The 238387-nt window shown below is 37.2% G+C and overlaps 3 protein-coding genes across 6 annotated transcripts; 2 read left to right on the top strand and 1 right to left on the bottom strand.

The window, feature by feature from the left end:
- Positions 1–3015: 3015 nt before the first annotated feature.
- On the top strand, positions 3016–79822 carry ARL13B (ADP ribosylation factor like GTPase 13B). 3 transcript variants are annotated; one of them, XM_047794280.1, is made up of 10 exons: positions 3016–3384; positions 17707–17777; positions 25913–26162; positions 54877–54982; positions 56095–56297; positions 59494–59608; positions 64154–64379; positions 67321–67437; positions 68404–68472; positions 78959–79822. In XM_047794280.1, the coding sequence occupies exons 1-10, from the start codon at positions 3326–3328 to the stop codon at positions 79033–79035; spliced, it is 1293 nt and encodes a 430-aa protein (XP_047650236.1). In that variant the 5' UTR covers positions 3016–3325; the 3' UTR covers positions 79036–79822. The 3 variants fall into 3 exon arrangements, with proteins under 3 accessions (XP_047650236.1, XP_047650252.1, XP_047650245.1); XM_047794296.1 differs by lacking the exon at positions 17707–17777; XM_047794289.1 differs by lacking the exon at positions 68404–68472.
- STX19 (syntaxin 19) lies at positions 36649–51449 on the bottom strand. Of its 2 annotated transcripts, XM_047794316.1 has the most exons (3): positions 51315–51449; positions 51068–51122; positions 36649–37580 (listed from the first exon to the last, which is right to left on the bottom strand). In XM_047794316.1, the coding sequence occupies exon 3, from the start codon at positions 37565–37567 to the stop codon at positions 36683–36685; it is 885 nt and encodes a 294-aa protein (XP_047650272.1). In that variant the 5' UTR covers positions 37568–37580; positions 51068–51122; positions 51315–51449; the 3' UTR covers positions 36649–36682. The 2 variants fall into 2 exon arrangements, with proteins under 2 accessions (XP_047650272.1, XP_047650263.1); XM_047794307.1 differs by having other exon boundaries at positions 51068–51321.
- Positions 79823–86703: 6881 nt separating the features above from the next.
- Positions 86704–145171, top strand: NSUN3 (NOP2/Sun RNA methyltransferase 3). Its single transcript, XM_047794265.1, has 6 exons — positions 86704–86846; positions 87708–87817; positions 97786–98129; positions 109206–109360; positions 110110–110231; positions 143435–145171. The coding sequence occupies exons 1-6, from the start codon at positions 86835–86837 to the stop codon at positions 143703–143705; spliced, it is 1014 nt and encodes a 337-aa protein (XP_047650221.1). The 5' UTR covers positions 86704–86834; the 3' UTR covers positions 143706–145171.
- The last annotated feature ends 93216 nt before the right edge of the window (positions 145172–238387 follow it).

Genomic DNA, 238387 nt, shown 5'->3' with positions numbered 1-238387 from the left:
GATTGAACCCACAACCTCATGGTTCCTAATCGGATTCGTTAACCACTGAGCCAGAATGGGAACTCCTTCCCTCTTTTAAATTATCTTCCTTCTTGCTGTGTCTGAGTCTACCATGTCAGTCTATTCACCACTTTATTCCCAGCCCCAAGTGATTTAATTATAAATGTAATTCTAATCTCTGTAGATTTGTGTGGTATGCTAGCAATCAGAGCATAAAACAAAATGTCCTTTAAGTATCATATTTAATTACTGAATATTTAAATACATTTAAGCCACAAGACTTTCCTCATCTTGTGAGGAGGAAATAAGAGTAGATTATCAATCTTCAGATCTCAAGATTTCAGGAGGAGGGAAAACATCCAAAATCATGAACCAACAATGTTCATAACAAATCATCCAATACAGATATTAAAAAATACAGAGAGTATGAAGAGGGAAATGTTAAGAGAAATGCAAGGTACCTAAAAGAAAAATCTTACTCTTTCAATGACTCCAACTGAAAGTAAATAAAATTTTAAGACCACAAATATACAGTAGTTGTCAATGCAGAGAAATTGTGTGTCCTACATAGATTGTAATGTCAAACTATGAAAAATAATTTACACTGAAATATTTTAAAATAAAATGCAGAGAAATTGTGTGTCCTACATAGATTGTAATGTCAAACTATGAAAAATAATTTACACTGAAATATTTTAAAATAGAATTTAATAATTATATTTGGATAAAATTTTCAGTTTTTTAATTATCACACAAGTTTGCTCTGTGAAGATGATTCTGCCTTAAGCTCAATATTGATTAACATTTGGTCAGTTTTACTTTGTCAAAATTTCTTTTCATTATGCTTCTAAACATGAAATTAAATCTTATCCAGAGGTCCTGTCATGGCGCAGCAGAAAAGAATCCGACTGGGAACCATGAGATTGCGGGTTTGATCCCTGGCCTTGCTCAGTGGGTTAAGGATCCAGCATTTCCGTGAGCTGTGGTGCAGGTCACAGAAGATGCTTGCATCCAATGTTGCGGTGGCTATGATGTAAGCCAGCATCTGTAGCTCCAATTCCAATTGGACCCCTAGCCTGGGAAACTCCATACGCTGAGGGTGTTGCACTAAAAAGCTAAAACAAAACAAAACAAAACTTACCCAAATTTAACCACTAATCTAATCTTTTTTCCTAGTCCTAATTCTAATCCCATTCCCTCAACAAGTTTTCCATTTCTCCATAGCATCTTCTGCTAATATACTGTCTCATTTACTTATTATGTTTATTATCTGTATCACCATCACTCTCCACCAAGTCAGCCATAAGTTGACACTTGCTATCTGACTCTGTAAGGGTTAAGATACTAGCCACTGCAGCCGCTGACCTTGAACACATCTTGAAAGGGGTTAAGAATAGAGATCAGTAATGAGGCACTCTGTGCTCTGGCAGAACAGGCCTTCAGATAGTTAGATATTCAGGAGATTTTTTTTTTTTTCTTCACCTGCATCCAAAGCATATAGAAGTTCTTGGGCCAGGGATCGAGTCAGAACTACAACTGTGACCTACGCCACAGCAGCAGCAACTTACACCAACTTCAAAATCTGCTGTTATTTGCTAGAAATTGCACTTGAGCTTTATTTCTCTCATTTCATATTAGAAGCCCTGCAAAGTAGGTATTTTCATGCCCATTTGACAGATACAGTACTTGGGTTCAGAGCTGGTAAGCTGTAAGAGATGTTTATGAATTTGAATTGGGGTTACATGAATGAGCAAAAGATATTTTTTTTTTCCTTTTTAGGGCCGCTCTTGCAGCATATGGAAGTTCCCAGGCTAAGGGTCGAATCTGAGCCGAAGCTGCTGGCCTACACCACAGCCACAGCTACGTGGGATCTGAGCCGTGTCTGCGATCTACACCACAGTTCACGGCAAGGCAGGATCTCCAACCCACTGAGAGAGGCCAGGGACTGAACCTGCATCCTCATGGATACTAGTCAGGTTCGTTTCCGCTGAGCCACAACAGGAACTCCCAAAAAATAATTTTAAAGCTAGGTCTATCTTAGTCCCAAATCATTATCTTCTCTTGAATACAATGGACATCCCAGGGCCTTCTCTCCTTTTACCAGGATTTGTAAATATATATTTAAGTAGAGACTGAATGGACACACAGGTCCCTACATATAATGCATTCATTATTTTTCTGTAGAAATATACCTGTTATTTACTTATTTCCAAAGATATATAAAGCAGATATGACATATGTCTTTAAATAAAATAAAACATGTTACAAAGCAGCCAGTAGATCTTGATGCAGAAACCAAATAGCTAGCGATCTATATATCTAACAATCCTGTAAAGAACATACCTCAAAATGTTAACACTGGTTATTTTTGGGTGGTGAGTGTGAGGTCTTATTTTCTTCATCTTTTTCCTTTTTCAGTGCTTTTCACATTTCCTACAATGAATATATGATTTATTTTGTAATCATAACCCCACACATAATAAATATAACACAATTCCATTTCATGTTAACAAAGAAATGTCACTCTCATCTGAACTATTGGATAGTTAGCAAATGTTTTTCTCTCGTTCTTATCTTAATTGCCCCAGAGTATTGTTTCTGTAGTTTTGCAGCCAGAGTCGGCCAGAATCCCATAGGATACCCATCTTTGGGATCCCCATCAAAACACGCACAAGACCTGAGATCTCTGGATCTCAGCTGGCGTCGGAGACTTACGAGGGGGAGCACACTCGGCAGGCAACTCTTTGAATGGGTATACAGATCTTGAATGGGTATAAGGGTCATGTTGGAAATCCCTCAAGCCCTCTCTGGACGCTTCCGTTGCCTAGCTACAAGAACCACATCCACCCCCAGCTCCTTCTTCCAGACCACTCCCCCTTCTCCCTCCCACCTTGGGAGGGGGCGGGGAGCCAGGCAAGTTCAGCCACTCAGAGCCCCCTACCGCGCGGGCAGTCGAAAGGTGATTGGAGCAATGCAGGGGCGGTGCTTGGGGCGGGCCTTCCGTGCCTGGGAGGAACGTCAGCACGTCGATGCGGGGATTTTCGCTGGCTCGTGCGTCCATCCTTGCTGGGTTCTGTGTAACTGCGTCTTTAGTCCGTCTGTTCCTAAACGAGGAGCGCAGTCGTGGTCAGCTCGCTGGCCGGCGTGGTTATTGGGTGTGGTGCTCGGACTGACCGCCCTCACCTCCCTCCCGGCCTCTCCTCTGTACCCATCCGTCTTAGGGGAGCCTCGGAGTGGCGGCGGCCCCCGAGACTCGGCCTGAGACTAGGAGGGGTCCATTCTCGCTCCGGGCTCGGATGGGAGGCGGCGGGAGGAACGGCCTGGGATGTTCGGTCTAATGGCCAACTGCTGCGGCTGGTTCAAGCGGTGGCGGGAGCCCGTCAGGTAGGCTGGAGCAGGTTGGCCCAGTGCGGTCCTAGGGGAAGTGGACAGCTGCGCCCCTTGAGCGGGGCAGGGTACCGCCTCTCCTCTCTCAGACTGGAAGAGCCTTTCCCAGGCCGCAGGGAATGCTTTCACTCCCAGTTGGATTTATCCCCAGAGGGAGAGATAGGAAGACGTAGCCTTTTTGTTTAGTTGCAGTTAAGTTCTTATCCTTAATTCTTATTGTTGTTATAATTTAAAATGGGCCCTAATTAATGAAAAAGTTGTGGATTTTGTATGTGTGTGTGGAATTGGAAACTATCCGTTGTGTATTTTTCTTCTGAAACTTTTGTAATGGGATTTTTTTTTTTTTTTAATTTGGAAGCATGGGATATAGTTTTCATAACATCCACACCCTTCTTACCAACACACACACGGTTTTGTTTGAGGATTTAGGCTTGAAATCTGGCTCCACTACTTAATAATTATGTGACTTAACCACTTTTGGCTCCACCTTCCTCATATATATCAGGGTGATAATATTTATGCTTTAGAGTGTTCTATTAAATGAGAATAACCGTAAATAAAAAGTGTTCTTAGTGTAGTTTCCGCCTCTCTTTGGGATTTAGTTAAGCCCTTTCACTGGAAGAATCCACTTCTTAACGTCTTTTTTTTTTTGAAATGAATTAACGTTTAGCGCGTGCTACTCGATATTCATTCATTTGCTGAGAAAATATGATGTGCCAGGCTCTGTGCTTGGAAGGAGTCAGTGAAAATTACGCTTTTAAAATTAAGCGACTCAACTTTTAAAGAAACCTTAAGTTTGTTAGTCTTTATAAATAATGTTTATAATAGTTTTTAATCTACTTTAGAGTTAGGCCAAGGATAAATTATAGCAAAAATTGGTGTTTTCTTTTTAAAGTCATTAACATTTCAAATAAGTATTTCCATAGGAGATGAACTATCATTTAAAGAATGAATCTGAAAAGCTACACTTATAAGGAAAAATATATATCTACATTTAGAAATTGGCTTTAAATGAAACTTTTGAATTCTCCTCCCATTATTAACTCTTGATGTGAATCTGTTAAATACGTGTTCTGGTCTGATTGCAGAGTCTGCTGAGGCTGGAGGGTCATTCATAGTAGATGCCCCCTTATGTTTTTCTCTACCTCAGGTTTTTAAAAAATATATTCTATTTTTGTAAGAAGGCACAGTAGAATGTGTCCTTTTAACTCAAAATATTCAAAAAGCTTGTACTCCAGAGGAGTTTTCAATTCATTCTTTGTGTTCGCTTCTCTCAGTAGCTATAACATAATAATCTTTGGCATGATTAAAGACAAGAGTTCAGAGATCACGGGATGTGTTGATTTCCAAGTGGAACAGATAATTGGATTTGCTTGATAAAGAAGAATTGAAATTTAACCCCGTAACTCAGAGTTTATTTTCTTCTTTAATAAGTAGTAGCATCAAGATCTGTGGTGTCCAATAGGGTAGTGACTAGCTACATGTGGCTGTTGAGCATTTGAAATGTGGCTAGTCAGAACTGAGATGCTGTAAGTGTATAATACAATGTGGATTTTGAAGATATATTATGCAAAAAGAAAAAAGGTAAATATCAGTCTTTTTTTTCAGTTTGATTACATGTTGAAGTAACTTCTGCATATACTAGATTAAATAAAATATATTTAACTTATTTTCACCTTTTATTTTCATTTTTTAAAAGAAGTTACTAGAAAATTTAAACTGGAAAGTTTAAACTTATGTATATGACTTGCAGTGTATTTTTATTGAATCTCACTGACCTAGATCATAGCCTAATATAAATGACATGGATAAAAATCTCTCAATGTGAGATAGTTAACTATCAAAGGACTTAAAAACAAATTGGATTACATCTATCTTTTAAGTACTCTTGTTCAATGCCTGGTTCATCATAATAGTGGCTGAATAATATTTGCAAAGTATTGTACATAGTTTGATTACTCCTTAGCAGCAATCTTCTAAAGTAAATAATATTAGCAAGTAGACTATTTACTGGAATAAATGAGAGGCGAGCAAGCTGATTTTAAAAATATATCCAATTTTGTGCATTTGTAATATATTGTTCTGTATTTTTTAAGTTTTAGGCTATACCGCTCCTTAGTGAGGTTCTTCTCAGGTTTATATTTTATGAAGATATGTTTGCAAATGTGAGAAGTTTGAGTGCATGTAAGAGAGCACATTATCATTACTAATACACTGTGTTCTGAGGTTACTTTGCTGACGTTACTGTACATTACACCCTTTGGATTTACCTACCTGTCCTCACTTAGATGATCTCCCAATGAGAGATTTTTTTTTTTTAAATGAGAGTAATTTTATTGGTTTAATTTTCATTTTTTTTCTTTTTTGGCAGCCCCATGGCATGTGGAGTTCCTGGGCCAGAGATCAGATCTGAGCCTCAGTTGTGACCTATGCTGCAGCTTTGGCAATGCGAGATTCTTTAACCCATGATTCTGGGCCAAGAATCGAACCTGTGTCCTGGTGCTTCAGAGACGCACCGCAGTGGGAACTCCCCAGTGGGCATATTATTCTAGAGATTAGGATCAGGGATTAGATGTCAGTACACAGAATGTGTGATAATGACAAGGGACGATTGTTAAGTTTCCAGTCTAAATTAAAAGTCAGACTGGTATGCCAGGAAATTTAGGAATAACTAATATTTGCTTGTTAACTCCCAGAAAGAACCTAAAGATAGGCTCAGAACCTTGAGAAGACTAAAAGCTAGACCCACAGATAAATAAGTGGCTTGCTTCTATGGGCTTTTTAAAAAAAAAAAAACACTTCATTTTGAGATCGTAATACAATAATCAAAACTAGGAGATTAACTTTGGTACAATACTGTTAACTAAAGTATACATTTTATTCTGAGTTCACTGGTTTTCACACCTAGTCCAGTGTCCATCCTCCCCCCACTCAGTCTTTCCTTGTCTTTCTTAACCTTGAGACTTTGAAGAGTGCTTGTCAGTTTTGTAGAACACCCCTCACATTGTTTGATGTTTTCTTGTGATTTACTAAAGGTATTGTTGTGTATTTGGGTAAAGGAATACCACAGAGGTCTTCTGTCCTTCTCAGTACATCGTTATCAAGGGGTGCATGATTTTGATATGTCTTATCACTGGTGCTGCTAACATTGATCACTTAGTTATGGTGGTGTCTAAAAGATTTATCAATGTAGCGTTTTGAGTCAAACAGATTTGAATCTGAATCACAGAAGTTTTGGCACTTTTCCCCCAGTCAACTTTGGATAATTCCTAACTTGCAACATTTTGAGAAAGAAAATTTATGCAAGTACTTGATACTTTGCACATTTTAGTTATTCGGTAAATAATACCTCTGATCTTAGGAGATAAGTGGTGATGAGTAGATTGCCCCTCCTCACCCTCCTCAATTCATTTTATCTCTCTTATGAGTATAAATATCCTCCCCTTCTGGTCTTTATGTTAGTGGAAGAAGGGTTCCTTTTCCTTCCCAAGGCTAATTCTCACAACTGTGCTCTTTATTCCATTTCTTCCCAATTCCTGGTGAACTTCAGTCATTCAGAATTCAGCCAGAGATCACAGAGAGGACATCTGGGATACAGAAATAAACCTAAGCTTTTATCCCAAAATTTATTGTTTAATTTTATCATCAAAAATACAAGGTATGGAATTCCCCTTGCGGTGCAGCAAAAACGAATCTGACTAGTAACCATGAGGATGCTGGTTCGATACCTGGCCACGCTCAGTGGGTTAAGGATCCGGCATTGCCATAAGCTGTGTTGTAGGCTGCAGGGGTGACTTGGATCCCATGTTGGTATGGCTGTGATATAGGCTGGCAGATGCAGCTCTGATTTGACCCCTAGCCTGGGAACTTCCATATGCCGTGAGTGCAGCCCTAAAAAGCAAAGGAAAAAAAAAACCAAAAAACAAAATACAAGATCTCTTTCTCTTTTGTTTTCAGAGCTGTGCTCTGTTCTTTCGTTATGTAAACATGTTCAAGCCTCTCTTACCTAAAACAAAAAGGAAATATTTCCTATTGCTGCTGTAACAAATTGCTGTTGACTTAAAACAAATATTTTATTCTACGGTTCTGAGATCAGAAGTCTAAAATGGGTCAGCAGTGTTGCTTGATAACCTTTTGGAGGCTCTAGGAGAGACTCCGTTTTTCTTTGCCTTTTCCAGCAAAGAAAGAGACTGCCTGCATTCCTTGACTGTGACCCTCTTCCTCCATCGTCAAAGCCAATAATAGCACAACATATCTCTCTTCTCTGATCTCTTGCCTCTTACAAAGAACTCTTGTGATTATATTGGACCTGCCTGGATACTTCAAGCTAAACTCCTCATCCAAGAACTTTAACATAATCACAGCTACAAGATCCTTTGCCATATAAGTTAACATGATACTGTCACAGTTTACTTGGTCACTATCTCACCATAACAAAGCATTGGAAGAGCAATGGCAGACATTTTACAAATTTATTAAAGCAAAAGTACATTTTAAGAGAGGGAGGGAGAACTCACATGCAGGCAGGTTAAAAAAAGGGCCCAACTCACTCTGCAGTAGTCTTTATATCCCACAGTGCTACCTGAGGGAGGCCCAATTTGATCTTCTGATTGGTCTTGGGGAGGATACCTTATTTGCATGGGGACAGGTTATATGGTGGCCTGGTGATGAATGGGCCACATTCCTTCTCTAGCAGTCTAGGCTGGTCAAGGTGAGGGAAAGAGGATTACAATGAGACCTGGCCAAAGGCTTTTGGGTTTAATCTTCTTGAAGGGGACTTGAAGCCTGTAATAAACATATTCACAGATTTTGGGAATTAGTTTATGGACATCTTTGAGAGGTTGTTTTTCTGTCTACAATCCTAAACCACCCTCTATCCCTGCACCCACTACCATTTATCCTTCTCTTTACCCCAGACTTACATATGACACTATATGACTGGTATTTTCTCAGCTTACTCCCCTCTCATGTGTTCCTTAAATTACTGCATTAGAAAACTTCTACCCAGATCCTTCAGTCATTCTTGCCACACTTGAGGCTGCCAGGTTATTAAATCCAATGGATTTTTAAATTTTATGTATTTATTTATTTTAATTACTCAATTTATTACATTTATAGTTATACAATGATCATCACAAATAAATTTTACAGCATTTCCATCCCAAACCCTCACTGCATCCCCCACCCACCAACCTGGCTTATTTGGAAACCATAAGTTTTTCAAAGTCTCTGACTCAGTATCTGTTCTGCAAATAAGTTCATTGTGTCCTTTTTTTAGTTTCCACCTGTAGGTGATAGCATTTGATGTTGGTGTCTCATTGTCTGCTGACTTCACTTAGCATGATAATTTCTGGGTCCATCCCTGTGCTGCAAATGCCATTATTTCTTTCCTTTTAATGGCTGAGTAGTATTCCATTGTGTATATGTACCACATCTTCTTGATCCACTCCTCTGTGGATGGACATTTAGGTTGTTTCCATGTCTTGGCTATTGTATATAGTGCTGCAATGAACATAGGAGTACATATGTCTTTTCGAGTCATGGTTTTCTCTGGATAGATGCCCAGGAGTGGGATTTCTGGATCAAATGGTAGTTCTATGTTTAGTTTTCTGAGGAATCTCCATACTGTTTTCCACGTGGTTGCATCCATTTACATTCCTACCAACAGTGTAAGATGGTTCCCTTTTCTCCACACCCACTTCAGCACTTACTGTTTGTAGCCTTTTTGATGATGGCCATTCTGGCCCATGTAAGGTGGGACCTCATAGTGGTTTTGATTTGCATTTCTCTAATAATGAGTAATGTTGAACATCTTTTCATGTGTTTTTTGGCCATCTCTATGTCTCCTTTGGAGAATTGTCTGTTTAGATCTTCTGCCCATTTTTGGATGGGGTTGTTTGTTTTTTTGGTATTGATCTGCAACAGGTGTTTATAAATTCTGGAGATGAATCCCTTGTTAGTCACTTCTTTTGCAAAGATTTTCTCCCATTCTGTGGGTTGTCTTTTTGTGTTGTTTAGGGTTTCCTTTGCTGTGCAGAAATTTTTAAATCCCATTTGTTTATTTTTGTTTTTGTTGTCATTACTCTAGGAGGTGGATCAGAGAAGATGTTGCTGTCGTTTATGTCAGAGAGTGTTTGGTCTATGTGTTCCTCTAAGAGTTTTGTAGTATCTGGTCTTATATCTAGGTCTTTAATCCATTTGGAGTTTATTTTTGTGTATGGTGTTAGGGAGTGTTCTAATTTCATTCTTTTGCATGTGGCTGTCCAGTTTCCCCAGCACCACTTACTGAACAGGTGAACCCAGTAGATTCTTTTCAGTCTTTTGGCATCATCTAACACTTAAGATCACTGTCTTCTTGGAATTCTAAGATTTCTTTTTCCTGAATTTAATTTTTTTTTTTTCTTTTTAGGGCCGCACCCATAGCGTATGGAGGGTCCCAGGCTAGGGGTCTAATTGGAGCTGCAGCTGCAATGCCAGATCCAAGCCATGTCTGTGACCTGCATCACAGCCAGATCCTTAACCCACTGAGCAAGGCCAGGGATTGAACCCGCAACCTCATGGTTCCTAGTTGGATTCATTTCCACTGTGCCACAATGGGAACTCCTAATTTTTTTTTTCTTTTTCACCTTTCTACCTACTTCATTTTCTATCTCTTTGCCAGTTACCCTTTTTTCATCTCACTTCAAAGTTTGCTCCAGGTTCTGTCTTCAACATTCTTTTCTTCTATATATTCTCCCTTTGGGGTCAGTCTTATCATATAAAGGGACTTCAGCTACCACCTCAACATAACTTTCAGGGCCATGTTTCCACCACTGCTTAAAGATTTATATATACAGTTACTACGGAATCCTCAATCCCCACACATCCAAAAATGAACTTACATGTTTTCTCATTTCCATGCCAAATTACTTTTGCCTTCCAGTTACCCAAATAAGAAGCTGAGAGTGATCCTGGACACCTCTTTGTGCCTTATTATCTCAAATCACCAGGTCCTTTGGTTTCTAACTGCTTAGTAACACTTAGGTGTCTTGCATTCCTTCAGCCTTTGTATACCCACTGCTCTGTTTTAGATAAGGTTACAATTATTTCTCTCCCAGATCTCTTTGACAGACTTTCCACTATTCTCCTCTCATTAATTCTCCACACTGTCAGTGGTCTTCTTAGAATGTAGCTGATTTTAAACCTTGAGCCTTTACTAATGGCTTACTAATGGCCTTTAGGATAATATCCAGACTTCTTACGTACAGGATACTTGCAATTTGACCTGAGCCTGGCTATATGGACTCATTATAAGCCATTCTTTCTCCTCGAGTAATTCCAGATTTGGGGTACTTAAATTCTTTAGTATCTCCATTCCTCCTGAATGCCCTACTCTTTTATGACTATTCCTAGTAATGCCTAAATCTCAGATGGGAGATTCTTTCCTTTGGGAAGTTGTCTTAGAATTCCAGTTGGATTTTTTACCTTGATGTGTGTTTTCTTTTTGCTTTTTTAGGGCCACACCCACTACATATGGAGGTTCCCAGGCTAGAGGTCCAATTGGAGCTGTAGCTGCTGACCTACACCACAGCTCACGGCAACGCTGGATCCTTAACCCACTGATTGAGACCAGGAATCGAATCTAGTTCTCGTGGATCCTAGTCAGATTCATTTCTACCATGCAGGATGCCTTGTATTTTCCTAAAGGCACCCTGTATTGGTCTCTGCTTATCCATGTCTTTTTTTTTTTTTTTGCATTTTTTTAGGGCTGTACCTGTGGCATATGGAAGATCCCAGGCTAGTGGTCAAATCAGAGTTGCAGCCGCCGGCCTATGGCACAGCCACAACAGTGATAGATCCCAGCTCTATCTACCACCTACAGCATAGCTCATGGCAACCCCAAATCCTTAACCCACTAGCGAGGCCAGGGATCGAACCCATATCCTCATGGATGTAATTTTCTCCTTGGACATTTGTATTTCTTCTTTTGAGAATTTTCTGGTGATTTCCTTTGCTGTTTTTCTGTGGGGACAGTTCCATTTTCTTACTGATTTTTCTAAAATAAATTTTGTTTGTTTGTTTATTATTTTATTTATTTTTTTGTCTTTTTGCCTTTTCTAGGGCCACACCCGCAGAATATGGAGGTTCCCAGGCTAGGAGTCGAATCGGAGATGTAGCTGCCAAGCCTATGCCAGAGCCACAGCAACGGAGGATCCGAGCCATATCTGCAACCTACACCACAGCTCACGGCAATGCCAGATCCTTAACCCACTGAGAAAGGCCAGGGATCGAACCCACAACCTCATGGTTCCTAGTCGGATTCGTTAACCACTGAGCCATGATGGGAACTCCTAAAAGAAATTTTAAATGTCTACACTATGAACCCTTTCTCTTTAGTATATGTTGCAGATATTTTTCTTTCATTTGTTATTTTTAAAAATTTTTTGGTAGTTTTTGAAGCATAATCATTAATATTTTTTATGTTCAAATATATATTCTTTCAGTATAATATTTAGGAAGTTCATCACCATTCCAAGGTTATATTCACCTATACTTTTTTCCTAGTACTTTTCTCCTTTAATTTTTAACATTTGAATCTCTGCTGAAATTTATTTTATGTATAGGGAACAGCCCTCATCCGGGGCATGGAACGCAAGATCTGTCAAGCCATAGTTCTCAGTAAATACCTGACCCTGTCAGCAGGTCCTCATTCTTACATATAATCTACGTACTCTGAACTCTGATTATTCATACCAAGTAGCATCTAGTTGGATGAAATAGTGCATATAACATATGATAGAATATGTAAGAGTTTAAAGACGATTTCCAAGATTTCCAGCAAAAATTGAAAGCAGAATTTTGGAAAGGGTATAATTTTACCTGGGTCTTGAAGAAATTTGTGCTTCCTATGCTTTCCATGAGCATTTTAGGAGTAGTCCACCCAGAGAGGCAGAAAATTAACATCAATTTAAAAAGAAGAATTTGGTGGCAAGAATTATGTAATATTATTTAAAATAATAAAACATATTTTTACCATTACTCGAACAAAAAGAAAAATATAATAAGTACTTTTGTGCCCACCACCTAGTTTTAGCCATCACATTTCAGTTTTTTTTTTCCTGAAGAAATAAAGCTCCTTGAAGCTCCTTGCACCTGCTTCATCTCCCACTATCCCTTCCCTGAGGTGACCACTAGCTAGAACTAGTTTCTTGCCCATCTTTGTTTTTCTTTGTCATAATTCAGCCTATGAATGCTTTACTTCACATTTGTTAGTAAATTGTTATTCAATGTGGCCAGCTGTAAAAGAAGAGATTCAGATGTCACAGTAAGCAATGTGGATTCATGCTTTCTGTACATAAGTGTGGTATCTAGTAAAACATGCTGTGATATATTTTATCTCAGCTAGGAATTTTTTCCGTGGAGAAACAGCACCCTAACAGCTATCTTTCCTAGTCTAAGTAAATATAATTATAAATCCTGTACCATTTATAGAAATTGCTGGTTCTTAATTTCTTAATTAAACTGTACATACAGATTAGCAAGGATTATCTGATGTACCATGTGCAGAACTGTAATATATTTCTTTTTATCCCCCTACAGCTTCTTGTTTGTTCATAAATATCTTACATTTCTTTTTATCCTCCTACAGCTTGTTTGTTCATAGTAAGGATTTCAGAATTTTAGGATAGAAGGGGTTCTAGAGACATTCTGATTCTATCCATTTATACTTTAGAAGTGAACAAACAGACATTAAGAATTTTACTTGATCAAGTCTTCAAAGTTGGCCTATGACCCCCAAGTTTGGTCCTCTTATCAGTGCTTCATAAATTTAGATAGAGATTTTGATGTAATATTATCCTGGATTCTACAATCTGAATTAAAAATGACCGAAAATAGTGCATTTGTACAATAAAACCACACCATAAATATTTTTGGTAAATTTTTTCATTGTATGAATTTTTTTTTGTGGTAGATATTTTTATTCTCTCACACGTATCATAAAACAGTGTTTCCAAGTCCCTTTTCATGTGTATTTGTTACTTTTAAAATTGCTCCATGTAGTTTTAAATATTTTAGGTAATATCAATTTCGATGTATTAAATTTTGCTTTATGGTGTTTTTTAGTGAAGTGTTTTATTTTAACTTGCATAATATTTTTGAAGTAGAAATAGCTTTTCAGTGTTTATTTCATTTGAAATATTGTCTTAGTTGACAGATGAGGAAGTTTAGATTTGAAGATGTTCAAAAGATTGTAATAATGGCATTTAGAAAAGATTCAGAATTCAAATCATTTTCTGCTTCTAAGTTCAAAACACCAAAATTATGTGGCTTATGTTTCTGATACATTAATTTGTTATATAAAAAGAGACCATGAAATAAAATACATAAAACAGGCTTTGACTCTCTTAATCCCTAATTTTTTTCTTTTTTTAACTCAGAATTATTTTAGTTTTAAAAGTATTTCTCCCTGTTTATTATTATTATCATTTTATTTATTTTTTTGTCTTTCTGCCTTTTCTTGGGCTGCTCCCACGGCATATGGAGGTTCCCAGGGTAGGGGTCTAATTGGAGCTGTAGCCGCCGGCCTATGCCACAGCCACAGCAACGCGGGATCCGAGCCACGTCTGCAACCCGTATCACAGCACACGGCAACGCCAGATCCTTAACCCACTGAGCAAGGCCAGGGATTGAACCCGCAACCTTATGGTTCTTCGTCGGATTCATTAACCACTGTGCCACGACGAGAACTCCTCTCCCTGTTAATTATTATCTTGAATCCATAATCATGTAAATTTTCTCAGAAAACTTCAACAAATTTGATGTAAGAAAATAGGTAATTTTAATTACTTCCAAATTCTGAAGCCTCCTCTTCTGCCACTCTCCAGCAGGCCCATAAGGCTGAGGGTTCCCCCAGTTCTTCTTGACCATACATATTACCACAGCAAATAAGCCTCAATTTATTCATTCAGTGTTTCATACATCTTCTCATCTAGAATTTATCTTAACTCTGAAGCCCTAGGGTCACATGTACTAAGCATGCATACATCAGGCATCTTTTCTGAACAAAACAATACAAATATATTTTCTGATTCCCCCATTTGTTAAGTAAATACTAAGTAAAATTAAAATAAGTAACTTTAAGTTGAGGAAGTACTGCAATAGATGCGGGTTCCGTCCCTGGCCCAGGAACTTCATTGTGCCATGGCGTGACCAAAAAAGAAAAAGTATGTAAATAAATTTTAGGATAAACTAGATGGTTTAAGTTGCCCTTTAAAATAATAATTGCTATTTTTTACCAACCATTGTATTTAAACTCCCCATGGAAACTTCTGTGACTAACTTCTTTTTTTTTGGCTGATGTTGTACCATTTGGAAGTCCCTGGGCTACTATGCCACAAAGAAACTCCTTTTTTTTTTTTTTTTTTTGACTACTTATTAGCCCTGTAACCTTGAGTGACTTGTATCTGCTTTACTTGCAGGGACAGCATGAAGGTGAATAATAGGGTAAATGGCTTTGAACTATCAAGACATGATATATAAATTCAAAGCATTGATATTTAGGGTTTGGGAAAAGCTGGGAGCGTTTATTTCTGAGATATTTAATATGTGGCATTACCACAAAGATACTACTATTTTACAAAACTTTGTAGTATTTGATATTGTTCATCTCTTAACTCTTTTGGCAGCTGTTCCCATCACTGCTATTTCTTTGACCTCATTCCTTTCTGACTACAATTTTAAGGGTTTCTTCAAAGTTCTTGGGGTTCCATGTCCCCTCTCCCCTGGCTCTTATCTCCCTCCTGTGCCCTTCCTGGGCTCTTTCATCTGTTCTTATAGTTTTAACTACCATCTGTATGTCTCATAATCCCAGTCCAGATCTCTTCTCCAGCTTCAGACTTCAATGTGAGACAAACACTGCTGTCAGCATGAGCAAAACTGAACCCATTAATCTTCCTCCATAATCTGGTCCCTGCCCATGTCTTTGGTTTCATCTTGCAGACTCCCTGTTTTAAATTTGATGCTGTAGTAAGAACAGCTATGGGGTAAGCATTTACTGCACCTTCCCTGCATGTCTTATGTAATTTCACCAAATCCCTATGGGATAGACCTTTTTATTATCCCATTTTAGGAAACTCTTTTGAGAAGTTAAATAATGTATCCCCGGTCATATAGCTTGGAAATGGCAATTCTGGCTGAGACTGAACACAGCTCACTCTAACACCAAGTTCATGGCCAGGTATCAGAGTACCCACAATCCTTATTATGTTACTTATTGCTGATACAAACATACTGTACATCTTATCCTTTCCATATTAGCCTTCCTTGTTTGGTATATAATTCAAGACTTACGGGTAACTGTAATAAGAGCAAAGTGATCACTTTCAGTTTCTGAGGTCACATTATTAACTATTTGATGATACTGGTTCCTTAAGTAGAAGTATGTCAAGTTCCCTTTCGACTCAATACATAATTGTGTTGAATTGTGATTGTGTATGAATGTAACAAGCATATTCTTTTGTTTAAGGCTACTTTCCTGAGGTGTGCTCTTAATTCCTAGGTTTAACCAGTCCTTACTTCCTTGGTGTGGTGTCTTCTAAGGCAGTGTTCTTAGCTTGGGACCTCTTTATCTTTCTTTCTACTTTCGCCTTCCTCTTGCTCAGCAAACTGCTACATTTAAGATCTTAGCTGAGACATCACCTTTTAAAGAAGCTTCTCCTATATCTCTAGGCTGAATAGTCTTCTTGCTCTGGATTCCTCTAACATCTTCTGTATGTGGATAAGCATTTTAAACTTCCCTCCTCCCTCTCTGCCTTTTTCTTACAGAGTTCTACCACCCTGGCTTCCTTGCTGATTCTAGAACGTTCCTACATGCCCCCACCTTAGTGCCTTTGCCCCAGCTGTACTCTCTTGCCCCAGATATTTGCATGACTAACTCCCTCCTTCAAAGCCTTGCTCAGGTTTTCCTTTCTTAGTGGGGCCTGTTCTGATCACCTGTGTAAAACGGCAGTTCACCTCCCAGCCCACTCCTGCTTCCCTTTATCTTGCTCTCTGTTCTTTTTTCTGTAGTATCTAATCACCTTCTAATAGATGGTATAACCTATACTTTATTTATTTATTATATTCATTGTTACTGTTTCCTGCCACTAAAATGTAAGTTTAATAAGGGAAGAATTTCCTCATTAGTTTTTGTTTTTCATTGTTGTGGTGGTTATTTTAGTAACAGGTGAATCTTAAGTACCTAGAACACTGGTGAAGGGAATATAGAAGATAGTAACTATTTGTTTAATAAATAAGTTCACATCTAAGAGAGTCAGACCTAGAGAGATAAAGTACACCCTTTCTTGCCTTCTAAGCTCTGTTTTTTAACCCTTCTTGGGATGATTGCTATTTAAGAATGACTGTACTTGGCTGATACCCTGACTCTAACCTATAGGAATGTAGCCAAATTATGCTGTGACTTTCCCTCTGTATTCCCAAATCCACAGTGTTAGTGGATGGTTTCACCACTTATGGAGCAGTAATTAAGCCTGGAACAGAAACGGGCTTTAGTGGTGGACTGAGTCACCAAGATAAAATGACTAATATAGTAGGTTTGTTCCTTTATAACCTTTCCTAGGTTTAAGAAGTGCCCATTAGGTGAATTCAGTTCTGGTTCTGACTGTAACTAACTCATTGTCTTACATCTTATGGCTTATGTTTCTTCAACTGTAAAATTGAACTGGACTGTATTTTTTTTTTTTTGACTCCGAAGTTTAGCTGTATCATTAGAAATATTTTAAGCTTTATAAGTTAGGAACGCTCTTTCAAAATATGGTAGCAAATAAGTTAATCATGTCACCATACTATATTTAAAGCATATTTAAGATTCATGTTTGGTAAGGTGCTGCATATCTGAAAACAGTTGAGCATACTAGTAGTATCTAGAATCTAACAATTGTTCTTTTCTTATGTAATTTTACAAGAAAAAGCAAATATGTAATAATTCTTAGAATTAACTGGAAGATTTCCTTTAGATGTGATAAATAACTCATGTTAGAATCCATCTCCCTCCCTTCCTTTCTCTCTTCATTCTTTCCTTTATTTCTTCTCCATGCTTTGGGTTATCTATTGTACACTTTCCCCACTTTTGCCTAGAGAACAAAAGGATGACACTTTACAGGTATTTTTCTAATATTTGCTTTTTGAATATATATTTTATTCATCATTGTGCCCTCTAGCACCCAGCATATTGTCTTATAGATGCTCCTTAAGTGTTGCTTGGATGAATGAATTTGCTTTTATTTTCCCTTTATTTGAGTAACTCAGAAAGTGATTTTTTAAATTTTTTATTATTTTAAGAAAGGTGACTCTTGTGATGGTGGGACTTGATAATGCTGGTAAAACGGCAACAGCAAAGGGAATCCAAGGAGGTAAGCTGAAAAAAATTTATATTTAAATTCTGATTTATTTATTTAAATTGCTTTATTGCATATTCATTGGGTACAAATAAAATGCACTCAATAATATTCTTGGTATACCTGTGGCTAATATAGTGAATAAACCCTGGCTTAATAGTACCAGAGTATTATGTTTCAGATTTGACTGAATGCAGAGATGCAGAGGTTCCTTGAGGAAGAGGAACTGTACCTGTCTTCTAGCCAGTAGGAAGGAAGGAAAAAGTTAAAAAAGGACATGTCCCTACTGTTAAGGATCCCTGGGCAGAATTTAGTCACAAGGCTACATCTAAATGAAAGGAGGTAGAAATATTGTCAGCCAGCATAGCTCTCTTTGCAACTCTTGATTTTTTTTCAACATGTTATATAACTTTTGGTTATGTTGAAGATACATTAGGAAGTTTCTAGTGGCTCAGTGGGTTAAGGATCTGGCATTGTCACTGTAGTGGCTTGGGTCAATGCTGTGGTGTAGATTCGACCTCTGGCTAGGAACTTCTGCATATCTCGAGTGTAGCCAAAAAGAAAAAGAAAGATATATTAAAGTGTTTTGTCATTTATATTACATCTCATTGTATGTATTTATTTAGTCTTAATTTAATGCTTCGTAACTACAGTATAGAAGTTACTGTGCTAGTGAGTTTGTTGTGTACCTAGAAGATATAGCAGGAGCCAGGCATCTAAAGGGTAAGATTTGGGAGAAAACTAACATATATCTGTTCCTGAAAATGGATGTTTCAGTAAGATATCATGCATGATAAATAGTCACAGAGCTTTTATTTATAGAAGTTTATGAAAGAAAATTAACACGTTTTGTCACCCAAAATTCTGCTAAGTAACATTAGATGCAAACTGCATTTCATTGTTTAAGGATTCTTCCGAGGACTTTTTGTACCCCTCATGCTGTCACCTAGGTTATGTTCTTGCAGAGCACTCACTGTCACCATCTAAAACAGGTGTTGCAAACTTCTGTAAAGAGCCAGATAATAAATATTTTAGATTTTAAGAGTCATATGGGCTCTTCCCCAGTTGCACAACTCTGACATAGTGATGCAAAAGTAGCCACAGACAGTATGTAAACAAACGAGCATGGCCATGGCCATGTTCCAATGAAACTTATTTATAGACACTAAAATTTGATATATTATGAAATATTATTCTCTTTTTGCAATTATTTTAAAATGTAAAACATATTCATGTAAAAACAGGTGACTTGATAGACTTGGCCCGTAGGCCATGATCCCTTATCTAAATACCTTCTCTTTCATTTTTTCAAAGCTTTAGTGTCTTTAAGGGAGCTTGATCTAGGAATATGATAATCAGATCATCTAATTATTTGTATGTAGTTAGAACATCCTCTGTCCATTAGGCCTTTCTCTTCTGCATTCCACCTCCACAAACCCATCAGTTTTTTTTAAGTCTAGGAAATGGTCAAACTGTCATATTATGGGCAAAAAGTCAAGGCTCCCTTCAACTTTGAGCTCCCCTCTGGCTTGTTTTTGTTCCTCATTTCCTGTTTACTCTTCAGCATACTCCAATGACTTAATTTCTGACTTTTTTCCTTTTTTAAAGATTCCAGTTGTATAGAACTACTTGACGATTTCTAAATTGAGCCTTTTTTGATAATGCATATTTTTGTTTATGCTGTTCCCACTTTTCTTTTTAGAGAGAATGTCAATTTATCCTCAAAGACATACTTTTGTCATATATTCTCCTTCTTTATGAAGTCTCTTCTGATCTGCTGCCCTCACCCCTTAGTGCAATTGGCTACTTCTCCTTTGTCTACTTTTATCTATATCTACTGTGTCACTACCTTATTGCCCTTCTGTTTATATATCTGCCACTCCAGACTGTAAATTCCCCCAGGGTAGTTTACTCTTTTTGGTGTTCCACTTCAGGCCATGCCTTATGTGTAGTAGGCATTCTTCTTTTTTATATAAATGGACTATCTTTTAGATCAGTTTTAGATTCATAGCATAATTGAATAGAAGGTACAAAGAGTTCCCACGTAGCCCCTTTTGCTTCTTCTGTATCCTGCACCAGAAAGGTGTATTTGTTACAACTGATGAACCTATATCAACACATCATTATCACCCAAAGTTCATAGTTTACCTGCGTGTTCACTCTTGGTGTTGTACAATCTCTGGGTTTTGACAAAATATGATATCCACCATTATAGTATCATTCAGAGTAGTTCCACTGCCCAAAAGATCCTCTGTACTCCACCTATTCATCCCTCCTTTCATCTCTAGCCTCTGGCAACCAACACTCTAACAGCCTTCTTAAACATTTCTCCCGAAGGGAACCGTCCTACTCTTTTGGTGGGAAAGTAAATTGGTGTAGCCACCGTGGAAAACAGTATGGAGGTTACTCAAAAAACTGAAATTACAGTTATCATATGATACAGTAATCCCACTCCTGGGCATATATTCAGGCAAAACTGTAATTCAGAAAGATATATGCACCACTTGCTCATAGCAACACTATTTATAATAGCCAAGACAAAGAAACAACCTAAATGTCCATCAACAGATGAATGGACAAAGGAGATGTGGTATAATACATTAGGAGATTAGGATTAACATATACATGCCACTATATATAAAATAGATATTGCAACAGGGGCCTACTGTATAGCATAGGGAGATCTACTCAATACTGTGTAATAACCTATATGAGAAAATAATGTGAAAAGGAATGAATATATGTATATGTATAACTGATTCACTTTGCTGTACACCTGAAACTAACACAACTTTGTAAGTCAACTATACTCCAATAAAATAAAAAAAAGTGGTATATGTATATAGTGGAATATTATTCAGCCTTAAAAAGAGTGAAATAATGTCACTTGCAGCAAAATGGATGGACCTAAAGATTATCATATTAAGTGAAGTAAATCAGAAAGAGAAAGACAAATACCGTATGATATCACATATATGTGGATTCTAAAATATACAAATGAACTTATCTTTGAAACAGAAACAGACTCACAGACATAAAGAACAGACTTGTGGTTGAGGGAGCGATGGACTGAGAGTTTGGAATTAGCAGATTAAACCATTATATATAGAATGGATAAACAATGGAGTCCCACTGTGTAGCACAGAGAAATATATTTAATATCCTGTGATAAACCATAATGGAAAAGGCAAGTAAAAGAATATATATATGTATATATTCAGAAATTAACACAACATTTTAAATCAATTATACTTCAATAAAATAAATTTTAAAAACCATTGGCACAACATTGTAAATCAACTATACTTTAAATAAAAAAATTTAAAAAACAAACAAAAAAATCCCCACATTTCTCCCATGGCTTCTCTTCTTTAGCTTACTTTTGGTTCTTCTCTTTGTTTTTAATTTTTTTTAAATTAAAAAATATTTCATTGTATATTTCCTCCTTTCTTTTGAGATAGTCTTCTTCCTTTCTAACTGTATTGCCACCATCTAAATGAAAAGCCTGGATTTTTGTTTCGTCTATGGAGTTATTATAGTTTCCTAATCTAAGAGTATTTTCTAATTTTGAACTTCATTTCCTTCTTCTCTTCATGGCTGTCAAAGTGATTGCATTAATAGAATATAGGTTCAGTTGTACTATCAGAGGCAGTGGTTTAAAAAAATAGAAGTTTATTTCTCATATAACATCACAGGCAGAAGTAGGCCAAGACTGGCATAGCAGCTCTGTGGTGCTAGGGATTCAAGTTCATTTTCCTATTCTCTCTGCCATTCCTAGTGTTCTTCCTTGCCTACCTGGTCCAGTGTGGCTCATTACTACATGTGGATTTCAGCTGAAAGGAAGACGTAAAGGGCAAAAGGAGACTGTTTACCTTTTTTTAGTTTGTGAACCAGAAGCCACCATATCATTTCAGTTCATAGGCCATTGGCCAGAACCAGTAAGTGGTCCAGAACTGGCTCCTACTTGCTCTTAGTGGCTCATATCAGTTAGCAAGAGACAATAAGACCCCTTTGTTCCTAACTCTGTGTTCAGGTGCTTCACAGTGGTAGTTTGAAATTGGCCATAGTGTATGTATTTACACCATGAAAACTGGCAAGCACTATAAATCAGAATTCCATAGCCTGCAAAGCCAGTTAAACATTTAACAGTATACCACAAGCACACTACCTGGAACCTTGTCTCTTGTCCACCCCTAGCTGCCATAGAGACTGGGGGTTGCATTCTTTGTCCTAAACAGCCATGTGCTCAACTTAAAAATCCAGGATTCTCTGAATCTCCAATACTATTTTATAACAATTCTATGAAACTCTTTGTATTTCGAGTGGGAAAATTCTTCTTTGTGTAAATTGTCCCAAGCATCATTGGTATTAACACATCTTTATTGTATTATTTGTTTATGTATATATTTTCTCTTTTTCTCTCTATATAAGAATTCTACAAGATCAGAAAATAGTTTTTATTAATTTCTGTATATCAAGGACCTTACATAGTACTCAGCATAATGTAGGCTCAATAAATAGTTACTGACTATATATTTTAATCTTTAACTTTCTAGGTGTTGTCTTAACAAAGGCATGTTACAGAAATCCTCAGAATTGGGGACTATATGTCTTTCTACCCCTGGTTCTTCTATGATGCCTAATTTATATTTGAATGATTACAGGCATGGATGGATGGCTATGCATATGGAAGAATGGACATAAGGACAGCAGCTTTAGCTGTCTAAGCATTCTGGTGTTCTGGTGTTCTAGTGTTCAGCCACTGTATACTTTGTGCCAAGTGCTAAGGATACAAAGATAGTTCCCAGCTGTTGGGAATGTATAGGTTATTGTGAAGACCAGCAAGAAGACAGAATATAGGAATTCCCATTGTGGCTCAGCAGTAACAAACCCAACTAGGATCCATGAGGACACAGTTTCAATCCCTGGCCTTGCTTAGTGGGTTAAGGATCCAGCGTTGCTGTGAGCTGTGGTGTCGGTCACAGGCATGGCTTAGATCCCACATGCTGTGGCGTCGGCCTGCAGTTGTAGCTCATATTTGACCCCTAACCTGTGAACTTCCATATGCCACGGGTGCAGCCCTAAAAAGACAAAAAAAAAAAAGAGAGAGAGAGAGACAAAATATTATGATAGAGGGTGTGGGTGATACTGTAAATAGGAAAGAATCATCAGAGAGGGATTTATAGAAAAGATTGTAACCTAACATTTAGTCTTGAGTCTTGAAACAGAATCATGAGTAAGAACCAGAGAAAAGAGTAGCCAAGGTGGGTACAGCGTTCCATGTAGCAAAAGAAATGGGCTTTTAAAGTCCTGAATACTTGAACTTGAGTCCTGGCTCTGTCCACCATGTAACCTTGAAAAAATTACTTAATTGGAATTGGCTTCCTGGGAATATTGCCATCATTTCATCTGTTCTTAAATCGCTCCCCTTCCTAAAATGTTCTACTTTCTTTGCTGTACTATTTTATCTTGTAAGATTTCATTCCCATTTCATTTCCTCCGTGAAGCCTTTCTAGGCCATAACTCACTTCTCCCTCTGCTTTACCCATTTTCTTTTGAATTCCCTCCATTTTAGTTTGGTCTGCTAAAACAGAATACCACAGACGTGGTGGCTTAAACTACGGTTATTTGTCACAATCCTGGAGGCTAGAAGTCTGAGACCAGGATGCCAATATGGTCGGGTACTTAGTGAGGGACCTCTTCCTGGCTTATGGATGGCCATTTTCTCACTTGTATCCTCATGTGGTGGAAAAAGAGGAAACAAGTTCTCTTGTGCCTCTCTTTATCAGGGTACTAATTCCGTCATGGGGTCTCCACTAGTGATCTCCCCTAAACCTAATTATCTCCCAAAGGCCCTACCTCTAAGTACCATCACACTGGGGATTAGGGTTTCAATATATGAGTTTTGGTGGGAACGTAAACATGCAGTTCATAACACCTTCACACTGTCCTCTCCAGACTTGTTCACAGAACATATAGGTTCTCATGTTATTCCCATTAATATTCTTTTTTCTGTATTGTGCTGTATATTCTTTTTTTTTTTTTTGTCTTTTTGTCTTTTTCTAGGGCCACACCTGTGGCATATGGAAGTTCCCAGGCTAGGGGTCTAATCGGAGCTGTAGTTGACAGCCTCCGCCAGGCCACACAGCAATGCAGGATCCAAGCCGCGTCTGTGACCTACACCACAGCTCATGGCAATGCCAGATCCTTAACCTACTGAGCAAGGGCAGGGATCGAACCCACAACCTCATGGTTCCTAGTCGGATTCATCAACCACACGGGAACTCCTATGCTGTATATTCTTTGAGATCAGAAGCCCTATTTTATTCATCTCTACATTCTAATGCCTAGTGAAATCCTGGTACTGAGTAGGTGTTCTGTATATGTAGTTCCCTTAGCCCTATTCCTTATCTCAGGATAGTTGATTTATTTTCACTGATGATTTCCTGAGGTACCTTTCAAATCATACTCAAAGATAGCTGCCTAGATCCACATTTTTAGATGTCTAGTGTAATTTCGTTTTTGGAATATATGGCTGCTTATATTGCTTCTAAGCTTGCATTTTTCTCCTTCGAGATAAGGAAAGGTCTTTTAAAAATGTGACTTGTAATGTCTCTATGAACTTTCTAGGGAGCGGTGTAAACTGCTCTGAGGTGCTTGCTAAAAGGGAGTGATACACTTCAAGTCTGTTTCTCAGTCACATCTAAGCTTAGAAGCAAATGCCTTTCAAATTCATCTTTGGGGTAGCAGATGTTTTGCTGAGTGTGGAAATGATAAAACCCTTTAAACCAGTGTTGTTCAGTGAAGCTCTTTGTAATAATGAACATGTTCTATATTTTCTGTCCAGGAGGGTGGGCCACATGTGGTCCAGCTACATGTGGCTTTTGAGTGCTTGAGTTTAATTGATTTAAAAAAGCCACATGTAGTTTGTGGCCACTGTATTGAGCAGGCAGCTATAATTAGGGCTCTGTAGAATATTTGTTGTGGATTCCAGCAATGAAGAAAGAATGGAAGAAGCAGACAGACATGAAGTTAACTCTTCTCTGTAACCACTGATTTAACAGGTTCTATTCTTCTTTCAAGAGTTCACTCCTGCTATTCTTCTATTTTTATTTTTATATCTCTCCAAAAAGGGTCTTTCGCTCTCATTTTCAGTTCTAGAGACTTTTGCAAAGATGAATCTCAATAAAGGACTACTTCAGCCACCTTATTTATATGATTGGTCTGCTGAAATACCTTCTCTGGCTCCCAATTCTCTATCTTTAGAACCCTCTTCAATCTGCATTCAGTCATAATGGTTTGCTTTAACTACAGTGATGTTCTGCTTTTTGTACTTCTTGCCTTTGCCTTCTCTGTCACTTAGGTTACTCTTCTGACTGTCTAAATCCTACCTAGCTCTAAGGCCTAGGTCCCAGCTCATAGTTCAAGTCATGAACTTTAGTGATCTTTTAAATTTCTTGTCATTACTCCTTGGCAGTTATAATCCGTATATCCTTTACCACCTTTTTGGTGATGTCATATGCAAAAGTCCAAAACATTTAATTATAAATTTATGAGAGTATCCAAAACATCTTCCTGTTCAAAAAATAAAATCTACTCTTTATATTTGCAGTTATAGCTTTAATTAAAAAAGAATGGTCCTATACTCTTCATAGTTTCTCCCATTATTTTGTTCTTCTAAACTGTTCTCTATAAATATTTAGTTTTTCTTTATAACTCCATGGAGGTTGTAATGGTTCCTGGGGATGGCTTTGGTGTTGAGGTTGAAATTTTTATTGTTTGTAACTTGGAGAGTAAGTAGCTTTAAAGGCAAGAGTTCATTTGCTTATTCATTTTGCAGATACCTCTTAAGTACCTGTTAGATGGGAGGCATTATTCTAGGAGCTAGGGTTATATCAGTAAAACGAACAAAAAACTGTGAGGAATTCCTGTGTGCAAAAAGTATGAATTCTAGTTGGATATTTTATAGTATCTATCTTTTCCCCAAACCAGTGTGCTTAGATATAGTGCTTATTGTTTAAGGAAATAATAAACATTCTATTTAGTACTAAGGTATGGTCAATTACACTTATGTTATCTAAGTTGTGGAGTTAAATTCATGTTATTAATTTAAAGTCTAAAGATTCTTCCTTTTGTATCATTTGTAACAGAGTATCCTGAAGATGTAGCTCCTACTGTTGGATTTTCCAAAATTGACCTTAGACAAGGAAAGTTTGAAGTCACCATCTTTGACTTGGGAGGTGGAAAAAGAATTCGGGGAATCTGGAAGAATTACTATGCTGAGTCCTATGGGGTAATATTTGTTGTGGATTCCAGTGATGAAGAGAGAATGGAAGAGACAAAAGAAACAATGTCAGAAGTGCTAAGACACCCTAGGATATCAGGAAAGCCTATATTGGTGTAAGTACTGTTGGTGTCACTGTGAATGTAGAGGCAGCAGCATTAGCCAGTAAATAAATTTACTTAACTTATAGAATAGTGAATAAGCTAAAATTGTCACACCCTCGAATATTAAAATATATGTGATTAACTGGGAGTTGTTAATCAAGACCTTATTATAATGCAATCATAGGGATTAAGGGCAGAGGCTATATAATAAAGAAGCCTTCTAATTAGATCTCCTGGGGTTTCAAACATAAACTATTTTATTTGATAATTTACTTTTTTCAAATTTTGCATTTTGAAAAGGTCTGTTAACAAGGCTCTAAAGTGTTTTTTTATTTTTCTCTTTTAATGACTTATATTTTGCCTTTGTCCTTTTTTTCTTGAAGAGTATTGCTTGATCATTATTTAGATGGTTTATTCTAATGCCATGTTGATTTCTCAGTTTTTACCTCTACATTTCAAAATTAAACATGTAATCTATATTGTTACCAGATTAGTCATATGCTTAGCATCATTTTGTCTGGTTGCCTAAACATTTAAAAAAAAATTAAGTGACAAAGGGCTTTTTGCACTACCCTATCTGATAGCATTTCTGCATAGTCAACACCAGATGGTGCTATAGCTTTGAGACATAGTAAAGTGCAAGTCGTTTAAATTGCTCTTAGGATTGGAGCAAGTGGAATATGTGCTCTTGCCTTCTTGTCCCTTTTCCCTTGTTCTTGTGATTCATTGCTAATGATTAAAAAACCCCAAATAAATTATCCATGGTTAGATTAGGAATTATAAGCAGATTTTCTCGGTAGTCTTCAGTAATAAATGAACATTTTTAAATGAGGCAATTTGGAAGCTCTGATTACAAAAAGTAAAACTTTATTGTATGTATCATTTATTGTTAAGCTTATACTGCTTAATTTTTACTCAATTAGAAAAGTTATTTGATATTATAATTAATTCTCACCTTTATTGAATCTGAAAGAAATTTTTTTGTTTCGTTTTGTTTTGTTTTTTAGGGCCACACCTGCAGCATATGGAAGTTTCCAGGCTAGAGGTTGAATGGGAGCTGCCAGCCTACACCACAGCCACAGCAGCACCACATCCAAGCCATGTCTGCGACCCACACTACAGCTCATGGCAATGCCAGATTCGTAACCCACTGAGTGAGGCTAGGAATCGAACCTGCATCTTCATGGATACTAGTTGGGTTTGTTTCCAATGAGCCACAACGGGAACTCCTGAAAGAAACTTTAATAGACATGTCTACAAAGAGTAAACTTTGTTGAACCCCTTAGACTAAATTAATCTCTACAACTCAAAATTAAAAAAGAAACAACTCACAACTAGGGTGATTGCTCACCATTATAATTTCATAATCAATGGGATTGCACAAAGATATGAGAATTAATTACTGATCATATATGTTTATGAAATATAGACTGATTTGCCACTTGACCAATTCTGCTCAAGGGAGTTTTACAATACGATAACATAGAATTGTTATTAATAAGGTAAATTTTTGAGATTAATGTGCTTTAAAAATACACAAAATTTACCAAAAAGTACATATTTTTAATAAATTTAGAAGATGTGACTTATATCTGGAATATAATATACGGCACAAAGGAACCTTCCCACAGAAAAGAAAATCATGGACATGGAGAGTAGACTTGTGGTTGCCAAGGGGGAAGGGGAGGGAGTGGGATGGATTGGGAGCCTGGGGTTAATAGATGCAGACTCTTGCCTTGGGGATGGATTAGCAATGGGATCCTGCTGTGTAGCACTAGAAACTTTGTCTAATCATTTATGATAGAACATGTAATGTGAGAAAAAATAATGTATATATGTATGTGTAACTGGGTCACCAGGCTGTACAGTAGAAAAAAAAAAAAAAGATTAAAAAAATAAAAAAAAACAAAAAAGAAGATATGGCAAAGAATGAAGTTAAAAAAATTGTTGACCTGTCATGCAGAGGGCAACCACTGCTATTATTTTGATGAATTTTCCCGTACATATTTTTGTAAAACATGTAATGTATGCAGAGTTCATATAATACATAAAATTTTACATCCCACCCTTTTTCTCTTCATAAATCCCTCTTGATTATCTACCCTAGCACCACATTTGGAAGTTCTCCTGTTTAGCTATTTCTCTCTAACCTACAATTAATTTATCTTATTAATGTTACTGTCCTGATATACTTTGAATCTCTTTACTCCTCTCCATTCCCCTTGATGTTACTTCCTTTCAACCTTTCTTCACTTCTCCCGTGTTAACAGTCTCCTAACCAGTCTCCTTTTTTTTTTTTTTATGGCCATGCCTGAGACAGGCAGAGGTTCTTGGGCGAGGGATCGAACCTGAGCAGTTGCTGTGAAAACACTGGATCCTTAGCCCACTGCACCACAAGAGAAATCCAGGAGCCCTTTTCCTCATTTGATATTTTTAAAATTATGAAATTGATACATGCATTAATAAGTGAAACAATGCAAAAATAGATAAACTATATAAGAGCTCTTTTTTAAGTGCAAATTTTACTTTTCCTCTGTTCAAAGTCCTTCTAGTTGCCTTCATAGCTCTACACAGGTAGGAAATTCTGTGTTATAACTGATAAAATGCTTACACATAATAGGTATAGCATTGCAAAGCCTTATTGGATAGTAAGTGAGAGGGGCCTCCAGTAGAGTCCTCTAAGCTCAGTGCTAGGGGCTGGTGGGTGTGGAAACACAGGGGAGCCTACCTGAATTAGGAGGCAGGCTACAGTGCTCCCTTTTGCTTCCTTCCTGCCCACAGTCATCTGGACCTTTCATCTGCAAAATCCAATTATGCTTCTAATTTCTTTTGCTCACCACTTGTCTGAGCCTAAACCAGTTGATTTAGGACCTACAAAGCTTCTTAGAACTCACTTCAACACCTTGGTAATTTTCTCTTTCTACCTTCTCATAATGAGCAAACAGAACAGCAACAGACATCTGAGAAGATTCATTCAACAGAAGGAAATAAGACTGTAATCACAAAATTAAAAGGTAGTGGAGCAGGACTCATTCATGCTATGGGAAGCAAAGTAGAAAACCAATAACAATAGCAGATCTTGGACACTCCAGCTCTACCTTACTTAGTTCTGCACACCAGCCTGAGAGCATGTGTCAGTGCAAAGGAAGCCTCAGCCAAATTTCACTTTATGTCACAGACGTGAGGGTTCTCTTGAAAGGTCAGAATCATAGGTCACTAGGCTTCTGTGTTTTATTAGCTTGGAAGTTCTGTTTGGCAGTTCTATGGTATTCATTACTTAATCAAAATCTCTGAAATAAGTGAAAAAGTAAAAAAAAAAAAACATGGGTTTAAAGAGAAGATGGAGAGTCTGGAACCTGGATTCTAAGAGCTAATGTAAATTTGTTTATGACCCTGACAAGTCACTTTACTTCTTTGGACTTAGTGGTTAAATACCTCTTCTTTATTAAAAGTAACTGTAAAATACTATAATTTTACTTGTTTGTATTCAGCTATATATTTTAATGTGAACTGTAGTATAGTTTGTACCAAGAATCCATTTCAGTAAAAAGGTAAAAAATGATTTGTACTCCTTCTAAAGAGAGTAAAAATGGATGCCGTGCAGATGTTTTGCTCTATTATCTTGTTAAGCTGGGTATTTTTGCTTGTTTTGTGTTTTGCCTTTTAGGGCCACACCTACTGCTTTTGGAAGTTCCCAGGCTAGGGGGCGAATCTGAGCTGCAGCTGCCAGCCTACACCACAACCACAGCAACACCAGATCCAAGCCATATCTGCGACCTACACTGCAGCTCACAGCAATGCCAGATGCTTAACTCACTGACCAGGGCCAAGGATTGAACCTATGTCTTCATGGATGCTAGTCGGGTTCGTTACCACTGAGCTACAATGGGAACTCCTGTTGGTTGGTTGGTTAGTTGGTTGGTTGTTTTCTCCTTTGTACAGCCGCACCTGCAGTATATGGAAGTTCCCAGGCTAGGGGTCGAATTGGAGCTGTAGCTGCCAGCCTAACCATAGACACAGCAACGCCAGATCCAAGCTGCATCTGCATCTGCCAGCTACATCACAGCTTGATGCAAGTGGGATCTTTTAACCCACTGAGCGAGGCTAGGGGTCAAACCTGCATCTTCATGGATACTAGTTGGATTCTTAACCTGCTGAACCACGATGGGAACTCCTTGTTAAGTTGTTTATTACCCAGAATAGAAAGTCTTTTTCTCATGTATTTACTACAGAGATTAACTTTAACCTATACTCTGATTACATAAGGTAAGTATTGTATTACCCACCCTCATATTCCCCCCATACACACTTTTTTTTTTTTTGTCTTTTCTAGGGCCGCTCCTGTGGCATATAGGAGGTTCCCAGGCTAGGGGTCCAGTCAGAGGTGTAGCCACCAGCCTACGCCACAGCCACAGCAACTCAAGATCCGAGCTGCGTCTGGGATTTACACCACAGCTCATAGCAACGCCGGATCCTTCACCCACTGAGCAAGGGCAGGGATTGAACCCATAACCTTATGGTTCCTAGTCAGATTCGTTAACCACTGCGCCACGACAGGAACTCCACAATACACACTCTTGCTTTAACCATTTATAACTTAATTTTTTAATAAATCCCTAGAAAAGTAAAAAAAACTAGTTGTATAAATAGCACTGGCATCAGCAGTATTTAAATTTTAAGCTCAACATCCACTGTAGAAAATATTTCATTAATAATACAAGACACTGTTTGTTGATTACTTGTGGAAAGGCCTGAGCTGGGAGGTATTTTAAACATCTTAACATATTGAAATTTTCAGCTTCCCAAGGTTATACCAATGTTTTAAGAAGATACCTGCTCTTTCTACATCTCTTCTGTCTAGTATAGTCACAAAAGTAGCCCTTAGAGAGATTGTAAATTACTCTTCCTTTTTTTGGTCAAATCTCCTAATACTTATAACAGAAATAATGCTAGAGATCCACAGGCTGAAATTTCCTCTCAGGGTAATAACAGTTCTACTTGTGTTAGCACACTTGGACTTTTGGGGTGGTGCCACTTTCTGATATACTGTTTGCTTTTCTGTGGAGTTGTATGACCTAACTTAACTTTTGGCCCGGTCTTGAAAATTAGATGCTTCACAACAAAAGCGTTAAATGTATAGGAGTTTCTCTCAGGGAGGAAAACGTAGTATCTCATATACAATCTGCGTAGATGTTATGAACATTTTAATAAAAAAGAGTATCTTGAGCCATAGGTCTTTGCACCATGGGTGGCCTCCTAGGACCTTCTGAAATCATACACAATTCTGAGTGTATGTGCATTTTTCTTGGGTAGATTCTAGTTTTCTTCAAATTCCTAAAGGATTTCATGACCAAAAATGTTGAAAAACATGGCAGTGAGTTCTCATATTAGGAGAAATAGTGACTAGAATTTTATTATTTTTTAATATGGGATTTTTGTTTCCAACCTCCATATGCCTGCTTGACTCACCTTTCTTCTAGATAGTATTACGGGAAAATGTTAGTTTGCAAGCATTCTTTGAGTTATCTTCTTTATTATAAGTGCCCAAGAGAAGTTAATTAGGTAATGGGTTATACTAATACTGTCCTTAGAATTTGAGTCAAAGGTACTTTTACTAAGTTTGACCTTTTGATAAGAAATAGGAGAGGAGTTCCCGTCATGGCACAGCGGAAATGAATCCAACTGGGAACCATGAGGTTGCAGGTTCAATCCCTGGCCTCGCTCAGTGTGTTAAGGATCCGCCGTTGCCATGAGCTGTGGCGTAGATTGCAGATGTGGCTTGGATCTGGTGTTGCTGTGGCTGTGGCGTAGGCTGGCGGCTACAGCTCCGATTGGACCCCTAGCCTGAGAACCTCTGTATGCCGCGGGAGCAGCCCAAGAAATGGCAAAAAGACAAAAAATAAAATAAAACAAAAAAATTAAATAAAGCGTGTTGGGGCAGGGGAGGGAAAGCATGGGCTCTCTGTGTGGAAATTATCCAGGAAGTCAACCAGCTGAGAAGCTTTACCAGAAACCATAGCTGCTATTAGTGAAGCTAGATGCCATTAGAGACAAAAGGAAGCCCTCAATAAGGAAATGCGGAGGTGGGTCAACAGTATAAGTAAAGCTAATAAACATGGCGGCTTGGTAAGTTTCCATTGAAAAAAAAGAAATCTAAAGTCAACGGGCACTATAAATAAAGTGAGTGGGGGTTTCACTTGGTAAAAATAGCAAATAATGGACTCACAACTAAAACTAGGGATCACAGTTATTATGTGACATAGGTAGTCCATACAGTTTCCAGAATTCTAAAAAGGACCCGGTTCTCCTACTTCTTTTCGTTAACCCACTGAGCAAGGGCAGGGATCGAACCCGCAACCTCATGGTTCCTAGTTGGATTCGTTAACCCCTGCGCCATGATGGGAACTCCAACACGCTTTATTTTAAAACAAAACACTGAAGGAAATCCTATTGATGGTATTGTTAGGCAGCAGGGTGTTGTATGGTGACCAGCTATATCAGCAGCAGACCAGACCGCCTATATTTTTCAGGGTGAGTCCAGGGATGCTTCTGGCTTTTTCACAGCCTCTCCAGATCTCTCTGATCCACAGCAGAAATCAAGATCTACTTACTTTTGTGTCCACTAGGCCTTGAGTAGTTTACTTAATCTTTCTGAGCTTCTGCGTCTCCACTTGTAAATAAGGACTTTAATATTTGTGTTGTCGTGTGAATAATGTGTTTAAAGCATCTAGTGCAGTGCTTTACTAGTATTCTGAGCATGTATGTGATGGTGGATGTGAATAGTTAATGTTGATAATATGCTATGTCTTGGTAAAGATGAATTAGGAGAGCCAGTTTTAAAGTGTCCTATATGAATTCAGGCTACATGAATCCTTTGATTGCAGAAAATGATATGCCTTAGTGGATATGACTGTAAGCCCAAGTGCTCAAAGTAATTTTTATTATTGCATACTTCCCAAACCAGTAGATTCCTAATATTGTGCCTCTAATGCTTAAGAATTTTTCTTTTAAGGTAGTAAGTTTAAGAAAACTTGCTACTTTTAGTGGCTACTCTGTGTGAATAAACAAAATGTTCAACTAGTTACTTAAATATGTTGTTTGATTAGGGTGCTTTTAAATTATAACAATGAAAATTGTATGGGATATATTGCTCTGCTATGAATCTTTCTGTGCTTAAGTCTTGCTTTAAAATCAGTATGTTCACATATTAGTGATACTAGAAAATTAATGTTTTACAAATCCATCTGGATATAATTATGAATACTAATGAATACTAAATAGTATTTTATATTCTCAGTTTTCATGGTAAAATAATTTAGGGACCGTGATAAATAAATATCAGTAAGGCACTTCATAAAAGGATATAACAGCGCTTTAGAAGGGGCAAAAGAAATGTCTGTCACCACCTGATTAGCTGGGGAGTTTATCAGTTTTTAAACTTATCTTTTTTATAATGTTCCTTAAACATTTGAAGTTGACAGATGGGAAACATCTTTTTCTCTGGTAATGCTTGATAACTGACACGGTGGAAACTTCAGTTTCTTTATATTTTATAAATTAAAATTATTTTATAGTGTTAGTGTGTACATATATATATATTCATATTCTGGTTTTTCCTTAATCTCATTGTGCTTTCAGTTAATAATTTTGCTCCATAGTTCTTTAAGGAAAAAGAACTATCACATAGACTACTCTCATTTTCCCACCACAAACTTTGCTTAGTTATCTGCCTTTATTCCTAACCTTGCCTTCCCGCCTACATATGGAAGAAGTATTTCTACTCCTATCCAGGGTCAGCTTCTCCATTCTTACTCCATATCCCACCTCTTTCAAGTATTGTATGTTATCCCTTCCCTTTCTCATATCAAGTTTCTCTCTCTGGATAATTCCCATCAGCAGAATGTGCTCTCGTGTCTCTTTAAATATTGTGGAATCCTTTGACTCTGCATCTCTCTCCACTTGTTGACTTATAATATCCTATTCACAGTTTTGGGAAGAATTGTCTCTAGTGGTTGCTGTGTTTATATCACATTCTTTCCTCAAAATATTCCATTTGTGCATCCATCTCAACAAATTATTTCCATGTTGCCAAATCTATTGTCACTTGGCTGTTCTTATTTTACCTAAAATTGACTATTTCCTCAACCTTGTTTTTCTTTAAACACTCTTGCATTATAGCATACTTTTCTTAGTTTTCTTCATACTTCACTGATGATTCCTTCTCAGTCTCTTTTGTTAATTCATCTTCCGCTTTAAGTCTAAATTTTAGAATACCCAGGCTCTTATCTGGGCTTCCAATTTTTTACATCTATATACTTTTGACACCTTAAATACTGTTTCTTTACTCAGATGACCCAAATCTATAGCAAGAGTTCCTACTGATACAGCTAATATGTTAGTAACTTCTACTTGGAAATTTTATGGTCATCTTAGGTTCTCTTGGCCAAAATAGAACTTCTTTTTTGTTTTGAGCAGGAAAAGGTTTATTGTAGGGCCAAGCAAGGATGGCCTGTGCTCAGAACCCAAACTGCAAAATAGAATTTCTTGATTTCCTTCTCACCCCCAATTTTGAAACCTTCATCTCTGTTTTCTCCCATCTCAGTAAATGGTATCATGATCCAATCAGTATCCTGTAGATTCTGCCTCCTAAATCTATCACATTTTAGTCTAACTTTTTTTCCATCACTATATAGTAGTTAATTAGGTTCAAATCCCAATTCTCTATGTACAGTTGCTATGAACTGAGTCAGGTTACTTAACCTTGCTATACCTAGGTGTTCTTGTTGGTAACATTGTAAAATTATTAGAACAATGTTGGGACATAGCAAGAATGTACTTTATTAATCTTGAGAGTTAGTCCTATTGCTACTGCTGTCACCACAATCTCCACTCCTATCCTAGCCCAAGTCTCCATCATCTCTTACTGGGACTATTGCATTGGCCTTCTAATTGTTTTCTATACCTCTATGCTTATCTGCCCCAAATCCATTCTAACCTATTTTCCATTAAGTAGTTAAGATGATTTTTCTCAAATATAAATTATATAGCATTATTCCCAGGCCAAAAACAGTCAGAGGGCTTTTCATTCATTATGCTTGTGAAAACTTCAGACTTCAAAGCATTGCATCCAGCCCCTGCTGACCTTTCTTAACCTCATCTCTTACTTCACTGCTCTTTTCCCACTATGATAGAACTGTACTGCTCATTCTTCTTTGAGCCAAGTAAGTTATACGCTCATACTGTTTGTTTCACATGCCTGGAATACATGCTTCCCTTGTCCTCATCATTCAGCTCTTCACTAATATTACCTTTTAGAGATGCCTACATTGACGGCCCAACCAAAATAAGTCACTCTTACAGTCTCTTATTTTTAAATCTGCCAAGAACTTAACATTGTCTGATAGTGGATTTGTCCTTTACTTATCAAGTAGAATGTTAGTTCCAAAGCTCTGTTCTTATGTGAGTTCAAACTGTATCCCTAGCCCATAGTTTAGTGCCTGCTTTCACGCATAAGTGATGGAGAAACTTCTGAGAATACAGTCACCTTTATTTTTTACTTATTTGCCAACGCTTGATCTGTAACCCACGTTACAGAATGGACCCATGTTCAGGAAAAGTGTGTTTGAACCCAGCTTTTTAGACCTTACGCTAGATTCAGCGCCTAGTTACCAACTAGACTCTTCATTAAATACATAGTTGGGTTTTCCCAGGTGTTGACCACTGAACATGAACGATTTGATATAGCTTCTAGTTTGATTTTGCTTTAATATAGCACCCTTTGAAGTCTTGTTTTATACAATTCTTAACTACCAAAATACTCTTTTTTTTTTTAATATTTATTTATTTATTTATTTGGTCTTTTTTCTTTGTTGTTGTTTTTGTTGTTGTTGCCATTTCTTGGGCCGCTCCCGCGGCATATGGAGGTTCCCAGGCTAGGGGTTGAATCGGAGCTGTAGCCACCAGCCTATGCCAGAGCCACAGCAACGCAGGATCCGAGCCAAGTCTGCAACCTACACCACAGCGCACGGCAACGCCGGATCGTTAACCCACTGAGCAAGTGCAGGGACCGAACCCGCAACCTCATGGTTCCTAGTCGGATTCGTTAACCACTGCGCCACGACGGGAACTCCCAAAATACTCTTAATGAGCCTAAAGGATTAAGTAGTTGTCACTTACTAAGATTCATCTTGTTAAGGCATTGGAAGTTACAAAAATATGTACTAGAACTTGATACTTGTCTAGAAACTTAAGATCATTTATCTCATTTTCAATAGTTAACCCATGAGTTTAAAGCTAATATACCATTTTTAGTTTAATAATTGAAAACTTGTTTTATGTCACTACTTTTAGAAATTTCTATAATTCTAGTGGGTAAGGGCAAAAGGGGAAAATTATAACTTAATATAACATTATTCCCAGGCCAAAAGTGATGAAAATATGTGAATGGCTCTGTGAAATGAAGAAAAATGGGAGACATTAAATTAAGGGACACCCTTCATTCTAAAGCTGGAAACTTTTATAAAATAGCTTCTTTATTTTGAGCCACAACATGGACAACACCAACAACACAATACCCTGCAAGGATTTCTTTTTTTGTATTTTACAGCTAGTCCAAATTTTTCTTTAATAGTGTTAACATATTCTTTTGTGCTATTCATTACCATTTCAATGTTGTTGATGCTTTCTCCTTGTTCCTCTACTAAGTGGGATATCTGAATGAAAAGGTCCCTTAAATCCTTCATTTGGTTCTCCAAATTAACAAGTTCTTTGTGTCTCTGTTCTATCTCTGAGAGTTGTGCTTTAGTGATATTGGTTTCTGTGAGTAAGCTTTCATTAAAAACTTCCCATTTTCCTTGATGGAGCATATCATTTACTTCTTCTTCTGCCACTTCTTTTCCAGCAACTTCAAGCTGACGGAAAATAAATTTCCTGCACTTCTCTTGTTTTGCTGCTATTGTGTTGTTGTATATAAACATAGTTTGCTGAAAATGGCGGAACATCGCAGCATGCTGAGATTTAAGTATCCTTGTGATCACTGATGATGGACCATTTTCATCCTCTGACTTTTTAACTTCTTTTACTAAATCATCCAAACCTCTCTTAATGTGTTCTGCTTGGATTTTTATCTCTTTTGTAATGCTGGACTCTCTCTTAAGTAGACTAAATCTTCTCATTGAAGCCACCAGGCTTTTCTGTTGCTGCCCAAACTTTTGAACATCATCTGTCAAATTGTTAATACTCTCCTGTAGTTTTTGAATCTCATGTAAGTGTCTCTCAGCTACAGGCTCTCTTTCATAAATAACAGCTTGCTGCAGAAACACCCCTTGTTCCTCTACTTCTGTAGTTGATGCATCCTTGTCTCTAGAGAGCTCAATTTCCTTTGTTCGTTGCTTTAGTTCTTGAAGTCGGTCTTTCATCTTTCCTTCCCTCCTAAGGAGCAAAAACGATTATGTTGAACAAAGAAAAGTTTCGTATTTTCTCAAAATGGCATTTGGCTTCACATAGCTATGTCTATTTTTCAGGGAAAGACCTCCTAGTTTTCTGAAAAGATGTTTAAAAAATTAGAAAAATCAGAATTTCCTCATGAAGATTACTGAAATAGGAAAAGCAATGTAAAATATTTTGTAAATACTTTGCATAATGCAAGAATTCTGTGTGTTACTTTTCAGTTGAGTAAAGTAGCTGAGTCAGCAGTGATAGAGAAATAATTGCCCCCCAAATAAGTTCTTCAGTGTCATGATACTAGCATATAATAGATATTTCTTCGTATAGGTAGGTATGTCTTATCTTTTTAGGATTAAAAGGCCACTCTTTAACATTTCCTGGTCACTAAAGATATGGTTCCCAGTTAACTTGATCTATGTAATGTTAAAAAATACTCATTTTGCTAAATATGTTTAAATTCAGCTAGGAGCAGTATAGTGACAGGACAGATTCCACATAAGAGCTTTAAGCAATATAGATAATGTAGAATTTATCTTAAAATGTCTTAGGCTTCTGGATTGATAAACACATTATTTGATACAGCTTTGTTTTCTTATCCATTGCTTATAGAAATATATAGAAACATATTCTTGGTTTGATAATGCTGATTTCTCATTATTAGCACTCCTTTGCAAAGATATATGTAGACTGTCTTAGAACATTTATATCAATTCATAATAAGTGATATTTTTATAAACATGAGAATATATTTATATGAAATCTTGTTTTGGAGACACTGATAGTATTGACACAGCTTGCATTGGAAGTTATTCATGGAATCAAACTGACGTACATAATTTATATATAGTGATATACATATATTGATATGCATATATATATATATATATATAATAAAGTGAATAAAAAGCAGTTTTTTGTTGGCATTCTCTTGCAGCATGGTAGTTAAGGATCTGGTATTGTCACTGTAGGGCCTCAGGTTGCTGCTGTGGTGCAGGTTCAGTCCCTGGCCCAGGAACTTCTATATGCCATGGATGCAGCCTCTCCCCCTCAAAAGAAAAAGCAATCTTTATTAATAAATACTTTATTTTTGCAGCGCACCCTGACTTTAGAAAAGCATTTAAAATGCCTTTCTTAATATTTTGTGGATAGAAAAAAGCTGTTAGAGAGTTACAAATAGCTCACTGAACCACACATAGCACTATCAACTAGAAAAAAGGTTTCTAATGTTAAGCTGATATGCTGTGGGACTGAGTGTTTGATGTGTTTATGCAAATATTTTTATCAGAGATTTGGGTGTCATCAGCCACACTTATCAAACATATTAATGGTGCAAAATTTGCAGAGATCTTTAATATGTTTAAGTACAGCGTTAGGATTTGAAGATTGAAATGACATAGAACACTATGCTAAAATATCAAAAATACGTTTAACTGGATAGATATAAAATATTATACCTTTATATCTATAAAATTGAAGTCCCTTGAGTTCATAGCAAGTGGTTATGAAGATCACCGCAGATTTTAGTTAATTCTAAGTTTTCAATCAGAACTATTAGTTTATTTATTACACTTTCATGAATAATAGTGTAACGCCTAGATTGATGAAAAAAGGTATTTGTTCTGCTGGACTCTGTGCTAGTTAAAGCAAGTGGGAGAGGGACTGTGTGAAGTTTTTAGTCTGAGATTCTGAGATGAAAATTCATAGATTGGGAATTTTCACACTATCATGGAAAGGATGATATTGGAAGGCCGTAGTATTGGAAAAAAATGGAAATGATTTGTTCTGAAAAAGAGAAGGTGTAGAGAATATCTACAACCGTTTTCTAAAATGTATAAGTCTGTATATATGAGAGGGATTAGACTTGGCATAACTCCAGAGGGCAGTGGGTAGAAATTACACGGAGTGAGGTTTGATTTTGTGTACAGACTTTTCACACAAGTAGTGGTCTCTGGAGATGGAATGAACTGCTTCATGAGATAAAAACCTTGCCATCACTAGAGATATTTAAGATGTTCTGGAATGATGACCCAGCCAAGGGTAGTATGAAAATGGTGCCTATATTACATAAAAGTTAAACGAAAGTTCTGATAATACTTCTTTGGTTAAGAACTGATATTCTGTCAAATAATTTTTGAAGCTTACTATATGCAGAGTTTTAATGCTGTAATGTATATTCAGTAATACCTGTCCTTGAGTAATTACTATCTGAGAGGAGATGGACAATATACAGTTGATAAATGAGATAAATTTAGGTCTTGATAGATCAGTCAGGCAGGGCCTCTCTAAGGAACTATTTGAGCTGGAAGACCTAAATGTTGGGAAGATGAAGAGCCAAGGAAGTGTATCCTGAGTTTTGGAGAAGGGGTGCCAGGGCAATGAATGGGACTGGTATGTTTTAAGGGCAAAATTAATGCCTATGTAGACAGAAATTAATATGAGCAGTAACAATGAAGGAATGAAGTCAGGATGGTAGGCAAGGAACAGATCACAAAGGGTCTTGTGAATCAAAGTAAAGAATTTAGATTTTATTGTAGATGGAGTGGATGACAAGGATAGCTAGGGTATTGACCTAAGATTTATGTTTTGGTTTTTTTTTTGTCTTTTTTGTCTTTTTTGTTGTTGTTGTTGTTGCTATTTCTTGGGCCGCTCCCGCGGCATATGGAGGTTCCCAGGCTAGGGGTTGAATCAGAGCTGTAGCCACCGGCCTACGCCAGAGCCACAGCAACGTGGGATCCGAGCCGCGTCTGCAACCTACACCACAGCTCACGGCAACGCCGGATCGTTAACCCACTGAGCAAGGGCAGGGACCGAACCCGCAACCTGTTGGTTCCTAGTCGGATTCGTTAACCACTGCGCCACGACGGGAACTCCAGATTTATGTTTTTAAAAGATGACTGCATAGAGAAAAGCTTCCTGACATCCAAGAGAGGCTTGGATAATGAAACTATATGGGATAAATGGGAACCATTTAGGACATATTTTGGAAGCAGTAGCAATGGGACTTGTTGGTGGTTTTAGCCTTTTAGCAGCTCTTAAACCACCATCACTTCTTGAAACGCTTTCAACTGTTTCTCCTGGCCTTGCCCTTGCCTCCTTGGCCCTTCCTTCATCATTTTATCCTCCCTGGTTTCTCTCATCTTTCCCACCTCTGAATACTGGAATGCTTCCATGCAGTCCTCTTTTTATTCACCATTGTTTTCCAGTCTCATGGCATTAAATGCTGTCCGTTAGCTCATGACTCAAAGTTACATTCAAGTTTAGACTGCTCTCATGACACTTGTCTACTCAGCAGTGCCATTTGAATGTGTGTGTCTAAAATAAGCTCCTGATCTTCCTGCCAACTGCAAACTGCTGTGCCATCTCAGGACATGGCACTGCTTCCAGTCTCTTCTTCCAGGTCACCTGACGAAAAACTTTGGAGTCATTCTTGACTATTCTGTTTTGTCCTCCTCCCTACACACCTTATATTCAAACTAATAGCAAATCTTGTCAGTCTCTTCTTCAGTGTACATCAGGAATTCCTTCCCTGGTTTAAGTCACCACTCTTTCTCACCTGGGTTATTGCAGTAGTCTCCTACATGGTCTCCTTGTTTCTTCCTTTGTAGTCCCTTTTCCTTTGCCCCTTGAGTCTTTTCTTAACACAGAAACCAGCATTAAGATAGAATTCAAATCTTGTCACCCCTGTGACTAATGATCTCACAGAGGAAAAACCAGAGCCCATGAGGTCTTGTGTGACTTCTCCATCTTTCCTTTTGCCTCCTACAACTCTCCTTCCCTCTATTTCAACCACTGGGCTCCTTGCTATTCCTCACACAAATCACGCAGGATCCTACCTTAGGGCTTTGGCACTTGGTGTTTTCTCTGGAATGCTCTTCCTCATCTTATTCCCCCAACTCCTTTCAATCCTACTAAAATGACACCTTCTCAGCAAGGCTATCCTTACCCTATTTAGAACTGCAGCCACTCTTCCCAGCTTTATTTTTCTTCCAAGCACTTGTCATTATATTTTACTTATTTATCTTACTTCATTGTCTGCTATCTCCCCCAAATATAAGCTCCATGAGAGCAAGGATCTTTACTCCACGAGGATCTATCAACATTGTACAGCAACTATATATCAATAAAACTTTAAAAAATGAAAAAAAAAAAGCAGCAATATAGACTTCAGACTTTGGGTATTAGGAAAATATGTCAGTATAAAACAGTTATTGATCCATGTGTTAGGCATAACTTCCAAGAATGTATTTATTGGCTTGTGTCAGAAATAAGCAAAATAGAGGAAATGTATGTAATAGTATGTGAGCATACTGATTTTAAGTCCTTTATTAAAATGAAAACAAAGTGATTTTTTTTTGTCTTTTTTTTTTTGCCTTTTCTAGGGCCACTTCCTGCGGCATATGGAGGTTCCCAGGCTAGGGGTCTAACAGAGCTGTAGCTGCTGGCCTACCTCACAGCCACAGCAACGCGGGATCCAAGCCACATCTGCGACCTACACCACAGCTCATGGCAACGCCGGATCCTTCACCCACTGAGCAAGGCCAGGGATTGAACCCGAAACCTCATGGTTCCTAGTTGGATTCGTTAACCACTGTGCCACGATGGGAACTCCAAAAACAAAATGATTTTAATTAAGAAAGATTTCAGTACTAGAGCAACCAATTAAATGTGCAGAAAGTTTGGTATTCTCATTTTTTACAATTTTATACCTTTTAAACTATAATAAATTAATTTATGTGTACATATAATTTCATATAATTAAGTTACTTATAATTAATTACAGTTAATTATGATTAGCCTAATATAATCCTTAATATAAAAATTCATATTTTAAGAACATAAATAGGAAAGATTTTTAGCTTTATAAACTAGGTTGGAATTTCTTGTGAGTTTCAGATATTCAGCTTATGAGAAATTCTACTTGGTCCCATTTTATCAGCCAAGATATGCTTGATTATGCCACAGTAATATCCAGTCACCAACCATTGGTGGATTACAACCACAAAGATGTATTTCTCCTTATAGTTCATGTCCATGTTGGCTAAGCAGGGGCTCTGGTTCCCATCTTGGTCCCTCAGAGACCTAAGTTCCACTGTTCTGAATGTGGTAGGTATAAGGCAGGTGGAAATACTGGAGAATCTCTCATGGACATTAAAATGCTGTAACCCTGAAATGGCATGTGTCACTTTCCTTTACAATTCTTCGACGAACTGAAGGAGGGCGGTAGTGATGTGTAGTTATCATCTGTTCTCCAAAGCAGAGGTGAACCGGCTGTCCTTCATATCAGTTGAATATCATAATTTGATTCCACAAAGAACTTAGAAGTTACCTATTCCATTTCTCATTTTTCTTATGGGAAAGTTGAATATCAGAAAAGTTAAACGTTTTACCTAGAACTTATTAGTAGCACTGGTATAATAAGGCAAACTTCCTGACTGTTAGACCTGTGCATAATTAAATTATTTTATAAATATTTGATGTTTATGCTGGTACAGATTTTTCAAGACATCTAAAAACATTGGGAAGTTATTGTAGAAATTTTTTTTTCCTTTTTTTAGGGCTGTACACACGGCATATGGAGGTTCCCAGCCTAGGGGTCAAATCAGAACTACAGCTGCCAACCTACGCCACGTCTGACCTGCATCTTCGACCTATGGCACAGCTCACTGGCAATGCCAGATCCTTAACCTACTGAGCGAGGCCAGGGATCGAACCTGCAACCTTATGGTTACTAGCTGAATTTGTTTCCGCTGAGCCATAATGGGAACTCCTGTAAAAACTTTTTCTCACTGTAACAACTTTGGAAAAGCAGAATTACCATCCATGATTTATTATATGCCTCTGCTAAAAACTAACCTTCTTTCCAGAATAGAGGGAGTAATTACTGAAGTTGGTTAGCTTTATGATTTATCTTAAATAGCTCCATACCATTCTTTGTTTGGTTTAATGTTTATCATTTCCTTATCTATATGTTCTCTTTGATATTACCCTGTTGATGCTGAAAATAAATTCCTCCCCAAAGTGTTTAAGATGTTATTTTGCTTTTGATATAGCCATAAGCTTTTTTCCCCCCTCCTCTCTCCCTCTATGTCCCTCTCTCCTTCCTTCTTGCCTTCTTTATTTTTCTTTCTCTTTTTTTCCCCTTACATGATCTGAGCAAAGCTTTTCTCTTAAAAAATTTTTGAATGTGATTTTTATTTTCCTCATTAATACAGATATGCAGTTTAAGAATTTGAGCCACTTCAAGGCTTATAAATGTAAATGGCTGGCCCCTGCCTTCCCCCCTCATTCCATTTTCAGTTCCTCATTCCCAAAAGCAGTTATTTTCAGCTCCTTAGCTATATGCTGCCTTTAAACTCCCTGTTTCTCAGTAATTTGCTTATGTAGATGTTTTCACTTTTTCAGTTTTAAATATTATATTTAATCTTTGCTGTGAAAAACATGGGTTTAACTTTCTTTTACACCTCCATCCTTCCCTCAGTTTTTCCCTCTTGTAATTGTATCACTTTTTTTGGTTATAGTCAATATTATGTGTTTATATTATTATGAGCCCAACTATTGTATATACCAGAATTAAATAAGGTACCAGGGTTGTATTTTCTTTCTCAATAAATTTTTTTCATTGTATCTAGGCTTTTTCAATGGATAGAGATAGGAGATATATATTTTTGTTTTAACAGAGCCTTTCACTGATGTATTTAATCATATGCAGGAAGTGCCCAAAACATAAATGTATGTAATCTGATGATTTTTTCACAAAGCGAACAGACCCATGTAACCACTGTACAGATCAAGGACCTTGTAACTTTTAAATATTTCTTCAAATCACTAATTACCTAATTTTTTTTCACTTGGCTTCATTCTATACTTATGCATCACTAATTCATTCTAAAACTCTTAATTTAACTGAAGTTATTATCTTAATATATATAAGCATAGTAGGTATTCTTTTTATCTCATTTCATTTTTTCATTTTTTGAGGTTTCTTGAACCCTCCAGTGTGACCTTGATTTGAGGGCATACCATAGCTTCCTTTCAAAATATAGATGTGGTGATAACTTGCATTTCTGAAAATGTTTTTGTGCTATCCTTACACCTGATGTATTTTCTGCAGATATAATTCTGACTTGGAAATTGTGTTCCCTTAGAATTTTGAAAATTTTGCTGTGTTTTCTTTCTTTCTTTTTTTTTTTTTTTTGGCTGCCCCTGTGACATGTAGAAGTTCCTGGGCCAGGGATTGAATCCATGTCATAGCAACGACTGGAGCTGCTATGGTGTCAATGCTAAATCCTTAACCCACTGTGTCACAAGGGAGTTCCTGCTGTGTTTTCTTTTAACTTCCTTTTTACCCTTGAGAAATCTGCCATCTGATTCCTGATATTTTGTGTAAGATTTTTGTTAGTTTTTATTTTTAATTTCCTTCCATGTGACTCTTTGCCTTCTCTCTTCATTCCTTGTGTTTTGAGATTTCACAATAATGTGACCTGGAAAGGTCTTTTGGCTCCTTCCAGTTTTGAAATTCATGTACTTAAACAGTTTCGTTGGGGGGATACTCTAATTTTTAAAAGAACTTCGTGTTTTTTTATTTGCATTCTTTTCTTTGAAATTCCCCCTTATTTGGATGTTGACTTTCTTAACTATTTTCTTAACTGCTAATTTTCTTAGTATCTGAAAGGTAAAGTGACTTAACAGAGATCACACAACTAAAAGGTGGCACAACCTGCATTCAGATGTAAGTCTACTTGATTGACCTCTGTTATTTTTCTTTATTCCATAGTGAGTAGAAATAGATTATCTGGGAGTTCCTGTCATGGCTCAGCAGAAACGAATCTGACTAGCATCTATGAAGACACAGGTTCGATCCCTGGCCTTGCTCAGTGGGTTAAGGATCCGGCATTGCCGTGACCTGTGGTGTAGGTTGCAGATGCAGCTTGGATCTGGGGTTGCTTTGGCTGTGGCATAGGCCAGCAGCTATAGCTCAGATTAGACCCTAGCCTGGGAACCTCCATGTGCTGCAGGTGCAGCCCTAAGAAGACAAAGAAAAGAAATAAACTATCTTAGTGAAACCTTACTACCAATGAAGTTGATCTGTATCAAATATTGTATTGTTAATATAAATACTATGCTCAAAAGAAAAAAGTTCTTACTGGAGTTAATATAGCATATCAGATCTAAAATAAGTATGTTATAAAATAATTATTCTAGCAGCTGTATTAGGACTTCTAATATAATCATAATAAATTAAGCACTTTACAGTTTGGAAAAAGAAAAAGAATTACTTCTGATCTCATCCATCTGAATCACAGAAAATCTCTTAAGAAATTTTGAATGCTACCCTTGGTACCATGAAAAATTGGGATTCTTGTATTTTCTTCTGCTATACCTTATAGTCATAGGCTAGAGAAGGCAGATGGGAAATTTGGTTTACTGCATTCTTATTGTGCAGGGATTTCAGTTTCCTATGCTTGTACTAACCTATTACTATGAATTCTTACAACTGCAATGTATATAGCAGACAGGATGTTTATTGCACTACTGACTTGTATTCCTCATAACGTGGGAAAAAGAAAAGAGTGACATTACTGGAGACTCAGATGAGAAAGGGGGGAATATCAAAACAAAACAGGTTTTTATTTATTTTTTTTATTTATTTATTTATTTATTTTTTGGGTCTTTTTGCTATTTCTTGGGCTGCTCCCGCGGCATATGGAGATTCCCAGGCTAGGGGTCCAATCGGAGCCGTAGCCACCGGCCTCTGCCAGAGCCACAGCAACGTGGGATCCGAGCCGTGTCTGCAACCTACACCACAGCTCATGGCAACGCCAGATCGTTAACCCACTGAGCAAGGGCAGGGATCGAACCCGCAACCTCATGGTTCCTAGTCGGATTCGTTAACCACTGCGCCATGACGGGAACTCCAAGGTTTTTTGTTTTTTTATTCGTGAGAATTAAATCTTATGCTAACAATTTTTTTAATTTATTCTTTTTTTTTTTTTTTAATTTTTTTAGGGCCACACCCACAGCATATGGAAGTTTCCAGGCTAGGGGTCAAATCAGAGCTATAGCCAGTGGCCTACACCACAGCCACAGCAACACTGGTTCCAAGCCGCATCTGCAACCTACACCATAGCTCTGGTGTAGAATGCCAGATCCTTAACCCACTGAGCAAGGCCAGGGATTGAACCTGCGTCCTAATGGATACTTGTCAGATTCGTTTCCACTGAGCCAGGGCGGGAACTCCTAATGCTAACAATTTTTAAATTTCGCAATTCTGGAGTTCCAGTCGTGTCGCACCGGAAACAAATCCAACTAGGAACCATCAGGTTGTGGGTTCGATGCCTGGCTCCCTGGTGGGTTAAGGATCTGGCGTTGCCATAGGCTGTGGTATAGGTCGCAGACATGGCTTGGATCTGGTGTCGCTGTGGCATAGACCGGGGGTTACAGCTCCAATTAGACCCCTAGCCTGGGAACCTCCATATGCCCTGGGTGTGGCCCTAAAAAGACAAAAAAAAATCATAATTCTCTAAAACTAGTGTCTCCAACTTTGTCTTTAGTTGCATGGCTTGGAACAAATCCTAAAACAACCCCCTCTAATATTTTTATGATTAGTTAGGTCTTTCTTTTTTGTTTTAATTAGAAATAAATTATCAATGTTGTCAAAGCCTTTTTCTCAAGCATCATAGTTTAAAAATTTTTGAAAGAACTAGAATATTTCAAATTGACATTGTAGCACACTATACTTCTACAAAGTGCTTTTGAGAAGGTAAATTTTACGTCACTGATTTTGAAAATGAAGATATTTGACTCTGATCTTTATAAAGGTAATCTTATCCTGGGTTTCTGTGTTCTTGGAACAGTTTCCTGAAGGAGTACCACTTTCATATTTGAATAAAAGATACTTTAAGGAACCCTTCAATATATATTGATGTGTATTTTATGTTCATTAATCTTAATAAATTTAATAGCAAAAAACTATTCCAAATCTCTTTTTTTCCTATAGATCTCCATGCTACTGATGTTAAGGGAAAAACACAGATTGTATTCATCTTACTATATGGATTCTGTGTCTTCATTTATTTCTTTTGAACATAAAATATATGTTCAAGATCCTTTTACATTATTAGGTTATTTCTGACTTCTTGAAAATAGATTCCTTTGTTTATTGTGGCCACCAACTATCTTTCCTCCTGGTGGGCAAATGTATTTTGTAAATTTTGTCAGCAGTTTATCTTCAATGGGAAATTATATAAAAATACCCTGAGTACCCTGCCTTTTGGATATGGTCTTAGCCCCATTTTTGTGGTTGCCACTAGTAGGGCCCCATGAAATTTGCCCATCGTAGTCTAGGTACTATAAATAGAGTTATCTCCATATCCATGGGGATTGGTTCCAATGCCCCTTCAGATACCAAAATTCATGTATGCTTAGGCCTCTTTTATAAAATGATACAGTATTTGGATATAACTTAACATACATCCCCCTATATACTTTTACTTTAAAAGTATATTTTAAATCATCTCTAGATTACTTAATGTAAATGCTATAAATGGTTGTAAATAAGATATAAATGCTTTGTCAATAGTTGGTGGCAATTTCAAGTTTTGCTTTTTGGAACTTTCAGGATGTTTTCCTGAATATTTTCAATCTATGGTTGCTTGAATCCAGGGATGTGTAACCTGCAGATGCAGAGGGCTGACTGTATCTTTCTGTAGTGATTTTTTATAGCTCAGGTCATGTAAGTATGGGCCTGATTTTTCTGTAGTGATTTTGTCGCCTGAGTGATTACCTCACTTCCTGCTATACTCTTGGACAAGCCAACACAGGTTTTCCTGTTTCTGCATACAGGCTATGTTCTATTTTTTCTGCTTCATTACTTCCTTTAGAAAACTCAATTTTAGTTTCCAATTATGTACAAACCCTAAACCCCGGCCTCTGAGATAAAAGTATTTGCTTCTAGTAGCCCATGGAATTAGCTTTAATTTCTGTTCTGAATGTGTTCGCTCTTCACTTCTGGCACCTGGAAATTTCCCTTTCTTACTCTAAATGTAATAAGGTAGTTTTAAGATTGGTCCTTTTTCCCCCTTAAGATTATATCAAACACGTCTCGCGTTTCGAGAGAGAGAGAGAGAGAGAGAGAGGAATTTCTTTATCTATGCATCTTCATTGAAAGTCATAGGTGATTATCTTTACGGAGTTTACAATTCAGAATGTTCCCTAACTCCTTATATTCATTAAGGAATTGACGTAATGTAGGTATTCTGGTAACACTTACATGCTATACATAAATTGCATTTTCCAGTAGTTGTATACTCATTACTGCACGTATAACTATTTCCAACTTAATTGTTTAATCTTATGTCTTCATAAATTATAACCAAAGTGAGATATATGAGCATATTAGACTTTAAAAATTGGAAGAGACAAAGTTCATGAAGGCATGAAATATTAAGTTCATAGTTGTAAAATCATTTGATTGCTTAGGTAAGAGAAATTGATGAGACTACCATTTTATGCAATCTTTTCGGTACCTGAAAGTTATTTTCTTAATATCAGAAAAGATCTATCCAAATATGAGTCATCTTTCAGCATGTTTAACTTACTGCTTTGCTATATGTTTTGTTTTGTTTTTTTCTTTTTAGGGCTGTACCCGAGGCATATGGAAGTTCCCAGGCTAGGGGTCCAATGGGAGCTGTAGCCGCTGGCTATATTGGCTACACCACAGCCATAGCAATGCGGGATCCCAGCCGTGTCTGCAACCTACAACATAGCTCATAGCAATGCCAGATCCTTAACCCATTGATCCATGCTGGGGACTGAACCCACGTCCTTACGGATGCTAGTTGGGTTCGTTAACCACTGAGCCACAATGGGAACTCCTGCTATATGGTTTTGAATTCTGTTAATAGCTGACTATATCTTTGAGCTTTAACATGATATTTGCAAAAAGAAAGAACACTGATTTATAGATATGATAATCAAGCTTGACAATTTGTTCTGAGAAATACCAAAGTAAACTTGTATGACTCAAATAAAAGTTTCTCCACCCTATTACAGACAGGGAACATTTCTAGGAACAGAAATATGAATTAAAATTATCTAGTGCTTTAAAAAAATATGCCCTGGGATAGGTATTTTATAGATTGATATTTTAAAGAAATTTCTTTTTATAGTTACTATGTAGATTAAATATTTCAAGAAATGTAGCCAGTTTTTATTTAACATAAAATGGAATATTCTTTTGCTTTTGTGTATGAAGACAGCTTTCAACATTTCCATAATTCAAGGTGAAATTAGCTGTTACTGGAATATTCATCTTTTTAGCCACTTAAATGAGGAAAACTAAAAAAAACTACTGCAAATTATGTAAATTCTAAGTTTAAAATATATGACTTTTTTTTTAATAATTCAGCCTTTCATTTCTTTTTAAATTCTACTTTTTACTTAGGGTAATTAAGTTAACCATTAGATTAACTTGTTTAATGTAACAATAAGACCATTTTTGTTTAAATATTAAGACTCATAATTCTGAACACTCAATTCTCTGATTAAAGTAAGCTGTACAGATATAAAATGATATGTATATTAAATTTAAACCTGTATAGCCAAAAAGACAATTTGTTGTAGATATTACATAGCCAACTTTCAAGTCTACCCTTAAAATATTTATTAATTGTAATTATTATTTTAATTTGAATTGGGTTATATGTTAAAATCTAACATGATAACAACTGTGAAATAACTTGGAAGACATATCAAAAACAAACATGTTTGGGTTAAGCCTTTATATATTGCTTAATTTTGAAAGTGTATATGTTTCATTTAAATGATGCTGACTTAAATTTTTTAAATTATCAAATCAAATATAAAGTGTGTATTCATTTTTAGAATTTAAATACTTGAAATACATTAGCTGAAACATTTAAAAGTGAGTACTTTGATGTTTTACAGTAGTCCTTTTACAAAGGATTATTTTTTAAGTTCCTCAGATTAATTTTAAAGAACCTGGGAAACAACAATGAAGAAATTAATTAAGGTCTTTTAGAAAATTATCTTAAATTTTTAAAGGTTACACATATGTGTCAAACTGGGCATAAACTTTTCAGAATTAAATGGAAAAGTGTTCTGTAAAGCAAGCACAGTATGACTAATTTATATAGTCTGTTTACAGAGGAAAGATTTTTAAGTTTGCTATTGTAGCATCTAACTTTGTTGTGTTTCCAAAATGAAAAGATACTTTTTAAAAGAAACTTAAAATAAAAAGTTGATTTTTATTATAGTGATCTATTTCCAGGAACTCTAAACCCAAATCTCATTCAGCATATCAGTAGTATATATGAGCAGATCAGCCACATGTAGCCTGGTCCAAATCTGAGCAAAACAATAACTTTAATTATCTGTTGAGCTCTCTTTATGTCACAGATTTCAGTCCCTGGATGTCTCACAGTTAAAAGTACAAAAAAGAATGGTTTGTTTACCTTTGTTTGTCTTGTTCCTTTTGTTGCTTTTCCACTTGCGCAGTTGGAGTCCTGCCTTTGAGAGAAAACCTGAGTATCATCTATAACATTAATGTTTTATTAAGATTATTTAAATCTCTCTTCTAGTTCACAGGCTAATTTCTGTATGATTTTCATTTAGTTAACTTAATTGAAAGCCACATGTTGAAGTCAAATAAGTTAAAGTCGTCCTTTTGCTGTTAATATCAAATGAGAACAAATTGCTTACCTCACACCTGGAGAATCTGGTTCTGCTTGTTAGCTGCTTATTCTTTAGATTAAACAAAGGTTGTTTTCCTTGGAGCTAGTTGGTAGCAGGCAGTCCTTATTAAGCTGCTTGCAATGGAATACTTAGCACAGGCTCTGTAATTTCAATCCTATAATATATATATAATACATTACTCACAAAAAAAGAGTGTTCATAATTTTTTTTCTTTAGGTATGAAAACTTTGGAACAAATAGGAATGGAAAGAACCTTGGGCGAAGGCTTTTTGCTTAATTTACTTTAAAATGATTGAATTCTACTCTATTTTAGGGAATTCCAAGGGCTTAAAAAATTACCTCAAAAAATTACCAAATTTCAGAACTACAACAGCCAGAAAAGAGTTCATGTCTGTAAACCTTCTACCTTATCTTTTCTTTTTACTATGTATGCTGTTTTTATTATTTTTTTAATTTTCTTTTGATTCTTTCATAGTTTTCCATATGGAAAATATTGTGCATTGCTGTATGTTATGCTGTTTATTACATTAGTGTAACAATTCAGAATTCTTTGTAGGGAAAATCAGAAATGAAATTTCTCTGTGCTACTACATTTTCTTCCATTTCTTTTTCTCTGCCTGACTTGTTATGATTTGAGGGTAAGAGGAGGGACATCGCTATAATATCTATATCTAATATCTGTTTAGCAGTCCCACTTCCTGGAGTCTGTTCCCAGAATAAGAAGTAACATCTTCACACACTATTCCTCACAGCATTCTTTGTAAAAGCAAAACACTGGAAAAAACCCATGAGTATTCCAATGTAATCCTTCAGTGGCAGATAAATGATGAAACATCCAGGGAGTTCCCTTGTGGTTAAGGATTTGGTGGTATCACTTTAGTGGCTTAGGTTACTGCTGTGGCATGGGTTCAATCCCTAGCCCAGGGCACAGCTAAAAAAAAAAAAATTGAGGAAACATCCATACAATGAGCATTTTGCTTATTGATAAAGAATATAGTAATAAAGAAGATTTCTTTGTACTGGTTCAGAGTAATTTTAGGATTTACTTTTTAAAAAAAAGGCATGGGAGTTCCCGTCGTGGCGTAGTGGTTAACGAATCCGACTAGGAACCATGAGGTTGTGGGTTCGGTCCCTGCCCTTGCTCAGTGGGTTAACAATCTGGCGTTGCCGTGAGCTGTGGTGTAGGTTGCAGACGCGGCTTGGATCCCGCGTTGCTGTGGCTCTGGCGTAGGCCGGTGGCTACAGCTGCGATTTGACCCCTAGCCTGGGAACCTCCATATGCCGCAGGAGCGGCCCAAGAAATGGCAAAAAGACAAAAAAATTTAAAAAAAAATTTTAAAAAAGCATGATGATGCACAGGAGTATATATAGTATACTAGTTTTTGAGGAAGAAAGAGGGGGTAGAGGTACACACACATTGATAACCCCTAACCAGTCAACAACAGTAAATATCCATAGTGCCCAAATCGTAGTCTTTAACATACCATTCCCCCCATGTATATGTTTATATTATTTAACGAAAAAACAGTGGGAGGAAGAATTAAAAACTAATGAAAGGAAACCCTCTTATACTGTTGGTGGGAATGTGAATTGTTGCAGTCACTATGGAGAACACACACACACAAAATGGAATGTTACTCAGTACCCAAACTGTAGCCTTTAAAATACCAATTCCTACTGAAAGGAACCAAGGCTTCTTAGGGAAATGAGTCCAGGGCTGGGCCATTGTTTATTACAAAAAAACAAAGAAGCTATCAAAGACTGTTGGAATTCTACCAGAAGAACACAGGAGCCAACGCAAAAGTCACTCCCATTGACCAAAAATGTTTAACTGTGAGCATCCAAAGGAACAATAACTATAATAATAAGTTGAAACGCATCAAATATATTTTTAAAATCCTTCAGTTCATAATGATATCCTCTGGAAACCAAAGAAAGAAGCTTGATCACTTTTGGAGGTTCATAGGATACCAGTTCATTATGAAAATTAGGAAATGAAGGCAAAGAATCAACTACTTTACTTTTCTCTGAGTTGTGTTTAAGTGAGTCATCATGTGGTTGATGAAAGCTTACTTTTTAGCAAAAGTCCAGCTAGTAAATGGAGACAGAATACAGAACTAGAAGGGTTCTGCTCTTATAAGCTCTTATACAATAATGGTGTTAAACAGAGTTCAACAGTGGTTGCTGAAACCATTAGATGAAAGGATAATGGAAAACTTTGTTTTGGATGTATCAGACTGACTCCAGCCTGCGTCCATAGATCCATTTAACCACCACTGAAAGAAGTACAATCGGATTTTATAGACCTCCTAAGTACTAGTACCATCTATGATATAGGCTTGCCAGGAAATAGATTTCAACTTGAAAGTCATCCAGCTTGTATATTTAACTATTAGAGAGGAAATACAGCATATGTGTGTTAGATGACCTCATAAGGAAGATACCAACCAAATCATAAACGTGAGAAAGTCTATAGAAAAATAACTTGTTTTGTTTTACAAATAGATGTCATATGAGGAAAAAAGGTGGTGGTCTTAGTGCTGCAGGTGTCGGAGGTGTTGGCACTGGGGGTATAATTCAAAAACACTTAAAACAGTACATTGTAATATGTGTCTGGTTTGGATCTGAATTTAGATCTCACTTAGGTGTTATACCTAAAAGAACTTAGATGTTACAGTGATGCTGTGGTAATGTTTTTCAATTTTTAAATTTTGGAGTGAAGTGATATGTTTGATGGGGGAGGCTGGAAGATATATACATGAGCAAGAATGGTATAATACTGGTAACTTTTAAAGATAGGTGATAAGGGTTCATTAGATTTATTACTCTATGTATTTATAATATATATTTGTCTGAAATATCGATCAAACTCTGACCAAGACAGTGTTTTGTTCAACTTTTTGACCTCTGCTATCTGATAGGCATATAGTGATATTTTATGGTAAATCCTATTTTTGTTAGAATTTTTTTTTAATTTGTTGTTCCCCAATTTGTTCCTAATTGAGTATAAGGTTTTCTGTGCCAAGTAAATTAGGTAAAGTGTCCTCACCTGTCCAGTAAATTGCATATTTATGTGGACACATTGATGCCCTGGAAGTACAGATGAGCTCAAATAATACAAACTCAGAATGAATATTTGGGAATTTAAAACATGATGTAGTTTGTGTTTTAAGAAGAAAGGAACATGAGATAAGGACCTTTACATTATGATGCCATGTATTTTAAGAAGATGAAGATAGAATTAATGTGAAAGTTGGAGTTGATGGCTGAGTGCTGTGGAAACTAGTCCACTTCTTTTTCTGTTTGTACCTTTTTTGGTTGGCTTGTTGATCTACTGCTTGTTTTCTTGACACTTCTATTTACGTAATTTCCCTTTTATAGGCCAGTTCTTTCAAACTTATTTTAACAGTAATAAGAGAAAAATGATGAAATAGCACAGTATTCTCTAAAACCAGTATTTTCTGTAATCATTAGTGTTAAAACTTTGAAATAAAAACATGGTCAAAATGTTTTTTAAGTGGCTATCTGATTATATATTTGCTCTAAGACCACACTTATGTTTCTCTAGGTTGGCAAATAAACAAGATAAGGAAGGGGCTTTAGGAGAAGCTGATGTGATTGAATGTCTCTCTCTGGAAAAACTGGTCAATGAGCACAAATGCCTATGTCAAATAGTAAGTTTTGGGGGCTCTTTTTCCCTATGAATAATGTTCAGCATAACTTAGTTTTTATAAAGATGATAAGCAATTAAGGGGTAGGCAACTAGCAAAATAATTTGTTGTGTTTACAAAATTTTTTTTAACCTAGGAAATCCTATTCTCATTGTTCATTTGATATTACTTAGTATGGTGATATTTATTTTCTGTTTAGTTATTACTGTTTCTGTTTAGTTATTTCAAAAACTATAGATTTGTTTTTTGTTTAGGACATTGCTGACAGGATCTGTGAGCGATACAAACACATCATGCTATAAGTTTTGTAAAACAATGAAAGTATAAATACAAAATTTAAACTTAGGAGAAGTTTATAAAGAGTTTTGAAAATTATCAGCAGAGTTATGCAATCTTAAGACAGAGGGACAGAGGAGATTTATAATCATTTATTCTGGTTTCAGAAAATGATTGTTAGGCTGTCAATCTTAAAAGATGCTTATGCCATAAATTCCCTGGCATAAGGAAGTAAAACTTTATTCTGTTTTTAATAAGTAAGGGTATTTTTCTTCTATAGGATCAATTTTGTCTTTCAATGAGTTTGTTTATTTTTTTATTTATTTTTGTCTCTTTTTTTAGGGCCTCACCCACAGCATGTGGAGGTTCCAGGCTAGGGGTCGAATGTGGCCGGCTTATGCCACAACCACAGCAACACCAGATATGAGCCACATCTGCAACCTATACCACAGCTCCCAGCAATGCCAGATCCTTAACCAACTGATCGAGGCCAGGGATCGAATCTGCGTCCTCACGGATACTAGTCAGATTCATTTACGCTGAGCCACGATGGGAACTCCTGAGTTTGTTTACATTTAACTGGCACTGTCAGCTTCTTGTGTCATAACCGCTGTCATAGCTTACAGATATAATCCATAAAATGTTTCAGCTTCTGTGTATGTACTAATGTAGTAATCTTCCAGAGGTGTTTTGTAAGTTAAAGAAGCAGGTCTTCATATCATTCATTAATTTGGTGGGTTAATTTTGATTTGCCAGTAATTATACTTAATGGTTTAATGAGTAAATTTTTGTAGAGAAGTGTTAGTTTTAATCAAGTCAAGTAAATTGCTATTTTTCAGGAACCTTGTTCAGCAGTCTTGGGATATGGAAAGAAAATTGATAAGTCCATTAAAAAAGGCCTTTATTGGCTGCTACATATTATTGCAAGAGACTTTGATGCCTTAAATGAACGCATCCAAAAAGACACAACAGAACAACGTGCTCTTGAGGAACAAGAGAAACGAGAAAGGGCAGAACGAGTACGAAAATTACGCGAGGAAAGGTAAGTAGGTTAGTTCACAATGCATATGAAAAGTCAAAAACACCACATTTTTATGAATTTGTTTTTTAAGTTTTGTCTATATAGGTTCCTCTTTTTATATGAAGGAAGATACTAGGTTACATTTTGTTTATTTCTGTAGACCTGCACAAGTTTGGAGGATAGGGTTCTAATTTTCCTTGTGGTGTTACAGCAGTTAAATTTATTCCTCAGCTATTTATTATTTATCACAGTTTTAAGATTTTTATCTCATTTCCTATAAGTACCTTTAGCGCAGTGGATCTCAATCCACAGGGTGATTTTGCTTCTCAGAGGACATTTGGCTCTGGGAACATTTTTACTTGTCACAGCTGAGAAGAGTTGGAGTGCAGTTTATCTAGTGGGTAGAGACCAGAGATGCTGCTAAACATCCTGTGACGCAAGGGGTAGTCTCCCATAGCAAAGAGTATGTCACTAGACCGAGAAACCCTTTATTAGTCTCAGCAGAGATAGAAGGCAAGCTGTTAGTAGGTCAACCAGCTGGAGCAAAATCTGATCTTCAACCCTAGTTTTGTCTTAAAGTAGGCTAATTTGCACCATCATAGGTTTTTAAGACATATTTTAAAAATGGTTTTATACACATGTTGCCTGAAAGGAAAATTTTAGCAAACTCTGAATTTTAAAAAAATGATTACATGAATTCTATCACAGCATCATTAGTAATAATCTTGGAGTTCCTGTTGTGGCACAGCAGAAATGAATCCAACTGGTATCCCTGAGGGTGCAAGTTCGATCCGTGGCCTTGCTCAGTGGGTTGAGGATCTGGCATTGCCATGAGCTGTGGTGTAGGTCGCAGATGCAGCTCAAATCCCAAGTTGCTGTAGCTGTGTTGTAGGCTGGTGGCTATAGCTCCTGATTGAACCCCTAGCCTGGGACCCTCCATATGCTGTGGGTGTGGCTCTAAAAAGCAAAACAAGAAAAAAGAAAAGAATCATTGATAGTAATCTTAAGGCTAGAAGAACATACTCAGATTTGCTTAGATGTTGAATTTAGTACTTAATCCCAAGATTTCTCTTTCTTTCTGCACTGGTTTGTTAAATGGCAGGGGAGGGGAGAGACAAAAAGATTTCTAAGTGAGCTCCTGTAAGATCCAAAGTTGTCTTCCACCTACCTAAGTAGCATTGGCCTTCCATGTGCCTGAGCAGTTGCCGCCTGTAGGCAGTAACCCACTAACTACCCTGGTGATGTTTTTGCCAGGTGCTCTTTATACTGTCAAGGAAAACCTCCGATGGCTGGTATCTGTCATTTAATTCAGAGATAGGACTTACAGGAAAATATTTAGGAAGATGACTCTTCTATCCTCAGTGCTCAATAACATGAGCAGGTCAGTCTAGGTCTCTTCTGATACCAATGTGAGATTTTTAGTTCCTCTGAGAATGTTTGATTTATATTTTCATGATATAAAGCTCATTACAATAAATTGTTTTTATAAATATACCTTCTATGTATTAAAATATATGGTCTTACTTTTCTGAAGGCTCCTTTGCCTTTTCTCCATTTAGAACATAAGCAACAACAAGAACCAAGGAGTTCCCATTGTGGCACAGCGGAAACAAATCCGACTAAGAACCATGAGGTTGCGGGTTTGATTCCTGGCCTCGCTCAGTGGGTTAAGGATCTGGCGTTGCTGTGAGCTGTGGTGTAGGTCGCAGACGTGGCTTGGATCTGGCATTGCTATGGCTGTGGTATAGGCCAGTAGCTGTAGCTCTGATTCGACCCCTAGCCTGAGAACCTCCATATGCCATGGGTGCAGCCCTAAAAAAGCAAAAAAATAAAAATAAAAAATAAAAAAAGAACACAAAAATTGAGTTGGATAAAAGAAATCTAATTAACTTTTTTTTCAAGCTTTTACTTTTCCCATAAAAACATTCTAGATCATGTTATGGACGGCTTTTCTGGTACCCATTCCCCTTTCCTTCTTTTTCCCAGCCATGCTACCAGTGCTCTTAGTCCTCTCCTGTTGAACAGAGACTCTATAAGAAAAGTAAATTGGTATTTAGACAAGAATAATTAAAAAAAAACTTTACATTGTTAAATCCAATCTAATAGGCTTAGATATTTTTGAAAAAACAGTAAAACAAGCTATTATTTGTATCTGAAAACAGTATGTCAATGCCGGATACCTGAAATTGGTTACAAATAAATGAATAACATTAGTAACAGTGACTGTCCTATAAGTATGTTTGTTTACAGAATGCTTTCACAGATATTACTTTATCTGAAATAACTCTGTGAATTAGATATTTTTAATCTACATTTATGGGAAAGCTGAGTCTGAAAAATCCAGATACATGTCTAAGGTCACGGAGGTAGTAAATTGCAGATCTCCAAATCTTGGCTTCCTAGATTCGAATGAAAGGAAATATCTTTCCATCATAGAACTTAATTAATAAATGCCATAATCTAGTTGCGGATCCGTAATAGTCATGTTTCTGTCTTCAGCTGCTTTTTTAGTAACTCATTACTATCATTTATGGGACAACATTAACTGTAAGTTAAAGAGATATTAAAAGTCTCAATAGTAATTAATATAGAAGTACTTATTAAATGAGTGATATAAGGCAACTTATTTGTATAGCCTTTTCTACTAATGTAAAACAACAGTTGTTATCTAGTTTATATATGACATATCACCAGACACAGCTCAGATCTGGCATTGTTGTGGCTATGACATAGGCCACAACTGTAGCTCCAATTCCACCCCTGGCCTAGGAATTTCCATATGCTGCAGGTATGGCCTAAAAAGACCAAAAAAGAAAAAAAAGAAAAAAAAAGTCATAGGGAATGTCAATTTCATCAGCATTTCTTTCTTTTAAATTTCAAATGATTGGAGTTCCCTGGTGGTACAGCAGGTTAAGGATCTGGCATTGTCACTGCTGTGGTTTGGGTTGCTGCTGTATCTTGGGTTCAGTCCCTGGCACAGGAACTTCCTCATGCTGCAGACATGGCCACAAAGAAAAAAAAATTCAGATGATTAATTTCTACATGGGGATAGAGACCTATTACCTGCATAAGGATTTCAGGAAAACTCTCAGAATTCAAAGCCATGTCCATATGTTTAAATTACTGAATATAATAGCCTTAAACCTATTGCAAATGTTCTTAAAGTTGGTCCAACATTTCTCATAAAGAATTCCAAATTTTTTCCCTCAAACAATAGAGAACAAAGAGAGCAAGAGCAGGCTGAACACCATGGAACCAGTGGTCTGGCAGAGTTGGACCCAGAACCAATTATTGTTAATCCTTTCCAGCCAATAGCATCTGTAATCATTGAGGTATGGATGGTGGCAAATGTAATTTTTATATCTTGAGTTATAAAGTCGAAAGTTGAGAAAGAAGGCAGGGAGTTGGGAAAGGAGGCATGGAGGTAGAAGTATTTCACCAGAGGTTTATTATTTGTGAAAGAAATTAAGTGGGAGAGAAAGGTTAAAAGTTTGCTCTTTTTTCTTGCTTGTCAAATTTATCTTTTGATCTAATGTAAAAGGGAAGATGACTTCAGAATTAACTGAGAATGAAAATGAAGATTGCGGTGTTCCCATCGTGGCTCAGTGGTTAACAAATCTGACTAGGAACCACGAGGTTGCAGGTTCAATCCCTGGCCTTGCTCAGTGGGTCAAGGATCCGGCATTGCCGTGAGCTGTGATGTAGGTTGCAGACACAGCTCGGATCCCACATTGCTGTGGCTCTGACATAGGCCAGTGGCTACAGCTCCGATTCGACCCCTAGCCTGGGAACCTCCATATGCCGAGGGAGCGGCCCAAGAAATGGCAAAAAGACAAAAAAAAAATGAATATTGCATGTGGCAACTGTCATAGTTACTGTTTGATAAATCTTTTTTGTCACTTACTTCATATGATAGCAATATGTTTGCTCTTATTTACATTGTCTTTGTCCCTGTATTGCTGATACTACTCCTTTATAATTATTTTGATGCTTATGATGCATTAGAGTACATAAATCATTTTCTAGTTATTTTTTCTGGGGTACTTAATGTTTGAAACTAAAATAAATTATTTTGTATCTGAATATCATTTATTTCAATTTTCTGTGTTAGAAGTTTTACCAGAATTAATTTGTAGGTTTTAATCATGAAAAAGCTAAGGGGTTGTGTGTGTGTGTGTGTGTGTGTGTGTGTGTGTGTGTGTGTGTGTGTGTGTGTCTGTTGATATATCTGTGTCTTTGTTTTCATTTTCTGCTGGTGTCCAGAGTTTGCACTGGCCCTGCTTTAATCACCTTCAGCAGCCTTGCCTCCTCAGTGGCAGAGCTTCCTAAACCTCCTCTCCATTCTCAGAGCTTAATGTGGCAGCTGGCTTGCTGGAGCCGCCTGTATGTTCTCCATTCCTCTTCCCCTATCACTGCCTCCTTCCACACAGGTATTCTGCTGGAAAGGTGGATGGTTATTTCTTCCTTGGGGCTGCTGCTGAGGAGGGAGGCAGCTCCACAGGTAAGAAGATGATTGGATAGTTTTTGGTGTTTCTTTATTTTGTAATTGATTATATGAGATATTTCATCTTGTTTAGATTCCAGAAAGTTAATTGTATTTAATCTTTTTACTAACCTCAGTGAATGTATCTTAAGTTTGTTCTTTTCTTAGTAAAGCAGTTATAATAACTTGAACTATTGTTTTGTCTTCATCCTATTAAATACTGCGTTTTCAAATTTTATGTTCTTTAAAAATATTGGTAGAGGAAAAGGAAAAGAAATCAAGTTTGACTTTTCGCTTTGAAACATTGATTTACTCTATGTGTAATAAAACTCACCCAGTAAATACTGACCAATTATTTTATAGTACTATGGTTATAAATTACTTTGAAAGGCTTAGTGCTTCTACTAACATTGTATTTTTCACAATATAAAGAACAGTACTGCTATACAGCATGGAATATCTTATATTGAAGCCCCTGAATTAATAAGTCACATGGGGAAAGCACAATTATGCTTTTAATTTACAGTAATTAAGAAAATCACCAGTAAAGAAATGAAACAATCGGAGTTCCCGTTGTGGCATAGCAGAAATGAATCCAACTAGTATCCATGAGGATGTGGGTTTGACCCCTGGCCTTGCTCAGTGGGTCGGGAATCTGGCGTTGCCATGACCTGTGGTATAGGTCACAGCCACAGCTCGAATGTGGCATTGCTGTGGCTGTGGTGTAGGCTGGCAGCTGCAGCTCTCATTAGACCCCTAGCCTGGAAACTTCCATATACCACGGGTGTAGCCCTAAAAAGCAATAAATAAATAAATAAACAAACAAAAATAAAAAAGAAATGAAACAATTAGAAATAAATGATCCATGGTCTCCTTTTTCCTGAGAAAATTTTCTTTTTTTCCCATAAAATTTCTCCTTATATTATTACCTTACATTCATTCCTTTGATTATACCATAGATATTAAAAATGGTGAGGTATTGGTTCCAGAATAGATCGATGGAACAAATAGTAGCAAAGCAAATTATACCTAAGTATTTAATGTAAGATAAAAGTAACATTTCAGAGTTCTCGTTGTTCAGTGGGTTAAGAACTGACATAGTGTCAATGAAGATGTGGGTTTGATCCTCAGCCTTGCTCAGTGGATTAAGGATCCAGTGTTGCTGCAAACTGCGATGTAGGTCGCAGATGTGGCTTGGATCTGTCATGGCTGGGGCATGGACCTACAGCTGCGGCTCTGATTTGACCCCTAGTCTGGGAACTTCCATATGTTGCAGGTGTGGCCATAAAAAGAAAAAAAAAAAAGCTAACATTTCAAATCTGGGAGAAAAGGATATTAGAAAAACTGAACAATCATTTGGAAAAAAGTAAAATTATTGAAAACTGAATACCAAATTAAATTTCAAAAGACTTAATGTATATTGAAAGAAACCTTAAAGATATACAGAGTATAAATATTTGTATGTACTTAGAGGAGGAGAAACTTTCAAAGAAGAATAATCAAGCTGCAAATTATAGTGACAAAATGTAGATTTTATTATATTTAGCTTTTAAAGGGCTGTTCTACAAGTTTAAACATAAAAATTGTAAACAAATTCTAATAAAAAATATTTGAGACACATGAGATAAAAAAAAGAACCTTTAAAAATTACTGTGTTGGAGTTCCTGTCATGGCTCAGCGGTTATCGATCCCGACTAGTATCCATGAGGATGTGGGTTCAGTCCTTGGCCTTGCTCAGGTGGGTTAAGGATCCGGCATTGCCATGAAGCTGTGGTGTAGGTTGCAGACCTGGATTGTATCTCACTCATGTTGCTGTGGCTGTGGTGTAAGCCGGCAACTATAGCTCCGACCTGACCCCTAGCCTGGGACACTCCATATGCCACGGGTGTGGCCCTAAAAACATAAAAGACAAAAATAAATAAACAGTCTTGGTGTTGGTAATTTGTGTCTTCTCTCTTTAAAAAAAAAATTAAAAAAATAAAAAATTACTGTGTAAGTGAGACTCTATTAATAGGAAAATGGTTATTGGATTTTCATAGGTGGTTAAAGAAAAAATAAAAATGGCAATAAGGATGTTTAATAGATTATCTTTTAGTAATAAAAAATAACAAATCAAATTAAATAAGCACTGAGGTAAAAAAAATATTTATTAGTTTGGTGGAGATAGAAAAGATTGATAATGATGTCCAGCATTAAAACAGATACGGGGACTCCTGCAGGTGCAGCCCTAAAAAGACAAAAAAAAAATATATATATATATATATATATATGGGGGGGAGTACCCACTGTGATGCAATGGGATTGGCAGCCTCTCTGGAGTCCTGGGATGCAGGTTTGATCTCTGGCCCAGCACAGTGGGTTAAGGATCCGTTGTTGCTGCAGTTTAGGTCACAACTCCAGCTCAGATCTGATCTCTGGCCTGGGAACTCCATAAACCACTGGGGAAATAGCACTTTCTCAATCCTTTGACTATGGTGTTATTTAACTTTAGTTTTTCTGGAGGGAAGGTTGTGATGTCACATTTTAAAACGTGCTTACCTATTGATCCAACAGCTTAACTGTTAGGAATTTATTCTAAAGAGGCAATTCAGTAATTATATTTCTTTTAATAGTAAAAAATTGAAAATCACTTCTTTGTCCATTGGTTAAGAATTGGTGAAATAAGTTATGATAGAACCATTCAAAATAATAATGTAGTTGATGAAAGTAGTAATAGCTAACACACATAGCATTATATAATACTTTCATAGCTACCACTTTATTATGTATGTGTCAGGCACTATTCTAAGCACTTCATATATTGATTGACAAAGAAAGAAATGTGTATTCTTAAATTAAAACTTCAATTTTTTAATAACCTATATGGGAAAAGAATCTGAGAAAGAATAGATATATGCATATGTATAACTATTTCACTTTTTGTGTATGCCTGAAACTAACACAACATTGTACATCAACTATTCTCCAATAAAATTTTTTAAGAAAAGAAAGTAAAATAAAACTTCAATTCTTTTTTTGTTTAAAACATATACATATACATAGATATATATCGAGAGAGTCAGTCAATCACATTTATGTATGGTTGTGGCTGGTATATGTCTGTATGTGTGTGGAGCAGGCAAAGAAAAGCACCCCTTAGTGACTATACTTCAAATGGTGGTCATCTCTAGATTATGGAATTACCACTTACATTTGTTTTCTTTCTTTATGGAGTCTTTGTGTTCTGAATGTTTGGCAATTAGTTTGTTTTAATGTTATATTCAACAGATAATTTTTAGTAGAAATATCACAGTGCCCTGAAGTTACAGAATGCTCTTGGATTATTTGAATTCTTCCTTAAAACTCTCTTAGATACAATTGTTACACTAAAAATGATATATTTCATTTTTGGTAGAATGAAAAAAAACTTGAAAAAGAGAAAAAGAGGCAAAATATGGAGAAAGACAGTGATGGCTCCCTCCTGAAACATGAAATGGAGCATGAGGAAATAGAGACACAGAGCCAGATCAGCGACAGCAGCCAAAAAAATGATGAATTTGGAATAGTAGAAAATTATAAGGAGGCATTAACACACCAGTTGGAAAATGAAGATGAGACAGACCACCGATCATCAGAACCAGGTGATAAATTTAGCTATTAAAATATATATATGTATATATGGTTATTTTATATTTGTTTCATTTATTTTTGTTTTATATATAACAAATATATGTATATATAACTTAAAAGTACTTTTTTCACTTGTTATTTTCAGAGAAAAAATGTTCTTTAAGATTTTTTTCATCTCCAAATGCAATGTCATATTTCTTGTGGATTTTAATCATTAGTTTGCTAACTTAGTTTTTATTCACGATGCCTTAAAATCCAATCCTTTATAACTTAAAAGAATTTCAGCATAATATTTGGTTTTTAATTATATTTTCATAAATTTGGAATATCGCATAGCCCCAGGAGTCCTTGGAATGTATTTAAAACGTTTAAAGTTTTTGAAGGGTTTGTTTTGTTTTGTTTTTCTTAATCTTCATAATGTTACAGTCAGCATCATTTCCTTTTTTTACTTGTTATTTCCATAGGATATAGACATAATCAGTTGAGCATTTTTAAGGTTTTATCGAATAGTCATTTTCCTCTTATTTTAATATTGTATAAAATCTTTGATTCATAATTGCTTTTCTTTTTCTAAGTTGTTATGTGATTTAACAGGAAGTTCATGTCTTTTAGTGTTATAGAGAGATAGCCTTTGTTTGGACTAGACAACCTACAGTAGCATCCTGACTTTCTCACCTACTAGATATGTTACATGATATAACATTCTTCACTCCTAATTTCCTCATGTCTAAAATGGGCTTAAATGTCATCTTTTTTCATTAGGCTTTTAGGTTTACTTATCATAAAAATGACCCTACAATGTTCTAAGCCCAGGGCCTGATACACAGGAGATATGCAATAATCATTTCTTCCTTGCCATTTGTACTTAAAAGTGTGGTTCCATGATACGTAAGAATTACACAATATCTAAGAGTTTATGAAAATAAGATATCAGTCTCTGAGGTGCAGATTAGTTAACATGGATATTTTACTGTATAAAAATTATTAGGTTTGAAAGTTAAATACTTTTTGTAATTTGGAAAGTTGGAGTAGCCACATTTGTACCTATATAGCTCTGTCAACAGAATAAAACAAAAAATAGACTGAAAGTGGTCTCTAAATATATTGGAATTAATACATTGTTAAAGAAAAAATGATTTGGCAAATGATTTGAAAATATTGCATAGGAAGATGTAAAATAGTCAATTATAGGAGTTCCCGTCGTGGCGCAGTGCCTAACGAATCTGACTGGGAACCATGAGGTTGCGGGTTCAATCCCTGCCCTTGCTCAGTGGGTTAAGGATCCAGTGTTGCCGTGAGCTGTGGTGTGGATTGCAGACATGCCTCGGATCCCGCATTGCTGTGGCTCTGGCGTAGGCCAGTGGCTACAGCTCTGATTCGATCCCTAGCCTGGGAAACTCCATGTGCCATGGGAGCGGCTCAAGAAAAGGCAAAAAAAAAAAAAGATAGTCAATTATATAACTATAATATAATGATAATTATTATAATTAATGTTATATGTAATACTTTAGAGCATGGTTTCAGATGCCTTTTATTATTTAACACAGCACTGTGCTGTTTAACCTAGCAATCCTGAGATATATTATTCTCATTATATAGACTAGGAAACCAGGGACTTGGAGGAGATGAGTAATTTAAGATCATACTTCTCATCTGTGGCTGTACTGAGACACACTCCTCTCAACTTGAGATCATCTGGTCCATATCCCATGATCTGCCATGACCCTGTGCCACTGCCCATCCTAAAGTATCATATGGTTCTTTCCTTTCTCCCAGCTATAAAGCTTACAGCTTTAATTGTAAAAAGATTTCTGTTTCTATTTAGGGTAAAATGTCTCAAATGACAGTCATTTATTTAGAAAAATAATGTTTCTAAATATGCTTGTATTATTCATTGCTTTCTAGGTTTCGTAGATGTTGAGTATTTTTCCTTTTTTTTTTTTTTTTTTTTGCTTTATAGGGCCGCATGTGTGGCATATGGAAATTCCTAAGCTAGGGATCAAATTGGAACTGCAGCCACTGGCCTACGCACAGCCACAGCAACAGAGGATCCAAGCCACGTCTGTGACCTACACCATAACACCACAGGTCATGGCAACACTGGATACTTAACCAACTGAGCAAGGCCAGGGATCAAACCCACATCCTCATGGTTGCTAATCGGGTTCATTCCTCCTGGGCCAATAATTATGTAACAGATAATTCCCATTTTAGAAAATGTATACATATAAATTTAGCAGTTTAGTATTGTCAATTACAATATTTCAGTGACTTTGATGTTTGGTTATTTAATCATAATGTCACCCTGGTTTACACTGTTAAAGGTTACACATTAGCATCTATGCACTTAAAATGTTCATGTGTGTTTAGTGAGAATCTGTAAATAGTTATTTTTAGAAAGATCACAAATTCAGTTTTGTAAGGTCTAATAATGTGAGTTTGGTTTTCAGGCATATCTTGTTGGGGGTTAATGGTTAATGTGTTTGGATTTGATTGGGATCTTTCTTTACATTTCAAAAGATTATTTTTGGACTTAGAATTATTCTATATATCCTACTGAGAAATCAACACTTCTCCTTACCCACCCTCCCAGGCCATTCTGAGTTTCAAGGAAATCCCTGCAATTAGATAATTCTGCTTACTTATTATGGAATAATACCATTTACTTGTATTTGGAAATATAGACTTTTTTGGTATTCTGAATCACCTTTCATAGAACTTAAAATTTTTTTTTTGCCATTTGTATCATATTCATTAATCATTCATTCAATAAGCAATCACTTAAATTAATTCTTAGAAAAAGCAAGTTCATATTTCATTATTGGTAACAATTTTTAAGTTGAATTAAAGATATATTCCTATGGTAATAATAACAATATTCTAATTTTTATTTTTTTATTATAGAGTAACTTTTTCCCAAAAGCATAAAGGTTCATGTTTATATCCTTATAGATAACAGTAAAAAGAAAACTAAGAAACTCAGAATGAAAAGGAGTCACCGTGTAGAACCTGTTAATACAGATGACTCTGCTCCTAAGAGTCCAACACCACCCCCACCTCCTCCTCCTGGTGAGTAGACTGATATTGATACTAAATTTAGAAATACTGCTTTAAACAAGAAGAACAAGAAAGAAATCATGTAGCTTTTACTCAGTATATTCATTATCTTGTGAATTTGTGAAAAAAATAGAATTCTTTTCTCCTTTTACTTTGTTCAGAATTTATCAACATAAACATTTACTACTTTTTTTAATCAGAAAAAAATGTTATAGGAAAATAAGCAAAAATTAATAAGAAAAATTTACCAAACACTTCCTATAGTGGATTCAAGTCCTATTTGAAATATCAATACTGAAATTGCTAAAAGGAATTTAAATTTCATGAATGGATAGCTAATATGAGCATTTAAAAAATTGGATCTTTAGTCCTAAAAATGAACATTTGAAAGCAAGATGTGTAAATATTTCCATTATATTTCCAACATATGTACTGACTTTCTTAGCTATTATGAGGATTAAGTGGAATATTGCATATAAAGCACTGGGCCATACTAACTTCACAGTAATTATTGAGTAATTTTTCAGCACTAGGCATAATACCTCACATGCTCAATAAATATCTAAGCGTTTATTAGTTTATAGTGTCTTTTTAGGCTTGCTAGAAGTCTTTAGATGGTAACATTTCCCTTTGAGGATTATTTTAAGACTCATTGGTAGTACTCCATTGAGTGAGTATACATTTATTAGCCTTTGCTAGAGGTTAAAATAGTGGCATGAGGGTATTTATGATGGTGGTGTAGATGCTTGTATTTTTATACTAAAAGTAAATAAAATGTAAAGCACATTTTACCAACCTGTAATTAGAGTTTTAAATAGCCATTTAAAATGGGTTTGTGGTTATTTAGTACTGTGTCATTCAGTATATGAATTGACATTGAAATTATATATATACATTCCTGTAGAGAGAAGGATCCTCTCAGCAGACTTGAAGATGTGTTCTTTAACAGTGTTTTTAAATGTCTTTCTTTTTCTTTAGTTGGCTGGGGAACCCCCAAAGTCACTAGACTTCCAAAACTTGAGCCTCTTGGTGAAACACGTCATAATGGTAATGCAGAAGGATCAGTTTTCAAATATCTGTACATTCACATTCACTGTATATATCACATTCACTTTTCTTTACCTCATTACTTCAACAAAATTTTACTTTTGGAAGCCTTTCAAATCCACAGCCATTCCTTTTTCATTATGCTTTGTTTTTTTTTTATTTATTTAAGTGCCCTTTGCCTCTATGTAATTTGATTTGATGTTTACCTTAGAATATAGAGGTAAAGATAATCATAGCGTGCGTTTTATTCATTATATTATTAATGTAAATCGTTATGAAAAAGGAAAAGATTTTAAAGCAACTTAAATATAAGACATTACGGTTATAGTATTAAAAAACTTCATTGTCCTGTATATTCTTGATATACTCAATGATAATTCCATATAATTGTTCTTTCTCTACTTGTAATCACACTCAGCTGCTGAATATTAAAATGAAGTAAAAAGTAACATAGTTTGTAAAATCACAGACCAAATCAATAAACCAAATAAAGTTCAACTCAACAGAAAGTCTAAAGCCTTCATTGACTCAAGAAAACCCCCTTTTTTGGATGATATTAACATAAGGTTTAGTACAGCCAGTGTGGGTATGGAGGAACTCCAACTGGAAAATTACAGAAAGGACAGTTGAAAGTAGAGAACTCCCTTATACGATGGGCAGAAGATTTGGTCTTAGACCATCAGCTCAGATTCTTTTAATGAAATATTGCTAGAATACAAAAGGATAATTATATATTTATATCTATTTATCTATATAGTGTCTTGGTAAATTTCTTCATCAAGAACATCCAAGTTCCTTTTTGATGGCTCTGTTTATGTAATCTAAGACTTAGTTTCCTAAGAAAACCTATTTACTGAGGGAAAAAAATTAGAATTTAATCTTCATAAAAGTGTTGTTATATAATTTAAAATTATATCAAACTATATTTTTATTCAAATACTGTATAAATTTAAATGTGCTCTTTGCTTTCTTTTTATGAAAAATTTGTCAATAATGAAATATTTCTTCATATTCATTAGTGAAAATTAAAATTTTTTTTCACTTCTAAAGACTGAAAGTTTGTCCTTAGACTATGTCAGAATTACAGTGAAATATATCTGTTTGGTTGCTGATGTTACATTATGATATTTCTATTGACTATAGTAGGTTCTTTTATTATACTCTAAAATTGTATTAGAATATATTATCAGTTTAAATATTCACTGTTATTAAAAACAATTAGGTAATTATATATACACACACATACACACACATTAGGAGAAATTTCTCATGTAACATGTATTATTTTTTCTCTTACTGAATTAGGCAACCAACAAACAACTATGTTGTATTTGATACTACCTAAAACATTAGTAATGCCAAGATGAATAAGATATAAATTCTACTTTGGGGAACCTAGTCTAATAAAAAAGACAATACTTCAGCTTACTAGAGTCTAAATGACAGTTCACAATATATGGCAATAAGTTCTCTTGTGTAAAATTGGAGTACTGTGCTCAAACCACCTAGACAGTGAAAGTGGTATTAGGACTGGGTCTTTGAAGAATGAGAAGAATCAGTAAGCAGAAGAAACAGAGTATTCAGAGGTGGAAAGGTAGGAGGACATTGCTTATTTGGAAAGTTGAATGAAGTTACTTGTGACTAGACCTTAGGTTCATGTGGGTAGAGTGGGTAAGAAAGAGGAAATTTAAAGTTATAGTGAGTGTTAAAACTGAATTATGGCTTATAACCAGATTACTTACGGCCTCGCATATATGTTAAGATGTCTGGACTTGATATGATTTTATGAGAGACACTGCATTTTTAGCAGAGAAATAGTATCACTAGATTCTTTTTGTTGAGGAAAATAATTTTTGTCACAGTGTAAAGTTCAGACTAGATCGTGGTTGCACCTGAGGTAAGGATCCCAGTTAGACACTGTTGCAGTAATCAAAATGAGAAATGAGGAAAAGGAGTTGGAATGGAGGATAAGAAATGTACACAGAATATTTCAATAATTATAAGTACTATTTGATGAATGTATGTGTTGGCTGAAAGGAGAGAAGAACAGAGGAATATTTGGCTCAAGTGGGTTGAAGAGGAAGGAAATTTGCTTCAGAGTGTCTGTAGTTTTATCTATTTGGAAATGTCTGTAGGCCAGTACAAGTGAGATTCTGGAGCTCTGGAGAGAAGGGACCCAGGTAGGTGGGAAGGTATGTAAGTAGTGTTTCCCAGTTGTCATCACACAGTAGGAATCCTTTGCCCCTAACAGATACTCTGTAATTGTTTACTCAATGAATGCAGTTGAGGGAATGATAGTTTCCTGTTTCCGAGGGAAATTATGTGAAATTAGGAGGAAATAAGTAACGGTAGCATCTAAGGAGAACATTATAGTTAAAGGCAAATGAAAAAGAGGTTGAAAATGGGGTAAGATGGTTGTTATTCATTGTTTGCTTTTGTTTGGTTTTGCCTTGCTTTCCTGTGTTTGTTAAGTTAGAACTCCTAAGAAAGAACAACAATAAATTAGCTAAGTTTAAGACCACCATTACCCTAATATCAGTTAAATGTTTTTATTATTTTTTCTATAAATCTTAAGTCAAAGTACACCTAATCTGGGTTTAAAAAATGTGTGCACACGGAGCACTGTAAACCAGCTACAATGGAAAAAAAAAATCATTTTAAAAAATGTATTATCAACTAACTCTGTTTTCACTAATAGGGAAGAAAGCCAGTATAATAAAATTAATTTTTTTTATTTTATGATTTTTTCCATTATAGTTGATTTGCAGTGTTCTGTCAATTTCTACTGTACATCAAAGTGACCCAGTCATACATATATATATATATATTCTTTTTCTCATATTATCCTCATCATGTTCTATCACAAGTGACTGGATAAAGTTCCCTGTGCTATACAGCAGGATCTCATTGCTTATCTAATAATGAAATTAAATTTTTAATTAAAAAGATTAGTTTTTAAGGTTTATCATGAGATTTTCACCTGGAGATACTGATAGTTGGCAGTTCTATAACTGCATCTTCTTCTTTTCCCTAACATTGTACACATTTCTTTGCTTGTGGTTGATGGCAAGTAGACAAGAGATACATGATGAACAAAGGTAAATAATTAAAAGTTGACTGCATTGGGGTTTGGCACTTAAAATTTACAGGAATGTAAAACAATTTGTTATAGTCAAATTGGGAATTTTTTTTTTTTTTTTCTTTTTAGGGCCACAGGTGCGGCATACGGGAGTTCCCAGGCTAGGGGTCAAATTGGAGCTATAGCTGCTGGCCTATACCACAGCCACAGCAACATGGGATCTGAGCTGCGTCTGCAACCTACATCACATTCACCGCAGTGCCAGATCCTTAACCCCAGATCCTTAACCGAGCAAGGCCAGGGATCAAACCGCATCCTTCATTACCAATGAGCCATGACGGGAACTCCCAAATTAGGAATGTTTAAGGCAGATTTTTATTTGTTGTTTGACTGTAGACATTACCTTGATGGCAATTTGATTTTACTTTTCTAATGGGTTTTATTTTCCATAAACCTCTCTCTGTCTAACAGGTAAGGCAGATACATTCAGAGAAGGACTTAAAAAGTAAATCTGTATTCTCTCTCAGTCCATACTTCAACATGTTATGTGTTGTACAGTTTCAAAAATAAATCAAAGAATCTGTTAGCCAAAAATACCGAGTGCACAAGCTAAAGAATATTTTCAAATCTTAAAATATAAATGAAGATAAAAATCTTTTATATTAAAAAGTTTGAAGCCCTCTATAAAAATGGGTATTATCAGTTAATTTGGTCATATAAGTTGGGTACTATGGTCAACTTATATCCAGTACAGTTAAGGCAATAAGAAACCTACTTTGTTTTCCGGCAAAGAATTAATACCAAATCACTTGCAAAAATACAACTTCTTGGGAGGGAAAAGGAATAATTTCTTGCCATGTGTATGTGATTTATTTTTTTAGGAGGGTGCTTTTTTTTCTTTTTTGGCCACTCCAAAGCATATGGAAGTTCATGTGCCACAGCTGCAGCAACGCTGAATCTGTAACCCACTGTGCCAGGCTGGGGATAGAACTCACACCTCCACAGAGACAAGCTGAATCATTAACCCACTGCACCACAGTGAGAACTCCTAGGAGGGTATTTTTAAATTTCAGAAGTAAAACATAATAAAAACTATATTCATTCAGCTTAATTGTGAGTTCTGTTATGTGTTAAAATTCACATTAATTTTAAATCAAGAAATTAGAAAAAGCATACTTTAAATTTATCAAGATAATTGTTATAATTTTAATTATGGCAATAATAATAACTATATATACTATATGCCTGGCATATTACTAAGCACTTTAGCAGCGTTATCTCATTTTAATTCTAATAGCCTTGTAAGATGGGCAGTAATACCCCATTTTTTGCATGAGGAACCTACACCCCAAGGTCATGTAGCTATAAGTGGCAGAATCAGGATTTGAACTTATATCTGTCCAGCTTTGAAATCCACACCTTTATTTCATCATATTATACTATTACATTAAAATTTATTGGAGTATCATTATAGTTGCTTTAAATTTATAGTTCCTTGAAAAATAATTTTCTCTTAATACCTTTTCTTTAAAGAGGCAAATGTATTCTTCTTAGCCGTGCCTGCAGCATGTGGAAGTTACCAGGCCAGGAACTGAACATGCACCACAGCAGCAACCCAAGCTGCTTCAGTGACAATGCTGGATCCAAACCGATGTTTAAAATATTTGAAATAGAGGGTATGTGAGGTTGATACAACTCATTACTGATGGTGTTAGCCTTGGTCATTTGGGTAAGGTCGTATTTGCCACATTGTAAAATGTTACTGTTTTTCCCTCTTTGTAATTAACAAATATCTTAGAAGTAAAACTTTGAGATTATGCAGATATTCTGTTCCCCACAAACTTTAGACTACTAGTTTTATCATCCGTCATTCGATAGTGTCTGCAAAAATTATTATTGTGGTGTTAGCCTTATGATAGTTTTCTATTTCTCTCTCTTTCATTGGAATTTATTCAATTTCATATTTTTTTCTTCCAGTTTTATTGAGATTTAATTGACCTGCATCACTGTGTAAGTTTAAGGTGTACAGCATAATGATGTGATTTACATACGTCATGAAATGATTCCCAAAATAAGCTTGGTGAACATATATCATCCCATGAAGAAAAAAAAAATAAAAGAAAAAGAAAAAAAATTTCCTTGTGATCATTTTGCAACTGGATAGTGACATTTATTTTGTAACTTGGTATTCATACCTCTTAATTTCCCTCACCTGTTTCACTCATCCCTCACACCCCACTACTGCACCCTCCACTGCCCTCCCCTACCCAGCAACCACATTTGTTCTCTGTATCCATGACTCTCTTTCTTTCCCTCCCTTTCTTCCTCCCTTTCTTTTCTTTCTTTCTTTTCTTCTTTTCTCAAGGCTGCACTTGTGGCATATGGAAGTTCCCAGGCTAGGGGTCAAAAGAGAGCTGGAGCTGCAGCCTATGCCACAGCCACAGCAGCATTGGATCTAAGATTTATCTGCTGCTTATACCACAGCTCCCAGCAATGCTGGATCCTTAACCCACTGAATGAAGCCAAGGATCAAATCTACATCCTCACAGACACTATTTGTGTTCTTAACCCACTGAGCCTCAATGGGAACTCCTATGATTCTGTTTCTGTTTTGTTATGTTTGTTCATTTGTTTTTTAGATTCCACATATAGGTGAAACCATATGATGTTTGTCTTTCTCTGTCTGACTTATTTCACAGTGTAATACCCTCTAGGTCCATTCATGTGTTGAAAATGGCAAAAGTTCCTTCTTTTTTATGGCTCAGTGATATTCTTCTGTGTGTGTGTGTGTGTGTGTACATGTGCGCGCGCACACATGCTCTGTTTGTCTATTGATGAGCACTTAGGTTGCTTCTTGGCTATTGTGAATAATTCTGTAACGAGTATCAGAGTGCATGCATCTTTTCAAATTAGTGTTTTTGTTTTCTTTGGAAAAATACTGAGGTCAAATTGTAGATTGTATGGTAGTTCTATTTTTAATTTTTTGAGGAACTCCATACTGTTTTTCATAGTGGCTGCTATGTAGTTTACATTCCCACTAACAGTGCACCCTTTTCTTCACATCCTTTCTAACACTTGTTATTTGTTGTCTTTTTGATAATAACCATTCTGATAGGTGTGAATGTGATTTTGATTTACATTTCCCTGATGATTAGTGATGTTGAGCATTTTTCTTATATCTTTTGGCCATCTGTCTGTCTTCTTTGGAATAATGTCTATTCAGATTCTCAAGAACAATTTTTAATTGGGTTGTTTGGTATTTTTGATGTTGAATTTTAGGAGTTCTTTGTGTATTTTAGATGTTAACCCTTTATTGGATATACCATTTGCAAATATCTTCTCCTATTCAATAGACTTTTGTTGATAAGTTTCCTTGCCATGCAAAACTTTTTAGTTTAATGTAATCTCTTTTGTTTATTTTTTCTTTTGTTTCCTTTGGCTGAGGAGACATATCCAAAAAATATTAAGACTGATGTCAGAGTGTTATTGCCTATATTTTCTTCTAGGCATTTTATAGTTTCAGGTTTTACATTTAAGTCTTCAGTCATTTAAAATTGACTTTTGTATATGGTATAAGAAGGTAGTCCAGGAGTTCCCATCATGGCACAGCAGTTAACAAAACCAACTAGTATCCATGAGGATGCAGGTTCGATCTCTGGCCTTGTTCACTGGGTTAAGGATCTGGCGTTGCCATGAGCTGTGGCGTAGGTCACAGACGTGGCTCAGATCTGGTGTTGCTGTGGCTGTGGTGTAGACCAGCAGCTACAGCTCTGATTAGGCCCCTTGCCTGGGAACCTCCACATGCCATGGATGTGGCCCTAAAAAGCCAAAAATATAAATAAAAAATTAAAAAATAAATAAATAAAAAGAAGGTAATCCAATTTGCTTCTTTTTCATGTTATTCTGCAATTTTCCCAGGACTGTTTACTGAAGAGGCTGTCTTTTCTCCATTGTATATGCCTGCCTCCTTTGTCATAGACTTTTTTAGTGGCAGCCCTAGAGTTTTTAGTATACATTTACAATTAATCCAAATCCACTTTTAAATAACACAATTTATGGATAAAAATAATTAACACAATTTTATGCAATTTAACGGGTAGCATAAGAGCAGATAATAACCAAATAATCCTAAATCATTCCTTCTGTCCCTTGTTTCATTGCTACCATCCATCTCATTCATATATAAACATACATAAGCTTATGTGTAAATATATGTACATATATGAGGTATACCCATAAGCGTATGTAATCAAATCATTGTTGGTATTAATATTTGAGCAACCTGTTATCTGATAGATTAAGTTTTCATTTTACCTTTATATATTTCTTCTTTGATTTTTTTTTTAAACGTAGAGCTGAGTGTCTGATGTATATAATTTTCCTTCTCTCAGAAGAAATTGTTACCATTTCTTGCAAGGCAAGTCTGCTGGCAACAAATTCCTTCAATTTTTGTTTGAGTTTTTTTCTTTCGAGAGATAATTTTATTTTGTAGAGTACAGAATTCTAGGTTGGTGGGGTTTTGTTTTCGTTTTTTCTCTGAAAACCGTAAATATTTCACTCTGCTTTCTTCTTGCTTACATGGTTTCTGAGCAGAAGTTGAGTGTAATTCTTACCTTTGTCCCTCTACTTTAAAATGTTTTTTTGATTTTCCTATAATTTGAATATGATATACCTAGACATAGTTTGGGGGGCATTTGTCCTACGCAGTGTTCTCTGAGTTTCTTGGATCTGTGGGTTGGTGTTTGATATTAATTTGGGAAAATTTTCAGTCACTGTTGCTTCAAATATTGTTTATGTTCCTTTCTCTCTTCTTCTGGTATTACCATTACACCTTTGTTACACCCTTTATATTGGCACTGTTCTTGGATGTTCTCTTTTTTGTTTGTTTTCAGTTTTTATTCTTTTCCCTTTTCAGTCTTCAGGGATTGTATTGATATATCCTCTGTCTTGGAGGTTCTTTTCTCAGCTGTGTCCAGTGTACTAATAAATACATCAAACACATTCTTCTTTTCTTTTCCAGTGTTTTTTCTCTCTAGCATTTCTTTTTGGTTCTTTCATGGGATTTCCATCTCTCTGCTTACATTTGCCCATCTGTTCTTGTATGCTGTCTCCTTTATCCATTAAAGCCCTTAGCTTATTAATCATTGCTATTTTAAATTCCTGACATGATAATGTCATTATTCCTGCCATGTCTTGTTCTGATGCTTGTTCTGTCTCTTCAAATTGTACTTTTTGCCTTTTGGAATTTTTTTCTTGATAGTCTAGCATGATGTACTAGGAACTGTTGAAAATAGACCTTTAGTAATACCATCGTGTCGTGTGGTAGCAGGGGAAGCATTCTCTATTCCTGTGATTAGGTCTCAAGATGTTTAGTGAGCCCTTGCCTCTGGACTATTAACTTCATGAGAGTTCTCAAGTTTTTTTCTCCTCCATTAGATGGGACAGAATGGCTAGAGCCAGCTGGAATTGGTTATTTCCCTTCCCCGGGTCAGTTAGGTTCGGATAATACCCTAGCAAGTTAGACTCTGGCTAACTCGTTTCCTCTGAGGTCAGTCCTTGTTAATAAGAACAAAATACTGTGGGGTATTTCATAATGCTCCCTTTTCCCCTGCTCTGCTGTCAGCAGGAGGGGATTTTCTCCCAGTATTTACTGTGGGAATTTGCTTAAGCTCCTGGAGGTGAATCTCACAATGCCATGGAGGGTCCTCTGTGACTCACTTTCCCTGGAATTTTTAACTCTCAGATTTGTCCACACTGAGCCTCTAGCATTTCGCCACAGTTCAGGTTTTCCTAACCAGGCGCAGTTCCCTCCGCATTTTCCATTCATGAGTGTCTGGCTTGGTAAACTGAGACTGCATGTATTTGCCTGTCTCTCTCTCTAACAATGGGAGCAGTGGTGTGCTCCCCACCTCTGGATCCCAGAAGAGCTGTTTACTTCTGTTAGTATGGACTGACTTCTCATCTCCTTAAATGCTGTTAAGACTTTGCTAAATTAACTTTTGTTAAGTAGAGGCCTTGGGTCCTGGATGGTGTAAGCCTCAGTTAAAAAAACAAAACAAAACAAACAAACAAACAAAACAAACACAAGAGAAATTAAAATAGAGAAATTACTCACAGGTCCCAGAGGAAGTATATGACACGCTTTAAGGGTTCCATAGTGGAAAGTGGGAGTTTAAGGCAAGGTGAAGAGAGAGCTACAGTACCAAGGCTCCCTGCCTTTATTAGTGTCCGTGGGCAGAGTGCTTTGGGGTTCCCAGGCTAAGGACAGATTGATCAATTCAAACTAAAAACAGCAGTTTTATTAAGTTCCTCTGAAGTCTTATTTAAGGAAAGGTGAGGGAGACAGTTGATCACAAGGGCCATTGAGGAAGTCATCTGAGGAACTTAGCATTTACTTGTGATTCTGCAGGCTGTTTTTATAGCATGTTTTTGCATGAGCTGCCAGTGTCTATTTAAAGCAGCCACAGGCCACTTGACCAGACAAAATGGATGTTGAGGCAACAATACCATGGACTAGCTTAGCTAAACTCTGGCACATGCTGAATGGGAAATGGGCCCCCGAATACAGCTTTAATATATTTATGTCAAGTGGTCCCGAACACCTGTGCTTTTAGCATAATTTTTAAGGTAATAGGCCAGGAAATGATTAATTATTGAAGATTTACATATGCTATTAAATTTATAAACCAATTTATGTTAATTAAGGGATAGGAACTTACTCTGAAATGCAAATTAAGACTGAGGGAGTTCTTTGGTGGCTCAGCAGGGTAAGGATCTGGCATTGTCACAGCTATGACTCAGGTTTCTCCTGTGGCAAGGGCATGATCCCTGGCCTGGGAACTTCCCCAATGCCGTGGGTGTGGCCAAAAAAAAAAAAAGGACTGTTTTTGTATCAAATATGCTGTAAATCACTGAAATATATTAGAATATCATTGTAAAATATTCCTACTTCCCAGAACACTAAGATTATTGATCAATTTTTCTCTAATTCCTATAAGGAATAGCTATTGGCTAAGAACATGGATTATACAAACACTAATTTTATCAGGGCTCTGGCAACAGGTTCTTTAAATTTAAATGTTATTGGTTTTATTCTAGTGTGAACATGTAATCGGAAAAATTATATATATATACATATATATATATATATATATTAGGTACAGAATCAAGTAGAGATTAATTTATAACCTAGAGTTAAGAATTTACCCTCACAGTTGTGTTTTGAATTTATTCAAGTTTTCTTGGATTCCAACTTTTTTTTCTTCCTATTCTCCCCACCCATTTCTTCATCTGTAAAATCAGAGTGTCTTACTCTTTTAAAGGTGTTGGTTGGAAATTAATGAATTGTGTCAGAAATCTTGATTTACCATAAAAGTTAACGTAACTTTGGTATCCCTGTTTACATAGATTTTTATGGGAAGCCACTACCTCCCCTGGCTGTGCGACAGAGACCTAACAGTGATGCTCATGACGTCATCTCATAACCAAGCCATGTGGATGCGCTCTTAATGTCAGCAAGATGAACTGGAGAAACTTCTTTCTCAAAGGAGGAAAACTCTGAACACTGATGCTGGGGCAAGACAACCATAGCAATTTCAGTGAGCCAAAGACCTGATTGATCTGATAATTACTTATCCATGTTCTTCATAGTTTAAATTAAAAAGAAAAAGAAAAAAGGAAGCAAATGACTAGCATATGGGATGAGCATTTGGACCAAGTTAGCAAGAGTTAGTATTGACTCTGATTTATACATTTCCACTTATGGACATATTCCTGAAGGAAAACCTCTTCAGAAAAAGAGCCAATGGACTCTGTACACTTTCATTACTGTTTGCTTATTAGCCTTTATTTCTGTATCTTAAACATTTGTAAGATACATGTGCATGGGAAGGGAACTCTTGGGAATTTATAATCTAAATTTTTAACTTGTTATATTTTTGTAAAACTTTTGTTTAAGAATTTTAATTACTATATTTACTGTGCACTTTTCTATAGATGCTTTGTTTAAATTGTGTCTGGAAAATGGAGTGATTTACTTGACAGAAATGAACTATACAAACAGGATATATTTATATGGTTTGAATGTTTTATAATAGTATTATTATTAAAGTATACATCCTAATTTGATTTTATTTTAAGATATCTTTTTAAAATAAATTTTCAGATCTTTACCAAATTATGTTATTTGAAAACACTAATTAATTATTTGAACTTTTGTTATTGTTTGTTTTCTTTGGTGATGCTCCCAATAAATGAAAGAGATTTACAATACCTTTTGACAAATGCTTTTTAAATTAATAAAAATGTCCTCTAAGATATTATTAAAAGTCCCAATAAACACCTTTTTCAAAGGTTAGACCTTTTCGGAGATCCTTCTCACTCCCTTGTTCTATCAGAAACTGCAATGACTCTTTTAGGTTATTGTAATTCATTTGTGCCTTGAAATTAAAGGCAAAAAGACCAGAAAAACTACTGAATACAAGTCCAGAGACTTGTATTTTATAACTGGGAAATGTTAGGGTACTAAAGAAATAAGAATAAAAATGTTGGCTTAAATTATAAGAAATAATTCAAAAATAATTCCTCAATTTAAAGTAATATTACTTCTTGGGGTTCCTATTGTGTCTCAGCAGGTTACCAACCTGACTAGTATCCATGAGGGTGTGGGTTTGATCTCTGGCCTTGCTCAGTGGGTTAAGGACCCAGCACTGCCATGAGATGCCACCACAGATGTAGTTGAGATCTAGCGTTCCTGTGGCTGTGGTGTAGCTGGCAGCTGCAGCTCCGATTCACTCCCTAGCCTGGGAACTTCCATATGCCTCAGCTGCAGCCCTAATAATAAAAAAAATAATAATAAAATAACATTACTTCTCCTGCACTGAAAAATGACGTCTATAGGATTCTCTCTTTATCTAGCATTTAGACAAATTTTTTATTTTTATTTTTATTTTTTGCTGTGCTCGATGCACTTGCAAATTCCCAGGCCAGGGATCGAACCCATGCTATAGCAATGACCCAAGCGCTGCAATGACCCAAGTGCTGCAGTGACAATGCTGGATCCTTAAGCCCTTGCACCACAAGGGAACTCCTAGGCAAGGTTTTAGATATATGTTTTGAATAATAGAGTCATAGTGTTTCATTTAATTAAAAGCATCCATTTACATCAAGGTGAAAATACTATAAAGCTGATTTCTAATCACCTTGTTAAAATTTGTCAACCAATTTGGCAATTTGTACTGATAACAGACATATATTAGTATCTAACAATAATGTGATTAAGTATGTCTAATGCAGTTTATTTTAATACGATCATTTACTTTTAAAGTTTTCCTTTAGAGCATAACATTTTATTCACATTTTTTAACTTATTGAACATCCATTAATAAGTCATTTAAACCTCTAGTCAGCATCATAGGCACTTTGTTAGAGTTTTGTATGTGGGACCTACCTAACATACTGAGTAAAAAGCATTAAATATTGGATATAAAATTCATTACAAATTTGGTAAGTGGCTGAAATTTAAGGAAAAGCAACACAAGAAGAAAGTAAAAATTTGGAATTAGATTTTAGAGAAAAAATGTTTGTATCACTTTTTGGTTCCTTTTTGTAAAATTTACATTTATTCATTTTTTAAAAACTAAACTCATACATTTGCCATTTTTAATATTCATCTTGAGAATAAATATATTTTAAAAATTATTGTTTTCTACCAGTGATTACTATAGTGTACAATAGTTACCGAGTCTATTTAAGACAAATAAATAATCATTTTGAAGATTTTGAAACTAAATGTATGATAAAATAGAATAAATGCTTTGTATATCTCTCAAAAATTAATTCATATTCTTAAAGCATTCTAAAAATATGTTTAAAGTTTTGTAAATCCAGTGGCTTTTAACAAGTAAATGCCTATTTTGTTATATGCTGCATTTTTAATTAATCATTATGAATTATGACATTTTCACACAATAAAAATATATTAATATGTTGTTTTGCTTTTCTTTTTCTTTTTTTCTTTTTTTTTTTTTTGCCATTTCTTGGGCTGCTCCCGGGGCATATGGAGGTTCCCAGGCTAGGGGTTGAATCGGAGCTGTAGCCACCGGCCTACGCCAGAGCCACAGCAACGCGGGATCCGAGCCGCGTCTGCAACCTACACCACAGCTCATGGCAACGCGGGAACCTTAACCCACTGAGCAAGGGCAGGGATCGAACCCGCAACTTCATGGTTCCTAGTCGGATTCGTTAACCACTGCGCCACGACGGGAACTCCCGTTGTTTTGCTTTTCATTCGATAAACTAAAATGACTTCTTTTGGGTAATTAGAAAGGATTTTTTTTAAATGCGACTGTTAAAAAGATATTTTAAGTCAATATATTAAAATAATGAATTTTACTATTTTACATGAAAAACTTTTCTCTGCACATTTTTACATATGTGGGAAAGAATGCTCTCATTTTAAAGGCTGTTAAAAATATCACCTTATGATTCTAGATGACTCAGTTTCTCTCTTGTTAAGTAAGATAAAGCTACTGAATAAAAATATAGTTTCACTTACTTGGAAGGTAACTAATCCATATATCTTTATGTGTAAAATGCGTATATAACATATATGATTTTGTATGTAATTGATTTTAAGTATAAAACTATTTCTGGAAGCAATATTAGAAATGTTGTCAAATGCCAGTAGTGAATTTCTTAGAATCATTGATTTTGTGTTTTCCTCAATTTCTCAAACTAGTTTTTTTGTAATTTGTCTTTTATAATGGAGAAAGCAAATTCATAATTTCGTAAAGCTTAAGTGCCATATTTTCTGCAAATTTAAAATTAAATGCTCTTTTAAGTGCCAGATGAAAGACCAGAATTTACCTAATTTGTATAACTTCCTGTGAATAATCCAGAGACATTCAACTATGGAATACGCCATTATATTTAAGGCTGATGTCCTATGAAGTGTTCTTTTACTATGACAATATTTTATTTTATATTTGATTCTATATGCTATGGTTTTCATGTTACTCAGTTTCTCCCATTCCACACACACCAAAAAACAATTCTTCTAAGTGGCAAAAGCTTATCAAAAGTGAAACTGCTTATACAAATAAAGCCGTGGCTTATAAATTTTATTATCTTTGGCTTTACTACCTAAGTTTTTCTCTAATTGGGGTATACTTTGCAACTGAGATCCTCCTTAATACTTGTCTTCTAATTTATCAGGATATACATTCTAGTTGATCCAAAGAATAATTCATATATTTCAAAATTTACATTAAAGAATGGTATAAATTATCAAAATAGCAATAATTCATTGTCTTTTTGGAAACATAGAAGTCTGTTTTTTCTTTGAGAAAAAAATGGTAAGTCAGAAATGAATTTCCTTTAACGAAGAGGACCTGCTTATAACTAAAGGGCAAATATAAAGAAAATCATTTGCCAGCTTAGAGCATGAGTTGTAAATTCCTTTTCTGTGCTGATGAGGAAATAATTTATGACTTAGCTAAATGAATCAGCAGTCTCCAAATTATATACATCCCTTTCACTAAGTATTTTAAGTAAACATTAAATATGAAGTTACTACATTAGTTTGCTAGGGCTGCCATAACAAGGTATCACAGAATACTGAGTGGCTTAAACAACAGAAATTTATTTTCTAATAGTTTAGAAGCCTGGAAGTTCAAGTTCAAGGTGTTGGCATCCTTGTCTGAAACTCCTTGGTGGCCTCCTGCCTGTGTCGTCACATGGTCTTTCCTCTCTCTGCTTTTGCCACTAGTGTCTCAGTGTGCCAAAATTTCCTCTGTTTAAAAGGACACAAATGAGAATGTATTAGGACCCATCCTAAAGGACTCCTTTAAAAAAAAATTTTTTTTTTTTTTTTGTATTTTTAGGGCCGCACCTGTGGCATATAGAGGTTCCCAGGCTAGGGGTCCAATTGGAGATGTAGCTGCCAGTCTACACTGGAGCCACAGCAACACCACAGCAACACGGGATCAGCAATGCAAGATCCCAGCTGAGTCTGCAACTTACACCACAGCTCATGACAACGCCAGAACCTTAACCCACTAAGGAAGGCTAGGGATTGAACCCATGTTCTCATGGATGCTAGTTGGGTTTGTTAACCACTGAGCCACGATGGGAACTCCTAAAAAATTAAAAGAAAATACAAGTTACTATATATACTTCCCAGTCCCAGTGGGTTATGTGCTGGAATTTGTACACACCACTTTGGAGGTCTGTAGTTAAAAAAATGAGAGCCTCATCTAACTAGCTACTCACCTAAAGTTAAGTTCAAGATTACCTTTAACTATGCTTTGTTTTCTTGCTTCGGTGGTAGGTTTCTCTCTGGTGTTTTTCTGCCACCCAGTTTAAGGAGTTAACACTAACTTGATGTCAGAGTGTTTTACTACAAATGCTGTCTATACCTTTTTGAGATATAAGCCTCTATATGAAGATGAAAAGCTTTAAGAGCTAGTTAATATAAGTATGAAAATTCATTAAAAATTTATTCTGGGAGTTCCTGTCGTGGTGCAGTGGTTAACGAATCCGACTAGGAACCACGAGGTTGCGGGTTTGATCCCTGGCCTTGCTCAGTGGGTTAACCATCCGGTGTTGCAGTGAGCTGTGGTGTAGGTTGCAGACAAGGCTCGGATCCCGCGTTGCTGTGGCTCTGGTGTAGGCTGGCAGCTATAGCTCCGATTCGACCCCTAGCCTGGGAACCTCCATATGCCGCGGGAGCGGCCCAAGAAATGGCAAAAAGACAAAAAAAAAAAGACAAAAAAAAATTTATTCTGAAACACTTATATCGAACGACTTCACAATAAAATTGCTTAGCGATGTAAAAATTATTTTTCTGCTTAGCAGTAAGTCCTCGTATTCTTAAACTGCATCATTCTTTAAGACTATAATAATAGCAATAACAATAATAACAATAGTAATAATAACAATAGTTTTAAAACCCTATCAATTTTTGGCATTTGTGTCAGCGTAATTTCTTATCTCATGTGTGCAGTGGTTTAAAATAAGTCTCCCTCTAGTAGCTTATATTCTTAAAACTATGTGGAATTTTAAAATTCTTCAGTAGCTATTTGATGTTAGGTTGAGGAAATCCATTAATATGCTCATGATATACTAATTGATTCTAGAAAGATTAATGGATTAAATGAGGGAGATCAAACTGTAAAGAAAAAGGGAGAAGAAAACATAAGTAGCTCCCTTCTGTGGAATAAGAGAATCTAAGCAATAGCATCAATTAAAAACTCAAACAATAAAAATTTAAAATATCTTCATGTTTAAAGTCAAACTGATGTAAGAAAAATTGACAAAGTACTTGAAAATGTGACATGGTTAACATCTCTAATATAAACAAAAATTGCACAAAAAATAGCACTAAGACAGGTCTAGAAAAGTGGATATGATTAGGTAATTTACAAAAGAAATATAGTCACTAGTAAGATTTGAAAAACCTACCCAGACTAAGGACATAATTAAAAATTATATTATCAGACACGCAAAGATTCATGTGCAAAAATGTCTATCGATAATAAGATAGCTAGTAAGTGTGATAACCTCCAAACCTCCAAATACCAAGCAAGTTCTAGAAATGATGTATTATATATGAATATTTTTTAATATGAGAAAATGGTTATAAATAGAGGATACATTATACATACTTTGATCAACCTTGAAAATGAATAAAATTAGAGAAATACACCGAAACATTAATAGTGGTTATTTCTAGTGGTATTGTGCATGATTTTCATGCCCATATGCTTAAAATATTTTTCTTCAATAAGCATTAGTTTATTAAAAAGTTAGAAAACATAAATATGCTAAAGAAGTCACAATACAACAAAACTAATACAACCTCTCTCCAAGCATAACATATCCCCTTTCCTGTGGAAAAATAGTATATCTGACTTCTACTACCTCCTTAAACATTTTTTGTATGTCTACATTGCAAATATATTGATTCTTTAAATGCAACAATCTATAATGAGTACAGAAAATATAAATTTATAAAATCTCTTAGAGGCTGAAAGTCTAATAATTTTTCTTTAAACATACAACAAACTAATGCATTTAATCACCTCACTTCTTAATATTATATTTTCTTTTGCATCAAATCTAAATTCAGTAGTAGATAACTGGGGAACTTGTTTAAATAAATATATTAAACTTCGAATCACATTAGGGATAATGACGTTTATCATTTTACTTGGTCTTAAGATTTGCACCTGTAGTATACACCGATACTGATATTTTGAGCATCGAGGGCCTCAAAAAGATGATGCTTACTTCGTATTAGGTATTCTACTAAGCACTGATTTTCTGATAAATTGCTGACTACTGTTACAAGGGAGCAACTAAAGAATAACACTAAAGGAGCAAATAAATTGCTATTCCTATCAAGAATGGGTGTAATACTTTCCTGAGAACTAGTAACACCTCTCAGTAGAGGTGGTGAGGAGGGTCATTTTGTAGGGTTTAGAGTGTAAGTAAGGACACTTTGGTGGTTAGGTATTTCGTATCAGAACTTGATGATAATCACGAAGATCAAGAAAGTGAAAATAATACACAATAACAGCTAACATTTTGGCGTTTACTGTTTTCTAGTCTCTGTGCTAAGCGCTTTACCTGTGTATTTCAATCAACTTAATCCTTTAACGCTCCCCATTAAAACAGATTATGGCACAACATTTTAAATCAACTACAGTTTAATTTTTAAAAAATTAATGAAAAAGAGAGATTATGCCAATGGGCCAATTCTAGGAAATGAGTAACAATTTTTTTTAATCATATCCGTTCTTTTATCTTGAGTTATGAATACCTGTGCTAACAAAGGTCTTCGGATTTGATAGATTAGCTCTGGAACTAGCCTCTGAGAACATCTTAAAACAATGGTCACACAAAAAACCTAAGTGACAAAGACTTCCATTCTTTCACTGAGCACTTCAGCAGAGGGCTGTGAGCGACGTTCAGCGTGAGGCGTGACTTTCTGACAACCCAAGACTCCGCCCACGGGCTCAGGCTCGCCGCCGGGAGTAGGTAGGCACCGCCGCTTCCATAGGAGGCAGCAATAACTTTTCGTTTGCCTCTCGCGGGACCTAGATCTTTTGGCGAGATTTCGATGACGCGGGCAAAGCAGTATCTCGCGAGAAGTTAAACCGGAAAAGTGAGGGATGAGAGAGAATTCCGGAGAAGTTCGGAAGACACGCTGTGTTTTAGGTGCCGTGCAGGCTTTAGAGGCTGGGCGGTATTGGCTTCTTATTTGACATTTCCTGACGGGGTGATGTTGACCCGGGTGAGGACTGGGACCCAGCCGAATGCCTTTGACTCAACAAGACTCTTCGCCGGCAGACGACGTGGCGAGGGAGGGAGCTGGGTTTGGGGGGGAACCTTGTGACCTCTGAGTCTGTCTAGCTGTAATGTAAAGCCTTAGAATAGTTCTGAGTGTTTTGACGCGTGCCCGCGGGCCTTTTCGTTTTCTCCCAAGACTCACCTCCACTTCAAATAACCTGTCCGCAGTCCAGCCTGCAAAACTTAATATCCACCTCCTTCAGCTTTGAGCAGAATGCATGCTCTTGGAGGGCTGAGACAGCCTTTGTCATTGCTCTTTCCTGGGAGCTTAGGAGGATGTCTGCTATATTATCCATCGATAAACTTTTCTTGGATTAGAAAATGAAATAGAGTTGCAAAGAAGTTTCCACAGGAGACTAGAATGACTATTCTCAATAAAATTTGTTTTAGAATAATTTTACATTTACAAAAAATTGCAAAGATAATGCAGGCCTCCCATATACTTTTCACCCAATTTCCCCAAATGTTAACAGTTGGAGTGGCTTAAATTAAATTTGTTCTTTTGATATTTCTGTGTTAACATTCTGATTTAATTTTTGCTTTGCATTTGCACAGTAATTATTGGGAGAAACCTTTTTTTCCTAAGTAGAGTATCATAATTCAGTTTTTAACCAGGTTTTATTGAAATGTAATTGATTAGAGTATCACAATACTATTTTGTTACATGTGAGCTACAGCTTCTGTTGTAAGAACTGGTAGTTATCAGGAAAAAAGTGTTATCTTAAGTAAAAAGACTGTGCTAATATTGAAGTTCAGTAAATTTGTATTATCAGAGTGTGTCAGCAACCTTTTCTTATCATCATAGCTGAAAGCAAAATCAGAGAGGAAGCTTGCAAAACAGATTTGCAACGTTGTTTTGGATCATTTTGAAAAGCAATATTCCAGAGAACTTGGAGATGCCTGGAATACAGTAAGGTTAGTACTATTCATCTCTTGACGCTTTATGTTAGAACAAGAAATAAACCCTGCTTGGGGAGGAATACTGTGAAGATAAAAGATAAAGGATCTAAACCTGGCTGCCACTTCCTGCTGAGAAGTCATAAGGGAAGAAGGATGAAGAAATAGATTGAATCATAGGATGATGGAAAGGGGAAAAGAGAAGCCTTGAAGTGATAGTAAGCAAAGATTTGTTAGGCCCTTGTCTTGAGTAATTGCTTTGATCTTTGAAACAGGGCTCCCTGCCAGTTTGACAAAGTTAATTATATTGTAACAGAAAAATCTTAAAACTTTTGAGGATATATGACTAGTTTCTGAAATTCAGAAGGTAATGAAACATCTTTAAAGCCAACACTGCCTATCTTAGCTAAACTCAGTTTATTTGGTAATCATGTTTCTTCCTTGTCTTTAGCTGGCTATGTTTTGAACATACATGCTTGTGCATACACACACACATGCACACACACAAATTATTTAAATGTATTATAGGAAGCAGAAAAAAAAATTTAATTCATAGATGTGAGGGAAGTGCAATTTGTATGTTTAGTGAGTTTTGTGTTTGGCCAGTATTTTACTCTATGGGTTCTTTACACTGAGTGACTGCTACAGTATACTATACCCAGTGAACTACAGAGAGCAAAACAGTCCCCCATGCTGGGATTTCTGATAGTCTGGTGTTCATGGGAGAGGAGATACATGGTTAAAACTATATGAACTGTTAATTCCATAAATATCCTGATAAAAATAGGCATAAATAGTCTTATCTAACAAAGCCTGATGGTCCCAGCAATGACCTGAAGAGAAGCTGTGTCTCGGTGACTTAATAAGGCATGAAGTAGTTCTGAGATAATCTTAGACAAATTAAGCTATTTTAGAAACTTATAAATACTGCAATATGAAATTGTAGTTTATAGTTGTAGTTTTGTTGCAAAACTAGGTTTCTTGTCTCACAGAGAAGAAAGAGTAACAAATTGTGGTGTGTAATTAATTCATGAGGTTTTCAGTATGCACATTAGGCAAATAATCATGCACCTTCTGCATGCTTATTACATGCCAGGCAATACTGACTTTGTGTGATTCTCGGAACAAACCTTTGAGGCTTGTTTCCCACTTTTCATTTGAGGAAACTACACAGAGCTTAAGTAACTTGCCCAAGTTCACTCAGCTAGTAAGTGGCAGAGCTGGGATTTGTGCCCAGGCTCTCTGGTTCATGAACTCCCACTGCTCACCCCTATTCTATGTGCCTCTCATACCTGGGATGTAATTAGGCATATATGGATGATTAAAAAAAAAAGTTTGCAAGAAGTGTATTGTCTTCAGACTTTATACCTATGAGTTATTTTTCTATTTAATGTGCTCAGACAGATTTATAAATTATTATTTGACCCTAACTGAAATGAGCAGTGAACCTCAAATCCATTTGATTAGGTGTGCCTTCTGCTTCATCTACCTTTTTGTTGGGTTTTCATGGTAATTTAAGTTTTGCATAAACATGTGCTAAATTTGCCATAGGCAAAATAAAGGCTTTCTCTACTTAGAAAGAAATCTGAGCAGGTAGGATGGCATGGGGAAATACGAACAGAAACATTTTTGGTTTTTAACTATTTATTTGCAAGACATAATATGCTAGCAGAGTCTGTGTACTTCCAGGGGAAGGCAAGTGCATTTTTGTGCTATCTGGAAAGCTAATAATTTATTCAAAATTTTTAGTTTCCTCTAGTGGAAAGATTTGGTGTTTAATTTTGCTTGTAAAAACCCTTCTTGCTGTCATCCTCTGAGCAGCCCTTTGATGTTCTTTATCCTGGTACAGTTTTTACCCTACATGTTGCGTATATGTTCTGCCCCAAGTGAGCCCATTCAGAGCATGACTCCAAACTTCTCTCAATATGCTGTCATGTCAAATGGTGCCATTCTTCCTAAGTTTCAGTCCCATATTTCTAAGTGTATTCTGGTAACTTTATTTAGTTATTTACCAGGCCAACTTAAAAGCATGTTATTATTTTTCCTTCCCAAACCTTTGTTGCCATTTGCTGCTTGCATATTCCGTCTCAGATGACAGCATCGCCATCAATTCAGTTCCCTCTTTCCACCTTCAAACTTTCACTGCTGTTGTAGTAAAGAGTGAACCTTATTCAAAATAGCTCTGATATTTGCCCTCAGCTCCTTGGAGGTGATCCCTGAACCCTGAGAATGCCCTACCTAAGAGTCTTTGTTTACCTGGGGGCTTAGGTAATAGCAAGGTCTAACAATGTAATTTTTGTCGGTTGCTCTGGGCCCCTGTATTAGCCAGGCCTCCTGCCTCCAACTTCCTGAGGGACTGGAATAGTCATTTATGTTTGTGTGACTAAGCCACAACAAAAACCAGAGCCATTACTCCCTGTTTTGCAGTACTCCCATGTGGATTGTCACACATCGTTGCAGGGAAAAGTTATCCTGTCCATGATTCCACTGAAGAGGACAACTAGAAGCGTCATGCTTTGATTTTGCTGCCCTCTATATCATGCTTCTCTTTCCTTGACTGATTTTTTTTTTTTTTTGCTACCCCATGGCATATGGACTTCCTGGGCTAGGGATCAGATCCAAGCCGCAGTTGCAGCAATGCTGGATCCTTTAACTCACTGTGCCAGGCTGGAGATCAAACCTGCGTCCTTGGGCTGCAGACATGCTGTGGCTCCTGTCGTGCCACAGCGGGAACTTCTCTTTCCTTGACTGATTTTAACCTGTATCTTTTTGGTGTAATAAATGGTAATAGTGAATTCTGTGTGTCCTTTTAGCTAATAATCAAACCTGAGAGTGGTCTCAGGGAACTGAACTTTTAGTTGGTATCAGAAGTAAGAGTGGTCTTGGGGTCTTCCTATGTACTACCACTACTTACCAATACCCTGCCCCCTCAAAATCTAAATGCCTGCCAGCCAGATCCTTATGCTTTTTAGTTTGCATCTCCCTTTTATCCTCACTGTCGGTATTTAGTTAGGTCTTCATTGTTTCTTACCTGCCATATTGCAACAGTACTTTTCCATATTCTCCTACCTCTAGTATTTATTTGTTAGCCTTTTTTTTTTTTTTTTTTTTTCCCCTTTTTAAGGCCACACCTGTGGCATGTGGAAGTTCCAGGGCTAGGGGTTGAATCAGAGCTGCAGCCACAGCAACGCCAAATCTGAGCTTCTTCTGAAACCTGTGCTGTGGCAATGCCAGATCCTTAATCCACTGAGCAAAGCCAGAGATGGAACCCTCATTCTCATGGATTCTAAGTCAGGTCCTTAGCCAGCTCCTGTTTGCTTATATTTTAGCAACCACCTTTATGGCACTGTATGTCAGGCAATGTTCTAATCACTCTAGATAATCCTCTGTACAACTCTTTAAGGTAGTTAGTATTTCCATTTGACAGATAGGAAAGCTGAGGCATACAGAAGTTAAATAACTTGCCCAATGATATATAGCTCACATTTGGAAAAGCCCTGGAGTTTGTCTTATATACCCTGTAGTGCTCCTTCTCAGTGCTGCCATACTCCAGTGTGTCACTCCTGGAATACAAGCCTCCTTTGTTCCCCCACTGTCCAAACTATTAATTTGGACTAAATATCTTATCACTAGACAGGCTTCTTCATTCTTTGGGGACTGAATATACTGTTCCCTCTGCCGGGGAGGACTCTCTCCTTTCTCCCTCTGTACAGTGGTTAAAGGTGAGTTCACATCATACCTCTGCATCTTGTAGCACATGACCTAGAAAAATTAGCATTTCTGTGCCTCACTACCTTTGCCTGTAAAATGGAGGAAATAAATATCTATTTCATATAATTATTTGGAAAGGTAAAATGAATTTACATATATATATAAAGTATTTAGAATATTGTTTAACATATACTAAGCCATCAGTCTATCTTAGAATTATTATTACTATTATTCTTCATCAAGCTGTCCCATATATACCTGACAAAAATCAGTTCTGCTCTTTCCGTTTCCATTGTGTTTTGTTGATACAGCTGCTGTAATTTTTTTTTTCTGTCTTTTGTCTTTTGTCTTAGGGCTGCACCTATGACATGTGGAGGTTCCCAGGCTAGGGATCTAATCAGAGCTACAGCTGCCGGTTTATGCCACAGCCACAGCAGTGCCAGATCCGAGCTGTGTCTGTGACCTACACCACAGCTCACAGCAACGCTGGATCCTTAACCCACTGAGCAAGGCCAGGGATTGAACCTGCAACCTCATGGTTCCTAATTGGATTTGTTTCTGCTGTGCCACGATGGGAACTCCTGCTGTAATTTTTCAAAGGTTGTTTTGACATAATATTCTAACTTGCTTGTTTCTTCCCTGACAAGGGAGGGTCTTGAAGAACCAGTACCTTAAGATTTGTGCGGGTGATCTATTTATTTATAACGTGGCCAGTATTTGACATGTCAGGCATTGCACTAGGCATTGAGGATACAAAGGTAGATTATGTATAGTCAAATACATGTGAGAGGAGGATTAATTGGAAATCTATACGAACTTTATGTGAACTTTGGAAATTCTGTGTGCACTTCGTGGAAGGAAAAAAAAAATCCATAGTTAAATCTGGCCTTTTTTTTTTTTTTTAACATTCTCCTCATTAACCTAGAGTTCACATAGTTCAAATATAGAGGGGAAAAATTATCTAACCAGATTGTATTACCAGAATCTATGAAGGGGGATGGAGTAGGTTGGTTGGGTAAAACAAATGAACTAGTATCTAGATTTCTATTTTGGCTTTACACACATTTTTTAACCTTAATCTGTGCAAACCCTGTAAGTAGTAACTTTTGGCCCCTTGTAATGTCAAGAGATTAGAAAAATTTTCAGGTGTCTCAGTTTATGGCCAGTCCAAGTCTGTGCCTTTTCCCCTACCTAGTGTGCTGCTGTGAGGAATATGTAGTCTTATTGGGAGTGTATACACACAAGTCCTTGTGTTCTGAATTTTCAGCCTTTGTTGTCTCCACCAGAAACACAAACCTTTACTCGGGACTTCTTATCTGAGGTACTGTGACTAACAGATATTGACATATATTGCCCTTTCATGAGAGTAGGAGGCAATCAGCTCATCATTAGAATCTCTGAAGAATAAAAATAAAATGGCTTAAAAACATACTTTGTTGCACTCCCATGAATTGATTTATTCTTTATTTCTAAACTATACTTTTAAAATGATTGAGTGAGTGCCCCCTAGTGGATAATAATAGCAATAAAACAAAAGGCAGTTCTATTTTTTAACCATCAACATTTAGTTGGTTTTCTAATCTATGGAATTATACCAATTGTTCTTAGCAATATATAGATAATATTATTTTTAAAATATTCATTATTATATAGGAAGGTAGGAGGGATAATAGAAAAGTTGAAAATCATATAACAAACTTTGTCCAAATAATATATTATGCAATTTTCAAGGGACATGTGAGCACAGGCAAGTTATAGCAATCAAGTTTCACATCCTCCGAATAATCTTTCAGAAGATTACTCTGCTCTCCTAAGGCCTAAGTGGGTACTTATTCTCCTTTCCTAGCTGCCCTTCTGCAGTTGTCTTTGTCCCACTTTGCAAAAAGGGACACAGTTTCACCATTCTGACTCTTCCACACTGCATTCCTCGAGGGCGTCAGAAACTCCCCCGGCCAGAGACTATTGATTGGACTATCGTTAGAAAGTAAATGACTCATGACTAAAATTCTTTGACAGGTCATATAGTTTCTGAGTTTTGCTTTCAACAAAACTAAAGACCTACAGTTGAGTTGAGTCAGCTAACAGATCATTTAAATTTTTTTTGAAGATATGTCACTTAGTGATTTGAGATTATAACTCAGAATTTTAACAAAAGGGAGATACTTGTTTAACAAAATGTATTTAATTCTTACTTACTTAAGTGAAGGTTTTTCTCAGCATTTCTAAAAACACAAAATAGGAAATGATGTTGAACCCTGATCATTATAACACTAGGTAATGTTCATTCCTGGATATGAGGGAGGAAAAAAGTTCATTTCATTAAGAGATAAGTTTCCTATAAATTTTTCCATTTTATGTTTAAATAATTGAATATATGTTACTTTGATCAATTTTGTGCTAATAATTTTATTGATAACTGAATCCAGAAGTTACCATTTGGCACTTAGACCTTTAAGGCTGCAGTGAAAACACACTTAGTATATACACGTATGTGTGTATGAGAGAGAAATATGATAGGTAATAAAGATTAAAAGCACAAAAATATATTAGGATAAAGTTTTATGGGGAAATAGACTGTAAATAAAAGGAAGAGGAACAGTGTAAAACTTCCATCTGTTCAAGAAAAGTCAGTCCATGAATTTTTAAATGGACAGTGATGGGTTTTAAAATCACTCTGGTATTTAGGTTTCACTGAATACATTTTAAAAAGTACTATAATTTATATTTTAAAATGTCAATTTTTACAGTATGCTGGAAATTACATCCTTAAAATGTGATAAAGATTTTGATATCAACTCAGAGTGTTCTGGAGGGTACAGTTTTTTTCAAAATGCTATCAGTTGACATACTAGTGAAACATTTGCAGGTGACTGATTTCTAGGTCCCATTTTTGCTGACTGCTGATTGTACTTGAACTTCTGGTCTTGGAGATTGGTGAGTGGAGCAGCTTCAGACTTCTCATGAATCTTGAGAGGAGGCCTGGAGTGTGCACCTGGCCAGTTCTTTTTGGGTCTTCTAATATGACTCTCTCCACTGTCTGCTGGGCTACTTGCCCATCCATCAGAGCTTTTAAAGTGAGTAGCCACTGGCATGCCTGTACCAGGACATCATTACAGCAGTGCAAGCCCTGGAAAGTGTGTGTGTATGTGTTGGGGGGAAAGGAAGTTACTGGCAGGTGGTTGCAGGGGGAGCTGAGAGCCGCATTAATACACAACTTTGCTTTCTCAGGGTTGAGAAACACCAGCCTGAGCAGCCTTAGCAGTCACACTTAATTGGTTTGGCCCTGTTGCAGCTGATTCTCAAGGGCCACATGTGTCAAGTGATTCCCATTGTTAGACACAATAGGCCACGTTAAGAAGTGTGGGGCCACTGACACTAGGGGAGGGCTGGAGTAGAACTTCTTTCTGTCATCTGCCACTTGTGCTATAATACCAGAGCTTTGTAGTCCATTAGGCTTTAAAGCCAGTGGCTTTTGAGTCAGGGACTTCTGCTTAAATCGCATCATGACTAAGTTGCCAAATCTTTGAAAGCCTCAGTTAACCTGACCTCAGAAATGGGTGTAATAACTACCCCTCACGGTTGTCATGGTGAGAGATAAGCATTGTAAGCATCTGATCAGTAGTTTTTTATTATCATTACTATGAGGGTGAGGTGGAGTGGGTGGATTGGGTGGTAGGTAGAAAGGCTGCCCTGGGTAGATAACTGCTCCCTGAAAAGCAAGGAGAGTTAGTAGGAACGTAAGTCAGGCTGTAGGTGGGTGAGAGAGGGAAGGTCATTCTAGGGAGAGGGAGCAGTTTATTCTGAGACTGTTAAAGGCTAGAGAAAATTGGGAAGTTAGATAGTTCAGTAGGCTTGATGTAGGTTAGGCAGAATTAGAAAATATATTTGTTCTGAGCAAGGCTTTATTTTATCTAGTTTTTAAAGAAAGAGTTAGAATAATTTTTGAAGATTTTAAATCTACAGTCAAATGCTCTACTACTAAGCTATACCCCTCCTGTATTTTTAAATCTAATGAGGCTCTCCCCCAAGAGACAATGACTTCTCATTTATTAAGACTTAAAATTTATAGGAAAATGTTAACACTCTGTCATCTTATACACAACCTATATAATCTCCTGCCACACTAGACTGCTTTTAATTCCCCAGTCCACTGTCCTCCATTGTACCTCTGTGCCTGTTCATGTGCTCGGGCCTTTGCTCTGGAACATGTACTCTCATTTTATCCTGTGTCTGATTCCTCCTCATCCTTCAGGATTTAACATATTGGATCATGTATAAGGATCAGTGGTGTTCCTAAACTAATAATCCTTTTATACAATAAGGTTAAATGAAATATGCAATATTAATAACCTTAACTGGGGGATGTGAAAGAAAATGTGAATAAATGGAGAAACATACTGTGGTGAAAGTTGGAAGGAATATAATGTTAATTCTTCCCAAATTTAGTGAATATAATCCTCATCGAAGTTACTATCTTTCTATCTATACAAATATTTTAAAAAATATTTTTAACCGACCAACTGATTCTTATGTTCATCTGAAACAATAAACATTCTAAAATAGCTTTGGAAATTGTAAAGAAGAAAACAAAAAGAATGGAGATTTGCCCTGTGAGATAACCAACTGAAAGTGTCCAACTCTTTGTTAGCTAAGGGATGGACACATCAGTTAAGCCAAGCCACTCCAGTCTGTATTAATTAAATTATGTTTCTGAGCATCATTTCCCTGTTGCTACATGACCCAACACTCTGAATAGGTTTTCATCTAGTTTGGAGGGTAAGATTAGGATAGGCTGACATAAGATTTATAACTGTGGCATTCACAGATTTCCCTTTGAAGTCCATTTTAATGCTGTGGTTCCCAAAGTGTGGTCCTGGGGATCAGCAGCATCAGTAGCACCCAAGAACTTGCTAGAAATGCAAGTTCTCAGGCTCCACGTCAAATCTGCTAAAACACCTGAGTGGGGCACAGCAGTCTTTTACACATATGTTCTTAAAAAGATTGCCATCCTCTAGTACAGTTGAAACACTGCTCCTTTGGTGCACATCATAGTAAGAAGCAGTGAAATGCAAATACAGTTTCATTTATTAGCCTCAATCGAAATTCACAGGGCACACTTCCAGTCACAGGTGTTACATTTCAATCCAGCCATTCCTCACAGAGGCAGCACCAGGGTGAGTAGCAGCTGGAATTTATTTAATTGACCATGGTTAATGAGGCTCCCAAACAACTCAGCTAGAAAGGTCAGCTCATAAGTAAATTAAATATTTCCTGCTGTATCATTTGTCACTTGATGTGAGCTTTCGATTGTCAAGAGATCTAACTGTTGGACCGAATGAAAAATTATGATGATAAATCTGCTAGGGAGGTGGAGGCGGGGAAGAGCCTGCACCATCAACCCATGAGTGATTTTTAAACCATTCTTGGTTTTATATCAACTGAGCCACTGATTGCCTCATTAAGTCTATTACTATAGGGTCCACTGTAGTTAGCTTTACATACTTTCAGCTTCATCAGAGGAAGACTTGAACACTTACTCCTTTAAACACTTTTTAATGATAGTACTTTTCCCTTCAATATTAATAGACTTAGGTTTTAAATTTTGTCTCTAAGAAAACGCTTCCTTGTGCCAAGAGTGATAGACTAAAATCTGTTTTAATGGGTTTTGAGGTAGGAAAGTATCTGATTACTAAGATAAATACTCCATACCTAGGTAAGTACTTATTTTAATGGCCAAAATTGATACAAAAGAAAAAACCCACAATGAACAGAAGAGCAAAGGTTATTTTTATTAATTAATTAAATTTTTTTTTTGATCTTTTGTCTTTTTAGGGCCGCACCCACGGCATCTGGAGGTTCCCAGGCTAGGAATCAAATTGGAGTTGTAGCCACCAGCCTACTCCACAACCATAGCAACGCCAGATTTGAGCCGCATCTGCAGCCTACACCATAGCAGTGCCAGATCCTTAACCCTCTAAGCAAGGCCAGGGACCAAACCTGCATCCTCATAGAAGGTAGTCAGATTTGTTTACAGTGAGCCACGACAGGAACTCCCCAAAATAGCAAAGTTTTAAATATAGACAGGAATATAACAGTGCTGGATTGAGCCTTATGGGAGCCTGAGGCAAAAGGAAAAGTCAGTAATACTTCTCTTGGCTCTGAAAATTACAAGTAAGTAAAGTGGAAAACTCAGATCATGTTCCCTTGGTTGGTGATATAAAATTGTATCACTGTGTATAACATTAATATACTTTTGTTTTTCGTTTTCCCTCTAGGGATATACTAACATCTCCATCCTGTTGGCAATATGCTGTTCTTCTTAACCGGTTCAATTATCCTTTTGAACTGGAAAAGGATTTACGTTTGAAGGGCTATCACTCACTCTTTCAAGGATCTTTGCCCTATTATCCCAAATCAATGAAGTGTTACCTTAGCAGAACTCCACACATAATGCCTTCAGAAAGACACCAGATTGGAAATCTGAAAAAATACTATCTCTTGAATGCTGCCTCTCTTCTCCCCGTACTGGCTCTGGAATTGAGGCATGGGGAGAAGATTCTGGATCTGTGTGCTGCCCCTGGAGGTAAATCCATAGCTCTGCTGCAGTGTGCTTATCCAGGTAATGTGCTTTTCTTTCCATAATTGACAACTTTTATTTTTTTTTATTTATTTATTTATTTATTTATTTATTTATTTATTTATTTTGCTTTTCAGGGCCACACACAGTATATAGAAGTTCCCAGGCTAGGGCTTGAATCAGCTGCAGCTGCTGGTCTACGCCACAGCCACAGCCACACAGGATCCGAGCCACAACCTATACCTATCTACACCTTGCAGCAACGCTGGATCCTTAACCTACTGAGCAAGGTCAGAGATGTAACCTCATCCTCACAGACACTCTCTCAGGTTCTTAACCCACTGAGCCATGACGGGAACTCCTGACAAAGATTTTTTTTTAATGTTATTGTTACTTTTACACTTGAGAGCCTCGTATTGATATCCTTGGCATCCTTCTAGGCCACCAAAACGTATACAATTAAAATCATTTTTTGTATCATTGGACCATAGGTTCTAAGGCAGTTATGTCCAATAGAAATATAATATGAAATATGTAATTTAAAAATTTTGAGCAGTCTCATTAAAAATTAAAAGAAATAGGAGTTCCTGTCATGGCGCAGTGGAAACGAATCTGACTAGGAACGATGAGGTTGTGGGTTTGACCCCTTGCCTTGCTCAGTGGGTTAAGGATCTGGCATTACTGTGAGCTGTGGTGTAGGTCACAGACGTGGCTCAGATCTGGCGTTGCCGTGGCTCTGGTGTAGGCCAGCAGCAACAGCAACAGCAACAGCTCCGACTGGACCCCTGGCCTGGGAACCTCCATATGCCGTGGGTGAGGCTCTAAAAAGACAAAAGACAAAAAAATAAAAATAAAAGTGAAATTAATTTTAAAATATATTGTAACCCAATACATCTGAAGTGTTATTTCAACATGTAATCAAAGTATAACTTATTAATGAGATATTTTGCATTCTCATTTTCTTACAAAGTCTTTGAAATTGGTGTACATTTTACACTTAGAGCACATTTCAGTTTGGACTAGCTGTGTTTCAAGTGCTCATAGCCTTATGTGGCAAGTGGATGTAGCATTGGACGGTGCAATTGTAAAGATTTTAGAAGTTCTTTTGAAATGACTTATTACTGTTATCACAAAAATAATGAAATCTGTGTAATATACATTTTTATAAATATTTGTTAAAAGTAATGTTGTCATTGTAAATTATCTTCTTAATGAGATGATAGAACTTTTAAAATACTACCTTTGATTGCCCTGGAGAAACATTACTTATGACTGGATGAGACAGAATTCAGCATCAGTTCCATCTGGTTTTTGTTTGTTTGTTTGATGGTTTTGTTTTGAAAGTGCAAATGCTGTTCATATAGATAAAAAGATGGAAATGGTGGGAACTGTCTTATAGTTGTCTCACTAGTTCTTTAAACTCCTGAGTTACAAGCCCTAATTACATAGATCTCTTACACCAAGGGTCATTTTTTTGTTTTTTTAAATTTTTTATTAAAGTATGCTTGATTTACAATGTTCCTTCAATTTCTGCTTTACAGCCAAGTGACCCAGTCATATATATATATATATATATATATATATATATATATATATATATATTCTTTTTTTTTCATAGTATCTTCCAATCATGTTCTAATCCAGGAGATTGGACATAGTTCCCTGTCCAAGCAGGCCAAGGGTTATTTTAATCATGTACTAGGTGAGCACTCTTTAGGTCTGGTGTTTGGTGGGTTGTTTTTTTTTTTTTTTTTTTTTTTTTTTTTGCTTTTTAGGGCCACATCCACAGCATATGGAAGTTCCCAGGCTAGGGGTCAAATCCCAGCTGCAGCTTCTGGCCTTCACCACAGCCACAGCAATGCAGGATCCAAGTCGTGTCTGCGACCTACACCACAGCTCACAGCAACGCTGGATCCTTAACCCACTGAGCAAGGCCAGGGATCGAACCTGCATCCTCATGGATCTTAGTTAGGATCCATAATGGCTAAGCCACGAAGGGAGCTCCCTCTTTAGGTCTGTTTTTGAAGAAGGCAAAGGATTGGAAAGTCTCTCAATTACAAAAGGCTGTGTTGCCTAGTTATAGGAGACTCATTCACTTTCTCAGCCAAAACACTAGGGTGTTGAACTGCCTTTGGGGCTTTGAAGGTTTCTTCACCCTGGCAGAATTTGTAATAAAATTCTGGATGGGTGGGAAGCTTGCTTTCACTTGTAAAGTTGGTAAAGGGCTGTTGTGGAAAGTGAAGCGCTGACCAGAGGTGTTCTCTTCTTTTAGGTAGTCAATGATCTGAAAACATTATTTTGAAACTATCTAAGCCTGTTTATCCCTTAGAAAGTTATGTTATTCTCAGGGAATGCACATCCCAGTTTGAAGACTGCTAATTTATATCTTCCTAGAGCGCATTCCCATTGAAATAGATTACTAACATTTTTATGAGAACTCTGAGTCCATTTTTAGTAGGTATTGGTACAGATATATCAGTTAGCTCTATATTTAGGTGAAAACATGCCATGTGTTTCCAACTTGTGGTTAAAACTGTTATTGAAGCTTGCTTTTTTTTAATGTAAGAAATCACAACAAAAGAGATTATTTTGTAAGATTGATTTATTTCTATAATTTGAGCTGAAAATGAAATTTTATGGAGTCGTGTTGTAAGGAATATTACTACTTTCACTCTGTGTTTGGCAGTTCTCTTGTTTGTTACATTAACTTCAGATATAGAATTTTTAGGATTGTGAAAGGTGGAAGAGAAATGCCAAATTTAGGTGCTGTTTTGAAAAGAGGGCATTTTAATTCTAGATTATCCTCATTAGTAAACTATACATACTTTACATGTTTATGGTAAGGAAATTCCAGATTAGGAATCCAAAAACAAACAGATATATTTTAGGAGTTTGAAGTGGAAAGGAATCTTGTTCTTACATCAAGGGCAATGAACAACAGGCAGTGTTCCAAGTAAAGTAGCTTTTCATCTAAGAAGGGCTAATGATAATGGTTTACTAAGAAGTACAGATGTCTTCATGCCGATGCTCGAAGCCCAAATTAGGTTAACTGCAGTGCTTGGATTTGGAATGCGGAAGGCATGCTTAAAAAAAAAAAAAAAAAAGCTTTTATAAGCAAAACCTAAAATGATAGTTTCACTAAATGTGCAGTTACCTACTGAATAAAGATCAGTACTGGCCTTTATTCTGGGCCAAAAGGCTCAGAGCTTTGAATGATTAAAAAGCTAATTTTTTAGGATGATTAAAAAAATTAGTGTCCTTCTCTTCTGGCCCAGCTGTTCTCACCTTTTAGCACAGTGAAGGATTTTCTATTCTGTTTTTGTCAGCACGGCCTTAGTAATATCCTACTGTTGATAGAAAAAGAGCAAACAATTCTGCTTCTAAATAAGAAGACATTAACTGGAGTTCCCGTCGTGGTGCAGTGGGTGGTGCAGTGGTTAACGAATCCGACTAGGAACTATGAGGTTTCAGGTTCGATCCCTGCCCTTGCTCAGTGGGTCAAGGTTCCGGCGTTGCCGTGAGCTTGTGGTGTAGGTCGCAGCGGCTCGGATCCTGTGTTGCTGTGGCTCTGGCGTAGGCTGGCGGCTACAGCTCTGATTCAACCCCTAGCCCTGGAACCTCCATATGCCATGGGAGCGGCCCTAGAAATGGCAAAAAGACCAAAAAAAAAAAAAAAAAAAGAAGACATTAACATATTAAGAATGGCCAGCATATGGAGTGGCATGATCAACTTTATCGTTGAGGGCTGGCATGAAATTCTTTTTGCTGTCAGTAATACCTTTTTAACATCTAATTGGCCTTTGGTGGTAGAAGATTAGAAAGATTCCTTTCTTTATTGAGTTGCTTTCTTGCTCCCTCGTCCCTCTAGGCTTTTTGCACACCCAACAGTTACCACTCCCCTCCCCCCCCCCTTCCCCTGCTAATTCCTTTCCTCTCTCAGGTTTTCACTGAGGAATCAACTTTCCTAGAAAAACCTTCCTAAAATCCCCTGAATTAGATACACTTTCTTTTTTGAAATAATAACAACAGTGACCTTTTCGGAACATGTACTAAAAAAAATAATAAAACACCAGAGTTTTCTTGTGGTGCAGTGGGTTAAGGACCCAGCATTGTCACTGCAGTGGCTTGGATCACTGTTGCAACAAGGGTTCAATCCCTGGAGCAGGAACTTCCACATATCACAGGTGTGACCCAAAACAAAACAAAAAAATGTAAAGCTGAGACTCCAAAATGCTATTCCTGAAAAACTTCAATGACTTTTTCTAGAATTTCTTAAATTCACTCCTTTCCTACTTAGATGAAAAAAAAAAAAAAAGATTTCATTTATTTTTGACAAGTGAAGCATGAAATTTAATTCTTTATCAATGTGGTAAGTCTTAGTGTATGTGTGAAACTTGGATTGCATTGCCTTATATTGCATATTTTTAAAAGTTTAACCACTTTTAAGATTATTTCAAATGAAATCTACATCTAGACCAAATAGCAATGTAGCCTAAATCTGTATTTCAACTGCGCATTATTTTAGAATGCTGAATTGAGAATCTTGACTAAAGCTATAGTTTAATGAAAAGCTACCCTGATTTTCAGTTTTATCAATTTAAATATTTTTTATTATAATGCCATGTTTCACATCAGGTAAGTCACATTTAGTGAGCGTGTACTATGTGCAAGGCATTGGTTGGTAGGTGTAGAGCTCTGAGGGATATAGAAATAACTAAGACTTCTGTTTCCTGTGGTATGGAAAACTACATGTTTTAACCAACTTTCATGCTGAAAACAACTTTAAAATGTAGAATACAATATTAAAGAAATAGAAAATCTTTTTTTTTTTAATTTTTAAAAATTTTTGGTTGTGCCCGCAGCCTGTGAAGGTTGCCAGGCCAGGGATTGACCCAAGCCACTACAGTGACAACGCTAGATCATTAACCCACTGCACCACAGGAGAACTCCAAGAAAAACAAAATCTTTTAAGATGCATCAGTGATCCCCAAATACTCAGTAGCCAAAATTTAAGAGATTAGCCACCTAGGAGATAAATTGAGCAGTGAAGCTGGCTTTTGACTTGAGAGCATTTGCTTAATCAGACAAACTTGCACATTGATTTTTATTGCTTCATAAAAATGTGGGAATAAAAGAAGAATCCAGAGCCTGCTCAAGTAGAGCATCTGCTAGGAGATCCACTTGTAAAGCTGAAACTCCAAAATGCTGTTGCTTCCATGTGAGGAAAACTAGGAAGAAATTGTCCTCTTCAAGGAACTAAAAGGAAGACTATATTCAACTTTGAGGAAAGGACATACCCTCTGAAATTTTGTAACTACAACTAAGCAGTATAGACCATTATATTTAAGTTGAAGAACACTGAAAATGAAAAGACCATCTTAAAAGCAGCCAGAGAGGACAGTTTACCTTCAAAGGACAATAGTTAGACTGAGGATTGATCTCTGAGAATAACAAGGGAAACTAGCATATAGAGGAATGATATTTTCAATGTGCTAAGGAAAGATGACTGTCACTCCAGAAATTCACCTATTCACCAAAATATCTTTGAAGAACAAAAGTGAAATGGGCATTTTTTTTTTTTTTTTTTTTTAGAAAAAGAGAGAGCAAGAGTATAAGTTTGTCACTAATAATTCTGGAAGAAAAAGAAAAGCCATCCTAGATGGAAGATACAGAAAGAAATGAAAAACCACAAGGTGGGAAATAAATGGGGCAAATCTAACAGTTGACTGTATAAGACAATAATAATATTTTATGCAATTTAAAAATTTAAGTCCTGGAGTTCCCTGGTGGCACAGTGTGTTAAGGATTTGGCATTGTCATTGCTGTGGGGTGGGTTCGATCTCTGGCCTGGGAGCTTCCGTATGCCATGATACAGCCAAAAAAATCCCAAATAAATCGCAAATACACAATGACAATAGCATCTTATTTAGGAGAGAGTATTATAAGATTTGTGTATCTTTTAGGAAAAATGGTGGTGATTGATTTAATTTAGATTTTTCTTTTACATGTGCTTGTTAAAATCTTTAGGGTTGCCACTAAAAGAATAGATATAGAATGTGAAATATTTAAATCAGAAAAAGAGAGCTTCAGGATGGAATGGAGGCATGATTGTTTCCTTTGAGACTCTTAGTGTCTTCTTAGGTGGACTGGAGACAAACTGTGACTTTGTAGGCTGTCTTGGCCCCCTTGTATGCACCATCACAGATGTGTTTGGCTTCAGCTTGTTTCCCAACTGCAGAAACCCTAGCAAAGCCTCATGCCATCTGCGGTTTTCTGCTGCTAATGCTACTGTTCCCACAAATTGATGCACCGTTGGATTGGTGTCCACTGACAAGCAGAGGTCACCACATTCAGTGCTTGCTATACCTGGTCTAGAGACTCTCCAGCTTCCTTAGTACTTGCCAGATACAAGGGAATGAGAGGGCCAGATACAACCAATGAGAGGCTGGGAACAAGAAGAAGCTAGTAGATTATTTGTTCTTTCTCCCTACTCCACTAAACCCCAGTTTCTTCCAAGTCTCAGTAACTTCAGACTATGGACAAATCCTGAGAGCCTGAGCAAAGCTGTAGCCAGTTTGATTACAAACACTTTCATACTCATGCTCCCTCCTTCCATGATTTACTTTCTTTTTTCTCTTTTGCTTCCCTGGGATTGTACCCCTTTCATAATGTAAACTTCTGTCCTAGACTGTCTTCTAATGATTCCAGGCAAGAGCTTTCAGACACCTATCCATAAGCTGCATTAGTGAATCTTCCAACCCTCCCCCCGAAATAAACAATGTAAACTAAATAAGAAAGAATATACACCTGTACACATATAGCTTTAAGGTGATTTTTCTACTCCCCCCCCCAACAAAATTGATGCCATCTCCTGAGCTCCTTCCATATAGAAATTTGGAGCCTGGTAGTAGCAAAGGTAAACAATGCACATGCATGCTCTGTTATGACATAAAATATGGTAAATACTATAGGAGAGGTATGAAGTGTGTTTGAGAAATGGACCAGTTAGTCAAGTTTGGTGGAGCATAGAGTATTTTAATGAAATAGTTGGAAGGAGTGTTAAAATTGAAAGATTCCTTTAGGGTCTCACTATTACCGACCTTGAATTAAACCTAAGTGTTTAACTTTATTTAGTGAATGATAAGTCATTAAAAGTTTTCAACAGTGGAGTGACAATCAGAAAGAACAGTATATGTGTATATATATCTATCTATAGGTATATAGATATATACACAGATATTTTTGAGCAAAGAGTTTTATAAATTTTCCCACTCTGCATTAGAATTTCACCCTCAATCAGTTCTTTAGCTTTGTTTCCCTAGTAACCTGACAAGAGATTGTCATTTTGTTTCTAGGCAACATTGCTTGTGATAAAAATGACCTTGATTGGTAAAATGCATGTGCAGTGGGAAAAGGAATAAATGAACCCTGTAGACCTAATGGGCATGCCATGCTTGGGCCTGTCCAAGTCCAGTGACTCTTGTAATTGGGTGTGTCCCTTGTGGGGACCCTGGAAGCTGTGCCTTTGAGAGTGGTTAGAAGAGGTATTGGTTTCTATGGGACATGAGGCATTTAAACCAGGACAGCTCCTGCACCTGCCAAACGTCTCATCTTCTTGCACCTGAAGTACCACCTGTGTGGGCTGATGCAAGGCCTTCCATAAAAGAGCATGTCTCACCCTGCCCTCTTGGCAAGATATGGTTTCTGTCCTGTGTAAGATGATTGATACCAAATGTGACCTGCATGAATGTTCAGTTGAATTAGGACTGAAAATCTAATGGTTGAAAATACTGCCTTAAGTAAGACCAAAAAACTTAGAAATTATAAAAGTGATATGATTGACTATTGAAAAATCATAAAACTTAAAAAGATAGTACAAATAAATCCGAAGAGAATATGGGAAACACATTTGCAAATCAGATGGCAGATAAAAGGTAAAAATTCAAAATTTGAAAATATGGCCTACCTGTTAATAAGAAAAATGTAGGGAATACCCATTGTGGTGCATCGGAAACGAATCTGACTAGTATCCAGGAGGATGCAGGTTCGATCCCTGGCCTCGAACAGTGGGTTGGAAATCTGGCATTGTCGTGAGCTGTGGTATAAGTGGCAGATGCGGCTCGGATCCAGTGTTGTTATGGCTGTGTGTAGACTAGCAGCTGCAGCTCTAATTTGACCCCTAGCCTGGGAATTTCCATATACTTGGAGCATGGCCCTAAAAAGCCAAAATAAACTTTTTAAAAAAAGAAAGAAAAATGTAAATAGTGCAAGGGAGAAAAAAGTCAAAAGATAAGAATAGGCAGTTGACAGAAGAGTAAACCAAATGATGAATAGAAAAATGAAAAGAAACTTAGTTGTGTTAGAGAGCAGGGATTGTACTACGACATAACAAACCATATCAAACTAATAATAACACATACTTCTTGTGGGAGTTTGGTGGAGGGACAGGGTAATATTTAATAAAACTAAAAATTTCCTTACACAAACGTATCTATTCCTCTAGTACTATCCCATAATAGTAAAAGCACATTATGAAAGGACGCCTTTATAAAGATGCTTATTGAATGTTGTTATTAATGACAGCACTGTGAATACCCAGCAACTGGCAATGATTAAATAAAGGAGAACACGTTTACTCTTTATACTGTTTAGTAGCCTTTAAAGATGATTTATATCTCGGAGTTCCCATCGTGGCTCAGTGGTTAGTGAATCCGACTGGGAACCGTGAGGTTGCGGGTTCCATCCTTGGCCTTGCTCAGTGGGTGAAGGATCCAGCGTTGCCATGAGCTGTGCTGTAGGTTGCAGACGGGGCTCAGATCCCGTGTTGCTGTGGCTCTGGTGTAGGCTGGTGGCTACAGCTCCAATTAGACCCCTATCTGGGAACCTCCATATGCTGCAGGAGTGGCCCAAGAAATGGCAAAAAAGACCAAAAAAAAAAAAAAAGATTTATATCTCTACTTACTGACTTGGTGGTATTGCCTTTGAAGTATTGGCATATGTGGAGAGTAAGGGGGCTGAGAAGTATGTAAATTTAATCCTGGGTATGATTGTATGAGTATTTGTTGCTACTACTTTTACAGTACTATGCTAGATGTGTTATTGAAGTATCACAGGTAATCTTTTTCTTCCAGGCTCATTGAGATAAAAGGTACATGCAGTACTGTATAACTTTAAGGTATATCATTTTCATTTAACCTTAACAACCACTTTGTAAGTTACTAGTGTAGAGGAAATAAAATTTCTCCTCTGTCCTCTCTTAGCGCTTTTGGCTGTGACTGACATAAGACAGAGTAACACAACTAAAGCATACAAATTTTATTCAATAAAATTTTACATGTATGTAGGAGTCACCGCAGGAAAGTGAAAACCCAAAGAAGTGGCTAGGCCTTAGTGCTTATATACTCAGTTGGCTAAAGAGTGGCATTTGTGGGAAACTAACTGAAATTTTTGCAGAATAGAAAAGAGTTATTTTTAACAAAGTCTGTTTGTACAGGTTTCTCTTGGCCTTGACTCCCTGTCTCTGGTGATAAGAATGTTCTTTTCCTCCTGGTATAGGGAGGTTATCTTTCATGTGGAAGTTTATCTCCTGATTTCAGGAAGAAAAAGAAAACCCGAAATGCCCTTCCTGCCTTTGCTTCCTGCACCTGGTGTTATTAAGGTGCTTTTTATGCAAAATAATCAATATGCCGAAGCAGCATATTTTGAAGTGGTGTTCTGAACCCCTTCACTAGGTATAGTCCCCATCTCATAGATAAGGAAACTGAGGAGTTCCTGTTGTGGGGCAGAGCAAACGGATCTGACTAGGAATCATGAGGTTGAGGGTTTGAACCCTGGCTTCACTCAGTGAGTGGGTTAAGTATCTGGCATTGCCTTGAGCTGTGGTGTAGGTCGCAGACACGGCTCAGATCTGGCGTTGCTGTGGCTCTGGCGTAGGCCAGCAGCAACAGCTCCTGGGAACTTCCATATGCCTCAAGCATGGCCCTAAAAAGACAAAAGACAAAAATCAAACAAACAACCAAAAAACAGATAAGGAAACTGAGACTCTTGAGGAGAGCTGATTCCCCAGGGTCTCATAGCTCATAATTTGAGCCCATGTCTTTCTTATTATGAAGCCAATTATATTCAATATGCTTTTTTCCACATACCACATACCTTCTTTTATTTTGAATGAAGATGTTCTGTCCTGGAAGGAACTTTATATATCATTTACTCTTAAGATATATCATTTAGGAGCTCCTGTTGTGGCTCAGTGGTAATGAATACAATTAGTATGCATGAGGACGTGGGTTCGATCCTTGGCCTCACTCAGTGGGTTAAGGATCTGGCATTGCCCTGAGCTGTGGTATAGGTTGCAGAGGCAGTTCATATCTGGCGTTGCTGTGGCTGTGACCAGCAGCTGCAGCTCTGATTCAACCCCTGGCCTGGGAACTTCAATTATGCCGTGGGTGCGGCCCTAAAAAGACAAAAACAAAAAACAAAAAAGAATATGTTATTTACTCTTTTTTTGTTTTGATTTTTGTATTTTTGTTTTTTGCTTTTTAGGGCTGCATATGTGGCATATGGAGGTTCCCAGGCCAGGGGTTGAATTGGAGCTGCAGCTGCCAGCCATAGCCACAGCCATAGCAACTCAGAATCCGAGCTGTGTCTAAGAGTCAGGTCACAGCTCATGGCAACACCGGATACTTAATCCACTGAGCAAGGCCAGGGATCGAACCTGCATCCTCATGGATACTAGTCAGGTTTGTTACTGCTGAGTCACAGTGGGGAAGACCATTTACTATTAAGAGCTTTGGAGAGAACTGTCTGAGGTATTGGTTGCATAGTGTATTTTTAGGAATCCATAATTCTCTAAAGGTTTTCACCTTCAGAATTAAGTTTGAATGAGTAAATGGTTAGAGCTTTTGAGAGGCTATGTAGTCATGTCTATTGTAAATGTTTTATGAAGGGTTTGTGTGTATGAGTGTATTTCTGTTTTTAAACATGAAAGAATCATCGTGTTTACCTCTGAGCACTATTTCTGTGCAATTATGACTTCTTTCTGAAATTTATTTGATTAGAAGTAGAGATTTAACAATTCCTTTGTGATCATTGTAAAACTTTTTAATCCTTTCTCTTTAGGTTATCTTCATTGTAATGAATATGATAGTCTGAGATTGAGGTGGCTGAGGCAGACCTTAGAATCTTTCATCCCACAGCCCTTGGTAAATGTAATTAAAGTGTCTGAATTGGATGGCAGAGAAATGGGAGATGCCCAGCCTGAAACATTTGACAAGGTACTTTTATACATTGTGACAAACTGATGGACTCCCAGTGATACCACTGTTTAGTTGCTTTGTTATTCTTATTTTCCATCTGCTTCCAGACATAGTCTGATACAATTTCTCGGTACCCTGGGAAATTTTGATAAAATGAACTCAGAAGCAGTTTTCATTTGATGGTAAGCATGTTCAAAGGAAGCATTAACATTGGGATTGGGGATTATAGAATGTTTTTTATTTCCAGGTACCTCAAAGATACTCAGGAATAAGATCAGATATTATTTGGGTCAGTACACCTACATATGCACTATATTGCTTTAATTCGGTAACATTTCATATCAGAGTATGACAGTTGAAGAAAAAGAGCACATTGGTAAACTGAAATTGAATTATTCGTTCTGAAAAATAAATGCTGAGAATTCAGAAATGTAGTAATGTCTTTTTAAAATGAGTAACTTCTGTAAAAGTTTTTGCTGTAGTCATCAAGAATATGAACTATTAGTAGACGCTAGTAGCCTTTTAGTCCTCTTATTTCCCTTATCCCCTAAAAAAAAAAAACAACAAAACAAAACAAACAAAAAAACACTGAAGGTGCCAGGACATTTTTCTGTAAAGTATTAGTGAAGTCATTTAGAACTTTTTTCGGTTTTGCAATATGTTTATTTGCTAGTTTTTGTCATGATTTACGTAGCTTCCCTATACACTTTATGTCTGAGGTTATATTTTCTTTGCACATGTGCATTATGTGTCGTTTTTTTCTCTAGGTATTAGTTGATGCTCCATGTTCAAATGATCGAAGCTGGTTGTTCTCTTCTGATTCTCAGAAGGCAGCCTGTAGGATAAGCCAAAGGAGGAATTTGCCTGTTCTACAGATAGAACTCTTAAGGTGAGGGCTGTTAATATAGAGGTTTGTTTTGGTTTCTAATGTAATTTAAAGAGGGATGACCAAATATGACACAAGGAAGACCCCTAATGGAGTTTCCTGTATAGGCGTCAGTAATTAATCCTCCAAAGTCTGCACCCAGAAAATTCTCAGCCTCTTCCCTTTCAGCTCTCATGGTATCACTTCGCCTCTGCCCAACCCTTCCCCACTTGATGAAATCTAGTGTTGCTGTGCATTGTCTCTTGACACAAATGACTTTACTGTGGTTTAAAGTTGTTTGCTTATTAGGACTATCTCTAACCTAGAGTTCCTCACCCTATTCTTTCACCAGAATATGAGCAGCCCCCCTAGGAGAGTATCCTTTGGATCAGGATACTTTTATTTTTTTTTTTTTTAGTAATAGATGAATTGTTCTAGATGAGTAAGAAACTATAATTTGTTGTTAGCCCTTAAACTCACCTCTTAGAATTTTCCAGAAGGCCATGACCACCAAGAGATACTTAGGTTCTTTAGAACAGAGCCATTTGGGGATGTTTTGTTCTGGTTTCAGAAGAGATTTCTTCTTATACCCTACTCCCAATTAATTCCTGCTATTAAACACTGAACAAAAATTCTTTGGACTATTTAAAATATAATCGATGTCATATCACTCATTATTTCTTACGTGTGGAATGTGAATGAGTGACGGTTTTATATGCCCTGCTGAGAACGTGCTTTACTTCCAACTTCTGACTGATGCACAACAATGAACATATGTCATTAACTAAGTATTACAACCAATGCTAATACATAGTCTTGTTCTTGTACCAGATTATGTATCACGGCATTCTGGTGATTCTAGGTAGCACTGACCAGCTGGTTCTTAAACATTTCTCACCTGGCATTTACATGGTTGGTATTCTTCCAATAACCTTTTGTTTACTATAACCCTAAGATAAGGAGAATTCTATGCCTTCTTTTCCTTCTCCCTCTTGAGCTTTGGGATGTCACATAGATCCAGCTCTTAAGTTTTTTTTCCCCACCTAAACTTTCTTGATCTGGCTCTTCAGTTAATTATTCCTGCTATTCTAGGCCTTGCCATTGTTACACCTTACACCTATAACAGACAGTGAATCTTATGATGGGTTATTATTAGCATTGTGGCCTCTGATTTTTTTTTTTTTTTAAGTTGTAAGCAACCAGCCTTCTTGAGAATATCATTTTTCTTCTCTAAGAAAAATGCTTTCTTCACTTCTTTTTCTTTCTGTTCCATACCAGGCTTGCTGATTTATAGTCTACCTACTACTTTTCCTCCCATTTTTGTCTCAATTCATTGTACTCTATCTTATGTTTCCTTTATTCTTCCAACCTATGCTTATTAAAGCTACTAAAGACACATTGTTATTTTTAAATTTTAATTTTGCTTAATCTCTTGATAGCGTTTTTTTTTTCCTGTCTTTTTGCCTTTTCTAGGGCCGCACCCGCAACATATGGAGGTTCCCAGGCTGGGGGTCTAATTAATCAGAGCTGTAGCCACCGGCCTACGCCAGAGCCACAGCATTGCAGAATCCAAGCCACGTCTGCAACCTACAGCACAGCTCACGGCAATGCTGGATCCCCAACCCACTGAGTAAGGCCAGGGATCGAACCTGCAACCTCATGGTTCCTAGTCAGATTCGTTAACCACTGCGCCATGACGGGAACTCCCTTGATAGCATTTTTTGAAATGTACTTTGTCATATAATTATTACTTGGGAACATTTTCATTGTAAAAAATTTAAAACATGCAAATGAAGCAAACAGTCCACTTGACCCCAGACCCAACTAAATACCAGCTTTCCTCACAAAGTAAACTATTGGACTTAAGTTTGGTATATACTCTTCCAAACTCGTTTTATAGCTTTTCTTATAACCATGTATACATAGAAAAATACATTAAAAAATAACTGCTGTTATTGTGTATACATTGTTGTGAGACTGGCTCCTTTTTTGTACCTGATATTTCTTAAAGTCGTTTCCTCATAAACCTACTTTGTTCTCTTTAACTTCCGTGAAATATTCAATAGGGCTAGTGTATAATATTCTGTTTAATCCTCTGTTTTTGGATGTTCACATTCTTTTTCACTTTTACAAACTTCTTTAATTTGCCTCATTTGACACATGCTAACATTTTTCTTTATTAAATATTAAGAAATGGAATTAAGGATCAAACATTTTAGTAGATATATACAGTTTATTGAATTGTTCTCTAAAATGACTGTACCAGTCTACATTTTCTGTTGTACTTGACTTTGTTGACTTCTTGTTCCTTCTTAAAATATTTCCTTCCCTGATTTGTGTGATCATATGCTTCCCTGGTTTTCTTCCTACTTATTTTCTTAATTTACTTTTCATCAGGTTATCTCATAAATTTTGGGTTTCCCTTAGGCTGCTGATGTTGGCCCTCTTCTCTGTTTATCTCATGGTTTCATCTTATACAAGATGCTGTCTCCCAAATATGTGTCTAAGTTCATATCTTTCTTTTTAGTCTCAAACCTATATATCTAACCTGTATATCAGAGATCTCTGTTTGGAAACTCCTCAGACCCATAAAATTGAATTTTCATGAAGGAATTCATAATTTCTAATGCTTTCCTGTCCTCCACCCCTGCCAAAATCAACAATCAAAAAAATCACATGGAAACTCATCAACTTGCCTCTTTTCTTCCCTTCTCTACCTCCGTAATTGCCATAGCATCATGCATTTGCATAAGTCAGAAGCCCATCTCCAAATCCTCTTTCTGTTATACCTAATCAAAAACTAAGACATTTTAGTTGTACCTGTTATATATTTTTCAAGTCCATTCAACTCTCTCCATCCTTAATAGCCTAACCTGAGCCACATACAGCTGTAACCTGAATCATTGCGACTGGCTCCTGACTGCCTTGCTTGTCTCCAGGTGTGAGCTTTACTGTTTTACTCACCACAGTAAAGCCAAATATGATCTCAAATGTAAATCTGAACATATCGTTCTCTTTTTTTTTTTTTTTTTTTAGGGCTGCACCCATGGCATATGGAGACTTCCAGGCTGGGGGTTGAATCGGAGCTATAGCCGCCAGCTTACATCACAGCCACAGCAACGCCATATCTGAGCTGAGTCTGTGACCTATATCACAGCTCATGGTGACACCAGATCCTTGACTAACTGAGCAAGGCCAGGGATCAAACCTGCGTCCTCATGGATACTAGTCAGATTCATTGACCACTGAGCCACACCGGGAACTGCTCGTTCTCCTCTTTGAAGTCTGCAGTGGTTTAAATCCCTTAGTATGATAGTCCTCTTTGCATATGGTTCCTTCTTCTTCACTAGTCTCATTGTCTCAGAACTGCTGCTTGTGTCATATTCAGCTGAGCAGTTTCTCAGACTCACCTTGTAGTGTCTCAGGTCTGAGACCAGTGCATTTCCTGTTCCTTTTGCTTAAGAGTTCTCCTTTGAACTCATTCTCCCCCTTCTCTTGGCGAACTCTGCTGGTTCTTCAGGAATCAGCTCTGAGATCTCCTTATTGAAGCTTTTCCTGACTCCCCACAACTGGGATTGACAGTCCCCTCATGTCGCTTCTTTAAAAATACTTTGATTGTCAGTTCCTCTGCTTGATATTTGCCTAGGACTTGTCTCTTCCTTCAACAAGACTGTAAACCCCATGGGAGCAGGGATTGTCTTATTTTTTTATTCCCAATATGCAGTCTGGTGTCTGGCATACAGAAAGAGGTCAGTATATAATTGTTTAGAAACATTAAATTACAAGGGCTGAGTATTTAGAATTTATACATGTGATTAAATTTATAGCAATGTTAATCTGACAAAAATAATGACAATCATTATTGTACTGCATGGTAATCAGGCATAAATGTAAAGTAGTTCACACAATCTACTTATTAATTTATTTAGTCTTTTTTTTTTTTTGGCTGCACCCACAGCATATGGAAATTCCCAGGCTAGAGGTGGAATCAGAGCTGCAGCTGCCAGCCACAGCCACAGCAATGCAGGATCTGAGCTATATCTGCAACCTACACCACAGCTCATGGCAACTCTGAATACTTAACCCACTGAGCAAGGCCAGGGATCGAACCCACATCCTCATGGATACTAGTCAGGTTCATTACCACTGAGCCATAATGGAAACTCCTCACATAGTTTATTTTGATTAGTATTGCTTTTACATAACCAAAGCATAGTTTTAATTTTAGTTTATTTTTTTCCCCGTTTAATGTATTTCCCTTAAAATCATATTACATTTCAATCATCATCACGAAGATCATGCTACTATGTAAACCTCATTTTGGAATCATCTTGTGCCCCAACAACTGAGGCCCCTCCCTCCCACCATCTTACTCCCAAAAATATGGTTTTATTACTGCATCAGTTTAGTAGCATATTAAAAAGATGCAAAATTGACATCTCGGTCACAGTGAGTGTAGGTTTTCATGTAATTACATGTGATTGGGAAAGACCATCAAACCAGCCCCCTCCCATTCTTTACCTCGAGCAGCTACTCTGCATTCTCTGCCTCTGGTGCCTGGTCTGTGTGAGGGGTTTTGAAGCCACCAAAACTGTGAGTCCCTCTGCAGTGTGATTATGATAATAAAGGGGGAGGAGTGTGATACACAAGCTGTAGTCACAGAAAATGGTTCTGATTCCCTGACATCTACAAAATTGGGGGTTAAAAAGATAAAGGAAAAAATGATAATGCCAGCCATAATCTCTCTTTTATCTCCTGCCCCTTACTCAAAAAATGAAAAAAAAAGACTATAGTAATTTTACCATCAGGGATAGGTTTTTTTTTACTGTATCACATGCAAAGAAATTTCTCTTACTTTCTTCCAAATCTTCCTCATCTAGTTATTACCTTATCATCCTTTAACAAAAGGCAGTCCTTTTATTCTACAGTAAGGAATAAAAGGTTTTAAATGCAAACATATGCAAGAGAGTAAATACATTGATATGTATGAGTTTAGTCAAAAGTATAAAAGATTTATAGCAGATCTTTATTTGCATTTGCAAAGAACAATTAGAAAGCAAGGGAGCAAATATTGCCTAGCCTGATATTGTGGACAGAAGATGGCATTCAGAAGGGAGAAAAGAAATGGGAGGGATAATTGAGAGGCAAATAAGGAAAGCTCCTTGATTGTACTTTTTTGTCAAAGACTGGATTTGTATGTTTCTGCATTTGTCTGCTACAGGTATGGTGCTCAAATATATTTTATGCCTTCCATGGATTTTTATTCATTCACCTTATCAGAATTCATTCATATTTACATTAAATAGGCAGCTTGCATAGTATTCAGAATTTTAGCTTTTGAAAACCCAATTTTCTATGATCAAATACTCTACCTCCAAACATTAATCTTGCATATGTTTTTATGAATGTGATACTCAATGAAAATCAATAAATACTTTATTTAATAGAAGTTTCTTGATGTTAAAATTTTTAAAAGGAATAATGTTAGTAGATATATAATATTTTTTAGAAATTCTTTAAGAAGTTAATGCATATATGTATATAAAATCATGAAAATAATCTGATTTTTTTAGCATAATATAAAAAGCTTATTGGAAGGCACAGTGATGACAGGAGATCCCTACCATATGAGTTCATTGTATGCTTATTGAGGACTCTTCAACTTATCCATACAGAAATGGAAAAATTAGAATCTTCCATTAAATTTATACAACATGAATATATAAGCTATATACAGTTCTTTCACATTTCAGAAGATGAGATTGTGGGACAGGGATATAAGGAATAATTGAGTATAAGTCAGTTCTACTAGTGAAGTAATGTTTGAAAGTACACATTTATTATCATTTCTCAAAAAAATTTGAGACTAGTCATTTCTGTTACATACTATATGTGTGTACTCTATCTAATCAGATTCTCTTGCCTCACTTTTATTAAAATATAGTAGGAAAAACAAAGTGGAAAAATATGCTAAAATGATATACACAGTCTTTTTAGAGAGTGGCCATGATGTTTGTGCAAGAGAAGTTTAAATGATTTCTTTTTTAAGTGGGAAAGCACGAACTGAAGAATATGATTTATAACAAAAATATAAGTATCTTATTTCAGTAATGTATCATGTCACTCATTTTCTCGGAGGAAATCAATCACATTTAAGATACTGAACCCTTCTGGTTTTCTTTTTTCACTACTTGACAAGTAAAATCCAATTTGTGAACTCATTGAGAAAGGAAGCTTAGATTATTTGATAATGTTTTGAAAATTTGTATAAATCATCTAGATAACAGTCCTTAGAAAGTATTACTCTTAAAGCATGAGTTGTGTTTTAAAAGAAACATTTAAAAAAATCAGCAGTATTCCTTCTGTCATGCTCTTGATCAGAGATAAGGGATACCTCTTGACTGTGGAGCGGGGGTCTTCATCAATCATAATAACACAGTGACCAAAAAGTTAATGTGAGGGAGTTCCTGTCACAGCTCAGTGGTAACAAACACAACTAGAATACATGAGGATGCAGGTTCAATCCCTGGCCTCGCTCAGTGGGTTGGGCATCTGGGGTTGCAGTGAGCTGTGGTGTAGGTTGCAGAAGCAGCTTGGATCCCGCATTGCTCTGGCTGTGGTATAAGGCTGGCCCACTGCAGCTCCAGTTCAACCCCTAGCCTGGGAACTTCCGTAGGCCCTGAGCACGGCCCTAAAAAGAAAAAAAAAAAAAAAAAGTTAATGTGTACATATTGGAAAAATAATCTTTGAACATTTAGTTAGTTCTGTCAGAATAGGTGATTTCTACCATTGTTTCACTGATTTATATATTTTCTTTTTAAAGTCTAATTCAGTTAACTTTGCATACTATCATCATATGCTTAGATATAACTAAGTCATATAAGACTGGAATCCAGAAAACAAAAGCTAACCACTATTAATACAACTACTGCTATCACTACTACTGCTAATTTGCTCTCTCCTTCTCCTCTTCCTCCTCTTTTTCCTCCTCCTTCTCTTTCTTTAAGTTAGGTGTCAGGAGTCCAAGTTTCTGTGATTAAAAAACCTACAATTTGTTTGGGCAAAGTACATTTTTTTTTTTTCCTTCTTAGGGCCCACACCACAGCCATAGCAATGTGGGATCCAAGCCGCATCTGAGACCCATACCACAACTCACCTCAACACCAGATCCTCAACCCACTGAATGAGGCCAGGGATCAAATCTGCATCCTCATGGATGCTAGTCGTGTTCTTAACTCACTGAGCCATGATGGGAACTCCCATGTTTCTTTTTAATAAGAGTTTATAGAGAAAGATATTTCCCATTAAATAAAATTATAAAATGTTGAGACATCCATAGCTATAGTTTGTAGCTATTGTACTTCCAGTCATAAAAATACGTTTCAGGAGTAGATTGATAGTATAAAATACAATCTTGAAAATAAGATATTATTGGCATTTAGTAAATATCGACTTTGTGTCAGGAACTTTGCTAGGCATTGAAGATACTAAAACATATATGAAATGATTCTTGTTCTCGAGGTCCTTAGGACAATTATCATAAAATATTTTAAGAATGTGGTAATAGAGGGAATAGTTAGAGTGCAGCGGGTACAAAAAGAGGGACACCCTAAAGATGGGGTGTAGACATAGGAAGATATATTTTACAAAATAAGCAATAGATAAATATTTAAGCCGAAGATATTTTTGAAAATGTACCCGAATCATGAAAATAATATGGTCTTTTAAAGCATTTGGAATGTACAAAGAAAATATAAAGAAGAAAATAGGGAGTTTCCGTCATGGCACAGTGGAAGCAAATCAACTAGGAACCATGAGGTTGTGGGTTCAATCCCTGGTCTCGTTCAGTGGGTTGAGGATACGGTGTTGCCATGAACTGTGGTGTAGGTGGCAGACGTGGCTCAGATCTGGTGTTGCTGCGGCTCCAGTGTAGGCTGGCAGCTACAGCTCCGATTTGACCCCTAGCCTGGGAACCTCCATATGCTGTGGGTGCGGCCCTAATAAGACAAAAAAAAAAAGAAGAAGAAAATAAGCCATCCATTGAAGGAAAATATCATTATTAGAACTCCCTTTGTGTATTATTTTTATAATAATAGAAATCATACTGATACATAATTTGAAATGTTTTTGCACTTAATTTATTATGAGCATTTTAATTATTAGTCTTTGAAAATATGTTTTTCAAATGGCTACCTCACATTAAATCACTTATTTATTCATTCATTTATTCAAGTAGTGAAGAGTATCAAAGACTGGTCTTTCAATTGATATACTCTCATTAATGTAAGAAGTTGTTGCTAAAGCATATCCTAATGGAGATTAAAACATCAACTTTTTTAATGATCCAGGCAAGAGTTTCATAACTCTTTGGGGAAGGAAGTTAGCAGCTGGCCTGTGATCCATTTCTCTTGATTTCTAGGGAAATACTCCCACAGAAAGAAAGAAGGCAGGTGATCCAGTTAACATGTTGGTAACCCACCTTCTTGGTAAATAGACTAATGAATTCTGCTAAGAGGGGAACTCTTACTTAAGGCATACTTTGATCTGATTAGGATTGCCGGTGGTGAACACAACCTAGAATCTATAGATTTATGAGGCACGTCTTTCTGGAGAATGTTATGTAAACTATTCAACTCTCTAAGGTATGTTGGAGATGTGACATAACCTAAATGCTTCCCATGGTATGGGGTGACCTGTTAACGTTGCTATAGAAATCATCTATTATTCTGAGCTAGAGGTAAGACTTGGGAAGCCTCACTGGACATCCTTGCTTTTTTTATGCCTCTTGATTGCTTATATGCTTGAAATTATTTTAGTAAGGCTTCATAGTAGGTAAAATCACTGGTTCATGACAGTCTGGTTTGACAATCTAGTCCTTTGTGTAGGCTCATCCCTAACCCCCAGCAGCCGCTTCTAATGAAACTAAATCGAAGAACATGATTTGAACCCCAACCCAAGTGCAAGACTCTTATTCCAGCCCCACATCTAAATCTTGGAACTCAATCAGCTCATCTATCCTGCTGTTAGAAAGTAATAGACCTCCCCCTTATATCCTCTGCTGGTAACATAACTAAGAGGATGAAAGGATAGGACCCAGTGCACCAGAGCTCAGGTGTGTCCAATAGGAAAAGAGGGGTGTGATGCTCATTAATAGTGAGTGACTTTTTTTCCATTTGGGCTCCATACAGTAGTATATGTAATAAAAATAGATACTGTTCATTGACTCCATTAGCTACTTCTCCTTTCCTTGTTTCAAGAGCCTCAAGTAAGTAGGTGGAGAGACTCTTAAATTGTTTACTCCAGCAAAATGCCTTCCCCCTACCTTGTGAGTAGGGTGGGAAGAATCTCCTCTATTATAGAAACTTGAGGCAAGAATGGTGATGGTTCTCCCATAACCATTTATTCTTTCCATGTTTATTGAGTACCACCAAGCACCAGTGATAAACAGGAAATTCAAACCTTGTTTGACTTGGCTACAGTTATTGTTGTGTCCATCATTTCTGATTCAGAAATTGTGTTTTCTACGAACATCCATGAAACTGATGGGCTAACTTTTTACCTTGAAAGAAAAGTGAACTATAGGCCCATCACAGCTTTTGACATTGTAGTACAAGTATCTTCTTCCATATTGTGGCTGCCCTTCTACTCTTTTTGGTGTTTTTTGTTCATTTGTTTGTTTTTGTTTTTCACAAAGAGATTAATACTTTTTATAGTAATTGATTATACCTGTTTTCATTTATGATTAATGGTTTCTTTGTATCCTGTTTAAGAAGTCTGTTCTTTTTCTAGTACTCTGTAGTGTTACTTCATTCATAAATTAAATGTCCACATTAACATGACTCTGATTTTATTCTACCTAATTGCTTTATTGATCCTCAAGCTAGTTCTACATTAACTTAAGTATCATAGCATTAGTATCATAATATGTAGGTAGAGATCTTGTTTTTTGTTTTGTTAATTTCTTAAGGATATTTTGGCTATTTTTGATCCCTTTGCATTTCTATATATATTTTAGAATCAGCTTGTCAAGTTTCATGAAAAATTTGTTGAGATTTTGATTGGAATTACATTAAATCTATTAATTTGGAGAGGTTAGGTATTTTTCCATTATTTCACAATATTGGTAAATTTATTGTTTAAAAATTGGTGTATAGATTCTTTTGGATTTTCAATAAAAATGTTCATAATTATGTAATATATAGATATGTTTATGTAATTTTTCTATAATTTGTATGATTTTTTTTTTTTTTTGTCTTTTAAGGGCTGCACTTGTGACATATGGAGGTTCCCAGGCTAGGGGTAGAACAGAGCTGTGGCCACTGGCCTACGCCATAGCCATAGCAACATCAGATCTGAGCCATGTCTGCAACCTACACCACAGCTCATGGCAATGCCAGATCCTTAACCTACTGAACAAGGCCAGGGATCAAACCTGCCTCCTCATGGATGCTAGTCAGATTGGTTTCTGCTGAACCACCACAGAACTCCGGTATAAAATGTTTTGACTAGGATTTTTCCATTTATGTTCATAAGTGATGCTATAATTTTTCTAATCTTAAAATATTAGTGTTTGGAATCAAGGTTATACTAGCTTCATAAAATGAATTGAAAGTGGCGTCTTATTTATATACTCTGGGATAGTTTATGTAATATTGCTAGTGCTATTATTTTTTCCTTGAATGTTTGATAGAACCTGCAGTTGTAGCCATGTGGGCCTGAAGTTTTCTTAGTAAGATGAATTTTTAGTATTGATATAGTTTCTTTATTGGTTATATGACTTTAAGTTTTTTCTTTCTTCTTTCTCTTTCTTCTTGAATCAGTTCCATGAGTTTTGGAGGTTTTATTTGGTTTTGTTTGTTTTTAGTAGTTTTCTCATTTCATCCAAGTCTGTCAATTTGTTGACAGAGAGTTGTGCACAAGATCTCCTTAATATCTCTTTAATATCTGCAGGTTTTATAATGATGTCTTCTTTTGATTTTTGTTTTTTTGTTTGTTTGTTTGTTTGTTTGTCTTTTTGCTATTTCTTTGGGCCGCTCCCGCAGCATATGGAGGTTCCCAGGCTAGGGGTCGAATCGGAGCTGTAGCCATTGGCCTATGCCAGAGTCACAGCAACACGAGATCCGAGCCGCGTCTGCAACCTACACCACAGCTCACGGCAACACCGGATCCTTAACCCACTGAGCAAGGGCAGGGACTGAACCCGCAACCTCATGGTTCCTAGTCGGATTTGTTAACCACTGCGCCATGACGGGAACTCCTGATTTTTGTTAATCAATCTTTTCTGAGACTTTCCTTGTCAAATTTTTATCAAGATCCAGTATTTGAAACTTTGCTCATTTTTTTTAATTGTAAGGTTTTTTTTTTTTTCCATTTTCAAACATAATGAGGATTTTCTGGTTATCTTATTATTTTATTATTTTTTTTTTTACCATAATCAGGAAACATATGCTACTTTATGTCAGCCCTCTGAAATTTATTTTTGCTTGCTTTAGAGCCCTATATTAGGTCAGTTTTGTAAATATTTTATATAGCTTTGAGGAGAATGTGAATTTTACATTTGTTTACTAGTGCAGTGTCCTAGAAGTGTCCATTCAGTGAAATTTGTTAATTTTTTAATTCAAATTCTTTATGGTATTACCTAAAAAAACCCTGATTCTTCAGTCAGTTGTTGAATACATGTGTTTGATTTGGATGTCTACTTTTCTCCTTGTAGCTTCTGTCAAGTTTCACTTTATTTGAAGACCATGTTATTAGTAGCATACAAATTTTGTTTTGTTAGTGGTTTTTGTACTAACTTTAGAACCCTTAGAGGCTATCCTATTTTGACTATTAAAAATGGGTCTCTATTCTCCCTATTTAGTCTTGAGCTAGAACAGTACCGCTTCTATTTGTGATGTCTGTGCTTTTGAATAATGTTTAGTTTGAATAGCTTATTCTATAACTTAACTGTTATGTATACATTGGGAGCTGCTGAAGTATTTTTAATAATGGAGTAACATGGTTACATTTATATTATAAAGGTTTGTTGATTCCATATAGAGTTTCAGGAAGAAAACTGCAGAGAAAGGAAAGCTAGTTGGGAAGTTATTGAAATTTTTGAGGTGAGTCATGATTAACGGGTTCATGTTAGAACATAATGGTATTCCCAATAAAATGGCACTTAAGCATTTCATTAGCTCACCATAGTTGTTTCACTTTGTAAAATTATCACTGTTGTTAACAAGAATGTAAATCATTTTTTCTTAATAGTGTAAGAAAGCCTCTAATGGATATCAAACAAAATGAAACTGAGAAAATAAGTTTAATGATAAGTATATTATAAATTTTTGCAAAATGGGAGCACATAAAGTTTTCTATTTAAAAATTGAACTTTTTTTTAAGATTTCTATATAGTGGCTAAAAAGTGTAGGAGAGGATGATCTGACTATTTTTGACTTGGGAGGAAGTACTTCTTTGTCATTTGAGTAGTCCTAATTGTTACTTGGTTATCTATGTTATTTTTGCCTCCACTGGATCTTCTGAATCTTCTTTCTGCTGGGAACAATGACCTTTAGGATCCAAAGGATTTGACCTAAGGCTGAAAAAGCAAGATTATACCAGCATATCCTTCAGGAGTCCCTGTGACTTTTTTTTCTTCCATCAGAAAGGTCTTTCTGGCGCTTGGCCTCATTCTGACACTTGCTACAGGTATTTGAAACTTGCCATGCTATTGACCTAAATGGAGTTACTAAAATGCCTTTAGTAAACTTTATGGGCTTTCAATTCTTTTATAACCTGGCCACCGCAGGAATCAAATGATTTCATTCTTTAGTAGAGATAACTATTGTTTTCCTCCAAAGAATTATTTAGAGGACTGTGATTTTCAGACTCTACTCTGTAAATGCTAAGGGTTCTCTGGCATTGTTTTAGGAAATATCTTGAGGGATGACCAGGAGAGCCTCTTAATTCACCACAGCAAATCCAAGTGGAGCCATGGTATTTCCATCTGGTTAAACCTATAGGTTTTTGGTTTTTTTTTTTTTTTTGAAGAAAGTTTCTTGTTACTGAAAGAAAAAAAAAAATCTGAAACATTCCTTTAAATCATAAGCAGTCTCTATTCATTTATAAACACATTTGCCATGGACGAAAATCAAGTAAATTCTGGTGGTTTTCTTGAAAGCTTTTTCATTCTTTTTTTGATTGAGTGAAGAGATTGCACCTGAGAGTGAATCAAAGACCCTATCTTAAAATTTGGCAGGCTAAAGTGGTCTTTCATCACTCTTCTGTGATTTGAGCAACGTGAAACTGGATTCTTCATGTTTAATCTTAGCACAGAGTTTTTAATTCCTAACCTACCTTCCAATACCATCTTAATAAGGTAATTAACTGTTGAGAAGATGTTCTAAACTTGTACATTTTGTACAAGTAGAAACTGATAATAAATATGTTAAAACTTGTCATTTATAATCTATTTCAGGAGTGTCTAGTGTCATTACTCTGCTCTTCAGGTACTATATAAAAAATATCTCTTCTTCAAGGTAAAAACTTACTGCCAGTAGAGAGAAGATAATTATCAGCATAGTTTTGTTTCTTAGTCTGACAAAGGAATAGCTGCTGGGTATGGTGTCTCTGAAAATAGCAAACTTGGTCAGATTTCTTTATCTTGAATTTACAGAACTTCTTTGATAATAAATAGTTTAATATCTAGAAATTTGATTACTTACTGTGAGCACAGTGAAGATTACCCTCAAGGCTTGTAAAAAAATACTTTTGAAACTGAAGATAGCACTGGGTAACTATCAACCTAGAAATATCTGTGTTTTAGATGCTTATAATACCTGAAACTTAATTTTGCATCTGCATTTATTTGACAGATTGTACATGAACTTCAGCTTTTCACTATAACGTTTTCTTTGGTTGTAGAACATAATTGTGGTAGAGATTTTTTTTATTTGCCTTCTTGCCTAGGCTGCTGTTTGCCAGCAAAAGTAGTAAACTGATACAAAGTGATATATTGAGAAACAGGCAGTGGGAAAATGAAATAAATGGGAATTGCTGAAAAGGAACAAAAATAGAAAAATTAGAAAGGAATACTAGAAGCCAAAAATACAACGTGGAAAGACGTATATGAAATGGTAAGAAAAAGTAAATGAAACAGAACTCCCTGAAATGGTTAAAGGAAAAAGAGATATAAAATGTAGTGGAATTAAACATTTAGGGTGAGGGCAGACAAAAAGAAAGTACTTAGAGATAAAAGCTTTATGGAGCTCATAATAATTAGTTAAAGGTGGTTTTACCATTTATTATTTGTTAAACCATCTTGTAGTAATTAAAATATTTCTGTTGGTACATCAAATTAGGCTAATACATAATTTTAAAGAGTAGATTTCTTTTATTTATTTATTTATTTATTTATTTATTTATTTATTGTTTTTTTTTGTCTTTTTGCCTTTTTTAGGGCCGCTCCCACGGCATATGGAGGTTCCCAGGCTAGGTGTCGAATCAGAGCTGCAGCTGCTGGCCTACGCCACAGCCACAGCAACTCCGGGATCCGAGCCGTGTCTGCAACCCACACCACATCTCACGGCAACGCCAGATCCTTAACCCACTGCGCAAGGCCTGGGATCTAACCCGCAACCTCATGGTTCCTAGTCGGATTCATTAACCACTGAACCACGACGGGAACTCCTCTTTCTTTCTTTTAAATCAGACTGCCTGTCCTCCTCCCCACCACCCCTAGCCTCCCTTGTTTCCCTTAGGTTACTAGAAAGGCAGTGTCAGGGATAACATGCGTTTTTAAATATGTCTTAACAGCATTTTTGTTACCACATATCTCAGTTTTAAAATAGCAACAATGGTTTTCTATAGAGTCACATTCACTTACTAAAAAGTTACCAAACTGTTCCACTCAATGAGAAATGAGACCATGGGAGTTCCCATAGTGGTGCAGTGGTTGATGGATCCGACTAGGAACCATGTGGTTGCGGGTTCGATCCCTGGCCTTGCTCAGTGGGTTGGGGATCCGGCATTGCTTGTGAGCTGTGGTGTAGGTCGAAGATGTGGCTCGGATCCTACGTTGCTGTGGCTCTGGTGTAGACCGGTGGCTACAGCTCCAATTGGACCTCTAGCCTGGGAACCTCCATATGCCACGAGAGCGGCCCAAGAGAAGGTAAAAAGCCCCCCCCCCCCCAAAAAAAAAGAAAAGAAAAGAAATGAGAGCATGATTGCTAAGCAGTAACCTTCATTAACAAATTGCTTTACTTTTTGTAGGAGTTTGTCATTGGCAAGAGGAAAAATCTTTTTTTTTCTCATTTTTATAAATTACTTGTTGCCAAAAGCTTTATTTATTTACTTTTTTCTAAATAAAGCCTCTGGCCTCTACTATTTCCATCTGTTCTATAATGTAAGAGTTGTAGGTTGCTTGAGCTGTTCCCTACTCAGAATTTTTGAGTGTTAGTTGCAATTCACTATTTTCCTGTATTTTACACTGAAAAGTTCTCTTGTTGAGCCACCTCTTGATTAAGGTAACATTCATTCATTCATGTATTATAATAAATATATTTTGAGGATATACTTTCCAGTTGTACTATCTATAAAAAATACAAATTGCGAGTTCCCTGGTAGTGCAGTGTGTTAAGGATCTGGCGTTATCACTGCTGTAGCTCAGGTCACTGCTGTAGTGTGGGTTTGATCCCTGGCCTGGGAATTTCTATATGCCATGGGCATGGCCAAAATATACAAAATGAATATATATTTCAGGGAGCTGGAAATTTATTGCTTGGGTAAAACAGAAGAGGAAAGTATTCCATGGGGAATCAGTGAAAGTTTCAGAGATTATATGAGGTTTGAAGTGGGGTCTGGAGAGATGATAAAATTCTCCTGGTTAAAAGGGAATTGAAAAATAATTTATGTAAGCGTTAGAACTTACTAAGCATCTAGTGAGATGGTATGATGAATTTATTACGAATCTTCACAATCATCAGGGATCCAGGCCCTGTCTATCTTCTACATCATAGTCCAGAGTGATAATCCCAACTCTTAGGTTTAATTTGCATTGCAACCACTAGGAAGGAGCACAACAGCACACCTCACATTATTTCCATTCACACCGTTTGGGTCAGACTTAGTCATATGACTACCTTTAGTGAAAGGCAGTTTAGGAAATTAGCCTTAGTTGTGCCCAAGTAAAAATTCCATTGCTGGGTGTTCCCATTATGGATCAGCAGGTTATGAACCTGAATAGTATCCATGAAGATGCAGGTTTGATCCCTGGCCTTGCTCAGTGGGTAAGGATCTGGCATTCCCATGAGCTCTGGTATAGGTTGCAGACGTGGCTTCGATCCCTTATTGCTATGGCTGTGGCCATGGTGTAGGCTGGTAGCTGCAACTCTGATTCAACCCCTAGCCTGGGAATTTGCATATGCCACAGGTGCAGCTCTAAAAAGGAAAAAAACAAAAAACAAACCAAAACAAAACCAAAAAAAATTCTATTACCACAGAAGGAAGTGAGAACAGATATTGAAGAACAATTAGAAGTATCTGTCACCAGCTGGAAATCCTTTGATCAGATAACCCTGGAGTATGCAAAAAAAAATTAACATGAAAATCCTTTAACAAAAAAATCCTTTAACAGGTTGGAAAGATTTATTAGTAATCAAGAAGTAGATGAGAGGAATTCCTGCCGTGGCCCAATGGTTAACGAATCTGACTAGCATCCATGAGGAGGCAGGTTCGAACCCTGGCCTTGCTCAGTGGAGTTAAGGATCTGGCATTGCCATGAGCTGTGGTGTAGGTTGCTTACATGGCTCAGATCCTGCATGGATGTGGCTATGGCTATGCCTGTGATGGGTAGCCACAGTTCTGATGTGACCTCTAGTCTGGGGACCTCCATATGCCATGGGTACGGCCCTAAAAAGCAAAGCAAAAAAAAAAAAAAAAGTAGGTAACAAAGGCCTTAACTACATGAATGAGAGGGGAGTAGAGATATGTGATCAGATTTGTAAGATATTTTCAATCGAGAATGGAGAGTATTTTGTGACTCACTGACTCTGGAGTGGGAACAAAAAGGTGTCAAGGATAACTGGTTAAGAGCATGAGCTGTAGAGCTCTATTGCATGGGTTTGAATCCTGATTTGGGCATTTACACGTTGCTTGACCCCTGTGTCTTAGTTACTTCACCCACAAAATGAGAATAATAATTCTTATCTCAGAAATTAATTGAAACATTGAATGAGATAACTTATGTAAAACATAACTTTAGGACAGAAGATAAACTAAGGATGATAAAGTTATAGGGAAGACTCAGATTTAGGGAATAGGAAGAAGAGGAAATGTAGATAAGGAGGCTAAAAAGGAACTTCAAAGAAGTAAGAAATTAACAGAGTAGTGTCCAAGACGTCTAATGGGAGAAAGTTTCTTAAAGTTCAGGATGAATCGCAGCATCAAACAGTATGATGAGATGAAGGCTGAAAATAAACCAACTTAGGTTGGCTTTGTATTCATTTTATCAACAAGCTTCTGAGGAAAACATACCTTAACCTACCATGTGGAGTTATGGAAACAATTTACTTAAAGAAATTATCAGATTGTTTGGAATTTGGAATAACCATCAAATTACTCCAGATTATTTGGAATTTAAGGAAGGAGTAACTACCTTTGAGTTTCTAAGCGTTAAAGATTTTGTTCAAATTCTTTAAAACTATGATTTTGATGTCAGTCTGAAGAGGTTCAAATTATGCTTCAGTATGAGGTATTTGCTTTCACTTCCTCATCATAAATTCAGTGCAATAGCCCTTTAATAGGTGAAGATTGCATGCGCTATAAAAGGAGCTGGTAGGCCAGATTCTCAGGTCATAGTTTCAGACCTTCTAATTCTTAGTTCCTTTATATTAAAAGCACCTAAAAGTCTATAGTTGTTCTTTACTCTCAATGAGTATTTAGGACAGTTGGAATAATAAAAACGCATGCGTCATCCTATCTTATTGCCCCAGATTCCATACTTATTTTAGCAGTCATAATGTTTGCTTCAGGGTATACAGCAGTAGTAAAGCTTGCAATCCTTTTCCTGGTATTAGATTAGGGTGGCAGTCTTTGTGCTGCATTAATTAGCTGCGTAACTTCAGGGAAGTCACTGAGTCTTTGCGACCCTCCCTTTGATAAATTGGATTGGACTATTTACCCTATACACCTCATAAGGTTTTATTAACACTCCATGTGTGAAATGCTCTTTAAATTAAGCACTAAATAAACATAAAATAACATTATTAGTTAGGTGATCACTTGTCCTTCCCTTGGTTAACTTAGGAATCAATGTCTCATTGGATTCTTGGACCAAATACATGTTCTTGTGAATTCAGGAGTTTTCTGTCTTTTCAAGAGCAAGAATTTCCTCATGGAGGAATATGTGTGTAGTGTCCTCTGGAAGGATTTCACCTTTTCAGTTTTGAATTTAGTTTTTGTCATTTGGACAGTAAGATATAAAAACTGCCAGTAGTTTTCATAAATTGTTCACATTATCAATTATGTAACTGTTTTTATATATGTTGCAAGTACCCTTGTGTGGAATTTCTGGAACATTGAATATTAATTGGTTACAAGGGATCAAATGGAACAGTGATGCTTCTATGCTCATTTTAAATTTTTTATTTAAATTTTTTTTTTTTTGGTCTTTTTGTCTTTTAGGGCCACACCTGTAGCATATGGAGGTTCTCAGGCTGGGGCTTGAATCAGAGCTACAGCAGCTGGCCTACCCCATAGCCACAGCAATGCGGGACTGGAGCAGCGTCTGTCACCTACACAGCTCACAGCAATGCCGAATCTTTAACCCACTGAACAAGGCCAGGAATCTAACCTGCATTCTCATGGATGCTAGTTAGGTTTGTTAACCGCTGAGCCACAATGGGAACTCCACATGTTTAAAAAGAAATATTTAATGCTAGGGTTTCTAAGAGAAACTAGCTTGCTAATAGTGTGTAAATAAAGGCATTTTTAAGTCTATTTCACTTGGTTGCTTCCCCATATTTACATCTGAAAGAATGGTGTTTGTCACCTTGATACTTTAATTATGGTAGAAGGAACATGAAGAAAGGTGAGGAATAAATGTATTAATCACAGTAATGTTTAGCTATAATCTTAATTTTTCAAGAATACAGATATGTATGATTGCTTTATTTCTGCACCAGAAGTTATTGTAGGAGACAGTGTCTGTAACTTCAGACATGTTATAGGAAGATAGAAAAAAATGTTTATTCTTTGATGTTAAATCATGAGGCCTTAGTATGAAAGGGGAAAAATCATTTTACTGCTTTAGTCAAAAGATGGCACTATAGCTATGCTGATTGTTTTCTTCTGTGGTTTGGGCTCTGGTCTTTTTAAATGCAGAAAACAGTTAAATTTGGTGATCTAATTAACACTGACCCTTCCAACAGAATGCAAAATTTCTAATCAAGGCCCAGAAGAATAGACCAGAAAAATGAAATTTATATTTTTTAAAATGTATTAGGTTTTAATAGCTATTCGTAAAAATAACAATCTCTGAAACTTAGAGATTTGCCAGAGGAAAAATGGCACACTCTGTATCATGTTTTCAATTTTGGTTAAGTTTTAAATAACCTTCCCTTTGAAACTTTGATAACTGTCAGGGTTCCAAGCATTTTGGGTTTTTTTTGTTTGTTTGTTTGTAGTTTTAAAAGGTCATTGAACTTCTGCATTCCTTAAGAAAATACTTTGTTTCCTTTATGGTGTTAAATCAGATAATCATTTTTCTTTTATTTTTGTTGGTCGTGTTTACTTGTTGGTAATTGTAAGACTACATGAACTAGTCTGGAAGCATTAAAGTGGTCTGTCTTTTTGTCCTGGGAAAGCAACATGTTCTGTCTTGTTTCTAAGCTGGTATTATAAATGGCTCTTGGGGCTTGATTCTCTGCTTTTCTCTAAGCAGATCTTTCAAGGATAGAGAAATTCATGAAAAGCACTAAAAAAAAAATACAAAATAAACTCCTGAAAAAATGGCCTTATTTTTGATTGTGCAAAGTGCACTTTTAAAAATACAAACATACAAATCAAAACACTTTTGAGAGGGCTTGCTGTAGGCAAGGACCTATGGTGTACTGAGAAAACACAAAACAGTGCAGTTTTTTTTTTCTTTCATCTATTAGAATAAGAAAATATTGATAGACTCTTAATATAGATTTCAGATTTGCTTACCTGATGCATTTTAAAGTTAACATTTAAATGATTTATTTGTAAAGTAATAAAATTAAGTTTTCTTCAGATAACTAAATGTCAGATAACTTTGTCATGTATATACAGTACAGAAGATATCTTATATAGCTTTACATTGTAATTCATTTGAACCTAAAGTACAAGTCCGTAATCTTCTTCAGAATCTTTGAGGTGAGATGTGTTTCAGAATTCCGATTTTTTTTTTAAGTGAAATTGTATGTATTTGTTGCATCACATCATCCACTTCCCTCAATAGGATCTGGAATAGCACCCTGTAATCAAACATTAATATGTCTACAGCAAAACATTTGAGTAGTTATACCACGTGGGCTCAGTCTTGACCATAAATAGCTTTATATCAATTTAGGTCAAATTTTGAGGCCAATTGAATCTGCCACAAACTTATAAAGAAAGCGGTAGTTTGCAGAACTTTCTGGATTTCATGATGGAGTGTAAGAGACAGTGCACCTCTAAATGCCCTTCAGGTCTACTTTGTGAACTGCCAAAAATCAATTAAGATTTTCTGTTTGTGGAGTTCCTGTCATGGCTCAGTGGAAACGAGCATCCATGAGGATACAGGTTCAATCCCTGGCCTCGTCCAGTGGATTAAAGGATCTGGTATTGTCATGAGCTGTGGTGTAGGCTGGCAGCCACAGCCCCTGGTTCGACCCCTAGCCTGGGAATCTCCATATGCCTTGGGTGTGGCCCCCCCAAAAAACAAAACAAAACAAAAAAAGGTTTTCTATTTGTAAGTGAGGAAAATTTAATTTACCATTAAATTCTAGTAGAGTTCTCACTCTAGCATAGTGAGTTAAGAATCTGACTATAGCAGCTCAGGTTGCTGTGGAGGCATGGGTTTGATCCCTGGCCCAACTCAGGGGATTAAAGAACCCAGCATTACCATAACTGCAGTGTAGGTCACGGCTGTGTCTCAGATTCAGTCCCTGGCCCAGGAATTTTCATATCCTGTGCATGCAGCCATAAAAAACAAAACAAAACAAAAAAACACCATTATATTTTATTTAATCGTTTCTCTTGTAAGAATATGTTTTGTGTTGCTTCGAGCTGCTTTGTTAACTAGGTGGTTTAAGCACAAAATGCATCTCAGCCTCTTCCATAATATACTGAAAGACAATCAAAGATTTGGAAAAATGTGTACAGCCAATATCTGTCATAAAGCAACAGAGTATCTGGAGTAACTTCTATGGCAAGAAAGCCATCATTTATTTTCTGTTAGGGTTACTGTGGTAAAAGCATTTCCCACTCTATAATATGCTATCCAATTAATCAGGATCAACTTTATTTCTATAGTAATGTTATGAGATAGAATCATATTTCATATTTCAAGTAGGGTTAAGCCCTATCAGCACTTAGGTGGGAGGCTTCTGATGGGAATATGTGTTTTGGGGAAATGATAGAACAATTATATTACATGGCAATTCTTCTTCCTTTAAAAGTACTTCCCCTAGCTTTGCATTATAGTTGGACCTCGTGTATCGAATAATATGTAAAACCTGAGATAATGTCTACTACTTCCCATTTCAGTTTAAAGTATTAAATTAGCCTTCTACCTAGTCTTATCAAAATAATACTTTTGTTTCATCTACTGTAGTCATAACATCTTTTTCTGCCTTCTGATAAGTATGATTAGAAAGCTCTGCTGACTATCTCTCTGCCATCAGTTATAACTAACAGTAAAGAAGCCTGTCTTAATTCAACTTGTAATTTCATGCAATATAGTGTTATAGCACAAGTGAAAAATATCCCATTACTCAGGATCTTGTTAAGCCATGAAACTTAGAGTTTTTGAGAAGCCAAGATACACAGCTCATTTGGAGAAGGTTAGCAGAGGGTACCATTATGCCAAAATGGATGTTGCTTAGTTAGTTGTTTAGTTTTACTTCCTTTATTAAAAAAAGAAAAAAGAAAGAAAGAAAAAAAAAAAAGGAGTTCCTGTCGTGGTTCAATGGGTTATGAACCTGGCTAGTATCTGTGAGGATGGGGGTTTGATCCCTGACTTCACTCAGTGGGTTAAGGACCTGGTGTTGCCATGAACTTGGGCGTAGATCACAGATTTGGTTCAGATCCAGGGTTACTGTGGCTGTAGCATAGGCCTGCAGTTGCAGCACTGTTTTGACCCCTAGCGTGGGAATTTCTATATGCTGCAGGTGCGACCCTAAAAAGAAAACAAAATAAAACAAAACAAAAAAATACCTGCATGGCACAGAAATTTATTCAGGCATGGAGAACCTTTTTGCCTTCTACCAGACCTCAGATCGAACATGTATAGCTTTTCTTCTCTAATCCTGACTTATCTTTTTATGTGATCATTACCACAACTTTGTGAGTTTATTAGTATTACTCAGGTTTAACTTCTAAATGTCCCCCACCCCTCTAGAATTTAAAATTCTTTCTGGACTTGTTGCAACCTACTAAGCAATATGTTTGTTATTGTTATCTTTGTTTGTCATTTTCTCTCCTGAAGCAACACAATAGTTCTCTCACACTACTGACTTTCCTTTAAAAAAGGAAAGTTTTTAAAAAGCCTTTTAAAAAGGCCTCTTTTATGATTTAGATGAAATATCCAAATTAATTAGTATAATAATTAATTGGTTCTTATGGGCTATTTCAAAATACGTGTGACTTGTTATAGAAGCAAATTATTTCTTTTTGGCATTATGAAATAAAATAATCCTCAGTGTACAAAAGATTTGGCTATATGAACTCTGGGAGTGAGTTTTTTTTCATATTACTTGTTTTCCTTAATCTTTGAATACAAAATCACGGCATTTTTCAAATCTATAACTACTATAAGCAAAAGGACAAAAATGGTATTTAAATAGTAATCATCAGCAGCAAAACAGTAACAACCTATTTGATAGGACTCTAACATTTGCCATAGGATGGTGAGAGTAACTTAGTTTGTAAAAAAGCTTTTGTGTTGCCACACACAATTCCTTGTTACGAAATTAATGTGACCAGTTAAGTTTTACCAACCCAATTTTAGAAAGCTAAATTATGAATGTTGGAGCAAAAACAAAGCAAAAGTATCAGCCAACATTGCAACATTATAGAAATTAATTTAAATTTGCATCAAGCCTGTAACATAGTGTTTATAAATGATGAGGCTTCTCTGTACTTTTGTATAGCTGTAATGACAAAGAATCATATTTCCTTGATTAGGCGTTGGCTTTGCTAATCGTGGTACTAAGATTAAAATAAGTTCTTTTAATGGGAGTTTAAAGCTATCTACATTCAAATTGTATATATCCCCTGTACAATAATCTAACTTTTTAAAAAGAAAATCATATACGCATTGCTATATTCAGTAGAAAATGATCCAAAATGAGTGTAGTTGTAAATTATACAATTTAGCAAAAATCTACTGATGATCCAGTATGTCACTGTAAAAAACAAAGGAAACTATCACCAAGTATGTGTTAGTTTCCTATTGCCGCTATAACAAATTACTACAAATTTGGTGGTTTAAAATAACACAGATTTAGGGAGTTCCCGTCGTGGCGCAGTGGTTAACAAATCCGACTAGGAACCATGAGGTTGCGGGTTCGGTCTCTGTCCTTGCTCAGTGGGTTGACGATCCGGCGTTGCCGTGGGCTGTGGTGTAGGTTGCAGACGCGGCTCGGATCCCGAGTTGCTGTGGCTCTGGCATAGGCCGGTGGCTACGGCTCCGATTCGACCCCTAGCCTGGGAACCTCCATATGACGTGGGAGCGGCCCAAAGAAATAGCAAAAAGACAAAAAAAAACCCAAACAAACAAACAAAAAAAAAACACCACAGATTTAGGAGTTCCCATCATGGCTTAGCAGTAATGAATCCAACTAGTATCCATGAGGATGTGGGTTCCATCCCTGGTCTGGTTCAGTGGGTTAAGTATCCAGCGTTGCTGTTTCCGTGAGCTCTAGTGTAGGTCGTAGACATGGTTGGATCTGGCATTGCTGTGGCTATGGTGTAGGCTGGCAGCTTCAGCTCCAATCGGACCCCTAGCCTGGGAACTTCTATATACTGTAGGTGCCTAAAAGCAAAAAAGAAACAAAACCCAACAGATTTAGTGTCTTTAACTTCTAGCGGTCAAAATTTCAAAATCACTGATGGAGCTGATGGAGCCTTTCTTCTGGAGGCTCTGGGGTGGTGCTACAGACTTAATGTTTGTGCCTCTCTCCCTCCCCCGTTCATATTTTGAAACCCTAATCCCAGAGATGATCATATTAGGCCTTTCAGAGGTGATTAGGTTATGAGAAAGAGCCCCCATGAAAGGGATTAGTGCCCTTGCAACAGACACCTCAGAGTGCTCCCTAGTCCCTTTTACCAATAGAGGACACAGTGGTCATATCTGAACCAGGAAGCAGGTATCCACATCAGAGGTGGAACCTGCTGATGCCTTAATCTTGGACTTTCTATCCTCCAGAACTGTGAAAAATAAGTGTTTATTGTTTAAACCACCAAGTCTAGGGTGGTTTTTTTCTTTCTTTTTTTTTTTTTTTTAAATGGCTGCATTTGCAGAATATGGAATTTCCTGGGCCAAGGATTGAATCCCAGCCACAGCTGTAAGCTACTCTGCACCTGCCTCAAGGCAACACTGGATCCTTTAACCCACTGTGCAAGGCCAGGGATTGAACCCTGGCCTCTGGAGTAACCCGAGCCACTGCAGTCAGATTCTTAACCCTCTGCACCACAGCAGAAACTCCTAGTGTATGGTATTTTTGTCATAGCAGCCCAAACAGACTCAGACAGGGAGAATGATTTCTTTATATTTTCCAGCTTCTAGACACAGCCCACATTCCTTGGCTTATGGCCTTTGGCCAGCAACCCTGACACTCCAACCTTAGCTTCAGTCATCACCTGTCTTTCTCTGACACTCTTGACTCCCTTTTCTATTTGTAAGGATCTTTGTAGTTATATTGGGCCCAGATAATCCAGTGTAATCTCTCATTTTAAAATCCTTAGTTTAATCATATCTACCCATACGTTTTGCCAAGTAATGTGACATGTTTAAAAGTTCTGGGTATTAGGTTGTGGACATTTTGGGGGGCCATTATTCTTCCTTCCATGAAATGTTATCCCATTAATGGTTCACATCTCTGGTGTCTGAATCCTAACTGTTTTTGTTTCTGTGGGGAATATTAGGGGACAGTAAGAAGTAAGAAGACACATAAAAAGCTTTTTTTCAGCGACTAACAACAAACCCTTGAGGGTTAAGTAGCCCTAGAGTGGTGGGAACCTCTCAAAATATTTTTTAATAAATAGATACATGAGAAGACTACAAATACTGGATACCATAAATCATTAGTTGTCTGGACCTTAGGGAATACATTTTCTAGAGAGTTTATTCCTTAAAAAAAATAAACAACAGTCCTCTCTAGGAAAATTTCTGATGTTTATCCTGTTGACATAGCTTCCTTTAAATTTGTTATCATGGAAATATATCATATGGGTAACAGTATGAGTGAGCTTTCAGTTAAAAATAACTTATCCCTACCTTTCTCTTCCCCTAGTCTCAGTACTCAGAGGTGACCACTTGTAATTATTTGTTCTTTATTTATTCTGCAGGTCACTCCCAAACTTCTAAATAATATGTTTATCCTTTATTATTTTATTTATTATCAACTTTAGACATTGACTACAGACATGCCTCATTTTATTGTGCTTCCCAGATATTTCGTTTTTACAAATTGAAGGTTTATGACAACCCTGCATCTAGCTAATCTGTTGGCACCATTTTTCTAATAGCTTTTATTCATTTTGTGTCTCTGTGTCACTTTTTGGTAATTCTTGAAATATTTCAAACTTTTCATTATAATTGAATTTGTTTTTTGTTTGTTTTTTGTTTTGTTTTGTTTTTTTGCTATTTCTTTGGGCCGCTTCCGCGGCATGTGGAGGTTCCCAGGCTAGGGGTCTGATCGGAGCCGTAGCCACCGGCCTACGCCAGAGCCACAGCAACGCAGGATCCGAGCCGCGTCTGCAACCTACACCACAGCTCATGGCAACGCCGGATCCTTAACCCACTGAGCAAGGGCAGGGACCGAACCCGCAACCTCATGGTTCCTAGTTGGATTCGTTAACCACTGCGCCACGACGGGAACTCCTATAATTATATTTGTTACAGTGATCTGTGATCAATGATATTTGATGTCACTATTGCAAAAATATAACTTACTGAAGGCTCAGATGATGGTTAGCAGTTTTCATCAATAAAGTATGTTTTAATTAAGGTATGTACATTGTTTTTTAGCCATAATGTTATTGGACACTTAATAGACTATAATATAGTGTAAACATAGCTTTTGTGTGCACTAGAGAAACCAAAAAATTGATAACTCTCTTTATTGGGACATTGCTTAATTGTGGTCTGGAACTGAACCCGCAGTATCTCCAAGGTGTGCCTGCACTGACTTCTTCCTGGAGCTTATCTCACTTAAACCTCCCTTACCTCTTCACACTACTCTGCAGCCTGTGTTCTTGCCTTGTTCCAGTTTTTCCCTCAGTCAGCTTGGAAACTTAGTATTGCACACTGGGATCTACTTTTCCAGTTCTGTTAGTGGGGAAACATACCTCTAAAACACTTCATGCTTTATTTATTTATTTTTTTAAATAATCGGGGCAATGTCTCTTGGTCTCCCTTTTTGTAATATAAGAGTATTTAACCCCCACCCGATCTGACATTTCTTTCTTCCTTCTACTTTCCAGTGTCTTACACCTGCACCTTTATATGGTGTTAAGCTTTGACAGTATATCCGAGATTTTATAATCTGTTCTGAAACATTACCAAGATTAGTCTACGGAATGATTCTGAACATTGAGGACCAATAATCAATATATATTGATTAATCCTGTAAATGTCGTTCATTGCAGAATGGACTTCTGTGTTAGAATTAAATTTCTTTCTCTGTTGGTTCAATGTTATGATCAGAGTGACACTAAGAGGAAGTTTTTCTTAGAATCAAATTAGGTGGGACAGCCTCTCTCTCTCTCCTATCTCCTGTCCCCTTCCTCTCCCTCTTCCCACCATTACTCCACCACCCCAGTTGCATGTACCAGATCTTCAAGGTTTTCTCAGTTTTCAGTCCTTTCATCTCTTCTGTCCCTTCCCACTTCTCTCTAGAGTAGTTACCCTCTCAAGGCTCCCCTGCAGTTATTATTCTGAGACTTCACTCCCTTCACTGTTTTCTGTGTCACATTTCTTCTCTTTCTTGATTTACCTCCTCATTTTGCTAGAGGTAAAATTTCTGAGTCATCAGATATCTGAAAGTTTCTGTCTCCCTCCTATATATTTATTTGACAGTTTGACCATAAATAGCACTCATTTTAAATTGCTTTTTTCCCCCAAGATTTGAAGGGTACTACCACTCCACTAATGTCAGTCTGATTCCTGGAGCCTTATAGGTGACCTTTTTTCTCTCTGGAGGCATTTAGCATTTTCTCTTTGTTCTCAAAGTTCTAAAAATTAACAATAATGCATCTAAATATGGATGTTTTTTATTCATTATAAGCTTTGAGTTTGGGCAGTGTTATGACAGTTTTGGAGTTTTGACATTGCAGAGACCCTCTGCACCCTCTCCTAGCTCTCTGATCTCATCTCATCCTGCCACCACTTCCTCCCTGCGCTATAGCCACATTGGCCTCCTCTGAGGATCTTTGCACAGGCTATTCCTCTTGTGTAGAATGCTCTTCCCTCAGATATCTAAGAGGCCCACTTCCTTCCCTCCCCCTCAGGTCTTTTTCAAATGTCACTTCCTGAAGTGTCATCCTGTTTTGATTATCCTTCTTAAAATTGCAATCCCCCATACCATTCAAGCACTCCTAATCCTTTTAGCTTGATTTAATTTTCTTCATTAAAACCTATCACTAAGTAAAAAAATATATGCAAACTGTGATATTTGAATATGTATTTGGGTTTTGATCCTGGCTCCAGGCCAGAACTCCTAAAACTTTTGGAATTCCCTAAATGATAAGAGTGATGGGAATGTCTTTTGTTATAATATCTGGCTTTGCTAAGGGTGAAAGGAGCAACTTTCCATTATTCATAAAGAGCCCTTTTCAATCATACCTGAGTTTATGTTAATGAGATGACTTGAATAGCCCCTAAGGATGGGGAACTGGTTGCTAGGTTGTCAGGGGAACCAATGGTGTGATTAAGAGGGTTGGAACTTTCAGTGCTCACTGTCCCCTGTTGAGGGAAGGGAGAGGAACTGGAGATGGAGATCAATCACCAGTGGCCAATGATTTAATCAATTACACTTACTTAATGAAGTCTCTATAAAAAACCATCACTGAAGAGATTTGGAGGGCTTTCAGGATGGTGAGGAGGTGCTGGGAGGGTGATATGCCTGGAGAGGACATGGGAGCTCTGCACCCCTCTCCCATACTCTGCCCTGTGCATCTTCATCTAGCTGTTCCTGACTTGGATCTTTTAATAATAAATCTGTAATATAGTAAGTAAACTGTTTTTCCTGAATTGTGACAACCATTCTAGCAAATTATTTAACCGAAGAAGGGGCTTATGGAAATTCCTGATTTATAGCCAGTGAGTCAGAAATACCAGAGACTTGAACTTGCAGTTAGCATTTGAAGGATAATCCTGTGGGACTTGATACCAACTCCTGGTGGATAGTGTCAGAATTGAATTAAACTGTAGGACTTGCAGTCACTGTTTGCAGAAAATTGGAAGATTGCTTGGTGAGGGAAAAACACGTGCACACACACATATACATACACACATATGTGTATGTGTGTGTGTATATATATGTATAATTATGTTTACATATGTGTGTATATGTGTAAATACTTTGTGTTAATTTGTTAGGACTACCATAGCACAGTATCATGGATTGAATGGCTTAACCAACACAAATTTATTGTCTCACAGTTCTGAAAGCTAGAAGTCTGAGATCAAGGTGTCCGCAGGGTAGTTTCTTCTGAGGCTTCTCTACCTGGATGACTGTCTTCTCCCTGTGTCCTCACTTGGTCTTCCTTCTGTAATTCTGTGTCCAAATTTCCTTTTCTTACAGGGACAGCAGACATATTGGATTAGGGCCTATCCCAGTGACCTCATTTCAACTCAGTTAAATCTTTAGAGATGTTACCTCCAAATATAGACATATTCTGGGGTACTGGGGGTTAGGGCTTCAACACAGGGATTTTTGAGGAGATGCAGTTCAGCCCATGATAGGCTTACTTATTTTTTATAGTCTATCTCCCTCAGCTGGAATGTAAGCTTCATGAAGATGTGTTTTTGTTGTTCTATTTCGATGTATACCCAACATCTAGAAAACTGTCCAGCAACATAATAGATGCTGAATAAATAATAATGAATGTTCTAGCCTTTGATGAGTTATTCTAATCTGAACACTTCTGTCCTTTTCATAGAACTGAAAAATTCTCATTATTTCACTGATTCAAGTTCTTTATGTTATCTTTCCAGTACTTCTTTTTCATTGAAATTTCAGCCTACTTGATTGAACATCCCTGTCTCATTTTCACTCAATCTGTTGTTCCACTTTCTTGGAAGATTTTTCAACCTTAACTTCCAAACACTTCTACAAAACATTCTTTATTTAAACATATATTTCACTCCTAGGAGCCCTCTTCTTGGTCCAGTTTTGTGGCATTTTATTATTGTTTTGTGGCTGTTATATTTTTGCTGATCTTTCTGCATTTATTAGGTTTTTTTTTTTTTTTTTTTTTTTTTTTAGGGCTGCACCCACAGCAGACTCCCAGTCTAGGTGTCCAGTCAGAGTTGCTGTGGCTGTGGTGTAGCTGCAGACCTACCCCACAGCCACAGCAACACGGGATCCTTAATCCACTGAATAAGGCCAGGGCTCGAATTCTCATCCTCATGGATGCTAGTCCAGTTCGTTAACCACTGAGCCACTATGGGAACACATGTTTCTTTTATTCTTTATCTCACATATTGCCTAAGCATTTCTTACCTTTAGTTATCCTTCATGTACATTTTTATTTAATAATGGGACAATAAAGTACTAGGAGGTTTATTTTAGGCCTAAGACTTTTTGCCTGGTGATGTCAGTTGATGATTTGCTGAATGCAAATGTCCTTGGCATGAGGGGTAAACACCCACAGCTGCCTTAGGTGTAGTTTATTCAACTTTCTTTTTTTTTTTGTCTTTTTGCCTTTTCTAGGGCTGCTCCCGCAGCATATGGAGGTTCCCAGGCCAGGGGTCCAATCGGAGCTGTAGCCGCCAGCCTGCGCCAGAGCCACAGCAACACCAGATCTGAGCTGCCTCTGTGACCTACACCACAGCTTACGGCAATGCCAGATCTCCAACCCACTGAGCAAGGCCAGGGTTCAAACCCACAACCTCATGGTTCCTAGTCAGATTTGTTAACCACTGAGCCACGACGGGAACTCCCTATTCAACTTTCTTAAATAAAAACCTTCCAACTTTTTACCTGGCTGCCTGATTTGCCATATATTGGCATCTGCAATCCATGATTTCTTATGTATGTTTTGAATTAATATCTTTGTTTTTACTTTTTTACCGCCATCACATTTCCTCTTGCTTTTCCTGGTCCCCCTGTAGTTTGGCAGATCGAATTGAAACTGACAGCATTAATGGCCTGAACCTAACTAACCTAAAACCAGATTGGAACTTGAACCCATGTGCCGGGACTTGAACCCAGGCACAAACCCAGATTGGGACTTGAACCCACGGTTTTAAATTAGAATCTCTCAACCTGTGTCTGGACTCACGGAGGTTCGTGTTCTTCATGTCTCTGCGCAGAAGGAATTCAGCAAGAGACAAAGTAATAGGCAAGAAATAGATTTATTAAGATAGGACACTTGTGAGAGATGCAAGTGGGCAGGCAAGGAAGCTCTTCCCCAAGGATCCTTGGGCTACAGTTTTATCATCCAAGGGGAATGGGGGTTGGAAAAGTTCGCCTCTTCCTTTCTGGGAGTAGTAGCTCCTCTTTGGTATCCAGTAAGGTGTGTATTGAAATCTGCAGAAGCCTCAGAAAAGAAAATCATGGACTTGGAGAAAAGACTTGTGGCTGCCTGATGGGAGGGGAAGGGAGTGGGAGGGATCGGGAGCTTGGGCTTATCAGACACAATTTAGAATAGATGTGCAAGGAGATCCTGCTGAATAGCATTGAGAACTTTATCTAGATACTCATGTTGCAACAGAACAAAGGGTGGGGAAAAAAATGTAATTGTAATGTATACATGTAAGGATAACTTGATCCCCTTGCTGTAGAGTGGGAAAAAAAAAAAAAAAGAAATCTGCAGAAGGGTGGTCCTCAAACTCTTGCCCTTGGTCTGAATATGAATGCAGGCCTAATCCCATCCCCCACCCAGTAACCTGAGGCAATTCTCAAGGCTTCACTAACTGAAGGAAGCCTGCCTTGTGCTGATGGTTTTCTTGAGCAATTTATTAACTTACAGTGATCTCCCAATGTCCCCTAAGTTTCCCTCTTTAAATATGGTCCTTTATCAGGATGTCTACAACTACCTGTTCCTACTCCATCCCTATCAGAATTATATGCCCTCTGTGACTGTCATCCTTTCTCCACCCTGTTCCTTCACTACCACTCCTCTGTCATCTTTCAGAAATGTGTTGAAATTCACTGTTAAAGAGTCTTTCTGTCCTTTTTACTTTATCGTTTTGAGTTAGTACTTATTTTTATTTTTTATGTTATATTTAAGGATATCTAAAGAAAGAGGGAGGAGAGAAAATCTTGTTATCAGTTTACTTGTCTTGACTTAGAATTCTTTGATCCTTTTATAACTGAACATAGAAAACAAAATTTGAACTTATTTCAGTGATGTGGATCTTCATTATAAACCTCAGTTATGGGGATATGCTCTAGTTGTTTAGGTGAGAGATCGAAGTGACTGTACTCCTCAATACAGTCAAGATTCTGGAACATGATTTCTCAAAAAAAAAAAGTTCTTTGATTAGTAATTAATTGTTCTAGGGTAACCACAACAGCAGGACTAAAATTTTTCTAGTTTTCTCTCTCAGGAGATGACCTTGCTTCTCTTATTATCAAGGCTGTCTATCATGAACTTTCATTTAACTTAAAACGTCTTGGCTCCCCATTCATGGGCCCGTGTTTTTTCAGGTGAAGAGGTGGAATCCCCTTTTTCTGAAGTTAACTCCTCCATTTGCAGTCTGAAGCCTTGGGACTGCTTCTCTCTTGGGTCTGCATTTATAAATGTGTTCAGAACTTTCCCTTAAAAAACGGAAACCAAAAAAAAACCCCAAATCTTTCTTCCCATCTTTACCCTGAAGCTTCACTTTCATGTGGAGAAGACTTCTTAATTTTTTCTACGTTCTACCTCTCTTTACATACAGGCATTCTTTGAGTGTCTTTTTTTCTTTTTATGGCTGTGCTGCAGCTTATGGAAGTTCCTGGTCTAGGGGGTCAAATGAAACTAGAGCTGCAGCTGCTGGCCTACACCACAGCCATGGGCAACACTGGATCTGAGCCGCACCTGCCACCTACGCTGAGGCTTGCAGCAACGCTGGATCCTTAACCCACTGAGCAAGGCCAGGGATTAAACCTGCATCTTCACGGAGACAACGTAGGATTCTTAACCCACAGAGCCACAGTGGGAACTCCTGAGTGTCTGTCTTTAGTTCACTTTTTTCCCTTGTTCTTTTCCTGGGAAATCCTATTTATTGCCATAACTTCAACTATCACTGAGCCCTACTCCTTTCCTGAAGTTTAGATGCTCCTTCTCAGCTATCTGTTAGTATATTCAAAGACAAACCCATTATTCCATGCTTTATCTCCTTCCTCCTGTCCTTAGAAGAACAAAACAATGAACTAAATATACTCTCTGTCTTTCCCATGTTAGTTGGTCTGAGTATCATTTTCCCAGTCATCCAGGGATACATATAAACAGTTTTATGGCTAGAAAATGCCCAAAGTTATTACAGTCTGAGTCGGGTTAATTTTGAGTATGTAAGCATTTTCACTCTCAGCCCCCATAGTTCCTTTTTAATGTACCTAACTCATCTTCTGCATTTTCTTGATTATACACAGGTCTGCAATTAAGGCCTTACGTCCTGGAGGGCTGCTTGTGTACTCAACATGCACACTTTCCAAGGCAGAAAATCAAGATGTGATCAGTGAAGTTTTAAACTCCTGTAATAACATCATGCCTGTGGACATTAAGGAAATGGCAAGAGCTTGCTCCCAAGACTTCACATTTGCACCCACTGGCCAGGAATGTGGGCTTTTGGTGATTCCAGATAAGGGGAAAGCCTGGGGCCCAATGTACGTGGCCAAATTGAAAAAATCACAAACTACTTGAAATTGTTGATAAGCATTTTTGTAAACCATTGCATGGATAGTACATAAATGTATTATTGTATTTATTTTTCTACTTTCTCTCCGGGTTAACATTTAAATAATAATGGAGTCACTTTCCCTAGGTCTGTTTGGAATTCTATTTAACTGATACTTTAGCATCTCGGAATTTTTCAAATGTATTTTTTCCTGGAAATATAGCTATAGTAATGATTTAAGATGGTGCAGATGGTGTTTGTTCTGCATAATAAATCTACTGTCTTTTACTTGGCATTTTGTAGTTAAATTAATCAGGATACATTGTCTTATGCATTAAATGTTAGAAATACATTCCATCCATAATCTTGGTGCTTTGAACCTTTAAAAATGCACCTTTGCTGGCCCTCTTGTCATTTTTTTTTCCTATCAAATATATAGATTCTTTCAGAGTTTTTTCTCCCTTTTCTGTAAGAACTGATTGGTATTCTGAGACTAACTTCTTATAAACACTATTTCTAGTGCTAACAAAATACATTTCTCATTTGCCAAGTTGTTTTTTGTTAAGAACTATCTCTTGTTTACTGCAAAGGTCAGTGACTCTATTGACACTAGCTTTATTTCTCCACTTTTTTTTGTATTCACAAATACAAATTGAAAGGGTAAATTATGTTGAAAGGCCATTAGAACAGCAGATTCACATGCACATGTTTGACTTTCGACATTCAGCTTGTAGAATAATGGAGTCTATCCAGCAGGCTATAAAGCAAGTACTTGAGACAAAACCAGAATGATTAATAACTGCAATAACTGAACTATATTTGGAGAGTTTTGCTACATAATTGCAGTCATAATGAGCACTACAGAATCTGATTATCTTACAGTTGCAATCTGGAGGGGCATTTTATTTCACTCCGTTATGAAATGTTATCTGAGAGTATGATGTCACATATTAATGTACAAGAGGGAGATGCCTAATGAGAGTGGATTATACTATTACCAAAACCCAATACCATTTACTAAGTGGCTCTCCTTGTTTACACAAATCCTGGGAATATTGTGTACATGTCTGTTTTATGTACTTGGGATTTTAGCCTCAGGTTTGGATTGTGTTTTCTCTAGAAATTGCTTCACTCAGAGTCAAAACATATTTTTGTAACTATTAAGAAAAATTATATAGCGTATTTCAAAAATTCTATTTAGAAATTAGCTTAAAAAAAAAAACCTCTTGACTATAGAAATACAAAATTCTGCTGAAGCGGAATCCTTTTGAATTGTTATATTACTATTTGCTCATTTACTGTTTTTACTTTGCAAACATGTATAACTGGGTTCCTGTAACTGGGAAGTCCTGATTAGAATGTTTTTCTGTATCTTCATTGCCTTAACCATTTTGTTTCCTTTATATCCAGCCAATATGTTTGAAGAAAACTTGATCTCTTGGACTCAATCAAATGTACCAGGTTAATACAGAAGATTAATAATGATGGAAAAGATTTTTATTTTGTGTGTGTGGCTATTTTTTTTTTAGTTTGTGCTTATTGGGTTTTATTTTTTTTTCAATTTGAAATTGTCTTCAGATACTGTAGGTCTAAACAGTGCATTTATCCTATATAGATTAATCACAAAGTAAATTTTCACAATGTACTTTTTCCAGCGTCATTATTTTCCCAACATAATGCCATGAAGCCTAATCTGAATACTTAGTGTATCATTGGATTAGACCTTTCTATGATTACTGAAAAAATGTAAATATATATACATATATATAGTGTATATTAGCTCACTTCATTATTATCAATAATTACAATGAAACAGCTGACATTTATTGAGCATTAAATATTTGATTAAGTTCTTTATATATATTTTCTTTTTGAACTTTAAAACAACTCCAGGAGTGAGTACTGTAACCACCTTATGTTGTTTTTTGTTTTTTGGCTGCCCTGCAGCATGTGGATTTCCTAGGCCAGGGATCAGATCCCAGCCCTAGTTGAGATTTATGCCTCAGCTATGGCAATGTTGGGTCCTTTAACCCACTGTTCCAGGTCAGGGGTTGAACCTGCATCCCAGTGCTCCAGAAACACTGTCAGTCCCACTGTGCCACAGCAGGAGCTCCTGTAACTGCCTTTTGTGAATGAGAAAACACAAGTTTAGTGCTGTCCCTAATTTACCAAGGCTACACTGGTAAGTAAAAGGTGGAAGCAAGATTAAAACTAGCTCCAAAGGCCAAGCCCTTCTCACTACACTATGGTCTCTCACAAAATATACGTTTTAGGAAACTTTTAGATGATCAACTAGATCTACCCTTATTCTTTGCTGCTTAGTTTTCCCCCCGTGTGCAACTCTCTATTCTCAGGACATCAAAGAGTTAATACTTGAGAAACAAAAAAGCAGCTCTAAAATATTTCTGGCTGTGTTCTAAAGAAGTGCCTCTTGTGATTACAATACCCAGAAATCTCACAGAGATATTCTGTGCCTTCATTTTCTTTGCAGATGCTGAACTGAAGAATAGAAATTTGAAGCAGCCTTGCAATGTCAATTGAAAAGCAAGGAGTAATTGATATTACTTTCTGTGGCATTGAGTTACTTTCAAAATAGCTTTATAAAAATTTAGGTTGCTTACCAACACATAACTTTCCTCTGTCATCAGCACACTGAACAGCAACTAGTTTCAGAAATAGACTGTGAATAAATGTAATGTATTTAAATGCTTTGTACTGAATTTTTAAAGCATCAGATATTATCTGTAGCTTGGAGTCAAGGCAGCCTAAAGTTATCTTATTATATATATCCATATAGCCTTATATTGAAGATTGCATGTTACCCCCATAACAGTATTATGAAAAATATCCTTTTGTAAAGTGTAAGTAGGCATAAAATAATAGACACCAGAACACTTGCTACATGACTAAATTAAGTAATCACAAATCTAATAGGCCCTTTTCCAAGAAGACTTTATGTCTGGAGATAAGCACCATATAATCTGCACAGACTAATGCAGTTTATCAGGAATACAAAGAGAAAATTGGAACAAATAGCAACAATTTTATTAGATGCCAAGTAGTCTTCTGTTGCAATTGAATGGGATGACTTGTATGTTAGGTAAATTTGGCTTTGGGGACAAATATAATAGCACAATTTATTTTCAGCCCATTTATATGGTTGAAATCAATGGTTTACAATCTTCTTTGCCTTGCCTTATTGCTGCATTGGGGAGGAAAGTAAGGATGATACCCATTACTGATGTTACTCTTCAGGCTGACATTGGAGCTATAATAGCACCCAGATCCCCTGGGTATCTGAAGGATATTCAGATGAAGGTTCACAAGTTAACTAAAGTCTGCTGATAATCTACTACTTGTGCTGAAAGCCCTAAGAGCATCTGTCCTGAAAACGTTAAAAGTAATGTCAGAATTTAGAATGGCTTCAGGCTGCAGTCAATGGGAGAGAATCAGAAATACTATCTTAAAGTCACTTCTATTTATATTACTTATTATATGAAATTTAAAATAAAATGAAAATTTATAAAGAATTGATTGGGATTCCCATTAGGGAATGATTAAATGATAGAATGGAAAAAAAAAAAAAAAAACCCTTAAAAAATTGACCTGTCAATTCAATGCTAAGATTTTTAAAAAATAGGTTTCACTAAATTTAAGAAGGAAGAGAACCTGGTAGAGCATGTACCTCTTTAAAATTTAATTAGCTCAATCTAGTATTAACTTCATACCTTTCTGTAAGTTTTCACAAATGAGGAAAGTAATTTCCTTGGTCATGTGAGACCATATAGTAGTGTTGAAACTGGGTGAAAGCATATGCTACCTTAGGAAAAGAACTGTTTGCTTCATTGGAAGCTATTTGATGGCATAGGTCATGACTCAATTAAGCTTGCTATGGCTTGTCAAAAGGAATTTTCTGCTGCATATTGCTATGGAAGAGCCCATTACACACAAATAACTATACAACCTAGCAGAATCAACAGACTAAAATGTATAGCCTATTGAAAAATAAGAAATAGAACTAAAGCACCTTTTTCCTAGTTCTTAAAAACAAGTGGGAGCAAAAATTGCAGGTATTAAAGAATCTATACATGTGTGTGTAACAGGGTCTCCATGCTGTACAGTAGAAAATTGACTGTGAGCCAGCTATAATGATAAAAATAATTGTAAAAAAATTGCAAGTATTAATAAGAATGGGCGAAGTTAAGAGGGATTAGCATTGGTGACGAGAAAAGAGGGACTAGGCTTATTTTAATTTATAATTATTAAGGAGTAGAGAGGATTATTCATTTACTCATCCAAGTGAGGTGTTAACAACCTTCACACAATGGTAAACTTTTCTTCCATTCTGGTATTATAGTAATCTCTGAGGTGAGGGGCAGAGAAATGAGGAGTCTAGAGAACTTGTGCTGACTCATGAATTTATGTTAGTGGGGGGGGGGGGCAGGATTACTGTGGGCTTTTATCTCATAGCTGTCAACTCCTAAGAAAAGGGAAGTCTTTTGGTACCCAGCTCTGATGCCACTGGAAATTGTTTTGTGTGATTTTTAGCCACTATGAGCCAATAGAACTACTACATCTGATATTTAAACCTGAAACTCTAGATAAATCCAGTAGCCTACACATCTACTGATATACGGAGATGGCTGATCATTGTTTGGAAAAAAAGAAAATAATATAGTAGTGCAGATTGATGTTATTATGAATTCATGCACCTGTATAGATGGATTTCACTACAAATTTATGCTCACTTTTCTAAGTCTCTTACATTGCTTAATAACTTTGGCTATTATTTGACCAACTTCCATTTCCATTATTAGTGACTTTTCCAAACTTCTACCATTCCCTATAGCTCTTCTGTATAAACAGTCTGCTCTTTCCTTTCAGGAGATGCTGCTGCCTCAGTTCCTTGAGAAAATTGTGACCATTAGAGCAAAGGTTCTTAATCTTTTCTAGTGCATACTCCCCTTATTTCATTTAGAAGCACCATCATTCATTTGGCCTCACAGTGTTCAGTTTTTCCCTTTCTTCTTCCTCACTCTCACCTTTAGGTAATAACTCAAGTCTTACCTTTTTTATTGGTCTCTCTTAGTTATCGTTGGCACTACCTTAGTTTTTATTTGTTTTTTGGGCCCATAACCTGCAGCATATGGAAGTTCCTAGGTTAAAGGTTGAATCGGAGCTGCAGCTGCTGCCCTACATATGACAAAGCCACAGCAACTCAGGATTCGAGCTGCATCTAAAACCTACCTGGCAACTCACTCACGGCCATGCCAGATCCTTAAGCCACCGTGGGGCCAGGGATTGAACCTCTATCCTCATGGATACTAGTCAGGTTCATTTCTGCTGAGCCACAATAGGAACTCCAGCATTGTCTTAGTTAAGGTCACCTGGATTGTTAATATTCTTCCCAAATCAGCTTCCTACCTGCTGCTTCACACCTTACAGAATACACTCTATTGCTGCTGAAGTGCTCTTCATACAAAAAACACCATTATGTCATTACCCTGCTTACAGTTTTTTAAGTATGTTTTAAAAAGTGGCACCCATTGCCTTCAAATGAAATCTGAGCCCTTTTAGCATTCATACTAGGTCCTCTTGCTTTGAGATCTGTTTCTATCACACACACACACACATACACAATTACATCCTCTTTAACTTCAGAAATATATGAATAATCCTAATGAGGAAACCTATTATTACAGTGTATAAAGTGTCCATCTTATTGGTTGTGATGCCCTTAAGTAACTTACCATCTTTCCTAATTTATAATTAGCTGGAGTTCTACTGGAAGAAGACCTAATGTTTTTTTTTTTAAAGTGATCTAGATAATTTAAAATACATTCTTTTTGTACTTTCCTATCTGAAAACTACATAGATATATTTTGGGCTGCAATACTTAGTTGTGTGTGTGTGTGTTTTACAGTGAGTGGAAGGAATAGTCAAACTATTTTCAAAAGAAGCTTGTGCAGTGGACTGAGAGATGTAAATTAAATAGAGAATCCACTATATTATGGGCATGCTTAGGCATGCATGCAGTGTGGGAAAATTTCAAAATGAAATAGGCTCAATAATAAAGTTGGAATGCCAATGGATAAATCCATAATTGTCTTCTGGAGGATACTTCAAACCTACAAGGAATATCCAAGGGCAGAACAGCAGATGAGAATATCTTAAAATAGAAAAAGAAATTGTACTTCAGCACATCAAGGACAGTCAAAAAATAGATTATTAAAGCAGTACTTGCAGAAACTATAGAAAAATCTTATTCTCTATAAACTTATCAGTTACTCCAGAATTTTTTTGAAATGTGAAAATTAATGTTATTTGGAACTACTCTGCCTTTAACTTGATCTGTGACAATAAATAGGTCTTAAACCTTTTTTTTTTTTTTTTTAAATGGCTGCACCTGCGGTATCTGGACGTTCCTAGGTTAGGGGTCAAATCAGAACTGCAGCTGAGGCCTCTGACACAGCCACAGCACTGCAGGATCTGAGCCCCATTTGCAACCTTTGCTGTACTTTGTGGCAGCACCAGGTCCTTAACCCACTGAGTGAGGCCAGAGAGCGAACCCACCTGCTCACAGAGACAATGTCAAGTCCTTAACCCACTGAGCCACAGTGGAACTTCAGGTCTTAAACTTTTTAAACCTTTGTTGCCTACTATTTAAACAGATTATCGCTAAGGAAGTGAATATGTTTTGAGCCATTACTATATCACAGATGTTGTTCTAAATATTTATATACTTACTACTTCATTTAATTCAGAGTCTAATCTTTTAAAAAAATTTTCTCTGACCTATAATTGAGATTGAAGTAAAAGGCTAATGCCGTGTACAAAAGTCAGAAGAGACAAATGGACAGTAGTGGAGAATCTGTAAGTCTAAGAGGAGCTAATAAACACAAGAGGGGAGTCTAAATAGACAATGGGGCTAACCAGAGAGAAGCAGACAGTAGGATCCAGTTGAAGAGGACAGCTGCCCATGGTAGTTCACATTCTTTGCAATTGTATTCTTTTTGCTAACATGTCTGTTAAGTCAGCATGCTAAAAAACCTGGTTGTTTCTTTTGCTTTTCCATAGAAAAATCAGTGTGTGTGTGTGTGTGTGTGTGTGTGTCTTTTTGCCTTTTCTAGGGCCGCTTCCATGGCATATAGAGGTTCTCAGACTAGGGGTCCAATCAGAGCTGTAGATGCTGGCCTATGCCAGAGCCACAGCATCACCAGATCCGAGCCGCGCCTGCGACCTACACCACAGCTCACGGCAACACCAGATCCTTAACCCACTGAGCAAGGCCAGGGATCAAACCTGCAACCTCATGTTCCTTGTCGGATTCGTTAACCATTGCACCATGATGGGAACGCCGAAAAATCAGTTTTTATTTCCAAGCATGACATTATTCACTCTTAGGTCCCTCAAACTTTGATAATGTAAGTACTCCTTTATTTTTATTTAATGATTTTAATTTTTTCCATCATATAAGTACTCCTTTAAAGAGCAAAAATTCTCTAGGATGCCAGTGGATTTTTTAATTAATTATTTATTTAAATATAAACAAAGAGCCCTGGGTATAAAATTGTATAAACTTACAGTTTTGTAGAATTTTAAAATCCACAAAACCCTATAAAAAATTTAAAAGTTGAAAAGTAAAGTTGAAATAAGTAATATTAATCTAACATTTCAGATGATGCTTTTCTGTTGAACTACATTGCCGCTTGAAATCTGGGCATGGTACCTATCATTAAGGTGTAGGGCTTTGGATTTCAGTGTCTTGGCTACCATGGATCTCATAATTTTTCCACCAATTTTCTCAATTTGGACTTCAGAAAAACCTTTATTTTTCTGGTGTCCTATGCTGCCATTTTTGGCTCCAATTTTCTATGAATACAGAATGTATTTATTAAGAACACTTTCACTGGGGCACGATGGTATGTGCCTGTAGTCCTGGCTACTTGGGATGAGGCTGGAGGCTTGCCTGAGCCCTGGAGTTCTGGGCTGTGGTGGGCTATGCCCATCTGCTGTCCACACTAATTTTGGCATCAATATAGTCACCTCCCACAAGGTTGCCTAAGGAAGGCTGAACCTGTCCAGGTTGGAAGAAAACTTTTGGGGTTTTTAGGTTATTTTGTTTTTCACAAATATTTAAAATAGTACTGCTTAGCTTTCACTTAATGACAACAAAAACACCTTATTACTAGAATATTGTTGTGGCCATCCAGATGGTGTAGGCTTTGTCTACAAACTTTTTTTTTTTTTAATATATAACGATTTTTATTTTTCCCATTATAGCTTGTTTACAGTGTTCTGTCAATTTTCTACTGTATAGCAGGGTGATCCAGGTACACATACAAGTATACATTCTTTTTTCTCACAGTATCATGCTCCATCATAGGTGACTAGACATAGTTCCCAGTGCTATACAGCAAGATCTCATTGCTTATCCATTCCAAAGGCAATAGTTTTCATCTACTAACCCCAAATTTCCCCCTTCCCCTTGGAAACCACAAGTCTGTTCTCCATGTCCATGAGTTTCTTTTCTGTGGAAAGTTTCCTTTGTGCCATAGTTTAGATTCCCCATATAAGGGATATCATATGGTATTTGTCTTTCTCTTTCTGACTGACTTCATTCAGTATGAGAGTCTCTAGTTCCATCCATGTTGCTGCAAATGGCATTATTTTGTTCTTTTTATGACTGAGTAGTATTCCATTGTGTCTATATACCACAACTTTCTAATCCAATCATCTGTTGATGGACATTTCAGTTGTTTCCATATCTTAGCTATTGTGAATAGTGCTGCAATGAACATGCGGGTGCAATGTGTCTTTTTCAAGGAAAGTTTTGTCCGGATATGTGCCCAAGAGTAGGATTGCTGGGTCATATGGTAGTTCCATGAATAGTTTTCTAAGGTACATCCATACTGTTATCCATAGTGGTTGTACCAATTTACATTCCCACCAATAGTGCAGGAGGTTCCCTTTTCTCCACACCCCCTCCAGCATTTGTTATTTGTGGACTTCTTAATGATGCCCATTCTGACTGGTGTGAGGTGGTACCTCATGGTAGTTTTGATTTGCATTTCTTTAATGATCAGTGATGTTGAGCATTTTTTCATGTGCTCATTGGCCATCTGTATATCTTCTTTGGAGAAGTGTCTATTCAGGTCTTTTGCCTATTCTTCATTGGGTTGTTGGCCTTTTTGCTGCTGAGTTGTATAAGTTGTTTGTATATTTTAGAGATTAAGCCCTTGTCAGTTGCATCGTTTGAAACTATTTTCTCCCACTCTGTAAGTTGTCTTTTTGTTTTTATTATGGTTTCCCTTGCTATGCAAAAGCTTGTCAGTTTGATTAGGTCCCATTGGTTTATTTTTGCTTTGCTTTGGGAGATTGACCTGGAAAAACATTTGTAAGGTTGATATCAGAGAATGTTTTGCCTATGTTCTTTTCTAGGAGTTTAATGGTGGTCTTGTCTTCCATTTAAGTCTTTAAGCCATTTTGAGTTGATTTTTGTACATTGTGTGATGGTGTGTTCCAGTTCATTGATTTACATGTGGCTCTCCAGTTTTCTCAGAAACACTTACTGAAAAGACTGTCTTTTCCCCATTTTATAATCTTGCCTCCTTTGTCGAAGATTAATTGACTATAGGTGTTTGGGTTTATCCTGGTTCTGTATTCTGTTCCATTTGTCTGTCTGTCTGTTTTGGTACCAGTACCACACTGTCTTGATTACTGTGCCTTTGTAATATTGCCTAAAGCCTGGGAGAGTTATGTCTCCTGCTTGGTTTTTTTTCCTCAGGATTACTTTGGCAATTCTGGGTCTTTTGTGGTTCCACATAAATTTTTGGGCTGTTTCTTCTAGTTCTGTGAAAAATGTCATGGGTTATTTGATAGGGATTGCATTGAATCTATAGATTGCTTTGGGTAGTATGGCCATTTTTACACTATTAATTTTTCCAGCTCATGAGCATGGAATATTGTTCCATTTCTTTGAATCCTCTTTAATTTCCTTGATTAATGTTTTATAGTTCTCAGCATATAAGTCTTGCCCCTCCTTGGTCAGGTGTATTCCTAGGTATTTGATTTTTGGGGGGTGCAATTTTAAAAGGTATTGTATTTTTGCATTCCTTTTCTAATATTTTATTGTTAGTATACAAAAATGTGACTGATTTCTGAATGTTAATTGTATCCTGCTACTTTGCTAAATTTGTTGATCAGTTCAAGTAGTTTTTGGGTTGAGTCCTTGGGTTTTCTATATATAGTGTCATGTCATCTGCATACAGTGACAGTTTTACCTCTTCTTTTCCAATTTGGATACTTTTTACTTCTTTTGTTTGTCTGATTCATGTGGCTAGGACTTCCAATACTATGTTGATTAAAAGTGGTGAGAGTGGGCATCCTTGTCCTGTTCCAGATTTTAGTGGGAAGGCTTTCTGCTTTTCTCCATTGAGTATTATATTTGCTGTGGGTCTGTCATAAATGGCTTTTGTTATGTTAAGTTTGTTCTATCTATACCCACTTTGGTAAGAGTTTTTATCATGAATGGATGTTGGACTTTGTCAAATGCTTTTTCTGCATCTATTGAGATGATCATGTGGTTTTTGACTTTTCTTTTGTTATTGTGGTGTATGACATTGATTGATTTGTACACGTTGAACCATCCTTGTGAACCTGGGGTGAATCCCACTTGGTTGTGGCCTATGATCTTTTTTATATGTTGTTGGATTCGGTTGGCTAAAATTTTGTTGAGAATTTTTGTGTCTATATTCATCAAAGATGTTAGCCTATAGTTTTCTTTTCTGGTTGTGTCTTTGTCTGGTTTTTGGTATTAGGGTGATGGTGGCATCATAGAATGACTGTAGGAGTATTCCTTCTCTTCAACCTTTTGGAAAAGTTTAAGGAGTATGGGTATGAGTTCCTCTTTGTATGTTTGGTAGAATTCATTTGTGAAGACATCTGGTCCTCGACTTTTATTTGTAGGGAATGTTTCTATGACATACTCAGTTTCATTTCTAGTGATCTGTCTGTTTAGTTGATCTATTTCTTCTTGATTCAGTTTTGGCAGGCTGTAAGTCTCTAGAAAATTGTCCATTTCTTCTAGGTTGTCAAATTTGTTGTTCATAGTATTCTCTTGTGTTTTTTGTATTTCTTCCGTATCCATTACGATTTCTCCTTTTTCATTTCTTATTTTGTTTATTTGCGTTTTTTCTCTCCTCTTCTTGGTGAGTCTGGCCAGAGGTTTGTCAATTTTGTTTACTTTTTCAAAGAACCAGCTCTTGGTTTCATTGATTTTTCTATTCTTTTTTGAATCTCTATTTTATTGATTTCCTCTTTGATCTTTATGATTTCCTTCCTTCTGCTGACTTTAGGTTTTGTTCGTTCTTATTTTTCTAATTCATTTAGGTGGTGGGTAAAGTTCTTGATTTGAGATTTTTCTTCCTTTTTGAGGAAGGCCTGTATTACTATGAACTTCCCTCTGAGCACTGCTTTTGCAGCATCCCATAGATTTAGAATGGTTCTGTTTTCATTGTCATTTGTCCTGAGGTACTTTTCAATTTTCTTCCTCATTTCCTCATTGACCCATTGGTTTTTTAGTACCATGTTGTTTAGTCTCCATGTAGTGTGTTTTTTCTCATTTCTTTTCCTGTGGTTGATTTCTAGTTTCATGCCATTGTGCTCAGAGAAGATACTTGAAATAATTTCTAGACTCTTAAATTTGTTGAGGTTAGATCTGTGCCCCAATATGTGATGGATCCTTGAGAATGTTCCATGTGCACTTGAGAAGAAGGTATATTCTGATTTTTTTAGATGTAATGTCCTGAAAATGTCGATTAAGTCTGACATTTCTGTTGTGTCATTTAGGATCTCTGTTGTCTTATTGATTTTCTCTCTAGAGGATCTGTCCATTGATGTGAGTTGGATGTTAAAATCTCCTACTATGATTGTATTCCTATCAATTTCTCCTTTTATGTCTGTTAGTATTTGTTAAAGGTATCTGGGTGCTCCTATATTAGGGGCATATATATTGATGATTGTAGTATCCTCTTCTTGAATGGCTCCTTTTACCGTTCAATAATGTCCTTCTTTATGCCCTTCATATTAAAGTCTATTTTGTCTGATATGAGGATTACAACCCTTGCTTTCCTGTCTTGTCCTTTGGCATGAAATATCTTTTCCCATCCCCCCTCACTTTTAATCTATATGTGTCCTTTTTCCCTAAGGTGAGTCTCTTGTAGACAGAAGATTGTAGGTTTTTGCTTTTTTATCCAATCTGCCACTCTGTGTCTTTTGATTGGAGTATTCAGTCCATTGACATTTAAGGTAATTATTGACAGATGTGTATTTATTGCCTTTTTAAACCTTGTTTTCCAGTTGATTCTATGTTTCTCTTTTCTTCCCTTTTTTTGGTTGGATGGTTTCCATTTATTGTATGCTTGAGTACTTCTTAGTTTTTGTGAGTGTAATGTTTGGCTTTGATTTGTGGTTGCCCTATTTTTTTAGTATGTTAACCCTTTCCTGTATCTGCTTGCTATACCCTAATAGAAATATGGGCTTTAACACTTTATTAAAATAATAAAAAAAGAAGCTATATTTTCTTACTTACCTTCTGCACATTCTATGATTTTGAAGTTTTTTTTTTTTTAACATCTTCATGTTTAGATCTGTATTTTGGCTTATTTAAGTGATTGCTTTCCAATTGTGGTTTCCTCTATCCTATTTCTTCTTCCCTTTTTTTTAGAGAAGCCCTTTCAGTATTTCTTTTAGAATGGATTTAGTATTGCTGTACTCTTTTAGCTTTTGTTTGTTGGAGAAGTTCTTTATTTCACTTCCAATTTTAATTGATATTCTTGCTGGATAGATTATTCTAGGTTGCAATTTTTTTCCTTTCAGCACTTTAAATATATCTTGCCACTCCTTTCTGGCCTGTAGTGTTTCTGTAGAGAAATCAGCTGATAGCTTTATGAGAGTTCCCTTATAATTAATGCTTTGCTTTTCTCTTGCTGCATTTAGAATCCTTTCTTAAACTTTTGCCATTTTTATTACATTATGTCTTGGTATTGTCCTATTTGGGTTCAACATGTTTGGGGCCCTCTGTGCTTTCTATATCTTGATATCAGTTTCCTTTAGATTTGGAAAGTTTTCAGAGATAATTTCTTCAAATATATTTTCAGTCCCCTTTCCTTTTGCATCTCCTTCTGGAATTCCTATTATGCATAGATTGTCCTGCTTTATAATATCCCATAGATTTCTTATATTGCTTTCGTGTTTTTTTCATTTGGTTTCCTGTCTGCTGTCCTGATTGGATGATTTCCATTATTCTGTCTTCTAAGTCACTAATTCATTCCTCTGCATTATTCATTCTGCTATAGTGCCTTTAGCTCAGTTTGAGTCTGAAAATTTATTTTCTAATTTTTCTATGTTCCTCATATTTTCTAGTTCCTTTCTAAAGGAATCTGCATTACTCTTCATATCTGCTCTTTATCCCTTGATATTCAGCCTTAATTCCTTCAATATTTTCACTCCCTCCCTTTTGAACTCAGTATCTGTCATACTGCAGTGGTCTGTTTCATTGTTTGCTGCTTCATGTGAATTCTGTTCTTTTAACTGGGAATGGCTCCTGAGCTTTTTCGTTTTGCTTATGTTTTTCTTTTTCTGTGAGTTTAGGGAAGCCAAACTATAGTCTTGGAGGGCTATTTAAATGCAAAAGGGTGCCTTTGTGTTTTGTAGGGGATTAGTATTTATTTTTGCTGTGGGAGTTTGAGTATTTGTTGTTTCTTTCTTCAGTGTGAGCAGGTTGTTATCCCCAGGGTGCTGAGTATGTTTCCAGGGAGAAGGAGGCAATGGGTAGGGCTAGTAGTCAATGCCTGGTTGCTGGGCTCTTAAGAGCAGCAAAGACCTACAAGAAGTTGCCTCAGGCTAGTCCTAGTTGCAGGGCCCTGGGAAGTGATAATAAGCCTAGGCACATTGATGAGATGCCCAGAGAATTTGGCAATGGCAGCAGCAGGGTGCATGAGTTCCCAGGGGAGTGAGAACAACAACAGATAGTGCTGGATGGCAAAGCCCTCCTCTGAGGTTGTTGGAACCTCAAGTGGTGCCTGTTCAGGGACCCCTAGTGGTAGCGGGCCACACCCACCTCTGGAGTCAGTGATAACTACAGAGGTTTGCCCCTGCCCCCTGCAGACCGTTCAAAAAGCAGCCCCTCTCACTTAGCCCACATAGGAGGTGCAGGACAGTCTGCTCCTAATTGTAGGATCCTGGGAAATGACAGAAATAAAACATGTGGGTAACCAGAATGTTTGACAGTGGAAGCAACAGGGCTGGTGTGCTCCCAGGGGTGCAAGAGCAACAACAGGCACTGTTTGGTCACAATGCCCTTCTCTGTGATACCCCTGAGGTGACTGGAGCTGCAAGCGGTGCCCACCTCTGGAGTATAGATAACTGTGGTGGTTTGCCCCCACCACCTGCAGACCATGCAAGAAGCACCCCATCTCAGCCCACGCAGGAGGTGCTCCTAGTTGTAGGGTCTTGGGAAAGGACAGTGATCAAGTGTCTGGGCACTGCCCAGAGCATTTGGCAATGGCAACTGCATGGCGGGTATGTTCCCAGCAGGGTGAGAGCAATAATATGAGGTGCTAGGTTTTAGTGCCCTCTTTTTTTTTTTTTTTTTTCTGACCCCTGAGGTGACTGTGGCCTCAGGTGGAGCCCACACAAAGGCCCCTAGTGGCGGCATGCCACGCCTCCCCCTGGCCTCTGAGACGGCTGCCACAGTCCATCCTTGCTGCCTGTAGATTACACAAGAGGCACCATGTCACACTTAGCCTTGTGCTGCCCTTAGCCCACACAAGAGGTTCCCACTTTGCAGCCTGTAACGGAAGTGCCCAGTCTCTCATAGCCAGGATAAAGTGGCTTCTCACCACCCAGTAGCCTGCTCCAGAGGTACCCCACCCTCTGTGAGCCCACGCACATGCACAGGGAGATTCCTATGGCGGTCTGCCCCTCCTCCTCTCACATTCCCGCCTTCCCCGCCCCCGACTATGGCACCTTGTTTCTCCTACAGGCCCAGACCTTCTCCCGGGTTCCCTCTGCCATAGCGTTCCACTCCCCAGCCCATAGCACACCACTCCCCTTCCCATGGTGCACTGCTCCTTAGCTGCTCAGGCTCTCCCCACACAGTCAACCCCAATCTTCTCCCTGGGACTACAAATGTTTTTCAAAATGTAGAATAGCTTCAAATGAAATATAAAATTACCCAAATTCTTATAGGTGCTCAGTTAACTGAGAATCATGAGAACCCCCAAGTCCAAGAGCTTTGGTCTCTTAAACACTTCTCTGGTCTTCACTGATACTCTTTGAGTAGGAAAATCTTTGGAGTGGAGTTTCCTTTGACAAATTTGGGTTCGGAAGGTTTGCCAGAAAAAAGAGAAGCACGTGGAAATCATAATTTCAATAAAAAGACAGGACCTCTTTGGTACACAGCCCTTCTCTAAAAATATTTCTTTGCAGACCAGGAATATTTTTTCTCTCTTATGGAAAGAGTAGCCGTGTATTTATCATCCAACCAGGACGTCTTTGAGAGTGGAAAGTTAAGCTATTACTAGTTACACCAGGAAAAGTGATATAACTAGGACTGTCTTGGACACACCAGTCACCGGGTCACCCTAACTGTGTATGGGGAGGGTGAAGGTGGGCACTGATGCACTTGGATAGATCAAATAGACCTCATGCTTGATGAGAAATACTTTTGTCCCTTCTGTGCCCTTTCCTGTAGTCTCCACTGTCTGCAGAAATCAAGAGGTGTCTGCTTTTCCACCTAAGAACAAATAAAAAACTTTTTAAATATAAAATGACTTCCTGTCCACTTTTTTGCCTGAAATCTAAAGTGTCAGGGTCTCCTTTTAACAGGCAACTCAGGTTATACTCTATACACTATCCAATGACCTTAATATGATATTATTTTTTATGGAGCTTTGATAAAATTCCAGCTGACATAACTAATAGTCAAAATTAAGAGTCTAAGCTAAGGCAGAGGCTTTTGAATTTTTATAAAAAATGTGAATTGCATTTATAAGATGACACAAAAATATAAACCCATAGACATACAAAAATTTTCATTACACAATATTTATCTTTAAACTGAATTTGCACTCCCCATGCACACATATGTATAATTTTTTTAAGACCTGATTGTGACTTAGTTGATTTCATGATCCACTAATGGTTTGAGATCTACAGTTTGAAAGCAGTGCTAACCAGCCACTCCTTTCTTTGTCAAGGGAAAGGATGCATAGCTGTACTATGTTAATTCATTTTCACATACCTTCACAGAACTTTAGTTTACTATTTTTTTCTTGGTTTAAGTAAGAATCAATTTCGGAACACTTAAGTAAAATCTTATATAAGATATTGCATACTATATCATTCAAATTCTCCCCATGTAGGGACCCTAATTAGGAATTTTTCCTATATTTTAGTGAATGTTTTCATATTAGGAAGCCTGCTTAAATTGAGTTGTTTCCCATTTTGCCTGTGTGCTGAGAAAAATATTTAAATGCTATGATCAGTCACAGCAAATATCTGTTTGTCCCCTTTCACCTACCCCATTCTCTACATGGCTTTTATTCTCCCTTTATCCTCATTTTAACATGGTCGTGTTGTAGATGTACTGGTTAAGGGTATATATATCAGAGTCAACTGCAGAGTTTGTGATGTTAGGCAAATTACTTAATCTCCTTGTATCTTGGTCTCCTAATTACTAAAATAATAACAATAGTATTTATAGTTAAAGGTTTTTGTGAAAGCTAAATAATAGTAAAATAAAACAATACTTTTGAGTACTTAGAGCAGTGCTTAGCCTGTATTAAGAGGACAATAAATTAAACTTTAGAAGCAAATATACAAATAGTTAAGGAATCCTTAACATGATTTCCCAATCTTAGGGAACCAGGAAACTCCGCTAGAGTCTCATCTGAAATGAATATATAAATGTGTTTCTGCATCTTATTCCATAAACGTCTCTGTCAGGTGAATTAACAGCTGAATGTTTTCTCTTGGAATCTTGACGCTGAGTAGTTCCACCCTACCTCTTTACTTACTCCTTTGTGATATTCATGTATGAGTTTTTTTTCCCACTACTATTCAAGAAACTTGAGGGTCAGGGGCTGTCTTATCAATCTTTGAATTCCCCCAGCTCTTCGATTCAATGCTTTCCTACAGTAAGTGTTTCATAAATGTTTAATGAAATAAATTAAACAAGTTCTTTCCAACATCAATAAAGTAAGAAAGTTTGCAGTAGAAAGGAGTGAAAATCTACACAGAGTTTGATGAAAGCACAGAGTCTGGTACTCTGAACATTAGCTGAGGCAGTGAGGCCAAAGTATAATGACCAACTTTCTTGTCAGTGGTGGTGAAGAACATGGACTTTCTTAGTAAATCTGGATGTAAAATTCTGCTCAGTCACTTCCTGCGTAAATTTGGGCAAGTTATGTAACCTCTTTATACTTCAGATCCCTCAGTTCTACCACAAGGATAATTTAAGGGTCATGAGTTTAAAGTACTTAGCCCAGGGTCTGATATATAGAAAGCATATGTATTAGGTTTTCTTCTGCTGTGTCACAAATTATCACAAATTTAACAGCTTAAAAGAATACAAATTTATTATCTCACAGTTTTCATGGGTCAAGAGTGCAGCACATTCTAATTGGGCCCTCTGATTATGGTTTCAAAAGGCAAAAATTAAGGTGTAAGCCAGGGAGAAATGTTTCCACACTGTCTCAGGTTTTTGGTGTAATTTTCATTCTAGCTGTTGGCTGGAACCACTCCCAGCAACTAGAAGGCATGGGCAGGTCCCATCACGTGGCATAAGCCTTTTCACTGTGAATTTCTTAATAGAATTTTTTTTCTTCAGGGAAGGCTCCAGTCCCTTTAACTGTTCACCTTATCAGTTCAGGCCCACCTAGGGCAATATCCCTTTCAATGAACTCCAGAGTGAACAGATCAGTAATCTTCAATAATAATCCAGTCATGGAGGTGATGTTCCATCACATTCATAGGCCTGGCTCACAATCAAGAGATGGGGATTATACAAGGGTTCAGATCCCAGGGAGTGGGGTTTTTAGGGGCATCATAGAATCCTGCCTAACACAAGAGGTAATTTCATATACCCTCTGAACAAGCATTTCAGTTTTGGGAAACAAGTGACTAAAGAGAGAGGGGATCACATTTCATTCCACACTGAGACAGTACATGAACGATAGTGAGTATAAGATGAGAGACTTGTGGCTGATGTTCCCTCTTGGTGTACCTTTGTGACGGTGAGCTCCTGCCACTCTGAGTACAATTTTACTGCTTATATACATACCTTAATTATATAAGATAAACCTTAACTCTTTTATCAGGTGCTAAGTTGAATAAACAGTCATTTCTTTCTGAGATTAGAGGAAAATCTGGCTGTGTTAGGTTTGTTGACAGCTGGTCCATCTCCAAAACAGTCAGTATCTGTATCTGCGAGGTCTGTGTCTGTGGATGCCACCAACCATGGATCTAAAATACCCCCCCCAAAAAAATTCCAGAAAGTTCCAAAAATCAGACCTTGAATTTGCCACACTGGCAAATATTTATGTAGGATTTACATGGTTTTGGTATTCTAAAGTAATCTACAGATAATTTAAAGTATACAGAATCATGTGTGTAGGTTATATACAAATACTATGTCATTTTTTAATAAGGCAATTGATCATCCATGGAAGGTGGGGGCTGGAACCAATCCCCCACAGATACTGAGAGACAATTATATAGCACTTTTCTGAGAGGTTTTATGAGATAATTTTGAAAATATGCTGTATTATTCTTATTATTATCTGGGACAGTTTGAGATAACCAATGAGAGAAAAATGATCAAAAGGGTATAGAGTTAAGGAAGATATTACTTTTCTTTCATATGCCTCCTGTACCAAGTGATATAAGCAGAAAATTTGTTATAAATTTCAGTTGTATGAGTTATATTCAATGTTGAATGGAGTACAAATAAATATGAAATTATATTTATTGTCAATAAATTTTCAATTTAGTTGCAAAGAGAAGGTACAAATATGAAGAGTTAAGTCAGAGTGGAAAGTATATAATTATAAGCAAAATGAATACTAAACGTTAAGTGATGGAGTCATATTTATAAGCTGGAGATGTCAAGGATGGCTAAGGGAAGCAGGAAACCACAACTAAGCTTACAGAGATGGGTAAGGTGTCACCAGATGGAGATAATGTAAGAAGATATTCTAGGAGGAGGGAGTAGCATGAACAGAAATGCAGATGCACACACAAACATATTCATGGAATGGCTGTCTGCTGGATTTCAGAAATCAACAGAGTGTATAGGAAGAGATAAAGTAAAAAATGTAAATATTGTTTGAAACTACCAATATGAATCCAAAGAGTTTGGATTTACCTTAAGAGACAATGGCAGTCCACTGACCCTTTTTCAGAAGAGCAATGCTGCACAGAGTAAGTATTGAATGAATATTTGTAGAAAGAACGAAAGAATACATAAAAAATATTTTAAGGGGAGTAATAGCTTGTGGAAGTTTAAATTGGAGGAAGAAGAATATTGGTCTGGTTTGTAAAATACTAAGGATCTGAGACCTGGCCTATGCAAGCACAGGATCAGATTATGTCATAACTATAGGACTTCAAACTCAGGAATAGATGGAAAGAAAGAATTAGTAGGATTGGAAACTAATTAGATAGAAGGGATTAAAAATGACTCTGGATTTCCAGCTGAGATATTTTTTAAAATGATGATAGCACTTTATAGTTTCCCTATATAAAAAGTGGGGCAAGTAAGAGTATAGTTCAAATTCTTTTATTATTATTTCATTATTATTTATTTTATTTTGTTTTTATTATTATTGTTAGGTACATAAATGTCTAACACAGAGCTTGAGTGATTGTTGGTTTTCAATATATAGCTGGTATTTAAATATTCTTACTGCCATAATTAATAGTCTTTAATTTACAGTCCCTAAATTCATAAAGCTCTGATATAAGATTCTGATTATGGCGAGTTAGCAGCAGAGTTAAGACTAGAACATGAGTACTAAGATTCCCAATTTAGTGCTGTTTCGGCTGTGACTTAGGTGTCCAAGCAGAAGACTCATGTAAGGATGCTATTTGAATTATACCTTTAGATTTTCCTGCAGCCCTCTTAGTACAGAAGCAAGATATTCCTCCACTAACCATCTCAAGTATAAAAAAGTATTATTTCCTACCTATATGTTCATATATATCTTGGTTTTTATTCTAAAGCATTTTTCTTCACCCTAATTTGCCTCTCACACAATTGATATTTTATAGGAAATTGAAAATCTTTCTTATTCATATATTATAACTTTCAGTGAACACAATGAACTATTCCTTTGTATCAATACCCTTCGGAGAACATTAGTCATCCTGTCCTTAAACTTTCAGTAGTTTCATTTTTCTTAGGCTTAATCTCTATAACTTGCAGAATTCCAAGAGTTTAAGAAGAGCACCACAAGACAGTAATCTCCTTAAACGCAGGAACTTCTCTTTAATTTCTGACATGCTGGAATAATATCTGGAACAGAGTTTTATTACCCACCCTCCACAGTCCATCACCAGCAAGTGTCCTTCCACCAGGTGTTGCTTGTGCCAATAGAATGAAACTGAGTTTGGTTCAGAAGCAAAGGAAATCTTTACTCTTGGGTGAGTCAATGGAAAGGCTGGAGCTCTTACTTTAGAGCACATGTGTTCCTCAACAGGCCGTGGGTGGGGCTACTTTATAGGGATCTTGTCAGAGTGGGAGGGGCCAGAGTTCTTAAAGCTGGTGCAGCTGTGCTGCTTAAGCTCCAGATCTCAGTGCCAGGAGTCTCTGTACAAGGCCCACCACCACCATCTTGAATTGAGTTTTGTGAGCAGCGTTTCTGCACATGGTCTGGAGCTGGGGTGTCAGGAGCTGCTGTTTCCTGCAAGGAACTCTCGTCTGAAGGGCCAGGTATAAGGCTCTGTCTGCAGCCGCCTATGAGCAAGTGAAACTAGACGAAGCACAAAGGAAAAAAAGGTTAGACTCTATTTCATTATCCAGATTCTATTTCCCAGGAATTGTCAGTGGGCTTTGCCCGTGACGGTATGTGTACAATAAATGCTTGTTGAATAAATGAGTTGCATGCGTGAATAAATGAATGAGAGAATGAATGAATGTAGTGTTCAGTAAACCTCATCCAGGCACAGCAATATTTAGCTCAACCTAGTGACCTAGCTTGGACCTGTTTTTCTGACTCAGTTCCAATTAGAAATAGCCCTCAGCATATTTGTAAGTTCAGTGGCAGCCCTCAATCAAAGAAATATACATGTGAATTCTCTCTGAGAATTATCCTTAACATGTTTTACTTCTTTGAGTGCCAGTAAACCTGAATGAAGATTTAGGACTTGGAAAGGAACTCATGGGCGTGGCAAGGTGTCATGGTGGGGGCATGGAATGCTTTGGTTCTGGACTTTGACATTCTGTTATAAATTTCTTTGCTACTCTGTTATATATGTCTTTGCCCCCTTTTGGCCTTTTTGTTTCTTCTGAAATGCAGTCTAGAGGGCAAAAGGATATACCAGTCTTATTTGGAAAGTCTCTGTGGAAAATGGCTTATCAATACCTACCACTTTTCCAAATTTAGTGCACAAATATACCCTATTTCAAGAAATGTGCAAAGCATTAATCATATATTTCACCCTGTACTATACGGATTTTTTTTCTTTCCTGAGTGTGATATGCTTTTAACGCATAGCATCTAATGTCACATATTTCTAGCACAGTGAGATTAAAATACCTCAAAGGCCTAATGACTCCCAAGTGTCTCACCAAAAGCCCAATATTGCTAAGCAAAGGCCCGTGCTTTGCTCACAGAACCATGCATTATGCTGGCAGGCTGCCTCACTGGTGAGTTACCTTGGAAGAAAATCCCTGGCAACACTGCAACACTCCTTTTCTCCTTAAAACCCTTTATTTGCTCCCCACCACACCTTCTAACTAAATAAACCTGTGTTTCTAAAACAGCAATCACAGAGTACCCAGCTCTTTTGTCAGGATCTCTAGATAAATTAGCTTAAACAGCTACACTCGTGGAAATATACCTTCCTGGCTTCTCTGCCAGCCCATCCTGAGAACATTCTGGCTTAATTCCTATCTTTAACAAGACCAAGAACACAGTCCTTTGCGTCTCCATGTGCAAAGTATTTACATATTCAGGAATCAGCTTGGCAAACTGGAGCTAAGAGTATGGGGAATAAACGTTGTCTCCATTTTCCCCCCCTTCCCTCTTTAAAGTTGAGAATTTAATTCTTGAATATGATAAGAACTAAAAATTGGCAAAGGGGCAATGACAACAGGGATGCGACATCTGTCAAAAGCCTGTGCTGATCATTGAGGCCTTGCTTCCCCCGTGCGCCCTCGGGCCCTCATGGGCTTGACAGGTGTTTCTCTTCCCTTTTCCACCCCTTGGACTTGCTTCCCTGAGCCTGACAGGGGCAGAGGCAAGCATTCCTGCTCTTCTTGTATCCTGATTTAAAATGCACGGTGGGTAGAAATTAAAATGAGTTCTTTTTAAAGCAAAAATGTCACCATTCTCTTTCAAAGATGAAAACCTGAGTAATGACTCTCAAGAGGAAAGATTGGTGTCAAATTAGGAGGCTGTGCTTAGTGGGCTTATGAGTTATGCGTAGGAATATGTAATTTTTTGACAAAAAGCAAGATGAGGTTGGAATTGTATTTATTTGGCAAACTAATGTTAGCTTATTTTACTTTTAAGCCATTGGCATACATTTTGTATAGCATGTACCCTTAATATTATTGTAGTAAGGACATGGGTGTTGATGTTCAAACCTAGGGCAAGTTCTCATCCACTGGACCACTGCAGAAAGTCTCCAAAGAATTCCACGGGATGAGAGCTGACCCTCTGTATGTTATGGATAATCTAGGCCATTCATTTTGTTCCTAGGAGTATAATTTCTTTAGCTGTCATCTCTGTCTCTCCCTCTTGTCTATTAATGGTACAAAGAGTGGTCTTTACCTCTGACAAGTGGAAAAATTGACGTAAGGATCACTAACAATTAGAAATTCCTTGGAAAAATATATTCAGGTTCTCCTATCTCTCTATCATGGCACGCTATTTTAACTGTCGAACTATTTATCAAAAATAAGAATTATTCATCACTCAGTCTATCTTTTTTAAGTAATAATCATAATAAGTGTGACAGCATATGAAACTTTCTAATAGAATATTAAGGATGAGTTTCATTCTGCTTACTTGTCAGCAGAGCTAAGTGAGACCCATTTGGTCCACATTCATAGTGATGGGGTTCAGAACATGATACCCCAAAATATGGCACCTTGGCATACTGAATATTTTAAGCTGAAGGAATTTGACAAACTGCAGGTGCAGGTTCCTCTTCTCCCCCATACCCTCATGTGAGGGGTACCCTCCCTATACCCTGAGAAAAGGATTCTTAGAAGGGACTTGAAGAAGAACCTGAATGAATAGTCTCATTGTTTCCCCTGGTTTTCTACTCTAAACTCCTGCTCTTTTTGTCCTATCACATTTTCTTACCATTTCCTGCACTTCGTCAAACCTAACAGAAAAATATGCAAGGTTAATAATTTTCTCAGGTCTTCATTTTCTTATGAAGGCTTCCATGTCAAGTAAAACTTAAATAAATTTGTATGCTTTTCTTCTGCTGATCTTTGTCGCTTTAATAAATTTTTCCTCCCTTCTGCCAGATCCTGCTGCCATGTTGATTTTAGGTTGTTCTGGGGGTATATAGGCTTCACCTGTCCATGAATACATGAAGGGAAATCCTGAAGTTCCATGTGTGCAAAGAAATTTCTGTGTTATGTTGCTTGTCTCTTCTATTTACAGACCCTTCAGGAGAAAACAACAGTTCTGAGTCACGTTTAGCATTGCGCTGCATAAGGCATAAGAAATCTTGATTGAGATGTTAAGGGGAAATCATCACAGATGCATGCCATATTGTAGCCCTAAATCTTGAGTTTGTGGTCCCTTCTTGAGTCCCACATTTAGAATCAAAAATGATATCTTCATACATTCAGGTCTTTTACTAATGCTATTATCCTCCCATCACATGTCCATGAAGATCTTGCGGAAGAGATATACCTTATGGGAAGAACACTGCTGATAGGAGTCAGAGGCTTAGTAAAGCCAGCTGGCTTCTGAAAACTGGTTTCATCTTCTGTGAGATGGAGATGGTAATGATGTCTCGATGAGTCTAGAATTTGGAAGCCTCCAAATAAAGGGACTTTTCTCAGTCCATCACTCTTTTCTGGGCTGGACATAATTCAAAGTTGTCTGGCTGCCCTGGATAATATCTGGTGGCCACACACACACCATGTCCAGCACCTTGGCCTTTGTGTGCTGTTCCTAATGTGTCCAGTATAATAGCTATTCTCATTCATGTTCTGAGGCCCAGCATTTCATGGAGCATATATGTTCCATGTCTTATAAGCTACTGCTTTCAATTAGTGTTTTAAATTATTTTTCCTCAATGTTTTTATAACTTGACTCCATATCAGAGGCTACAGAGGTAGGTCTATGATTTGTTCATTCATTCATTCAATAAATACCATTGCAGCCAGCCCCCTACTCTACACCGACATTACAAATACCCCCATACTATGTGCCATTTCTTTTTTTCACTTTTTTGTTCATACACCACATAATTTGCTATTTTTATAGCCTCTCTTTTCATTATTGTAGAAGCTCTACTAGGATAGGGATCATTGTTTTGCTCACCAATATATCTCAGGTGAATAGAGCAGTTTCTAGCTCTTAGTAAATATTTGTTGAAAGAGTTTAGAATGTACCGTATTTTAGGAACATGGAAACTGGTAAGATATATAGCTCTTTGAGAGAAAATTCACTTTCTTGAATCTCCTTAAAATGGCCAAAGTTTCACATTGAACATCCAACATCTTCCTTCTGTACCCTGAGGCAAAGGCAGTGTGGCTCAGTTCCTCTGGGTTCTCTGCGAACTGTTATCTCCTGGGATCTGTGCCACCACCATCGTCATCATCACTGTTATCATCACGGTAACTAGTCTCCAAGATGGCTCCTACTGATCCCTGCCTCCTAGGATTCAGTCTTTTGTAGTTCTCTTCCATGTTGGATAGGAATGAAGTGTGCAGCTTGTAGGATATTATAGGAATAATTATGTGTAATTTCTGAGGCTAGGTCATAAAAGACGTTGTAGCTTCAGCCTTTCTCGCTTGAATCATTTCCTTTGGGGGAAGCCAGGTATCATGTTATAAGAAGTCCGCAGGACATGGAAATGAGAGCTTCTGCCAACATTGCTATGAATAAACCATCTTGGAAGTGCATGCTTCAGTCCTAGTCAAGCCTTTTGGTGACTGAACCTCTGGCCAATGTTTTGTCTACACGTTCATGAGAGACTTTGAGACAGAACCATCTACTTAAACTCCTCCCAAATACCTGACCCTTAGGAACTATGAGATGAAGATTTTTGTTGTTTTACGCTTTTATGTTTTGAAGTAATTTGTTACGCAGAAGTGGATAGCTAATATAACTGTACTTCTTGAATGCCATCCTGATTTCACTCTTGTATTAACCATCTGAGTTGAGAGCCATTCCTTCATTACACAGAGGAGAAAATGGGGGCCCAGAAAGATTCTGGCACACTTCTAGTGAGTGAAAGAGCTGGAATTTGAACACAGACTTTTTTTTTTTACCCATGATGCTGTTTTGAGTAGTAAAATCTTTAGAGTGTAAAGCTATTGCTGGCAGTGTCTGAACGTGGCACCTGAGAAACTTGGCAACTACAAACTACTTTCAATAACTTCCTTTTAAGGCACAAGGTGAAAGAACCAGAGACTGAGTTCCAGGAGTGGTCCAACTTCCCAGAATCCCATAAAATAAATGCATAAGATTTGCCATAATAGCAATACTTATCTCACGCTAAGTTTTTAATTCACTAGCTAGTCAGTGAACTGGTTCCCAATGACCTGGAACACTAGGGAGGCAAGTTTGGATGGTAGAAGTATATCAGGGATGATGACACTGAGGGAAGAGATACACTGAAATCATTTTAAAACCTGATAAATATCCTGTCATTTGAGAGATACACTGAAATCATGATTTTAAAACCTGACAAATAGTTTGTCATTTCACAAATTCTCCACATCTGACCTTCAAAGAAAGGTACACTTCTTCAAAAGGAAGAGACCAATAGCTTCCCCTGTTTTCTAGTGTTTTCCCTGTCTTCTAGTATATCATCTTAAAAATAGTTATATCCAGTAGAGGAGGGAAGAACATAAGAAATCCCAGCCCTGAACTTGATCCACATGCAGTCCTCTGTTACATTACAATGCCTCTCTATCAGTCAAAAATGGGATTATATGTAATTAAAGTAATTCTCCCAGTGGTACCCCACCAAAGTAATCTAGATACATATTCTGATTGTTTAAAATGTCTACATGAGATTTAGACATAAAACTCATGTCTGTGAAACAGGTGCAAGCTTAAAATCTAACTGACGAGTGCTTAAAGATGACAGTCTAATTTCCCCAAATATATGAACTACCTCATATTGCCATTTTTGTGCTCAGTACTCCCATTGTCCTTTGTGTTTTAAATTCTTTTGCTGACTTATTTCCTCTGTCAGTTTTCCATAGTCAGCATCCTTTAAAATTGGCTTTGAATTTTGCTACAGAAAATGCTGAAAAATCCCTTGCTGATTGTGTATGGTGTGTGTGTGTGTACCCCACATAAAATATACCATATCTCATTTTCTTTTTAAACAATGCTTCTTATAAACATGAAATTACAATGGAGTTGGCAAAACGATACAGAAATAAAAAAAAATGGTTGTGATGGGGTGAGTATTAGGCTTTTTTCTATGGGGTGTGAACACTGTATAAGACCTTGATCTTAACTCCAAAAATACAAGGTCATAAGTAAAGAGAAGAGGAGGTTAGTTGTCAGCACAAATAACCAAATGGGGTGGGAGAAGTATTCAGCAGGAAACTTAAAGAGCCAACTGGGTGTTGTGGCAGCCAATAAAGCTAATGGGCATTAGCAGAAGAATGGTATTTAGAGTAAGCAAGGTAGTCATACTCTGCTTAGACAGTTGTGTCAATATTACACTATATTTTGAATAGTGAATTGTTGGAATAGAAACAAATGGAGTAATGTTTAGATAAGAAAATTCCAGATGTTGGAGTATTTCAAATCTATGTCATATGAGAAGTGTATTCAAATATATAATGGACTCCATGGATTCAAGTTTTGTATATTCAGTTAAGTTTTCAAAATATGGACCTAAATCCTATGCATAGAAGAAAATAGGCTGAATCAAAAGAACCGAGAAGGTAATTAGCTGCTTCAGGAGCTGTGCATTTGCAATTACTGCAAGTGCTCTAGTGCAGAAAAATGCTTGGAGAGAATGCACACGGATGCATTATCTTTTAATCCACAGTAACCTCATTCACTGCTATGTTTTCCCAGTGTCCAAGACTTGGATTAATTAGATTAGCGAATCCTTAATGCTTGGAGAAGAGTTGGCTCAGTGGTAGGCAGAGCAAGGGAAGCATGGCAGAGGGCTTGTTCCTATTCTATACCTGCAAACCCCTCCACCATTATAATATTTGCTAATTTATCTTCCCTGGGAGAATACAAGAAAAGTTTCTGGAAAACTATTGGGCAATAAATAGTTGGCAATTTAAATATGCTTACATCTTTTGATCTAATAATTTCACTTCTAGAAGATAAAAGATATAAAGAGATGTGAAAAAACTTTATGTACAAAAACGCTCATCACAACATTATTGATAATAGTTAAAAAAAAAAAGGGTGGGCAGGGAAGCCCTTTTTAGCAAATATTTACTGAATTTAGTGGATATTTACTGAACACTTGCTCTGTAGAAGATATTCTTCTAGGTGCCTGGGATATATCAGTGAGTGAAATAATTTCCCCACTTGCAAGGAGTTTATGATCCAGCAGGGAAGACAAAAGTATATATAAATATAATAAACATTTATGGAGTTTCTTGGAATTCCCATCATGACTCAGTGGTTAACGAACCCGACTGACATCCATGAGGACACAGGTTCAATCCCTAGTCTAGCTCAGTGGGTTAAGGATCCAGCAATGCCGTGAGTTGTGGTGTAGGTCACAGATGTGGCTCGGATCCTGCGTTGCCGTGGCTCTGGTGTAGTCTGGTGACTGCAGCTCTGATTGGACCCTTAGCCTGGGACCTCCATATGCTGTGGGTGCAGATCCAGAAAGACAAAAGACAAAAAAAAAAAAAAAATTATGGAGTTCCTGTTGTGGCTCAGTGCTTAACAAACCCGACTAGCATCCGTGAGGATGCAGGTTTGATCCGGGGCTTTGCCCAGTGCGTTAAGGATCTGGTGTTGCCATGAGCTGTGGTGTAGGTAGCAAATGCAGTGCGGATCCTACAGAGCTGTGGCTCTGGGGTAAGCCCGAGGCTACAGCTCCGATTGGACCCCTAGCCTGGGAATTTCCATATGCTGCGGGTGTGAACCTAAAAAGACAAAAATACAAAAAATAAATAAACATATATATAATACAATATAGTAGAAGAGAACAAGTGCTGTGGGGGAACATAAAGTAGAGCTTAGTAATGAGGGTTGTGATTGGTGGCTACAGAATAGCCAGGGTAGATCTCATTTTAAGGCAATTTAACCAAAGACTTGATGGTGATCGTGTCAGCCTTGCAGATATCTGGAGAGAAACATCAGTGGGTAAAATGAGAGGAATAATTCAGTAGAAAGTGAAAAATTGATGAAATAGGATTTCTTTTGCTAGCATGGGAAATTCTAACAATATAATATTCAATGAAATGACCAGGGTGAAAACTGTATATTCAGTATTACAGTTTTAAATTATGTACACACACACACACACATATATATATTCACTTATTCCATAAATATTTATTGAGCACTTGTTCATTTTATAAACTTACTACATTCCAGGCACTATTATAGGCATTCCCAAATATTAATGTCATTGAATCTTTCTAATTTTGTTATGAAGTAGGAGCTGTTTAGACCTCATGACTGGGAAAGATATTAATTATCAAAGGCTACTAGTGAGTACAAGCAGGGTGTGGTTTTGCTCTGACTCTGCGGTCTTAATCACATGGGTTTTGCCTCTTCTTTCTTAGGCCCTGTTTGGGCACCAGGGAGGGAACACACAAATGTCTACCTAGAAAAAAAGTCCTGAAAACACATATGCCAGATATTAAATTGGTTTTTCTGTGTGGGTAGAAATAGATCATATTATTTTACACACATTTGTGTATTTTCCACATTTTCTATAATAAAGACATACTTTAAATTATAACTTTACTATTATATATATGTAAATAGTAGTGTCTTTTACAGTTAAGGCTTTAAGGAAGAGCTGGAACAAGACTTCAGTCTCCCTAATTTAGGTCAGTTTTTTCCTTAACTGTGTTTCTAGCACATAGTCTATTCAGCATAATGTGATAGAAAGACGATTCTAGTGGAAGCCAAGCTTGGGTCCTGCTTTTGACACCAGCAAGTTCTGCACCTTCAGATGAGTTCCTTAGCCAGTTTGGGTTTTGGTTTACCTTTTTTTTTCTGTAAAGTTAAAGAATTGGATTAATTAATATTATGGTCCTTCCATTTCTGACGTTCTATGGCAGTTTTATTGTCTTACCCTAACTGAAAGGCAAATGATTCTGAGGTAGACACTAGGATACCAGTTTATTAGCTTGCAAATAAGCGACATGTGGAAAAAATCATTGAAATCTGTGTTGTTAATTCATTTTCTTAAGGTAACCAAGCTATGAATTGTTTTATAGATTTAAAAATGGTTAAATATTAGCACATTTGTAATGGTAAATATTAAGACAAAATAATCAATAACCACTTTATTGATTAACCTTGAAATTACTATTACATGTGTAGAAATACTCGAGGTTCAGATAACTAGAAAATTCTATAGTATAACCTGAGCGGCTTTGGTGTCAGTGGAGTATGGAATCAGAGTAACGAATGCTAGAAGAATCAAGCTGTCTAATGATGTCAGAAGATAGCCTGAATTATCTACGGACCTATCTGGAGATTCAAAATCTGTTGCTTCCATGTGCCACCTCCACCCAAATTTGCCAGTGGGACTAGGACTCCCTGAAATCTGTTGAAGCATTGGAGGCTCCTTTTTATTGTATATTGTCCAAGTTAGGTTCTGCCAAGATTGAAAGCCCTATGCCTTTCCTTTCTCTCTGCTTCTTGGCTAGACCCAAGTTCCTTTCTCTAGAGCACTGGCTCATTGGAATGACTGCATATCTATATCCTCATCCAGTTTAACACTCTAAAGTCTTTTTCATTTTGCTAATTTCCTGGTTTTTAAAGAAGGGAACAATTCACAATAACCCCCAACTATTGATGACAAAGTTTGATCCTTTAGTGGAGCCTGAGATTCTGTTGGGCTAGAAGAAGCTGCTTTTTCTCAAAATCCCAGGCTGAGAATAAACCGAGGTTACCTGTGAAACTGCTCTACAAAGTTGTTACTAGCAACTTTGCTGCCCAAGAAAAGAAGCACCAAATGCAGTCTCAAATCAGCTTTGTAATTCACAGATGGGCGTTATTAACAACATGCACCATCTGGCAGCTTCCTTTTTTTGACTAATTTGTCTTGCTAACTAGGCTCAGTTATGGTTTATGCTGCTGGGGAAGTGCATGTGCTGTCAACATGTATATATAACAAATTTTAAGATTGCACAACTTTAAAATCATTATTTTAAAAGTTTTCTTTCTCTAACTTTTGGCTACTTAGCCCTAGATATTGCTTTGTTTTTAGGTATAAATCCTTAGTTTTCATATACCTTACATTGACAGGTGAATCTAAGGGGTTTTCCTTTTAATCTATATAGGACAAAATCTACTGGGCACTGAAATAGTAAACACTGGAAAGTTACAAGAGCTCGAAATTCTGAAAATCCAACAAAATTATTATACCAGTTATTGTCTGTTTTATGGTTTCAAACTCCTCATCTTATATGAATTCTGTAGATTCCTAGGTGGTCCGTACCTCTAATATTATTCTACAGCGCTTCTATTCTGAGGATAGCTATCATTAATCTTCCCTTTCTTCCTGCTCAATATCCTTTTTAACTAAGGAAGGGCAAATTATACCAATCCCTGGTATACAGTTGCTGTGAAATTGATTAAATACAATTTCAATTATCTTTCTCATTATAACTAGACCTTGCACTCTTTATGAGAGAATATCTTACCTACTGATAGATTGTCAAATCTTTTTAAATCATAAGGAACAAAACTCCAACTCAAAACAGCCCAAACAAAACAATGGGCATTATTGATTCACCACCTGGTAGAGAATTAAAAAGGAAAATGGTACCAGGTCGCAGATCCAGGACACAAATGATATCTTCTGAGCTCTTTCTACTATTCAAATTCTTCTCTCTCTGTGTGTTAGCCTCAATCTCTCTTACTGCTTTAACAGTTTTCTTCTGCTGGTACTGCAGGATACTTACTAGCTTAGCATCTTCAAAGAAAAGAGAGGGAACTCCTTTTCCCCCAGTGTCCATATTGCAATTCCAGGAAGGGACTCTTGAGATTTGCTTAGTCACTTATGCACCAGTGAGCGAATCAAGGAGACCAGATGGTATGCTGTGCTCCCATGACTGATCCTCGGCCATTCTTTTGGTTACAGGATGGGAGATGGGGCAGTATTTGTTAGCAGAAAAGGAGGAAGTGATGCTTCCATATTAAGCAGTTAAATACAGCAGCTACCATGTAGCTACCATTACACTATCTAAGAACAAAAGCACTCACAATATTATATTTAACTTTTCATTATTGTAACCAAACATCTTGGATTTTTCTGGAGAAATCCTGATTTCAAATATTCTATCCTACCGAGTAACCCTGTGTTCAAAGTTTTAGATTGGAAAATTACATCATTGTACTCAAAGGCATACAGTGATTGGCTCCCACAAAAGAACATTTTTTTTGGTCTTTTTTTTTTTTTTTTAAGGCCGCACTAGGGTATATGGAAATTCCCAGGCTAGGGGTTGAATCGGAGCTGTAGTCACTGGCCTATGCCACAGCCATATGGGATCTGAGCCGCATCTGTGACTTACACTACAGCTCGCAGAAACATGGGGTCCTTAACCACTGAGTGGGGCCGGGGATCAAACCCATGTCCCCATGGATACTAGTCAGATTTGTTACCACTGAGCCACGACGGGAACTTCTCAAAAGAACATTTTGATAGCTCTTACTTGACAATCTAGGTATTTTTTTAAAGCGTTAATTAAAATTTGCTAGCATATAAATTCAAGGGAAATATGAGTAATAATAAGTGATAAAGAATATAGCCAGATACTTTCATGAGAGAAAAAATTGCTTGAAGTTTTGGGTAAGCCTTGTCTTCAAATCTTGCCAGCAAATATCTCTTGCCACGTATAAACTTGTATAATTCTCAACACTGACATTTAGGCTACTGTTTTCCTGGCACTTTTCACAAGCTCATTAATTATGCTTTGAAATTTTACTTTACAAACTATTACTTTTTAATGAGAGAGCTCATTATTTTTCATTGGAAGTACTTCACTGCCAAGTGCTTCCATTTTGTAGGAGGTAGGCAGACTTTAATGTAAGTGGCAGCACAGGGCTCCATTATGCTTTTCTGTTCATATTGGCCCCAATCTGCTGTCCTTTCCCCTCCCTGCCAAAATAAACATCTCTCCCCACCAGGCATACATTTTCAACCCTTGGAACTTGAAGCAGCTATCAGGAGTCTACAAATTAATCTGTTCCGCCTTTGCTAACAGATGCCTCACTGGCTCTGGGCACACAGGCTGAACTCATGGGATTTGCAACATTAAGAGTAAGTGCGAAAACTACAAGCATTCAAAAGGCACTCGTTTAATTTAGTTCGCCAGGACGTGGCATTTTTGTTAAAAAATGGAAGCATAAACCCCTTCCTCATTACCCCCTCAAGTGATTTCTCCTTTATTGAAATAGAGTACTCTTTTTAATAAGCCCCTAAATGAGCACAACAACCAGATGTGACCAGAAAAACTGCAAGAGGCCGTAAAAACTAATTATCATAAATGCCACCAAAAGCTTCTGGATCCAATGGACTTTTCTTAAGGTCACTGCCCACTGTGCTGCTACAATATATGCATTGTGTGACTAGTAGGAGAACCAACAGTCAGATGAGAATAAGATATGGATAATTGTGTGCCTTTCGGTCCAAGTTACTCAAGAAGCACTGCCAGTGCGGCTGCTTAAAAGTGACAACGTATTTTGGAAAGCGAATTTAAAGCAGGAGAACACTTTTGCCATTTTAACACCATAAAAGGGAGAAAGTATTCCACAGGCTTTTAGGAGTCAAGGGAGAGTTGGGGCATGCAGTGTTCTGATTTAAAATCCTTTTAAAGACTGCCCATTTTTTCTTACTCTTTTTCATTTCCTGACGATAGAACAGAAAGCACTCCATAGTATGCAAGTGACACATCATTTTATGCATCCAAGTGCTTTATTCACGTAGCCATTTTTTCCAGCAATTTAAATAAATCACAGAGATGGAATTAGATTTTCCTGAAGAGCTAGAGAAAGGCAGTGAGAGGCTGAGTCACAGTTAATTTCTACTGAGCTGATAGGAATTTTACTCCCTCCATTTAGGTGATACTCATGTAGTTTGGAAAGTAATGTCTGGCATCTTATCAGCCTACTATAAAGGCTGCTTAAGCTCCTGACTAATGAGTCTCTGAAATGTTTTTAATGAATGATGGGGGGAGGAGTATGAAATGTCCTCATGTTTATTCATTTCCTTGTTGTAATGCTGGCGGATAGATGGACTAAAAGATTGAGCACTTAAATAATTAACTCATTTAAAATATGAATTATATGCATGATTTGCCTGACATGCTACTTGTGAAGTGCAACACACACTAAAACCTCTCCACACTGCAGTAGAGGTAGGGAGGAGAGCAAGTTATTTTAGGCCTGGTTCATCAGGGAAGAGACATTTAGAAAAAGGATGAGACATTAATGGAAATGGAAGACCAGAGGATCAGATACTCAATTTTCTTCCTCCAGGACAGGGATTGGCAATATTTTTCAGTAAAGGGACAAATAGTAAACATTTTAGCCTCTGCAAACCATATGGTCTCTGTTGAATCTACTCAGCTTTGCCAGTGTGGCACCAAAAGCATCCATAGACATGATGTGAATGAATGGATGTGGTTGTACTACACTAAAGCATAATATATTGGCATTAAATTTAGAATTTCATATAATTCTGAAGTCCAACAAAATCATCTTCTTTTGACTTTTGCAACCACTAAAAATGTAGAAAACATTCTTATCTTATAGGCAGGACAAAAACAGTCAGTGCACCCATAGTTGATAGTTTGTGATCCCACTCTAGAAGAGAGAATATAAGTTTCTCCATTTAGTTATGGAATGATTATGTCCAGGGTTTGAGATAGGACAGAGAGTTATAAAATTATAGATTGTTAGGTTGAAATGGCCTTTGGAGATTGCCCAGTCCAACCCTCACTTTAACGACCATCTCTAGCATTTATAGTTTACTATTAAGTATAGTAGGATATATATGTGATAGTGCAATACAAAGAATAGCAAATCCTTGGTGATTCCACTGGTTTTATGATCTGCTTCTAGGTTTTGCAAATCTAAAACACTTATCAGTGCTTTTGATTTTACTAGACTAGATGAAGCTGCCTCATGTTAACTCAGGATATTAACCTTTTTAAAGACCTTTCTTTTTTTCCTTTGCAATCTAATGAAGCCCAAGGAGCTCTTTTCAGAATATTTTGAAGGCATAAAATGAAATACACTTGCCACTGATGTTTATAATGAAAAGTTATGTTAAAATACAGTTTGAAATTATAAATAATATATGCTTTTTTACTAACTCAATAAATAACAAGATATAGTGAAGTAGTGCTGAATATGAATGATATTTTGTAAATAATACTTCATGTCACAATGGGATGTGAAAAGATCTGTGATTTTTTTTTTGGAAACAAAGTATTAGGTACTGTTAAAATCTTACACAATACTGAAGAATATAAGCTAGAATACTAATGTAGTAATTTTCAAAGAGGAATATAAGTATTCAGCAGACCAACTCTTCATATTGTCTTTACTGTTTTATTGTCACTATGGGCCAAATTCATAAGAAGTTAAAGCACAGGGAGTTTGCTTTATGGGCAAAAAAGTTGAGCAAAGATAGTTACAATGCAAATAATATAACCTGATACCTCCATCTCCACAGGTGGAGATATTACAGGGACAAGAACATCCACTTGGATTTTCTGGGTGTCCCTTCCCCTTGGCAGTATTTAGATGAATACCACCAGTACTTGCCAAAGTGGCAGCTTTTCTGTTTTCTTTTGGAGCAAAGACTCTGAATGATTCTCATTATGTAACAAGTTTTCTTCTGGTTCATCTACATCTACAGCAAGTCTCCTGACAATTTATGTAATCCTTCAGTAGGTGCCTTCCAGATACTTTCAGACAAGAATCCTTCCTATGATGTATTGCAAAACAAGCCATAAATATCCACACCCATACCCCCTTCTATCTATGCCATATTAGTGCCCCTTCTCCCTCCTTACCCAACACCAGTTCTCAGCTTGACAGTGTGATTGCTTTGACCAATGGGACACAAGCAAAATGACACAAACAGAGCCTTGAAAAGCACTTGCACTCAGGTAATTGCTTCTGTGTTCTTTTTGAAATCTAGAAAAGCCCACATGAGAATGTCTGGGCTTGCCTGCTGGATGATGAAAGACACCTGGCCCATGACCCACCTAGACTCATGCACCTTCTGTAAACCACATATGCCGTGAAGTGAAGGGATGTCAATTGAATCTGTTCCAAATCATCAGAACCTCCAATGCTGATGCATAGATTCCAGAGCAATGATAAATGTTTATTGCTCTAAGCCGCTATGTTGTATGATGGTTTGTTCTACAGCAAAAGCTAACTGATTACACATATACCTCCTTCACTTATATTTAATCTCCTGAGCTACACTTCAGCAATGATTTAGAAAAGCTTCCTAAATACCCACTTGATGGCCACTTTGTGATAGAATGAAGTCAAGAAAAGACATATTCTGCTCATGGAGACTTTATTTTTAAAAGAAATCAGAAATATGAAAAGGAAACAAAGATATCATGATAATGCATGTTTTATAATCTGAATTTCTTTCCATGGCTCTACCAGATATCTGCCCTAGGTGTATGAAATTAGAGAACAGTGACTAAGGATCGGGGGTGGGGTGGGGGGAGAAGAGAAGCTAGGGAACTAGATGAGGAAAAGAAAACTCTATTTCAAAATATGAAATCAGAAGAACACAAATTGACTGCACAATGAAGAAGAGTTGAGAGAGAATTAAAAAGACAGGGTAGCTGAGGGCCTGGGGTGTGATCTGGGGGAAGCTGTGGAGCTCTTTGTCAGCATGGGCACTGTGGCAAGAGGTCCAGCTGTGGTCAACAAAGTGTGTTCATGAGGTGGTGTCACGGGAACACAGAGCAGCTAGATGCAGAACCTTGGTGGTTAGGCATTAGGCAGGAGTACACAATGATTTGTTTTTCTGCAAGAGTGCCCAACATCTGCCCACTCCACACTGCAGCTTAGGCCAAATCTGAGCAGACAGGTCTGGGAGAAGTTTGCCACAAAGGCAGAGGTGACATTATACTCAACTCGATTCTCATAGCCACAACACCCTGACCTTAAGCCCCAGTCTCCTCCACAACACAGCCTTGTACTAGATCTGGGATGAATGCAAGAGAAAAAGATGTGATTTTTGACTACTTCTGAGCAGAACCATGGATACCTACACAGGTAGACAATAGGTTTGTTGCGACTATATGGGCTTCACTTGCTTTAGCAATCATCTCCTTTGGAGCAGGACTCAAGGGCAATGGAAACTGATCAAACCTGAACTTCAGGGCTTCTACTCCAACAACTAGAGAGAAGACCTTGTCCCTGACAGGGCATTGACAGCCATAGATAAAAGAGGAGACCCTTTGCTTGTCTCACACAGCACAGGTGACTCACACTGAGTGCAGGCTCTGGACATCACAACATCTCTCACACCCTCTACCGAGAGGCTAATTGACAGCACACCCCGAGGAAAGAAATGACTCGCATCCAACCCAAAACAGCCTTGAACCAAAAATATTGGACATACGCAATCTGCACAGGGATGTTCCCACATAAAAACATCCTTCAAGGAGTTCCCGTCGTGGCGCAGTGGTTAACGAATCCGACTAGGAACCATGAGGTTGGGGGTTAGGCCCCTGCCCTTGCTCAGTGGGTTAACGATCCGGCGTTGCCCTGAGCTGTGGTGTAGGTTGCAGACGCGGCTCGGATCCGGCGTTGCTGTGGCTCTGGCGTAGGCGGGTGGCTACAGCTCCGATTCAACCCCTAGCCTGGGAACCTCCATATGCCGCGGGAGCGGCCCAAGAAATAGCAACAACAACAACAAAAGACAAAAACAAAAACAAAACAAACAAACAAACAAAAATCCTTCAAGACCACAGTAGATGTTTCTCCTAGATTCGTAGAGAAAAGTTAAGAAAAATGAAAAAGCAGAGGATTAATCCCAATTGAAATAAACAGAAATTCCATGAAATGATAAATAATAAAATAGACCTCACCTGTCTACCAGTCCCCAAGCTCAAAAGGAGGTAATAAAAATGCTAAAGGAAGTAGGAAATATTGTTGATAGAAAAACAGATAACTGTAACAAGGAATTAAAAACTATAGAGATGAACTAATAAAAATTAGATAATTATGGAGATAAAAACCAATAAATCGCAAACTAAGTGACAGAAGAACAAATAAGTGATCTGGAAGATAGAATAATGGAAATCACCAAAATAGAAGGATAAATGAAAAAAAAAAAGAAAAGAAAGTAACTTAAGAGATCTTTGGGATACTATAAAGCATACTAACATATGTATAATAGGGGTTTCAGAAGAAGAGGGAGAAAAGTGGATCAAAAATATATTTGAAGAATTTATGGCTGAAAACTTCCCAGGCCTAAAGAAGGAAACAAATACCCAGGTACAGGAAGCACAGATGGTCTCAAACAAGATAAACCCAAACAGACCCACACCAAGATATATCATAATTAAAATGATAAAAGTTAAAGAGTGGGCATCCGGTGGTGGCTCAGCAGATTAAGGATCCAGTGTTGTTACTGCTGCGGCTTGGGTTTGATCCCTGGCCTGGGAATTCCCACATGCCATGGGCATGGCCAAAAAATAAAAAAATTTAGGAGTTCCTATCGTGGCTCAGCGGAAATGAATCTGACTAGAACCATTAGATACAGGTTCAATCCCTGGCCTTGCTCAGTAGATTAAGGATCTGGCATTGTTGTGAGCTGTGGTGATGGTCACAGATGAGGCTTGGATCTGACATTGCTGTGGCTGTGGTATTGGCCAGCAGCTACAGCTCCAATTGGCCCCTAGCCTGGGAACCTCCATATGCCGTGGGTGTGGCCCTAAACAGACCAAAAAAAAGAACACAGGTGTCCTTCCTCTTTCATATTTTAGAGGCGGCCCTAAAAAGACAGAAAAATAAAATAAAGAAATTCAGGTTAATCAAAATAAGTTACCATAAAAAAAAAAAGATAAAGAGTGAAGTATAAAGGCAGCAAAAGAAAAAGTCATTTTCAAGGGAATCCCCATAACACTATCAGCTGATTTCTCTGTAGAACCTTTGCAGGCCAGAAGGGAATGGCATTATATACTCAAAGTTGCAAAAGGAAAAACTCTGCAACCTAGGATGTTGGTAGGAAACCTAACCAGCAAGATGATCATTTTGAGTAGGAGAGATACAGAACTTCTTAGACAAGCAAAAACTAAAAAAATTCAGTAATATTAAACCTCCCTAAAATAAATATTGAAGGCTCTTCTCTAAATAGAAAAGAAGCAAGAATCTATAGAAAAGGGAAAATCATAATGGAAAGGCAAGAATAAAAGGATTGAAGATCACTTAAATAAGCTAGTATATAGGTTAAAAAACAAAGAACTTTTTGTAGAAGTGATTATAGCTGCAATTAACAGCAAAAGAATAAGAATGATGATGTAGAATAGGACATCAAAATGACAAAATGTGCGAAAGGGAACTATAAAAATGTAGCTCTGTTAGAATGTGTTTGAACTTGCATGACTATCAATTTATAGCCAGTAGATATAGTTATGGGTTAACATACTTAGACTCTGTGGTAACCACAATCAGAAACATAGAAATAGACTCACCAAAATAAAAAAGAAAGGAACTCAAACATACGCTAAAAGAAAATCATCAAACTACAAAAGGACAAAGAAAAGAATAAATGGGAACAAAGAACTACAAAAAACTGGAAAATAAGGTTTAAAATGGCAATAAGTACATACCTATCAATAATTACTGTAAATGTCAATGGGCTAAATGCTCCAATCAAAAGATGTTAAGTGGCAGATGGGTATAGAGGGACATAACATAATAGAAGCTATTTGCAACAAACTCACAGCCAACATGATACTCAATGGTAAAAAGCACAAAGCTTTTCCCGATAAATTCAAGAAGACAAGGATAACCACTCTCATCATTTAATTCAACATATTATTCAACATAGTATTAGAAATCCTAGCCACAGCAGTCAGACAGTAAAAAGAAATAAAATGTATCCAAATTTGAAGAAAAGAGATAAAACTGTCACTATCTGCAGATGACATCTACTCTACCTAGAGAACCCTTAAGTTCTTATCTTTGTAATCAAAGGTAATCACATCAAGGCATGCATACCAAAAACCATAGCATGATCCTGCACTCTTCCCTCTGCTTGTCTCACACAGCAGAGATCCCTCCAAGCTTATCTCTTCAATCAATGGCTCACCAATTAACTCCTCTCAGGCACGTTGCTATTGCCCTGCATCATATCCTCACCATATTTCATCTGAATCTTTCTGGCTGCTCCCATCCTTCTCATCCAATTCTTTTTAAGTTCATCTCCCACACTGCCCAGAGTGAACTGCCCAGAGTGAGCCATCATTCTTTCCTACACATTCCTGTGTTGATTAACTCCTCATGACCTACAGAATCATGCCCAAGCTCTAAAGCTACTCGCTACACTGCGAAAGTCTCCAGTATCTGGCCTAAAGTACTTCTCAATCCTTATCTCTTCCTATTCTCTACTTTGAACTTCACTATTCAGCTATACCTAACAGCTTATGGTTCTTAGAACACATCATATTGGCTAATGGCTTAGGTCTTTGTTCATACCTGGATGCCTTTTTCATCATTTTTCTTGCTAATTTAGTCATCCTCTCCAGTACATTAGTCATCATCTACTTCAAGGATCCTGAACCAAAGATGAGGCTAAGTACTGTCGACTCCTCCTTCACGTCTGTGCTCCAAATAGAGCCCTCATTATACACCCAATTTAATGTATTGAAATTATGTTTTTATTTGTCTGCTTTCCTCGGAATATTATAGATTAGATGGCAGGGTCTAGGACTTGCTTAGTTTTTATCCTCAGTTGCCTAAAATAACTGGCACAATGTAGGCGGATATTAAATGTTTATTAAACCTAATGAAAATTCTCTTATATTGGCCAAAGTGCACTTTTTTCATTCACCATGCACACAGTGCACACACTTCATAAACATACTTTGAGCTATAAGGATACTTGTAAGCTGGAGGCCGGGATAATACTTGTTAACACAGTCTGGTTAATAATTCTCAACTTCTTATTGTTCAAAAAGAAGCAGACAGAAGTGATCTCTTTACAAATACTTTTTTAAAATTGTGCAAACAAAATTTGGGAGTCTAACATCTAAATCATAAAAGGATATGCTGCAGTTATTTCTTTGCTAAACTATCATCTACAGATTGAACTCAACCACAGACCTCCAGGGAACATCATTTTGAGGTTGCTCTATATTTCCTGGTTTCTTTTTCTTTGTTCACCTAAAAAAAGTTAATTTGAGCCATACCACACTGCAGGCTAAATGTCAAATCTGTGGGCTGGGCTTGAGGTCTTTAACAATCTGGGAAAATGTTTTTCTGAACTTTCAGTGAAGTCATTTACATCATTTAGTCCTGTTGATGAGGCACAAGAGCCCTTGGGACTATTTTAAGAGGTTATAGAGTGGATGACTTAGGGCCATCATTCTTTCCTTGATATCAAGGATGGTTGAAAAATTGATGTTTTTCTCTTGCAAAAATAGACTATGCAAACTACGATCCTGGAGTAAATGAATTTTGTACAGTTTATGCTTCAGGCATAGGTATAAGGTGTTTTTTTTCTGTTTTATTTAGAAAGATTGTCTCTTTGCTGATCTACATGTGCGTTTTCAATAGGTTTCTTAATAGGTGTGAAATTATAACAAACAATGATTATACACCTAGAGTAGTGGGTGCCTTGGGTATATGTGGACCCAATAAATGTTGTTTGTTGACAGTGCAATGTTTTTACTTCTCTCATCACAGTGATTGGAAAGGCACTGGAGATGGAAGACCAAATTTTTAGCCCTGGCTCTGTAACAATTAAGCTTTGTAACCTTAGAAAAGCCAATTTTATTCGGTGGGCCTCAGTTTTCTCATCAGTAAAAAGCAAGGATTGAACTTTATGGCCTCAAAACTCTCTCTCTAGCTATAGTATTTTATATTTGGTGCCGAGATATTATAAGTTTTAATGCTTGGATGATGGGTTTTTGCTCATTTTTACCTTCTTTTTCTATGTTTCTGTCTTTTCCAACTTTTCTCAGTATTTTTTACTGGCTTGTTCCAGAAAACAAAACAAAAAATACATGAAATTACATTGCTTCTATGAAAAAATTTAAATAACATTATTGAAAAATCCATTATACATGCCGTGGTACAAATACTTAGATTATCTCATTTAATTATCCCATGTACACTGAGAGAGATTTTATCCCCGCTTAGGATAAGGAACTTAAGGCACAGACAGATGAAATAACTTATATAAGTTCTATATAAGCATCGCTAGTAGACCATGCTGCTTCTATTTAAAACATTTTAAGAAAATATCTTAAAGTAAAATAGATGAGGAACAGGGAATACAAGGGACTGGTCTAAGGAAGTTAGCTGGACTATTAACGACAATGCTAAAATAGGCTTTGGATTAAAACACTCTAGGGTATTTTCTGTTTTCTAGTGGTTGAATTTTAAAAAATTACCAATGTCATAGCTGGTTGAAAGTACATTTGCCATCTGTTGTTAAAATCTCCATCTTCTGACTGTCCTTTTTGAACTGAGTAGTGTATGCAGGTCTCATACTTCGTGATGTATGCAGTGCTTCCTATGAGCCACTGATCCGCCATCAATCCAGCTTCTAGCTGTTACCCAGCATCAGTGACAGATTTCAAGCAAAACTCTACAGACTTGGCTTACTACCAGTTCACGCTGTCTGACTTTAATTGCTTCTTAATCCTTTCATTAATCTCTTGTTGATCCTCTAACACAGTGTGCACAAGAGCTGTTCCAAACCTTTGCTCACTTCCAATGCAGGGTCCAACCTTCCCTCTAATTTTGAAGTGGACAACTTCCCTTCTTTATCAAGGAGTTAAAGAGACAATTCCATGTGAGCTTTGAAAAATCTCTTCTCCTCTTTACATGACCTTCCCCCTCCCAGCCCCCGCAGTCTGAGAGTAGAAAGTGCCTTTCTTTAGGACTAATGCTTCCACTTGAGCCCCAGGTGTCATGCTTTAATCACCTCTCCCTCAAGCATCATTAACCTCTTTCTCTCTACTTTATCCTCAGTTCCACCATGTTGAGACACACATTCCTTAAGCCTGTGTTCTGTATCACCCAAACATCTTTTCTGTCTTTAACTTCCAAAATTGTTCTGTTTATTTATATTCATTGTTTCAAAATTTACACCATTCATCCCATCTCCAATTCCTTACAATATTGATTTTGGAGTTCCATAGTCTAATGAAGCTGCTACTCTCAAAAGGTCCCAGTGATAGTTTTCCATTTTCTTATGAAATATAATTACCTTTCATAGTTCTTCTTTTTGACATCTCTTAAGCATTTGACTTGGTTTTCAATTTTCTTTTTAGTTTTTTTTCCTCCTAATTTCCAAAATCTTTTCATTCTATCCAAAAATAATTTTTATTCCTCCATAATTTATTTTCCTCATGTCTTGAGTGATAGAAATAACACCTCCAATGCCACATTTACCCAAGTTTCTCTTCATCTGAATCCAAGCAAGTATCACCTAATTTGTCTGGTTTTCTATACTATGTAACAAATTACTACAAATTTACAGCTTAAAATAACATACATTTATTATTTCCCATTTTCTCTTGGTTAGAATTCCAGGCCTGGCTTAACTGAGTCTTCTGCTTGGAGGGTTCATAAAGCTACAATAAGGATACTGGCTGAGAGTAAGGTCTCATCTGAAGACTCAACTGGGAAGTCATCCACTTCTAAGCTCCCACAAAAATTCTTTTTTTTTTTTTTTGGTAGTTTTAGAATTTTTTTTTTGTCTTTTGTCTTTTTGTTGTTGTTGTTGTTGTTGCTATTTCTTGGGCCGCTCCCGCAGCATATGGAGGTTCCCAGGCTAGGGGTTGAATCGGAGCTGCAGCCACCGGCCTACGCCAGAGCCACAGCAACGCCGGATCCGAGCCGCGTCTGCAACCTACACCACAGCTCATGGCAACGCCGGATCGTTAACCCACTGAGCAAGGGCAGGTACTGAACCCGCAACCTCATGGTTCCTAGTCGGATTCGTTAACCACTGCGCCACGACGGGAACTCCTAGTTTTAGAATTTTTGATGACTTTGTTCTTTAGTACCAGTATGAAAGTGAATTTGGTAGGAGATATATCATCTATCTATATATCTTAAACAAGAAAGTGACATCCAGTCACTCTTACCATATTCTTTAGGATAGAGGCAAGTCATAGGTTCTGTTCACACTCAAAGGATAGGTATTATACAGAGCATAACTCCAGGGGGCTACTTAGAACTTTGCCTACGATGTTGTTCTTTCCATAGGACTCAGGCAAGAGAAAGAAATGTCTTTTATCCATGCTATCGGAACAATTTTGCTGCCAAACTGGATAAACTTACAAAATGCACAAAAAAGGCTTTAGTTTATTCTTGGGATCCTAGGTATGGTATAAAACCGGGTTTAGAAAAATGGAAAAAGAAGGGAGTTCCTGTTGTGGCTCAGTAGTTAACAAACCCGACTAGCATCCATGAGGATATGGGTTTGATCCCTGGCCTTGCTCAGTAGGTTAAGGAACTGGCATTGATGTGAGCTATAGTGTAGGTTGCAGACATGGCTCAAATCCCACATTGCTGTGGCTGTGGCATAGGCCGGCAGCCACAGCTCCGATTTGACCCCTAACCTGGGAAACTCCATATGCTGTGGGTGCAGCTCTAAAAGACAAAAAGACAAAAAAAGAAAAAAAGACAAAAAAAGAAAAAAAGAAAAGAAAAACCGATAAGGAGCAATAATAGGAGGTAAGAATACATCAAAGAGAAAGTGCTATAGATATTTTTCCCAAATGGCCTAACTCAGTACTTAAGCCACTTGTGGTGATGGACCAGGGTTTTTGTTTGTTTAATTTTAACATATACAATCCATTGCAGACCAAACCTTTATAAAATTAAAAAAACAAAGCCCCAAAAACTGAAAAACTGAAATGAAAAAAGACAAAGCATATGAGTCCAATTTATTTATATTAGTAAAACAAATGAAAAATTACTCTCTTATATTGCTATAAAACTATGCAAATGCTTACTTTTAATATCTTTACTTATCACATTGAGGACAGATGACAATTTGAGGACCAATTCAGTCTGCAGTCCACACTTTGAACAGAACTGATCTAATTTATTCAAACAGCCTATATTCTCCTGGGTATACAATATTAATTTTCTTTTCTAAATCCAAGCCCAGATCCCTTTTTTGAACTTTTGTTCATTCATTCATGAATGAATTATTGAATGCTTTTTGTGGGTTGGGTACCATGCAGGACTAGACTAAATGCTAAAGAAATTTATGGCTTCTTTTTGCACATCTTTACTTCAGGATTCCAATGATCTCAAACACAACATGTCAAAGAGTGAACTTACTGTCTTACCTATAGCTTGCTACCCCTCCTGTATCTTTTAGTTTCATGCTCGACCTTTCCACCCACAAGTTGCCAAAGTCAGAATGTTATTTATCTACCCCAAACTCCCTTGTATTTTCTTTCCAAAACATCAAATCTATTTATATACCTCCCTGGTGCTATGACATTCGTTCACCTACATTTCTCATTGGGACCACTGTAGCAGTTTCCTGAGCATTCTCTTTGACATCATTCTTGCTCCTCTTCATTTAACCACCATTTAGGAGGACGCTTCTAAACTCTAAGGCTCACTACCTCACTTCTTTGCTTAAAATTCTCAGAGGTTCCTCATTGCTTAACAATGAACATGAAAATTTATCAAGGTCTCCAGTGTCCTTTATGGACTCATTTCTAATTATGTCTTCTTCTTTTGTCTCACTTCGTCTTGAAGCTTTACTCAAGCTAGATTGAATTATTTACAATTCATAGGACTTGCCATCTTGTCCCTTGCCTCAGGTTTTTGTGTTTGCTGCTGCTTCTCCCTTTTACCTGGTCCTTTTTCTGAGTATTTCTTTTGGCTTTAGCAATAGATCATCTTTTCCCAGGAAACATTTCCTGCTACATCCTCATTCCCTGTGTGTATTTACCTTTATTGAAATGCTGTCAGACTGGGTTGTAATAAAGAGAGGCAATGGCTGAAATATTTTTATCATTAGACCGTGAATACTTGAAGTTAGAAATTCTATTACATTTTCCTTGATATTTTGAAATGGATAGATGAAAGGAGTCTAGAGAATGAGAATTATACTCATTTTGGAGGTAAGGCCAGCCCATTTAATGGGGGTCAAACTGGTCTGTTTTTCCTCTTAACGTTCTTGCTAACATCACCCCAGTTTAAGATCTCATCATAGCATATCTGGAGTATCACCACAGTGTACAAATTTTCTCTTGGACTTTACACACTTCCTTGGATCCATTTAAATGCCTTTTTCTGAGGCTTTAACTATGGATTCATATATAATCAAACAAATGTTTGGTTAAATGCATTCATGTTTTCAACAACAAAAAGTTTGAGCTTCTAATCTGTGCCAGTAGCTCTTCTTGATGTTTGAGCCACATCAGTGAAGACAAAAAAAAAAATCCATATTATTATAGAACTTACATATCTTTTATTAAAATTCTTTTCATGAAATTTTAATTTATTTAACATTGAAATCTATATACAGCTCAAGTTATGTAGATGCAATAACATGATACTAATAGAGAAAGCCATGGTTCCTCATGCATTTGCAAATGCTGTATCTACTATCCTATATCAGTTATGTATCACTGCAGTAATATATTTTGATTATGCAGTAAACCATCTCAAGCTTAGTGGCTCTAAAGAGTAAACTTGTATTACTGCTCACGAGTCTGAGTCAACTGGACTGTTCTGCTGATCTGGATCAAACTCAGCTAATCTCAGCTGGGCTACCTAGCAGGTCAGCTGGAGGCTACCTCATCTAGAATACCCTTATTCATGTCTGTCTGTGTGCTATTTGCTGGTTGGGGCAATGGAGGTGACTGTGCCAAGCATATCTCACCACTTAGTCATCCAGCTTGAGCTTGTTCACATACTGGTGGCAAGGTTCCAAGGGAGAGAACAGAAGAGATCAAAGTCTCTTGAAACCCAAGCTCAGGACTGGCATATGGACTCCTCTGCCAGATCCTGTTGACCAAAGCAAGTTGTAAGGGTAGTCAAGATTCAAGGGGTACCTACGTTTGTTCTATCTTTGGAAGGGAGGAAATGGTCTCATTGCAAAGTGCATGAATAGGGGGGTGAGGAATTGGGAATGTTTTGGCAATCAATCCACCACTGTTTCTTTTTTTTGCAGTTTCAGTTCTGATAGAATGAATGTTTATATGGAAGTTTTTGCTTGCCAATTATTTGGCACAATTATCTTCTGTATATGTTTCATAGCTTCCTGTGGTGCATAAAACTAAAAGGTAAATTCTAGAGTTCTGTGAACTCCTTGAGGGCAAGGAACATACGTAATTCATTTCCTCATCTCTGTGGCACATACCTCAGCACACTGTACAGAACAGACTATTAAAAACATTTGCTGAATCAGTTATTCATCGAATCAATTACATGAACCTGCAGGAAAGAGCAGAATGTCATCTTGAGGTGTCCTTTCACATCTGCTTGGTGTAAAAGGAACTTGAGTACACTAATTCAAAGTGCTTTCCCATATTGTTTAGATAGCCAATATAATTTCCTATTTGATGAGGAAAAGAACTGAAATACATTAAACTTGACTCATTACCAGTCATTTGGTGCTTTTGAAAAGAGACAAAGATTGATTTCTTCCGATAGTTAAAATATTGGCTAAAGAATATCAACAAAACAGAAAGGAAATTACCAGGAAGGGAAGCAGAGAGGCTAGAGGTCTTGTCCTATGCCACAATCAAGTTAAACTTGGTAGAGCTCACCCAGATAACCCTGTGCTGGGGGGCAGGGTGATGGAGAGGTGAAAAAAATCCATCCAACACTTGCCTTAGGTGAACCAAGCTAAGGATGTTAATAAAAGATTAAACAAACCTTTAAGGATAAACATCTAAAATACTCTCAAGAGGCCCTAACTATTTGGTAAGGTCCAGGTTAAAAGGTAAAATACAGGTAAATTATAAAGACAAGCTATTCTCACTCATAGAATTGAGAGACATGTTACTGCTAGAAAACTCTGATATTAATAAAGGAGTTTCTTTCCCTCATTTTTTCCAAGGATATTCTATATAAATAAATGCACAAAGTTAAAAAAAAAGTAAAGAAAAAAGGAAAGGGGAAATCTTCTTAGCTATGTTTGCTCTTTGCATTTGTAAATATAACTTTGTCAGCTTTGAAGAGTTGGAAGGAAATGAGATAGATATGAATGTTTTTGAAAACTAACTTCAAAAGAATTGGAGAGAGGAATAATTTTTAGTTAGATTTTAGTTTATTAAAGAATATTACATTTTTAAGGATTGGCTGTATGTTCTCATACTTTATTTACTTTATAAGGGAAAATTGGGATTGTTTAAATTAAATTTGAATTTTAAGACTGTCTTAAATGAAACCAACACTAAAGTATATTCAAAAAGAAGATTAGAATTTCTATCATGGGTGGTATAGCATAAGTATTAAACAATACTAATTTAATAAAAATCTATAACATAAATAAAGTGATAATAATGATGTAAACTATTATGTTAAAAAAGCTCACCTTCTTTTTGTAATAGCATGGGCAGTCAGGTTTAGGTCTTACAACTCCAAATTTGTATTTTGCTCAAGCAATTGAGATCTTATTACATTAGGCAAACACTATTGAGGAGAACAGTGGATCATGTAAATACCTTTAATATTATTCATGAATTTCACTCCCACAGTAGGTTGGAAATATGCTACTATGAATGACCTTATTTAACTTCTGATATTGCATTTCTGCTTTTTTTTATTATAATTTAAAGAGGCTCTGATATAGCTCCCTGCTACAGATTTAGTGTTATTTTGTTCCTTCTTTTTTTTTGCTCCAGTTTTCTTAACTATGTTTCTCTTCTTTATTTAACTTTCTGCTCTTTTTTCTCCATCTTTACAAGCCTCTGGGCACCGATTCATATCAGCATTCAGGAGTGTAAGCCCAAGTTAATAAGTTTAGTGTTAGACAACACACAGACTTTGATATGTGTGTGTGTATTTTTTAATCAGTCTGTAACTTATGATTCCTTCACAGTGTGTCATCCCCTGGCAGAAATGAGACCATTAAATTCTTGAGCTACAGGACAGCTATGCTAAGCACTACCAGTCATATTACATGACATCTCCGGGTATATAATAATCTTGGAAGAATGAAAAAAAGAATATACAATATCAAAACTATACAAAACTATGCTTGTAGTTTACATATTTCCTAAGCCCTATAATTTCTTTTTTTTTTTTTTTTTTTGCTTTTTAGGGCCGCACCCACGACATATGGAAGTTCCCAGGGTTGGGGTCAAATTGGAGCTGTAGCCTCTGGCCTACTCCACAGCCACAGCAACACAGGATCTGAGCTGTGACTGCAGACTATACCACAGCTCATTGCAACACTGGATCCTTAACCTACTGAGCGAGGCCAGGAATCAAACCTGTGTCCTTATGGATGCTAAGTTTCTGCTGAGCCACGACGGGAACTCCAAATAATTTTTTAACTTTAGTAAAATAATATTGAGTGAAGCTGAGCACCCTTAAGCAATAGGGTCAGGGATTAGGGTAAAGATCTAAAATGATGTAATGAAATTGATTTCCCTTTATTGTTCAGTTATTCACAATCACATTCACTCATGCTATTGATTAATTCATTCATTTATTCAGTAAATATTTATTGAGCAGGAATGTGTTCCAGGTACTGTTCTGAGCACTGGGATAGAAGAATGAACATAAAATCTTTTTTTGATCTCTTGGAGTTTATATTTTTTAGTTGGGAGAAAAGAAATAGCAAATTGATCAGATGCTGATAAACATTAGAAGGAAAAGTAAATCAGAAGAGGGGTCCCTGGTGATAGGTGTGAGTTTGGTCCTATTGTCTCAGACAGGTGATTTGATCACAGCCCTGCATGAAATAAAGGAATGAATGGTGTGATGTTCTGGAGGGAAGAAGTGTGCTTCACAAAGACATGTGCTTGGCGGGCTGAGAGGCCAGTTTAGCTGGAGAGAATGAGTGAGGGAGAGTGGGATGTGAGGTAGCCATGGGTGTGGAGGTTTGGTGTAGACCCTGTAGAGAGTAGTGGAGGCCAATCACGCTTAACTCTCTGAGCCAGTGAAAAGGTTCAGGAGAGAGGTCATTATAAGTTATGGGAGGATTTTTGAGTGAAGGAGTCCCATCATGATTTTTTTTTTTAAATTTTTTAACCACCTCTAAATGTAGAACTTAGTAACTTAAGTAGTGTCAACTATATTCACGTTGTTGTGCTCCAGACTTCTTATCCTTTCTTGTCTTGTAAAACTGAAATTCTATACCCATTGAATGAACAAAAACTCCCCCATTTTCCTTTCCTACCAGCCCCCAGAAATCACCATTCTACTTTCTTTTTCTATGAGTTCAATTTCTTTAGACCCTCATCTAAGTCAAATTATTTTCTATTTTGTGCTATTTATTTCAACTTGAGATGATTTATATATACATTTTTATATGCTTTTTAGGGCTGCACCCCTGGCATGTGAGAGTTCCCAGGCTAGCTACAAATGCTGGCCTACACCACAGACACCTATACCACAGCTCACAGCAACACCGATCTCAAGCCACTGAGTGAGACCAGGGGATCAAACCCGAAACCTCATGGATGCTAGTCAGATTCATTTCTGCTGTACCACAATGGGAAATCCCGATTTTTATATTTTTTAATCTTTTCAAGTTTTCCTTTTTTAAAATTGAAGTATAGTTAATTTACAATGTTGTGTTTTTGTTTCAGCTCTACAGCACAGTGATTCAGCTTAATGTATATATTCTCTTTTCAGATTCTTTTCTTTTATAGGTTATTACAAAATATTGAGTACATTTCCCTGTGCTATATAGTAGGTCCTTGCTATTTGCTTATTTTATGTATAGTAGTATATATCTATTAATCCCAAACTCCTAATTTATATTCCCCCATCATCTCCTTTGGTAACCCTAAGGTTTTTTTTTTTTTTTGTATTTTCTAGGGCTGTACCCACGGCATATGGAGGTTCCCAGGCTAGGGGTCTAATTGGAGCTGTAGCAGCAACATGGGATCTGAGCCGTGTCTGTGACCTGCACCACAGCTCACGGCAATGCCATTGAGGGAGGCCAGGAATCAAACCCGCAGCCTCATGGTTCCTAGTTGGATTTGTTAACCACTGAGCTATAATGGGAACTCCTTAAGTTTGTTTTTGAAGTCTGTGAGTCTGTTTCTGTTTTGTAAATAAATTCATTTGTGTCATAATTTAGATTCTACATATAAGTGATATCATTTGATATTTGTCTTTTTCTGTCTGACTTATGTCTCTTAGTATGATAATCTCTAGATCCATCCATTTTGCTGCAAATGGCATTATTTCATTCTTTTTTAAGACTAATATTCCATTGTATATACGTGTCACATCCTTTTTATCCATTCCTCTGTTGATGGACATTTAGGTTGCTTCCTTGTCTTTGTTACTGAAAATAGTGCTGCTTTGACTGTTAGGATGCATGTTCTAACTAGAGTTTTCTCCAGATGTGTACCCAGGAGTGGCATTGCTGGTTAATATGGTAGTTCTATTTTTACTTATTTAAGGAACCTCCATACTGCTCTCCATAATGGTTGTACCAATTTACATTCCCATCAACAGTGTAGGAAGGTTCCTTTTTCTCCACACCCTTTCCAGCATTTATTTTTTGTAGACTTTTTGATGATGGCTATTCTGACTGGTATGAGTTGGTACCTCATTGTAGTTTTGATTTGTATTTCTCCAATAATTAGCAATTTGAGCATCTTTCATATGCCTGTTGGCCATTCATATGTTGTCTTTGGAGAGATGCCTATTTAGCTCTTCTTTCCACTTTTTTTTTTTTTAAATGGCTGCACATGCAGCATATGGAAACTCCCAGGCCAAGGACTAAATCCCAGCTGAAACCTACAGTGCAGCTCTAGCAATGCTGGATTCTTTAACCCACTGTACCACAGTGGGAATTCCTAGGTTGGGCTTTTTTTGTTATTAGGCAGTGTGAATTATTTATATATTTTGAAAATTAACCCCTTGTCAGTCACAGTGTTTGAAATATTTTCTCACATTTTGTGGGTTGTCTTTTTATTTTACTTATGGTTTCCCTTGTTGTGCAAAAACTTTTAAATTTAAATAGGTCCCATATTTTTGTTTGTTTTTATTTCCATTTCTATAGGAGACAGATCCCCAAAATTGCTGTGATTTATATCAAAGAGTGTTCTACCTATGTTTTCCTCCAAGAGTTTATAGTATCCAGTCTTCAATTTGGTTCTTTTGTCCATTTTGAGTTGATTTTTATGTATGGTGTTAGAAAATGTTCCAATTTCATTCATTTACATGTAGCTGTTCAGTTTTCCCAGAAACTCTTATTGAAGAGACTGTCTTTTCTCTATTATATATTGTTGACTGCTTTGAAATAGATGAATTGACTATAGGTGCTTGGGTTTATTTCTGGGCTTTCTGTTCTGTTCCATTGATCTATATTTCTGTTTTTGTGCCAATATCATACTGTTTTGTTGACTATAGCTTTGTAGTATCATCCAAAGTCAGAAAGCTAGCTTTAGCTTTGTAATATAGTCTGAAGTCAGTGATTCCCCCAGTTCCATTATTCTTTTTAAGATTGTTTTTGTGGGAGTTCCCATCGTGGCTCAGTGGTTAATGAATCTGACTAGGAGCCATGAAGTTGCAGCTTCCATCCCTAGCCTTGCTCAGTGGGTTAAGGATCTGGTGTTGACATGAGCTGTGGTGTAGGTCGCAGACACGACTTGGATCTGGCATTGCTGTGGCTCTGGTGTAGACCAGTGGCTACAGCTTCAATTTGACCCCTAGCCTGGCAACCTCCATATGCTGCAGGAGTGGCCCTAGAAATAGCAAAAAGACAAAAAAAAAAAAAGATTGTTTTTGTATTGAGGTTCTTCTGTGTTTCCATAGAAGTTTAAAAATTTTTCGTTATAGTTCTGTGAATAATGTCATTGGTAATTTGGTAAGGATTTCATTGAATCTATAGATTATTTTGGGTAGTATAATCATTTCAATAATATGGATTTTTCCAATCCAAGAACACAGTATATCTTTCCATTTGTTTGTATTGTCTTCAATTTCTTTGAGGTTATTTTTATATATTTGAATTAATTATTATCTTTATATTATGGCTTCTGTTTGAAAGAGATATAGATCAAGAGAGGGGCAGAGGTGGAAGCAGAATTACAAATTTTGAAGCTATTGACGTGCTATAGGCTTGAGATGATCATACCATGTAGCAGTAGTGGTGGTAACAAGTAGATTCTGGATAGATTTTTAAGGTACAGCCAGTGGGATTTGCTGATATTTTCAGACATGTGACATGAGAGAAGGAGGAATAGGTATGAATTATAGTGAATTTTCTGAATAACATAGTCATCAATGTTTTATCCATCATTGAGAGTAACAGTTATAAAATCCCCTTAAATGCTACATGGCTTCTGTAATAGTGTGCTGGTGCTAAGTTAACTTATTTGATGGCTCGGTGTTGTGGTTTTGAACTTGAGTTTTTATATCTGTTTTAAATATAGGTGTCAATAGTATAAAACCTAAGACCTGGCTATATCAGGAGGGTATGGAAAAATCTGCTGATAGCAAATATTTCCAGGTATACAAGAGAAGAATATTGGATTTTGAAAGCAAGTTGGCCCTACCTCACAAAATATTTTGGAATATTGTCTAGGTGCTGTACTGCAAACTGCTTCATCTCTCCTCCTTATAAGGTCTAGCCATCATTATATGAGTGTGGTATGAGTTTGTAGAAACCTGAGATGCAGTGAAGCTGGAGAAAGTGAAGACAGCAGAAGGGAAGAATCTTGCTTTCCTCCTGATTTTTAGCTTAATATAAGATATAAAGGGGATGGGGAGAGAATTACATAGCCAGAATTTTTTTTGGTCTAAATGTCTAAGAATATAAAACATAGCCATTGAAGAATATCTCTAAGTGTTTAAAAGCTATTAGTTATTGTCTCAAACTATGCAGTCAAAAACCAATTATATGCAGCTTGAGACTTTTTAAAAATCTGGTTATTTTTAAAACATGCCACATTCCTTATGAGACAATAGAGATGTAATGAAAGGGCACATGGTCTCTTAGGCTGTGCTTCTCTTCCTATATCATCAGGTCCTGTATTTTCTTGATTGACAAGAGGAGACTCAGTGTGTGTTGGGAGCTGTATGCTGGCCTTGTGTACTTTTTTGGACCATTCTTAAAGCATGTCAGGCAGAATTTTGTAATTAACTGAAAAGGCACACAATTCAGTTTCACTTTGCTGAACCCCAATTTGTAGGATTGACAGCATGCCTGTAATAGATTCCTTCAGTAGATAATTAGACCAGTTTAACGCAAGCACTGCATGAATTAACATTTGCACTTGGGTATGAATATTCAGGGATACAGTGCTTTCTGTGGTGTGAGCTGTTTCTCTAGAATTTGCAGGAGGGCCTATTAGGTGCTTGTAATGTATTGATTAGTACAGAATGGTACCAATTAGAGGGTTTGGGAGCATCTCTGGAGTCAGAGATGATATGCTTATTGGTGATACTTATGTGTATTCCTGTAAACTCTAACCCAGACAACAGATAGCCTGCTTCAGTTTTGGTGTGAATTTTGTTTTAAATTGCTATGCAGAAAATTACTAAGATTCCTGGTCTCTCCTGGAATTATGCCATTTGTTTCTCTACTCTCTGTGAGACTTTTTATCTGTAAGTTTAACCCAAAAGATCATATGCTCTAGATGCTATAAATAAATAATGCAACAAATAAATAAAAGAATCACTGGGCCATTGAAACTTGCTTTTTGTAGTGATAAAAACTGTTTTGGTACAGCTTTCTAGTACATCAAATATTGGTTCAAAACTATTTGCATTTATCTGGGAATTTCAATGAACTTAATGCTATACTCAAAATAATGTCTGTGTCTACCTTTAGGGTAAACCTGGAGGTAGAGGGGAGGAGGGATTGGGTAACTGAGAATAAATCAAGCTAATATCTCTGTATGTGTGTTTAAAATAAAAATAAAATTTAATTGTTTTCTGAAAGCTGAAAGAGGTTGTTTAATATAGTGGTTAAGAGCATGAACTCTGGAGCCAGAATACCTGGGCTCTACCACTATTTTACTAGTTCTGTGACCTTGGATAAGTTATCTAAAGTCTCAGTTCTTTAATCTGTCAAGAGTATGATTGATAACAGTAGTACCTACCTCATAGGGTTGTAAGGAGTAAGGGAGTTTAACATGTGTGAAGCATTTAGAACAATGCCTAGTACTATGTAAGCCCTATGTGTTTACTCTTTATATTTTACACACACACACACACACACACACACACACACACACACAGCATAGATACTTTGAAATGATCTTTTTAAAAAAGTATATAAAACATTGAATGTAAACTTTAAAACATTTTAAACACTTCTTACTTATAAGAGGTGGGAACTATTCACAGTGGAGCAAGCCTTGGCTCCCCTTCCCTTCCATAATTAAGCCTCGAGCCTTCTCCTCTGTTCCTCCCCACTCCCCATCCAAGATTGAAAATGCATTTTTTTTTTTGAAGTATAGCAGATTTACAATATTACACTAGTTTTAGGTGTACAATGTAGTGGTTCTGAAGGTTAATGTTAGGTCTGGCTCACAGGTAATATGTTCATGGTTTGGAAAGTAAACTGAAATATTTAAGTATACCCTCTCCTTGATTTTTAATGTTCCCATTCTATGTTTTCATAATGCAGCAAGGTTGTTTGTACAGATTGTGTATAGAGTATCAGCTTCCAATCCGTATGTTGTCCCACCCAGGGATTAGGGCATTTGGATCAAGGCATGGAAAGAATGTTAGGAAGATTCTGTCTGCTCTAATTGAAAATGCCCCCAGGCCTGAATTTCAGTAGGAGAAGCCCCATGCTGCTGTCAATAAAAGCAAGAAGGAAAGAGAACCCCTCTGTGGAAAAGAAAGTGGATTCCCTACCCAGCAGAAATGCAGAGTTGTATTACTCCTGGGGTAATTTAGGAATAGCCTGAAGGCCACCTATTCTTTCTTGATGGGTTTTCGAAGTGTAAGGTAAATAAAATTGCTTAAATTGAGTAGGTGGGAAACCTCAGTTCTCTGAGTTCTAATGAAGACTACCTGTTGGAGTTCCCACTGTGGCTCAGCGGAAACAAATCTGACTCGTATCCATGAGGACACAGGTTCGATCCCTGGCCTTGCTCAGTGGGTTAAGGATCCTGCGTTGCCATGAGCTGTGGTGTAGGTCACAGATGAGGCCCGAATCTGGCTCGTTGCTGTGGTGTAGGCCAGAGGCTACAGCTCCTATTCCACCCCTAGACTGTGAGTGTGGCCCTAAACAGAGAAAAAAAAAAAAAAAAAAGAAAGCAAGCAAGCAGGTATCCTTCCTCTTACATATTCTTCTGATGACCAAATTTTCACTCTTTGAAACACTTCTTCTGCAGGCCTGGGAGCTTGGTGAAGCTATGTTCCCAATATGTCTAAGAGAATTGAAGGGTGCTTTCTGACCAATACCAATTACATCAATCAGAGTTTATCTGTGGCTTTTAAACGGGATTCATCAGATATAGTATAATCACATATATTTTTTCTTTTAATAGTGCACAGCAAATGCCAATGTCTTGTGTCTGTAGGGAGTTATTTTAAGCAGCATCCTGCAGATTGCTAAATCTAAAACTCTGCTTCTCAGTAAAAAATAGTGCCATATTGCTCAAATATTTGTTTATTTGAGATTTCTTTCAGGGGATTGAAACAATTGATTTTATATAGGAAATGCTTCAGTTGAGATGCGTGCTATGATAACACAGAGGTTTTTTCTGAGAAAAGCACAGAAGGTAGGCTCTGTGTTTTGGAGTGGTGGGGTAGGGAGGGGCCCTTTTAACTTGTTCTCAGATTGAAGATAACCACCTTATGTGCATCAATGTCAGGATTCTGGAGGCTGCCTTTTGTCAGAGCCTGGTTAAAATCGATTTCCCACAGCATAGATAAATAAGAATGAAGATTTGCTTTTCAAATATCTATCAGCTGAGATGAGAATGTCAGCTTCACTTCTGCTCTTAAATTTTTCTCTTTAGTCTTATATGTATGAACAAAAAAGAAAGAGAAAAAGAAAAAATTTGTCACCTAAATTAAGAATTTTCTAGTTTCTTTTTTGACTTTAATTTTGCCATTCCACAAAGAATTTTCTAATTTCTTTTTTGACTTTAATTTTGCCGTTTTATAAATTGAAGTTGTGAAATATAAAACAAGATTAGCATTCTGTGAGTTTCCAGAATTTCCTATAAGAATTAGGGCACTGCATATATTTTAAGAGCAGGTTGGAATGGTGGAGGAAAAATAGGAAATATGTTATGTTATTAAAATAAAGAAAGCTAGGGGATTTATAATCAGCTAATATAAGACTTGGGATTTGTCAATGCTGCCTTGTTGTGGGGAGGGGAGGCTGGGAAAAACTTGGAAAATTTTTATGTTGCTCTGGCTACTTCATTCAAATGCTAGGTGAAAGAGTAATCGTTTTTGCAGGAAACTTAACCAAAGTTATATACTTCAGCATGATACTGCATTGAGTATTACAGGGGGGTAATTCTCTGAAAAATAATGACTTTATGATTAAATTCCAACATAAAAAAAATCTGAATATATAGTCAAAAAAAGAATCTAAAAAGCTGGAACAAATGAAGTTATCCATTTATTTCTAACAAAAAATATGTACATTCTCTTCTCTGCTCTAGTTTCATTAACGTAGTGAGAACAGATATTATAATTGACAGCTAAGTCTGTCTATTCCTTAAGATGTTGCCTTTCATATGGACGTGTGGGATGTGAGTTATGCATTAGAAGTTGTCACTATTGTTCTTAAGTGCATATTCCCCAATGTATAGTACTTTCTAAGCTCTCGTTTTGCCTTTTATTTTTCTCTGAAATTTATTTCTCAAGGTACATTCTCATTAGTAAGTTAAAATTGTTTTTCTTTGAAATTTAAGGCAAAATGTGTAGTTGAAAATATTTTTCCCTAAACCTATTTGAAAAGCTTTATGTGTGAAACTTTTGAGAAATTTTTTTTGTTTGGATTTTTTTGTTTGTTTTGTCTTTTTGGGCCACACCTGTGGCATATGGAAGTCCTCAGCCTGGGGATTGAATTGGAGCTGTAGCTGCAGCTGCTGGCCTATGCCACAGCCACAGCAATGTGGGATCCAAGTTGCATCTATGACTTAGAGCATAGCTCACAGCAATGCTGGATCCCTAACCCACTGAGCAAAGTCAGGGATTGAAACTGCATACTCATGGATCCTAGTCAGATTTGTTTCCACTGAGCCACGACGGGAACTCCTGAAACTTTGAGAAGCTTTACAGAGTATGAATGGCCACTGAGTTGAAAATTATGTGAAAATGTTACAAAATAATATCCTGATTTCCTCCCCGATTGCTTTATATTTTTTTTCCTATAAAAGGTTTAATTTTTGAACCAAGTATTTCTTCCAGACCCAAGACCAGGAGTACCTTGCATTATAGGGAAGCTAGCAAGGTCATGTGTCACTAACACATGGGAATCCGGTGGAGAATATCCAACTGAATGACAAAAAAACATCGTGTCAAAGAAGTCTGCCTGTGAATTCCAGGATCAAAACTTATTATCTAGGTAACCTTGGTTAAAAGACTTAACTTTCATGAAACTCAGCTTTTTTCGTGACATGGAGATAATAGTACTATCTATTTCCTAAGCTTATTATTGAAGACTAAATGGAATGCCTTCTGCCAAGCACTTTGCCTAGTGACTAGTCCATTGTAGGTACTTAGCAAATAAATGGTAGTTTTTTCTTTCCTCCCAAGGAAAATGATTTGAACAAGGTTGCTATTCATGCTAACTCTTGCTTTTGTAGCTTCTGTTTTCATTAATTAAAATTTAAAAATTTTTTTCTTTTGTTGTTATGGGGAAACAGGAGAACCATTATAAATGAATGGCAACTTTATGTGAGTAGTACATACATACTGGTTCAACCTTTTGAATGATACCCCGCCAGTATATACTAAGAGACTTAAAATCTACATCTTCTTCACCTCCTTATCCTAGGGAATTAATCAGAGAAGTGCATAAGTGTTTATGTAGCATCATTTATAATACTAAGGAATTGGAAGCAAGCTAACTGTATTATTAGGGAATTGGTTAAAATATATTTAATACATGTCCATAATGAAATATTTGTGGCCATTAAAATAATGTTGCAGTGGGAGTTCCCATCGTGGCTCAGTGGTTAACGAATCCGACTAGGAACCATGAGGTTGCAGGTTCGATCCCTGGCCTCTCTCAGTGGGTTAAGAATCTAGCTTTGCCGTGAGCTGTGGTGTAGGTCGAGGACGAGGTTGGATCCAGAGTTGCTGTGGCTCTGGCGTAGGCCAGCGGCTACAGCTCCGATTGGACCCCTAGCCTGGGAACCTCCATATGCCGCAGGAGTGGCCCTAGAAAAGGCAAAAGGACAAAAAAAATGATAATAAAATAAAATAGAACTCAGGGAATGTCTAGAAAGCTGAAAATTTAAAAAAATAAAATAATGTTGCAGAGATTCATAAATTTATATGGAATGATGTATTATTAAGAGGAAATATATAACAAAACGATATTAGCTAAGTTAAAAGGATTTGCACAATTTAATTTAAATAAATACGTACATACTGGAGTTCCTGTTGTGGCTTAGCAGTAACAAACCCCACTAGTATCCATGAGGATGCTGGTTTGCTCGCTGGGCTTGCTCTGTGGGTTAAGGATCTGGCATTTCTGTGAGATGTGGTGTAGATTGCAGACATGGCTTGGCTCCTGCATAGCCGGCAGCTGCAGCTCCAAGTCAGCCCCTAGCCTGGGAACTTCTGCATGCCACAGGTTCGGCCCTTAAAAAAAAAAAAAGAAAGGTACATATTTACATATTAATGTTCTCGACTGACATCTCTAGACGGTGGGATTTCTTTCTATTTTGTTTATTTTGTTATTGCCTGAATTTTAAAAAACAGTAGATTTAGCTTCTGTTTACTTATTTGGGATGGTGTTCATTATTTTAAAAAGTATTCCATTAATGTATAAAATTACTAAGGTAGCACATACTATTTGAAAATTCAAATTATAAAATAAGAAATGAGATTTAATTCCACCTTCCCTATGTATTTAATTTATGAGCAACAACAACAAAAAAACCCTAAAAATTTTCCCGTTGATAAAAATAATCAGACCATTGCTCATCTGAATTGCTATCATGAGAGAGCAGCAGAAATAGAGCACACTATAGGAAGTTTCCTCCCTAAATGGTTTGATGGACAAAGCCAAGATATTCTAAGAACCATGACTGTCATCGTTAACTTTTTCCTCTGTGATATTTACTATCCTAACCTCATTTGAGGCTTTAAATTAATTCAGAATAAAAAACCTGTTGCATTGGCAAACAAGAAATTTTCCTAATTTGCAGAACACACATGCCCACCCATTGTGTGAAATTGCACTGACAAGATTCTATTGGAAGCTTGCTGTGCCACAGTAAGCTGAAACGTATGCGAATATACCTAGATCAGACCCAACTGAGAGATGGTGTATGAAAAGTGTCTGTAGTTGATTTGGCTAAACATAGCCAGGAAATCACACCTGGTTTCGACATTCATAATCGCAATTAAGGTTGCTTTCTCTTAATTGACACAGAACCATCTGAAAGGTGTCTATTCTGTATTCCTCCTGAAGAGCAAACTCTTCAAAGTACACGTGGTAGGGAGCAAATGCTTGTTTTTATTCTTAAGTTACATTCAGTGTAAATGGATCACAAGAGATTTTAATCAAGTAGAAACAGAAAATTACACTTTCAGAAGCTTTGAGAAGGAAGGTAACAGAAATTTCACTGCTAATTTCTTTGAGCAGGATGCTCTCACCATCAGTAGATGGTATTTTACCATATTTTCCTATTAATTAGATTTTACTCCCTTTGGGCCACCCTCATTTGGGAATCATGAGAAATCTATAGTCTTCAGAGGAAACTGTCTAACAAGAGAATGTGGCCTCCCTGGCTCTTCATCCCTTAACCTGGGAGGTGGCAAGGGGACTTCTGAAGTCACCAGGCTTAGGATTTACCTTTTCACCTTGCACAAGCTCCTCCATATCTCTGGACCTCAGCTTTTACATCTGTGAAATGTGGAGAATTTGTTGCTATAATTTTTTATTGATCTGCAACTATATGTCAGGCGCTCCACTAAGCATAAGAAAAGCAAAAAACAAAACAAAAACTACACATCCTGGAGTTCCTGCCATGGCTCAGTGGAAGCTATCTGACTAGCATCCAGGAGGATGCAGGTTTGATCCCTGGCCTTGCACAATGGGTTAAGGATCTGGCCTTGCCGTGGGCTGTGGAATACGTCACAGATGCGCCCCAGATCCAATGTTGCTGTGGCTGCGATACAGGCCAGCAGCTACAGCTCTGATTCGATTCCAGGACTGGGAACCTCCATATGTTGCAGATATGGCCCTAAAAAGAGAGAGAGAGAGAGAGAAAAGCAAACAAATGCAAGACATAGTCTTTTTTTTTTTGTCTTTTGTCTGTTGTTGTTGTTGCTATTTCTTGGGCTGCTCCCGCGGCATGTGGAGATTCCCAAGCTAGGGGTCGAATCGGAGCTGTAGCCTCCGGCCTACGCCAGAGCCACAGCAACGCCGGATCCGAGCCGCGTCTGCAATCTACACCACAGCTCACAGCAACACCACAGCTCACAGCAACGCTGGATCGTTAACCCACTGAGCAAGGGCAGGGACCGAACCCGCAACCTCATGGTTCCTAGTCAGATTCGTTAACAACTGCGCCACGACGGGAACTCCAAGACATAGTCTTTATCCTTAAGGAGTGTATCTGAAGGGAGCACAAGGAAAACGGTATGGGGATCCTAAGTATAACTCCTTAGTTCATCACTCAGAGTTGTAAATGGTAAGGATTCAAGCACTTAAAGCATCAGTGCTATAGACCTTTTTTAAAATCCTTTTTTGATGAAAGTTGTAAAGTAACAAACAAGATTGGGACTGCCTGCTATAGGCTCCATTGTTTTGAATATAAGGATTTAGCATCAATTTTGTGATGCACCCAACATGTTTTGAGATTATAATAGAAATCTCAAGAAATGGGTTGTTGGGAAAATTAGCTGCCCATAATCTCATTAAATTGCTGGTAACTTGCTCTCTGCCATGTTATCCATTTTCTCATTGCAAAAATGTATCTGTTACATATGTAGGTTAAGGTCAAACAACAATAAACATAGCATTAACATTTTTCATGATTAAAGTATAATGTCTAGTTGAGCTAATTTTTGTGAAGGGTGTAAGATCTGAACCTAGAATCATTTTTTTTTTTTTTGCATGTAAATGTCCCATTGTTCCAACACTATTTGTTGAAAAGACTACCTTTTCTGTATTGTATTTTCTCTGCTCCTTTCTCAAAGATCACGTCTATTTTTATGTTGGTCTATTTCTGGGCTTTCTATTCTGTTTCATCTATTTGTTTATGCTTTCAACTATACACTGTCTTGATTACTAAGTTTATAGTAAGTCTCGATGTCCAGTAGTGTAAATTCTCCAACTTTGTTCTTCTTTTTCAATAATGAGTTGGCTTTTTGTGCCTTTTACTATGCCATATAAACTTTAGAATTGTTTTGTTGATTTGTTAATCCCAAATAACTTCTTGGGATTTGGATTTGGATTGTGTTAAATCTATAGATCGAAAGAACTATCTTAATATTGAATCTTCATGTCAATAAACATGGGATATATAGCTACTATTTAGTTCTTCTTTGATAGCTTTCATGCTAGGGGTTGAATCAGAGCTTCATGGCCTACACCACAGCCATAGCGCCAGATCTGAGCTGCTTCTGTGACCTACACCACAGCTCACTGAAATGTTGGATCCTTAATCCACTGAGTAGGCCCAGGGATCGAACCTGTATCCTCAAGAATACTAGTCAGGTTCGTTTCCACTGAGTCACAATGGGAACTCCAATGATAATGTATTTCTAATTTCAAATTCTACTTGTTCATTGCTGGTATATAGGAAAGTGATTGGCTTTTGTACACTAACCTTGTGTCCTGAAAGCTTTCTATATCACTTGCAGTTCCAGAAGTTTTTTGTTCATTTCTCTTGGATTTTCTACATAGACCAACGTCATCTATGAATAAGGATAGTTTTATTTCTTCATTCTTAGTATGTATACCTTTTATTTCCTCATCTTGTTATCTTGGATTTCTAGTACGATGATAAAACCAGTATTGAGAAGGGATATCTTTACCTTGTTTCTGATCTTAGCTGGAAAACTTTGAGTTTCTAACCATTAAAAGTGATGTTAGTTGTAGGTTTTTTTATAGATTTTTTTCAGCCACACCTCTTGTGGCATATGGAAGTTCCCAAGCCAGAACTGTGACTTATACCACAGTTGCAGCATTTCCAGATCCTTAACCCACTGCACTGGGTCAGGTATTGAACTGGCACCTCCACAGAGACAAGCCGGATCATTAGCTTACTGTACCACAGCAGGGACTCCCTGTACATGTTTTTGTCAAGTCAAGGAAATTCCCCTCTATTCCTAGTTTGCCGAGACTTTTTACCATGAACGGGTGTTGAATTTTGTGAAATGCTTTTCCTGCATCTATTGATATAATTGTGTGATTTTTCCTTCTTCAGCCTGTTGGTCTGATGATATTAAAAGACTTTCAAATGTTGCACTATCCTTGCATACTTTCAGTAAATCCCACTTGGTTATAATGTATCATTCTTTTTATTCATTGTTCAATTTGATTTATTAATAATTTGTTGAGGATTTTTACATCAATTTTCATGAGATATATTGGTTTGTAGTTTCTTTTCCTGTAGTCTGTCTAGTTTTGTATTGGGGTAGTACTGGCCTCATAGAATGAATTAGGAAGTATTCTCTCTGCTTCTATCTTCTGAAAGAAACTGTAGATAAACTATACCAATTCCTTCCTTAAATATTTCATAGACTTCACTAGTGAACCCATCTAGTTTTGATGTGTTCTGATTTAAAGGTTATTATTTATTGATTCAAATTTCTTTAACAGATACTGGCCTATGCTGATCGTTTACTTCTGCTTATGAGTTTTGGCAGATTGTATCTTTTGAGGTATTGGTTGATTTCATCTAGGCTGTCAAATTTGTGGGCATAGAGTTGTTAATAGTATCTCTTTGTTATCGTTTTAATGTCCATAGGATCTGTAGTGATTTACTCTCTTTTATTTCTGATATTAGTTATGTATGTCTTTTTTTTTTTTTTTTAGTTAGCTTTTCCAGAGATCTTATCGACCTTTTCAAGGCGCCAGTTTTTGGTTTTCTTGATTTTTTTCTATTGATTTTATTGATTTCTGTTCAAATTTTATTATTTCTTTTTTTTCTGCTTACATTGGCTTTAATTTCCCTGCTTTTTCTAGTTTCCCTAAGGTAGAAACTTTGCCTATTGATGTTAGATTATCTCTTTATTTCTGTGAACTTCTTCAGTGTATCTCAGTTTTTTCCCCCTTTAGGTGGAACAGGATAGCTGGATGGGGTTGGAATTGGGTATTTTTCTTCCCCCAGGTAGATTAGGTTCTTTGAAAAATGACTCTAGACCCTGTAAGTGTCTGATTTTAGCCACATGAAAGACTTAGTCTAGCCCAATCAACCTCAGAACTGTGAGACATGATCTTAAGTGTATTATTGTATCACTGGTCACTTTTTGAGGTAATTAATGGCATTATAGTTATATAAGATAGCAACATTAGGAAGAGTTCGGTGAATGGTATGTAAAAGATCTCTTTGCTATTTTGCAAGAAAAAAGGTAATTTCAAATTAAATCTCCAAAATCATGAAACATAATAAACATTGTTGTTTTATGCCACTAAGATTACAACGGTGTTTTTATGCCACTAAGATTACAGCGGTTTATTTCACAGCAAAGACAATCATAACATAAAAAAAGTAAAGTGTTATTAACTGAAGCTCATGTATATAGAGCTCAAGATAGGTTTATTATAAATTAGCTTTTAATTTGTCGTCTTCTTATACTTACTGAAAGTTACAAAAATAACATAGAGAACTCTTATATACCGTTAATCCAACTTCCCCTAATATTAACATCTTTTATAATCACAATAAAATTAATGACATCAAGAAATGAACATTTATACAGTAATGTTATTGATTAATCTAAAGACTTTGAAGTTTGCCAGTGGTACCACTAATGACATTTTTCTAGTCCAAGATTCAATGTAGAATCTCACTTTGCTTTTGTTAGCCTTCTCAATCCTATCATAATGTCTCTGTTTGTTTTTTATGACCTTGACATTTTGAAGAGCATGAACAGCTATTTTGTGGAATGTCACTCAATTTGGGTTTTATCTGATATTCCCTAATGATTAAATTCAAGTTATGCATTTTTTAGTAAGAATGTCTCAGATGTAATGTTGTAACCTCAGTGTATATCTGGAGATACAGCACTAAAACTTGTCTTAACTCATGATGTCTTATGCAATTTTAACTTTTATCACTTGGTTAAAATGGTGTCTGCCAGGTTTCTTCACTATAAGGTTATATTTTCATTTGTAATTAATAAGCATCTTAGGAGATATTTTGAAACTATGCAAATATCCTATTTCTTATTGTTGCTGAAACTCGGCCTCTGTCCACTGGTGCTGAATAGGAAATGTGGAGACAGAGTTTTAGGTGAAGAAGAAAAAGTTGGCAAAAGATAGCTTTACTGCTTTCCCAGGCAACGGAGACCCCAGCAGACTAATGCCTTAAAGACTGTGCCCCCACCCCGGCTCCCCCTCGGAAAAATTGGGAGGTGGTTTTATAGTTTGGGAGTGAAAAAATAGAGCTGCAAATAAGGATCAGGGTGGATGCAAGCTTTCATTTTTTTTTTTCTAAGCTGTTGATCTTTCTTTCCTAAATGAAGGATGCTTCATTAACATCTTCCATTTGTTGGGGGTTTTAGTTCTGAGGAAGAACTCGAAAGATGTTGTTATTCCCAGGGCAGCACTATTGTCTCTTGATTGTTCCTCCCTGGTCTCTGCATCTCCTCCCTTCCCTGAATAGCAACTATTTGAACCTGCTTTTTGGAACTCAGGGAAGGTCATAGAGGCTGAAGCCCATTCCCCAAAAACAAGGAATGGGGGGACACAGAAAAGCTTGTGTGCCTAGGAGGCCTTGTGTGTCTAGAGGCCCTGCTTTGTCTCATTATCCTATTTTTATCTATTGATTTTAGCATCCATCTATGATTTTGCCTATAATAATTATTATTATGGTATTTACCTAGTAGTGATTTTCAATTTTCATGATTCCTTCTACACTTAGTAATTAGAATTTGACTGTATCGTGTCCCTTCTCACTCATTTATTTATTCACTTATTTATTTATATTACTATAGACTACAGATTATAATCCACAATTTCATTTATTTTATTGTTCATGTTCACCCATACTTAGCCTTTGAAGTTCTTAAATTTGCTCTCATTATTTTCTAGCATCTTCTTTCTTTCTGGCACCACAATGTAATCCAGGATTGTCTTGTATTTTCCCTGCTTTAGCATTGAAGTCCACCTTTCCTCCAAGACCCTTGGTTCATTTTAATGGAGGACAGTATTTAGAAATTTAGATCTGGGAGCTAGGCATTCTCATTACTACTGGAACAGTATTGTTACTAGGTTCACTCAGTGGCCAGAGCTGTGAAATATACATATATAAACTAATGTATGTATGTAGATATAACTTTGTTTCTATGTCTATCTTTTCATATTTATGTTAAAAACCTACGAAGATCGACTTATTTGTTACCAAAGAGACACTCTCCTCTTTTGGCTTCCTTTTCCCTTTGTCTAACTCAACTATTATCCTCACATTCAGGTCTCATGAAGGTAATTTTATCAATAGAGATAAATGGAGACGACCAGTTCTATAGAGTTATGCAGTTAAACAGCGCACAGGGAATCAGTTGATAAGCAAATATAGACATTTAATTAATGTTTTTAACTAACTCCATTTTACTAGGCTGATTTCAAATTGGTTTAAGAAAATCAGCCATTTGATGGATTTTGTTGAGTGTAATGCCAACAACCCTTCATCAGGATTTACAATAAAAATAGCAAATTGAGACTGCATATATTCAGTAATACATGTCAGACATGTCCCAGAAACTGAAAACAAACAAAATTAATATTATGCATTATTTTAATTTTGTAAAGAATGTTGGAACACTCTTTCTGTGAATGATGCCCTACAAAACTAGTTTGTACTGTCCTGGTTATATAGTGACAAGAATAAATGAATATCAATTAGACATTTGTTTTTCTTTTTTTTTAAGCTTAAAAAGTTAGCTATCTGATTTGAATAATGTATGTACTTATTTTAACTAATAGACATTTTTTTCCTGTTTCTTGGTTTAGAAATGATAATTTTAACTTTAGAGCATGTTTTGATTTGCAAATTTGTTACCCAATCTCTTTTCTTTATAAATAGATTTCTAAATATCCATAACTTTAGAAGTAAAGTACTTCTATTATATTCATAAAAATTCTCATCAGTTGGATATCTTGCCTTATTTTTTGAAAAATATAGAAACAACTGTTGTGATGGAAAGTGTGAGTTTTAGACTCAATATTCCTGTGAAGATCATCTCAGACCTGTCTTCAAACATATAAAGGGCGATTGTTGAGCAAATTGTACCAGCTTTTTGCAGAATATTAAAGTATGCACAGGAGAGCCTGAGACTTAAATTAGGGTAAGGAATTTGAATTTAATTTAATTCTGAGGAGCAATTTTCTTATAGTAAGGGCTGTTAAACCTGTGATATGCTCTTGAAGGTGAGGTTTTAGAATTTATTCTCTCAAGGTCCTTATAAACTAATAAATTTGTAATTCCAGGATAGTTTAGGTGTGATCACACCTTAATATAGAGACATAGACCTAACAAATTCCCCCAAAGACCCATTCTAGCCTTAAGATTCTAAGAATGCTTTCTGCACATATAATTTACATTGGAATGGGACCAAGCAGCCTATCTGATTCTACCTGCCCACAGACAAGTGACATCTACAAAAATGATGTGAGAAAGCTCCAGTGCACATACCCACACATCTGTAGATTTGGGACCAGAGCTCCCTCTGGTGTGCTGGAATAATAATAACTGTAAGTGTGGTATGCTATATAATTCTTAGGATTATTTGGAGTGGGGTGTATATTTCATTAGCTATCATAACAACTATGTGAAGCGGAAAATGTACCATCTCTACTATACCTTCAGTGAAATAGCAGAGATTTTTAGAGTTCTTGTCTAAGGCCAAGAAACAGAGTTGGGATTTGAATGTTTATTTTTTGACAAAAGCCATTGCTCTTTCCAATTTCCTGATGCCTTTTGTTTGAGAATATTTGGAATGAAATGTAAATGCCAGACATCAATGACGATTCTATGTGTTTGGACTCAAAAGATGCACTTGTTGAGAGCGAAGACATTTCAGTGGCTGAATTTATTTTTCTCATTTAAATGAGTTTGGAAGTAAGCACTGTGTGGCCAGTGTGGTAGTTCCACAATGGTCCACAATGATCAAGAAGCCTGCTGTTTTATAGCTTTCTTGTCTTTAGTGAGTCTCCTGCTGGTTCAGGTGCTAAGGCTGTAGCCATCATTCTGTATTCTGGTCTGCTGAAAGGAGGAAGAGGGGTGATGCAAAGAAAAGATTGCTTCTTACTTTTAAGGCTATTTCTAGGTTGTCACCCATATTATTTCCACTTATATCTCTTTGATCAGAACTTAGTTACAAGGCCAGAACTAAGGCAAGGGCAGCTAAGAAGTAAAACCCATTGGCTAAGCAGCAGTGTGCCCAGATAAAACTGGAATTCCTACCAAGGAAGAAAAGATGAATGGATATGGGAATTGACCTTATCAATGACTGCTCCATACATGAAATAGGCTCTGTTTTGAAAAAAGAATTTTTTTTTTTTTTTTTTGCTATTTCTTTGGGCTGCTTCTGCGGCATATGGAGGTTCCCAGGCTAGGGGTCGAATCGGAGCTATAGCCGCCGGCCTACGCCAGAGCCACAGCAATGCGCGATCCAAGCCGCATCTGCAACCTACACCACAGCTCACGGCAACGCCGGATCGTTAACCCACTGAGCAAGGGCAGGGACTGAACCCTCAACCTCATGGTTCCTAGTCGGATTCGTTAACCACTGTGCCACGATGGGAACTCCCTGAAAAAAGAATTTTATGGTCAAATAAGCCTCAGAAATGTTAGGTTAAATAAATTAAGCAGATCTCTTTAACATCAGGCTTCTCAAAGATACTAATGCATATTGTGACAGTTAAGAGTGGGATATACCATGTACAACTCTCACTCTTATTTGACCTAAGAGCCCTTGACTCCTGAAGCATCTGTTGGGATGAATGGTCCACAAATATATATTCTTCAAATATACTTTGAAGACGTGTTGCTATACACTGTTGCATTCAGTATGGGTAATTCTTATCTGTTCCCTGGTGCCAAGTGTTGACTGAACAAAGTATTGTGCTTCTTCTGATTTAAGTAACTTGATTTTATTCTCTGGGTAAGTCAGGGATGGTGAAGCATACATAATGAGTATGACTGTGGAGCAATTTGCAAATATAAAGGATTATGGAAATGCCAAGTATTTGGACGTTAAAAAGGAGTTTCTCAAATTTATGCCTAAAAAATATGTCAAGCAATTTTTAGATAGGTAATTCAGTGTTCTCTAATACCTCTATAAAGGAGAGGGTGCTTTAAAATAAGAGTATAATACTAGCTAAGGGAAATTTGGGTGCACTGGGCTCCCACCCTGGACTCCAGATGCTCTCATAGCCCTGGACCAGGCACATCAAGTATGTCTTTAAATTTACCCTGACAATCTGCTGTCTTTGTCTAGTTCATTCATTCTCCCAATCTTTTACATGATTGCTTTACACCATTTTCTCTCTCTTCTACCTTCGGACTCTTTCTTCCTCATCTTCTCTTTCTGCATGTGACCTGTTTCCACCCTCACTGCACACTCAGAAGCGCTCAGAGAGAACTTTCACACATTTCGCCACATCTATCTGCCTCGCAGCCTTTGTAACTCCATATTTTATTTTCTCCCCTGTTACACAGAGAACTATACACATTTCAATCTAATATCAGTCCCTCCCCTTGGGCACTTATTTCATTCCTTTTGCCACTAAACGGCCTAACCTCTGTGATTTTTGCTGTATCTACATGGCTAATATTTTTCTTTTACTGTGCTGTCCCCCAAAACACAAACATATTTTTCCCTTAAAAAAGAAAAAGAGGAAAAGAAATATTTTCTCTTGATTCCATGTTTCTTTTCTTTCCTTCCTCCCTCCCTCCCTCCCTCTCTCTCTCTCTCTCTCTCTTTCTTTCTTTCTTTCTTTCTTTCCTTCTTTCCTTCTTTCCTTCTTTCCTTCTTTCTTTCCTTCTTTCTTTCCTTCTTTCTTTCCTTCTTTCTTTCCTTCTTTCTTTCCTTCTTTCTTTCCTTCTTTCTTTCCTTCTTTCTTTGTCTTTTTGCCTTTTCTAGGGTCACTCCCGAGGCATATGGAGGTTCCCACGCTGGGGGTCTAATCAGAGTTGTAGCCGCTGGCTTATGCCAGAGTCGTAGCAACACGGGGTCCGAGCCACGTCTGTGACCTACACCACAGCCCATGGCCACGCTGGATTCTTAACCCACTGAGGGAGGCCAGGGATCGAACCCGTAACCTCCTGGTTACTAGTTGGAGTCGTTAACCATTCCACTGAGCCATGATGGGAACTCCTCATTTTTCCGTTCCTATTTATTTATTTATTTATCTTATGGCCACACCCATGGCATATGGAAATTCCTGGGCCAGGAATTGAATCCAAGCTGCAGCTGCAATCTATGCCACAGCTTTGGCAATGCCAGATCCTTTAACCTACTGCTCCAGACCAGGGATCAAAATCTGCACGTCTGTAGTGACCTAAGCCACTGGAGTTGGATTCTTAACCCAGTGTGCCACAGTGGGAACTCCTCTGTTCCAATGTATAGTAAGCTTCTTGCTGCCTCCAAGTTTCCTTCCCTGTTCACATTTAACCTCTCCAGTCAGGCCTTCTCTGGCACTGCTCTTATACAGGTCCTCAGCAGTTGTCAGGTTGCTAAAACCAATGGCCAGTTCAAGCCTCAGGTCTTGTTCTTCTTGCTGAGTTAGCAGCATTTGGTGCAGTAGATTGCCCCTTTCCTCACAAGCTTTCTTCATCTGACTTTGGGTACATCACTCTCTTCTGGTTTCCCTCCTACCCCACTGGGCATTTTTCTCATTGAAATATACAGTACAGAAGTCATTCAACATATCAGAGTGAAGTCTCAATCTAAAGTCTTTTAGGTGTTCCTAAAAGATTTCAAAACTCAAAATGGAGTAACAAAGAATAGATTACTTGGACTCTCTGAGTTGGTTTCTTTAGATAAGATGTAGAAGGGTTTGAACTACATGGTCTTAAAGCTATCTTGCAGTTTTCTGATTCTTGGAAAGCATTATAGAGTCTAAATTTTACCAGATAAAGAGAGAAAATACCCACTCTTACAGTGTATGATCCATTCTAAGCACACTGGGACCTTAAGTTAATCTCAGAGCTTTTCTGAGCCCTTGTCATCCCACCTGTTCCATGGGAAGTAATAATACATTTTCTGCCCTTCTTAAAAAATGGTTGTAAATATCAAAACATATGAAATTCTGTGAATAAATGTACTTTAAGGGTGCTGTAATGCTATGTGACAAGGAAGGGGATGATTCAACCCTTTGAATCAAAGAAGCAAATTCAAAACATGGTGGAGGAATTCCCATCATGGCTCAGTGGTTAATGAATCCGACTAGGAACCATGAGGTTGCAGGTTTGATCCCTGGCCTTGCTCAGTGGGTTAAAGATCTGGCGTTGCCTTGAGCTGTGGTGTAGGTCACAGATGTGGCTCGGATCTGACGTTGCTGTGGCTCTGGCATAGGCCGGTGGCTATAGCTCTGATTAGACCCCTAGCCTGGGAACTTCCACATAATGTGGGTGTGGCCCTAGAAAAGACAGACCAAAAAAAAAAAAAGTTGGAATCTCTCTCTATACAAATTTTATGTTGTAACAATCATTCCCTCTACCAGTCGTCCCCATTTCAACGGAAAGTGGAAAATTTAACTTTCCAGTTGTTCAGGCCAACCCAGCACTAGATGATGTATTTTTTTTTTCTATTGCTCTCATAGCCAACTCAGTCAGAAAATATTTTCATATCGTCCTTCAAAAATCTGTCCACAGTCCAACTACTTCTTATCACTTTCACCACAACTTGCCACCATCTTTCTGATATCTACCACAGTCATCATTCACCAGGATTGTTGCAATAGTTTCCTGTTTTCTGGCTTTTGTCTTTACCCCATGTAGTCTATTCTCTACACATCAAACAGAGTGATTCTGTTAAAGCACATTGGAGGTTATATTACTTCTCTGCTCAAAACCCCCCACAGGGTTTCAATTTCACTCAAAGTAAAAGTTGAAATCCTCACAAGAGCACACATCACTCCTCCTTGCCTCTTTCCTTACTTCTTTGAACCCATCTCCTACTGTCCTCCTCCTCTTTCATAAGGCTCCAGACAGATTAACCTTTACACAGTCTCTTTCCTCTGAAAGAAACACCCTTTTCTCCAATTTCTACATGATGAATTTCCTCCCCTCCAATTTTTTCCCTCAAATGTCATTTTCTCAATAAGGCCTACCCCGGTCTCCCTATTTAAAATTGCAGTCCATTCCATCACACTGACTCTTCTGATCCCCTTCTCCATCACTGTCACCATCAAACATACTATGCCATGTACATGTTTATTACATTTATTGTTCCTGTCCCTTTCCAAGTTTAATGATGTAGGTATTTTTCTATTCCACCACACCCTACCAATGGATTCAAGCACCCAAGATAGATAGTACCTGGTATATATTAGGTGTTCAGTATTTCTTAAATGTTAAATGATTGAGTATGAAGCCAATACTATGTGTGGGTATTACATTTGTTCTGTAGCTACATAAACTGAGGTGTGGAAAGGCCAAGTAACTTCTCAAACACAACTCAGTGAGGAAGCTGCGTGGCCTGGACTCAGGCCATGATCTTTGCATTGTACCACTACAGTATCCTCATTGAGCATGATGATTTCCCTTTCTTTCTTCCTTCCTTCCTTTGTTTTTTTTTTAATGCTGAAGTTTCCAGGCCAAGCATCGGACCCATTCCGTAGCAGTGACTTGAGCCACAGCAGGGACAATGCCAGATCCTTAACTTCTAGGCCACCAGGGAACTCCCTATTATGATGATTTCTTACTGCTATGTCCAAAATCATGTACATGAGGGTGAGAATATTTCAGAAGCAGGGGACTTTCATGGGCTCAAAACTGTCAGAAGTGCATGAAAGAAGGAAGACTGAAGATATAAAAAAGGCTGTAGTTTTTTGTAACTAGATGATAATGACCTTTGCAAAAGCTATTTCAGTGGCAACAGATCCAAAGCCAGACAACAATGGATGAGAGAGTAAGTGGACAGTAAGTATCTCATCTCTTTTTTAGATTTAATGAATTTGAGCATATTTATAGGAGAGGGAAAGGAGGTAAAGATAGGTGAAAATATGGGTATGAGTATAGAGTTGAATACAAGGGACTGCTTTCTAGGAAGAGCCAGCTAAATGGGCAAAATGATTTATCAACATTTGTGGAATTTCCCAGCCATGTTATTCTGGCTGTGTTGTAAGGCATGGGGCCTGTGGGAAAGGAGGGGTTAAATTATCCCTCCACTTCCCTCTCTTTGTCCCTTGAAAGAAACTCTTCCTATTTTTCTCAGCAACTTACCTCTTTCCTCAGTTTTTCTACCTCAGTTCTAGATACCACCATCTTCTACCCCTTAAGCCATTGATGTTGCTTATTATCTTGGAGAGAAAAGATAGATCAGCAGATATAGGCTCTCTCAATTCATCTCCTCACTTCTGATCTCATTTGCATCATCCCTGACTTTACCTCCTTCCCTCCCTTCTCAATGGAAATGAATCCCTGTTTTTCCCGAAGTTTCAAATATATGCCTAGAATCCTCATCTGTCCTGAAAGACTATCTTCATCCATCAATTTTTCTTTTATTCTGAAACTGTACTCATTAAATTATTTCTCTGTCCTGTTAAGATCTCTTATGCATAGGATATTGCCTCTATATATCACTTTTCTGAATTTCTAACCAAAATGTAGTAATTTCCTTTATACAAAAAGGATGTATTCAACTTCTACTGCACTGGGCATTGTGTTTGACATTGAGAAATCCTAAGATGAATAACTTCAGGCATACAGACTGAGGAAAATAGAAATATAAACAGATTATAATACCCTGTATTACATGTAACAGTACAGATTTTTTTTTTTAATGGTAAAATGGATAACTCTTCCCATGGGATTGCTCATTCCAGAATTTGTTTTTGAGTGACACAGATATTCTTTGTTCTCCTAGCTCTGTGGGTTTCTGTGGCTTCACGAAAAGGAATATTGGGAGTTCCTGTTGTGGCTCAGCACAAACAAACCTGCCTAGTATTCATGTGGATGCAGGTTCCTAAGGATGTGGTTTGGATTCCTGGCCCCACTCAGTGGGTTAAGAATCCAACGTTTCCATGAGCTGTGGTGTAGGTTGAAGATGCACTTGGGTCTGGCGTTGCTGTGGCTGTGGCATAGGCCAGCAGCTATTTGACCCCTAGCCTGGGAACTTCCATGTGCTGCAGGAGTGGCCCTAAAAAGCAAAAATGAAAAGGAATATTGATTAATAGACTCAAGTTATCTAACTGGTGACAGGGAAGGCTTCCAGGAAAGCTTTGTGGAGGAAGTGATATGTGGAGTAAGAATTAAATGAGTAAGAATCAGGCTCTAACCAGAGGAAGTGAGGGGACAAAGGTGGGTGTGAGGAGGCTGTCAGGGTATGGAATAGCACGAATAGAGTTTCCAAAGAGAGATGTAGCTTAGTGTGTGTGTAGGCAAATGTCGGTGTTTCTGGAGAGGGAAGTACATGGCAGGGAACAGCAGGTAAAAGAATGGGGGTGTCACATGACCAAGTGTGTGGCTGTAGACAATGGACACAAAAAAGACAAGTCTTGAAACAACATTTTCAATCTCGAACCCATTTTCTGATTGGCTGCTTCCTTAAACTTTCCTTTGCTTCAATTTATTTAAATAAGAGAGCATTTATGGCTTGCTCTGTTTAAAGATGGTGACTTTTATTCCTCTCTCCCTCAACTTTTCATATCAATATTTTAAGTCATATTCATAGTTTTCTTTTTCTTTTTAGGGCCACACCTGCAGCATATGGAGGTTCCCAGGCTAGGGGTCTAATCGGAGCTGTAGCTGCTGGCCTACACCACAGCCACAGCAACCTGGGATCTGAGCCGCATCTGTGATCTACACCACAACTCATGGCAATGCTGGATCCCCAACCCACTGAGTGAGGCCGGGATTGAAACTGTGTAGTTGGGTTCCTTATCTCCGAGCCACAACAGGAACTCCTCTCTGTATTATTTGTTACAACTGCATGTGAGGCTACAATTATCTTAAAATGAGAAGTTTAATTCAAAAATATTTATTGAGGAGTCCCTGCTATTGTACAGTGGATTAATGATCTGGCATTGTCTCTGTGGCAGCATGGGTTTGATCCTCAGTCTGGTGCAGTGGGTTAAAGACCCAGTGTTGCGGCAGCTGTGGCATGAGTCGCAGTTGCAGCTTGGTTCAGTCCCTGTCCCAGGAACTCCTATATGCCATGGGTGTGGCTAAAAAAAAAATGAAAAAAAATATTAAACACCTGTCATGTTCCAGATACAGAAAATACTGCAGTAAATGAAACATAAACATCTCTGCGCTCAGAGAACATACATTCTAATGGAGGAAAGAAATTATAGTGGGTGAGCCCACTTTTGCCCAATGTTCTGCTTTGGTGTTTGTGCAAGTTTGTGTGCCCAGTGTGCAATGAAGCCAAACAAACCAAAATGTTGGAGTTTGGAGCAGAGAAAGGTTTATTACAGGATCATGCAAGGAAATGGGTGGCTCATGCCCCCTGAAACCCTGAACTCCCTGAAGGGTTTCAGCAAGGCATTTTTAAAGGCCAGGTGAGGGAGAAGGATTGAAGGGGTCTTGTCACAGGGGTTAACATTATCAATCCTTAGGTAGATCTGGGACTATGTGCTCTTGGTCATCAAGTAGTTAACACTTTCCCTTTGGTGGGGGGTTTTCATATCTGTAAAACAGCTCAGAAAGTGTGTATCAGATACTGTTATTTAGGTACTTCAGAGAGGAGCTAAATTAGAGGGCACGGGGGAAGGGCCTGCCCCAGAGGGTCCTGCTCCATTCCAGAATGCAGTGCCATTCTGGAATTATAAACATGGAAACCTTAGGATCATTCAGACATAGTGTCCTTGATGTGGTCATTGAGAAGGCACATTCTCATGGCAGATGGGAAAGTTGTTCCAGGTTACTTTGCAGGCAGCAGATGAGGGTGAGTGGGAGCCCAAGCAAGAGAGAAAGCACATGGGTAGTGGTTCATAATGACTGGCTGACTTAATGGCTGTGGGAAGATTAAAAAAAAAAAAAAAAAAAGCTTTGAGAAGGAAGCTGAGGATATATTGCTTTGAGATGGAAGGATATTGAAACAACTGACATCTGGGCTATATTTTCTGCCTTGGTCAAAAGCCTCATTATCTACTTTGTCCTTCAGGCAGAGAAGTCTTAATGTCCTACTTGTCTCTTCTCTCTCCCTAACACTCTGTATCTAATCTGTTCAAGCAGGATCTCCATCTCCTCACTTTCTCTTCAATCCATTTTTTTTCTTTTCCTCGATACTCCCAATACAAGTTAGATCATTACAGTCTCTTGCCTTGACTCTTCAGTATTTATTTAGTAATTTTGGTAGTTTGGTATCCAAAATCTCAGCATCACCTTAATTCATGATATATACTGTTTTTCCAACTTACCTTTTAAAAATAAAAGTCTCAATGTGTCATACTTTTGCTTAACTCCAGGTCCAAATTCTTTTGGCTTACAAAATACTAGTGTACCATCATACATTTCAAAACTGTATTCCAGGCATTCCCCAAATACATCATATTGCTGCCTTCCTTACCGCTTCCTACATACACTCAATGTCTTTGCATAGGGCCTTTTCACCATCTAAAATTTCTACCCTGTTGTTCTGCCCAAACTCCAACTCAAGATTTATCATCTATTTTCAACATAATCTCTTTTCTGGAACTTTCACTAAAATCTTCTCATCTCAAAATCGAAGAAAGGATTCTCTCTTTTACCACCAAAGCAGGTTTCTATATACCTCATTATAGCATTTGTCATATTGGCTGCAGGCATTTCTTGCTAAGTACCTCTCTACTACTCATCCTGCTACTAGGTAATATAGGAAGAAATGGGAAATTTTCAGAAGGTGGATCCCTTCCTATAATTGTCTTGGGAAGGAATTTTTCTCCTTGTGCATGTCTCCTTTTCTACTTATGTACTCCCAATTCTTAGATATTTGATGTTCCAATTTCTCTTGGAAGTGTAGAGGAGGAATAATCTCCGCCTACCCTTCTAGGTTCTTTGGTTGGTCTAATAATCAAATTAACATGAAGCAGATTAACAGGAGAAAAATTAATTATATACATATGGGGTCTCCATAAGAATTTGAATCCAAAAATAGTCAAGCAGGTGTGGCTTTCATGCTATTCTGAGCTAAGGAGAAGAGCGTGGGGGTCTGGGACTTCAAATGACAGGAAGACACTTCACTCAAGGGTATGCTAAACAAATGCTTGCCATGTCATGCAGAGAAGACTTTCTGATGTAAAAAGAAGTTATTTTTGGTCATAGCTCCCCTGGTACAGGCTCCCTATATAAATTCTTTTAGGAAGTTAAGGAGGAGGTAGAAAGAAAAACTTTCTGAATTTTCTGTTTCTCAAAAATAGTTGGCCCCAAATGAACCTCATGCCACATGTACACCTTTTGAGCTGGCAAATTTTGTTCCTCTATAGAAACAAAACAAGATCAAATCCAGCTGTACCCACCCTCCCCCAGCTATCTAACTTCTCAGTGACCGGGCCCTTCCGCAATGCCCCAGAATGTGCCTTTGTGTCACACAGGCCCATACTGAGCTGCTTGCAAGAAATCATCACTATCTCATCTGCCTCATTTGCTACTTCTGTTAACCTTGTGCAAAGGACAACAACAGCTATCCCAACCATGTCCATCCTGGAACTTTTGATTCAGAGAGATTTGTGTTAATCAAGGTATCATTGTACTATGAATGCCATCTCAGAGATCACCAGTTTTTAAAAACTACATGTCATACAAAGGACATTACTTAGCTTGAGCTCCCTGTCTGTAAATTTGGTTGTCGTCTATATAGAGCTTTGAGTTTCTTTAACATGGGAGAAATGCGTAAAGCTCTAATTTATCTACCTCCTTTTTACATCTATCAAGTAGATGCTCTGTTGCCATGCTGATATATTCAAAACATTTCGGAGGCCTGCAGATCTTTATACTACTCTGCAAAATAATTATCAGAGCTTCTTGCATTTGCCAGTGCTTCTGTGATGAAACATGGGTAGCAGTGGATATCAAGGTCCAAAGAAGGACAGTTAGAATGTTTTGAGAAGTACTTGATATTTTTATTAAGACCTTAACTCACCCATCCCACTATATTACTGTGACTATTATTACTATGGCTCATATACCACAGTCACACACACACAGTGATGATACATATATTTCTATTGTTATCCTAAAGAGCCCCAGTATGACGCATATTATTTCACACTTAAAACACTTAACATCACTAAATTGAAAACAGAAGAAGCAGGGGAGGGAACAGAAGGTGATAAATGAAGAGGAGGAGGGCGAGTGGGAAGGCAATGTGTAGCAGGAGGAGGCAAGGCATATGGGAAAACATGGATATGTCAAATTCATAGAAAACAGCAAGCCAATATCTGATTGACGATAGCGTTTGCCGTGTCTCTCACAGTGCTTCAATTTAAGGCATGCTGTTAATGAGAAAGACAATGGTTTCATAGTGGTAGAGACCCCTATATCTACAGTAGACATTAATATAAGATTATAGACCTAGAAGTATAAATATGGAGTACTTCCTTATCTTTTACCATTTGCATTCATATATGGTATTGAGGTAGGATAGAGATGGGCCCCAGGCTGAGCAGCTGCATCAGTGATCTCCTGATGACACTTTGAGGCAAGACCAACTGAGTAAAAGGCATAGTGATCACATTTTTCTCATTCTTGTGGTCAAAGGGATTTACATCCCAACACATGCACAGAGAAGGTCCTCAGCTTAGGGGAGGGACAATAGGAGGGAGGAGACACCAGCCCATAATATATCCTGCTAACCTCTCAGAAACCTTTGCACTGGAATACATCTTGGGTGAGGGATGCGTGCACCCACCAGGAAGGACCCTGAGTCAGGCCAAATATGGGCATAAGCATGATGATGGGCCACAGACAACCAGGGAAACTCCCCAGAATAAGCATCCTAAGCCATTCCTATTTGGTATAGCTCATTTCACAAGCTTGCTGTGTGCTATTCCACATATACTTTGATTCTAAAAAATTCTTTATCTGTTTCACAATCTTGGTCTCTTTGCTGAATTCTTCCTTCAAAGAAGACAAGGATTGAGACTCTTCTTCTAGCTGACTCCCCATAGATGCCAGGAGAAAATTCCATCCTTTCTGTCTCAGGTTTCCTGAAGAGCAGATTCATTTAGCTGCAGCTTCTAGAAGATGTATGATTATAATCAACATGAGTAAGTCCAAAATCCCTACATTCAACCAACAGTAAAAATGGTTCAGAGAGCAAAGAGCCAGCTTACCCAGTTGCTCACTCAGTGGACTTTATGCCTCTTTGCTGCCAGACCATACAGATGAGCACAATGGGAAGAAGAGCTTTGAAGTGACACAGACTTGAATTGTAATTCTGGCTCTGAAATAATGCGACCCTGGGAAAATTACTTAACTTTTCCAAGTCTCTATGTCTTCAACAAGGTAACTGTAAGGACTAACTGAAATAGGGATATGTCAGTATTAAAACCTAGCATAGCAAGTCCTGTAAGTGTAAGTTTCTTTTGCCTTTATATCCAACTTAGATGACCATTATTTGAGAACCTCAAATGGGATGGAAACTAACTCCTTAAGATTCTGACTTGTCTATATCTATCTGAAGACTGGGCAGCCTCTGCCAGCTGTCATAGTTAGCAGTGGAGTCATCTTGGGCAGAAAGGTATTTTGGTGGAGGTGATGGTTTCACTGATATGGCAACTTCAGTAGATATAGCAGGGAAGGGAGAAAACAAAAAGGTTATTATTGAAAAAAATGTATTGATATCTAAATACGCAGTCATTTGCCCATTTTATAATCTTGCCTCCTTTGTCGAAGATTAATTGACTGTAGGTGTTTAGGTTTATCCTGGTTCTGTATTCTGTTCCTTTGGTCCATATGTCTGTTTTAGTAGTGGTACCACACCGTCTTGATTACTGTGGCTTTGTAATATTGCCTGAAGCCTGGGAGAGTTATGCTTCCTGCTTGGTTTTTGTTCCTCAGGATTTCTTTGCCAATTCTGGGTCTTTTGTGGTTCCCCATAAGTTTTTGGGTTGTTTGTTCTAGTTCCATGAAAAATGTCATGGGTTATTTGAAAGGGATTGCATTGAATCTATAGATCGCTTTGGGTAGTATGACATTTTTTACACTATTAATTTTTCCAGCTCATGAGCATGGAATATCGTTCCATTTCTTTGAATCCCCTTTATTTTATTTTTTTGTCTTTTTGCCTTTTCTAGGGCCGCTTCTGTGGCATATGGAGATTCCCAGGCTAGGGGTCTAATTGGAGCTGTAGCTGCCAGCCTACGCCAGAGCCACAGCAACGTGGGATCCAAGCTGCGTACGCAACCCACACCACAGCTCACGGCAACACCGGATCCTTAACCCACTGAGCAAGGCCAGGGATCGAACCTGCAACCTCATGGTTCCTAGTCAGATTCGTTAACCACTGGGCCAGGATGGGAACTCATTTAATCCTCTTTAATTTCCTTGATTAATGTTTTATAGTTCTCAGCATTTAAGTCTTGCCCCTCCTTGGGGCAAGGTTTATTCCTAGGTATTTGATTTTTTTTGGGGTGCAATTTTAAAAGGTATTGTATTTTTGCATTCCTTTTCTAATATTTTATTGTTAGTATACAGAAATGTGACTGATTTCTGCTACTTTGCTAAATTTGTTGATCAGTTCAAGTAGTTTTTGGGTTGAGTCCTTGGGGATTTCTATATATAGTATCATGTCATCTACATATAGTGACAGTTTTACCTCTTCTCTTCCAATTTGGATACATTTTATTTCTTTTGTTTGTCTGATTCGTGTGGCTAGTACTTCCAATACTATGTTGAACAAGGTTGGTGAGAGTGGGCATCCTTGTCTTGTTCCAGATTTTAGTGGGAAGGCTTTCAGCTTTTCTCCATTGAGTATTATATTTGCTGTGGGTCTGTCATAAATGGCTTTTATTATGTTAAGATATGTTCCCTCTGTACATATTTTGGTAAGAGTTTTTATCATGAATGGATGTTGGACTTTGTCAGATGCTTTTTATGCCTCTATTGACTTTTCTTTTTTTGACTTTTCTTTTGTTAATGTGGTTTTTGACTTTTCTTTTGTTAATGTGGTGTATGATGTTGATTGATTTACATATGTCAAACCATCCTTGTGAACCTGGGGTGAATCACACTTGGTCATAGTGTAGATCCTTTTTATATGTTGTTGGATTCGGTTGGCTAAAATTTTGTTGAGAATTTTTGCATCTATATTCATCAAAGCTATTGGCCTATAGTTTTCTTTTTTGGTGGTATCTTTGTCTGGTTTTGGCATTAGGGTGATGGTGGTGTCATAGAATGTCTTTGGGTCTGTTCCTTCTTCTTTAACCTTTTGAAAAGTTTAAGGAGGATGGGTATAAGTTCCTCTTTATATGTTTGGTAGAATTCGCCTGTGAAACCATAAAATGGGGAAAAGACTGTCTTTTCAGCAAAAGGTGCTAGGAAAACTGGACAGCCACATGTAAATCAATGAAATTGGAACACCATGCACAAAAATCAACTCAAAATGGCTTAAAGACTTAAATGGAAGACAAGACACCATTAAACTCCTAGAAGAGAACATAAGCAAAACATTCTCTGATATCAACCTTACAAATGTCTTCCCAGGTCAGTCTCCCAAAGCAACAGAAATAAAAGCAAAAAATAAACTAATGGGACCTAATCAAACTGAAAAGCTTTTGCACAGCAAAGGAGACCATAAAAAAACCAAAAAGACAACTCACACAATGGGAGAAAATAGTTTCAAATGATGCAACTGACAAGGGTTTAATCTCTAAAATATACAAACAACTTATACAATTCAACAGCAAAAAAGCCAACAACCCAATGGGAAAATGGGCGAAAGACCTGAATAGACATTTCTCCAAAGAAGATATACACATGGCCAACAAGCACCTGAAAAAATGCTCGACATCACTGATCATTAGAGAAATGCAAATCAAAACTACCATGAGGTACCACTTCACATCAGTCAGAATGGCCATCATTAGTAAGTCCACAAATAACAAATGCTGGAGGGGGTGTGGAGAAAAGGGAACCTCCCTCCACTATTGGTGGAAATGTAAGCTGGTACAACTACTATGGAAAACAGTATGGATGTACCTTAGAAAAGTATACATAGAACTCCCATATGACCTAGCAATCCCACTCTTGGGCACATATCCAGACAAAACTTTCCTTGAAAAAAACACATGCACCTGCATGTTCATTGCAGCACTATTCACAATAGCTAAGACATGGAATCAACCCAAATGTCCACTGACGGATGATTGGATTAGGAAGATGTGGTATATAGACACAATGGAATACTACTCAGTCATAAAAAGAACAAAATAATGCCATTTGCAGCAACATGGATGGAACTAGAGACTCTCAGACTGAGTGAAGCAAGTCAGAATGAGAAAGACAAATACCATATGATATCCCTTATGCGGGGAATCTAAACTATGGCACAAATGAACCTTTCTCCAGAAAGGAAACTCATGGACATGGAGAACAGACTTGTGGTTGCCAAGGAGGAGGGGAGGTTGTGGGATGTATAGGGAATTTGGGGTTAGTAGATGAAAACTATTGCCTTTGGAATGGATAAGCAAGGAGATCCTGCTGTATAGCACTGGGAACTATGTCTAGTCACCTATGATGGAGCATGATAATGTGAGAAAAAAGAATGTAAACATATATATGTACCTGGGTCACCCTGCTATATAGTACAAAATCGACAGAACACTGTAAACCAGCTATAATGGAAAAAATAAAAATCATTATAAATAAAAAATAAATGCAGTCGTTACCTGTAGGCCAAAAGAAGTAGTTGGGAACAATTCTAAAGGCAGCCCAGAGTGTAGTGTCAGGACAAATACTGTTTTGTGTGGCTTATCAGGGCCTGAGTTTACCTAAGGCTAAAACAAGCCTGGAGACTTCTCCTGCATAACAGATTATTGGCATTCATCAATTTTGCTCTACCTACTGCCTTACTCCAGCATGGTTTCATGTGGATTTCAAGGTGGAATTCACCATAACAATTGAAAGAATCCCAAAATGTTTTCAAACCTCCTTTTGGTTCCCTATTCAATAAAGTATGCCTTAACTTTAGTTTGAAAATATTTCCTAAATATCTTCTCTGTTTGCTATTGTGTGACTGGTGTCCTTAGGAATCATCAAGATTTCAGAGCAAGATTCTAAATATGATCCTAAGAAGCCACATCTGATCTATTTCAGAAAAATGAAATTTTGGGAAAGCAGGCTTTGAAGGATGCACACAATCTGAGTAGAGAAAAATGGGCAGGTAAATGTTATTTGAGAAATGAACCAATTCCTGACACTGAGTCAGTGATGGTGAGGTGATGATCTTGGCTTGATTGAGTTTAATGACCAGGCAGTGAGATTTCAGCTGCAAGTAAAGAGAAGGATGTGTGAGATTGCAGTGCCCACAAACTTTTCAGCTCCTTATACCTGACACAATTAGGCAATATGTGTTTTTGAGCACTCTGCAAATTACTTTATACCTCTATCCCAAGAAATTAGAAAACAGATAAGTAGTCAGACTATTTCTAGTCAATGCTTTAATGGTCACCCTTCATGTGAGAAGCAGAAAGTCCCTAGAGAATGTTGTCGATTCTGAAGCTTCTTGTTTTTAGTTAATAACAGGGTCTACGTGTTCTTAAGAACCCCTCTCAGGTTGGTGATACTGAGTCTAAGAAGGTCCTGGGTGGAAAAAAAGGGGACCTGACAGATTTCTGCTTTCATTGAAGAATTATTATTATAGTTATTATTGTTATTATTTATGTTTTTAGGGCCGCATCCATGGCACATGGAGGTTCCCAGGCTAGGGGTGGAATCAGAGGTGCAGCTGCTGGCCTACACCACAGCCATAGCAACACAGGATCCAAGTCTGGTCTGTGACCTACACCACAGCTCATGGCAACACCGGATCTTTAACCCACTGAGTGAGGCCAGAGATCGAACCTGTGTCCTCATGGATGCTAGTCAGATTCATTTCTGCTGAGCCATGATGGGAACTCCAGAATTATTTATTTATTATTTGTACTTGACACTATGAAGGTACTGAGGAACATCAAAAATTGCACCTTGCAAGGACAGTGAGATATCAATTATTTTTAATTACTCCCCAGCTCTTTCCCTTAATTACCTACTATGTTAGCTGGGATTTATTGCAGAGTAATAATAGTGTTGCTTTGCATTTACATAGTTCCTTTCTCCAAGGAGTTCAAAGCACTTTATAGATATGTCTTCGCTATTAATATAAAGATTAAAAATGTTGAAAAATACTTCCATGAATTAGGAAATTGTTAGGTAGCTATATTCCCATTTTTCAGATAGGACATAGTCTAGAGGCAGTTTATAATTACAGCCAAATTTGAGGGATCCTGAAAATAAATCTTCCCCTGTACTCTATATATTTTACAAATTTGTTTATTATAAATAGCTCTCATGTTTGCTGATTAAAAAATATTTCCCACAATATATAAAATAAAAATATCAAAAATATTAAATAATAATAATCCTATCAGAAGTGTAATACTCTTCTTACTCTAAGATTAAAATAATAGATACTGACTTTTTTCTAGTCTGAAAAAACTTTGTATAGTAATAAAATATTTTGAAGATTACAGAGAACTTGCATTTTTAGGCCCATGATTGGAAAATATGTAACTGGAAAATTTACTATGAATTATGCTGGTGTATTTATTATTTCATCCATTATCCTAAACATTATATAAGTGAGGGTAGGTTTAATGAAACTCATTCTGCAAATGCAGAATTTTATTCATTTAATCTGCATTTAATGAGCTTGTATTCCTATTGCTTCAGACCTTGTAACCCTGTTGCTTTTCAGAGGTCTGTCTCCCCATGTTGAGAACAACTGTTTCATGTATTTATTTTTTTGACCAGCTGTGGAAGTTCCTGGGCCAAGAATCAAAACCACACCAGAGCTGCTTGCAGTGACAACACCAGATCCTTAACCTGCTGAGCCACACAGGAACTCCTAAGAACAACTGTTTTAAAACTAGTGTTTTCAGGAAGAGTTGCTCATACACAGAATAATTATATTGAACTCAAAATGAAGAGCTGAAGAACATCATTCAGCCTTCAAGAGCTCCTCTATAGTTGGTGAGCTACCCTTCAGGGTTAAAACTACTTATACACTAAAACAATGGAATTTACATGCTTCAGAGGTTTTCTTTCCTCTTATCTTGTCTGTTAGAATTAATAAGTTAGAAGCATTCAGCTCAGAATGGAGGCTTGATTGCATGCCTTTTGCTAAAGATCTGAGACGTGAGGAGACTGCAGTTGGAGATACTTAACAGAGTAAGCACCTTTTGGACCTGAATCTGCTTTGCATTGTTTCCATCCTTATATTCTATTGTTTGCATTTAAACATACTCTATTGCTTATTGAGACATATTAAAAACTAAGATTTTTACATCCAGGCTAGAGATGGTAATAAAAAATAAGTGCATTTTTTCTAATTTACCTTATTTGAGTAGTAAATTATGACACAAGATCAAATAATCAATTAGGATTATCTTCTTTTAGAATTTTGTGTAGTAGTCTTCATCTCTGGTTCTTGTAGATAATCTTAGAAAACAAGTCAAGTTTGGAAAAATAAATGGAATTTTGATTAGAAGTCATTTTAATTCTTCTAGTTTAGTTTTTACTGTATATTATTTTGAGATAGAATTACTACACCTAGCAAAAATAAATTTATTTAGTATATTTCTTTTAAGTAAAAAGGTTGGAAGCAACATTTTATTTATTAGATAGGATATTGAGAAAGAAATTCTAAATCAGTGATTGCCTCTGAATCAGTTACTTGATTATATTAACTAACTCTTACTTCTTGGTTCTTCATTTACAGAACGAGGTTAATTATAGCTACCCTCACTCATCCCGTAGGATTTTTTTAGGAGAATGGATGGAATAATAAATACGCTGGTATATCTAAAGTGAGATATTCAAAATACAAAGTATAACAGTATTTTAGGACAAGAGTATATTATAAAAAGGAATTTTTTTTAAAAAAGTGAGAATATTTACTATAAAAGGAAGATTTTCAGGATTGGATGAAAAGAGAGTAGGTAGATGGAAAAGGTAGGAATGAAAAAGGATAGCAGGGAAAGGAGGGGGATAAGATGATTCCAACAAGAAAAAGAATTTAAGGTTTCTCCAGAATCATTTAATTGGCTAGAAGCCAGTGTTGGGTTTGGGCTTTGAGAATGACAGAGCACATAATATGTTTTCAGGGCCCAAGATCTCTTTGGCATGTGGAATCCTGAAGGGTGAGAATAGAGTAGATATTATTGGGATCTAAAGTGGATATATCTAAAGCTTAAGTTCTTGGCTGCCCCCATATACTAGCTTCTGTTCAATTGTTTCTCCTGAGTTGTTCAATGAGATGGTAATTCTACTCTAAACCCAGATATGAAAGCTTTTAGTCATTGTTCTCTTTTTGTTTTTCTTTATCCTCCAAATCTAAGAAGTCTTCCCATGCCATCAAAATTTTTCCCCACAATGAGGCTTTCAATTCTGCCTTTTCATTTCCAGGGCTGCACCATATTCTCAGGCTAGGGGTCTACTCAGAGCTACAGCTGCCAGCCTACACCACAGCCCATGGCCACGCCGGATCCTTAACCCACTGAGCGAGGCCAGGGATTGAACATGCAACCTCATTGTTCCTAGTCGGATTTGTTCCCGCCACGAAGGGAACTCCCTATTCCTGATGCTCTTATCTTGCTCCTGGTCCCAGTTGTTCCCTTTCCAGATACAGAATACAACAGACCAATCACTCCTCTTACAAAATTGCTATCATGAGGTCAGCTCTCTCCATAAATCTTTGGCAAATCCTCATTTGCTACTGAATGAGGCTTAAAGGCTTTAGTCTACTCTACTTGAAACTGACAAATGTCTGAATCCACTTTCCCAAACACACTCTTTATACTCTAATCACATTGATCTCACACCATCTCTCTTAATACTTTTGCTTCATTCTCACCCACAGGTTTTATTCCAGCTAGTCCTTTCTGCTTGGAACTTCTACTCTCTAACGTTTTTTCCCCCAATTCAATCAGTCCTTCAAGGTTCCCCTCAAATTCCTACACTGGTGTGCTGGAGCCTGAATCAAATGTTTACATCTCTTCTCAACAACGTGTTCAGTGACATCTCACTGGTAGTTTGAAATCAGCCATGGTGGGAATATTTACACAATAACAGTTGGCAAACAGTAAAAATCAGGTAGCCCTCCCTGGCCAGAACCAGTTTTAAACCAGGACATCACTGCTATTCCCTCTAAATCTTTGATCCTTTGCCCTGACTTACTTTTTGTATCACTCATTTGAAACCTTCTTTATGCACTAAAATAAATATTTTTAAATGGTTTAATTTATGGCTTGACTTCCCAACCTGATTGTCTTCTAAAGTTCATTGGCCAAGTTTCATATTTTCCTATGTATCTTTCTCAGTCTGAAGAAAGGTACTTACTAAGTAAAAACTGAAACTTTAGTATACAACTTTTCTTGGCTTCTCTGGCTCTGAAGATTATTGCCTTTTACAAAATCAGAAATTATATCTTATCATTTTTTTCTTACTATCTATCCAGTGCCTAGTGTAGTATCACATATGTCCAAAACCTTGATTTGAATCACCTCCATATGCTCAGGGTGGATGCTAAATAAATACAGACTTTCACATGACAATGAAAAGCTATATTTGAGTTCCCGCTGTAGTGCAGTGGTTTAATGATTTGGCTTGTCTCTGTGGAGGCATGGGTTCAATCCCTGGTGTGGCACAGTGGGTTTAGGATCTGGTGTTGCTGCAGCTGTGGTATGGGTTGCAGCTCTGGCTCAGATTCGATCCTTGGCCCAGTAACTTACATATGCTGCAGGTGCAGGGAAATCCACATTAAGATAGCTTTTTAAACATTTTATTTCAAACATAAACCAAATTGAAAATGTAACTTCATTTAAAAATCTGATAATTTTAACACTGAGCCAATATCTTTGATGTTGATTAGAATTTGTGTCCCACTGATATAATAAGAGTGTCTGGTAGATGAATAAAAGTACCAACTAGATAACATGTATTGAGAGTTTACTATATGCTAAACACTATGCTAAGATTTTTATATATATTTTCTATTTAATTATGATACCACCTTTCTGAGGTGAATACCATTAATATGCTCCTTTTACAAATGAAGTAATTGGCTCTGGCATAGTTATGTGACTAACCCAATAGCACTACCTCATTAAATGTTGGGTTGGCTCAAGCCATTCTGACTTCAGATTTTTCATTTTAACTGCTATATACCTTAATTCCACATAAGAAAAACTCTATTGTGATGGAATTGTGTTATATTTTCAATGTTTGCCCATACCCAAATCAGGAAAATTTTGAATATTAAACTGAATTTTTGGAGCTTTAATAATAGTCCCTTAATAATACTTCTTTTGATTAGCAATGTTGTATTTTCAGCATACTCTACTATCCCATTTTAAGGTTAAAAAAATATATTGTTGGTTAAGGCATAATTTAGGAGCTGCTAAAAACAAGTGTATTTTTTTTTGGTGGGGGGGAGCTTTTTGCCTTAGTGCTATTCCAGATGGTTCGGGAATTAAAAGGGGGTAGCAGAAGGTATAATATCTCTTTTCAAAGACTTGGTAGGCTACTTGAGAAATGGCAATTAGCACACACAGAACAATTATAAAACAATTAGGTGGTAATCTCTACGGTACTAACTGATAGAATTTAAAAATTAGGAGGTATTACTAAAAACAAAACAAAACGAAACAAAAACCCAAAAAACTGGTAACAGATTCAAGGAAGAAGTGGAAATGGAAGCTTGAAAGTTGATTTTGGAGAGGGGCAGATGAGAGGTTGCAGTGAAGAGGTGAAAAACAATAAGAGAATGTGCTGAGGCAGAAAATGATCATGATATGTTTGGAGCCTCATTGCTGAGGTTTTGAAATTTCTGAACACTCCTGAGTGTTTATCCCATCAACACTTAACATCAGTTGTACAAATCATAGAGCTTCAAGGTCATGACTTACTTTATCCAGAAGAAACAGGTGCCTTGCTGACAAGGAAAGTCAAATTAAATGCAGTGTTTACATTTTTATTTTGTTACGCATGAAGGTTCCCAGTTACTCATAGCATTCATTTTCCTCTCTTTGCTCTTTGATCTTTTGATGGTGTTTGGCCACTGAAAGCACTGAGGCCTTTGCCTGGGAGACTGTGCTGCAGACTTGAGAACTGTTGGTTTTGAATCAGTTATTTACCCCCTACTTTTTTTTTTTTTTTGTAACTCAATTTATTACCTTAAAGTCTAGACAGTCACTGTTTGCACAATGCTCTAAGTCATTTCCCCCTGTGATTCAGCAAGTGCCTGACTGCCCTCCTGCTCTTCTTCTATTTGTCTTATTTTGCTCCTAGACAGGATTTCCAAGTTTATCCACATATTTAGTTAAAAGTAGTAAGTGGCTTTCTCTCTACCCTATGTAGTCATTTCCCTGCCTCTGGCATGTTTTTGGGTAAGCAAATGTTCTAGTCTAATTTACAGTAACAGGCTTTTGGGAAAGTGTTCTCTGGAGCCAACATAGGAGTACATGCACCGACCTGGAAGGGGTTGCTTTCTTGTCTGGATACTTTCCCAATCACTTGCTTATTCAGTGATCTCCTACCTCTTTCCTTCTTGACCTCTTTGCTTTCTTGTCTGGATACTTTCCCAATCACTTGCTTATTCAGTGATCTCCTACCTCTTTCCTTCTTGACGTCTTTGGTTACCTGCAATCTTTTCAGATCTATGGGTTGCTTTTTGCAATAGAACTTAAAAAGACTGGGAGGAGAGTACAGTGAAAATTTTCTGTCCTCTTCCTTATCCTAGAGCACCTCCCCCATTCCTTTTTCTGGTGTGTTTTTGCTCATATAGTAACCTAACCATAGCCATGGCCAGCACACTTACTTCCTCTGGTTCCTTTTTTCTTTGGGAGATAATTGCTTATCAGCCTCTGTTTGGATAGCCTCCCAAGTTCTCAGTACTGAATCTGACACTGTAATAAATCTGAGTCAGTATCTCCTTAAAGAGGAATTCGCATTGTGGCTCAGCAGATTAAGAACCCGACACAGTGTCCATGAGGATGTGGGTTTGATTCCTGGCCTTAGTCAGTGGGTTAAGGGTCCAGCCCACTTGCTCAGTGGGTTAAGGTTGCTGCAAGCTGTGGTGTAAGTTGAAGATGTGGCTCAGATCCATTGTTGCTGTGGCTGTGGTGCAGGCTTGCAGCTGAAGCTCCAAGATTCAGCTCTTAGCCTGGGAACTTCCATATGCTGCAGGTGTGGCTGTAAAAAGAAAAAAAAAAAATCTCCTTAAAGAAATTTTATAAAGAGATAAGTCCATTCAAGTTGTAACACTCTCTTAAGGTTCTTCACAACAGGGGTTTCACCTGCATGCTAGATGCAGCAGGTTCTTTATGTTCTAAATGAGACCCTCCAGTTTTAGCTCATAACAGCTAGATGTTAGGATGCATTTTCTTAGGTACGAAATCTGAATCACCCCTGCCAGGCCTATGGCAAAATATGCTGTTGCTGGCTTACTTGTCTCTCAAGAACTCTTCCCAGATAACTTTTGCAAAATCCATGAGAAATTAATCATAGGAGACTTTCAACTTTGGAAATGCTCATGCTCTCCATATTCCTCCATTATTTCTAAACCAACATAAGAAAATAAGTAGATGGGAGTTCCCGTCGTGGCGCAGTGGTTAACGGATCCGACTAGGAACCATGAGGTTGCGGGTTCGGTCCCTGTGACTATAAAAATATGTTCATGAAGTTAGAGTGTAGGATTGTTGACCATAAGAGTTATGCTGATTTTTTTATTTTTGAATTTTCTGTTTTTTTTTTTGGCCACACTTGTGGCATATATATGGAAGTTCCTAGGCTAGGGGTCGAATTGGAGCTGCAGCTACTGGCTTACACCACAGCCACAGCATTGTGGGATCTGAGCCACGTTTGCAACCCACACTGTGTCAACGCTGGATCCTTACCCCACTGAGTGAGGCCAAGGATCAAATTTGCATCCTCACAGATAACTGAGTTCTTAACCACTGATCCATAATGGGAACTCCGAGGTATGCTGGTGTTTTAAAATGTACCCAGGACTTATTTTAATTAGGTCCAGTAAGGCACACAGACACAGAAATGATTGTCATGAAGGAAGAAGTTTTACTACTCACAGATTCCTAGAATATGAAGCGTGATACCCTGTGTAGGGCCACCTGGCAAAGTAACAGAACTGGTTAGGAGACATAAGGGAAGGAAGGCAATGTGGGCAAGAGCCTTTATTTTAGCTTCTGAGGGTGGGAATAGGTGAGGCAGGGTAAGCAGGTTTAGCATTGGCTAGTTTGAATAATTTGGCTGTGCTCTGGGACAAATGGGCTGTAAATGGATAGTGGCCCTGAGTGTAAGAGGTTAATAGAGTAGGTAGTTGTGGAAAGTGGGTTTGGGAGTGCTTGGTTTTCACTTGAAAGGCACACTCCCAGGTGAGTTGTTTGTTATTTCTGGGAATTAGCTAACCCTGGGAGGGTCAGTCTCTGCCAGTGTCAGCAAAGCCCCAAGATGTCAAAGCATAAAAATGAAGACTTGCTAGATACAGCTGGCAAATGTTTACAAAATGGCTCTGGGAAAAACAACACCAACAGAACACTGACTTGTAGCACTTGGTGAATTCCATAGGCGCTTGAGCAAGGCTTAATGAAATCCATTTTTAAGGACAACTTCTCTGGCATGGCTATGCAGGAGGGTTTAGATTAATAAGGGAGAAATTAGAGTTAGGATGATATGCTGGGGGTAATGATGGCATCCTGCTGTAATTAGCAGAGGCTCACCTTGGTGTTGGAAACGGATTTCAGTTGTGAGAAAAGTTTACATTTCCTTCCTATGTGTGATGACTCACATTTATCCCCTGTGCAAACCACTAATGTGTTTAAAGTTGAATTTACAGTGATGAAATATTACCTAATGTGGATTAGAGGTTGAAAGAGTGGAATTAACTTTTTTCTTTAGAAATTTAGGAAGTAAAGAACAGTTTGTAGAGAATTTCACTTTTACCAGCTATAAAGTAAACCAAAAATTCAGTTCTGAAATATCTGTAAGCCATGACATTTAGACTTTTTAGAATAAAACTTAAAATAATGTTTCCTCTAATAATTCATTTCACATTTTAAAGATACTTGAAAGTCAAAAATTTCAATATATTCACAAACTGTTAAATACCTCCCATAGATTTTTTTTTTTTTTTAAATTAGAGAACTGGAGTTCTCTTGTGCCACAGTGGGTTAAGGATCCAGCATTGTCACTGCTGTGGCATGAATTCGGTCCCTGGCCCCAGAACTTCCACATGCCACTGGTGTGGCCAAAAAATAAAATAAAAATGAAGAAGAAAAATAGGAAATTTAATTTTCTGATGAAAATGGGCTTTACTTAATGTTGGGAGATAATTCTCCATGGTTTCTGACATTTCTGTACATTTTTTAGACAGAGGCATTAATTGCCTTTTTTTATTGGCAGAATGTTTTCCAGAATATTTGTGCAAAAAATAGACGTGGAAGATAATGATAACTGGAACAAAGATTGGTCAGGCTTGTCCATTGTGAAAATTTGGGTTCTCGAGTTTAGGATTCCTCTTCTGTAACACAGCATACTGTGTTTATAGGCATCCACCTGCTCTCTTTGTTTCACTGTGGGAATTGAGGTTCAGGAAACTTGTGCAAATGCTGACTCTTTGCTACTCTAATTGCTATAAGTAATACATTGCTCTTTACTTCTGACTAAGGAATCTCATGTATTTTACTAGCATTCATGAAATTTTGGCATATCAACTTGTTAGCTTCCAGGCAAGGTATCTCGGATCCTCCACGGTTCTCTACACCTAGAGAAACTTGTATGCATTTGTGCCAAGGTACATTGTAAGAACATTCAGAGCAGAATTTCTTGTGATATCCCCAAACTGGGAAGAAACCAACTGTCATCGTTAGAGTAAATCAATAAATTGTGTACAATTATATGAAGAAATTGTAGAATGGTATACATAAGTAAATTGCAACTATTCAGCAATGTGGATGAATTATACAAAAATGATGTTGGGAGTCCAACTAGGAACCATGAGGTTGTGGGTTTGATCCCTGGCCTTGCTCAGTGGGTTGGGGATCCGGCGTTGCTGTGAGCTGTGGTGTAGGTCGCAGATGTGTCTCGGATCTCACGTTGCAGTGGCTGTGGTGTAGGCCAGCAGCTATAACTCTGATTAGACTCCTAGCGTGGGAACTTCCATGTGCCATGGGTGTGGACCAAAAAAAAAAAAAAAGATAGAGAAAAGGAAGTCGTAAAATAATCATTCTGATCAACACAGCAAACTGTATTTTTATAGATAAATACATTGGAAATAGTAATATAAACAAAAAGAAGAAATGTTACAATAAAAGTCATGGTAGGAGTTCCTACTGTGGCGCAAGAGGATCAGCAGTGTCTCTGCAGTGCTTGGCTGAAGTTTTTTTTGATCCCTGGTCCAGCACAGTGGATTAAGGACCCCAAGTTGCTGCAGCTGGGGCATAGGTCCCAACTGTGACTCGGATCTGATCTCTGCCCCAGGAACTCTATATACTGCAGGGCAGCCAAAAAGGAAGGAAAAAAAAAAAAAAAGAAAAGTCCTGGTAGGGATCATTAATGGAGAAAGAGGGGTAAATTCAAAGGAAACCCATGGGGACCATAAATAGGGCAATCAGCACCCCATGTCTTGACCTAGGTGGTAGATACATGGCTGTTTGCTCTGTATTCATCCATTCTGTGTATTTGTGTTTAATGAAATTTTTGTGAGAATGACATTTCACAATAAGAGTGGTTAAAAATTATTTTAGAGAATTTAGAGAATTCCTCAATCTGTTATTCTTTGGAGGAGATAACCCAACATTATCAGCTCACTGTGAAAAATGTAAACAAGGAAAAAAAGGATTTACATTAAAGAGCAATTAAACCTTCACAGTCATTTCCATCAAATTTTTAACTTTGTTGATAAGATTCCTTGCAATTCTGCTCTTATAAATTTTCCAGACCATGAAGATGGAAATCAGAGTT

The sequence above is a fragment of the Phacochoerus africanus genome, chromosome 1, assembly GCF_016906955.1.
Source record: "Phacochoerus africanus isolate WHEZ1 chromosome 1, ROS_Pafr_v1, whole genome shotgun sequence".
Classification (NCBI taxonomy): Eukaryota; Metazoa; Chordata; class Mammalia; order Artiodactyla; family Suidae; genus Phacochoerus; species Phacochoerus africanus.
The sequence above is the reverse complement of the archived record's forward strand: the minus strand, read 5'-3'. Positions and strand labels throughout refer to the sequence as shown.

Bases quoted from the DNA above. Each gene is read 5' to 3' on its own strand.
- ARL13B (XM_047794280.1), top strand. From the start codon at position 3,326: ATGTTCGGTCTAATGGCCAACTGCTGCGGCTGGTTCAAGCGGTGGCGG. The intron at 3,385-17,706 runs GTAGGCTGGAGC...TATTATTTTAAG, and splicing joins CGGTGGCGGGAGCCCGTCAG to AAAGGTGACTCTTGTGATGG. The intron at 17,778-25,912 runs GTAAGCTGAAAA...CATTTGTAACAG, and splicing joins AGCAAAGGGAATCCAAGGAG to AGTATCCTGAAGATGTAGCT.
- STX19 (XM_047794307.1), bottom strand. From the start codon at position 51,147: ATGATACTCAGGTTTTCTCTCAAAGGCAGGACTCCAACTGCGCAAGTG. The intron at 37,581-51,067 runs GTAAACAAACCA...TTTGCTCCTTAG, and splicing joins AAGGAACAAGACAAACAAAG to GAGGGAAGGAAAGATGAAAG.
- NSUN3 (XM_047794265.1), top strand. The intron at 87,818-97,785 runs GTTAGTACTATT...TTTTCCCTCTAG, and splicing joins GATGCCTGGAATACAGTAAG to GGATATACTAACATCTCCAT. The intron at 109,361-110,109 runs GTACTTTTATAC...TTTTTTCTCTAG, and splicing joins AGCCTGAAACATTTGACAAG to GTATTAGTTGATGCTCCATG.